Consider the following 288,358-nt stretch of genomic DNA (forward strand, 5'->3'; position numbering starts at 1 on the left):
CCCAAGAGTGCCGAATTAAGGTTGAAGGCAGTGGGGCATCACAGAAGGCATTTGGCTATAGGAAAGACAGGCCAAAAAACCCCCAAATTCATGGGGTCATTTCTCCATATGAAATGACTGTGGCTGGAGTCAAGATGGTAACACTGGACTCCAGAAGTAGGGTCTGTTTTCCACTCAGCGTTAGAGCAACATTCTTCCTGCCCAGATTTTCCCCCTAAACTGAGGCAAGGCCTCACATGGAGGGTGAGAGCTTGCTCCCTGGCTCAGAATAAAGGATCTGGGTGGTTTTAGTAACAGAGTCGTCAGTTATGGGCATCTCTGTTTCCAGTATGGGGCTGCACCTGCCAAGAGAATGGCAATGCGTGTTCAGCTCCACAACGTGCTCTCTCTCAGGCAGGGCTAGAGGCCCATGGGCTCTAGAAGGTTCCTCTTCTCTGCTTCCCCTTTTCCTAGATCCCAAGCAGACTAGCTATTTTCCATTACTTCCTCCATCAGGAGACGATGCAGTTTACTTGGTTATAAACTGACTGACATTAACACCATTCAAATCTTAAGCAGGTATACAGGTCAACCTGGCTCTTTCTTGGGCATGAGAAATACTTCCATTTTCTTGGTTCAGTTGGATGAACAAGTGTTTCTCCTGGCTGTCGCGTTGGGAAACGTTATAATCTCAGGAGTGACTTTTGGTGGGGCTGATTTCACCCATTCTAAACCGATAATACTGTCAACTTCAGAGAACGTTTTTACCCCCAAGGTCTGAGGAGGTTGTGACCATTTCCCGTCTTGTAGCTTTCGTTGCCTCTCTGCCTAAAGCATGAGCCATTACAGTGCTATTAGCATAATGAATGGTATCTCTGTCCTTTGTTGCTGTCTTTTAAATTTTCTTTGTATTTATTTTTAAAATCTTTATTGGAGTATCGTTATTTACAGGGTTGTGTTAGTTTCTGCTGTACAACAAAGTGAATCAGGTATACATGTACAGATAGCCACTCTTTTCTAGGTTCTTTTCCCATATAGGTCACTACAGAGTGTTGAGTAGAGTTCCCTGTGCTGTACAGCAGGTCCTTATCTCTGTCCTTTGACTCTATAAATGGTATGAGAAAATCTCTCCGCTTTTCCCTTGTGCTGCATCCAAAACCTAAGACAAATTTGCTTTTAGGGATTACCCGAACTAAGCTGGCCATCATAGCAGGATGCCCGTGAAGCTGCACAAAAAGGGTGAAAAAAGGAAGGACAATGAATGTAAATTTAAGATGGAGCAAGGCCACGTGCTGAAGTCCATAGGGAACGTCCAATATTGTAATTGCCCGTGGGGTGGACTGAGAAGCGTATGCTCAAGATTACAAGCTACCTGGCTCCCAAAGTGAACCAGAGAAGCCCAGCTGGTGCTGGAAGAGAATCGGAAGCAAATGTACCTTGCCCCCATCATTTGCTCCCGACTATCTCAGGACCTTGGAGGTACACTGGCCAGAAAAGCAAACAGCCCAACTGGGAAGAAACCGTCTCCTGAGACAGCTAGAGTCACATCCAGAGTCCACCCCCCTCCGCCCAATCCATCAGTTTCTCTCTTTCCACATCCATTCAGAGACGGTGGCTCCCAGACCCCAGCCAGGCAGGATGTAGACGGAGACAAGGAGAGGTGCGTTGTGTCCTGGAAGGGCTCGTTGTGTAATAAACGGCACTGCGAAAAGAAGGCAGGGGCAGTGCCTGCTCAGAGGGCGTGTGATTTTATACGCTACCCTCGAACACAGGACAGCCGTCTCTGTAACTCTCAGTTTCTCCTACTCGTTGGAAGTTACAGCAGTAGAGCAGGAGGGGCCCTCGTCCAATGCCCAGAGACCTACAACAGCTGCATATCTGGGAGATCCTGAAAACAGAGGCAGGTACTATGGGAGTCCGTGTGCCCTGCAGACCTGCTTTCTTGTGCCCACGAGGAAGGTGAGGGGTTAGGAAGGCTCTTCACCAGCACTGTCTGCTGGCAAGTGCCAGGCTGGAACATACTGTTCTCTCTTTCCGTGCGAAGAGACACAAAAATGCCCAAAAGGGCCTAAGGAAAGAACACTGCAAGATGAGGGAAGGGAAGCTTTTCTGTTAAAACTTGAAGTGAGATTATATAGCTGAAAATAAATTTCTGCAGGAAAGAGAAAAACATTTCAGAAGACATATTTTTGGGAGTCTCAAAAAAGATGCGTGACGTCCTAGCCGCTATGAGATGGGAGCCACGGGCCATCTGGAGAAAACAGATTGGGATGAAGGAAGATTTGCAAAGGCTGAAACGAGACATGAGGGCAAATATGCCAGAAGTATAATAGAATTAAACACCTGTACTAAAGAGAGTCAATATAGAAAAGACATAGCAGAAATCAAACCAGTGAAGTGGAAGACAAAATAAGGAGAAGGGCCAAGATGAAAATGTTGAGAGAGAGGACAGCAAACAGATCTCACCTGAGAACTACATTTATTCCCAGTGAAGAAATGGAACAAAATCCTGGAAGCAGTGGTCAAGCACATGTCGGGAGAAAACTTTCCTGAGCTAGAGAAGGTCTAAGATAAAATTAAAATGACCCAAGCCACATGGAAGACATCTCTTAAAATACTTGAGTTTCCAGGTTAAATAAAGAATCTTTCAGGCATTTAGATAGAAATGAGCAGGTTACTGATGAAACAAACTTCAAGTTGGGCTCAGACGTCTTAATCCTGAAGACTGTTCTAGAAGACAAGGTTGTATCTCAAGAATTCCATATTCACCCAACAGGATGTTTATGTGCAAAGACTGTGGGAATTCACTCTCAGATTTACAAGGAGGCTGAAAATATACCCCGCATGGCCTCTTCTTGGAAAAAAAAATTTGAATTTGCCGTCCAATTGAACTGGTGAACTGGTATGAGGACACATACACACAAGTGTACAAAATAACTTGCAGAGGGTATTGGAGACTATTCAAAATGGAAAAGAAATTATAGTTTTGAATATGACTGTTAAGCTGTATGCAAAACCTAACACCTACTGTTGAAAAACAATTTCCTTGGGTCTAAAAACTGAAATTAGGTGAGCAAAGACTGATAGGAGAGGAGGAAGAAATATGTTCCAAGTTACCCACAGTGAGCTGGAGGGGTTTTTTTTTTTTTTTTTTTTTTTTTTGTAATTAGGGAGAAAGATGTAAAATGTTGTCTTTTTATGAGAAATAATGTTTTCTCTGAGTAGTTTTAGTTTGAAAATGGACTTATCCAAGACAATGCTTTTCACCAGCTTATCTCTAAAACTGGAATTATTATAGGATCAGATGGGCCATGTATCTGGCTTCAGTTGGTGGTGGAGGAAATCCTGATAAGCTGAGGCTTTAAGAAATTACATAAAGACACAAGATATATAGATGATTCTCCTTCTTTCTTCTCATCTAATTTTGTTTTTCAAGTGAAGAAAAGTGCTGGCGTCAGAGAAAGTGAGCAGTAGTCGGTGGAAACTCAACCAGGATGACATTAGTAAGATAAGTTTTCTTATTTGATATGTTGGTTAAAAAAAAGAATCTGTTCCTTTATTGCTGATGCGCGTTTGCTCAGGAATTCATGAATTGCACTTGAGCCAATGTAAGAATTTTGAAATGAAATTTTTTCTCTACGGTTTTGGCTTTTGTTGAGCTTCGATGTGAAGTGAGAGGGAAGCGGAAGCTCAGGAATCCTTCCACGTGGTGCTCCTTCTAGAGTGGGTGTGGAAATGAGAAACCGGAAACTATGCCTACGCTGAATATCAGAAATAATTGTGACTTTTAAAACATATTAAAGCTTTAATCTAAGTCATAATCTTTTCCCATCTTTGCTGTGCTATTTATCTTTGCTGAAGTTATGTCTATACCAGTCATAGTTGTTAAAGGGAAAAAAAAGGTGCTGGGAGAGATTTGGAGAAAATCCACCACACTATGGTGCAAGTATTTGGTTACTTGGGGAAATCTTGCCGCCACCTGATTTTTAATAAAAACAGAAGACCCAGTTCTTGGCCAGGATGGAATTAGCAACCTTCCCTGCCCTGTAACCCTGCAAATCTTCTAATTAGTTTTGTTGTTGATTGCCGACAGCTCTCCTATAGTTTCCCAGCTTTGATGTGTTTTCAAGCGTGTAGAGGATGGATGCAGTCAGAGTAAAGTAGAGAGAATCAGGGCCATTTGTGGACTATGAATTACCCAAAACCATTCATTCCTTGCTCTAAAGTGTTTGTTGAGCATTTATTCGCACCATGTACAAACATGGTGCCCCTCTTACAGGGCAGGAATTTTAAAAGATGTGTAACATCAGTATGTGCAACCAACCAATCAACAGTGCTGATAACTTACAGTGCACATAGACTCCACTAATTGCGTGGAAGACACAGAATAAATATGAATCTTAGTCTCTGCTCTCAACGAAGTGGAAAGCTAGTTAGAGAGATCGGTGTGACACAAATGAAGTGATTAGCAAACAGTCAGGTGTGAAGATGAGTTGTGCTAATCAACCGGTTTGCAAGGCGGAAACAGAGACACAGATGTAGAGAACAAACACATGGACACCAAGTGGGGAAAGCGGGGAGGGTTGAGGGGGAATAAACTGGGAGATTGGGATGCCAAATTGTACACTCTAAATATATGCAGTTTATCGTATGTTAACTGTATCTCAATAAAAGTTCTTAAAAAAAAAAATGAGTTGTACTGTGCTTCTGTTTCTTCATCTGTAAAATTAGAAAAGTTACTTATAATAAAATTACTTATCCCAATAGGATCTGGTGCTCAGTAGAGGTTAGCCAATCATTACTGTTATTTAAATTACTATTAATTTGTAGATGCAATAGGAGGGAAGAGAAAAAAGTGATCAGTGCGTGCTGCAGCAGTGGGGAACGTTTAATTCATAATTGACATTTGAGCCGGGCCTTTGAACGATGTGTAAAATGTAGCTAGCTGGTGACCTCAAGCATTGGGGAGGTCATACGAGGTGGGAAAAAGAGTAGTTGCAGAGGCATGTGGGTTGCTGCCTCTACAGTTAGGATAACAGCGTGACTAGTTCAGTGGGTGTGTGTTGGACTTTGTGGGAAAGAAAATTGAATAGATAGGGTGCGGTGAGATTATGGAGGCTTTACGAGTCAGGCAAAGGAGTTCAGATTTTGATAGGATCAGCAATGAATTGTCTATACCTGAGTGGAAGGAGTAAAGTAACAAAGGTGGGTCTGGTAGCGGGAGGCAGGAGGGTTGGAGGGAGTGGGTTGCTGAAGTCAGGCGGGGCAGGGAGAAGGCTTTACAGCTCCCAGCGAGCTGTAATCAGGGCTTGGTTGGCAGAATGGACAGTGAGAACTAGAGCCAGGGAACGATGAAGGAAGGCGTGACGGGGCGTGGGGTGACAGCAGAGCAATGAAAGGACAGTTATGTTTTGAAATCTAGTGCCACATTTTCTGAGATCAACACCAGGATAGAAGGTTGGCAAATACACGTGTATTCATGGTACCTCTGAGGTTGAATAATTGAAGACGTCGCTGAAAACGAGACGTATGAGGACAAAAGTATGTGTCCAGGCAGAGAACAAGGACTAATAATAAACTGAGAAAGAATACGAAGAGGGAGGTGTCTACTCCGATATGCGTTTAGCTTATATTTATTGTGTATCTGTATTCCTGCTGTGCAGAAAGTGTTTGCTAGGAAGCAAACATTGGTTTAAAAATCCAGGACTGGAATGATCTATTTCCACGTGTGTATCCGCCAGGGCTCTGTTGGTATTTGAGGGTAAAGCTGTAGGCATCGTATTTATAAGTAGCGACTGTATCGATTGGGGTGGTCTGGTGTCCTGCACCTTTCTGTGCTTTCGCTTCCTCACGGGTAAAATGGAATAAGAACAGTATCTACCGCGTAGTGATGTTGTGGGACTTCAGGGAGATGACACAGGCCAAGTGCTCAGAACGGTGGCTGATGGGAGCCAGATATCATCCGGGAGCAGCAGTGTGAGAAGTGCTGGTCTTGGCGGCGGGTCACAGGGCAGGCGAGGGGAAGTAGTTCACGTTCCCCCGCTGAATAGGAACACGGTACCCATTGTTCAGGAAATGGGTTTCCAACCAATATGCTGAAAGCACAGCTGTCAAAGGTAGTTCCCGTGGAACTACATGCGTAAGACTAAAAGTGAAGAGCAGATGTTTGGGGGTGAAGGTCATCCGTTACGGCCCAGTCGCTCAGGTTTCAGGGTGCATCCTTCGTACAAAGACCATGTGATCCAAGCCGCACTCTGCAGGCTGCATTCTTATAGGTACAGCACTCGGCAGGTAAGAGGGAAAACACTAGGTGCCTACTCTTTGCAGAAGTATGAGGTGTAAACTCCACATGAGTTAATACCATCTGGATTCCGGGTTGAGCTCTCTTAGATCATGTTTTCTCTGATCACTCAAGTTGGCTTTTATGATAGGTCTTAAAACTGCAGACAAGTTATACCCCAGGCCCTGACGCGTGGCCAGCTTCCGCTAAGTGGGTGCTGTCGAAGGAAGACCCCCAGTCACTTGACTGGACACGGGGAAGCGTTAGAGGGCTTTCTGGCACATGGGCTCCTCCAAATGCTTTCTGGAGTGGGCCGTTCAGGCGGTAACTCAGAAACAGAGGTTAGGGCATATGCAGAACAGGCCATTTTGTTTTCCCAGCAACTGGCCCTTATTTGTATTATGGTTTAATTTGTTTGTTCAAATCATGCTTATAATTATGTTTCCCCCTGGGTACACCAGGAGGCAAGCAGTATGGTGACAGGAACCTCGACTCTTGCCATTTTTCGAAGGAATTGGAAGTTTCAGGGACTGTAGAATGGGGATCACTGCAGTATAGCAAAGAAAAACATGTCTAACCAAGAATGGCCATCTGAATTTGATTAGTGCTTTCCGTGACATAAAAGAAACGAACAGAATTATCTGGCTTTACCTACTTTGGGCTCAAATCCAGCTTTTCCCTGGAGCTGTTTGCTGACCACCTGAACTGTCGACTGGGCTTGTGTCATGGCCCGTGGGCAGGACACAGACCCTCTTTCTGGAGCCAGCCCGAGCACGTGGTGTCATGTAGACTGTAGAAGCCCATTCCCAGGTCTGGCTGAGGGCCACGTCCTCCCGCCAGGGCCCATGGAGAGGCTCCTCGATTCATGTTTCTAGAACAAATCTTGAACGGCCACAGAGCAGGCTGGAAGAAGGGCTCTGCTGGTGTTTCCATGCCCTGTCTTTATCAGGGAGTCGGCATTATGTCTTTTACTCCATCTCTGCTCATGGAGAATCACTGGGAAGAGTCAACTTCAGGAATGCCACAAAAATTCTTACAAAGTGGGAGAATCTCTCTGAAGAACAGAAATAGGCATAATACAACTATCTCTAGGAATGTGTTAAGGGCTTGTTACGGCCTTGTAGGCTTGCAAGCGGTTTGAATTTTTTTCTACGTACTGTGAGAAACCATTAGAGGATTTTAGTCAGGGAGGTGACAAAATTGTATTTGAAAAAGGACAAGCAAATACTGTTGTAGATTACTCAAAGTTTATTTTTTAATAAATATCATTTCATTTTTTACACGTTTTAGGGAAAAGGAAGGAAATTAAGATTTAATGAGCATCTTTTATGTGTTACATATTGTTTTGGACACTTCCATGTTTCGTGTAACTTTTAGAACACTCCTACAGGTAATTCTTAGTATTTCTGTTCATCCTGATGATAAAACTGAGGCTTGGGGTGATTAAGTAATTTGCCCAAGGCCGCGTGGATAAAGCAAAGCCAAAGCTCAATTCCTCAGGAAGAGTGTATGCTGTTTGCATTACGCCATGTTGTCGTAGCGCTGGGGTGTCTAGCACGGTGCCTTGAACAGACAAGATGTTCAAAAAATCTTTGTTAAAAGTATGAAAAGGGCAAAATGTCTATCTTTATTTTTAACACCAAATGCCAAAATGATAGCCTAGCATAAGAGGTAAATAAAAACAATAGCATTAGCCCTACTTTAATAAGGGTCTGAAACGTTTTAGGAACTATCTAGAAAACTAGGCCCTGTGTTTAAATTAGGATCTGAGTCAGGGTTCAATCATGGGAAACCCAATCCACTTTCTGAAGCAGAAAGAAATTTAATCCAGGAATTCGGTACGCTGAGAGTCGTTGGAGAGTGAAACCTGACTTCTTCAGGACTGTGATTGAAGTTTGAGGAGTCCTGGCGCCTGAGTTACCTGAGAAATTTTTGGAGAGTGATGTCAGCAAGATGGTGAACTAGGTAGTTTCCCACTTGGGTTCTTGCCACAGAAACAGCAACCAGCAAGTGTCCATAGACAAGATGCCTTTGTGAAGATCTCAAAATCGTTGGGCAGGCGGGAAGAGGCGGTGCTAGGCTGAGGCTCCAGGGTGACTCCCAGGACAAATGACTATCTCACCTGCCAGGGGCAGGGGAAGCCCCCTGTGCGTCCTGCTGCTGGTCAGGAGTAGGGTGTGACTCGGCGTAAACTGACGGAATTGAACACATCACCTTAGCTGCAGTGAAACAACGAGGAGCTCAAGTGCCACCCCCAGAACAGCTCCTCAGCAGTCACGTAGCTGGAGCCTGGTCCCTGGACCCTGGACCCTGGGACACTGCCAATAGCAGCCGTAGAAGCAACAGGAGAAACAGTCTCACCCTCACGTCCATCTTCCAAATCTCCCGCACACGTATCCATGGGCAGGACGGCTTTGCAAACCAAACCCTGGCTGCAAGGAGCCTGGGAAACAAAGCTCTTCGCTTTCCAACCTCTGCGTAGTAGAAGACAAGTTCTCACACTGACACAGCCTTCTTCTTCCTCCCCAAACGCGATGCTTGCCACTTGGCAAAGCACTTGTGAAACTCTTTAGAAATGTAACCAAGCAAGTGGGGTTTGGGCTGACTTTACTCAGAGGAAGCCACCCTCTGAGCCATGAAGGGCTGCACTGGCAGCTTCCTGTGTCAGAAGCTTCTTGGGCCTGTGTTTGTGCCATGATACTTCTGTGCCCAAAGAGGAAGGAACAGGGGATTTAGGTTATGCCCTGGAAGGTCCCCAGAAGAACACAGTGTGATTACGGCTCATGTGATGTCTCGGTAAACTTGCCAAGCGTTTAACCAAGCTCACAGCACCTGCGGATGGTAGGCTTTTAAGAAGCCTGAGACTGCGGCTCTTAGAGGGCCTCTCACCAACCATCAGCTCTGAGAAGATGAGGATGCCTTTCCTACACATCACAGCTCGCTTACATGAGAACTTTATTTTCAGAGTTGACCTGACATGAGGCTTAGTTGAGCCAAGGCAGGAGGAAAGTCGTACCTTACTCCTCAGAAGTTTGAGAGCGTCCCATGCCACTTGAGGACACCTCTCCCCAGGTCCTCACACAAAGACCTTGGCTTGACTCCTGGCTTCTCACATGGACGTTTGTTAATGAGATTCTCATCGTGTCTTCAGGGGCACTTGCACAATTTCGATCACTTTCCGAGTCCGTCCAGTCCTTTGCTTACCCATTGACTCCAACACGGGATGCTTATTTCATGTTGAAAGTGATGACTCCAGTGGTGGGGATGCCAGAGATTCCCTTCTTTGTTGTTTAACATGTATCATATCAGCCGAAAACCTCTAACCTTGTAGCCCTTAAAAGGAGTGATGTAGGGCTTCCCTGGTGGCGCAGTGGTTAAGAATCCGCCTGCCAATGCAGGAGACACGGGTTCGATCCCTGCTCCAGGAAGATCCCACATGCCGCGGAGCAACTAAGCCCGTGAGCCACAACTACTGAGCCCATGTGCTGCAACTACTGAAGCCCATGCGCCCAGAGCCCATGCTCCACAACAAGAGAAGATACGGCAATGAGGAGCCCATGCACAACGAAGAGTAGCCCCTACTCACTGCAACTAAAAGAAAGCCCACGCACAGCAAAAGAGACCCAACACAGTCAATAAAATAAATTAATTAATTAATTAATTAAAAATAAAAAAGGAGTGATGTAATGCTACATGGATGATGTGGAAAGATGTCAGATACAGTATTGAGTGAAAAAAGCAAGGTTCAAAATAGCATACCTAGCATGTATATACGTATAGTATAAAACCATTTTTATTTTTGAAACTCCAGTGGAATGTTGGTCTGGGACCTGCAGCATCAGCATTACCCAGGAACTTTTAACTTAGCTAGTTAATTAATTAATTCATTAGCTGTGTTGGGTTTTTGTTGCTGTGTGTGGGCTTTCTCTAATTGCGGTGAGCGGGGTCTACTCTCCGTTGTGGTGCGGAGGCTTCTCACTGCGGTGGCTTCTCTGGTTGCGGAGAATGGGCTCCAGGCATGCAGGCTTCCGTCGTTGTGACATGCGAGCTCAATAGTTGTGGCTCGTGGACTCTAGAGCACAGGCTCCCTAGTTGTGGTGCACGGGCTTAGTTGCTTCACGGCATGTGGGATCTTCCTGGTCCAGGGATCGAACCCCTATCCCCTGACTTGCCAGGAGGATCCTCAACCACTGTGTCACCAGGGAAGTCCCCATTACCCAGGAACTTGTTAGAAATGCAGATGCGTAGGACTTAGCCCTCCACCCCCAGCACTACCACCCTGCTGAACCAGAAACTGGATGTAGGGCTGGCAGTGCAACCTCCAGAGAGCAGAGAACCGCGGCTCTAGAGTGTCCTGTCCTGGGATACTTTGCTACTATATATGGTGTCCTAGGGTTTGTATGGATTAGTAACACCTTCACAATTTGCATATGGTCCCAGGAAATGAATTATTTATGTTTGTAAAGGACTTTGATTTCTTTGTGATTCATTTGTATTTGTATGTGTCTTCTCTTTACAAAATTAGTAAAATAAAAAGCCAGCAAATTACATGTGCCAAGAAATGCTGGCAACAAAAGAAAAAAATGTCTAGAGGACTATACATGAGGCCAAGGCTTTTCAGACTTTGATGTGCACATAGATTGCATGGGGGCCTTGTTAAAATACAAGAATGGATTGAGGCTTGAGGTTCTGCATTTGTAACCAGCTCCAGGCCAAGGCTGCTGGTCTGCGGAACACATTTTGAATAGCAAAACCACTAAAATGTTATGCATGGTTATTTTGGAAGGTAAAATTATGGGAGACTTTCACTTTGTGCATTTCACCTTTGTGCATTATTTGAATTTGATTTTTTACAAAGAGCTGTATTCAGAGAGAATAACGAATTTTAAAATCTTTCACCAGAATTTGCCTTACTTCTCTGCTAGGCAGGCCTAGCCTTTAAAAAACAAAATTTCCCAAGAGTGCATCAAAAGGAAACTGATTTATTGGCCTTGTGCATCCCCACGCCACCCGGATCATTGTGGATATAAATGTTGAAAAGCAGTAGCGTTAGATGGTAGAGGGAACTTGGAAGGGATTCATATTAGCTGGAGTTTTTTCAGTGGCAAGCATCAGAAACCTAACTGAAACAGGCTTAAGGAATGAAAGAAATTTTAAGAAATCCAAAGGAAATGATGATTTGTCATGGCTGAATCTAAGTCTTCAAATGACATCCTTAGGAACTGGTCTCTTGCCATCTTTAAGCTCTGCTTTCCTCTGCAATGGCTTTACCTTCACGCAGTCCCTCTTTCCCGAGGATGGCCACCAGAAGAACGAGGCTCTGTTCCATCAGACCATCAGTCACAGCAAGATGAGGGCTCCTCTTCCCAGCAAGTCCCAGAAATGCCTCCTGTCGTCACGAACCCATCTCTGAATCCATCAGTGACTCTGATTGGCTGGACTCGGCCACACGTACATTTCTGAAGAAGTCTGAGGGAGGTAGGAACACAGTCCAAATAAGCTGGGAGGAAGGGATGATCCCCCAGAGGAGAACTGATGTGTTGATGTAAGAACAAGGCAGATAGATGTAAACGTGAGAGATGACGTTCTATTCTTGTGCAGGTCTTGCAGCCCAGCTCTGGTATATTTGGAAACCAGACTAAACCACAATAGTAAGTAGCAGACCCAGGATTTCCTGCTTTCTACCCCTTTGCTCTGTCCTCTCTGCTGTGTTACTGCATCACATAGGAAGCCTTCTGTAATGCTTACTCATCACTGAAATGTCCTCTTAAACACTGTATTTCAGATATTCAGCTTAAAGGAGCTATAACTGCACATCGATCATCTTTGACTCTCCTACGTCAACTGCTCAGAGTAAGTAAGAAAACCACATTCCTCCTGTGATAGTAATCCTTCTGCTCCTTTCCTCTTTGGGGAAACAAGTCGCAGCTTGACAGGGTATAGCTGCTGGTCTACTTGGAAAAAGGCTGAGCGCTTCCCAGGGGATTCCGTGAGTGTGGTGGGCGCCCTGTGGATGGAGGGGCTCACACCGGCCCCTGGTGTTCTTTGGTGGCATATTTTATCCTAAGGGCTTGATTAATCGCTTAGATGGGGTCCTCCCTTTGGGTGGGTTTGTGGTCCTCCCAGTGTTCCCAGGCACAGCGTTAGCCCTGTGGACAGGTGCAGGCATGCATCAGAAATCTGGAGGCTTGCCCCAAAAGCATGTGTGCTGTTTGTGAAGGGGCAAGGTAGTAATTACCAGTGAGTGACGCAGCGGCGGATCTTCCATGAGAAATTAAAGCTGAGAAAGAGGGCTTTCCTTTGCTTGAAGGAAAGGTATTGGGCAAACGAATTCTTGCCTTGGGAACTTTCCCTTCTCTCTCCCCCAGACTCTACCCCTTTCTCCCCAGACACCCTTTCTTAAGCACCCTACTCTGGCACTCAGCAAGCCATGGGAATGAGAAAGAACTGGCTGGAAGTAAACAGTCTGCTTGCTCATGGCAACTGAAAATTTTCTTGCGATGGTTCTGGTTCCAGGGGAGGGAGCTGAAGATTAAATCCTGAAGTCTGCCCCGTTGGGAAAGCAGCAGCCTGGCTTCCAGTGGCTACAGCAACAGGTAGGAAAAGAATGGTTGTTCTTACATTGAGTTTTTTGTAAAATATGATTTGAAGGCAAATTTAAGGTGAAATGTCCGTATATCAGGCACAGAATCAACAAAGCCTTGAAATAATATGATTTCTGTCTGTCAGCCGTCCCAGACTAATGAGAGGATAGATTCTACTGTTGGAAGACCTGTCCCATGATTACTTTTCTGGGGAGGCGGTGCCTTGGGTTGTCCAGTATTATAGCCGTTGCAGTCAGAACCAGGAGGAAATTCACGTCTTGATGAGTTAGACGGTGTCTGCGTTCTGTGGATTTTCGCTTGCAGTGCGCGTGTTTACGTACGTGTGTGCCCCGTACTCCAGACACACGGTCACCTTTGTTAAGGACACTCGTGAGAGCACAGATGGTGATCTGACCAGACGACAGGCTCCCTTTGATGCACTGGTTTATTCTAAATTTTCAAGAGCCCATCAATTGACTTCTTATAAGACACCACCATAATTTTTTTTCAAAGGAAGTTATTAGAAGACGTAAACGTTAAGTCAGTGTCAGTTACATTCATATCAGTTACATGCTTACTCTCTGGGTTGCAGAAAAAGACTTTTATGTGTTTGGGGTCATGCCCTTCTGTGTAAGGGATATAACTTAGTAAAACTAGACAAGAGGCCATGTGGTAAATATGATGAGCTGTTACAGAGCTGGTCACAACCGGGTCCCAAGTGTTGTAAAGGTGAAATATGATGTGCGCGTGATAAAAGGAAGTACTAAAGGGAATATGGAAAAGAATAAAATAGAGTTCTGTGAGAATTTTTAACTCTACCTTTTAAAAGGAAAGGAAGTTTGAGAGTCCGTAACCAGAGAATCAATTCTCAGAGAAAATATGTGTGAATCGTTTTTTAAAATGGCCACATATTGAGGTTGCCTATTGTTTGCCATTGTGTGTGTGTGTGTGTGTGTGTGTGTGTGTGTGAGAGAGAGAGAAAGAGTGAGGAGGCACTCGCTTGTTACACTGGGTTACAGATCGATGCTGGGCTATTTTTAAATGAACTTCAGTAGACACTTATTCTGCAAACATTGATCAGCCTCTGTTCTGGGCACGCTGTCCTCGGCCCTGGACTATATATATATCCTGTTGAATTTCCTCTTTACTTACCTCTTATTTGTGTTACCAAGAAAAAGACAGCCTAGAGATTTCGTGCCGTTACTTTCACGGGGCTCCTGAGGTGGCCTGGTTGTGGGAACTACCTGTGTGCCGACCTGCTGGAAAAGTGCATCTTGTCTTCCGGTTGGAAACGACACCCTGTTGAAAATAAACAGCAGTTTCCCCGGCTTCCTTAAAATTCAGTGCTCTGAGGCCGAGGGATAGCAGAGCTCCGCCGCTTGATTCGGGTCCTGTGGGGAGTCTCGTGGTGCTGGTCCTGGAGGGGATGCTTGGCCCGAGGCAGGGGCGCCCTCCTCGGCCCTGCTTCCCCCCCAGACCCTGTGGGCTGAGGGGTGGGGAGGGGGCGGGTGGAACCCCTGCCGCTGGGGAGGAGTCCCCTCCGCTTGTCCCCCGGGACCGTCTGCATTTTACTTCCCGGGTGGAGGCCCCTGAGCCCTCAGCAAACATGACTGAAGCTCCTCGCAGACCAGCCCTGGTCGCGCTGGGCCCTGAGAAGCTGGCCTGAGGCAGCCCCAGGGGCAGGGCCGCCAGATGTGGACGTTGCCTGGTGACCAGCGCACGGCCTTCCTCGGCCCTGCTTCCGACCGTAACACTCTCCCCCACTCTGGAAGATGTCTGAGGTGGCCATCGACGGTCCCTCAGCTCTGCACGTCCCCCAGTCCTGGTGAGAAGTGCTACCCTGGCTGAGATGACAAAGCAGAAGGCAAAATCAGCAGCAAGAGCAGAAGAGAAATAACAGGAGCACCGGCCCTGGGTGAGCGGTGGCTGTGTGCCAGGCCCTGTGCCACAAGCTTTGCATACATGAGCTCGTTTATTCTTCACAACCACCTGTGAGGTGGGGACTGCTGGCATCCCCATTATACAGGCAAGGAAACTGAGGCTCAGCCATTGACCTGTTGTTAGGAGGGTCACATCTAAGTGCCTCCCTTCCAGGCATTCAACCACAGCTGTGAGGGGAGTGACGGTCAAGTTTATAAATGCTTGAATGTTGGCCAAGGGAAGACGGCACAGACCTCGGGCGAGTGTGCTGGGGCCGGTGCCCGTGCCCGTCTGGCCCCTCAGCTTCCCTGCTCTTCCCTGACGCCTCTGGAAAGGTCTGCCAGAGACCACCAGGGAGACCAAAGGGCTCGCTCTGTCGCCTGTGGCTTCTCTCTGCACGTGGCCTGTCATTCCTCCCTTTGAGGTCTGGAGGGGGAGGTTTATCTTGGCCTTTGTTTACAAACAAGGGCTATGCGTCCTGTTCTTTCTTTGCTGTTTGGGGCTGATTTTAATTCTAAAGGAACGTATGTTTTGTTTCCACTGTGCTGGTGTTTTTGAAGACAGACTTCAGCCTTAAGAGGAGTCTGGGAGCGTCTATAACCTGCGCTTTCCCTTTCCTTGGCTTGCAGCTAATATATTCCCCAGAACCTACCTGAAAGCTGGAGGAGTTCTCCTTTAGGGATGGTTTCTGTTTCATCAGCTGCAACTTGTAGTACTGTTGGAAACTCTTCTGAGGACGTTTGTGCTCTCCAGGCTGTTTACCCTGGGGCTCCACAATTCACATGTCATGTCATAGGCTCATTTCTGGGGGATTCTCTCACATCTTGAACCCCTTTCTGTTTCAATATATAGGCAAGCTGTTCTGTGGTATGGATCTTGTCTCCCAAGACTAGGGATGCCAGGGAAGGGCTCAGATCAGCGCTGGCACTGAGACCACTGGCTGGCCCCTTTGTTAACTTGAGTCGTGCATCAAGACCCCATCTCCTTAGACTTCTTACAGACTCCTTTTATCGTGTGACTTGGCAATGAACTAATGAAGTATCACTTTTTTGAAATCTGGCCTTAACTTGCTTGTTTCCAGTTTTAAGGGGTTTTCTTTGTTTTTCGTTTTATTTGAAGAGAATGAAAGAGTTGCAGATTTGAGCTAACCAAAAGGAAAGGGACTAATATTAACTGAGCACCTACTATGTGCCGAGTACCCTACTAGCCTCTGTACATATGATGCAACAACTAACCCTGACAGAACCTGGCAAGGTAGAAAGGCCCATTTACAACTCTCTGCCCTGTTACTCAGGCCAGTTCCTCGTTATTGAGAGTTTGAGATGGTTCACGGAACACACCTTCACTTTTCTATTTGTTGTTGTTTTTGGAGGCATGTTCTCCAAAGAAGACATCAGTGGATCAAATAGTATGACAAACATTTATAACAAATAGCTGGGATTGTTATAATAGATTACTTTCCTCGGAAACCTCACATGTCACCAGCAACAAACACAGGGATTTGCTTCCCTACGATTCCAGGCTGGCCTGCTTTTTATTGAGTTGAATTCATTTATAGTTCTCCTCTGCAAAAGCTTTGGGGGTTCTGATCTTTGAGGGTCTATCTTCCCATCACTGAGGCGTCTGAAGACCCAGCTGAGCCAGCCAAGTGCTGCACTTGCCTCCAGTGAGTCCTGAAGACCTGCAATGCCATGTCCCATGGCCTGATGAAGTTGGAGAAGGGATAACAGGTAAGGGATAAGTTGGGAAGTAAAGAGAAATGGGTAAAAGCCATGATAAATAGGTAGGTCAGGGGAGAAATAGAGGATATGGGAAAATTAGCATCTTTGAGGTTCTTGGCATGAAGACTAAGATGTGAAATACATTTCTTCACTTCCTGGTTTATGTTGTAGCCGGTCTGCAGGATCGGCCCTAGTGATCCCTGTCTTCTGATATTAGCACCCTGGTGGTCCGCTTGCACAGTACATCAGGGTGGGTCTGTATGCCCAATAACATACAGGAGAAGTGATGATATGTCACTTCTGATATTAGGTTATAAAAGATGTTGTGCTTCCACTTTGGCCGCTTTCTCCCTCTCTTGGTTCACTCACTCTGGGGGAAGTCGGCTGCCGTGTTGTGAGCAGCACTTGGGAGAGGCCCACGTGATGAAAAGCATGGTGGTAACAGCATCCCAACCACAGTAGAATCGAAGTCACACCTCTGTCAGAAAACCTGTCCCATCTGCTCAACTCTGTTGCCTGCTAAACCATGGGTAGATATTAGTTATCTCTTGCTGTAAAACAAACCACCCACAATAGTGGCTGAAAACATTTATCACAGTTCTTTGTCTGAGTTGTTCTTACTCTGGTTTTTCCTGGAGCTATTCATGTGATTGGCATCAGCTGCAGATTTAAGAGGGTGACACTCTCACATCTGGGGCCTCAAGTAGCAATGGATGCAACAGCTGGGATGGCCTTCCATTGTGGGTTTTTTCACAGTATGGTGTTCCCAAAGTACCGAGAGGACAAGCATAGAAACTGCAAGGCCTCTTGAGGTTTGGGCTTGGATGTTGCACACCACCACTTCTGCCACATTCAGCTAGACAAAGCAGGTTAAAAGGCCATCTCAGATTCAAAGGGTGGGAGGAATAAGCTCTACCTCTTAATTAGAAGATTTGTAAATAATGTGTGGTCATTTTTAATTTATCAGTTTCACCCTATGGCCACAATTGATTAAATTCCTGCCATAGGAAAAATACACTCTGCCCTCCTAAGACCCCTGAGGTCTTATCCAGTGACCACATTAGGCTCAAAATCCATGATTGTGTGATCTGAATCTGGTACAGATATAGATAGGGTTTCCCGTGTGTGTGTCCTCTTCAATCAGAGATTAAGGTTTGCCTTCTAACCTAACAAGTCCTGTTTATTTCCTCTAAATTCTGCTTATAAACTAAATGATACACCCAACATAAAATGTTGAGACAGAAATATGGTAACCCCAATAGATATTCCCATTCAAAAATAGAATAATAGGAGGCGATACCAGTAATTGGCCCATAGCAATTCTGAAATCTATCTGGGAACATATTATCAGGTTTTCCTACTCAAGCAGGCAAAGTTCCTTGATTAGTGTCAAGGTCTGCTCTAGATTCAACCCTCTGGGTTCCTGAGTCCATCTTCTGAGATGTCTTTTCTTTTCGAATAGAAATGGCTTATGTTTGCAGCAAAGTAGCTTTCTCGACCTGCACACTGACTGCAGAAAGTTGGGGGTCTAGAGGTCTCCTCTCATTTTAGATACTTACTCCAATCTGATAGAATTCCTTTACAAGCTTCATGGATTTTCTATGTATCTCATTATTGTTCATTTCATTAGACAAAATCTATACCCACAATTCTTTTTGGGCCAGGCCTTTCTCTACACTAGTGCTGTCTAATAGAAATACAATGCAAGCCACAAATGGAACCACATATGTGCTTTTTAAAGTTCTAAGAGCCACAATTTAAATAATAATAAAAAGAAACAGGTGAAAGTAATTTTAGTAATGTATTTGGTTTAGCTCAATATAGCTAAAGTATTATCATTTTAATATGTGATCAATAAAAAAGTTAATAAGATATTTTACATTTTTTGTACTAAATTTTTGAAATCCCGTATGTCTTTTATGTTCATAGTACATCTCAATTTGGATTAGCTACACTTCAAGTGCGCAATAGTTATGAGTGGTTAGTGGCTACTATTATTGGGCAGCCCAGCTCCAGATTACTCAGAGCTATTTTGGGATTAGGCGTCTATGAATCTTAGAAGTGCTTTTGTCTAGTTGAGAGGGTCTACTCAGCACTTCCTAAAGTCTTTTAGAGGTTTTAATAAAGGGTCTTACAGCCACATCCTCAATTAATCTTTTTTAATTAATTAATTAAATTTTTTACAATAAACTGCATATAATTAAAGTGTACAATTTGATTTTTTCCTTATTAGTAATGTATATTTGGCAATCCCAATCTCGCAATTCACGCCCCCCAACCTCTCCCCCTCACTTTCCCCAGTTGGTGTCCATGTTTATTCTCTACATCTGTGTTTCTATTTCTGCCTTGCAAACCGGTTGATTTGTACCATTTTCCTATATTCCACATATATGTGTTAATATATGATATTTGTTTTTCTCTTTCTGACTCACTTCACTCTGTATGACAGTCTCTAGGTCCATCCATGTCTCTATAATGTCCCAATTTCGTTCCTTTTTACAGCTCAGTAATATTCCATTGTATATAGGTACCACATCTTCTTTATCCATTCATCTGTTGATGGACATTTAGGCTTCTTCCATGTCCTGGCTATTGTAAATAGTGCTGCAATGAACATTGGAGTGCATGTGTCTTTTTGAATGATGGTGTTCTCTGGGTATAGGCCCAGCAGTGGAATTGCTGGGTCATATGGTAGTTCTATTTTTAGTTTTTCAAGGAACCTCCATACTGTTCTCCATAGTGGCTGTATCAATTTACATTCCCACCAACAGTGCAAGAGCATTCCCTTTTCTCCACATCCTCTCCAGCATTTACTGTTTGTAGATTTTCTGATGATGCCCATTCTCACCCGTGTGAGGTGATACCTCATTGTAGTTTTGATTTGCATTTCTCTACTAATTAGTGATGTTGAGCAGCTTTTCATGTGCCTCTTGGCCATCCATATGTCTTCTTTGGAGAAATGCCTATTTAGGTCTTCTGCCCATTTTTTGATTGGGTTGTTTGTTTTTTTGATATTGAGCTGCATGAACTGTTTATATATTTTGGAGATTAATCCTTTGTCTGTTGATTCATTTGCAAATATTTTCTCCCATTCTGAGGGTTGTCTTTTTGTCTTGCTTATAGTTTCCTCTGCTGTGCAAAAGCTTTTAAGTTTCATGAGTTCCCACTTATTTATTTTTGTTTTCATTTCCATTACTCTAGGGGGTGGATCAAAAAAGATCTTGCTGTGATTTATGTCGAAGCGTGTTCTTCCTATGTTTACCACATCCTCAATTAACCTTTACCCTGAGACCGTTTCTTACTTTGAGAATCCTTTCCCAACTATAGAGGATGGAAATGAGGAATAGGTTAATTTCCCAACCTAGCAAGTTCTGGGCCCTCCTTAATTTCCTCTAAATTCTGCTTGCAAACTCAATGATTCCTTCTTCAACACATCCTTCTCTCTTCCTGTACCTTATTATGCAAAGCTTAAAAAAAACTATTGGCACTTCCAGCATTCTGCCTGGAAATTTCTTTAGCTCAGTCCCACACATTGATTAGATATGTGTCTTTTACCTTACAAATGACTACAGATGACAGTTTTGCTGATTGTTTCAGCAACAGCATGACTGGCCCTTTTTTTCAGCCTCCAGGAAGAATTTCCTAACTGCCCTTTCAGCCTCTGCCAACCATCTGGTCCCAAAGCCAATGCCTCATGTTTTAAGTCTGTGTTATGGAAGCACCCTACTCATCAATTTCTGTTTTAGTCACTCATTGCAGAGTAACAAACAACCCTAAAACTTGATGACTTAACGATAATGTGTTATTTCTCATGATTTTGTGAGCTGACTGGCTATTTTAATTGCTTGTGTTACCTGGGCTTATTCAGGTAGCTGCCTTCAGCTGGAAAACCAACTTTCTCTCCCTGTGCTCTTGCATCCTTCAGGAGGCTAGACTTTCTGACATGGTGGTGGCAGCTTCTAAAGGTACACGCTTTAATGTGCAAGCACTCATCAAGCCTCTACTAATCTCATATTTTATTATCCCATTGGCCAGAGTAAGCATATGACCAAACCCAGAGTCAGTGTGGGTGGGAACTACACAAGGGCATGGGTCCTGGGAGGACGGTTTTGTTGAGGAAAAGCTAATGTAAATCTCTTATAAGGTATCCCATGGATTACATGAGATGATTTATACAGAAGGCACTTTTTAGCACAGTATTACTGCTCTGAATCTGCCCCAAACCCCACAGGCAGATACTGGAATTCGGTTCCAAAGTTGCCTTTACTTTATGTTTGGAAAGAACCGTCTGTGCTTGCTCTAGTCACAGCCTAACAGGGAACAAGGGGTTGAGCAGAGGGGACAGGTTATGTCGTGTCAGACACTGTGCAAAAAGCATCAGCTGTGCTGTCTCATGTAATCCGCAAAGCAGCCCATTTTACGGATGAACAAATGAGGCACAGAGAAACTAGTTAACAGTCCAAGGTCACACTGAAAATAAGAGGTGGAGCCAGGGCCTGGGCCCAGGCAGCCTGGCTCTGAGGGCCGTGCTTGTCCTCACTTGTAGTCACTGTCCCACAGCTGTGTACACACAGGGACAGCAGGCGAGACAATGAAAGTGGGTGAAAATGAAGCCTGGGGTGCAGAGGACATCAGGGCAGCATTCCAGAGTCTGTGAATGCTTTTTTCCCGGTGTTTGGCCCTTTGGGTTTTCTGTGGAAACTGTTCTTCTAGAACCCTGACTTTTCTTTGGCAATCAGCTTTCCCATTCAGGGCAGATGTATGGGGAGGGATTGCTTTTTCTTTTCCCGGTTGACCTCACTTGATTCTCATATTTGAACCGAGCTTGTTAGGTTGAAAATCTTCCGATGTGTTGTGAAAATAATGGTGTTGTGGCTCTGAACGCTGGCCAGAGAGCGTGCTGTGTCTCAGAAGACCTCGGCAGGGCTCCTGCCATCCCAGTGGAGAACACACAGGTCCCAACAGAAAATAGTCACTCTGGTTCTGCTTCTGCCATATCAAGATTTGTGACACATGAGGATGCCACGTTTGCAGGGTGAGAAGCGGCAGCTCACGTTCACTATCATGTCTCTCAAGATCTGGCCAAATGTGGCTGGAGTTGCACTTTAAAGAGTTTTGGTAGTTTACACATGTGGGGGAAAAATGGGGAAATGTTAAAGAAATAAACTAAGGCAGAAGCGCTGTAATGGAGTGTGTGTGTAAAGAGAAAAGTTTTGAATGAAACGAGATTTGTGCTACTCAACTTTTTTTTTAATTTATTTATTTTAAAGATTTATTTTATTATTTATTTATTTATTTTTGGCTGCGTTGGGTGTTCATTGCTGCACATGGGCTTTCTCTAGTTGTGGTGAGTAGGGGCTACTCCTCACTGAGATGCGCAGGGGCTACTCCTCGTTGCGGTACACAGGCTTCTCATTGCGGTGGCTTCTCTTCTGGAGCACAGGCTCTAGGCACACGGGCTCAGTAGTTGCAGTGTGTGGGCTCAGTAGTTGTGTCTCTCAGGCTCTGGAGTGCAGGCTCAGTAGTTGTGGCGCACGGGCTTAGTGGCTCCGAGGCATGTGGGACCCTCCCAGACCAGGGCTCTAACCTGTGTCCCCTGCATTGGCAGGTGGATTCTTAACCACTGCGCCAGCAGGGAAGCCCTCAGTTGTTTTTAGATTAGTGTTTATTTATGTGAACACAGAAAGGCCTGGGTAATTAATGTGTCTTCAGTTAAAAGAGAAAGATTTGTGAAGGTCAAGTAACATGGCGGCCATAGATGATGCTGCGTGTACACAGATGGGTGTGCGTCACGCACGTTCCACGCCCTGAACTTGGAAGCCCGTACAGTGAGCTATAAAGTGAGCTGTTTTGAGGTTAATTTCTATTGCAGTTGTCAACAGTCTCAAAAGTGTTGGCTTAAATTAGGAAGATGTTTTAATCTTTGATACTGCAAGGATTTTTGCCATGAATACGTAAAGGAAACTTGCCAACTTCTCAGGGTGGCCTGTCATTAAGGAAGCTGGTGCTCCAGGGAGTTTCCCTGTTCCTCCTTCACAGTAGAAGTTGCTCCTCTGCCCAGAAACTCTAATGGTTTGGGCTCAGAATCGTGCTATGGGCTGAATAAGAGATTAGAATCTCTCCATGCCCTGTTCCCTCCTGCCTTGCCTCCTCCTTTGAGGTGTTTATGGCATTTTAAATAAATGTCTTCTGGACATTTCCAGCAGGAAGCATCCTAGAGCATTAGTTACAGTTTATCTGGTGTGGTTTCAGCACTTGATCGCAGCCATTCATTCCCATGTTCTGCACTGTTGTGTCCCTGCACGAGCACACAGGTGAGGGTGTGTTCTCTGTGCCTCACTCCGCACCTCAGATGCCTAGCTGACTTAAGAATCCTTTCATTTTTTGACTTGTAGTTAATTACATCCACATTTGTACAGGGAAAGCCATGAAGTGATACTTACGGTGGAGCAAAATGTTGTTTTTAAGATACATCCTTTCTAGGTAAGTCCTTATTGCTGAAATAATAGAGGCTTTGCTCGTTCGTTCGTTGGTTTTGGTGAGTGAGGTGTGGCCACTGCAGACTGGTTCCTGATGTGCATGAAGTGATGTACATTGAAGCCATGGACATAGTTGGCAGTTCCTGTCTGATTCCCTGGGCCTAGCCAGAGCTGTGTTACCAGATGCAGTAGGCATCCCTGATTTGATGCAGCAGAGAAAGAGGGTTTGAAGGGAGTCCGTGAGAAAAGTAGACAGGATTAAAGGAAAAAGGAGCAATTTCTAGTCGGGTCAGAGTCAGGTTTCCTGGGTCTGGAGACAAGCTGGAATGTCAGGTGCTGAAAAATGAAGCTGAGAGCTAACACTCACTCACATCTCCATCCCAGCGTACTCTCAAAAGCACTTTTTGTTTTCCTGGATAAACATTTATTAAGATGCTGCAGAGAACAGAGTAGGCTAAGATGACCCAGATTTGTTTCCCCGTGTTTCTAGTTAAATTTAGACATCCGCTGTCTATCCTTTTAATGGAGCCGTTCACATCATAGCTGAGAAGCCACCTAGCCGATGGCACGAGACCACACCCCTTGCTCCTTTTCAGGTCCCCGAGGCTTAAACCTGGCTCCTGGGAGTAGGTCTCTGGTTGCAAAGCTCTTAAGGCAAACTCGAGATGTAAATGCTTCCTTCGGAGGCTGACAGTGCCTTTGCATTTTGCATCTTTATCGGGAGAGCAGAGCCCCCAACGCAGGGCAGGGTTGGGTGGTGATTTATCGACATGACCTGACGGAGCTCAGAAAGGCTTCTCATCCCCCAGCTCTCTCCCACCCATTTGCCACACCATGAAGGAGTCATTTCTTTGTGCTAACAAATGCCTTTGAAACAATTGCTCATTGTTTTCAGCATAAGAGAAATAGCTTATTTTTCCAACTTTTATATGAATTGGCTGCATTTGATCCATTCTTTCTCGTAACGAGCGGGGCACCTCTGAGAGAAGGTAAAGGGGCTCACAGGTTGGGGACAAGGACAGAGGAATCATCTGGGTGTCAGCCCTGGATGGGGTGGAGGGTCTAGGGAAGGGCTCCTGGCTGTCGATTGGGGTGTGGATTCTGGGCGCCAGTGATGCCCACATCCGTATCTGCAGCCACTGCCTCTCTCCAGATCTCAAATTCATGTTTATTTTACAGTTTCCCTAAGTCCTGTGGGCGCCTAACTGTAGCATGTTAAAACCGAATCCATCTTTTCTTCTTTTTTGCCCAAACTCATACCTTCTCTCCTGCTCCAATTCTTCCTGAACTTCTCCCCAACTTTCCCTACCCAGTCTCCTGTCCTGGAAATTGTGTGTCACCCATTCCCCTGCTCCCTACCTGGCTGCCCCGACTTCTCTCCAGCTCTTGCTGTCTTCACACAGACTAATGCAACAGTCTCTTTACCGGTCTTCCTGTTTCCATCACTTTCTCCCACTTTATTTCCTCCTTCACATCGCTGCCAAAATTAACATTGTAAACACAAATTTGACCACTACTCTCCTCTAAAGCCCTTCCTTTAACTCTGTCATTGCTGTAGAATATTGTACAGCACACAGTCTGTCTCAGCCTGGCCTGCCTCCCGGCCACCTTGGAACACAGGCCTTAGTGATTTTGCCGTGCTCTTTTCTCTGCATGAAATGACGTTTTTCCTATCCACCCTGCTGTCACCATTCCATCAGATCTAGCATAACTGTCCCCTCCTCCGTGAAGCTCTCTCCAGCTCCCCCAGGCCGCCCCTCCGCCCCCGGAGCGCTTGGGACAGTGCTGCTCCTGTAGCGCTGACGTCCAGCACAGTTGGTTCCCGCACACAGGAAGTGCTCCGCGAATGCTTCTCGTTGAACGAGGGGGTTGCTAGTGGGGGAAGAGCTCCAAGAGAGGACAGAGGGAGAAGAGCAAACACTGAATACAGCATCAAAAAAGCAAGTGAGATCTCTCGTTTACAAACATCAGACTGGAAAAGATGAAAAGGACTCATAATGCCGAGTGTCCAGGGTGGGGGAGGAAAACGGGCGGTTTCATTGGTTCTTGGAAGGATGGAATATTGGAGGAGCTTTGCTTGCTACAGGAAGATTTTGAAAGGATGCATCGATGCCTTTAAAAAGATGAGAGGATGTGACCTAGCAATTCCACACTGCAAAACTCATCTTAAGAGGATGACCTGACAAGGATTCTGTGATGTTTATATAAAGACCTTTGTTTCCATCAGCAATAATCTAGTGACAACTGAAATCATCTAACTATAGGCACTTTTTAAAATATTTAGATCACAGCACATTTTAATTCTGGGTTATTAAACAGCCATTGAAATGATAATAAGGTTCTATATTTATGAATGTGGAAGGGTAATCTTTGTGATATGTTGTCGAGTGAAGAAGTTGGTTATAAAAATGTACGCATCCTATAATCTCCCTTCAAAACAGTAGCATAAAAAATCACGAGGATTGGGTGCGATCATGTCAACTGGGCTTATTCCCAGTTGGTGGCATTGTTTACATTTTTCTGTATTTTCTGAATTTTTTGAAATGCTCAAGGTTGAGTTGTACACACACGCATGCACGTGCACACGTGCACACGCACAGAGGCTATTTCGTTAGGGGAAAGAGCAGAGAAAGCAGAAAGCAGCAGGCCAGCCCGCTCACCCTGACCACCCGTTCCCAGCTTCACGAGCAGCCTCAGGGCAGCCTGGCTGGTGGACGTCTACGGCAGCAGAGAGGCAGATGGGTCCCGTACCTTTTCTGTCAGTATCCAAGCGAGCCAAGAATCCATGTGAGGGTATCTGGAAGACCCTGCAGGCGAAATCAGCTAGCGACATCCATAATTCATGGCCACAGACCTTTTCCAAATTCTGCCGTAGGGGAACATCATGTTTTAGAGTCTCCCTGTCGGGAACCCCAGTCCGGCTGAGCTGACTCCTAGCAGGGAAGCTGGCCGTCGCGTCAGAAGCTGGCGACCTGGGTGCCCATCCCACTCTCCTTCACCAGCTCACCCACATCACAGGTCGCAGAGTGCCGCCTGATTTCCAGGTCAGCGAGAAGCACTCCGGAGTGATGTTCATTGAAGAGGCTCCGGGGGAAGCTGAAAGGGGTGGGCTGGGCGTTGCTGTGCCGAGGATGCCGGATGCAGGACCGGGGAGGGCGGCCCCGGGAGCCGCCCCCAGGCCCACGAGGCGGCTGGTTCCCTGGGCCGGGGCAGGGAGTGGGGGGATGCTGTCTGCTTGGTGCTGGAGGGCAGGGTTGCTCTGCCCTCCGGGCTGCGTGTGTAGCTCCAATAGGCCTGTGCGCGGGGCCGGCGCGTGGAGGCCGCCTCATCCTTCACCGCTCCTTCGCACACTGTGAAGTCGGGCTCCTCCACCGTGGCCCGGGCACCAGCTTCGCCCGCCCCGCGCCCCTCAGCCCGTGCATGGCTGTGCTGGCGGCCAGAAGGCCCGGGCGCCGGGGGAGGGCAGCCAGCCTGCTCTGTGCGGGGCCCCGCGCGCCTGTGCCGCGTCCTCCCCATCCTCCGGCCTCCGTGGTGCTCCCTCCCCGCGGCCGCCCAAACCCATCCGTCTCCAGGCCCCCGAGGCCCACACTGGCAGCCGTTTAGCCAGAGCCTGTCCGCAGAGCAGTTGCCCGGGAGCGCTGCCAGCTTCTGAAGACGATCTGCTTTGTGAACGGGGGAGGAAGCCTCTTTCCTACTTTCTGCTAATCACGTGATTCACATAAGCGAGCTCCGCGTGTTTCCCGCCTTTCCCAGCAGCCCTCGTCCTCAAGCCCCGGCTTGTCTGGGAACCTTGAGGAGACAAGAGCAAAGAAATGAACAGGTGGTGAACCATCGTCCAAAATACAAAGGCAGAAGCAAAATAAATGCTCTAGAAAAAGGTTTATTTTTTTGGAAAGGCTAAGGTATTTTACTCAACACATTTTCCCAGAGCAGAAAAAAAAAAATGATCTAGCCTCCACGGGGGAGCTTATCGCAGCCCAGTGTAAGTCCTCTCCCACAAAACAAATAGCAGCATGAGTTGTGTCTTAAAAAGCAAGCTATAATTAAGGCCTCCTGTCTACAAGTTTGATTTCTCTGTGATGTTTCTAAGCTGGTTTGGTTTTCTCTGCCTCGACTCGCCCTTTCACTTTCAGCTTTTCTCTCTCTTCCCATCCTTTTCTTTCTGCCTTTGGTCTTTCCCTCTTCCTTTCTTTCCCGGTGTTCCCTACTGCACAAGTGAATGGAGGCCAACAGTGCATGTATGACCATGAAAGAATGAGACTTTTATGTTTATAAAAATATTTAAAAAGTCAAGCTTAGATGAGGGACATACGCACTTAACGTCACTGTCCACATGATTCGAGATGTTTATACCAGTCCTCATTTGGGATTGCCTTTGGGGATGGGTTGCAAGACACACACACACACACACACACACACACACACACACACACACACACACACACACACAAGCAATCTCAATGCTTTCATTTTGTCTTCTCTTGATCATGTTCCTTCTTCATCAGATTTGGCTCTAAATGACAAATCCTAAATGAAAAAACATAAAAAAATAAATTGTTATTGGTGGCCATGATATGCCACCAATAACAATACACCTGTGTGTCTATTTTAAATAAGCCCTGAGGACATTCCCAGTGGAAACGGTCCAAAATTATTTTGTGAAAATAGAGCGATGCTGGAGTCAGGCACGGCACCCAGAGAGGACATTTTGGAACAGAGTGTTTCACTTCCACATATCAGTTCAGAGATGTTGAATGTTGTGTAGTTTTAATCAGTCTCGTTGCCGTGTAGGGAGGCTGTGGTGACCTGCGATGTGCACTAGCATTTGTTGTGCATGTCCTGTGATACGCCAGGCTCTGTGCTGAGCCTGCTCCGTGCAGCCTCCCCTCTCATCCTCCCAGCAGCCCGGTGAGAAAGCTGAGACTTCGCGAGGCAGGGGACGGACCAAGGTCGCACCGCCAGGAAGTAGCGGACCCCGGACTTGGACTGGTTGTGCTGATGCCAGGGCCCAGTTTAACGACTCACCAACCTGAGACGGGTCGCTTGTTTCCTTTGTGCTCCTAATGCATCGGGTTGTTGAGAGCCTTAAGTAACACACCACGTGAAAGCACACATAAATTGCTTGGTGTTATGTGAGTGTTCATGCCTTTCTTGTGTGGCTGTTTCTCTTGAACTCTCAGTATTCCCATTACTTGCATATTTTTTTTTCCAGGAACTTGATTCTCTCTATTTTTTTCCTAGAATGTTATTAATGATTTCTAAAAGAAATCCCAAGAATATTTTATTTCTATGGACTTTTGCTCCAGCCACTTGTAGGTTTCTCACTTGCCTCATAAAAGAGATCCCTGTAGAAATATGCATCACTGACCTACAACAAGCAGCATGCACTATTTTCTCTGGAAACCCGGTAAGAAATCTCAGTACATACACATACGGTATCACGTGTTCACCAGCACCATCAACCGTGCCTGGTAATTGAGAGGGCGTGTTGATGGCGTTGCTCACCTAGAACGTGCAAATCTGCCTTTCCCTCAGGGAGTAACGCCCAAGGCTAATACCTGAAGCACCCTCCTCGGCTGCCCTCCAGAGTCCCCTCATTTCCCCATCGTCGTTTGCGGTGGCCACATGGCCTCTGACCACACACACCATCGTGTGTGTCCCCCTGCCTGCCTGGCTTGTCTTGAGGTCGTGTCTGGGTCTTCTCTTTCTCTTGCCCTCCTCCGTGGCCCACAGCTCAGAGGGAACCTGGAGGGCTGCTTGGCAAAGGCCGTTCACTTAGCTGCTTTACTCCCCCGCGACCCTGTCCCAAGGCCCTCGAAGAAGCCCCGCGACTTTCTAACCTACCCCCAGGTGGCTACTTCCGGTTACGCATATTAAACCAGAAGCTGGTGTTCCTCAAACAGAAGAGAGGCTGAGATGGATTTTGAGAATCACCAACAATTTTTGATCTTAACTATGGTTTCTCACTTTAACCTTGGTGGTGGTTTTAGGACCAGCTTTCCAAAAAAGAGGGATTGTGACTGCCTCAGATAAGAGAGTAGCAGACAAGCCAGTGGCCGTGAATGCACGCGAAGAGGGAGGAAATTCTGATAATACGAATAACAGCTTCGATCATAAAATTTCTTCAGGGTTTGGGCCTGTATTAGGATAATCCATTTCAAATTGTGAGGGGTTGCTGTCTTACAGGGAAACGTGAACCCCTTTCGCAGGTGGTAGACCACCACACTTGACAAGCAGCAGTGCTTATGATGGAGTGAGGTAAGAGATAAGGGAACCCCATTACATCACCATTTTATAGATAGAAAAACTGAAACAGAAAGAAGCTAAGTTTCTAGGATTGATACAGCAGTGTCTTTAATTAAATGATAAATTCAATAGACATTTTTATTCTTCTCTTCTACTAAATGCACTTCACAGAGTATATATGCACAGGTATCATACGATCATCTCCATCATTAGTCCTCTTCAGTATGAGCTGGAAATGAAGGACACTGATTTTGGGGTGTGCCTCTGTGATAAGCTCAGACATTGACGTCTAGCCAGGCTGTCCTTAAAGTTTCTCGTTCTTTAAGGGGTTGGCGTGGAGCTGGGGGTGGTGCATGGATAATAATTACGCATAAGAAGGTGCTGAGGCAATTTAATTAATATTTTTAAGCACTTGGAGATCCTCAGATGAAAGGTGCTTATCCGAAGAAAAATTATCTCACGATCCCGCCCATGTTCCTCCTCCAGCTTTCTGGTCCCATGTGACAAGGATCAACCTAGAGTCTGGTGAGCTCTGCTACCAGAAAGGTGATGCAAAGCACGGACGTGAAGCTTGTTAGTCCTGGTGCAGAGTGACGGTTTATTTTGGGTTGCTGCAATGCTGCAGCAAATCCCTGTGTCCCCCGGAGAGCATGTCACGCCATCCCTCAAGCCTGCCCCTGGGGAATGTTCTGCCTCAGCACCTCTTTGTCCTTACGGCTGGCCCATGCCAGGACATCACAGCCTCCTTCTGGCAGTGGGTCTCCTGTTTCCTTTTTTTCTGAGATGGATAAAAAGAACTATAGTCTTCAGGATGCAGAACAAATCGGTGGGTTCTAGGAGCTGTGGAGGAGAGCAATTGGGTGAAAGAACAGGCTTTAAGTTCCCTCTTTCATTCCTCATTTCCGGAGCCCACTTCGCTCTGATTGTGTGATTAGGATGGAGGAAAAGCAAGGCTGAGGGCTCAGCGATGGGGTACCTGTAGCCGGCCCTGAGGGAGTGCCTCGCCTGCTGCCTCCGTGTCTCCTGGGGTTGACCACGCAGCACGGGCCACTGAGCACCTGGAGGACCTCCTCCTTCCCAGCGCTGGGTGTTGGCGTGTGTAGGAGAAGCGGTTATTCGAAGTTAGATGGGGAGGCTTTCTACCTGAACTCGTTCAAATCGAGGAGGGTCCGGTGTCAGTGCCACCTGGGCAGGCAGAGGGAGGTTGGTGGTGCAGTGGGGGTGGTGTTGGGGGAGTGGAGCTCTATGCTAGACTTTCCCGGAGTGTCCCTAAAGGACCACATGCATCAGAACCACTGGAAGAGCGTCCTGCCTCTGGGGGCTCTGGAACTCTGCTCTTTCCCCAGGTCCCCAGCGGTCTTGGACCTGGCATGTGGAAGGCGCTCAATACGGGGCGTAAAGTCACTGTTATCATCTCTGGGCTCTTGGATTGCGTCCCCCGAATGTCTCTCCCTGCTTGTCGAACCCTGGATGTGGCCAATACTGGGCACCAGTTTCCCAAACACAGTGCAGCTGGGCAGAGAGAGGAGGACAATTCTGGAAGCTCTGCCCTACCCTAGCTCATTCTTCAAAAGAAATCCCTCTCAACAATCTTTAAGATATTAGTAAGAGCAGTTATTAAGACTGGTGACAAGAAGAGAGAGGGAGCAAGAGGCAAGAGAGGTGGACACGGGTATTGTTTTTTGTAAACCTGTTTTCTTTCCCGTCAACCGACCACAGAGTTTTCACACATGCTCTGAGTTTCTCCTCTGGTTCGACCATGGCGGTGTCTCCACCCTTATTCTAGAAGCTCGCTGTACCCATTTTCCTAGATTGTGCTGTAAGAGAGAACTAGATGCACACCACACACTCCCCGTCGTTCAGCGCCCTCCTTCAATGGTCCAGTTCTGGTAAGGAAGCGCTGCCCCTTGTTCCCAAATTCCCAGGCACGCCACCCGACCTGTGTTCCCTGAGTCCAGATCTTGGCTCTGCCTTCCCTGCTTCCGCGTGCTGGTTCTGGACGGTACCTCTGTCCCCTGTACCACCCAGACCTGCCTGTCTCTAGTGAGTCCCTTTGCCCAGTGGCAGAGTCCCCATCCTCCTCCTGGTGCTGTCAGATTTCTCACGGCTGGGCTCCACCTCCCTACTGGGCCCCCGCTTTTAGAACGACGGGTGCCGCTCTCTGTAGGAGCCGTCTGTGGCGCTACCTGGGCCCCGTAGACAGTGTCTTGGTCTGGCAGAACGTCCACGGTCACCTGAGCCCACCTCCCACCCCTGTCCTGCCTGTTGATCACGTATTTGCCCCGCCTCACGCGTGGTCCTCATCGTCCTGCTGTAGGCAGGGCACCGATTGCTGGGGATAAGCAGCTGGGGTACAGAGAGATGGTCATCGGGAGACAGAGTCACTGAGCCACTGCTGTTTCCAAGGAGACCCATCCACTGGCTATGTGAATAGCTGTGTTGAGGAAAGCCACCAGGGAGGCTGATTTTTTCCATTAAAAAGCATAAAATCTCTTTACCTAGAGTCTAGCCAACAAGGTTTGAATCCGGAAAAAAAAAAAAAAGCAAAAAAAAAAAAAAAAGCCAGTGTTAATACAAAGAGAACGTGAGACGCTTTAGAAAAGCAGAGCTTTAAGCTCTAGGAGGCTGAGATGCTGCAAAGTAGTTAATACAGTGCTTCAGAGGGGCTGCAGCGCGGTGCTTTCTCATCCTCTGGAGGGTCGCTGTGCCGCTCACCACTCCCGAACGTCGAGACAGGCTGGCTGCAGTGCGTGACGTCATCTCCTAGCCCTGTGCAGGGCTGAGCCAGGGACAGGGGAAGGTGCCCCTACACGGTGTACGGGAGAACATGCAAGTTTCTCTTCCTGTCGAATATCTGTCCGCTGGTCAACTTTGTACCAGGAATTCCCTGCACTAAAGATGAACCTCAGCGATTATGCATCCCAAGACACCCTCTTTAAAAAGCAGGATGTGTTCCACTTGAGTTGACTAATAGATCCTCGATGTGCAGGGACTGGTTTTTAAGTGAGCTCTTTGCCATCCAGGCAATTAGACAGAGGTCAGGTCCATCTGCACGGGGGGGACCGGTGAGGGGAGGAAAGTGTGCAAGCGTGCATTGGTAAGTGTCCCCTCGGAAATACGGCTCTGGGGTAGATGACTTCAGAGACAGGAAGGGAGCTGGGGCAGCCAGAAGCCAGCACACACACACAATGGCACTACAGAGGCCTTTGGAAAGGAGCAGAGGGGGTGTGTGTGTGTGCGTGTGTGCCCGCACGCACGTGCGTCTTGTTGAGAGTGGGGTAGCTGGGTTGAAGGACTAGCTTCCACTTGTCTGGGTCTACAACCCTGTAGAGCTTTGGAGCCAGATCATCTCGGGTGTGTAAACAAATGAGAACGTGCCTGTCCCTCCCTAAATACAGGCAACATGGACTGATTTTTAATTTCGGATACATATGAAAAGCTGTGGGCTTAGAACTCGGCATGTTTATTTTCTGATGGCACTTGGAATAAAATGTTCCAAATGTAACATTTAAAAGGGAACAAACAAAGTAACCCATTATGCAAATGGTATTATGGGATGGAGAGTCCCTGGGCAGAGGAAGATGAGTGTATTCGTAATTGTATTTTAATCTTTTCCATTGGAAACAATTCCTTGCCTATTCTAACCTGATGTTGCCAATCTTTGAGTCAAGAGTTGGTGACTTTAACCTAGAACTTGGTCAAGATGACTATCAATGGCTTACCTATAAAGGATCTTATAACTTTACCTCCAAATTTTAATGTCATTTATAATTCCCTTTGTCATTACAGATACTGTTTTAAAAGACTGAATGGTGAGCTTTTTGCAGACTTTTAATTATTACTTTTGCTATGAAAAATACCTAAAATTTGAAACTGGGAAACAACAGGGACAATTAAGAAAACAATCTGCAATTGATATACTCCTCCCTCTAAATTACATTTTTCAATGGTTTATTTATAAAAGTTGACCAATCCGGTTTGAGTGTTTCCATACATACAAGGCCATATTTCTCCCCTGAGGAGTTTTCTGGCAGTCAGGCTAAGAGCAGTAATGAGCTTTCCAATCCAGACCAGCTGGAATCAAGGCTCCAAGTACTTTATTCTGTGCAAAGAATGCACCGCTTGTCACATAGATATAAAAATTCTTAATGAAGCGTTCATAAAGAGAGCTGTTTATCCCTCATGAGCTCTCATAGGGGCCAGTAAGAATGTAGAATTCCAGCTGTTTGAGAAAGAGGGATTAATTGGATCTTTCTCAGTCATAGCTCTCAACTGTTGGTAGGAACAACAGAATCTCAAGTGTTGTTCAACGATCCAGCCCTGATCCTGAACAAAGTTGAGTTTTCCTTCCTCAGGACCCAATGACAGAGCATACAGTTACCCCGCTGTCACTGAGGCAGAGGCAGACACGCTTCATCTCCTGCAAAGCCATGCCCTGAAGCGTAACCCTGCTCCGAGATTAACGTCGATGTGGTCTACAGTTATTTCAGTGATGGCCATGTGTGCATGTGAAGGCTGCTTTCCAAATGTGAGTGGTTCTCCAGTGTGTCCTGACGTGGTAGCTCACGCAGGTACTGCCTCCCTCTGTTCCTTGGAAGGTTCAGCAGGGGTGACTAGTAGCTCTAAGGTCCCTCCTCCCAAGCGCCCGTCTACAGCCATCAAGCCAAAGCAATGAAATTCCTGAATAGGTGTGTCTAGGCTAAGAAATTCTCCCCGGACAAGTATAACTTAAAGACAACTAAGGACATTTCATCTGGGCAAGAGAAAAAAATCACCTTAGCATGTTCCAGTTAACTCCTTATGAAATAGGGTTTGCATAGAAAAAGGAATTTGAGAGTTGACAGAGTCATGGCTTCCATGGGGCTCCTCCCATGGAATTAGGTGAAGCGTTCGGTTAGAGCTTTGTTTGACAATTGAGTTTTCTTTAAAACTGTGCAGAGGGTACCATAAAGACACACTGTAGTAAGGATGATTTATCTCATTTCATGGCACAGCAAAGAAGTATTATTTTAGAACCAAGGGGAACAGAGACTACCATCACGGCACCCTGTCAGTCACGGGGGATGTCCTCCAAGGACGGCAGAGACAGAGTACTGGAGTTCGGCTACTCCATTTTGCTGCTGAGTAGCTGTAAAATCTTGGGAAAGACACTTACCTTCTCTGAACCTCATTTGCCGCAGCATACGGTCAGGATACGTGTGCTAATACTGCTTGTGGCTACCTCTGAGCGGCATTGGGAGGGTCCAGTGGGAAATGTATTTGAAACTGTTTTATAAAGCATACGAAACACTATTTGTTAGTGGTAGGCAATTTTCTTCTTCTTCTTGGTCTTACCTCTGATATCTAAGAAGAAAATAACTTCCTTGTGACCCTCCTCACGTCTGAGGTCTGGCGCAGTTATCTCCCGCTTTGGAAAATGTTAACCCTTAGGAATCAAAATGATACGAGCCTTCCTCCGAGTACTGATTGGCTTCCTGACTGGGATGTTGCTGAGAGATCCGGGTTATCTTATGGCTCCCGCAGTATCATCTTCCCTTGAGCGGCTATGGCTATCTGGTTATAGCTCTTCCATCAGAGAAAACACTCCTGTCGTAGGAACTACGGGATACTCAAGCAAGGCAACTCCCTCGGACCCTTTCTTCACGCACACACACGTACAGTCATTCACACGTCAACTGCATTTAGTAAGGACCTGTGTGCCAACACCAAGCACAGGAGAGTGGATATTTCTGTCCTCAAGATGCTCCCTGTTTCATGAACAATAAATTAAAAGATTTGATACATGGTACCCTAGACATTTCTTGCTTTCCTAACACCAGTGCTGGAGATAAGGTGCATTTTAACAAATATTTGCTGAAAGAAATAAATAAAACACAGGCTACCAGTTTTCTTAGAAGAAAGGACAGACTCACTGAGTTCCAATTTTGAGAGCCAACGTGAGGCTTCAGTTTTCTGAGTCAATATATCAGAAATTTCTCTCCCTGAAATCTAGAACAAAACCCAGCTTGTAAGTTACTTTTCCAATGCAACAAGGAGGTCACGGTGACCCTCGCACTGTAATGGAACGGTGTTTGTACTCACTGCCAGCTCATCCTGTGTTATGAAGATTTCCAGTGGAGATGTATTGGAGATAAAGGAAAGGAATGAAGGGGTCATTGATACATTGCTGGTGAGTCTGGGCTTGATAAACCCTGGGACTCTGGGCCATAGATACATCATCAATAACTGTGAAATAGGCAACGTGATTTGCCTGGACACAGTGTTTTAAGAGAGATTCCCTGCACTCATGAGCAAAGCTTATTGGTAAACAGGTGTGCCCACTACGTCCTAAAGAATGGTATCATCAAAGCTTTCTGCTCTTTGAAAGACAGCGTGAAGTAAATGAAAAGGCAAACCACAGGGTGGGAAAAAATATTCACAAAACATGTATCTGTCATAGGATTTCCTCCGGGTGCATAAAGAACTGCTGTAACTAAATCACAGGAGGACAGACGACCTAATGTAAAAATGGGTGGGGCTTCCCTGGTGGCACCGTGGTTAAGCACCCGCCTGCCAGTGCAAGGGACACGGGTTCGAGCCCTGGTCCGGGAAGATCCCACATGCCTTGGAGCATCTCAGACCGTGTGCCACAACTACTGAGCCTGTGCTCTAGAGCCCGCAAGCCACAGCTAATGAGCCCACGTGCTGCAACTACTGAAGCGTGCAAACCTGGAGCCCGTGCTCTGCAACGAGAAGCCACTGTGCTGAGAAGCCCACACACCACAATTAAGAGTAGGCCCCGCTCACTGCAACTAGAGAAAGCCCACGTGCAGCAACGAAGACCCAACTCAGCCAATAAGTAAATAAATAAATATTTTAAAAATGGGCAAGAGATTTGAACAAATACATCACTGAAGAGATATGTGAAAGGTTTTCAATAAACACGAGAAAAAATATCCAACCTCATTAGCCATCAGGGAAATACAAATTGTGTGCCACAATGAAATATCACTATACACCCACCGGAATGGCTAAAACTACAAAAGATGCGGAGCAACTAGTGCTCTTCCACACGACTAATGGGAAGGTAAGTGGTGCAACCACTTTGGAAAAGTGAGGCAGTTTCTAATGAAGTTAATCACGTAGTACTCTATGACCTAACAATTCCACTCTTAGGTATTATACTCAATGTAAATGAAAAATATCTGTCTACACAGATACTTGTACCTGGATGTCCACAGCAGCTTTTTCCTGGATAAGCAAGAACTGGAAGCAAGCCAAATATCCGTCAAGAGGGAAACGAACATACAAAGTGTGACAGAGCCACACAGTGGGCTTACACTCAGCCTTTAGAAGGACTGAACTCTCCACCTGTGCAACAACATGGATAAATCTCAAAAACATTATACTGATGAAAAAAAGAGACACAAAAGAGCGCGCATTTCCTGATGCCCCCAAAAGCCATATAATCTATAGTAACAGAAAGCAAGTCAGTGGCCATCTGGGGTTGGGGGTGAGGCGGGTGTTATTGCACAGGGACTCAAGGAACTTTTTGAGGTGATGGAAATGTTCTGCATCTTGACCATGGAGGTGGTTACACAGATTTACAATTTGGTGAAACTGTACACTAACTTAGGCGCATTTTTTAATATGTAAGTGAGGGTTCCATAAGGTTGTTTTTAAAAACTGATGTTATGGAAGGACATACATAAATGTACTAGAGAAGAACTAAGAATCAAACTGTTTGTATGATGCATAATTTGTAGTAAAGTAAGTATTTTTGGTATAGTAGAATGGAAAGAGCTAAAACAGGATTGGAGTACATAATTTGAAAGAAGTACATATTCTTTCAACAATCACATTGTGATATATATCAGAGCATGTGAAACACAAGGCACTTGAATCTTCAGGAAACATTTACGTATTTATGTCTTTTATCTTCCAATAGTGAATATATAGCCTTAAAAGCAGAGACTGACATCATTTTTATTTAAATTCATGGCAGAGAAGCAGTGATTTGTTGGTAGAAGTGGGCAGGTTAAGAAACTTAAGTGCAAAAACCTTAGCCAAGAAGTAGGTCTTAACCTCAACCAAAAGAAGAAGAAGAGATAAAAGAGACTTGCAGGGGCCAAGTGTTTTGAAGTGATAAATTTCCACTAAAGCGGTGCTGTGATATGACAGATTAGTCCCCCAGGGACGCCAAATTCAATGAATTGCTCTGTGTACTTTGTAGGCACAGATTTCAGTCTTGGCCCCATCAATTCCTTTTCCCTGGAGTACCTCCTGGGTCCAAGTCTCACATCTGTTCTATACGAGACACTGAGATTCTGCTCAGAAACGAGCCAGTCCAAGATAGAGACCCACAGCCCGCCCACCTTCCTCACTGGAATCTTGGCATTGGCAGTGGCATGTGGGGAGCTTGATGCATGTTCTGAAATGATCAGGTCTTACTTCACCCCTAAAATTCTGCTTCCCTGCTTTAACTCACCAAGACAAATTTGTGCAGAGCAGAAGGGATACTTATGTACCATAAATACTGACCTTTGGACAAATCATGGTTTTGGTCACGTCTGGTTTAAACCTACTTACTTATGTAGACCTTTCTTCGAGCAGTGTTGAGAACTCACTTAATATGCAGTTGAAAATATGGTGTATGGAATGAATACCTTTGATTGTAGTAATCACTTTAAAGTACGCGGATTAAAGGTCATTTGCATGACACCTGTGGAAATATAAAGTGAAAAGATGACATTTTTAATTTCGCTCTTCTTAGATTTGTTCTTTAGCAGAATTTTTAAAGTGGCTTGAATACACCTCACACTGATTTATCCAAGACCACTCATCAAATCAAAAATGGATTCTTATATAAAAATAGCTTATTTCTAAATGCCATAAAATAATCTGGTCTTAGCCTAGAAAATTTTAGGTTATGAATGACACGCAAACAATATTATTTTAGTTGTATATTTTATGTGTGGCTATTTTTTTGTGAAGATGTAAATCCAGAAAACAGGGACAAGAGTAAAATGACAAAATGATGGGCGATTTAAACTTAGCCTTTGCAAACAGGCTTTCCACCTTCTAGTTGGCTTCGTCACTTGGGTGTCTGCCTACCCTATTGCTGTTAGAGGATCCTGCGGCACCGTGTTTCGGGAGGAGAAGCACCGTGATGGGAATGCCTGTTTTCCCCTTCTGCGTTTTTAGAAAGGGCTCTAGGAAATGGAGCATGAATTTAAAATTCAGTCACATGTACTTGCATCTCAGCATCATCATAATATCATGGATGTGACACATTTGCACAAATACACCCCTTTGGGGATTTGGAAGGAGGATGCTGGATATCCCCCTGGACTGAAAACACTTCCTAGGCCAGAAATTTCTCCAGCAACTAGAACAAATTAGATTTGGCCTGGAGGACTCAGACCGAAAAGAAGTTCTGCTGTGGGCAAAGTTAAAATAGAATAGAAATTGAAAATGCAATACATGAGGTAAAATTTAAGTACACTCTTTTCAGCAGCACTTGTGCTCAGGTTGGAACAATACGGGACCTTAGCGTGGCACCTATGCAAAGATGGTTTGCAAATTCTTGTACGTTTCTCATTTTATAAAAATGTAAGCTAAAGATGGGCTCTGCATAGGATAAAAGCTATACAACACAATGCAAACAAGTAATTCTCTCGGGGAATTAGGACTACAGTTTTGAAACCTCTCTGTATTTTAAATATTTTCAACGATAGGGGTATGTAAATACATCATCAGAAAAAATAAAATAAACATTTAGATATAAAATGATATGTTCAAGTTATATGATGACCCGAAGATGAAAGCAGAATGGACCAAAAGTGAATTAAAAAAAATTTTTTTTCCACTTCAAGCAAACCTAATACCTTAGGGAAATGACTTTCAAGCTATTTTGAAAGCTTTTGTAAATATATCATGTTATGCTGACACCTCGTACATAAAACAGGCAGGAGAGGAACTGCTCTGGTGGGGCAGGGTAGGAATGGAGGACCAGCTGAGCCCAGGAAGGCACCTGCACAGAACCCGGCACTCAGAATACAGCCAGAAAACCACTGGCTGTGGCCATGGCTTGTGAACTAGGCGATTAACTCTCAAGACGGAAGCCATGTAGTTGGCATCTTCAGCACCTAACACAATGCTCTTGGTATGGCTGGTCTCCACTAAGTGTTTATGGCATGGCTGCCCGGCCAGCTTATTTTCATTGGCCATCTGGTCCTTGTGATGCAGAATAGGATGGTGACAACTTCAAGGTCCTTCCCAGATTGTTTGCCTTGGAACTCCCCTAGCACCTGACCACTCCTGCGTGGGTCAAGGAGGCACGTAGAGCCTCGAGTCTTGCTCCCAAAGTGGACCGGTGAACACATGCACACCTGCGATTTAGGCTCCAGTAAAGTGTAAAAGCAGACTTAGTAAAGTTGCCTGTGTTCCATATTTGTATTCTGGAAGTGTGTTACGTGACAATGCTGCTGATGGAACTGTGCAAAATAAAATGCATGTGGTCGGAAGCAGATGGTTGTTACAGAGATGATGTAAGTGTGCTTTGCAGACTATTTTGTGTTGGCAAGGTCAGGGGTAAATCCTCCAGAAAGATGTGGAGTTGGGGAAAGGGCCCCGTGGCTTAGACCACGCCTGCTTCTTGCCATTTCAGAGTCGCCCATTTTATTATACACACGCTCACACACAAAGTAGCATTTTATGTACTAAAATATGCAAATGAACACATGTGCTTTGCAAACACAGTGTAGTGGTTAAGAGCCTGGATTCTGAATTCACACCTCTTGAGTTCAACTCTGGCCTCCCCCTCTAACTAAGTCATGTCACTTAGGGCAAGTGACTTTACTTTTCTGTGCCTCAGTTTTTTCTTCTGTAAATTGTGGATGAAAATATAACTATTTATGTTACAGATTTTAAAATTTAATACATAGGAGGGTCTTAGAATAGTGCCAGACACATAGTCGTCACCCAATAAATGTTATCTATTGTCATTTTATTGTTATATCATGCTTATTTTCTGGAAGGAATTATATAGAACTTTGATAGGTGTTTCTTGAGCGAGTGGGTCTGCTGTAGTCCTGGAGAGGTCCTTTCCACTCTGTACTGTTCTCTATCATTGGATTTGCTCATCTTTTATATGGATTAGTTTTATTTTTAATGATAGGAGGTGTTATGCTACAGGAAGATTTTTACTTTTTCTTCTCTATACTACCCTCTATTAATGAACACACAATCTAGGATGGATGGATCAATAAATACCTAGCTAGATAGATGATAGATAAATACAGATTTTTTTAAAGTACAAATGGAAGAGGAAATGAGCCTTAGGCTTGATTTTAAGGACCTGTCTTTCTTCACATGATGTTGTACTTTTCACTGCTTGATTTTTTTTTTCTTTTCTTTTTTTAAAAAAATTTTTATTGGAGTATAGTTGTTTTACAATGTTGTATTAGTTTCTGCTGTACAGCGAAGTGACTCAGTTATACATATGTATGTATCCCCTTTTCTTTAGTTTTCCTTCCCATTCAGGTCACCACAGAGCACTGAGTAGAGCCCCCTGTGTTATACAGTAGGTTCTTATTAGTTTTCTGTTTTATACATAATAGTGTATATGTGTCAACCCCAATCTCCCAGTCCATCTCACCCCCCCTTCCCCTTTGGTAGCCATAAGTTTGTTCTCTACATCTGTCTCTTCCCGCTTTGCAAATAAGTTCATCTGTAACATTTTTCTAGATTCCATATATAAGCGATAGTATATATTTGCTTTCCTCTTTCTGACTTACTTCACTCTGTATGACAGTCTCTAGGTCTATCCACATCTCTGCAAATGGCACTGTTTTGTTCCTTTTTTATGGCTGAGTAATATTCCATTGTATATATGTACCACATCTTCTTTATCTGTTCCTCTATTGATAGACATTTAGATTGCTTCCATGTCCTGGCTATTGTAAATAGTGCTGTGATGAACATTGGAGTGCATGTATCTTTTTGAATTATGGTTTTCTCTGGGTATATGCCCAGGAGCGGGATTGCTGGGTCATATGATAGTTCTATTTTTAGGTTTTTGAGGAACTTCCATACTGTTCCCCATAGTAGCTGTACCAATTTACATTCCCACCAACTGTGCAAGAGGGTTCCCTTTTCTCCACATTCTCTCCAGCATTTATTGTTTGCAGATTTTTTGATGGTGGCCATTCAGACTGGTGTGAGGTGATACCTCATTGTAGTTTGGATTTGCGTTTCTCTAATAATTAGTGATGTTGAGCATCTTTTCATGTGTTTGTTGGCCATCTGTATGTCTTCTTTGGAGAAATGTATATTTAGGTCTTCCACCCATTTTTTCACTGGGTTGTTTGTTTTTTCAATGCAATCTCTATCAAATTACCAATGGCATTTTTCACAGAATTAGAACCAAAAATTTTACAACTTGTATGGAAACACAAAAGACCCCAAATAGCCAAAGTAATCTTTTTATATATATATATTTATTTTATTTTTAAGGACTTTTATTGAGATATAATTGACATACAAAAAACTGCATATATTGGGGTGGGATGAATTGGGAGATTGCCATATATATGTTACTAATAAGAAAAAAATGCCAAAGTAATATTGAGAAAGAAAAACAGAGCTGGAGGAATCAGGCATCCTAATTTCAGACTATACTACAAAGCTACAGTAATCAAGACAGTATGGTACTGGCACAAAAACAGAAATATAGATCAATGGAAAAGGATAAAAAACCCAGAGATAAACTGACACACCTATGGTCACCTAATCTATGACAAAAGAGGCATGAATATACAATGGAGAAAAGACAGTCTCTTCAATAAGTGGTGCTGGGGAAACTGAACAGCTACATGTAAAAAAAAATGAAATTAGAACATTCTTTAATACCATACACAAAAATAAACCCAAAGTGGATTAAAGACCTAAAGCTAAGAACAGACACTAAAATTCTTAGAGGAAAACATAGGCAGAACACTCTGACATTAATTACAGCAAGATCTTTTTTTGCCCCACCTCCTAGAGCAATGAAAATAAAAACAAAAATAAACAAATGGGACCTAATTAAACTTAAAAGCTTTTGCACAGCAAAGAAAACCATAAACAAAATGAAAAGACAACCCTCAGGAGGGGAGAAAATATTTGCAAACAAAGCAACTGACAGGGGATTAATCTCAAAAATATGCAAACAGCTAATGCAGCTCAATATCAAAAAAATCACTGCTTGATTTTTAACTCCTAGTACATATCATTCCAGTGGACCTCCTTTCCCTCTGTCTCCTGTTTTGCTCATTGCATCACCATCACTGACCTATGACTTTCAGCTCATCTTACATTTCTTCTGGAGCAGGCCATGCTCTCCCATACACTTGCTCTAAAGGGAAAGTTGCAAAATAGAAAAGATTTATTATTTTTGTTCCTTTAAAAGGTCACCAGCATCTCTTGAAAGATTCTCTGTTAGGCTCAGACTCTGCCTTCAGGAAGTTGAGTCTTTTGAAGGAGAAGGATGAGTAAATACAGAAGTACAAGAAGGTGTTATAACCACCATGAAAGGAGTGAGCTCTGAGTTCCCCTGGGGACCCTGGAAGGTCAGGAAGAAGGCTGAGGAGGAGATGCCTATTCTGAGATGTGAAGGACAAGAGGAGAGAGCTGGGTCTTTTGTCCAAGTATGAACAATAAATCATAACTTGGTCTCCCCTTCTTAACCAGTCCTCCCCCAGGGCTATCCCTGCTCTTAATAGAAACTGTGCTTTGCCAACTGAAATTGACAGTTAAATGGCTATCTCTAAACCAGAGAGTCAAGGGTATGTGCTGGAGAATATAGTACTTTGCATTCCAGTAGTGGTTTTCTTTAAAAGGTGGAGCAGTCACTAATCCGCGCTGGTACCCCTAACCCTTATTCCTGAGTGCGCAGGACTCCCAACCACCACTGCTTCTTTATTCAGAGACTTTCTCTGGTGTCTGCAGCCCACTTAGCAGGAATTACTGACCGCCAGGAGTAATCCCCCTTCACTAGGTGATAGGAGTTGTGGGGTATAAACACTCCAGCGACCTTGCCCCTTCCGGGGATGGCTCTGAGGTGTGTGTTTCTCCAGAAACAATCCTGGTTGCCTGCAATGACAGCTGCCTTTCCTTCCCTGTATCCCTTTCCTGTCACCCAAAGATGCTTTCTTCACCTTCCAAATGAACCTCTTTATAAACCTCAAATCCTCGCCCCAGCATCTGCTTCTGAGGTAACCTAAATGAAGACTCTTGAATAAGACACATTTGCAAACAAACAAGAATCACTTTTAATATTGTCCCTACCCCGCCTTTACTGTCCATTGGACCCTCTCCTCTTCGTTTGCAGGTGTGGCTCTGTCTTAATGTCGGATCACACATGCTCGCTCCTCCACCTCTGTCTGAATCATAAGAGCTTTGAGAATGTGCATTATGTCTTTCATCTTTGTATCTCCAGGACTCAGTATGTGCTTGCTAAGTGGATTTCCTGTGGGCTCTGCCATCCTCCTCCTGGGAGAATGCATCAGCTCAGGATATTTTACAAAATTCCTGACTAGACGGACAAGGTAGATGAGTCTGGAGGACAGTGTCTTGGAAGAGAAGCAACACTGGTAACTTTTCCACAGTTAAATTTAACCCCTGCCCATAGGTAAAGCACATGCATTACGGTGCTTCAACTTCTTGGTCTCTAAAGTGAGGATTAAATAACACTTGCCATGATTTATTGTCGGAAAAGTGCTTTGAAACTTTAGTGAGACTCTATATGATTAAAATAGTAGCCACTGTTCTGTCATCTGAATAATCTCATTGGCAAAGACCATGCATTAATCATCACAGCTGAGTATTTTTATATTCACCGAACATCTTTCATCTGAGAACATCACCATGGTTTATAAACATTAACTCAACATCGTCCTTAGGACAGCACCCAGACCTGTCCTTTATATGAACTGACAAACCGAGGCCAGAGATAGTTAAACAGATTGTTCCCAAAGACCCAGAATCTGGGGCAAGACACAGGTTACCTCTAGGCGAGTTAGTAACCAAGAGAGAGCCCTGTGTAAATATTTGGGTGGATGAGACAGATCAGATAGGCAGTCCCATAAGGGAAGTAGCACTGTCTTCTTTCTCTGCTCCTCGTAGGAGCAAGCTGGGTTCCCTATGGGGTCTCAAGAAGAACCTCCATGAATAACAGGTTTCATGAATTATGAAAACCTTGCAAAATATTTAAGAGTTGCTTTGTGCAGAGCAGCTACTCTCTGCGCATTTCAAAGAAGCCCATTCAAGTGGCTCTATATATTTTATGCACCTGACAATAAAAATAACTATACCTTCCAGCCAGATAAAGAGGGAAGGCTGTTGTAGCTTTATGGAAGACAGATGGGCGAGGCATACATTAAAACTGCTTCCATTACAGTAAAATATGATCCCTCAGTCTCAACATCTGTTCTGCAATCAGAGCAGGGACCTTTCATCAAGGCTGGCAGTTGCTGATCCAAACTGGGTCAGCAATTGCCAGTTCCTCCTGCTCGTGCCCTGGGATGGGCGGTGAATTCCCACTTTGGCCAGCGGGTCACCAGCTGAGCGGTGTGAGGGACTCCGTGGCTCACAGACACCGTGTCGTCTCTCCCTGGCTGGTCCCCAGGGAGCAGCAACGTCAATAACCCCAAGACGTGAGGCACAAAGCAGACGAGTGCTGGCAACTGGCAGCGTCTCAGCCTGGTTGCGCCTGCTGTGGGACTTCGGGAAAATCGCTTTACCTTTCTGTGTTTCAGGTCCTCAGCTGTATAATGAGGCATGTGAACCAGAACTGTAATTTTCCATCTGTACCATGAAACCCCTGCATTGTAGGAGAGTTTTCAGGAGCCCCAGAAGCAGAGCACCACCAAAAGAACACAAAAAGGCTTCTTGCTGCCCCTCGAAACGTTTGATCACCACTGGTTCTGATATCTGCTTTTCCTAAATTTGAAAACATAAAGGAAGTCATCTGCTTGCTCTGATATCCTAGGATTCCTGTGTGTCATAGCAGAAGGGAACTGAATCATGGTAGGGCAGAGAGACCTGCCAGCGAAACTGGTCGGTCAGTGGAGGACAGCCAGGCGGCTTCGGGGAGTCAACCCTCCCGTGGCCACCGGTCCGCACTTGCCCTGAGGGGCTCAGCAGAGCGTTCCCAGCAAAGGGTGCTCTGTCTACCGCACTGCGAGGGCTCCCCGGGTGCACAGCCCCTCACCTCCTCGTCACACACGCAGCCTCTCAGTAGTCTGCTCTGCGGGATGTGCTGGCAGAGGTGCTAAGACCTGGACACGTGGTGTTTTGTGTTTCTCTTCCATGCGTTTTCTCTACATGAGGAAGAAAAGTAGCACTTTATAGTGTCTGAAAACATGTATTAATTATGGTGATAGGCAACTTGGGGTTAACCCTGGCTACTCACTTCCTAGTAGCTTTTTGGCCTTGGGCAAGTTACGTAACTTTCCCTATGCCTTAGTTGACACGTCTATAAAAACAAGGATAATAGTAACTCGGTAATACACTAGCACCTACCTACCATTCAGGATTCTTATGATGATTAAATGAGTTAATATGTGTTGATGCATGTAAAGTACTGCCGTTTAGTAACATTACAGAAGTGTTTGCCAATTTAAAAACTACAAATGCACGTATACGTGTGCACACGTGTGTCCTATATCTGTATCTATGTCGATCGGGAGCTAGATAAATATAAAAAGGTGCCTACTACTTTGTCCAGATCCTAGGCCAGGCATTTTATCGGTATCGTATATTTATTATATCCATGTATTTTTTATATACCTGCTAGCAATCATCTCACCCTCACAGTTGAGAATAAAGAACTGAAATTTCTCACTGTTCCTCATATTGTTAAACAGAATTACCGCATGCTTCAGCAGTTCCACTCTTAGGTATATAACCCGAAAGAACTGAAAGCACCAACTTGCATAGATTTCTGTACACCAGTGTTCAGAGAAGCAATATCCATCCACATGTTCACAACAGCCAAAAGGTGGGGGAAAAAATGCAAGTCTCCATCGGCAGATGATTGAGTACACAAAATGTGGAGGCATCTTCTTCAATTACAGAAAGTCATCACTTTTATATGCTATAACATAGACGGGACTTGAAAACATTGTGAATGCGTTTAATGTCACAGAATTGTACACTTGCAAATGGTTAAAATGATAAATATTATATTACGTATATTTTACCATAAGAAAAAACAGTTTAAAAAAAAATGGAAATTTCTCCCCAAGCAAGTAGTAACTATAAAACTGGGGTTTTGTTTCCCCACATCTCACCCCAGATCCCTCTACACTGAGAGACGCGTGTCTTAAGCACCTCATCTGGCACAGGTACCTGGCAGCCACAGCTTCGAATGAAGAACCCACACAACCATTTTTCCTCTTCTTTCTAGTGAGAGTGCACATTTCCCATGGCGGGAACAAATGCCAGGCCACAGGGATTTCAGAGCAATTTTCCTGCTCTCACCCAACTATGTGACAAGATGCCTTGGGAGGGCTACCTGGTTACAGGCGTCCGTGCCTGCAGTGGTGGCTGGAGTCGCTCCTCCTGGGTCCTGAAAGCCAACGGGGACACTTTCAGGACTTTGGTGAGGCAGCTGTTAAACACAGCCACTATTAAAGCTTAAATTGTATCAACTCACAAACAAATGTTATTCTAAACAAAGGTGATAAATACTCGTCCCTTCCTACTTACTGTGCTGTGTTTTACTCTTATCTATGCTCTGGAGGTTACGTGCCTGTTGCCGGGGATGGTGGGCTTGCTACATAAAGACGTGTCACTGTGTGTCCCTTCCCAGGTCTCTTTCAGTGGTGTCGCACTGGAAGCTTATTACCAGCCGTGGCGGGGCTATTTACACCACAGAGACGGGCAAATGCTGCAGAACAGGATTTGACTTCTTGTTTGGCTGATTATGTAGAGTTAGTAATGGGAAAATATGAATAATGCAGATTAAACTTAAAAGTGTGCTGCATCTACCACAACACACTTATTAATTTTTGCAACTTTACAATGTAGAGAGCTGGCAGACACCACCCCAACAACGGGGTCAAGGTCGACATCACCAGTAATAAGATAGATGGATACTGTGTACCCCTTGATGTCCTCAGTCTGACCTAACCTACGTTTCCAGGCACGAGAGCCACCACGGGCATCCTCACCCCCTTTGCCACGGCTAGTCCGCTGGCTCACTGTTGCCTGGACCCGCTTTTACTTGCCTGCCTTTTAAGCCTGGCCATCACTCCACTTCTGCCTGGAACGACTTCTCCCTTCGTCTCTGCTCAGATGAATCCTGCCCCTTTCCCAGGTTCAGTGTCCGTTCCTTCTTTGTCTTACGTGGAACTCTCCATGAAGGTCTCTGCAATCTTCCTTCTTGCAACTCCTGTATTACTTCCTGTATTACTTCCTGTATTATTATTTCCTACGGCGCCATTTGTTGGGAGATGACATGATATTTTGGATGGTTGGATTTTGTTTGTGTGTATTTACGTGAAATCTTCTAACATGACTTTAAGCCCCAAACAGCAGAGGCTTCTATAAATCATTCCAGAAACTTAGTATGTATTCGGTAAATATTTGTTGACTGCTTTCAAAATCAGAGACAGACACCACCATTAAAGTTCTAGATTTTATTGCTTTCTTCAACGTTAAACTTTAGTCTTTAAGCAAATTACTTGTCTCTAGGAACTTTTTACATCTGAGTCTTTCAGTTAGAAGGATCAACATCATTACACCATATTTGTATAGAACCTGTCGCCCATCGGTGGCAGCACTAAAAACCACAATTAACCTAACGGTGACAGCAGGAAGAAGACAGAGCTCGGTCTTAGGTTATCGTAAAGGCCGCTCAACCTCATTTTGGAAATCTTCGTCAACCCAGTGCCTAAGCACACTGGCTGGCTCTTAGTAGGCCCTCAGTAAATGTTGTAAACATTTAGCCCTTTGAAGTCGCTGAAGAACGTTCCCCTAGAACAGCTTGGAAAGCGGTATGTCCTACAAACAGTGACTGTGTCGCCTCTTCCGTGTCTGCCAGTGCTTGGGTTGCACACCTTTTGTCGCTCTCTCGGTTTTTCCTCGCTGTGACCCAGCGATGAAGGGAGTGCCCTTCGGAGGAATCACAGTGCCACGTGACCAAAGCCAAGCCCCACTTAGGTTTTTGTTGTGCTTCAAGAAGAGCGTGACGTTGTTCTGGGAACGGGTGGGTGGGTGGTGGGGAACTGCTCTGCTTAAGAGCCTTTGGCAATTACTTAGCAGTGTTTACAGGATTTATTTCTCAAGGTGGTTTGATTTACAGAAAAGTTGCCTTAAAAAAAAAAAAAGCTGGATAAAAACAAGTTCCCCATCGCATGCGTATGAGTTGTCCTGAATGGCATGCATTATTTTTCCTGAGGCGATTAGCTCAGAGGCTGAGTAAGACACTGGTATTTGATGGGAGCCGAATGCAGGGCGCTCCTGCCTGCCTCTCTGCCTGTGTGCTGCCTGACCAGGGCGGATGATCTTCAACCCGTCTACCACACTGGAAACTTTGAAATAATCACCTTCAGATATGTCTACCCAGTTTGTCGTACTTGCGGATCCCATCTTTGGAAGAAGAGCATCCTCTTGAACTTTGTCAGTAAAATGTCGTGGACTCAGAGTGAGGACTTTGCCAGGTCCTCGGGCCCAGGTTTCTTGCTCTTTGCTAGGTTACCAACCGTCTCCTTTAGGCCACGTTCAGAGAGCATCTCTGGGTCCGGCTGAGGCGGCGCCTCGTGTCGCCGCCATACAGCGGTCAACTCCCCTGGTTTTCGGCGTTCGTTCCTTGCAGAGGACTCTCCTCAGTGCTGACCCCTTTATCTCTGATGGTTGCGATGAGACCCATAGGAGGAGAGTGCTATGCAGCTCCCGAGCGGGTGGGGTGAGAACTGAATTTGCAGCCTTGGGTGGACTGGAGCTGGGCTGGGGCGAGGCAGCTCTGCCTGCTCCTTGCACAACCGAGGAGGCAAGTCCGCGGAGCGTGGGGGCACGCAGAGAACTCACCCCATTCCTGTCTGCCTGCTCAGGCTTGTTCTCACAGTTCCAATGGCTGTAGATCAGCTCATTCTGAAGGCTGCGAACTGGTTGTCTTTCTCCGCACCGCAGGCGTAAACCAGCTTCCTCCACATAAGCAACCATTCAATGTCACTGCTAAAGAAAGGGAGGGTCTTCTGCCCCCTCCCCACGGCAGCGTGTGGCTTAGTCACCAGCCCTTCAATGTCGGTCCCCACAGGGCCGGATGACTAGACAATGAGTTCTCTTGTGGTGGCTGGAGTTTTACTGGAAAAGTACCTAGAGCCTGGCTACAGGGAATTCCCTTCCTGTGGGACCATCTGAGATGCTGGCTTTTTTTTTTTTTTTTTCTGCGTAAATATCACTGTCTCTCTCTCTCTCTCTCCTCGGCCAAGACAGCAGTCACTTTATTTAGCTTTTCCTTCTAGAACATGTTGCTTAAAGCGGTTGTCTGTGTTACTGTACTTCCCCGGAAACTGGGGATGAACATTCTCAGCCTTCCAGAACGGATGAACGCTTGCTTTGTCCTGAGAAAAATCGATGTCTGCCACCACAGGGCGCGGGGCAGGGAGCAGCTGGACAAAGCCTCGCGCCGCTGCTGAGTGGCAGGGTCCCTGTGTGACCCCAAAGGTTACACGTTCCTGCTTGTGTCATGGAAAACTGACGAGCCGGGCAGAGGAACAAGAGTCCAGATGAGATGAGACGCGTGTGCCAGGTACTCTCCAGTGGAGAAGCTGGCCCCGGGGGCAGCCCCCCGGCAGGATGCAGTCCTGCGGACCCAGGGTGAGCCTCGCAGGAAAATGAAGATCCCACTTCCAGGAAGGCAAGAGCAGGGGACGGTCCATCCACGGGCAGTGGAGACCGAGCCTTTCCCCACCACACGTGGACTGTGCAGTGTAGATATTCTGGACAGTTCTCTCTTCCAACGCTCCGGGAGCTGCGAGGACATTTTGAGCCTGTTTAGGCGTCGTTTGGATGAGGCAGGGAAATTCAGTACCTCTGAGCTTACAGGGCCTGAAAAGGTCTAGTACGTCCCCACCTTCCTAACCCCACTTAAAAAAAATTGAGATAATTTACATACATAAAATTCATCCCTTTAAAGTATTCGGTATTCAGAGTGGTTTTTAGTATATTTGCAGATAGGTACGACCATCACCACAGTTAATTTTAGGACACTTACATCACCTCAAAAAGAATAGTAATAATATCTGTATAATCTGGGTCATACCGGTGTGTGACTCTGTCATTGAAATGTATGCTTAAGAGCCATGCGTTTTCCTGTATGTAGGTATCTCAATTTTTAAAAGCTTTGAAAATTAAAAAAAAAAAAAAAGGCTAAAAACCAGAGTTGTTGACCTGGCACTTCTGTTCTTGAATACACCCTCATTTTATTCTAAATAGCCTTTCTTTTTCAAGGATTCCCATAGTTAATCAAATATTATTTTTAAGAATACAAAGAGTTCTTTGTATATTTTAGAGAACAGACCTTTATTGGTTATATCATTTGCAAACATTTTCTCCCAATCTGTGGTTTGTCTTCTCGTTTTCTAGACGCTGCATTTTGCGGAGCAGAAGTTTCTAATTTTAATGAAGTTCAGCTTATTAGGTATTTCTTTCATGGAGTATACCTTTGTTGTTATATCTAAAAAGTCATTGCCATACCCAGGAATTTCCCCTATGTTATTTTCCAGGAGTTTTATACTTTTACATTTACACTTAGGTCTGTGATTCATTTTGAGTTAATTTTTGTAAATGGTGTAAAGCCTGTGACTAGATTCTTTCTTCCTTTCTTTATTTTGAGTGTAGACTGTGCCTATTTTTCTAGATTGGATTGTTGGTCTTTTTTATTGTTGAGTTGTAAGGGTACTTTATATATTTAGGTATAAGTTCCTGTTTTCACTTTCCTAATTATGTACTGAGGAGCACAAAATTTTGTAATTTTGATGAAGCCCAATTTATCTATTTTTTCTTTTGTCACTTGTGCATTTGGCATCATATCTAAGAAACCATTGCCTAATCTAAGGTTAAAAAGATTTGCTCCCATGTTTTCTTCTCACAGTTTGACAGTTTTAGCTCTTTGTTTAGGTTGATGATATATTTTGAGTTAATTTTTGTATATGGTGTGAGGTAGAGGTCCAACTTCATTCATTTTCATGTGGGTATCCAGTTGCTGTGGCACAATGTATTGAAAAGACTATTTATCCCTTCGTGTTAATTGTCTTGGTACCCTTCTCAAAAATCAATTAACCAGTGAAGGTAGAAGGACTTGTTTCTGAACTTGCAACTCTATTTCATTGATCTATATGTCTATCTTCATATCAGCACCACACTGTGTTGGTTACTGTAGCTTTGTAGTAAGTTTTGAATTTGGAAAATATGTATCTCTCAACTTGTTTTCTTTTTCCACTGTTTTGGCTATTCTGAGTTCCTTGATTTCCCATATGAATCTTAGGATCAGCTTGTCAATTTCTGCAAAGAAGTCCTCTGGGATATTGATAGGGATTGTGTTGAATCTGTGGATCAGTTTGGAGAATATTTCCATCTTAATATTAAATCTTCCAATTCATGAACATGGGATGCCTTTCCATTTACTTGGGTCTTCTTTCATTTCTTTCAACAATGTTTCATAGTTTTCAATGTACAAGTCTTGCACTTCTTTTGTTAAATTTATTCTTAAATATCTTATTCTTTCTGATGCTATTGTAAATGAAATTGTTTTCTTAATTTCATTTTCAGATTGTTCATTGCTAAAGTGTGTAGAAATACAATTGAACTTTATACATTGATCTTATATCCTGAAACCTGGCTGAACTCACCTATTATTTCTAATACATCTCTGTTTTGGTAGCTCTAGCTCCATTTTGCACTACTCTTCACCTTATCCTTTGAATTCTAGCATCTATGATCTTCTTTCAGCCTTTCTAACATGCCAATCTCCTTCTTGTCACAGGGCCTTAGCACATGCTGTTCCTTCTGCCTAGATCTCACCCTTTTCCTGCATGCTTCCTCCTGGTTGACTCATCCTTCAGCTCTGTCTCCTTGAGCTGCTCCTACCTCAGTCTGTGTCTGGTCCCTTTATGTAAGTTATCGTAACACCATTTTTCCTTGACCAACACAGCTTATGCTCTCATTTGTGTTACACACTGACCAATGTCATTCTTCTCCAACAGAATATAAGCCCCTGTCTGATTTTTCTCACTATTATAATTCTTATCACCATGTCTGGCACATATTGGATGTTAACAACTAAACTACTTGTTGAAGGAAAAAATGAATGAATGGTACGCACTGGAGAAATATGGTCATCATTAAGAACTTCGGGTGGGGTGAAGGGGGGTGGGTGCAAGAACAAACTGAAGGTGAGACACATACCATCTATGTACCCAACCTGTCCTCCTTCTGGGGAACTAAGTTCTGGAATGGAATGTTGTTATCTTTGGAGAACAGAGGCACTGAGTGTGTAGCTGGTAACATGGATTTTGTTCTCTTTTTTCCCCTTTTAATTTCCTTATATGGTGGTGGGAAACCCAGAAAGGAAGGCTCAGTCATCTGAGTCATTTGTAGATGAATAACCACAGTCTGACTTCTTATTTGTTTTTTTACCGTTCCTGAGGTACAGCTGATTTGTGAGGGGGGGAGGAGGAGGAGAGGGTTTAAAAGATTCATCTATTTTTCTTGCCAAATTAATTCAGTCTAACAAAAATAGGGAAATACCCAACCAGCCGTTCCAGTGACTAGCAAGAAAAATATTTCCTTGGAGCACTGCAACAGAAAACACACGTTGCGTGCTGGCATCCTGAGAGAGTGCCCTGGAGCCTTCCCACCACTGCCCTCTCTGAGTACTCCGTAGATACCACCGACAAGAGTTGGAACATGGTTTTCCTTCTCTGGAATTCTCTTCAGAGTCTGGCTTCAACTCTGGTGCTTCAGATGGAAGTATTAAGGTTAAAGGTAATAGAGACCAGAGAAAAGAGTAGCTAAGGGTCTGAAAAATGAAGCAGAGATGAGGAGGGCCTGCAGCTCTGTTGGTGTGTGATTACCTTTTCTGTCCTGTTCTTGAAATCTATGTTCCAGTTGTTAGATCACCCAGAGGGAAAGTATTTTCATGTAGTGAAAGAAGGTTAGGAAGTAGAGATTTTGAGCTATATTTTGGATGCTCCTTACACATCTAAAATCGCATTTTGTTCTAGGGGTTTTGAGATCTTTTAGACATAGTGAAACATTACCTTACGAAGCTGCAAGGCCATCACGGTAGGGAACACTCTGCTTTGTCTTTTTAATCTATGTCATCTAGCACAATGCCTGGCTCAGAGTGTGGGGCTCAGTGAAAACTAGACCATCGTAAATAAGACAATGCAAGCCAAATCAGTTTTGCAAATTAGATTTTACAGTCCAGTGAACTAAGCTCCTTTCCCATGTTTTTTTATTTCATACTGATGCTCATACCTCCATTCTCACTCCTATACCACAGGATGCAAGTATGTAGAATATTTAATTTTATTTGTTTAGAATAGGTAATTAATTAATTATGGATAAATTCCATAGGTAAATAAATCAAATCATTGTTTTACTGTCAATATAATAATATTTAAAGGAAAATAATTCAAAAGTGAAAAATGCATCTTACTAGCTGTGGTTTTTAAAAGCCTTATCAGAGGAAATTTTAAAATACTAGGTGATTTACATTGAAACAAGAATGAAAGAGGAAGTTTATAAAAGCACAACACTCAAATGTGTTTATACACTTCCTTAGACTGATATGTTATGGTAAACACCATGTAACTACCCTGTCTTATCTTCCTTCCTATTTCAGATAGCCTCTCAAATAAAAGAACTAAGTCACAATTTAGAGTCCTTTCTTCTGAACTTTTCCAGTTCCTGTCAGTAATGTAGATGCAAGTGTCTCAGACCAGAGGTTTTTGAATGTTCACGGGCAAGTTTCCAGTTGCTACCCAACAAAATTCCTTGGGACAAAAATGGTGGCAGACCTCCAAATCAGGATGACTTTACTTGAGTTTCACAATTTGCAAACTGTTGCATCTCTAAACGGATCAAAACTCTTGAGCTTGGATTTTCTTCCTTAGATTTCCTCCACTCTCAAAGCTTTGCCCATCATTTATATGCTGTTTTGAGTCCATAAGTATTCACTGAGCATCGATTAAGGTACTCTTCTAGATTCAAGGGAAAGAATAGTATTCACTGTTTGGTTTCATTTTGTTTCTTTAATTTAAGGCACAAAATTCCTATTCTCATGGAGCTTATATCCTGGTAGAGTTTATTGTAACCCTGATCTGTTTAAGAGCTTGAGATCTAGAGATTGTGTTTGATTTTTTTTCTTTAACATTTGCTGGTTGTATGAACATGAATAAGTCACTTAATCATTCTAAGACTCATTTTCTTCAGAGTAGAATGGAATAAAAATAGTATAAGTCTCCTAGGGTTGCTCTGAGGATCAAATCAGGATATGGGTGGGGAGGTAAAAGGCGGAAGGAAGTGGAGAGAGAAGATACCCAGTGGCTTTTCAAGGATCTTGGCTCTGTATGGATTTGAGCAGAGATCAAAGAAGGTCCCTTATTAGGATGCAGAAACCTGTACGTGGTTTTAGGCTGTGAGGAAGGAAACAGTAGGAAAAGTATTGGAAGCATGAGAGGAAAAGGATATCAGGGGCACAGGAGAGATGAGCCTTGAGCATGGAACAGGACTGTGACTCCAGATGTCATGGGACATTTTGAGTGTGGAGACTGTCCGTCCACATGCTTATGTAACCAGGCCCTGGAGAACTATCATTTAAAGCTGTTAACTGTTTTCCGTCTTAAGAAGGAAGAACTTTGGAAGAGTAGTGTGTGATGTCTCAGACATTTTCCGTGCTAAATTATGTAGAATGAGGCGTTTATCATGGAAGTAATTATATAACGGTAGAAACAGGACATCAGTGTATCTCAAAGTGTATTCCCAAGGCCACCTGCACTAGATCACTTGGGTACGTATGAAAACTACATACACCAGGGCCCCACACCAGGCGCCCCAAAATATACTCTCTGGAAATTAGACTTGGAAAACATCATTTCTTATTTTGGTAAAATACACATAACATAAACTTTACCATTTTACCATTTAAAAGTGTAAATTCAGTAACATTTAGCACCATGTAATGCAACCAGCACCGCTATCTATTTTTAGAATGTTTTTATCACCCTGAAAGGAAACCCCACACCCATTAAGCAGTCACTGCACATACCACCAGTTTCTGACAACCATGGACCTGCTTTCTGTTCTTATGGATTTGAGTATTCTGGGTATTTCCTATAAATGGAACCATACAATATGTGACCTTTTGTGTCTGGTTTCTCTGACTTAGTATGCTTTCAGGGTTCACCCATGTTGAGAAATATATCAGTGCTTCATTCCTTTTCATGGCTGAATAATGTTTTGTTGTGTGATATACCACACTCTTTTTCATGCAGTCATTAGTTAATTGACGTTTGGGTATTTCCTCCTTTGGCTATTGTGACACTGTCTCTATGAACATTTGTGTGCAAGTGTTTGTTTGAACACTTTTTACAATTCTTTTGGGTATATACCTAGAAGTGGAATTACGGGATCACGTGGTAATTCTGTTAACTTATTAAGGAACTGCCAAAGTACTGCACACAGTGGTTGCACCATCTTGCATTGCTATTGGCAACACGCGCGTGTTCTAATTTCTCCACATCTGCATTGGTGCTCGTTCTGCTGCTGCTGTTGTTTTTAGTATAGCCACGCTAGTGGGTGTGAAGTGATATTTGCTTGTAGTTTTGATTTGCATTTCCCTAATGACTAATGATGTTGAGCATCTTTTCTTATGTTTGCTGGCCATTCATATATCTTCTTTGGAGAAAAGTCTATTCAGGTCCTATGCTCATTTTTTTAATTGCGTTGTTTGCCTTTTTGTTGTTGAGTTGTAGAAGTGCCTTATATTTTCTATGTACTAGACCCTTGTCCAAAATATGATTTGCAAATAGTTTCTGTCATGCTGTGAGTTGTCTTTTTACTCTCTTGATAGTATCCTCCAATGAATAAAAGGTTTTAATTTTAATGAAATCCAATTTATCGACTTCTTTCTTTTTTTGCTTGTGGGAAAGCACCCAAGTTGATTATGATTTTTTTGATTATGGTTGTACACTAAAGCAATACAATCTTGTACTGAGAGAATTACCAGATAGTATTACTATCTGTTGAGGATAGTATATTCCTAATAATTAGATTTTTTTAGATGTGTGTATATATATATATATATATATATATATATATGTAGCAAAGAAATTATACACATTACCTGTGCTTTTCTCAACTAAAAGATAAATATCTCTTATGTAGTATTGTTTCACCTTTAATTTTGACTATAAATAATGTTCATGCATTATTTAGAGGGGGTAGAGACAAAAACACAACAAACAACTAAGTAGTAACTATCTAGTTATCATTACTTACCTATCTGAGTTCCGTTGTTCTAAACATTTACTTTGATACAATCCATTTGTATTTCACGTCCATTTCATTCACCAAAAATTTATTGAGCATCTACTATATGCCAGACAATGTACCAGGCACTGAAGATAGAAAGATAAAAAGATATGTTCCCTGTCCCTGTGGACCTTAGAGTCTTGCAGGAGATAAAAATGTGAGAGCAGAAAAAAGATCACACCACACAGGTAGTTTCTGTAAGAGAATTAAGACCAAAGTGCGGTGGGGTTACAAACAAAAGAATCACTAACTGTGTCCTTGAGGCAATGGGGTCTCAAAAGAGGTCTTCTGAGCAAGGGGATTCCATGAATGAATTTAGCTTTTAGAAATATAATTCTGGCAGCAACGTGAGAGTGAATTGGACTAGAATGGACAAAATTCAGTCAGTAAGTTCAGTAAAAATGGGTATTTTGGCAATGAATTCTTCCCATATCCTTTTATTCAGCCCTTAGGAATGTTCTCCAGTTTGAAATATTGGTATGAGGTGGGTTTTCTTAAACATTTATTATGGAAAGCTTCAAACATATAAAAACTCTTTGACTAGTAAACAGACTCTATGTACCCATCAGCACAGATTCAACTTTTACGAGCACATGGCCAACCTCATTTTATATATGCCCTCCACCCACATCTCCCTTTCCAGATATTTTGAAGCAAATTCCAGAAACCATATTATTTCATCTATAAATATTTTATTATGTAACTCCAACAGATAAGAACTCCTTCAAAAATATAATCTCAATATGATTATCCTACTTAAAGTTAATTACTTAATGGTATGAGGTTTTAAAAACTCAACAATTGACATAAATACTCACATATAAAATTCTATCTTATTTCCTACAGAAAAACAAAACCTTTAGTAAGGGATGGAGGTATGATCAAATTTCCTAAACACTAATGCCAGCTAAACATTGGCACTTGCCATCTGCCTCTACAAGGATTAAATCACAAGCTGCTGGGACCACTGACCTTCAGCACCCCCTGAAAGGAATTCAGGGTGGAGATCAGGAATGAGGCCCTCAGGGCTCTGGGATAAACTGGAAGAACAGGCCTTCTGATAGTTGGATATTTTCAGGACAAGATTTTAAGAGCCCTATTCTTGCATCTCCTCACGTCTAGAAAAGCACCAAAATCCTTCATGGTGACGTCTGCTCCTCGTGACCTGCAGAATCTTCAGCAAAAATATGTGCTTGACTGCGTGTACCCCCTTCACCAAAATCACACGTATACCGACCTTCTCCCCTGCCTCTTGGGAGCAGTTTCTCAGAGCTCTCTGAAATGCCGTCTCCAAGGCTATAGTCCTCATTTTGCCCCAAATAAAGCTTAACTCACAACTCTTACATTGTGCGTTTTTTTCAGTCGCCACTAAAATGATGCTTCTTAAAATATACACAGAATATATAGCTCCTAGAGTCACATTTAGCTATTAGTTCTTCTATTACATGTATTTAGTAGGGAAGTTTCTACTTTGTTATAAATTTACAGACATTATCTTTGAGATTTTTTTTTTATTCAATATTGATTCCTCAGTGCCTTGAATTTTCTAAAGTTATTTCATGCCTTTTATCTTAACCCTAATAGCTCTGCTTTGCAAAGATGTTAATTATCTAATGTATATAATTGTTATCAATTTCACTTTGTTGTGGCTTTCAGACTTAGATTGAAATAATAAATGATATATCCAAAGTCCTTTACTTGTGAGTCGAGAAAGACTTTGTAGTAAGGCCTGCATGGGTGGTGAAAGGGAAGTGCTGTGGGTAATGTCAATTATAGTTTACCTAATTTTCCACAGTACTGATGGGAATGTTTGGTACTAAGATTTGGTACTAATGTGCGCGCGCGCGCGCGCACACACACACACACACACACACACACACACCACACACACAAGTACAGTGATTTTGAATCCATGGTTTTAACTCAGTATTTTTCATGGGCTCAAAATACACACATAAATTTCTTGGAAACCTCTTGGAAAGGCTTGTAGTAAGATTAAGAAACACAGCAACCCTTGAATTAGGACAGGGTTTAGTGCTGAAACATGCAGATAAATCATCCTTAATTGGTACTCCATTCTTTTTTAATCATTTCTTCAATTTTTATTAACATTCCCAGACATACTAGGCATAGAAAAATTATCTTCAAAACATTCTGTAGCAGAAGAGCTTGGTGACTGTTACTCATAGTGGTTAATACAAATGCCATATTTAATATAGATCTTTCCCTTTATCCATAAAATATAGAAAACTTAAAGGCTCTTTAAATGGTCCCACTAAATATAATTTATCTAAATGCGAAGGATATTTGAAACACTTTTGCATTCCCACATGCTTTTTTCAGACAGGCAGTGAAAACCTGCCCCATGATTAGAAAGTGGTGTAGAGATCGGACTCTGCAGTAGCACAAACCCGGGTTTACAAACTGCTGGTCTGGGTAAAGCTGCATGGTGTCTGGGATTCCGGTTCCTCCAGTGTTATTTTGGAGTCTATTAGACTGGCTGCCAAAGGCTAATTGTCAAGTATGTAAGCATTTTTTAAGCCAATGTGTAAACCATTGGCTCCTTGAAATCAGCCTTGGTGGGAGTATTTATACCACAGAAACTGGCAAACCCTGGAAATCAGGGTTCCCTCCCTAAACTAGGTTCCTGGACCCAATTCTGATGTGTGTGTGTTGGGGATGGTCGTTTCCCTCATGCCAATAAGCTATGCTTGGGACACCAGTTGGGTGTCCTACAAGTCAAGCCGATTCTGATCCCGTCTACCGGAGACCGCATCAGATTCCCCAGGGTAAGGGTGTAGTCCTGCAAAACTGCCCCACCCCCCACCTACTTCTGAGTGACCGACTTAATCCCAAGACCCCTCCTTCAGTTTTGGTTAATTTGCTAGAGTGGTTCACAGAACCCAGAGAAACATTTTACTTATTGGGTTGCTGGTTTATTACAAAAAGCTATAACTGAGAAACAGCAGGATGGAGTTGATGCGCAGGCCGCGGTCTGTGGGAAGGGGCACCAAGCTTCTGCCCCCTTGGAGTGCGTCATTCTCCCCAAATCCCCACGTGCTCACCAACCTGCAAGCTCTCTGAACCCAGTCCTTCTAGGTTTTTATGGAAGCTTCATTGCATAGCCAAGGTTGATTAAATCATTGGCATTGATTAAATCACTCCCCCCCACCCCCCGCCCCCGCCGCCACCTCCCCAGAGGTCAGGCAGATGGGACTGAAAGTTCCAACTCTGGAAAAAAGTGGCTGGTTCCTCTGCTGACCAGTCCTCACCCTTAGGTGACCTGGGAGCATTCCAAAAGTCACCTAATTAACGTAACACCTTTATCACTCTCAGCACGTTAGAAATTCCAAGGGTTTTAAGAGCTCTGTGCTAGAAACAAGGACAAAGACCAGAAATATACATTTCATATCATACATCAAAGTTTCACACTCACCATCCTGCAGAATTGGTTTGCTAACTATTATTGTTGTTATTTTTATCCTCCTTGCTGCCATTCTATTAAAAACAAATGCAACCCACTCTCAGTTGTTTACTTATCAAATCGGTAAATCATCTATGTTCTTTTTCCACCAGGGACTATGCTGAGATAGTTAAAAAAAAAAAAAAAAAAAAGCAGTGAAAACCTGATCAACTCAACTCCTTGAGGTGCTTATTAGCATCTTAATCCTGACAAAATATTTGATGAAAGAGAAAAAGAAAAGGATGAAAGTGGTGAAAGAGTGAAATCAGGGGATTATATCTAAATTCAAGATGTTCACACACACCCCTTTTTCTTCCTTGAGAAGGCTCATTGAAATTTCATTATAAGTAGCAAGTGACAAAATAATGAACAATTTTTAAGACTGGGTAGAAAAATCTGACAATTCTGGGTTTCTGTAACAGATCATAGAATTCCTGATCCACAGTATCTTAAGCCAAAAAGTGAATTATTGGTTCCAGAAGTAAAAATCCACGGATAGGTCTGTTTTCAAACACAGCTCACTGCAGGACTCTTCCCAGCTCCTGAAGCCGAATTTCTTTGCCTTCTGCTCTAGCCCCATTCCCAGTCTCCATGGGGCATCCCCAGCAGGTCTAAACGCCACCTTTAAAATAAAAAGCTGTTTCCAAAATCATGCCCAGCAGGAAAGAGAATACCGCTTTTCCTGTAGTTCATGCAAAACTCCTGAAGTTCACTCTAATTGAATTCTCACATGCCTGAGTCCAGTATGAGAGCCTCAACAGACTGTACCTAATAGGATGGAGGTGATTCACCCTCCAAAAAAGTGGGCTGCTGTTACACTAGAAAGATGTGATGGAGGAAACAAAAAAAATATTAGGCAACGAAATACCAATTGTCCTCTGTAAATCACCCTCACTGTAATTGAACAGGTTTTGACAATAGCTCACGGCCACATGTAGAGCCGAGGTAGGCTGCTTGACGATAACCTGCTCGGGCTGGGTTTCAGCCTTGAGTACTTCTGATGCCATTAAACACTTTAGCTGTAAAGAGGCATAAATAGAGATAGTGGCCCTATAGGGAACTGATGTTGAGAAACCGTGTTGAAAGAGTGTTCAAAAGAAAATGCTAGCAAAAGTTTTTATAATACTGCTTGTCAGGCAGATTTCAAACTGACAGTTCAGATAATAGGGGAACCTTCCTAGTATGCTCTTGGTGCCTTCCTTGTTAACTAAGGATCAAAGACCCTCGGTTCTTAGAGGTCTGGGAAACAGGACCATAGTGAAAATTGAGAGAGGTAAAAACTTTGGGTGTTCTGTAATGGAAACAGACCTCTTGGCTTGTAGAAATCCCACAGAGAGTTTGGCTGTCAATTAGTTTTAGAATTTCATTCCAGGAAAGTACGTTGTAACTCTAATGTTATGGAGCAGTTTAAATATTTACACTAGGAAAAAAAAAAGAAAAAAAAAAAAGAAAAGCACAAAAACCCTCTACCCCCAGAGTATCTGCCACCGACAGGTTACATAGTTCTAGTATTTAAGGTGATGTATGGGGCTCTCCATTGTGGGCTCTCCTGGGAAGCCAAGGCTTCTGTTTCTCTTGGCTGCAAGGTTGTTCAGCCTGCACCCGAGGGCATCCTGATTCCTAACCTTTCTTGAAACCACAAGCTGTAATGCATGAGTCACAGAGGTTGAAATGCAGTCTTTTCTGGTTTATGTCACATGCACATTCTGTAATAGTCTTAGAGTGGCGTTCCATGAGTCATATCCTAGCCTGGTGTGCCCTGACCAAATGCATCTTCTGGCAGTGGACACTGAGAACCCTACAGTGCTTATCAGTGTGGAGTAAACCATTAAGTAAACCATTTTCCTACCCTCTGAGAACGTTCTTATGGTGTCCTACTCAAACGTCATTTGGTGTTAATCACTGTCGTGCTCAGCTTTATCTTCACCATTAAACTAAAAAAAAACCCTATTGAAGTGTAGTTGATTTATAATGTGTTAGTTTCAGGTATACAGCAGACTCATATATATATATGTATACACACACACACGTATATGTATATTTACATATATCTCTCTATATATATTCCTTTTCAGATTCTTTTCCCTTGTAGGTTATTACAAAATATTGAGTAGAGTTCCCTGTGCTGTACAGTAGGTCCTTGTTGGTGATTTGTTTTATATATATATAAATCCCAAACTTCTAATTTATCCCTCCTCCCCCTTTCCCCTTTGGTAACCATACGTTTGTTTTCTGTGTCTGTGGGTCTATTTCTGTTTTGTACATAAGTTCATTTGTATCATTTTTTTTAGATTCCACATATAGGTGATATCATATGATATTTGTCTTTCTCCGTCTGACTTTACTTAGTACGATGATCTCTAGGTCCATTCATGTTGCTGCAAATGGCATTATTTCATTGTTTTTTATTGCTAAGTAATGTTCCATAGTGTGTGTGTGTGTGTGTGTGTGTGTGTGTGTATTCATTAAATATAAGGTAATGATCTTGTGACAGTGCCAAGGAAACACCAAATATAAGAAGAGTTTATTTTACTTAAAAAAGGCACATGTGTAAGCATTTTGGAGTGTTGGCATATTTCCCAAAGATTTTGAGTTTGGTTTGTACTCTGTGTGGCCCTGAAAAAATATCTTGGGTCTTTTGTAATTGAACTAGAAACTGTGTACCAATCCAGGCTTCATAAACAGTATCATATAATATTCACTTTGAAATACACAGAATGTTAATGAGGTGTTGCTGTGAAATCATCTACTAAAAAATAAAATATGTGCCCAGCGTCAAATCGTGAAGATCATTACCAATTTCTTTTCTCCAAAGAAAGAATGACACCCAAAGATTTCCGGGTCTTAGAAAGAAAGGAGTTCCCATTATGTGCAAAAGTAGCATTCAGGCAGTGCAACTGTGGCACCAAAGGACAAGTGCCACTTAAAAATATGGCAAAATTAGAAAGAGGCATTGCCAGAAAATAAATGGGAGCGCTCGCGGTTGCTCAGCCCTGTAAGTAATGTAAACATATCTGGCATCTGTCCCCACTTTTTTCCTGGGACCTCTTAAATGAAAGATCCGTAATTCATTCTTAATCACCCACAAGCTGTTAGGTGCCCTGCGGCTGGTAGCCATCAGGATTAACGGCATGTGCCTCTGCGGGTCTGCAGTACAAGGCAGACGTGATCATGACGGATTCCCAACACAACCTACAGGCTTAGGGTAATTAGCTCTGAAGCCCCTCCCCTTGCTTTGAAGCGCTTCTAATTCTCAGTGGGTTTCTGAAGCCACAGTTTGCCTTTCTGGAGAGGAAATTGAAGAAACTCTATGAAATAGAAAAGAATTCAACTGAACTCAGTTTTTGGAAGGGAAAGGGTGGGGAAAGATAGGGGATAGGTAACAAGTTAAAGTCTAAACCACTTCCATACACGTTTCCTGAAGCAGGAGAAGAAAAGTGAGTTTGGTGGCGGTATATTTACTCTTGAATTTATGACGATGGACTCTTTCTGGTGTTCAGAAGTCCAGATTTCAGGGTCATTTTGACGTGCTGGCAAACCTTGGCTTTCAAAGTGTGGCCCAACCACTAGCATCATCAGTGTTACCTGGGAGCTGATTAGAAATGGGGAGTCTGGCGGCCTAGAGCTGAGTCAGAATCTGCAGTTTCACAAGAACCCCCGGGGGACTTGCATTGACATTAACCTCTGAGAACCACTGATGTACTCATGCTTGTCATGTGTAATCATTTAAAGACTTTATCATTGTGTCTAGGAGGTGTTTATATTCGAGGTATGATTGCCAAGCAGACCCAGAGGGAAGTGGGTACTCTGAAGGCAGGGGACGTGGTCTTTGGATTCCTGGACCATAGCTCAGTGTATGACATATTGAGGTGGATGGTGGGCTGAATGGATGGGTTAGCGGATGGATAGAAGGATGGACGAGTGGATAGAAAGATGGATGAATGGATGGGTAGATGAAGGCCATGATACCCACCCCCAATCTTGAAAGGAAAAGTGAGTATAAAGAAAGTCAAGTCAGAACAGAGTTTGGCTTTTGTTATTACCTGATAATAGCTTGCTTAATATTATGATCACAGTATAATATAACACGTCTGGCCAAAAACGTCTCATTTTAGGAACTGGACAGTTCCAGGCCTCCATCAACCTAGGGGGCCAGGTTTGGGGTGTGGAAGGGTGTCTTCCAGCAAAGAAGTTCGTCTCTTCCCGGGACTCATCTGACACTCTGCACCTGCGCCCTCTTTTGCTGTGTTCCTTTCTACTGGCTATGCCCTATCTCCACAGATAAAGCTTTCAGAGGCAGGGACCATGCCTTCAGCGTGGACCCCCTGCACGCGGCATCTGCTGACCCGAACCTGTGCTCGTGCTGGGGAGGAGCCACGTGATGACGTGGAGGCGTTCACTCAAAGAGGAACAGTCTGTGTCCCTTTCTCATCCTGTTCACCGGTACCGTTTCCTTTGGAAGTACAAATACTGTTCCTTTAAATTGGTTCATTTTCTTTCTTTCCAAAAGTTGTTGGAAATGAAAGCCAGAAAAAATGGTAGTAATAGTGGGTGGCTCTTGCTTCTCTGATACAGGAGGAACACGGCATTTGTGCCTGTGTGTCGCCACTGCCCTCAGGGAAGTGTTCTGTGTGCGTGGCATCGCCAGCGCCGGCCTCAGCAAAGAGCAGCTGAGGCGGAGACAGTCCCAGATTCCAGCTCGAGTGGCTTCCTGAGACAGTGCTCCATGACGTGGGGTACAAGCAGGGCAGCAGAGGGAATGGGAAAAGCACTGGGCATGATATCAGAAACCTGGCTTTGAATTTCAGCTCTCCTGCTTACTGCTTGTGTGACCTCGGGCAGCTCTCATAATGCCTATGAAAGCACGTGGTACCCTGCCTGGCAGGCAGGCCGTGCTCACCAAATGCTGGTTTTCCCTGCCGTGCTGAGCCTGTTTCCTCAGTGATGCATGTTGCGTTCTTTGGCGCTTGGCACACTGAACGTGCATAATGATGCTTTGAATTCCTTCCCAGTTGGCTGGTCCCTGGTGCCACCCATATTCTTTGGTACCCCTTTGCTGGATCTCCTTGGAGTCACGTGTTCTATTGGATGACATTTGTGCCTCACTGAAGTTGTCTGAAATCATGGTCAATCAAGCAGACTTTCTTCTAACACCGCGGTAGTTTCTGCCCACCCCTGACCACCGCCACATCCCTGGTTTACCCTGGCATCTGTATCTAGATCCAGACCTTGCCTTCTCCCAAGTAAGAAACTTGTCCCATTTGCCACAGCTAACTGACTTGTAGACAAGTATCAGAACCAGAAGGCTTTATTCTTGGGATACTTCTTCTCTAAACGTTAATACTTTTGGCATTCTTGAAGCACATATAATTTTTATAAATAATGTTCTTTAAAAATAACTCAAAGCCATATATAAGTTCATTATAGAAGAAATTTTTTAAAAAATACAGATCAGCGAAAGGAAGGAAAAAGACCAGTTGTAATTCTGTCACACACAGAGAATCATTACTGGCACCTTGGTGATACTGAATAGACTTTGAAATATTTATATAAATGAACATATACTATCATATACAAATAAATCTATATAAATTCACAAATAAATTCATATAATATAAAATATATTAACATATATCATAAATAGGTTAATGTACTTTGAGTATATATGTATATACTTGTTCCATTTGCCACTAACTATTCTATAAAAAGTGTCAGAAACCACACACACACAATCTTTTTTTATTATCATTGAGAATTTGTTTTTAATTTTTATACAATTTTTAAAAGTTGCTTTCCATTTACAGTTATTACAAAAGTATTGGCTGTATCTCCCATGTTGTGCAATAATACATCCTGAGCCTATCTTATACCCAAGAGTTTGAACCTCCCACTCCCGACCTCTGTATCCTCCCCCCCCCGCTCCCCATAACCACTGGTTTGTTCTCTGTGGCTATGAGTCTGCTTCTTGTTATATTCACCAGTCTGTTGTATTTTTCAGATTCCACATATAAGTGTTATCATAGAGTATTTCTTTCTCTGTCTGACTTATTTCACTTAGCAAAACGCCTTCCAAGTCCATCCATGTTGCTGCAAATGGCAACATTTCATTCTTATTGTGGCCGAGTAGCATGCCATCATACGTATTCCATCACTCCTTCTTTATCCACGCCTCTGTTGGGGGACACTTAGGTTGCTTCTGTATCTTGGCAATTGTAAACAATGCTACTGTGAACATTGGGGTGCATGTATCTTTTCCAGTTAGTGTTGTTGTTTTTCAGATATGTACCCAGGAGTGGAATTACTGGGTCATATGGTAGTTCTTTTTTTAGTTTTTTGAGAAGCCTCCCTACTGTTTCCCACAGTGGCTGCACCAGTTTACATTCCCTCCAACTGCGTAGGAGGGCTCCCTTTTCTCCACACCATCGCCAGCATTCGCTGTTTGTGTTCTTTTTGATGATAGCCATTCTGACAGGTGTGAAGTGCTATCTCGGTGTGGTTTTGGTTAGCATTTCCCTGATGGTTAGCTATCTTGAGGATTTTTTCATGTGTTATTGGCCATCTGAATTTCTTCTTTGGAAAAATTTCTATTCAGTTCTTCTGCCCATTTTTCAGTGGGTTGTTTGGGTTTTTTTTTTTTTTTTTTTTTTTTTTTGATGTTGGGTTGTATGAGCTGTTTATATATGTTGGATATGAACCCCTTGTTGGTCATATCATTTGCAAATATTTTCTCCCATTCAGTAGGCTCTTTTCGTTTTGTCCATGGTTTCCTTTGCTGTACAAAAGCTTTTAAGTTTACTTTTGTCCCATTTGTTTATTTTTGCTTTTATTTCCTTTACTTTAGAAGACAGATCCCAAACAATATTGCTGCAATCAATCTCAAAGAGTACACACACACGATCTTAATGTATTTGGGATTTTATGACCTGCTCTTTTTTCTCTTGACTGTCACTCATGGTGCTGTTGAGTATAAATCATAGCTTAAACAAGTCAATGCCTAGACCATCGCTTAGCCTACAGAACTGCACAACAAATATACATGGGATAAATGAGCGAGCATACCCTAGCATATTTTTTTGTGTGTAAATTTTAAGTTTTCTATGTTGGATTTCCTGTAAATGGGGTAAATTTGTTGATAAATTGTCAAGAAAAGATTTACGTGAAAGAAAAAGCCTCATTCTTCACTAAGGTGGTCCGCCAATAAAGTGAGTCTTTACTAATATGAATTGGTGGACTCCTTTCTATCATAACTTTTCATCCCAGAACTGTACACAGATTTAGAATTGCTATCCTATTTGGACGAGCTCTGCACTGTAAACCTAAAAACTATTTTGTCTGAAATTTGGGGGTCTTAAACGCAGTGTTTTCAGGGATTGAGCCGTTACAAGGGTGGCGAGTATCACTGGGATACCGAGCCCTGATGCCCCGAGGGACCAGGCAGGGAATTTACACGAGAATTGGATGGGACAGGATGCAGATGTGAACCCGTAGTAAACACTCTGCCGGATGGCGTGTCCACTCACTTCCAAAGGGCAGCCACTGCTGAACCCCGCCCAGGTACTGAGAGGGGACCCAGTGGTGCCAGAGCTGCTGATTTTTCCAAAAGGGGCCAAAAATTTGAATATTCATGTGAAGTTCCTAATTCTAAAATAATGGAAACTCATGTAGTTTACATTTATTTTTTAGACTACTTTACTGAGGTACGACTGACATACAAAAAGCTGTACAAACTGTATACAGCTTGATGTGTTTGGAAAGAATCACTACGATCTATGCCCTGAACATATCCAAACCTCCTAAATTTTCCTCCCATCCTTTTAATGTATTGCTATTATTATTATTGTTATTTATAATAAAACCACGACATATACAAGTAAAACAATATCTACCTGGAAACTTGAAGCCTTAGGATTAAGCTTGGGTGCTGTTTAAATTACCAGAAAGACCGCAGCTATTTGAATGCCAGGTGTAAGACTGCTTCAAAAGACTGCCTGGAGAATGGACTGGAGAACTCGAGGTATGGGAGGGGGCGGGGGGTGAAGGGGAAGCGGAGACGAAGTGAGAGAGTAGCACAGACATATATATACTACCAACTGTAAAATAGATAGCCAGTGGGAAGTTGTTGTATAACAAAGGGAGTCCAACTCGAGGATGGAAGATGCCTTAGAGGACTGGGGCGGGGAGGGTGGGGGGGACTCGGGGGGGGGGGAGTCGAGGAAGGGAGGGAACACGGGGATATGTGTATAAAAACAGATGATTGAACCTGGTGTACCCCCCCCCAAAAAAAAGACTGCCCGTACCTGCCAGCATCAAGGGGTGCAACATGTCTTTCTTATAAACCAGACCTAGATTTTCAGTGGCTCCTGCAGGAGGTGATGGTGGGTGGAAGGAATCCATAGATACCAATTCTGCTGGGCTATTACCGTAGGTAATAGCAGTCCAGACAGAGGAGACGGCCAACATCTTTTACCTGGCTCAGCGAATTGGCAAGTGGATCAGAGAGAGGTCTTAATACATTGCAAATAAGCTCTTCTCATTTCGAAAAGGATCCCTGGGACTACATCATAAAAACCCTCCGATTTACCTTCTCTTGGAGGCCTGCTAGAGTTAAAAGTCTAGGTACAGACTTTTTCAAAGGAAGCAAATGTCAAAAACAGACAAATCGCAGCCAAGTGATGGGAAATGCCATTTCGGAGTAATAGCCTTAATAGCATTTGCACAATGGTCATTAAAATATATTCTTTCCTATAAATGCCCTTAACTCCGCAGGATGGAGACATGGCTTTAATCAGACAGGTTCTTAGATTAGGTTACCTCATGATCCGAGCAGAGGATTATGTGCTGTTTGGTCAACATGGGACAGGAATCCAGAATATTTTCTTTTACAGTTAAAATGTTTTACGAAGGAAATGGATAGTTATCTTTATGATTCAGCATCTGCAAGTATTAGAGCTGATTGCAGAATGGAGGTTGACATAGTCACTATCCTGGAAACTTTGAATTTAATTTCAGGGGTCAAAAGGTCATCAATCCACAATGGTAAGAAAACAGGCACAAGAAAGGTGCACCTCAAGTAAAGTGATACTCAGTGGAGTGGCCACTTTGGGGGCAGTGAACACACCTGACGCTGCTCCTGGTCCTGCCGTGGCAGGGTTACTGTCTAGACTATTGGGGTTCAAGCCTGCACAGGTGGCCACTTCATGCCCCATAGCTCATGGCCCCTCAGAGAGGCCAGGTCAGAACTAGGCTGACCCCAAAGGACTGGGGAAACCTCAGGAAGTGACCTTTCTGATATCCAAGAGATGCTAGGAGTTACTCCATAGGAAACGTGCCTGAATGAGCACTCCTGTGGATCTTCCAGAAGCACGCCAAACACACCCTAAATGAGGCAGGAAGAGCCACCTTCCCTTAGGTGTTCTCCAAACCAAGCACTAGTTAGGGCCCGTAGTGTATTCCTTCTGACCTAGCTCGTTCTGAAGCCAACCCCTTGAAGGCTCAGGAACCTAGGGAGTCCCAGGTGATTTGGTCCTGTACTGGGGAAGGTTGGGCTGATTTTTAGTTTATTATTGGACACTTTGTTTGAGAAATGATGGATCTGACAATTGAATTTCTTTTTCCTTCATTTTGTGACATCCCTCCATCTGTCTATTCTGTCAATATATTTTTAGCAATTGACTACAATGTGCCAGGTGACAGGAATAAAAAACGTATTTCAGACACACCCAATTCCTGTCCCTATAGTGCTTACAGTCTAGTGGAAGAGACATTAAATACACCCACAACTGGTGAATAGTTGTAATCAGGAGAAATACTATGTGTGCTATGCTCCTTCTTTTACATCTCTTTTTCGCATCCTCTCAGCCCCACCTCTTATGCAATCATTGCTGTGGCAACACATCCCGGACAGCCTTTGACTAACTTCATAGAGGTATAATTCGACAGTGTCTGTCCTTCGCCAATGGTTACTTCTTGCCTCTTGTCCTACACCTTCTCTAATGCTAGCGTGTGAGAGCCTGCTCAGAGCTCACAATTATCCAGCCCAGGGTGGGGGTGAGTTAACCCCTGTGGGGACACCTGTAATCAGTGGGAGGCTAAGGCTAATAAGTTAATGCCTCCCCTTTTTATCCCGTGGCTGGGCAGTTCCAAGATGTTTTTCATAAAGCTCCTCAGAATGTTCCAGCAGTATCAAGTGTCAGTTGCCCATAGCAGCGACCAAATCAATAATAAATGCTTGTACGGGATTTCCCCTCCCTGTTTCATTCCCTAATCCATCATTTCTGCCTTCTAAGATCAGTTCCCAACTAAACTACCGTCATGGAAGCCTTTCTCAGGCTCTGCTTTCAAGGTTAAGACATGCTATGAAGAAGTATAATGACTCTGAGAGTGTGTGTGTGTGTGTGTGTGTGTGTGTGTGTGTGTGCGTGTGTGTGTATGAACCTAACTTAATCTGGATTATAAGGGGATATAATAATGCTTTCCCTGCTCTACTACGACACCCTGTTGGTTGCCTCCCCAATAGTCGTCCTCTTCCCCGCTAATAGAGTCTTGATTTTATTTAGATATTGATACTCCCCCCGCCCTCACCACCACCCAGGGCAGCTCAGAGATATACTCTATTTGGTTTAAACCAATTATGATGATCCCCTTTACATTACCAATGACTGATCTAGAGGTGGACATGTGACCCATTTTGCACTTGTGAGACAAGAAGTCTACTGGGGGTTCTAGAAAATTTTTTCTCATACTCTGAAGGCAAGAAGCAGACTCTCTGTGTCTAGATATGACGCCTAGACCAGTGTCAAGCATCTTGGGATCATGAGGGTATCTAGCTTAAGGACAAGTACTAAGATAACATGACAGAAAATTCAGAAGATCTTGAATCTTTGATTATTGGATCACTGAACTAGCGAACAATTTCCTTATTGTTTTAGCTATATATTTTAAACTGAGTTTTCTGTTAATAAGAAAAGACTACCTTACCTAGGGGGTGGGTACCTGATGCTGCTGCCGAGAGCATCGGAGCTGGAACCCCTGCGTAACAGTAGAAGAATGGATCATAATTCTCTAGGGATACCTACTAACTACTTCTAAGGACACAAAAATTTCTGAAGGACACCATTTTCCTGGTGGCTCTTTCCGATGCCGCCTTGGCCCTGAAGGAGTTGCTGTTAATGAATAGCTGAGAGAAAAAAAGGAGTGAGGTTTACCAGGAAGAAGAGGGGCAGGCTGTGACCCTAGAGAGTAGGAAAGGAGAGGTAGGAGTACAAGAACATCAAATGGTGCTCATTAATAACCCATTAGCAGCAAGCACACCCGGTGCCCAGATGCTGGTTTCTAAGACCATTCTCCAGTAAAAGGAACCAGGGAACTTTAGAGAAATGAGTCATTCTAGGATGGGGGTAAAAATATACAAGATGAACCTAGGTATCTTATAGAATCAGAAAGTAAGCAAGTGGTAAAATAAACAAAACAAAACAAAATAATGATTAGATTAGTCAAAAGAACAAAGGAGCCAATTAAAAGCGTTCCTAATGACCAAGGCTGGAACCATTTGACAACAAAATAAAGTAGTATTTAAATTATAACCCAAAATATAAAATAAATATCCATGAATCCATACTGATATACATATATGATTGAATGAATACGTAGGAGAGAAGAAACGATTTCCCGTGCTGAAACATCCCATGCAGTGCATGTAAATACTCCAGCCTCAAGGAGGTGGAGCGTATCTCCCCATTCCTTAAGTGGGAGTTCTGCATGGTGACTTCTTTCCAAAGAGCACAGCATGCAAAGAGGGAAAAAGAATAGCTTTACCGTGGAGGAGCTTTACACACACCACCTCAGCCAAGCAATCAAGATCAACATCAACATCAACAGTGATGTCTTCTTGATACTGTGTATCCTTGATACGATGTGATGAAACGGCGCCACCTTTATGGTGTTCTTCCCCAAAACCCATGACCACAGTCTGATCATGAGAAAAACATCAGACAAAACCCAGTAAAGGGGCGTTTGACAAAACGACTGTCAAGGTCATTAGAAACAAGGAAAGTCCAAGAAACTGCCACAGCTAAGGGGAGCCTAAAGAGGCAGGACAACTAGATGTAATGTGGCCTCCAGGATGGGATCCTGGGACAGAAAAAGGATGTTAAGTAAAAAATTAAGGAAATCTGAATAAAGCATGGACTTTAGTTAATAATAATGTATCAATATTAGTTCATTAATTGTGATACATATACCATACTAATGTAAGAGATTAACAATAGGGGAAACAGGGCATAGTGCATGTGGGAATTCTCTCTATTATTGTCACAATTTTTCTGTAAATCTACACCTATTCTAAAAAATAAAATTTATTTTAAAAAATAGCTCCCTGGACTGCACTAGAAAATACTAACACTTAATAGCCCACATAGTGTGGACTCTTCTCTGCAGTGCAAGATTGCTCAAGTAACTTCCTTGGTTAAAAGGGCAGTAATGTGAAAACTTAGGCATAATTTTACCCAAGGGCTACCAGATGGCTGTCATCTGGCAAAGGCATATCCCCTTGACTTTCTAGTTGAAAACAGGATCTTTAGATACATGTAGCAGAGCGTTTAACCTCCAAGGAAGAGTTCTACTGATTATGTCTATTTAAATAATGTGATAAATGTAACAGTTTCAAGTGATAAGTTAATGCACATCATAAATATACACCTCAGAGAGTTCACAGCAAATTTAAAGCAAATTTTATGTTCTAGCTATTTTTCATACAACAGATGAACAGTGATGGCCTACTATGTGCCAGGCAATATTAATGTATATAAATATATAATTATAAATATGTAACATATTTATATATAAATATACAAACAAATATTTAATTATTATATTGTATCATTATATATTATTACATTTATTTTATTATTTATTATACATAAATGTATAAACATAAATATATAAAAATCATATGCCTTTGATTCTTACAACTAGGTAGAAATGGCCTTTGGAACTGATTAAGTCCAAGCTCTTATAAATTTGTAGCTTTACTTAGATACTGATATGGTCTGGCCCTGGTTATAGAGGCAACTGATAAATAATTTTTTTTTTTTTTTGCTGCATTGGGTCTTCATTGCTGCGCGCAGGCTTTCTCTAGTTGCAGAGAGCAAGGGCTACACTTCCTTGCGTTGCATGGGCTTCTCAGTGCAGTGGCTTCTCTTTTTGCAGAGCATGGTCTCTAGGCGCACCAGCTTCAGTAGTTGTGGCACGTGGGCGCAGTAGTTGTGGCATGTGGGCTCAGTAGTTGTGGCACATGGGCTCAGTACTTGTGGCCTGTGGGTTCTAGAGCACAGGCTCCCTAGTTGTGGCACAGGGGCTTAGTTGCTCCTCGGAATGTGGAATCTTCTCAGACCAGGGATGGAACCCACGTCCCCTGCATTGGCAGGTGGATTCTTAATCACTGCACCACCTGAGAAGTCCAATAATAGTGATATATTAAAGAAGAGATAATACTGTTGAAGTTGCTGTTTACTTAATCACATACTGGGTTCAGTTTACTTCCTATGGAAGGTCCAGAATTCTTTGGATGATTTGTTGGAAAGTTGGAACAAGAGATATGCAAAGACACTTTATACTCATTTGTACCGACCTCAGCTACTCATAAGTTCCTGCCAAGCCGGGACTAAACATTATCCACCTTTGCATCTCCCATGTAACTACCAAAGGGTCTTGCATATAGTAGATGTTTCATTCATTTTGGTGAATGAATTAAACAAAGTTTGCCTCCGCTGCTCTTATGACTTAGCAGGAGACTTGATAGGAAATCACAGCAAACTCAGAAGACAGCACTTCTCACTCACAGACATCAATGGTAAAATTTAGAAAGCTTTTGTTTGCTTGGCTGAACAGATAGATGTATCTTAAAGCACTATACATTATGTCTTTTAATGTCCTTTATTCATTTTCATATCCATCACTGAATAACTACAAGGTATTTCTTTTTCTTAAAAAATGCCAAAACATTTCACAGCACCAGTTTACTTTGCAAAATTTCACATCATGAATAGGTGATCAGGGTCAAACCTGAAGCGCTGAAGTTCACTCTGTGGTGATGTTTGCTCAATTGCTTTACCAGAAGGAGGCCCAGCCAAGCTTGTCTTTCTCAGCAGCTTTTATTTTTGATTCTATTATGTGGTTAGACCAAGGCCTTGGTGGGAAAGACTTGTGTTCCAAAGGAGAGCGAGTCCCTCATTATTTCCAAAGTTCCCAATTCGTAATTCATCCTGGTTGTTACGAGGACTGATATGCATCTTGTATGTAACGTAGTAATGCCTGACTTGTAGCTGGAGATGAGGCCTCTCCCTCCTTCCGTGTGCTCACGTGGCTTCAAATGACCCGTCTACACAAGAGGCTCCCAAACCCACATCTAGGTCTCTGACCTTTATTCTAAACTCCAAACGCTCACACTTCCAGATTCTCACATTTTGTTTTTGGAGGGACCATGTTATTTTCTCTTGGACCTTGGTGTTGTGCCTTGCATGCTATAAGGAAAATAATAAATAAGCAAATGAATAAGTGAATATATAACTTTCTCATCCACTAAAAATGCTAGCCATTTAAAATCTGAAACCTTCAAAAAGATCATAATTCCATGCCCTTTCCACAAAGTGTGCTAAAAGTAATTTAACCTTTTTTTAAACTTGGAGATCAACTTAAATTGATAGGAGGAATATCAGTTGCTGTAACACACAGGAGCACAGCAGCCCTCAGGTGTGAGTCATCGTTTGAGAGACTTTGCCCTCCTCTAGTGCGTCCTCCTGTCTGCCTCTTACATTCTTCACTGTTGGGGTGTCAGCCACCACCTCATGCAGCTGCCTGTATCTGCGCCCCCAGCGTCTGTCCCCCAACCCTTGACCCCCTACCGCACCGCTCCTGGCCAAATTTTATGACTTAAAGTGCTGGGAGTTAAGAAACGCAATAGCTAAGTTTTTAGACATTTCTAAAACAAAACTAAACAAGCTCGAAGCAAGGCCCTGAGGAGTTGTTTTATTAAAACAGTGTGTGGATTTGTTTGTCAGTTTTGTCCACTCTGTGGCACTTTGTTTTTTTTTTTGCACCCATTTCTTGGCTTAACTGTGTTCTAGATAAACGAGGTTTCTTGACAAGAGGCCATTGCGTGTAAATGTGGCATAGCAGCTAGTGCTGCATTTGGCTTGGGACCTACTCTCGGGCCCTAGAGAAGCTGCCAAGTCTCACGCAGGAAAGAAATGAGATCAGTAAATTTCCCAAGAAAATATTATTTATTCCTTCTGTCTTTTTCTGTTTAAAGGATATGATTTTTGCCTTCTTCTGCAGGACGTCAACAATCATTTTTTTTCAGCATCTCCCCAAGGACCAACTGCATCAGAAACACTCAGATTGCACGTGATCGGGCCGATTCTTAGTCCCCGCCAATCCATTCAGAATCATTCGGTAGTGGGTTCCAAGTATTTGCTTTTTAAAAAAGATGAAAAAACAGAGAACAAAACAAGTTTCCCTGGTGGTTGATTCTCAGACATGCTAGAAATTACACGCCAAGCTCTCATCTCCTCTGCGTGCTTCACAATTCTCCCCCACCAAGCTTCCTCCTACCTCTGAGTTTTCTTTTCCTGTTTCATACATTTTGCTTGTCCAATTTATCTTGAATTTCCTGCCCTCCAGACGCTCCACTTTCAGTACCCTCAAGTATCTTCCTTTGAACATCCCCTGTCTCCTTCGTTAATCTCTCTCTAATCAAGGATAAACGAGGTAACCATTTTCTTTCTGCACATGGAGTTCCTGCCATCTGCTTGACCACTTTCCTGAGCCTGCATGTATGAATGGGTTACACAAAGTGCTGGAAACACCTTTTCTGGGAGTTTTTAAGAGGTGAGTTGAAGCACATTCCTGTTCATAGGTAGAGAGAACCAGGCTTATCGATAGTCTTTCCATTGTAAATAGTAATTTATTATTTTTCTGTCCTCTCCCATTTATGACATTTCTGCTCATCTTTTGTCTTTATATTTTGAAGTTCTTTTTATCTTAGGACTAAGTTTTATAATCCTTTTGCATCTCACATTATAGCAGACACTGGCAATCTGCAATACACTTACCAACGTGGGGTAAATACATGTTGATTTATATCTTGCATCGTGGTTTTTTACGTCCTAATCTAGGTGTGAGAAAGCAGACTCACCTATTACAACGAAATGGACATAACCCAACCCAAAACCAAGTGCGATTTTCTACTTATTTAAATATTATCTGATATGAAACTCTTAAAACTTTCCTATCAGTGTCCTGTATACCTGTATGGTAAACTGCACACTGAATGGAGCGGTGATAGAAAGGTAGTAGTATCCATGGAGGCAGGGAGCAGTCTGTTAGAAGCAGCACGGGAGAGTTTCACTTCTGATGGGCTTGGTATGATGGCCAAGTGGGCAGGTGATCTCTGATAAATCCTACTGCTGGGCCTTGATCCTTCTTTTCTTTAAGTATCCGGAGTCCTCCCAAAGGGGTCCTTGCCACATCCTACCCCGACTTGTCCTCCTGTGAGTTTCTTCAAACTCCAAATGCTCTTGGTCCCTTCTTAATAAAAGCGTCCGATCCATCAGGTTGGTCTAGGGAGAAAGTAATCTGATGTTCGCACTTTAAAAAAACAAAGTGTATTGAATGAACTGTTGCATTGCTGGCATCTATGAAGGTCATATTCCCCCCCCACCCCCCTCAGAAGACTGCAGGTCAGGAGTTTGCCATCCCACTTATTGAGCTAAATCGAACTGAATTCTGGGTAGAGAATGTTTTCCCTCTGAATCCAGATAATTCTTTTCAGATGAAGTCCTCCTGAAAAGACTACACGAGCTGCCTTCCAAGAGTGAGTCAGGAGGGCTCAGATGAATCCAGCTAGCTATGCATGGCTACAGAGGAAAGAAATTAATGTGACTGTAATTCCTTTATATACATGACAGCATCCGTTTCTCAGGCTATCAATATGGTCTTTCTATTGTAGCCTCTAACCCTACAAAGAAGGCATGTTTCATCATTGAGGACTAGACTATGAAATTAAGTGAAAGAAAACAATTCAATTGGAAGGTCCCTCCACCATTGGAAGGGACTTCCTTTGTACTAGAGCCTGCTGTGGCCCAGAGCTAGGGATGTGTTGTAAACCACCAGTGCTTAGAGAGCAGAAAAAAATTACCTTCTGTAGACCCAGAGTCAGAAGCTGTGAATCATGTACTTAAGTAACAGAGCCGCAGGCGAATAGCAGTAGACTTGTAAGGAAAGATAATGTTGAATCTGACGATAGGCTTAGCTGGTTTTTAAATGACTTCGACCTAAGATTGACCTGATGAGCTTCAGAAAAATAGTTCTGAGCCGAAGAGCACTCACTTCCCAGGAAGGAAGGTTTCCATGTTAGTGGATATGCCAACTTCCTGTAGTGAAAATGAAGGTCAAAGCCCTCTGAACGATGTCTATGGCCTTTTCAGGCTGTTTTAGTTGAGCTTGTCAGTATCATGATTCATTGAAAAGAGAAGAAACCAGCAGAGACTCATTTTTAACCTTATCCCAACTGAAAAAAAAATCGTAACATTTTCAGTTCATCTTTCTTAGGAAATCTGATCTTGTAGGAAGATCCTGGTGTTAAACCATTTTATAAAACCACATTTCAAGCATTGCCAGTTCACTTTACTTTCCTATGCTGTAGAGTTTGACCACAATCGAAGATTTCCACTTTGGTCTATTTTATTGGCCAGGCTCCAAGTTTGGTACCAATTGCTGAGCTGAGAAATGAAAATTTGAGAAGCATAGACCACTGCAAAGTAAATATCCGTCCCTCATCCTCACATCTCTAGCCTCCCCACCCCCACACCCACAGGCCCCACGATCTAAAAATGAGTATCTTGCGTTCTTGATGAGAATGTAAGTATTAACGAGGGATTGCCTGGATCTGGGGACTAATGGACACAGGTCAGGAGACTGGATCTGGATCTCAGCCAGGTGGACAAACACACCTCTGTCCAGCAGTCATGCACGATGCCACCCATCAGGTAGTGGAAGAGGGCAGGAGCATTCAGGCCACGTGGCACCCTGGGATTTGCAAGCTGGTCCAGGTATATAAACTCTGGAGTTCATGAACTCCCTAGTGCCAAAGTAGCTGAGAATAAGTCAGAGTGTAAGTCAGTTGTGCATGGTGACTGCGTGAGATGCCCAAAGCGTTAGCCTACATGAAGCTTGTCCATTTTGCTTTTTACGAAAGATCATCCAAATCATTCCCCCCTCACCAAACTAAGGGTGATTTCTGTGCAGTGGCTAAATCACACTGGGTTGGGAAAACATACAACAAAGAAGCTTGGAGTCAGTACCGACTTTCTTCCAGCATTAGATTTTATAACCTGAGCTGGATTAAACGTGGTAGACTGATTAAGAAGCACAACTCGCATTATAGTGGTTACGGGTTGTTCTGGTCACCATTGCTGCAGCACAAACAGCCCTCACACTTGCTGGCACACAGCTACCGTTTACTGCCCTCCTGGGTCAGGAATTCGGGTAAGACACAGTGACGGTAGCGTGTCTCTTTCCACACTGTCTGCGACCTCAGCCAGAGAGACGCGAGAGCTGGAACGGCTCGATGACTGGGGGCTGAAAAGACCCTGAGGCTTCTTTCGGACATGCCTGGTAGTCGATGTGAACTGTGGGCTGGGAGCGCAGTAGGGCTGCTGACTGAAGGGCCAACAAGTAGCCCCTCCAGCGTGGCGGTCTCACAGTAGCCAGACTTCCCACTTGGTGGCGAGCTCCTCTAAGAGTGAGCATCCCACGAGAGGCAGAAGAAGCGGCAGGGCCCTTTCGGATGTAGCCTTACACAGCATCCATCCCACAGTCATGGGATTACTGCTTCCAGCCACACCCAAGGGGTGGCGTCAAAGACCCCACCTCTCAACGTGTCAAAGACATTTAGATGTGTTTTAAAATTACTTAATTCATATAAATCGTAACTACTGTCGTAGTAGGAAAAAACAACTTTAGTGGCTGCAATACAACTTTGATAAAAAAATGTATGTCAGTCACAACAGGTGATAAGGAAGATGAAGGAGAGGAAAGTCTATGAGATGGTCTAGGATAATACTGACGGCCGCTGGAAATGCTGGATAAACCAAGCCTGCGAGAGTCCAGGCTTGTTCACCAATATTAAGGTTTTATAACTATACACTTAGAGATTTTAAAGCAGCTCTATTTTCAGAATTCCTACAAGATAAATAACTTATAATTGCAAGTCATAAACTTTCTAGGCTCTAAGTGCCTTTATTTCTTGAAAACCATTGTTTTATAGCCAATTTTTAAACTTTTGATCGTGGAAAATTTTTTCTTGGAATGCACCTCTGTACCGCTTGCGTTAGTATAATAGTTCTCTTGACTGTGTGTCCTACATGCTGGGTGTTACCTCATACTCCACAGAAAGGCCCTCATTTCTCCACAAGCCTTATTTGGCCACGTTCAAGGTTTACAGTCTGTTTTACTGGGTCTCCCTCTGCACCATACTCATACTCACCATCACTTTTAAACATTTAACTTCCTAAGCCTGGAGAGTCTTCCCATCAGAGTGAGAGGATGTGCATTTGTGTGGGCGTCTTTGACCTTTGAGGCACTGCAGGCGTCCAGTTTGTCTCAGGTCCTCAGTTTCCTCTGTACAATAATGAGTTTGGGAAGAAACCTGTGTATCCTTGTTTTAGACAAAAATCTCTTTCTTATAGTGGAGATGAAAAAGAAAGTGGCCCCTCTGAGAGGAGAGGAGATACAACGGAGCGACCTGCAGGGACCCCCGAGAGGTGACGCGGCCTCCATCTCGCGCATCCAGCGCTGGGGCCTGAGGAGAGCTGAGCGAGGACAGCTCTGGCAGAGAGACCGTGGACTGCAGCAGTCAGGATAACAGGCGCTTTAAAGGATAAAATGAACAGCCTTCCTCTGAAGAGCAGAACAACAGCCTTAGAAAGAGAGGTCAAGGGCCCTTTTTAAAAGGCCCCAGGGCACCAACCTTCTTCCAAGCATAAGAGAAAGCAAATGTTTAAATAAGCAGTTCACCTCCTAGTTACGGAGTGTCTTCACTTCCTCGTAGGGGTTTGTATTTGTTGAAATCAGGTACCGAGTCACTTAGAGAAACAAGTTTATGAACATGTGTGATATTTTCCAAATTAAGAATATAGGAAAAAATAAGTGTGTTTATCCCCTCTGTGTGTATTTGCAGAGATAAGAATCATAGGGAAAGTATCTTTCATAGGAAGAATAATAGCAGACCTGTTCTTGTCACTGAACTTCCGATGGTGAACTCCCCAGCTTGGATTCATTCTTGTTTATAAAGTCAATAAAAGTCTTGAGTGAAAGCTTCCGTGGAGAAGCTTTTAAAATTCAAAAGTCATCATTCATTCAAAACCCAGACCTTGCTTTGGCTCCTTGGCTGGCACTGCCGTGGGGCCTCCTCCCTTTGTTCTCTTCTGCACACAGAGAGAGGAGGTGGAGCCGAGGAAGATGAAAGTTTTTGACACTAATGCCTGGCTGGGCAAGTCTGGCAACTTTCAGAACAATGCAAGTTAAACGGCCAAATTACTCATTTTTCTCAAACCGAAATGAGTTCTTCACCAGAAGTGGTGATACTTGGTGTAAACTTGCCAGACACCGCTGTAACCCTCTGCGGAGCAGCTCTAGCTGAGCTCTATTGTTTCCAGGTGCTGCTGGAACAGTATTAGATTAACCCACCGGGTTCAGAAATGGATGGTGTGAGGTGAGGGATACTCTTGTGGGCTTCCTGCTCAAGGGAACGTTGAGGTTTAGCTTTAAATACTCGGAAAGAAACAACCCTTCTTGTTGTTTAACTTCAGAGATGGACAGATTCTCTTGGCAGTGGTAGTACGGATCGTGGTGGGATGGTCGTCCTTGTTTTGTTTGGATGAATCACCAAGAACCAGAAAATGTCGTGGTGGGAAGGCACCCTGAGGACCTAGCCCAGCCCCGTGTGTTCACAGGGAAGGGAGAGAAGCCTTGGGGAGCAGCCGCAGCTCTAGATGCAAGTCAGGAGTGAGGCACGTGTTAGTATTGAGTCTAACGTGACTAGCATGTGTCATGTTCTCTTTTATGATAGCCTTTTTTAAAATAAGCAAAATCTTAGCTTATATTTAAGCAATAGCCAGGAAATATCAACTTTTTAGTTGACCTCAGTTACTGCTAAAATTTAGTTCCTGAGTTGTAGTCCCGTATAGGAACAATTACATGTGATCATCAAATGATGAAAGCATTGTTGAGTTCTAGTTAGTTGAATTTACTTGTTGTCCAGGTGGTCTGAAAATCACTAATTCCTAAGTTATAATAGCTGTGGCTGTGAGGCAGTCATGGATTTCATATTTTTCACAAGTTCTGAGTTTTAATTTATTCTAAATTATTTGGATTCTACAACTGAAATGTTCCCAAATACAATGTATCCTTTTAAAATGTAGCTGAAAATATACGACATTTATACAATGATTCATAAGCCTTATTTACATGAATTACGAGGGAATAATGTGATCTTACATACCTAAATTTGTGTGTGAGGGAAGGTGAGTGTTCATTTTCCTTTAGCCTATATTCTTCAGACTAAGGGCCAAAGACTTGACTAATTTGTTTAGTGTGTTTTGATCAATAATTTAAAAAAGAGAATAGGATAGAATGGCATGGAACATAATAAAATAGAAAATACCAGAATGCCTGCAGTAGAGGTTAATATTCTTACATGTAACTCTAATTTTAGTCTCATGTGTAGATATGAAAGTGTTATTTTGGATCACGGTATAAAATTTATGTCTTTCTGAAGGTCACAATAAAAAAGTTTTAAGGGACTTCCTAAGTGGCGCAGTGGTTAAGAATCCGCCTGCCAATGCAGGGGATACGGGTTCAATCCCTGCTCCGGGAAGATCCCACATGCCGTGGAGCAACTAAGCCCGTGCGCCACAACTATTGAGCTTGTGTGCTGCAACTACTGAAGCCCGCACACCTATAGCCCATGTTCTACAACAAGAGAAGCCCGTGTACCGCAAAAAAGAGTAGCCCCCTGCCTGCTGCAGCTAGGGAAAGCCTGTGTGCAGCAATGAAGACCCAATGCAGCCAACTCATTAATTAGCTAATTAATTTTTTTTAAAGTCTAAAATTCTCTGTTAGCCACCTATTCTTGGTCTGGACAGTCTCTAGTAATGACCAAATTGGCTTTATCATCAGGTCTTATGCTTATTGGATAAGCAAAAGAGCTTGAAGAATATCCCCAGAAATCCAGAAATTTTATTCCCACACTTTAAACCAATAGCTGTGACTTCTGGGAAGAACTGCTTGGAGACTCCTGGCACTATCCCGTTCCTAGTTTCAGTTTCCTCCAATCTCCCTGTCCCAAGTCACCTTTCAAACCAAACTCAGAGCCGCTTGTTCTCAGCTGGGGCCTTTCAAGGAGAGAGAAGCTTTCCAAATAGGGGAGGGGCTGGGCCCAGCCTGTTCCAACTCCCTGGTGACTTGCCTAAGGTTTAAAAAAGGGGAAGGGAAATGTGAAGAGGAGCAGAAGAGTATATCAGAATAATTCCAGCTGTATCCACAGATTTCAGTGTAGAAGATGAAACCATAAATGTTCTGGAAGAACATATGAACAGGCATTTTGTATATAAATTCTTGAAGAGTAAAAATAATGATGCCCCCCCCCAAAAAAACCCAAAACAATGAAAAGAAGGCATAAAAGAAAAAGTCAGTAAACTCAACTACTCAAAAATAAGTTTTTCTACCTAAGTGAATGTTAAAACAATGTTAAAAGACAAAGACAAGCTAGGAAAAATGTTCACTGCACATTATGAAGTAAGAGGGCTAATTTCTGTACTGTGTAAGGAATTCCTGTAACTGGAAAGGAAAGAAACAATAATCTGTTATAAAAATGGACAAATCGAACAAATAAATGTGAATTAAAAGTCTTTTAAATATGCTATATTCACTTATAAGAAAATGCAAGTTAAAATGGGACAGACTGTCAGATTTATCAGTTATCAGGCTGACTGGCAAAGATTAAAAGATTGGTTCGCTGTTTGGATTAAAGTGCAAGGAAAGGGATGCCCATTTTTAGTGGAGGTTAATTTAACACTACGTATAAAGATTAAAAATATACATACAATGTGATCCAGAGAGTCCATATTTAGGAATTTATCAGGTAGACTCACACACAATCAAAGGACGTGTGTCCAAGACTGTTGTAGATTTGTTGCCAAAAAAAAAAAAAAAAAGGAAACAACCTTAATTCCCTTCAAAACGAGACCGGCTGAATCAATTATTATATTATATGGAGATACATCCATTTGCACTGGACTACAAGCACAGTCACGGGACAGCTCTATGAGTACGAACGTAGAGCAATCGCTGAGGTCTGCTCAGTGAGAAAAGTAAGCTAGAAACTCTTTGTAGAGAGTGCTAGCACATGCTGCCGTTTGTAGAACCAAAAGGGAGGGCTCCTTATTCGCGCTGTGTGCATTGAACATCTGGAAGAGCGTACAACTAGGGGACATTCATGGGCTCTGGTGAGAAGTTCGTGGTCACGGGCAGGCTGAAGTTGACGTCATCTACGGCATACCCCGCACGCTTTGGTAACCTTTGAATTTCATGCAATGTGAATGGATCGTGAATGAAAAGCGATTTGATTTTAGTTAAGAGAAAATGGCCAAAAGAAAGGAGGAAGAGGGAGAAGCGTGTAGGAAAGTACATGAGCTGTACTTCTAGTATGGAAATTCAGAATTCACTTCTGAATTGGAGCTTAGTCCCTAAAAAGGCAAAGATTTTCATGTCGGGGTTGTGTTAGCTGCCTAGGTGGATCCAAACTCAAGGTGCATGACGCGGTTGTAACAGCTGAAGTCCTCCTCCCTTGTGAAGGGCAGCTCGGCTGCTCCGCCTCCAAGCATTTTTTTTTTTTTTTTTGGGTGGGGGGGGGCGCATTTTTACTAGATGCTTCTGCTCTGTTTCTTGGTTTCACTTACATAGTTTACCCCATAGCTTTTATCTCCCTGCCCTTTGCCAGCTCAAATGTCTAACACAGCCTATTATTTATTTTTATTTCTCCTCCAGAGTATCTCACAAAAAGCAGTTGGTTGCAGGAAAAACTTACCTCGTAGCATGTCACGATAGATGACCAATATTAGACATCAAATTGCCCTGGTTTTGAATGTCCTTGGGAATTTCCTAGAGACCTATTTTCCTCTACTATGAGGACTCTTGCCTTGTCTCAGACCCTCTGTAACTCAGAGCCTTCCCAGCACCCTGGCTTTTCTGCGCTCCCTAGAACCTTAGAGCGGCTGCTCCTTTGTTAGAGGTTGTAATCCGTTTTTGTTTCTCCTGCGTTGTGGAATCCTGCCAGCAGCTTAAAAAAATCGTTTTCCCCCAACCACATTACACGAGACATAGGGTGAAAAACTCTAAATGTCCAATTATAGTGGATTGGGTAGGTGAATTATTATCTGCCAATACAATGGAGAATTCTGTAGTCATTACAAATTATCTGAAGTTCCATATTTACTGAAGTACGAAAGTGTTTATAACATGTGAAGTGAAATAAGGAGTTTCCAAATAAGCACGTGTATGTATATGTGTGTGTGTATACCTATACAGAACATATATGTATATATGTACCTATATAATACGTATACATGTGTATACAATATATGGTATGTATGTACACCTGGTGTGCATGTCATATGCATATATAATATGCACGTGTATGTTCATCCATATATATGAATATTTATGGTACAATCCCATTTTTTAGTTATGATTTTTTATTGAAGTAAGGTTGATTTACAATTGTATATGTTACAGGTGTACAATACAGAGGTTTATCATTTTTAAAGGTTATACTCCATTTATAGTTATTATAACATACTAGCTACATTGCCCGTGCTGCACAATGCAGTTTATTTATTTATTTATTTATTTATTTATTTATTTATTTATTATTTTTTGGGGGTACACCAAGTTCAATCATCTGTTTTTATACACATATCCCTGTATTCCCTCCCTCCCTCAACTCCCCCCCCACCCTCCCCACCCCAGTCCTCTAAGGCATCTTCCATCCTCAAGTTGGACTCCCTTTGTTATACAACAACTTCCCACTGGCTATCTGTTTAACAGTTGGTACTATATACGTGTCTGTGCTACTCTCTCGCTTCGTCTCAGCTTCCCCAATGCAGTTTATTTTGAACACAATAGTTCGTACCTCTGAGTCGCCTACCTCTGTGTAGCCCTCCCCTTTCCCATTTTTTATAATCCCACTTTTTAAAGTGTACATAATATACATGTTTATATTTGCTGGAAATATATATACCAAAATATTAACTGTATAACTCTCTGGTAGAAATTTGGAGGATTTATTTATATTTATATTATAATTATAACTGAACATAATGATTTATGTTCTGAGCATATTATAATCATCCCTTACTTTTGGGAAAAAGAGAGTAAAAGGGAAGGTCTGTAGGGCCAGTAGGGTAGCACTGCCAGAATCTCCCCAGGGCCTTCCAGGGTCTAACTTCTGCTCTAAATAATAGACTGATGAAGATGCAAGTAGCTGCCTTTGCCCCTAGACTCTTATTTAATAAAAAATAAACCCTCTCCTTTCATGCTCTTTTCCCCCAACACAATTTTACAATAGAATCTTCCTCTGTACTCTAAGACAAAGAAAACTTTGAAAAGAAAAAAAAAATAAAGCACAGAATTTCCTTTCCTTTTTCTTACAACAGTGAGCAACTCCAATACTTTCTGCAGTATTTTCTAATACAGCTTTTACGTTTTAAGGGGTGTTACAAGTTGGCCCCTCTTCTCTTCCAATGTCCCTGAACAAAGATGGTGAAATCTCATCCTCGAAGCCAGCAAGAAGAGATGAGAACTAAAGAGAGAGTGAACACTTCCTAGGGGACCATGAACAGAGATGATAAAGTATTCAGCAGCCAGAAAGCGCTGGGAATCTACCAGTGGACTATAGGACCAAATAGAAGGGAAACTGGATGTGGAAATCCAGAGTCGTCTTCCTGGTGGCTGCAAGCCAAATATCAGCCCGGCACTGGCCTGCACACTGACCAGGCTGGACAGAGACGTCCAAAGCCAAAGCACTGCAGGTCAATCCCAACGTCATAACAAATTAGTCTCCCTTTATTCTAGGTACTTCATTGTGAAAACGTGGCATGTTTCATCTTTAGGGAACTCAGAGATCATTTAATATGATTTCCTCCTTTGAAGAACCCAAACCAGCAGAGGTTAATGGGTCTGCCCAAGTTCACAGAGCTGATTAATCGAAGGGCCGAGACAAAGCCCATTTGGCTAAATAAATACATGGGGGATGGCCCAATGAACAAACGAGTGACGCTTCCAGCACCAGCGCGAACCTCATCCCACATCTGACCTGCTGGGCATTTGGATGCTGCGTTCCTTTCCTCATACAATAAAGAACTGATTGTTTAAAATAAATCTTCAGACAAGTGTGCCTCTCTTTACAGGACATACAGGGCTACTGTCCAGGTAGCTTTGACTAGATTTCAAATATATAAGAACAGCTCTTCTTAAAAGAAATAGGTAAATTTTCTGAAAAATACAATAATCCAACTCATCTGCCATATCCAAATTTTCATACATAAAATTTGCTTCGAATGGGTCTTCCTACCCTGAGTGAGCTGAAAGAGTTAATGGGGCGCCCCTCCTTCCTGTGCAAACACAGCCTGGCGGCCCCCACTGCAGGACGTGCGTTTAGAGTGCTGATTTCCAGGACACTTGCAGTATCAAAGCTCAGCTCTTTGTACGTGTTGTCTGTGAGGTTTTCCTCTGCAGATTGAGCGTAACACTTTATAAGGTATCCTTCTGTGTGTAAGTTGCGTTCCCTTGCAAGGCTGAGAGGGTCGTGTTGATTGAATTGGTTGGAGGGCAGCGTTTGTCACCTCTCCCCCCCCACCCCATGCAGGAGGTCCTGTTAATGTCTAGCAGGGTTCACAAGCTCAGGTGCCCACAGGGGCCAGGTAGGTGACATACGTGAGCAAAGCATGTGAGGTGGGCGAAGCTGAAGAATTGGTGTGGGCGGTGGAGACTGGATAGCTAGCGTCCTGTGTAATGGGGTGGGTTTACTCAGCTCTAGCTCATTGCAGAAATGTAGGCCAGGTTTTGGTAGCCTCTCCAATGTTTTAAGGGAAAATAGAAATTATACATTTTAACGTAACATCTTCCAGCTTGTGAATGTTGGCGGCTCGTTCAAATTTGTTTTTAAAACACTGCAAATGTTGGTAGAATATAAATGTCCTTTGGCCCCCGGTTACCAGTGTGAGACTTGCAGCCCTTACAGTGATATGTAGTCAGTGGTATTAAATTGTGTAAACTTGTGCCTTTATTTTATAAATAAAACACAGAGAAAGACCACCCATCTTTTTACACAAATCACATGCATTGTTTAATCTTTACCTTATTCACTTCTTTCCTAAAGCTCTCCCCCACTGTCTGATATCCTACATCTGTACTGTCTACTGTCTGCACTGCACCGTTCACGCTTAACGCTATGCATTCTTTCACCGTTTCTGATTTCACATTTGCAGACTTCATTCTTGCATTTGAAACTTCATTGTAAACACTTCCAGGGCAAGAATCACATCTAATACTTCTTTTATGCCAACCTCAAAGCTCAATAAATGTAGTTGATTCTTTTTTCAATAAGGGAAAAAGAGAATAGTCTTTGCTGACACACAAATACATAGTTATGCTAGAAACGCGTTTCGTGTCTTGAAGTTCCTGAATTTCCAGCCTAGGCAGGCTCACGAGTTCAAGTCTGTGGGCACCTTGCCCTGCAGAGCTGAGAAGCACTGGCTTGCCATAAATTTTTAAGAAGAAAGCACTTGGCAAAATAGCTATGAGTTCATCACGTCTTTGCTAGAATAAGAATATTACAGGATGTGTTTTGTCCAGTAGGGGTGACATAGTCCTGTACAAGTCTTGACTTTGAGTGAGAAATTTTCCCAGCCAACTCTTATCTACAGGAAGCCTTCTCTCGATTTAGGCATTCAGAGACTAGCAGGCTCAGTTAAAGAAGGTCAAACCCACGTTTTACGTTCACAAGTCAGAACTCTTTGGGCCAGTTTAGAGTGATTTGGAGAAGCAGAGGCATGGACTGCAATCAGCCCTAACCCAGAAATGCCTCAACCCAGGGGGGAGGTGGAGCGAGCACTGCAGCTCCAGAAATGACTGACAGCTGCCTTTGTACCCACATGGAAGTGAGGACGGGGTGCCTGAGAATGGCATGCACCCAAGCCACGCTTTGCAGTGTCCTGGGCATGACAGTCATCTCTACCCTGCAAAGCTGGACCAGCGGGACATGTGTGCCAGCAGGCCCATGAATGTGTGTGGGATGGGCCCAGCATTTGGTTTGAGTTGGCCAGCACTACTTGAAAGGGAAGAAGCTAGAAGAAGTACAGATCCCTTGTGGATCCGTAAGTCCCCTGAGCTTGATATGATGGGAATACAGAGACACCGGGGAAGAGACCAGCTCTGATGGGAGCTGACTCCCTGGCCAAAGAAAAACGTTGTATTTGCTCCTTACTTGTAAATGCTGATAAAATACTTCAAAAGTGCTCTTACCGAAAAAGCCCTGTCTCCGTACTGCTTATGCTCACAAACGCCACACACATGTGCCTCTCAGACTCTTTTCTTTACAGTGCTTACTATTTCTCCCTATTATTCGGTAATCTAAAAAAAGAAAGACATCATGCAATAAATAGATCATATCATTGCATTAGGAAGCAGACTTTGGAATGCAAAAAAATTGTAGTGCTTTGGTTACTAAAATACGTGCCTTCACTTAGACAAACAATGCTTGGCTCAAAATAAACATGAATTAACGTTGTTCAGAATGTTTAGCTGTAACTCTGATATTGTCACCTTCTATTCAATAAAATTTATTGCTAAATCACAAAATTTCCTTTTGCAGGAGTCACTATATTGATCCAATTGCAACTTCATCTGAAAATTTGAGTTGCCAATAAAAAGTGAGGTAGAAAATGCAACCCATATATCCTTGGGATAATGGTGTTTACTCTGTCCAAAGTGACTATTAGTTATGATGATAGTCATTTGTATTTCCTCTTTTGACTGCATCTTATCTTTCTCTCAACAGCCTTTCCATCCATTTCTTTTCTCATGAAGCTTCTTCTGCTTGGAAACTTACCAAATTTCATCAGATAAGAAGTACTAAGTGTGAACCTCTAAACCTTATTTCAAAGGAACCCACGTTTAGGAAACCCCAGGGTGGTGTCGGCTTTGGACAAATATCTAGAATGTAAACAGGGAAAGAGCCATCAGGATCCCAATCATTTTAGAGCAGTGGTTCTGAAAGTGTGGTCTCCAAACCAACAGCATCCATACCACCTGGGGAGCTAGTTAGCCGTGCAAACGTTCAGGACCTTTCTGATGCTTTAACAAACCTTGCAGGTGATTCTGACGCACACACACATGTTTGGGAACTGCTGTCTGAGATAGGCTTCGTGGACCAAAGCAACAGAAAATGTCTCCTTTGGATTGGACTGATGGGATTTGAGAGATATGATGTCTCTTCTTCCTTTCTTTTCTCCATTGCCTTTTCCTCCTTCCTGCAGGTTTATCCATTCCTCATTTAGCAAGCCAAAGTTGGCTTTGTAAAATCATACTTCATTACAAACACACTATCTTTGACAACTTAAATGCTGTCTAATATGGGACTGCATCAAAACTAAGTATTCAGTAGAAGTTATCAACTAATTAACAGATTTAAATCCTTGTTTAGCTTTGAGAAGGAAAGCTTCTGTAAGTCACAGAAGACGCAGTTATAAAAGGGTGCCCATCTTCTGAGATGGTTGCCTTCTATACCTGGTATCCGTAGGACATTCTCTTTACAGGGAAAGTTAATAGTAGTTTATGTAAGCTGGAAGTGCTGAATTGTTACCTCTGGGATCACTGGCAAAGAATTGTGTTGTCCAAAAGGAGCTCATGTTCTCTGGTAGTGTCTAGAATATGTTTGAGGTCTGTCCATTATCCCTTATCTCCAACTCCAGTAGCCAGTCTAGAGAGCTCTCCAGCAGCCATTTCATGTCCAGCCTGACTGTAACTTGATGTAATCCTGGGGATACTTATGAATTATCTGCTAAACCTAAAAAAATGTGTATGAGGATGCTGTCATTCTGAAATAACTGCTAACTGCCGCCCCATAATGCCTTTGCTCAGATACCCCTCATTTGCAAAGATTGACGTGGTTTCTTCCCTATAACATGCAAGCCCATAGGGAAGCAGTCGGGTGTCTCTCCCATGCACGATTCTGACACAGCTATATTGTACTTACCACGGAGGCTTGTTGTTGTCGTCTGCTCCCGGTTCTCTGTTCTCCCAGTTCCTTGGCCAGTGTTGGGACTCCGACATGCAACCAGGTAGAATTAGGGACACGATTAAGTATGGAAAGCCATCCTCCTCCATAGCCCACCCGTAGGGCTAGGAGAGCAGAAACTAACGTCTGCTATTAGTTCCTCTAATATTGCCCTTTGGAGCAAAATCCAAAAGTCCAGCTGGATGACCTATGTGCAGACATCAGAAGATCAAAGGACCTGAAGAGGACCTTGAAAGGGGATTTACCTCCCCAACCTCTATTCAACTTAAAAAGCAAAGCATGTCTCCATTTTTTTAAGGATTTCTGGAGAAGGGAATTTCCCCAACCTTTCATTAAATGCTAATATAAATAGATAAAAGTTATATACGATTATGAAATCTCATTTTGGCATACGTTTAAATATTTCTTAGAATACGCTAGAAAGATCCAGTTCCATCTATGACAGATTATCCCATAGATGGCTTTGGCGAGAGAAGGGATGCAGAGATAGGAGAGGAGATTCTTGGAAGAGAAGTATGTAAAACATTAGGATTGCATAAATGTCCAATAAACAAGAGATTTCTGAGTTTGAATTAGTGACACTGAGAAATGAGAAACATCTGGAATCTGCATTTATTTTGCTGGTCAGAAACACGGTTTTGAGGTCCTTTGTTGAAGTGTTGACTTTGTAAAGACTTATTAAAAGCAAATGCCTAAGGTGACTGAGAAGAGAACGTAGTCGTAGTCGCAACAGAAAGTCCTTAAAGGGAACTCTTTCATTTCAAAGAGGTTTTCCTTTCCATCAACTAAGCTTAATGCTGTCTCCTCAAACGAGTCCTTTTGTTCCATCTCAATCACACTTTAAGGGTCAAAGGCTTACAGACGCATTTGAAATTTAATAGTAGATTTTTGAAGAGAGAAACAGGACTCATTTTCTTCATGTTCTTAAGTTATTTTATAAGATTCTTCCATCGCCAACCACCCCCCCCCAACACACACACACACACACATAACTGTCTAGGAAAGGGGAGCTACCTAGACGCTGGCCCTTGCTTTCATTATGGCACAGCTGGGATTTACCAACGAGGTGGTTTCCCTCTTTGGTTTTTGAGGAAGATGGGTTCTATGGAGAGGTTTCTAGCCAAGGCAGACCCGGGGCTACAGTGAGGGGTTGCGGGTTAAACCTCACTGTGGTCCCCACTGATGTTCTCACGGGCCCTCGCTGGGGTCCTGACTAATCACCCACTAGAAGGAAAGCAGGTGTTCCAAGCCAGTGAGGTGGTCTTGTGTTGGAATTCTGAAGGGACCACTCTCCGGATTATTTCCAGCTGATGCCCGCCGTGCTTTCCATCGTCCCTTCTGCCTGCATGAGGTGAGGGAGAGGGAGGGAGGGATGGTGAAAGGGACAGAGGAAATGTCTTGCAGTGAAATAGATAGTCCAGGAATACTCTCCTCCTGTACTCTACAAAAAAGGAGACGTTGTGAGGAGCCAGATCTCACGGAGGCCATAGGATGCAGTTGTGCGTTTGGCATCCCAAGCTGGGTAATGCAGTCCTGGTGGCGCACTGAGTTCCCAGGGGGGTGTTGCTGAGCCAGCCCCGTGCTGGTCTTTGTATTCAAGTGACGGTAATAAAGACAGTCCCCATGCCTCCTATTTTTCATACTCAAGGTATTAAATTCAGGAGTGTGGACCCCCTTACGTTACAGGAGGCAAGGTGGAGGGCAGATGACCACCTGCCGGGACCATCATTCTCATAAAAAGAGCAGAGAGTTGCCATTTGTGGGTCAGACCACAGGCCTGGCTGCTCCTCTAGCCAAGTAGCCTGACCCTAAAATGACAATTAGGGACAGCTGGTGTGGGGGAGGGGGGAGATAAGATTGCTTTCTATAAGAGATTCCCAGAATCCCACAATATTTAGTTATTGTTAAATTCATATCCTCTTCAACCTATTTTTTTTTCTAATTGGAACATCTCTTTGAATAACAGTTTCCATAGGATTACTAGCCACTGTGTGACTTTATGATTTTTTTCACTTATGCAGAAGCTGTCTTTGACTGATCTTTGGGGAAGGTCTGCGCTGTGCTCACCCTGCCCTATCCTTTATGGTTTTGTAAACATCAGTCCTTTCTGCTTTCAGCCTTCATCTTTTCAGACTGAAAGGTGCACTAAGTTCTCCCTCACCACAGGGCCTATCTAGTTTCCTCTTCTGGACATGCCCTGGAGTTTACTGCCCAAAGTGTTCCAAGCATAGAACAGAGTATATGCAAGAATAGAATATAAATATTCACAGAACCTTTAAAAATACCCTAGAAAAGGCTACTTTTAGATTTATATGCATTTTGTATTACTAAAATAAAATGTAAACCTGTTGCTTTTATGTAAGAGACCAATTTAGGTTTTGCATCACGGTCCAGAGGCTATAAAAATAACTCTTATGCCTGGAGCGGTGATGCCCCACTAGTCACTATTAGTTCTACTTTATTGCTGAGAATGGCTTAAATTTTTAAGATTCAACTTATTACTTAAATTTCAAAATACAACTTACATTTTAATTTTAGGATCCAGAGAGAGTCTAAAGTAAAAATTTGGAGGAAAAGAATGAAGGTCGATAAATGATTCTACCTAACGAACAAGATGATTTTCCAAAAGACAGGCTGTGACGGTAAAGGTGACTTTGCCTGCGCTCCTGGGCATCAGGAGTCTTTGCGTCGGCTGGGGGGGTCCAGGTGCCTTTCACTTCCTCCCCCAGGTGCTCCCCCGCCCCTGTGGAGGGAAGTGGGATTTCCCTTCTGGGGCCTCCGGAGGTGAGGGCTGTAGGGAAGGGTCCTCCATGGACCGGTGAGGTGCCTACCACACTGTTTCCATGTTCACCACATTTACAGAACTTAGAGAGTTTACAAAACTTTTGGTCATAAAATGTTTTCTTTGTGACACCCTCAGAGCTTTGCTTTCCTTCTTCACCGCAGCGGCAGCGATGCAGAGCCCTCCCGTGATGTTTTAATGGGATTCAGCTGCCCAAACAGCCGCATCTTCAGCCAGGTGTCTGCCTCAGTTTTCATTTGCAGGTGCCAGGAACTCTCTGTCTCCGTCTCTCTCTGTCACGCCCAGCAAAAGCTGCTGGACGTGAGCTGTGTCTTTGTGAAAATGGACCTCTCCATCGGTATTCCCACGTGGAGCAAGTGCCAGCCTCTCTCAGGCAGTTTCTGGGCTGGTCCCACATTATATGAGAACGTAGATGCCCACTTGAGACCCCCACCAGCACCGGGCAGCTGGCAGCACGCGGGTGTGGCCATGAGCCAGAGCGGGTCCAGCTGGAGCCCCGTGGCCAGCAGTGGGGAGAGGAGCTGCCCACAGACGGGAGACCAAGGGGCATCAGAAGCAGCCAAGGGTCTGAGCAAGCCTGGCACCCGAGGCCCAGGAGGGTGGTGCACAGGAAGAGCATCCCAGCCCAGGGCCCACAGAGGCTGCGGGAACCGGGGGGCCAAGGCGTGAGGAAGCACACGGCAGGCTTCTGTGCCAGCACTGAGGAAGGCGTCCCAGGCACTTCCTGCCTCCTTCCTGCCGTGCAGACAGCACACCCCGCACAGGTGGGAACAGGCACTGGGACGGGGAGCAGAGGCGCGAGGGTCGGCTGTATTTCTGAGTGACAGCAGGATAACGCGGGGAGAGAAGAGGCCTTTAAAAGCACAATAGGAACAGTCACGTAGCTTGCCAAGGCCGTTCACGCCGACCGCAAATTCCTCTGTCCTCTAGCCTCACCCGTGCCTATCTCATCTCTTTTTTTGAACTAGAATGTTTTCATCCTACCAGATTCAACATACGACCTCTTTCTGTGATAGAGCTTCTGTGGTCTCCATAAGTGGGCATCAGCCAGTGCGTCTTTCCAGCCCTGAACTCACGTCCTCCAGCTTTTCTTTGACCCTCAGCATGTTGTCTCTGGGCCCCGTCCTCGGGGCTTCCTGTTTCCATCACCTACAAGAGCCTTCCCTGTCTTCATAAGCCCAGGTCTGGGCACCCTGCAGACAAGGAACCGCCCCCCAGCAAAGTGGTTGCTCTGGTGATGGCGTCTGGCATGTCATGCGAATGCTGCATGGAAAGCCGGTCCTGGTCTTGATTCCCTCTCTCACTGGCCATGTACGTTAGGCGAGCCCCTTCCTTTTCCTGCGCGTCTCCTGCCTACTCCCTTGAGCTGGTGTAGGAATCAGATGGAAGGGGAGGGTTATACGTTGTAAAGCACCACAGAAGGCATTCTCATAACAAGATGTGGAGCCTCGGCTCACGTTGGGGTGGGGCTGAGCCTCCTCCTGTCATCCTTTCAGCGGGTTTTTGTAACCGCTGGTGAAATAGCAACCGCTGTCGCTAAATGGCACGGGTTTCAGCACACCCTTTGTTTCTTCTGTGGCTTTCACAGGGCCGTCGCATCTGTCAGGAACGTTTACTTCTCTGAAGGGATGGGGTAGAGGATGTAGCTAAAAAACACCTTGGGGCCTCTGGGTACATGAGACATCTTAGATAGGAGTCATTTTGGCTCTTATCTTACAAAGCCGGTAGTAGAAACAGCCAGCAGCCCAGCACCACGGTTCTTTATCCCTTGAAATTCCACTCATCTGTGTTCCGTCTCTTGTAGCCACCACCATCATGAACATCGAATTTAACTGAGGTCCTACTAGTCTGATTAAATTTCAACACACATTTTTGCCTATCAAATATGTGCCAAGCCCATGCTAAGTGTATAATGAGGAGTCCCTTAAGTGTATAATGAGATTCTCCCTTAAGAAACTCACATACAAATAAACACACACAGAAAAAAATAGCATTGAATGTGATCTCTGCTATAGGGGAGGTACATTTAAAGCGCTCCGGGAGTACAGAAGCAGGAGCAACTCAACGAACTGTACAGAAAGTTACAGAAGAGGGAACGTGTGCGTTGGGGCTTGAGGGACGAATGGGAGTTGGTTGGAACGAGTGCGACAGTTCAGCACGGGGGCTGTGGGTGCGGCCGACCGGTTCAGGTCCTGGCTCTGCCACATCCCGGCTACGTGACTTGGCTTCCAGACTTACCTTTGGATGTCTCGGGTTCCTCACCTCTGCAATAGGTGTGATACTCACAGAGCCTCCCTCGGGGTTTTCATGAGCAGAAACGAGGAGAGGCATGGGGACCTCTCAGAGCAAACGGTCACGTGGTTAATCACTCAGTAAGCAGCAGCCGTTACCACTGTCATCCTTCTTCTCTAGAATTTGAGTCTGGCAGTTGCTCACATTTGTTGGAGGATGTTTTCATGCCAGGCTCTGTGCTGGGTGCTTACAGACATGTGATCTATGTCACATCCTGAACGAGGTATTGGTGTCCCCAGTCTTTGGGTGAGGAAACTGAGTCTAAGCGAGGTTAAGCCTTTAGAGAAGGATGGGATCAGAGGCGTTAAAGCAGAAGAGCGCGTGACTTGTCCTGAGACTCGTTTGGCTGGAAAGGAGGATCCCTGTAGGGGAGTAGTCTGAGTTTACGTGGAAGCGGTTGAGTGACCTTGAATACCAGGCTTAGGAATTTGAACGTGGCTACAGGAAGCTAATAAATGATAGGTTTCCTTTTCTTCTTTACTGCTTTGTGAAACCTCACCCACAACAAATATAGAGGCTGCCACAGGGTTCACTGTGATGTGGGAGAGGTGCCAGGAAGGCCCGAAGATGTTCAGTTCTCTTTGGAAAATGCCCCCGTATAGGCAGGGACAGTCCTTCACCTCCCATGACAACATAAGGGAGGAGGGACCTTCCAGTAAATATTCTCAGTTGAGATTTCTTCATATATTTATATCATTAAAAAAAAAATGACCACCCAGCTCCCCTCCCTGGGTTCCAGTCCTTGAGGTCTGAGGTTGAAGCCTTACGCTGCCGAGTGCCCGCAAAATCAAGAACACGTCCCTCAAGCTCTGGTTCTAAGAAGTTCTTCAGGACGTTGCTGCCGGTCACCGCTCCACCCTCAGTTCCCTCCGCTCCCGTGACGCACCCCAAACATACGGAGCCAAATTCTCTGCAAAAAACACCTTCATCATACCACACACCCCTCACCTCCATAGTGCTTTGCGCTTCTAGGGTACGGCTTGTTACTGGGATGCGTTTTCTGTCTGCGTTAGACCATACGCTCCCTGATGGTAGGGGATCTTGTTCTCTACAGATTCCTGCATCTCACATCTAAGCACACAGTCAGTGCTCAACAATATGTGAGTGAATGAGTAGATGATGAAATGAGAGAACAGGTATTCTAATCTCCTGGTCCTTATTCATGGCTGGACTCTGGTCTTCAGCTTGCTGGTGGGTTTTCCCTCTCTAATTGTCTACCTGTCCCTAGACCTCCACCACCAACTTGGTCATTGATTTCCACATCACTCTCTCAATCTAATGTATTCGCCACCCCATTCACAATCTGATGCATGTACACACTCACCACCACCAAAAATGACAAAACTTGTCATCTGTCTCCTTTCTGGTGGCCACCCTTTGCCAAACCCATTGTTGCCTGTCAGAGTTCTGTTCCTTGGTCTCACAGTTCCCATTTCCCGCTTAAATCCAACAATCACATTTCAGTGGACTCGACTGGAAAAAAAGACAGGGAAGGGAACCCTGATGACATTGACATTATGGCGTCGTTGTTGGCAGCTCCTGGAGTAAAGGCGATGTGTGTGTGTGCTTAAGTCTGTGTGTGTGTTTGTGATGTAACAACCCACAGCTGGGAATGGTCTGGCTAAGTCTCATGGAATGAACAGCCTGGGAAGGATACGGATATATCTGCCTGCCCACTGGAAAGGGACAGGCCCTAGATGGGCAGTCCCAGCTGTAGGGGCTCAGGTATTCTGCCCAGCAGACCAAACCTGATAGTCTAGTACTAGCAATAATGCTAATTTTAACAGCCTAATTGCTCTCACCTATGCACACTCCCTCTGTTCCAATCCCTGTGCTGAGTTCTTTACGTAAATTAGTTCAACTATTTCTCACATCAACCCGATAAGGTGAGAGCCCTTATTACGCCTGCTTTATAGGTAAATAAACTGAGGCACAGAGAAGCTAAATAGCCTGCATGGGACCACACAGTAAGTGACAGAGCCAGGATCCGAGCCCAAACATTCCAACATCAGAACTCCATCCAGTACAGAATGGTTCAAAGCAGGTGCCCCACGATCACCGAGAGTTAGAATGCGGAAGCAACACACACATGCACACAAACACAGTTTGTTCTTGCAAGATGTCTCTCACAAGTGGGGAGAACAGAGGGCTCATCAGGTCTTAAAGAATATTTAACGAGTAAAGAGAAAGGATAGTTAAAATTCTCTCTCAATAGGCTGCACTTCGCAGTAGGTTTAAAAATTTGTAAATGTATTCCATTACACAGGGAGATATAGGGAGACCCATGGAGCACAGAGCTGCCACACCTCGTCCTGCGTGGGGAAGGTGTTGCCTGGAATTGTGCAGTGCACAGACTGCTCAGCCTTACGTGGTGGGCCCCCAAAGCAGGCTTTTTTATGCCCGTAAATTGATATAGGGGCCAAATGGAAGCCTATTATGGGGCTTGAGCTGGTGTGGCCTTAACAAACGAAATAAAAGAAAATGTGGAAATGATAAACTGACCATCACAGGACCAGAAAAAGCAGATATCTGCCCCAGTGTGGCTGCAGAGTCTCTCTGACACCCCCTCTTTCCATTCAGCTACTAAACCAATGTACTAGTGTCGCTTAAACTGCCACTGTGCCCCCCTCCCCCCATGCTGCCCAGGCTGTATAAACACCTCTCCTTCCTGCTCAACCTCTCCCCCAGCTTTACTTACTACCTTCTTCTTCAAGACCTAGGCATGCATCCATCTGTCACTCACCCATTCATTCAACAAACATTTTTGGAGCACCCACCATACCCTAGATGCTGAAGTAGATGCAGAGTAACAAAGATGAGTAAGGCAACCTCACCGTCAAACGGCTCCCAGTTTAGAGGGGGAATTAAATAAAGCAAATTCTCTCCAGGAAGTTTTATCGTCATTTTCATTTTTCCCCCCCAGCTAGAGGAATCCGAGAGTTTTGGAAGCATTTGCAATGCATATCCTTATGGATTGAGTAACAACTTGAAACACTTAAAGCAAAACAAATACATTGTAGAGAAACAGAGAAAACATTGTGAAAGTTGTAAATCAGTAAGTTTATGTGTCTGTATCTCTTCTGGGTTCATTTTGTGAGGAGGCAACAGAATGCTAAGTTAAAGCTCAATTGATTTTCTCCATATACTTGCCAGATTTTTGACATCACATGCTACTGTGTTTCCAGGGTTCAGGGAGTCAATTGAGCAAAAGAAACTTATACTTCATTCTAGCCTGGAAATGATTTCTATTTTTTCATTAAATGTGTGAGACTTGAACCAGTTATACCTAGTGCGAAAATAATTTCATCCCCAAAGTAAATTAAGTAACAAATTATCTGTGGGAACCGCAGCAGGTGAAAGACTTTTTAAAAAAATCTTCTGCTATGAATATGAAATCCTAGCTGGCCACACGTGTTCCATTTGTGACATGAAGACTTATCTTAGTAGACTGTAAGGTCCTTTAGAGCAGGGGCTGTATCTTATTTATTTGTCTTGCCCAAGCATTCAGCTTAGGGCTCAATAAGTATTTGTGAATATGTTATACTACTGATCAAAGTGGAAGTCTGTACCATTCCCTGATGTCTTGTCAGACTCCCAAATATTTTGGAGAAAGTGGCATTAGAGTTTTTTCTGTTTGGTTTTTTTTTTGGTGGGGGGGGTCGGTGGGCAGAAGAGGCATTGTTTTGCTTTATTTTTTTAAATTGAAGTATAGTTGATTTACAGTGTTGCGTTAGTTTCAGGTGTATAGCAAAATGATTCTTTTTCAGATTCTTTTCCATTATAGGTTATTACAAGATATTGAATATAGTTCCCTGTGCTATAAAGTAGGACCTCGTTGTTTTTTTTTATATATAGTAGTGTGTATCTGTTAATCCCAAACTCCTAATTTAAGCCCCGCCACTTCTTTCCCCTTTATAAGTTTGTTTTCTGTCTGTGAGTATGTTTCTGTTTTGTGAATAAGTTCATTTGTATCGTTTTTTTAGATTCCATGTATGAGTGATATATGATATCTGTCTTTCTCTGTCTGACTTACTCCACTTAGTGTGATCATCTCTAGGTCCATCTGTGTTGGTGCAAATGGCATTATCTCATTCTTTGTATGGCTGAGTAATAGTCACATCTTCTTTATTCGTTCATCTGTCAATGTTTTATTTTTGAGGTGTGTCATATTGCAGTGGAGATCAGGATGAAATCAATGACCTTGTCCATCAGGATAGCTTAGATATTGACCCACTGACCATCCCATTTGATGAGTAGGGCCATTAAGTGACCTTATTGCCCCTGTGATCCGTGCTCAAAATAATTGTATTCCCAACTTTGCTACGCTTATTACCTTAAAGTTTCGCTGCACTTTCAACTCAGGAAGTGTAACCGACCCCTTCCACCGCTCTAGACCTCACGTCTCTTCTAAAGGCTGCACAGAAGCTGCAAACCTTCTCACCACCCTGCGCTACTGCAGCACCATGCCCTGGTCTGCCTTCCCTGTGAGATCCACGTTCAGATAGGAAGTGGCTTATGAAGCCGTGCTTGGTCTGAAAAACACAATATAGATGTCACCTCATCTTCTGTAGAATGTCATATTTAATGTCACAACCCTCTTCCTGTCCAACTTGGCACTGGCATCTTGCTTGACTTGGTGGTGAGAACTATAACAAAACTACGTGAAATTTTCCTCCCAGAGCACTTCTTAAGGGAGCTTGGTTGCTTTATGGGAAATTCGTATCACTCAGCATTCGTGAAATCCCCCTTCAGTCTGTTAGTGAGAAGGTTCAAGGCAAGATAAACACATTTCGTTTTGACCATACTTAGAACTCACAGTAAAAAGGAGTTAAAAGATGAGCTGATGAAATAAGGACATTTTTATCTTTCTATTCCACACATATTTTTCACTCTCTCCCCTTTCCTGTAATAACTTCTAAACGTAATGGCACTCGTGTACGTTTTTAGAGGAGTTTCATTTTTATTATGTATTGAATTACATAGTGCCAGTAGATTCATTAGAAATTCTCATTCCCAACTCTTGCAATTTGGCTATAAAGACTCAGAAAGAAACCAAGACATGACAGAGAAGCCAGTGGCTACAGCTGCAGGGTCTTATATTTGTTTATGTCGTAAACGTCTTCATTTGCTAAACCAAAACTGTTAACGTTGCAGTATACCGTGTTGGTCCTTGCTGACTGCCTTTAGGTGTGTATGTGGACGAGCAGCTGCGGTGGCCACGCTCTGCGTTCCCTTCCCCACCCAAATCCTCGGAATGCTACCCTGTCACCCACCAGGACGGGCGGAGGCTGCCACATCAATTCTGTGCCAGCGTTCCTCTAATGACACAGTGACAAAGGGGCCCTATTGATCTGAGACAGACGCCTCAATTTTAAACAGACGTTTAGTGGTAAAAGGAAAGCATTTTTTTTTTAAGAAATGTGTTGTTAAAGCTGTATCAGATACTCAAGAGTTGTAGTTTTAGAGCTGTAGTTTTTTAGTTCCTGCTTATACACTATTTCTGTTTTCCTGTTTTTCGGTCCATCCCAAGGAATAAATGCGAAGAAATATACTGTCCGTTCTGAGGGTCGTGGTGAGATGCCTCCTGCAAGCCAACTCTTCCTAAAAGTAAAAAATACCCATAAGTATAGAGCTGATATTGGATTGGTTTTTGTTCTCCTTTTGTTGTTCCTGATCCTCCTGCAAAACAAGTTACAGTAAGATAGAAACTAAGTAAACTGGCATGCGGTACATGAAAGAAGTCAGGTGCATTTGGGCTCATTCCTCCAGGATTATATAAAACTGATCTTTATACCCGCTTCTTCCTGTTAAGGCTTGATGGTAACTCACTCATTTTTTCATCCATTTACTTAATTCATACATTCATTCAAAGTACTAACTAAGAACCAGTTGTTTGCCAGAAGATGAAAAAAACAGAAGATAGCGATGATCCTTTGCTATTTCCTTGGAGAGACAATATCTACATGCACAAAACGATTTAATTCTAAGATTTATTTAAAGTGTGTGGAATTTATTTGTAAAAATAATAATAGATGACATTTATATACTACTTACTATGTGCTTGAAACTCTTTGTGTTTTACTTCTATTAATACGTATATTAATCCTCGCAACAATCTTGCCAAGTAGCTTCTATTATTATCCTATTTTACACCTGGTGAAACCTAGGCATAGAGATGTTGACTAACTAGCAGCTAGTAAACAGCAGAGCCAGGATTTGAATCCAGGTAATCTGGCTCCCGAGTCCAGGCTTTTTGGCCACTGCCTACCATGCACATACATTTTTTTTTCATTGAAATAGGAACAACTCATTATGTAATCATTTTTGAATCATTTTTCTGAATCATCAGCAGAGAGGCGTTGATTATATTTTAAAATTCAACCGAAAGGATGTATAAATATACATTTATTTCTCATAAATTTTTGGTTTTTAAGCTTCTAGATAAGACTGTTTTCACATTTTATTGTGATTAACATTTGTGGAAAAAGAAGTAAAATACAAAATTCTCAGACTGTATACAAAATGTATGTAAATCGAGTCATCAGAATTTTACTTATTTCTCTCTGCCTCTGTTTTTATAGTCCATAACTGTTAACAGTACATACGAATCAGATTTTTATTTGGGGGAATCGTGCACATACCTTTTCTGTAGAATGAAAATGTTGCAGCCTGAGGTCACTCAGGGACGCTCTCAGTGGAAGATACGGTCCTTAAGCAGAACCTTAGTGTTGATGTAAGGTCTAGGCTGTGAAGAGGGTAGGTTGGACTTTCTGGGAAGCAAGAACAGCAGGAAGAAAAGCTGGGATTTGGAAATGAATATAGCATGATGGGAGGAATACCTGTCTTGCACAGAGGTGTGAGAAAACTCTTCTATGGGGCCTTGAGCACCGGGCTGAAAAGTTCAAACGAACATCCACAGGCTCGTATGAAAGCAGAGAATTGACTCTTTCGTGCACTGCAAGGGACCTTGAAGAGCACCCGTTCCAACTCCTCCTTTTGTGATTGTGGAATCTAAAGATCTGGAGGTGACTTCCAGTGTCACTCACCTAGTGGCAGAGCTAGAACAGAGCACAGCTGTCCCGATTCCTTGTTTAATGTCATTTCCCACGTTTCAGGCCACTCTGGGACGTTCACCTGGCAGAGGCATTTGGTTCACCTCAGAAGGGAGAGAAAGAGGTAGGGGGACCTCTCAAGCATTATTGCAAAATTCAGAGCGAACTCCACTGAAGCCACAAGAGGCTCAGCGCAGACGGGAAAACTTTTTGAGAAAGGATTGAGGGCGTTTGATTGGGTATCACTAATAAAGGGATGGGACGTGCCAAAGTGCCTCCACGTTGGCATAGCTTTGACCGAAATAGGGAAGTTGGACAGAGGTGTCACTTGGGCATAGAGATCATCCATTCAGAGTCAGTACCTGTGAGAGTGAGGTGACCTCTCATACCCGGTCCACGTGCGATCTTCTGGAACGTGAGGATCGGGGCCCAAGGCCCTCTGCACTTCCTCCACTGGGCACGTGCCACCGTCATCAGCAGGTGAGCACGTCCTTGCCAAGACGCTGAGATGACACTGAACTCGGCTTTGTTTTGATAACCACGGTCTGCTCCACCCTGGGCTTCCACGTGGTGGTTTCTCCTGCTGCCAGTCAGCCTCCTGTGTGTTCGCGTCCCCCAGAGGCTGAACAGCAGGGAGGTAGAGGGTCCGCTCTGAGGACGAACGGCCTGAGTTTGAGTCCTGCTCCACAACTCTTTCCTTGTGTGATGTGGGCCAAGGGCTTCACTTCTCGGTGACTCAGTTTCCTCATTCCTAAACCGACACTGTGATCAGGACTTAACCTTCTAGCAATGTGAGTAGTTAATACGCGTTCAGCACTTAGAACTCAACATGCAGCAAACACTCAATAACAGTAGCTCTGAGCGTGGCTGTGCCGTGACTCCTCTCTGCTCCATTACAGTTCTGGAGGGTTGTTTTTTTTTTTTCTCTACAACAGCCGGGAGGGCTGGAGTTCTGTCTTCCCACCAGGTACCTCGTTCCCTGTGGCTGCTGTTGCAACCTTAGCGCGTTTCATTCACCACAGGCATCCCCCTCTGCTTCTCCAGCCAAGGTCACCCTAGGCCCCCTGCATCCTCACCGCATCTGAGCCCCCCACCCAGTAAACCTCGTTTCTCCCTCACCTTATACAACTCAAGTTCGTTCCTGGAGGGGGTAGGGGGTGGCAATGACCCCTTTCTCCATTTTCCTGCAATCTCACAACGTAAAATTGTGATTAGGCCATCCAGCTTTTAACCAAGATCTCTCAGATGAAGCAGATCACCCTGTTCTGGAGTTCATCTAGCTAAAGGTTCAAAAGTAAATTCTCTGCTTCTGAAGCAGGACTCAGAAGGAATCAAAAGCAAAGAGAGAGGCCGCTGGACAGAGGTTCAAATCCAGGCTTCACATTTACTAGCTGTGTGACTTTGGATCACATAATACCTCTGAGTCTTGGTTTCCTCACTTATAAAAATAGGACTATTAATACCTGTTTTGCTTCTTGTAAGGATGAAAGGTTATAAACTTTTGGAAAGTGTGGTACCTGGCACATAGTAAATGCTCAATAAACTCTGACTCTTGATCTTCTTCCCCTCCTCCTCCTCCTCCTTCTTCTTCTTTTTCTCATTGTTTTATTATTATTATTATTACTATTATTACTGCCATGACTTCATCATCCCCCAATTATGAGTATACCCAATACTTGAAACTGTAAAGATTTTTCAGCAAAGTGAGATCTTGTTTTTGGCTTTAATAACTCAGCCAGGCTGGGGCTGGTGAGGACAGGCAACGTCCAACAGGAGAAGCCACCGGAGTAAAGGGCTGGTGAGGACAGGCAACGTCCAACAGGAGAAGCCACCGGAGTAAAGGGCTGGTGAGGACAGGCAACGTCCAACAGGAGAAGCCACCGGAGTAAAGGGCTGGTGAGGACAGGCAATGTCCAACAGGAGAAGCCACCGGAGTAAAGGGCTGGTGAGGACAGGCAACGTCCAACAGGAGAAGCCACCGGAGTAAAGCAGCAGCCAAACCATAACCTCACTGTTTCGATTTCCTCGCGTGCGTTGGCTCCTCAGGCTGGAGGTTTCACTGGCAGGGCACCAGCCAAGAACTTCCGGGTTCTCTGTAAGGCCAGAGGATGTCAGCGCCACGGGGTGCTGACCTAGTGCAGAAAGAGCTGTTTGAGGGGGCGCATCGCTACTGCACGGTCTCAAGGCAACATGGTGATACTACTGCCCACCCCGACTTTCCATAGTCTTTATAAAGATATCATAGACCGCCGAGCTCCCTGCGGTCCGTGAATAAGCTAGGCGTGAACATTTAAAGCTTGTTGGTTTCATCTGCCGCTGAATTTTAAAAGTAGAGTGCGATGACCTCTCTAGAAATATACATGAGGTGGTGGTGACACCCCCAAATCCCTCAGGGGCCCTGTGCACATGATACCTGTCCCTGTCCACGAAGATAACCTTGAGGATCCTTCTAACCAATCTGAATAGCAGTGGCAGTCTTATTCCTCCTCTGTGCAGTTAACGGGAGAAGGCAAGGCTTAGGTGTGCAGCAAAATGGAAGTGAAGTCCCCTGGCCCCCCGTAGTCAAGGGCTGTTTGGGTTAGAATTCCAGCAGGCTATTTTTCATGCAGAGTGTCTTTCTTTTTTATTATGTTCTCTGGCATTTTTACTGTCTATGTTACTCTGTTCTCATCTAATTTGATCGTAGACATTTTAAAAGATGAAGTTGCATTAGATCCTCACAAAACTAAGCACAGGGAGAAGTTTAAAATAAAGGTGTTCTACAGGTGTCTACTTGGTTTTGTAACAAAATTATAAATTATAAATGCAGAGGGCAGAAAAGCTGCCCTCTGATGGAATGTTTTCTAGGATCTGCAGGAATAGGACCCAAACAGGGGTTCTGTTGACAGTTCTCCGATTCCCTTTAAGTCTAATTTTAGTGAAGAAGCTTAGATCTTCTACAAAGCTGCTGCCGCCCCAGCCCACCCCCTCATCCCCATTCTCTGATGTGCCACGTCTGTGCCTGTCACAGCTCTCACCTGAAAGGGTTCTGAGTTGCGCTATAAGGAACTCAATGGAAGGATGTAGAGAAACTCACAGACTCTTCCGAAAGGCCAGAGAACGAGGCTCAGAACCCAGATGGGGAACGAAGGAAGCTCACAGCCCAACTCTCATGTCACGTAACAGCTTGGCCCCGTCCCTGCCGTCACGAGGGACTACACAGCCTGGCTGTTCCATCGCCCGTGAACAGAAGGAGCCCTAAACGTTCCAGGCTTCTCTGTGCCATTTGCTCGAGTATTAAAGCCTCCAGTGGGACGCTGAACTGGCCTCCTGCGAAGCACACAGTGGTGATGTCCCCAAGCACAGGAAAGGGATTCAGACGGTGAACAGACAAAAAGTGACATTCACTTTCCCTTCCGTCTTCCTCTAGCTGCTCCCATTCTACCTTCAATTTAGTAAGGTAAATTTTTTTTTTCAAAAAATCTTTTCCCATCCTTACAGTATTATTATTGCCATTTTACAGATGGGAAAACCAAGCATCTTAATTCAGACTGCCATAACAAAATGCCATAAACTGGCTTAAACAAGAAGCATTTATTTCTCACAGTTTTGGAGGCTGGCAAGTCCAAGATCAAGGTGCCAGAAGGTTCCGTATCTAGTGAGAACCCACTTCCTGGTTTATAGAAGACCACCTTCTTGCTGTATCCTCACAAGGCAGGGAGAGCTCTGGTCTCTTTATCTTCTTATAAGGGCACTAATCCCAAGAGGCTCCATTCCCAGAACCTCATCTAAACCTCATTACCTCCCAGGGGACCCACCTCCAAATACCATCACACTGAGGATCAGTGCTTCATATATGGTTTTGTATTTCTTTATTTTGGATTTTGGGGGACACAAACATTCAGTTCATAGCACTAAGCCTCAGAGAGGTTAGGTGACAATAGAAGCTCGTAGAACAGTACTTATCACGTCCAGATTTTTGCTCCATGTTTTGGTTTTAAAATAGTTCTACCCATTTTGTTTTGTCTTTTATTGTTGAGCTGTCAAACGAGTGAAGTAGGTCAGAGAGAGAAAAACAAATATGTGTGGAATCTGAAAAAATTGGTATACACGATCTTATTTACAAAGCAGAAATAGAGACACAGACATAGAGAACAAATGTATGGATGCCAAGGGGCAAAGGCGGGGTTGGGATGAATTGGGAGATTGGGATTGACATATATACACGACGATGTATAAAATAGATACCTAATGAGAACCTGCTCTACAGCACAGAGAACTCTACTCAGTGCTCTGTGGTGACCTACATGGGAAGGAAATCCCAAAACAGCGGGGATATATGTATATGTAAAGCTGATTCACTTTGCTGTACAGTAGAAACTAATGCAACATTGTAAAGCAACTACACTCCAATAAAAAAAAATTTTTTTAATGACCACAAAAACTGCTTTTGTTTCACCAGTGGAACCTTTTAAATTTTTCTAGTGACACTTACAGGAAATCTCAGTGTCTAAGGCAGAGAAAAGCAGAGCTGCTTGGGTTGAAGGGTGAAGGAGAGCAGAAGCCCACTTGCGGAGGCTCACCATCCTCGTCTCTAAGACACCAAGCAGCACAGAGGTTTGCAGCTGCCGTGCTCCCCCCGCGCCCGCCACGAGAGCGGCCGGCCACGCCTAGTCCACTTCTGGTCACTGCCCCTCAGCCCCGACTCAGGGGCAGGAAGCAGGTCCGAGTTTACATAGAGAAGTGACGCTTCGCAGCCACATCCGTCCAGGGCTGTGGTCCAGCGTTTCCCAACACATGTTCCATGGAACTCTTGTTTGTCAGGATGTTGATAAGTAATAACTGAGAAGAATAAAAACGTTTTGTCCATGTTGACTCTCTCACCTTAGCTAAATGTACGGGAAACGACAGTTTTGTAAACATTAAAAATGTTTCTTACCTGCGAGGACGGTCTCTCAGACAGTATTGTGACACTCCAAAGGAGAGGTCCAGTGTCTAGAATTTTTCCAGCATTTGACCAGAAACCAGTGTTTCGAATTGCAATTGCTTAGGGCCAGTCACTGGAAATTTTTGGTTTAGTTTTACGTTTTGAGGACTGCTGACCATTTGGCTGTTTTTGGAAGCAGGATGAGTTGGTTCTTATGCAGCCATTTTTCTTACAAGAATTGTTATAAAGCTTGTAAATCCCAGAGGAAATGCTAAATTCGCTCAGGAAAGGAGGGCCCCTGTTGGTCCCTTATGTCTGAAGGACCTGGTTTAGGTAGCGGCATTTCTCTGTAAGGTAAGGGTATAGACAGTAGCTCAGAAACACTCAGAAAAATCTTAGGGCTGAACACTCTCAAGATAGTAACAACAGTTATTACAATTCACTAATTAAAGAGGTCTATAAAGTGCAATTATGAAAGGTGGTGAGGTGAAGGGAAATTTGCTTTCAGAGTCACTCTTTTTAAATCCTGGTGATTGTTTATCCCTTGAAGGAAATGGAGGTGTCTCCAAAGGTCTGATTCAAATGCAAGAAGGAAGCAAAATTCTGGAAAAGAAATGATTTAGCCAGGTAGAGGGCACTGAGCTGCCCAGGGCAGTCTATTCCAGGTGGACATCTGTGACTTATCTTCCTACTTTGTTAAAGTCGAAGATGAATAATTGAAGAGGGAACTGGTTAACAATACTGCAAGTGCAGCACAGAAATGAAAAGTGGTCACAGTGGAAGTGACATTTAAGTCAATGTAACTGGAGCTGTAGGAGAAATATCTGACCATGGGGTGCCGACACTGATGCTGTTTGAGAGACCGTAGACATGGCTCCAGCCAGAGGAACTTAGGGAGGGTGAAACTGACAAAAGTGAAGACGTGGGAGAAAAAAGGATGGAAATATCCCAGAGGAAGTGATGTTGGCCAAAAACAAAAAAAATCCCAAACAAAAACCAATAACAAAACTTTACATTAAAGGATCCTAAGAGATATTTCACATCATTGAAAGTGCAAAGGATAAAACGTTGGAAGCTGATCTGAACTTAGAAAGGAGTATGACCGTTTGCCAAGGCATAGGAAAAATGATTGCTCTATATCATATACGATGAAAGGTAGAGAAGCATTACTCAGGCTGCTTTTGCAAAGAAATAAAACACTTTAATTCTCAGTGTTTCTAAGATTTTAAATTACAGAGTACTAAATATGGATTTTACTATTTCTATTGCCCTGTACATTTATAACCAACAGTAAGAGAGTTTTCATTGTTTTGACGAAAAATACTAAAGGTCACAGAACATTTGGATTTTCCCCATTGATTATTATTATTTTTTTTATTATTTTTTGGGGGGTACACCAAGTTCAATCATCTGTTTTTATACACATATCCCCGTATTCCCTCCCTTCCTTGACTCCCCCCTCCTCGAGTCCCCCCCACCCTCCCCGCCCCAGTCCTCTAAGGCATCTTCCCCATTGATTATTAAAATGACCTTGCGTGGTTTCAGTTTGCATGGTCACTTTTACCGTCATATGCTATCATGCAAAGTGACAACTGCCTATTCTTATACCTCCATGGAAAAAAATTACCGGATGACAGTGCACCAAAAAGTAAACATTGGTATGAGAACTATAACTGATCTTAACTTTCTTCTCTGAAATTTTAATGTTTTCCAGTTCTGCAATTAGCACATATTGCTTTTAGGATCAGAGAAGAAATTATTTTCTAAGAATGGTTTAAAAATCAGCTCCATTGGGAGTATAAGGCACCCTTGATTGGCTCTCTCTGCTCTTGGCTCAGGGCCCTTTGGTCAAAATATAAGATGCCTTGCTGCTGATTAGTTCTATAAAGGCATCTGGGTTATTGTCTATGATTTTTTCAATGATCTCAACACAATAGACATTTCTTGTATATAGAGACAGTGTATATAAGGTGTTACACTCCTGTCCCCTGGAGCCCGGAACGGTGTTCTGAATACCTAAGACATGCTCGATGATATTTCTAACCCATCTCTCAAACACCTGCCGGCAGATGCTGGGGGAAAATTACCCCAAAAGCAGCAAGGAACACATTAGGTGATATTTAAACACATGTTAAGAAATTTCATATAAAAGTCTTTAGGTGTTCTGCTCATTTAATTAAAAATTAAGCTTTTCTTCTTCAAACGAGATAATAGTTGAGTATCTAGAGGAGTCTAAATCATGATGGTTACATTTTTGGTTTCCATAGTAACATACTTCAGTCTCATCGTCTTGACACATTTCTTTGGATTGCAGCAAATGGGGTTAAATTTTTTATCCATGTCTACTTAAAAAAGCAAAGATATGATTGTTGTGGAAACCACAATTTCTATTTCTTAAATACTGTTCATTAAAAATTAACAACCTCTCTCACAAATGATTTTTTTAAATGTATGTCCTTTGTTTGTATATGAAGTGCAATGAAAGACAAAATGTGTGCCTTCCTGGTTGCAGTACCTAACTTTTTTTTTTTTTTTTTTGCGGATTTCACTCTCCGAGTCAGCTCGGGCTCAGGCGTGGGAGCTGGGGGATGTAGGCAGAGGTGGCAGGTATGTCGTGCCATTTCTGTCACTGGTTAGTACACAATGCATTTTGTAGTTTCTACCGAAACCACCTTTCCATGTTCCATGGTATCCTGATAAACTGCATTTCACTGCATTGCCCTCAACTTAGCAGGACATCACTGAGGCCTGTGTCACCACAGCTCCACCTCCAGAAGGAGGCAAATTGGGCAGAGGAGAGCAGGCAGAGGGGCTCTAACGTGCTGCCAGCAAACTGCCCCAGATTTTCCCTTTGGACAAAGAGGTTTCTGTAGCATAGGCTCCAACCCAGCCAGAGAAGCTCTGTCTTCCACCTGAGACTTTATCCCTCGCCTTTCCCAGAAGAGTGCGAACAAGTGAAGGCGAAGACAGACAAATTCTAATGTCAGAACGTATCTAGAAAGTTTAGCTCCCCCACCCCCAGCCTTTTCAATAAACGACCCCCTCCTCCCGGGCTCACTAAGTTGTACCTGTCGCAAGCGGAAATGAATGACTGTTGGTAGAGTCGGGTCCACACCAGCCGGTAGTTGGCTGTTGCACATAAATTCCAGCGCCTCTCAGGGGTCTCTCTTCCAGGTCCCTGTCCTCCGCCTTGGGAGGCAGCACACAGATGTACCAGATGGGGGGACTCCTGCTTTCCAAAGGCAAATCCACAGGCAAACCCTGCTGGAGCGTATGAGCTCCATTCCCAAAGAGAATCATCTAGGACAACCCTGACTCCCACTTCTGGACAGCAGAACACTTGTTTGATATTTAAGTACAAAACGGAAGAGGGCAATTTGAAATGTGTTTAACATGCATTTCTGAAGCCCACCTCTCCACCTCTATGAAATTTCCATTCCTCCTTCCCAGGAACAGAATCCCCCATACTTTCTGCACCAAAGACAGGGCCAGAGAGCTTGGCATTCACAGGTGTACTTTTGGGGACAGCGAAACAGGGTGTGTGACGTGGAAATACCAGACTGAATGATGGATGGAGCCTAGATGAACTCGGGACATTTCAGAGGCTTCATAAAAACAGGAAGTGAGTGTGTGTTGTAACCCTCTTCCACAGCAGGAACCCAACTCCACGTTACACTTGGAAATGGGAAATAGGGTGGGGGAGGACCCTGCTGTTGAGAGGTGGCAGAACTTGGGTCAGAGCTGGGAAGCAAAAGCAAAGGGAACTGCTTTGAATTTTCATTCCTTCCCCTGGAGCAGGTGCTGTCAGAGAAACTGCCAGAACGTATATGGAAGTTTCTCTTTCTGAGCTTAGTGATACCCCCTGGGGTTAACTCTGGATAATCCAGCCTCAGCAGAAGAGGGAGTCCAGGACTGTGCCAGAAACAGAAAGAGGGGGCATGGGGGTGTTCTTGCAGGCTTAGTATCCCATCCCCCTTCTGTCCCTGAAGCCCACCTGGACCAGTGAACCAAGGTTCTTGGAATAGACAGACTACGTAGATGCTTATAAAGTAAGATTTGAGAGTTTCTGAAAGACCTGTCTTGGCGAAGCTATATCAGTCCCCTCACTCTAAGGGCTTGAAATTCTATTGCTACCTTTTAGAGTTCCAGTTTTAGGTTCAGGAATTATTGCCAGGAGATCCGTTTGAACTCAGATTTGTTCCCTGGGAATATAATGTATATTATTAGCTCCCATTTCTCCAGATTAGCTTATAAAACACTTGAACTTTCCCTTAACAAAAACTGAAGAAAAATGCACTCTGGAATAGTGGAACAGGATACTGGTAAATTTTGATTATACTAGAAAGAATGAGAAGAAAACCTGCTTCCAGAGGGAACGGAAATGTGAAAGTATCTTTAACAGTGTGAAGATTTGGCCATGGAGTGAAGTGTCAGAAAGAAAAAGAATATTTAGAGAAGAGAGCAAAGGATGAACCCTGACAGCATCAAATCTAGCTGTATCTGCCAAATCAAAGAAGGCAAGAGGCAAGCCTGCTGTTTCATGGAAAAGGCAATTGATCAGAGTGAATTGAAGATAACACTTATTATTTGCTGTTTTTTTGATCATAGCCTTTCTGACAGGTGTGAGGTGATATCTCATTGCGGTTTTGATTTGCATTTCCCTGATGACTAGTGAGGTTGAGCATCCTTTCATGTACAATGTCCTCTTCAGGAAAATATCTATTCAGATCCTCATTGGGTTTGTTTTTCTGACGTTGAGTTGTATTAGTTTTTCGTATATTTTGGATATTAACCCCTTATCGGATATATCCTTTGCAAATATATTCTCCTTCAGTAGGTGGCCTTTTCATTTTGCTGATAGCTTCCTTCCCTGTGTGAAAGGTTTTTGGTTTAATGTAGTCCCATTTGTTTACTTTTGCTTTTGTTTCCCTTGCCGGAGGAGACATATCCAAAAAAATATATTACTAAAACTGATGTCAAAGAGCATACTGCCTATGTTTTCTTCTAGAATTTTTGTGGTTTCAGTTCTTACATTTAAGTCCTTAATCCATTTTGAATGTATTTTTTGCATGGTGTGAGAGAGTAGTCCAGTTTTATTCTTTTACATGTAACTGTCCAGTTTTTCCAGCTCCATTTATTGAAGAGGCTACCTTTTCCCCATTGTATATTCTTAACTCCTTTGTTGTAGATTAATTGCCCATATGAATGTGGGTTCACTTCTGGGCTCTCTGTTCTGTTCCACTGATCTGTGTGTTTTTGTGCAAGTACCATACTGTTTTGATGACTATAGCTTTGTAGTATAGTTTGAAATCAAGGCGTGCAATACCTCCAGCTTTGTTCTTCTTTCTCAAGATTGTTTTAGCTACACAGGGTCTTTTGTGTTTCCATACAGATTTTAGAATTATTTGTTCTAGTTCTGTTTGAAAAATGCCATTAGTATTTTGATAGAGATTGCACTGAATCTGTTGATTGCCTTGGGTAGTATGGTCATTTTAACAATGTTAATTCCTCTGATCCATGAACACAGTGTATTTTTCCATCTGTTTGTGTCTTTAATTTCTTTAATCAGTGTCTTATAATTTTCCAAGTACAGGTCTTTCACCTCCTTCAGTTTATTCCTGGTTATTTTATTCTTTTTGATGTGATCGTAAGTAGGGTTATTTTATTTTTCCTCTTTCTAATAGTTCATTGTTAGTGTATAGAAATGCAACAGATTTCTGTATATTAATTTTGTATCCTGCAACTTTACTGAATTCATTGATGAGCTCTAGTAGTTTTTTGATGGTGTCTTTAGGATTGTCTATGTATAGAATCATGTCATCTGCAAAGAGTGACAGTTTAACTTCTTCCTTTCCAATTTGGATTCCTTTTATTTATTTATCTCGTCTGATTGACGTGGCTAGGACTTCCAATATTATGTTGAATAAAAGTGGCAAGAATGGACATCCTTGTCTTGTTCCTGATCTTAGAGGAAATGCTTTTAGCTTTTCACCATTGAGTATGATGTTAGCTGTGCACTTGTCATATATGACCTTTATTATGTTGAGGTATGTCCACTCTACACCCATGTTATTGAGAGTTTTCATCATGAATGGATGTTGAATTCTGTCCAAAGCTCTTTCAGCATCTTTTGAGATGATAATATGATTTTTATTCTTCAATTTGTTAATATCATGTATCACATTGATTACTTTTTGGACGTTGAACTATCCTTGCATCCCTGGAATAGATTCCACTTGATCATGGTATATGATTCTTTTAATATATCGTTGGATTTGGTTTGCTATTATTTTGTTGAGGATTTCTGCATCTATGGTTATCAATAATTTGGATCTGTAATTTTCTTTTTTGTGTGATATCTTTGTTTGGTTTTAGTATCAGAGTGATGCTGGCCTCATAGAAGAAGTTCAGAAGCTTTCCTTCCTCTGTAATTTTTGGAATAGTTAGATAAGCATAGGTGATAACTCATCTCTAAATTTTTGGTAGAATTCACCTGTGAAGCCATCTGGTCCTGGACTTTTGTTTATTGGGAGTTTTTAAATTCCTGATTCAATTTCATTATAGGTAATTGGTCTATTCATATTCTCTGTTTTTTTCCTGGTTCAGTCTCGGGAGAATGTACATTTCCAGGAACATTCTGATTTTATTTTAATACTAAAATATTGCCAATAATTAATTAATGGTACTTGAATGTGAATGAAATATAAGTTCCCAATCTTGAGTTTATAGACTTTTTTAGGCTTTTCAGGGTTTTGTATGTATTTTGTTTTGATTTGTACTTGTGAAAAATGTTTTACTTCTACTAGTGTTGAAATCACAGCCACCCGATGTTTTCTGTAGCTATGAAATATTATGTCTTGCCACTTGCAGAACTAATGTCCTTACTGATTTTCCTTCCTCGCCCTTTTGATTAAAAAGTAGCAAGAGCGAGAGACAAGGCCTGGGACCAGGGTTGCCCATTATTTTTATGTCTTCTCTTGTCACAGTAATTCTCAACCCAGACTTCACATCAAACTGAACTATGCAGCTTTTTAAAATTGTGGTATTTCCAGGGGGAGAGCCTGACGTGTATGTGTGTGTGTGTGTGTGTGTGTGTGTGTGTGTGTGTTTTAAATTCCGCAGGGCATCTGATGCACAACCAGACTCAAGAACTCTCACTTTATTGACGTCAGTGAGTATTTGCAAACAATTTAAGTCCGGGGTTAGGAGTTGATTTAACCCTCTATTTTAAACTGATACTTACTATGTAAGATCCTGCCAAATGATCAGATCAAAATATTTTGTGTGTGCTTCTCTCTCTGCCTGGTTGTTTCTCCTGTTGCTTACACAAAAATTAGGAGAGATGAACTCCTTGATAGGTTACGCATGTGGCTGAAGGTATAAAGTGTCATCAAGAATGACTTTTGAAATGTAGTATGTTATACAAGGGAGGAATTGTTTTGCACCCTGAGGGTGGTGTCCTGAGCTGTGGCCGAGCCTCAAGCCTCACGGTTAAGCAGTGACGCTCCTGTGGCCGGAGGACATAGCTCGCTGTGTGGACACGTTGGTCGATGAGAGAGTCTCCCGGAGCTGAGCCCCACGGCCCTGGTTCAAAAGTTCATGGGCCCAGAAAGGGTGGCGGTAGAGTCGAGGCCAGACAGAAACACTTTCTTTCATACAAGGGAATGCAGAGAGGCAATGTGACTCCTGGTTCGTCTGAGCAGACAGCGCTATGCAAGTATACACGGGCGTCCTCAGATTTCTTGCTCTGTTCGTGCAGGTTTATACACTGTACAAACAGCTTTCGCCCTCAGGAGAAGTTGCATAGTGCTTGACAGACGTTGTAAATGTTCCTTTTATGAATATGCATTTCATATAACCCATGAGCCTAACTGCACTGTGGAAAAGAGGACATCGGTTCATGAAGTAACATAATGTACAGTGTGCATATCCATTCAGGCATTTTCTCTCCCAAACACTGCAGCAGGTACGAGCTCCAGACATAAGCGAGGAAATGTGCGAGCACAGAGATAAATCAGGTATGCGTCAGACCTTAGAGCGCTTGCCTGATGATTTTGAAGATAAAAGTTGCTTATAAAGGGCAGATCGTGGCACGTGGCGCACAGCACAGTTAAAGTTCTTTGCTGTTTCAGAAGAAGGAGGTTGACTCTAGCTGAAGGCAGGTGAGGAGAGGCTTTCTGGAGGAGACAGCCCTGGACCATGAGGGTTAGGTGCGATTCAGACAGCACCGGGCTTGGGGGGAGGGGCAGCGGGGTGGATTTCCAAGCACCAGACAGAAGATCTAGGGCGTATACAGCACGTTTGGCCAGAATGTGTAAAGAAGCACCTCTGACACCTTCTAGAGGGCCCTCTTGGGTAAGTTACTGAACCTCTCCGTGCCCAGTTTCCTCACCTGCAAGACGGGGTTGGCAATAGTGGCTCCTTCAAGAGGCTGTGTGAGAAACAGATGAGTTAATATATGGAAAGTACGTGAAACATTCCTTGGTACACAGTGTTCTGTAAATGTTATAATGTTAGATCTGAATTATTATTAATGAGAGGGGTAAAGCGATTCCAAGACCAGGTGGCTATAAGGTCTTCCAGTTCTAAGGACCCAGCATGCAGACCCGCTGAGTTTTGAGTGGCCTCCTGAGGGACGAGGCCAGCTTCCCAAGGCCACTGCACCGCTAACCCTGGCGACAGCTTTGGAGAACATTTGGGAAGAGACAGAGACCTGGGAACAAAGAAGGTTCTGATGACAGAGGGCTGCTGCACCTAACGTTTGCTGTTAATATTAATATGGCGTCGACAGAAAAGAAGCCCTGTTAGGTCACCCCCTTCTCTCCCGGGGAAATGCCCTATTTTGAATTTCCTTCAGCTCTTCTTTTGTGTCTTCTTTGGCAAATAAAGAATTTTTTAAAAAGAGAGGGAGAGACAAACAGCGTTGCCCTAGAGAGGAGAAAAAACACAAGACAAACAACCAGATCAAAATGAAAAAGCAAAACCAACAGAAATCATCATTGTACTCTGCAGTCACAGACACAGAAAGTGGCCCCAAGAGCCAAACCTCTATCCGTCCCCTTCGTGCCCACAGCAGAGGCCCTCGAAGAGTCACTGAGGCAGGCGGCTGGGGTGCAGGGTGGGAGGCTGGCTTCCCTCGCTCGCTTGTCATGGCCCATCGCCTTTCCCAGGCGGGCGTGGGCTTCCTCAGTCACTCTTGGCCTTTTTACTCCAGGCTCGGGAGTCAGGTTTTAAATGATAAATGATCTCCCAGGTAAAATTCTTTGTTAAATGCTGAAAGAAATGCCCCCGAGACCCTCCTGCTTCACTGGGCGTGGTTCCCTTTGGCGTCTGGTCTCCACGCTGAGTGCCTGCCGGGTCCCCAGGCGTTGGAGAGGGAACCCGGAGTCCCCGTCTCCATTCAGCTCCTGTGGCCATCCTGCTCTCCATCACACAGATTCCCGACTGTTCTCACCTGAGAAAAAAGTTGTCAGAAGACTTGGAAGCCCCAGTCTGAAACATGTTATAAACACAAGGAGACATTGTTACCATTCTAATTTTCATAACAGCACTATCCCTTTTTTTTTCCAGAAAAGGTATAAACACGAAGACAATTTGGTTTGTATGTTTTCCCCTTTCTTACCTCAAGCTCTCATTTAAATTGCCAAAGGGAACGAGTTACTTGAACACAGACACAGAGTTATAATAGTGGATGGCAACATAAGATAAGCTAAAGCACAGGGGCTTAATTTTTTGCTTCATTCAGTAACATATTTCAGAAGAGCACCAGTGATTAGAACATTATTTATTTATCAACAGGGATCTGGATGCCGCCCTTGTAGTTGACTCTGAAATCAATGTGACTCCTGCCGCGTGCTATAACCAAGGTGAGAAAGGCTAGGAACAGACCTAGAATTACAATTACTAAAGGGAGAAGGGTTCACAGTGGATATTCATCCACACTGGCATTTGGCCACCAAATGCTGAGTCTTTCTTTACCGCCCCTGACACATCCATTTGCAAAGCAGGTTAATAATAGCATCATACCTACACCCCCACAGTTACAGCTAAATAACAATTTCCATGATAAGCCTTTATTTTCCTGCAATTTAGAATTTACGACAGCAATTTTATCTACAATACCTAAGCCCAGAATTATTTTTGGCTTTCTCAAAGAAAGTTGTACCCATTTAACTCTGCCTGACATGAGAGAGAAATGTTTTTAAAAGTACGGAGCTTAATTTGCTAGGCCATCTGCCTTTCTCTAAGCCATCAAACCCTGGCCATCGCCAGAGGCAAGGAGCCAGATGAAGTGGAACCACAGTCACATACAGGAAGGCAAGGTCAGGGGTTTGCAGTGAACCCCAGCTGCCAATAGCCTGGGCTAGTGATGTGCGTGCTATTTTAATGACCTGTTAACACTTGTCATCAAAGTGAAAACTGGGTGATTTTTTTAAAAAAGGGTGTCTGAGCGGTCTTGGGAACATAGAGGAAAGATGTATTTTTCGTTTGCTTTCAGAAGCAGTCTGACACCCAGATGCTGACCTTCAAGCTGCCTCTCCTAGCCCTGGGGCTTCTCCTGGCATTTCCCGGGCGCACCCCTCCCCTGCCTCCCCTGTGCTGGGGCAGAGCTGAGCCCCAGCTAGCGGCTGGCCTTGGGGTTGGGCGGGTGGCAGGCAGACGTGACTGCAAGGCAAACTCGGCTGAAGCTTGGTTTTGTCTCTCAAGGCCACCTTCCTGCTCCCCCTTTCTGTGACACCTCTGAGGAGGCTTTCACTGCCGTGGAATTTAGGGTGCATCCTTCAGGAAAGAAGGTTCTTGTGACTTCAGTCTGCGTAACCTACCTTCCTCCACCTCCTTGGTGAGAGGGGACATTTGCAGGAGATGTTTTCACATCGGCGCCTGTTGCCCTGTTTCCTCTCGCTCGTCCAAATGGTTGCTTTAGAGTTGGTGGTGAAACTCCCTGGCTCAGTCACTAAAGGGCTCGGGAAGGCGTTTTGTTCGGCCCTTTACACATCTCTGGCTGTTTAAGGAAAAGCTCAGGAACTGCCTCCTAGCTGGTGTTGCTGCCTAGTACAATAGCATAGGTAAAAGCATAAAGCAGGGACTGTAGCTGGATAAAAGCCTTGAGCCCTGAGGATGCTGTGAAGCCATTATCCGCAGAAGGCAGAGGTAAGGCTCTGTGTCTGCCAGTATATGGCGTATACAGAGACGTGTCCCCAAGTGCCTGGGCTCGATACCATTGGGCAGTTATTTAATAGTCTCCATCAGAGCTTAGCCATTTCACGTATTCATCAGTTCTTGACAGTTCATAGCCTCTGATTTGAATTTTTAATTTTCTTTGTCCTGCTTCTCCAATTACGGTTGACCCTTGAACAGCGGGAGGGGGTGGTGTAGAGGTGCCAGCCCTCGTAGTCAGCCCTCCATGTGCACCTGCCACATTCACCGTTTCTCCATGTTCACGGTCCCATCCTCAGGTTCAACCAACTGCAGGCTGCGTGGGACTGTAGTATTTCCTATGGAGAAAAATCCACGTGGAAGTGGACCCTCGCAGTTTTAACCTGTGCTGGTCGAGGGTTTACTGTAGACAGTACGTACCCAGGACTCTCATCATCTTAGCCTTCTTGGTCAGCCTCATAACACCAAAATCAACTTCCTAAATGAAGAACTGGGTCTCCTGCTACTCAGAAATGTCTTTCCCGACATCCAGTTCCCTACACCTGTATGTTTTCTTTTAAATGAAAATTCCCAGAGGGAGGATTTGTCCCTGCCAATCACTTCTTAATGTGAACTGCTTCGGTCAGAGAGAGAATCAAGGAAAATGGAAGTAATTTTTAAACCTGCGGAATTCAGAGAGAAGGTGACCAGCTTATAAAGGAGGAACTTTGGGGCAACCAGGGGTGTGTGTGTGTGTGTGTGTGTGTGTGTGTGTGTGTGTGTGTGTGTTTGTGAGAAAGAGAGAGCAAGAGGGGGAGGGAGGGAGAGAGATTGCGTATCCAGGAGAAGGAAGGGTCGGAAAGAGAACTCTCATCAATTCTGTGACGATCTGTGGCTCTGGTGCTGTGCTCCAAGCCTGCAGGGAGGATTTGGAGCAAGGCTGGGCTCATGGCAGCCTGTCACCTGTTTTTGTATGGCTTACAGATCAAGGGTTGTTCTTACCTTTCTAAGTAATTTTTAAAAGTCCAAAGAATACAATTTTATGATGCATGAAAATCATAAAAAAATTCAAATTTCAGTGTCTATCAATAATTTGGTTGACACACAGCTGCAGTGAGTCATTTATGTCTGGTCTGTGACTGCTTTTGTGCTGCAACGGCAGAGTTGACTAGTTACGAGAGACCGGGTGGCGCACAGAGCGGAGATGTTTACTGCCTGCCTTTTACATCAAAGTCTGCCAGCTCTTGATTCGGGGAAAGCTTTCTGATTGGTTCCTTTTTAACTTTGATGCTTTGGGTGGCAGCCTTTTACCACTCATAAATGAGCACACAATATCTCCTCCTTTCCATGGCTAACCGTTTGATATTGGTTTAAGTATGGTACAGCTACACGATCGAATGTTCTAGAATCCTTTGTTGGCACAGAACTATGTGTCCAACATTAATTCTCTGTACAGCATGAACCCCTAAAAAAGGCTCTAATCAAAAACATCTTCAATGATCCTTAGCACAATTTAGACACGTTGTATCCAAGTGTTGGGATTACAAGTGACTTTTTTTCTTCCTTTTGCTTCTCTGTACTTCCTACATGATTTTCAGTGAACCAATAGTACTTTTATAAAAAGGAAAAATACGTAATGAAAAATTCTTTGTCCTCTGATGGATAGAAAAATAGAACAAAATTTTAATACATTAGGTAATTTTTCATCCTTCCCTAAGGGGAAAAAAAAAAGAGTTTTCCTGGGAGATACTGAAGCAAGGGCCTTGGCATCCAACCCCCACTGGAGTTCAGAAACCGAGTCTGCGGGGCACTAGTTCTACAACCTGGGATGAACTGCTCCCTCTCTCTGAGCCTCAGTTTTTCTCCAGTAAAGAAAAAAAATCCTCTTGGGGCTTTTTCAAGCGTTAGATAAGACAATGCTCTCGAAGCAGCTAAGAACTCATGTAGTGACGAGCACATCAGCATGAAAACCTGTCAGTGCCCAGCATATTTTATGGAGAATGTTTGCTATAAAGATGTCCTGCCTTCTTCAGCAGCGTCTTCATGACACGTGCCTCAAGTGTGAGGTGTGGGTGAAGGAGCAGGGGAAGGGGAGGCGTGAGCAGGAGGACCGCGAGGGCACGAGGATGCCGGCTCTCCTGAGGACAAGGGAAATGGAGCAGTTCCGAAGAGCCGTTAGTTCTGTCCTTTGGTCAGGAAGCTTCCGTCACGACCTGCAGCAGGTGAGGACAGCTAGATGGTGCGGGGGCGGGGAGGCATGGGCAGAATGTGTGTAAGTGCGTGAATGGAGCGAGTCTTGGAGGAAAATTGTCCCAACCGTTCACAGATGAGCTCAGCAGTGTTGAGTGTCTGTTAGGAGGAAAGTGACGGGCACCCCGAGATGCAGAAAGCACGGCTCCAGCCCGAGCCACAGTCGCTCGCGGTGGGCTGAGAGAGGGAACTTCGGGGAGAGGTTTTGGGCAATCGATCACTTGTGCATTTACCACATTTTCTGGTTTAAGTGAATGGCATTGCACGGAGTGCTTGCACACACAGTCTTAGCCAGAGCGAAGATTATCACAACAATATTCTTCAAACAATCTTGTTTTGAGGAAATGATTGGGCCAGGAATAAAAAGAGTCACTGAAAACATCTAAAGATAGGGGTCTAGATGCCAAGAGCTTAAGAGAACGGGAAAAGGTGAAGAGAAGATTCTAGGGCCATTGTATTTGTTTCAGCAAATACGGAGGAACTCTTTGGGTGGGATGATGCCAGGGGGAAACTCTGCAGCGCGCTGTGTTCTTCTCGTCCTCCGCGTCCTTCTTGTTTTCCAGGGGACGCTGAACGTTTCCAGGGAAAAGCTCACTTTCCCCCTTCTCTCTCTCCTGGGCCCTCTGCATATCCGTGGTTCCCAGCCCCCTAGACGGGTGCCTACGGCTAACACTGGTGTGTGAATATGGCCCGGTCCTTGAGATTATATCCTTAAAGTGTCAATGGCCTGTGTGAGCTGTGATCTCGAGATACCTGAAAAACAAGACCAGCCAAAAACATAACCATGTTTTCATAAAGTCCCCTCTCTCTCTCCCTGCCCTGCCTTGCTGCTCGTATAATCCCTTACACAGTCATTATGTTTTCCATGCTGTGTACTTCTCTACAGGTTTCCTTACACATGTTTGCATGATGTTATTTATTCTAATTTTTAGGATGGGTCAGGCAGGCCTTTGCTACATCAAAGAAGAGAAATAAATCATCTTCTCTTAATGTGTTCGTGCCTCAAGTATTTAGAGTCTGTATAATCACATTGCTCATGTCTTACTCCAAAAGATGTATGTTCTTCTTAAATACATATTCTCTCTCTGCATCCTCAAGAGATGCAGAGAGAGAATATGTATCATGTCGTAGAGGGCACTCCAGTGAGACGCCGTACCTCCATCTACAGGAAAGGCACCAACTAGATAAGACTAGGTAGGATTTACTTATTTTCTATAGGATTCAGGAGAGGGTTCTCTCTGTAGCTGGGCCTCCTCTATGATTGGAGGTGGTATGTGGACCTTGCAAGCATTGGTAATGTGACATGGGTTATATTATATATGCAGAAACCTGTTGAAAAGGAAGGTACCTAAAGTCACGAAATAGTTTATTCATCCGTAAAGGGGATTAAGGTGGGCCTGTCCAGAGGAGCTAGACCGTCTGAGTCCTGGAACTTGTGTCCTTCCTACTGCTGAAGCTGGATAACCTGAGCCCCTCCCGGGTGACTATAAATTACCCAGTTTTCACACTGTTGTCTCCAGAAGGTCAGAGAAAGTGGCATCTTCACTGAATATTGACAATATAGCCTGAAGTATGATGGGTCGGTTTCCAGAGGCTAGGGCAGGTGCGTCCCCTCCAGGGTAAGGTAAAGCCTCTCCTGGACCACATCCTTGAATCACAGTGAGGTGTCTGGAAGCCCTCTGCAGAGGAGTCAAGAATGTGTGACGAGGTCTTCAAGCACCTTGCAGCATCTCCTTGGGCTTCTGGCTCGGGAGAAGAAAGATCCTTCATACCACATACCTCCTCACACACACGCACGGACTCACACACGTGCAGTAACACACACCCATAAACATTCACACATACACAGGCATCCACGCAAACACAGACACAAGCACTCAAATGCACACATCCTTGTGCCCCCACGTGCAGACGCCAGCAGGGTGCTGTGCGGGCGCTCCCCGCAGAGCTGCTTCTAACCTCCAGCCCACACCCGCCACCTCTGCCCTCATGAGACGCTGGCCTGGAGCTAGTGTCCAGGTGACCCTGGCTCTCCTGTGCTCACCCGACGAATTACCCCTCTAGGTGGCTCTAGGGTCGAGTCTCTGAAACCAGTGCTGAAGAGTCAGGGAAAACCAGGACTGAGGAAGGCAGTGCCTTTCCTCCCTTCATCTATAAAAGTGTCGGCCCCGATGCTCTCCTCGGTCTCTTCTGGCTCAGGACAAAGTGTACAACTGTCACCGTTCAGTCGGCACCTTGTGGTGGCAGGTATCTTATGCATCCGGTTTAAAATTGAGGGGGGCAGCCGGGGCATTCGTCACGACAACCAAAGAAGGAATTGGCAGTGTCGCCAAAGCACCAGTTCTAATCCTGACTGACAAAGAGACAACAGCGGTCGTCTCACTTTTTCTCTTTTTTAAACCTGCTTATTTTTACTTACTTTTCTATTTTTCATTACCAAATAGTACATGATCATCATAGCGCTGTGAAAACGTCACACACGCGGGTTAAACCGGTATCTCTCTGGCGTCGGGCCCCTCCTCTGAGATAGCAGGCAGTGTATGCTGGTCCAGACTGTAGACTGTCTGTCTGCTGGCGTTTTTTTCTGACACAAATGGTACCCACTGCATAAGTTGTCTTACAACTTGCCTCTTTCCCCCTTAATTATATGTCGTAAAGGTCTTTTTATTAAGTGACTTTTTAAATATGAAACAAGTCAATAAACGTCAAGGGTTGGGGGCTTTCCCCATTTCTACCAAGTGCCACGCTGTGCTTGCGGTTCTGTCCGAAATTCCCGACCCTGGGCCCCTGCCTTTTCCCATCTGAGGGTTACAACACTCGCTTTGCTGTGTCTCTGGGCTCCTGCCTGTCTGCTGTGGCCACGTGAAGGAAGCAGAGTCGTCTTACTGTAATTATTTGAGGTTCTGGGCAGTTTTCTGTGCATCAAATCCAGTAACACAAAACAGAAGAAACCCATTATGCCCCAAACCCAGCTATTTACTCTCTCCCACACAGCGTTTTCTGGGAAAGGGAGACGGCAGTCATCTGGGAAAGGGATCGGCCACCATCCTCAGCGAGGTCCCAGAGCCGTGATACCCAGCGAGCACTCTGGGCTCCCAGGAGGGCCAGCCCCTGGCAAATGGGACCCTTTTCCAGGAACACTGGCCCAGTGATTAGAGCCACGCCCATGTGATCAGGCCTTTTTCCCCCTCGGATCCCGATTCCATCACTTACTAGCTCTGGAACGTTGGGTTAGGTACTTATCTGTACACCTCATCCTTATCATCTAGAAAATGGATGTAGTAAAAATTGTGGCTATTTTGTGGGGGTTTCAGGAAGTATCAGTGAGGGAATGCCTGAGAAGTCCTAAACGCGGGGTCTGGCATGTAGTAACTCCCCAGAAACGTTACTTGCTAGCGGAGCTCTCCCCTCCCCTCCCTTCTCTTCGAGTTCTTCTCGGCGGTTCCTTCCGCGTGTGTCTGCCCAGCTGGCCACCCTTTCCCTGCTGAAGCAAGCTCGCCTTAGCTGGAAGCCCGCCTGCTGCCCCAGCCCGGACCTCCCCCGGGGCGTGCCCCTGGGGTCCGCCGTCGCTCAGCTCTTCCACAAACCCCAGAGCTCGTTCCTGGAGCCTCGCTCAAGCCCAAGCCCAGCGGCAGCTCATCTTCACTCTCTCCTGTGTTCGTCGTTCATCCTTTCAGTACACATGTATGATAGCACCTGCTCTGTGCCGAGCGCTGTGAGAGGTGCTGGGGTAGAAGGAGACAGAGTCCCAGCTCCGAAGGAAGCCCAGCCTCTTGGGGGTTAGAGGCCAATCCACTGGCCCTTACAATGCTGGGTGACAAATACATGCTCCGGTGGGAAGGTGTGTCCAGGATGCCCCAGGAGGGACATGCACCCCAGCCTCGGGCTCCTTCTCCACTTTCTCGGAGGTTCTCTAACCCTCCCTTCCAAATCTCCTACTAGATTGTTTCATGTCGTCAATTACATGTTTAATTTCCAAGTCTCCTTCCTTGTTCTGATTATTTTTTTTTTCATAGTGGTTCTTAAAAAGGAAGTTGAATTCAGCCAGACGTGTGCATTTGGAGCAGGACAGAGTCTAACAACCTGAGCAGGAAACCTGGTTGTGAATATCCCAATCTCCCAAGCTCAGGTTCTCTGTAAGACGCAAGGAGACAAGCGGCCAAGCTGATAAATGCAGTCGTTCTTTCCTTTGTGCATTCAGTCCCATCGGTCTGTTGCATCCGTGGTATCGTTGTCTGCTGCTGCAGGTTAGGGTTTGGGTGGGGAGGGTACGGTCTGTGCTTCCGAGGCTTCACTGATGAGTGGAAGAGACCAGCACGTGAAGCGTTACAGCACCGAGGGGTGAGCTCCATGTTCCTAGGTGTGGGGATTGATCAGGAAACCACTGAGGAAGAGACTGGCTGGGGTGGTGGAGGGGGCAGCAGGGTGGGGCACAGCAGGAGAGAGGATTTTATTGCTGCATCTTGAAGGATAAGGAGTAATTCACCAAGCAGAGAAGGGGCCAAGAAATTGGCACAGGGGGAATGGCATTCCTGGCAGAGAAATAGGCACGTATTAAACCAAAGGGGTAGTAAAGGGCTTGCGGCCCTTGAGAGTGGTGAGACGTTCTCTGGCGGGGGGAGGATGGGTGGGGAGAGGGCACTGGGAGGAGACGAGGCTCCGGAGGGGTCGGTGAGTCTGGACCGTGACCCTGTTCGGCTGGAGGATTGAGCTCCGGCTCTTCCCTTTCTAGCTGTGGGGGCTGTAGTGGCCTGTCTGTGCCGGCTGCGCCCCTGCCGCTCACCTCAGATTGCAGTTCCGACAAGGTGGACGGTTCTGTGCAGCTCGGACATGTTCTCACGTTGGCAGCTGCTCCTCCGGGGACCTACGCAAAGCCTCAGGCCCAGGGCAGCTCCTGACCTAGGGGAGAGGGGTATCCACGCATAAGTGCCCCAACTTCCCTTTTGCCAGGTCACAGTGCTTCTAAACACTTTCTCTCTTCCAGAAAATTCCAAATATCTCATAAGCTGGTGATCTGATACAACTATTCCATTCTCTTTTATACCTTTTTTTTTTTAAAAAGGGTCTTTAATGTATTGTGATTATCAAGAGGAAAAAGAAATGTTTGGAGTCAGTTGGCAATGACTAATGAGACATCTGTTTATAATTTTTTGTACTACTTAGAGTAAAAAGTTTAAAATATAAGCTTTTAAAATAAATGTTTAAATTTAAAACAGATATAAAATTGGGGTTAAACATGGAAATAAATTAGAACCAGAATGGCTAAAATCCCTAAAACTGGGATGAAAGAGGAAAACATTTAAAAATCACTTTTCATTGACCAAGTGCAACGCCACGTGCCCAGTGTTCCATCACAACATTCTCTACAAAAGGCGAAATATTCGGAGTATGTGCTGTGATCCCAGTTTATGAAAAAAAGGGAACCAGTGCTGAGTCCTAGTTTTGAAAAAGTGCATCCTCATCCTGGTCCCCGTGTTCAAGATCGTTCAACACTGCAGGACTGGGAGGCCAAAGGCTTCCAAGTTAACTCAGGTGTTTTTTTTTCAGTGGTCAAGTCACTGAAAAGAAAATTGAGGAAAACAATCCATGGCTGTGACCTTGACTTTTCTATCAACCTATGGTTGTGGGGTTATGTAGAGAGGATCAGGTTTCCAAAATCCTCCAGCTTGCCTAAGCACAGACGTATAGGCGAAACTGGATTTGGGGCTTGAAGGTAGGAGAAGGTGCCGGGACAAATGCAATTGTTCAGAAGAAATCAAGTAGTCTTTCTACAGCTCCTTGGCCCTGGGATGTGGGAAACGCGCTTTCTGTGGCCTCTGAGCAGGATCTCCGAAGTCCGTCCTGGCCAGCAGTCTCTCGGGAGAGGAGCCAAAAGGGAGCAGGGGGCTAGGGAGGGGCAGAGAGGAAAACACAAATGGAAGATTTGAAGAACTTTTCAAATTTAAATTTTCTTAAAAGTGTTGTGAGGTCTTATTTTGTTTCCCTTGTTCTCTTTTGTTCTGCTTTGTCTAGTTCTACCAGAATTTCCCATAGAAAGGTATAGAATGACCTGTAAAAAGAACTCCAGCACTAGGGAGCGAGGACTGCTCAAACATCTCGTCAATTTATGATCTGTTTCAGCGCCTTCTTCTGTGGCTTTTGAGGATATTGGAATCACCAGGGTGGAGTTAAAAAAGACAGGTGCTTGGCTTGGGTGGCCCTCCTAGAGATTCTGATTTAGTCATGAGCGTGACCTGGACATCAGGATTTTGAAGATCTTTCCGAGTGATTCTAAAGTGCAGCCAAGGTTGAGAACTCCTGTTTTTAGTTACTATCTCTTGTATGTTACATGAACACAGATCACCTGGCTGTCTAGTTAAAATGCAGACTTGAATTCAGCAGGTCTGGGGTTGGGCTCAAGAGTCTGTGTTGCTAACAAGCTCCCAGGGGTTGCAGGTGCTCCTGGTTCGAGGCCAACACGTTGGGAAACAACAGACTGGAGATCTCTGGGTCCTTTTGAGCTATTATTCTACCAAGTTGCAGGACTACATGCTTTTAAATATCACTCAGGACTCAAACACCTCTGAGCATTATGGTATAAGTCGTAGGTGGCCTATTATGCAGCCATGAAAAATTATGCTTATAAAGGTTACATGCTAATAACGGAGGAATGTTTATGTCATAATGGAACGTGAAAAAAATGATGGCAGATTAAAATTTTATATGCTCACTAATGTGGCAAACAAAGAAAAAGTGCATCATTGTTGTAATGTGGGTCTTCCCACTGCAACATTCTATTTCTGTGTGTAAAATACCATCTTCATGTCTGCTGAATAACTCAGGGAGCACCTCAGATTGTAAGCAGTGGTGTGAGGTGGGGGAAGGATGGCTAGGGCAAGTACCGGGACAAATTCTTGTGTAATCTCACCAGGTGACCAGCTAGCTATGCGACCTTGGGCACATTGCTTAAATGCAGCGAGGCCTCATTGTTCTCTTTTTTAAAATGGGTATTAAGAAAAACGCCTACTTCGTGGAACATCATGAAAATGAAATGAGATAGGAGGCACTCAACAAGCGATGACTCATGTAGCCTCTGAGGTCTTGATTTGCTCAGCAGGGAATGAGAGAGTAGACCGGAAGATCTCTAAGGGTCCTCAGACTCTGACTTGTGAGGCCGGAGAGCTTTACTTTTGGAAGATTTATAGAAACAAGATTGCTTGGAATGGCTCTGGATATCAAACAAGTTCTTGCAGGTCTTAGCACTGTACTAGGCGGCAAGGACAAAAAGCAAATGACTCAGAGGAGCTCACAGTCAAACAATCCAATACAGGATGACATGTGCCATGACAGAGATTCGAACACAGTGCATTGAGCATCTCAAAGTGGGCGGCGTACAGATGGTGATAACGTGGGTCTTGAAAGGCAAGGGAAGGAAAAGGTGTTCAGGCAGAGGGAAGCACAGATTCCAAGGCTTGGAGGCATGAAAGAAGATCGTGTGTCTGGTGTGGCTGGAGCGTATATGGGTGGGGTGGGGGGTTGGGAAATAAGGATGAAACCTGGACTGAGACAGTCTGCAGAGCACCTTCTTGGCTGCAATGAGGACCTTATGGCATACTCTTTGAACCAGGGAGTAATATAGTCAGATTTGTGATTTTACAATGAACTCTAACAGTGGTGAGGAAGATGATCTTGCAAAGGGGAGGCAGGTAGGAGGTTATGACAATAATCCAGGCAGGGGTGACAAAGAAACACAAAAGGGTGTATGAGAAAGATCGATAGGCCTTCATGATTGTTTGCATGTTCTGGTGTGGGCAGGAAGTGAGAAGAGGAATTCAAAGATGCCCGTGACCCAGATAGAAAATCAGGAGGGCAAGGTTGGTGTGAGAAGTGCTAGAACATTAGACAGAGGATCCAGGAAGACAGCACAGATTCGTGGATACGTGTCCTGCTAAGACTGGAAGCAGAGAGATTACAGGATCTGTGCTGGTAGTGATGTGATGGGTGCGTCAGTGTTTGTCTCTAGAAACACCAGCAGTGTTAGGGGTTTCCGAGGCCGCCTGTCTCTGGTGTGGGCCAAGGACCGACTCATCAGCATCACAGCCCGCTGTGCTGGGCTCTGTCAAGGCCCACTGAGACGAAGCTGCAGGATAAAAGTGAGCATTCACATCTCAGCAAGTCTCTCTTTGCTCTAAGAAAAAGAGCCCTTTAAATACTGAGGACAGCTATAGACACAGTACCATCCAATAGAAATATAATGTGAGCTAGGTAGGTAGTCTTGATTTTTCTAGGTAGGTAGGTAACCAGGTTAAAAAAAAATAAGCAGGTAATATTAATTTTAATAACATTTTTATTTAGTCAAATACATACAAATATTATAATTTCAACATTAATCAATAAAATAGTTATTAATGAGATATTTTACATTCTTTTTTATCACTCTAAGTCTTCAAATCCAGGAGGGATTTTAACACAGCACATTTCAGTTGAGGCTATAATATATCAGGCACTCAGTAGCCATGCAGTAGTGGCTACTGCATTAGACTGTGTAGTGACAAATAATTCCCACTCTCCTGCTCTGAAAAAAAAATACGCCCAAAATTTTTCTAGAATTTCTGAGTACGCTCATAGCTCCTGAAGCATATCCATGTTTGGTTAAGACTCTTCTTTTTCAGGTCTTTGGGTTTTTTGAGACTGATGCTGAAAATAGATGGCTTTCTTCACTATTATGAGGTTAATTTTAAATATTCTAGTCATGTAGAATATAAAGTAAAGTACAGCGTAAAGTGAAAAGAATTCATTCTTACACACAAAAGAGAGGATTAAACAAAGCTTATTGTTTTATAATTCCGCAGTGGATCATCTCCTCCAAAAAGTGGATGTTTACATTTTCACAGGACACTGTTCATTGCAGACTTGATTTATTAACTCTGCAGATTTTGTTTCTAGGCTGGACAGAAACAAAGGGTTAAATGCAACACTCTCTAGGTGGATCATCTTAAACATGCTTTTTAATTCAGTGACTGTTAAAAATTGGCTAAGGTGGTTTCCTTTCCCCCCATCATGGTTAAGGACATATTTCAGAGAAATGCCTGAGGCATCACTCTTTTCCCAAACTCCTATGAGCCGTCGCTTTAAAGCAGCACTCTTGTAAAGGAGACTGCTCTCTGAGGCTCAGGCAGAGGTATTTTTAGAGAAAGCGTCGTGCTGTATTTGAGAGAATGACCCTTCCTGTAATTGGCCTGTTGGGAGGATTTGGTTGTGGTCTCACATAATTATAGACCTGTGCCAACAGTCTGAGGGCCATCAGCATATTTCCAAGGCCTCTAAATCAAGGGTATTTGGTTAATTGCTCACAGGTGTTTTCCTGTGCTTATGAATTCACGCAGTCTATGAATTTTACAAAACTTGGCAGAAGGAAGGGCCGTGCGGCCAAGGAGTTTCTTAGATTTACTCAGCTAATTAATCAGGCAGGGTAGGGATTTGGCTATTCTGTTGAGGGAGCTCAGTGTTTGGGGGATGATTGAGGAGTCACCTGTATTTTTGAAGGAGAGTTTAAGAGGAAAACAGAAGGAAACAGAAAAACTTCAGTCAGCTTCAGCCAGTGAGCGCTCCGTGTGGTGGTGAAGCCTATCCCAGCTGCTCTGCAGAGTCACGTCAGCTCTGTCTCTGCAAAGAAATGATGCTGGAATCTGCAACCAAGTGACTGTGTCGGGTATGAATTTCAATTTCTAAACCTGTGTCTAAAGTACAAGCCACACTGTTTATTCTTCTTTTTTCTGATTACTCATGGTCATTATTGTTTGGGCAACGGCCTTGGAAAGTGTGGAAATTCTGAGGAGAGGATTGGATTTGTTTAGAAATCTACCCTAAGCAAGTAACTATGACATTATTCTGTGGCATAATATGAAATCCAAAAGAATGTCTCAATAATTGCCCTGTGTCCTTTCTATGATAGCTTTTCATGGGAAAAAAGCACGGGGGCCTGGTTAAATGAAATTCACCTATAGTCAGTTAGACCACATCGTCCTGCCCAAGAAGCTTGATAGAAAATTGTTTTGCCATTCATTTCAACAAGCGTAGGTGAATTTCTACAAAAAGCCAGGTGTTGATATTCACAAAGATGAAAATGACATGGTTTCTGTCCTCAAGGTGCTTACATTTGAGGGGAGAAGAGAGAAAACAGAGAATGTCAATGGAAAGTACTGCACGCTGTAGAAGAGTCTTGATCCTGCCAGCAAATCTGGGACCCTTTCATGGAGGGTGTAGGTAGCAGCTGGGCCCAAGTATGAAAGGTTAATAAGAGTCCAGCTAAGAAAGCTTGGTATTCAGGGAGAATAGTACCAGAATACAAAGAACTAAGTGGAGAGGGGATGCCTATGAGGCTGGAAACAGAGAGATGACAAGCTCCACGGATACCTTTTCTAAGATGAGGGGGACTTAATCTTGCTTATAATCTAAAGGGAAAGATCCAGCAGAAGGGAAGAGATTTGACATACAAATAGGTCCTGGAAGATCTTGGAAGATGTGGGTATAAAAGACGTAGTTGTCCTGAAATAAAGGGACAGCTCAACCACTAAGACCAGAGGGCAGGACAACAGGGTAGGGGTGCATGTAGGAAAGCTTGTGAGCAGATAGGAGTTGGAGATGTTGGTGCTTTTACCACCTCATGTTTTCTGATGACGTTGGCAGGTTCTCTGCTTTAAAGCAATGGTTTTAATCCTTGGGTGGACACTGAGTCATCTGGGGAGTTTTAAAAAAACCCGATGCTTGGATCCACTGCCCAAGAATCTAGTATAGTTGGCCTGAGATGCAGCCTAAGAACTGGGATTTTTTAAAAGGTCCTGGGGTGATTTTAATGGGTTGCCAAGGTTGAGAACTCCTGGCTTAGACTAGAGTAAGAGGGCTGAGGAAAGCAGTGAAGAGGTCTAGAACAGCTGCTGATGTCTGGAAAGGGTAGCTGAGGAGAAGCAAAATAACTCTGAGGCATCCTTAAAGCCCAGTGAGTCTTAATATCACACACGGGTAAGAGCCCCAGTCCACAAGGGGCCGACGTCCTCCCCCAGCAGCAGTGTTCTGTCAGCCGAGGAGGCTGGTTGCAGGGCTGGTCCCGGGGTGGGCTTTACACAGGCTCCAGGGAACAGAGGCATGAGAAAGGGGTCAGGTCATTTCCTGCGGTCTCGGCTGGGCTTCGAAGAAAGCCAGGCAGGGAGCAGCCCAACCCAATTCCACCACAGGCCTATCTTTCTACGAGTGGACGTTCTTATCATCAGGAATTTAGACCAAAAAAACCAAGTAGTAAACAACCCCACTGGGAGAAGTCAGGGAACCAGACACTCCGGCACTTACATAACTAATTGTGGAATTAACTAGAGCTGAGTGTACAACGCTTAGTATAAATCTGTGTGCGGTTGCATGTCAGGAACTCATTTCATGCCTGTCCCTATTTAAAAATCACCTTTCATGCCCATGAAATAAAAGCCAGGCTGTGGGCGATGGTGGGTCTGGCTCTCCCACTTGTCATGGAAGGCTTGTCCCAGGTCACAGCAGTGCTGTATACCAGCCCTCCTTTCCCCGCCCCGGGCAGGAGAAGCATTGCTCTGGCCAAGGCAGTGACCTATTATTGACCCATTTTGCATGTACACAGTGAGTCATTGTTCTGGCAGAATTCCCCGCTCTCCACACACATTTTTACCCACCTTTGGAATGTGGGAACACTGACCCTGTATATAATAGCCTGGCAGAAAAGGGGCTCTGTCAGAGGTTTTCCTACTGAACAGCCCGGGGGGAAGCCAGGACCAGGAGAAGGGAAGGGAAGAGGGAGGGCGGAGCAGGGCATAGAGAGAGGAAGAGACGTTTCAAGAGGAACCAGAAATCATGTCACTAATGGGAACCCCGACTGGGTAAGGCTCAGTGTCAGCAAGATGTGCAACATGGCTACGCACGTTAAAGACATTGAATACGATGCACTAGAGTGCGTGTGCAAGGCCCTGGGCGAGAGACCCGACCTCCATCGAAGTGGAGGTTGTTATAATGTTATTGGCACACTCCTGGGACATCACAGGAGAGCAATAGATGGTCTTCATTGCCGCCGTTATTATTATTTTTCTATGTCTTAGGCAGTGCTGAACTTGACATTGTTACCTTTTCTAACTTATTTTTCTTCTTTAAACCTGTAAAAGGGGGATAAAATCATCTGGTCAGTAGGTACCTAGATTTAAGGGAATTAGCACACTCGTGCCCCTTAAACTAACATGAGACATGCAGTGTACAAATGCAGTACCGTGGTACTCCACTCATTCACACATAGTTATTGAGCATTTATTACATGCCTGCACTGAGCCAGGACACGCATGGTGTCTGCCCACATAGGGCTTAACGTCCGCAGGAGAAGCTAGATGTTATGTATGATAGAATAATACCGTGTCATATATATTATAATATACATGTAAAACTTTATCATTGTGGTAAGGGTTCTGAAAGAGAAGAACCAGTTGTTGTGTTTGGGCATTACAACAGGAACTGCGCTAGTCTGGGTACAGAACTTTTCTGAGGATTGGTATTTCATTAAGACCCGCCTGATAAAGAAAGCAGATGGGGATGGAGCTGGAGGGGAGGAGGAGGAAAGGTTTCAGACCTGTTTACACACCAAAAGAAGACCAAAGGCAGGTAGGACATAGGGAGCCAAGGGAAAAGTGGCAAGAGAGCTGGACCTACATTAAGGAATTTGGAACAAGAGTGCAACTTGCCCCTGCTGACTTCGCTAATAGGGCACCCTGGTTGTTGTGAGCAGAACAGATTGGAGACAGGCAAGGGTGGAAGACGGGAGACCAGGTGGGAGGCCAAGAAATGATGGTGGCCTGGGAAGACGCGAGTAGATGGCGATGAGAAGCAAGATAGGCAGAGTTGAAGTGTATTGTGGACGTGAAATTGGCAGGACATGGTGATGGATTGAACGTGAAGGGTGAGGGCTGAGAGGCGCCAAGAATGGCTCCCGGGTTTCTCGCCTGACAAGTGACCAATGGATAGAATATCGCTTCTGCAAGCTGTGACTGTGGGTGACTGTTGATTAAGTCGCACTGTTGAGCTTTGAGGTATAAGGGGGAAAAGGAGGAGGAGGAAGAGAAGAATGAGGAAGACAAGTGGGAGGGAAGGGGGAGGGAGAGAGGAAGGATGGAAAGTGGAGAGAGAAGGGAGGAAGGAAAGGAGGGAGGGACAGAGAGAGGGAAAGGAGAAGAAAAAAGAAAAAAAATAAGAGAAAACCTTGACTTTCACTTCTAATGAATCTGAGGCCAACACATAAAGAAAAAAAGGCCATTTGGAAGAGTTGTCATCAACATGACAAGAAAGATTTCTTCCCAAATAGCCCATAAAGCAAACCTCCCCGTCATCACTACCTTCCCTAACTTCTCTTAAAGCACCAGAGACAGATGGGGACTCAGAGAATATTCCAGACTCAGAGCATAAAGGTTTATAGCTAACGGACAGTTTATGACTGGGACCTAGGACACAGATCAGTCCAGATGTTTGGGGAGTTCATACTTTCCAACAGCTGGTCCCCGTACCTACCAAAATTACATCAGCCACTTTGTATACTTTTCGGAATATCTGAAATATCTCATCAGCTGGATTCCACATGTTTTCTTTAGAGATATAACATTACTCCAGGAAAACAAGTTAAAAGGTGAAAAGAAAGGTGAACTTGAGAAAAATCGCCAAGGCCTTTGCTCATGACCACTGTGTTTAATTTGCTCCAGAAAACAAACAGATATTTCCCTTGGAGTCAGTAGTGACCCCGTGCCCTTTTCACTGTCGGGGTGAGTGGGAAATAGCTGTGCGATTGGGCGGCTTCATTCACCTGTACGAGCCCCGGGTCCCTCGGTGTAAAACAAAGTGCCTGAGCTAAACGGCCCCTGTGAGGTTTCTTCCAGGTCTGTCCTTCGACTTTGACTTGCCTCCCTGGGAACGCAGTGCTTAAACCCTGTGGGAACTGGCTTGACTTGCTCTGTGGAGGTCATCCAAACCTGATTTCCACTCAGCTTGTCCTGTGACTTCTACGTTTAAGTTGGCTGGGGAACGTTTCCTCTAAAATTTACAACTGCATGAAGTAAATCCATCAAGGGCGGCTAGTTAGCATGAATACAGTCGCCAGCACTAACTTATGAAGGAAGTTCTGTGAGGATAAAGGGAAACGATTCTCCCCAGGCACAAGAAACGTTCCACTGATTTGGCCCACGGCTGGGGATCGGGTTCCAAGATGTAGGGCAGAGGGGTGATTACTAGGTCTTTTTCCCTAAGAAAGGCACGATTCCAAAGTGGAAAAGGAGAGATGAGGCCCTGTGTCCGTGTGTTTAGGATGAAGTTAGACTTCACCAGTCAGATGCGTGCCTGGGCCCATGCAGGCAGGGCTTCTGCAACCAGCCGTGGAGAGAAATCGTCTTCACATCTGGAGATGTCACCCTTCCCAGGAAGACTTGCCCACACCACCAGCCTTTCTCTGGCTGCATTTCTCCAGCCTGCTGAGCAGTAACTGTCCAGCCCCAGCAAGATCTGGCAAGACAGGGTAAGAAGCAGACCCAGGCCACTGCCACTCCTGTCAGCCTCAGCAGTTTTCCAAGGGCTCCCACTGAACGTGAGTGACCCCAGCGGCTATGGGCCAACGTCCGCAAGGCAGGTCCCAGACATACTGCTGGTTGCAAGCTGGCACCAGCCTTAGAGAGCTGGGCAGTGCACCCACACGTGTCCCCAGGTTCTGACTTTCCCAGAGACCGTTCCCCAGCAGGAAGCAGCACATTCAGGGAGAAGCAGGATCCAGGCCAGCTGACTTGCCGCTTTGCTGATAGACTCAGTCTGGCTGCAATGGGGCTTTCACACCACCCCATTCCAACGCTGTAGTATAATTACTTTAAACACAACGTGGCGTCTGACCACACCACTGTTTATGTGCCCAAATCAGCACTCAGAGGAAACTTTCTGAGGTGACCTCGACATGGCATGTGACTTTGGCAGGGAAAATAAGCCTGGTTATTTGCGCTTGACGTCTGACTCAGAGGCTCTGAAGTGGCCTGTTGGATCCAGCAGCCTGCCCACGGTGGAGCTGTGTTGTCCTTCTCACTGGTCCAGCCTGCGACCTGGCCTCACGTGGGGGCGGAGCTTTCCTGCCTCCCTTTCCTGCTTGTGCTTCTGTAATAGTGATGAAGGGACACCGTGTGACCCACTGAGGCCAAGCTCTTGCCAGATAACATTCCTTAACCCCACCAGCACATTCAGATGCAATGTTTCACCCAAAAGGCACCCAGCTGATCTTTTTAACCAGGCCTGAGTGTCCTGCGGCTCCACCCTGTAGGCTGTTCAAGAGGATGGGTGGATCTCCATGAAAGCATAACAGAGAGAACTAAGGCTGCTGGATTAGATGGTATTACTTACAGATTCTTGGATGTCTAAATGAAGAGGCCTTACACACGTCGGACAAGTTTTTTTAAAGAGTTAATTTATATGATACCAAAACAATGACTTTTAAGAAGCTGGAAAAACACAAAACAGGAACCTTTCTTGCAACTCACAATAAGTAGGTCAATGTGATTACCCCCACTTTGAGACTGGGAAACAGAGATTCTACCAGACCTACTTGGGGCAGACAGGCAGTGAAGATGCTAAAGTTAGAATTGAAAGCCCCCACCTGGGACTAGCCTGTGTGGTCACAGAGATGCCCAACATAAGCAGAGTGGCCATACACTTTGTTAGGCAAACCGGGACTGTGTTTTTCAGAATGAAAAGGAAAAATTATTAAAATTTAAACATGGACCTGTATCTTATACCACTCACAAAAATTAACTTGAAATGGATTAAAGACTTAAATGTAAGATCTGAAACCATGAAACTCCTAGAAGAAAACATAGGAACAAAGCTCCTTGACCTGTGTCTTGGTAATGATTTTTTAGATTGACACCTGAAGCACAAGCAACAAAATAAAAAATAAACTAGGGGCTACATCAAACTAAACAGCTTCCGCAAAGCCATCAACGAAGTGAAAAGGCAACCTAAAAATGGAAAAAAATACTTGCAAACCATATACCTGATATGGGGTTAATATCCAATGCATATAAAGAACTCAAAACCCCGAATAACTCAACTGAAAAATAGGGAGAGGACCTGAATAAACATTTCTCCAAAGAAGATATATGAAATGTCAACAGGTGCATGAAAAGAAGCTCAACACCACCAGTCATCAGGGAAATGCAAATTAAAACCACAATGAGCTATCACCTCACATCTGTTAGAGTGGCCATCCCCAAAAAGAGAAGACTTAACAAATGCTGGTGTGGATGTGGAAAAAAGGAAACCCTGTGCGCTGTTGGTGCACAATGTAAACTGGTGTAGCCCCTATGGAAAACAGCATGGAGGATCCTCAAAAAATTAAAAACAGACCTACTGTATATGATTCAGTAATCCCCCTTCTGGGAATGTATTTAAAGGTAACAAAAACACTAACTCAAAAAGATATCTGCACCCCCATGTTCATAGTAGCACTGTTTACAATAGCCAAGACAGAAACAACGCAAGTGTCCATAGATGGATGAATGGATATATATATATATATATAATGGAATGTTATTTGGCTATAAAAATTGAAGAAATCCTAACACTTGCAACAACATGGAAAGACCTCGAGGGCATTACGTTAAGTGAAATAAGTTAGAGAAAGACAAATACATATGATCTCACTTATATGTGGAATCTGAAAACAACAATAACAAATCAAACTCAGAAAAAGAGATCAGACTTGTGGTTACTGGGAGAGGGGGGTGGAGTTGGGGGAGGGGGAATTGGAGGAAAGTGGTCAAAAGATACAACGTTCCAGTTATAAGATGAACAAATTCTAAGAATGTAATGTAGGATGTTCACACTACTGCCTGTTATACAGAAAAGTTGCTGTAAGAAGATCCTAAGAGTTCTCATCATGAGCGGAAGTTTTTTTTCCTCTTTATTCTTTTCTTTTTATTGTAGCTAGAGGAGAAGATAGACGTTAGCTGAACCTATTGTGGTCATCATTTCACAGTTTATGTACATCAATTGTGTAAGCAGTAAGCCTTACACTTACACAGTGATGTATGTCAATTATTTCTCAATAAAACTGGAAAAAACTTAAACAAGAATACCGGGCACCTTCTGGCAGACCAGGACGTACCTCCAAGTCATTCTGCAACAGCCTTTATCAGTGTCCTGGGTCTGGTGACCCCTGAGGGCCATGAAGCATAAGCTTCGAGTCCCTCACTTGCACTGGTCCCTGTGAGTGCTGGGAGGGGCTGAGCCTGCAGAGTGTCGTAGGTGCGAAGCAAAAGCCAGATGCAGTCGGGAAGCATCGCTGCGGAAGCAAAGCTGGGAACTCCCCTAAAGAGGTTTTAGGAAAAATCCCAGATCAAGTCTTCAGTTACCTGTTGTGATTTCTTTCCTAAATAGTTATTCCTTTCTGTACTTAACTTTGCATGCGTAGTTTTTCTCTTCAAGAGTATCTCCCTTCCCACCCCCTCAGCTGCACCCAGGTTACCCAAGCCCCCAGGTTCCTGTCTGGTGCGAAGGGCACCTGCCTGGGTGGAGCCGTCGGGGGGAGAAGCAGGCATCAGCATCATCCCCCGGGTGCACACAGGCTACGTCTTACCCTCGCCACGTTTGCGCCCGTGACACGAGGGGGAATGAGCACTAAGGGCAGCTCAAGAGCAGAAAAGCAGTCTTCCAGCCGGAGCTGAGCGTCACAGACGATAGGAAAGGGGGAGCAGCCGTCCTGACTCCTGATCCTCGGTCACAGGAAGAAATACAGAAGAGAGTGGCTGCTTGCATGTTTGTGAACCTCAAGTCTTTTGATAGTAGAGTCATTTCCTGCCCTAGAGCTTCACTCAGTCAGTCCCTGACCCAGCTCACACAAGCTCTGTCCCTGGTCCAGGGTATTTGCTCCTACTCACAGCACCCTGAAGACGCATCCCACACCAAGCTTCGGGTGTCCTTCAATCTGATTCTTTCTCTGCACTGACTCATTCTGTGGCTTTGTCATTTGTCATAAGATCTTCAGTTTTCTCGGATGTGCAGTGAAAATAAATAAGGCCGGCAGCTCCTTGAGGAAAATAGCTCAGAATGTAAAATCAGTTGAGTTTTATGTGTTAAAGCAACACCTTAGGTGCATGGAATCTGAGAAGAGAATAGGTGGTTGTTAACACAGCATAAAACTGATCTTGGTGGACGTCCTGATCATACTTTAAGAAATGAGGCAAGAGACCCTTGTTTTATCACCAGCTGGCACTTTGCAGAACCTCTGCCCCAAGGAGGCAGGCATTTTGAACCAGTCTGCCATCATGCTTCCTGACTGCCAATAAAGGAAATGTCCTTTTGAATGGGCTCCTGAATTCCACAGATCCAAACACTCAAATTGATTAGAGTGTGAACACCAGAGGCTGGCTGGTGACTCTGAAAGCTATGATTCTGCAAATGCCTCTGCCCTCTTCCAGCTCTGTCATCGTTCATATTTTTGCAAAGGTCACGCACATTTTCTCATGCCTCTGGACATGCGGTTTCTCCAGTTAGAACACCTCTTTACATCTTCTCCACCTGGACCAGTCCTCCTCGTCCCACACGGTTTTCCCAGCTAACACAGTTTCCATCCAGCAAGACCTCCTGAGCATTTCTGCCCTCGGTCCATCACCATGCGCACCTAGTTCCTGACCACACTGCAGGACTCTACACTGTATTTATCACCTGTCTCCTCCACTGGACTAGGAGAAGTCTGAGTGTCAGGACTGTATTTGCTGTAGTTGTAGTAGGCGGTCAATACATGTTGAATAAATGAATGAAAGCAAGAAGATATTGTAGATCCTTAATAAGGAAGGAACTGTGGTTTAGTGGCCCTGGAAATAGATTCAAAGAATTTCCTATGAACCTTGTTTTGATGTTTCCCAGCTTAGAGACTGTAGCCTTTGTTGGGAACACCATGTGGGCAAAAAATTCACAGATTCAGATAAAAGAAAATTTCAACAGTCTGGAAGACTTGGAGTGATGTATAAAAGGATAAATTGGACTCTCATTCCTGGCTTTAATTTTGCTGGCCTCCTAAAAGCAAGATGGATTTGTGGAGGGTGAGTGTGTATGGGTATATTATCCCATGGTGGAATATATATGCTTCTCCCATTGCTCTGTCTTTTTATAACAGCCTCTGCTAGGCACTGCTTAGCCAGTGAATGTAAATAGAGTCCAAAACTGCTTCTGTCCAGCCCCCAGAGCCCAGAGGGATGTTTTTCACTTGCCCTTCTAAACTGCAGCACTGAGATAGCTAAACATCAGCACCAAATATTTTATGCTCAGCAAGTTAGCAAAATGAATTTTTAAAGTCCAAATTAGAGCCAAGGGAGCTTGGGAAAACGTGTCTGGAAGGCTAACTTGCTTTGTTAAAACTCACTAACAGAATGGCTCACCCCAATCTTGCACAAATTAAAAACTGTGTAATTATACACCTTGGAAAGTTTTCAAGCTGTCCAGGTAGCAGGAAAATGGTAAGGACAATAATTACATTGTATCTAGAAACGATGCTTGAAGACTATAAAGACAGTTAAAGCTTTTTCTCCTGTTACACTAATTTTAAAACCACGTCATTTGCTGCCCACCTCGTCTCCAGCATAATATGAGCAGTGAAATAGGTACAGGGATGCAGGCATGAAGCAGGGCAGTTTGGGGGCACTCTCATTACCAGAGTCAGTATTTGGAACACTTGGTATCATACCTCCGACAGTCTGCATATTTCGAATGGGATGAATTCGTCTGTGTGTTGGGAGAGGTGGTGATATATTTCTTCCCATTTAGCAGAAACTAATTCAGAAGAGGTTCAATAATTTCTACTATTGCATTTTCAGAGAAGAAATGACTGAAACTGAAAACAGAACCCAGAAATTCTGCTTTCTAAACCTATATTTGTTACAGGAAGAAGTTACTGAATTAGGTAGAACATGAATCAGGCCTCGGGAAATCCCAGGAGCTAGAGTCAAGAGCTTTGAGAGGACTCAGCTAGGATTTTGGTTTGAGCAGATGCATTGGGAATGCACAGAAGGACGCAGTAATTCCCACAGAGAACCAGCTGAACACCAGCAGACGGCCTCGGACACCAGAAAGGACTGCGGAGAGCCCGACATAGCTGGACAAGCAACCCCAAAAGTTTGGACAACCATGAGGAAACAAAGAAACACCATGCAGGCAAAGGAGCAGGAAAAAAACCCACAAGACCAAATAAATGAGGAGGAAATAGGAAAAATGCCTGAAAAAGAATTTAGAGTAATGATAGTAAAAATGATACAAAATCTCAATAACAAAATAGAGAAAGTACAAGAAACAGTTCATAAAAACTCAGAAAAACAAACAGCAATGGATAACAAAATAACTGAAATTAAAAATACTCTAGATGCTATAACCAGCAGAATGACTGAGGCAGAAGAACAAAATAACTGAGCTGGAAGATAGAATGGGGGAAATAAATGCCACAGAGCAGGAAAAAGAAAAAAGAATAAAAAGATTAGAAGACAGTCTCAGAGACCTCAGTGATAACATTAAGCGTACCAACATTCGAATTATAGGCATCCCAGAAGAAGAAGAAAACAAGAAAGGGTCTGAGAAAATATTTGAAGAGGTTATAGTGGAAAACTTCCCCAACATGGGAAAGGAAATAATGAACCAAGTCCAAGAAGCACAGAGAGTCCCATACAGAATAAACCCAAGGAGAAATACACCAAGACACATATTAATCAAACTAACGTCAATTAAACACAAAGAAAAAATATTAAAAGCAGCAAGAGAAAAGCAACAAACAACATATAAGGGAAAACCCATAAGGATAACAGCTGACCTTTCTACAGAAACTCTGCAGGCCAGAAGGGAATGGCAGGATATCCTGAAAGTCCTGAAAGAGAGAAACCTACAGCCAAGAATACTCTACCCAGCAAGAATCTCATTCAGATTTGAGGGAGAAATCAAAATCTTTCCAGACAAGCAAAAGTGAAGAGAATTCAGCACCACCAAACCAGCCTGACAACAAGTGCTAAAGGAACTTCTCTAAGTAGGACACACAAGAAAAGGAAAACACCTACAAATACAAACCCAAAACAATTAAGAAAATGGTAATTGGAACACACATGTCAATAATCACTTTAAATGTAAATGGATTAAATGCTCCAACCAAAAGACACAGACTGGCTGAATGGATACAAAAACAAGACCCTTCTATATGCTGCCTACAAGAAACCCACTTCAGACCAAGGGATACATATAGACTGAAAGTGAAGGGATGGAAAAAGATATTCCATGCAAATGGAAGTCAAAAGAAAGCTGGAGTAGCAATACTCATATCAGACAAATTAGACTTGAAAGTAAAGACTATCAAAAGAGACAAGGAAGGACACTACATAATGATCAAGGGATCCATTCAAGAAGAACATACCACAATGGTAAATATCTATGCCCCCAATATAGGAGCACCTCAATACATAAGGCAAATGCTAACAGCTATAAAAGGGGACATCGACAGTAACACAATAATAGTGGGAGACTTGAACACCCCCCTTACATCAATGGACAGATCATCCAAACAGAAAATAAATAAAGACACACAAGCTTTAAATGACACATTAGACCATCTCGACTTAATTGATATTTATAGGACATTCCATCCAAAAACGACAGACTGCACTTTCTTCTCAAGTGCACACGGAACATTTTCCAGGATAGATCACATCTTGGGTCACAAATCAAACCTCGGCAAATTCAAGAAAATTGAAATCATATCAAGCATCTTCTCAGACCACAATGCCATGAGACTAGATATCAATTACAGGAAAAAAAACTGCAAAAAATACAAACACATGGAGGCTAAACAATTCACTCTTAAACAACCAAGGAATCACTAAAGAAATCAAAGAGGAAATCAAAAAATATCTAGAAACAAATGACAACAAAAACACAACAACCCAAAACCTATGGGACGCAGCAAAAGCAGTTCTAAGAGGGAAGTTTATAGCAATACAGTCCTACCTTAAGAAACAAGAAAATTATCGAATAAACAACCTAACCTTACACCTCAAACAACTAGAGAAAGAAGAACAAAGAAACCCCAAAGTGAGCAGAAGGAAAGAAATCATAAAGATCAGAGCAGAAATAAATGAAAAAGAAAGGAAAGAAACCATAAGAAAAATAAATAAAATTAAAAGCTGGTTCTTTGAGAAGATTAACAAAATGGATAAACCATTAGCCAGACTCATCAAGAAAAAAAGGGAGAAGATGCAAATCAACAGAATTAGAAATGAAAAAGGAGAAGTAACAATGGACACCTCAGAAATACAAAAGATCATGAGAGACTACTACAAGCAACTCTATGCCAATCAATTGGATAACCTGGAAGAAATGGATACATTCTTAGAAAAATACAATCTTCCAAGACTGAACCAGGAAGAAATAGAAACCATGAACAGACCAATCACAAGTACAGAAATTGAGGCAGTGATTAAAAATCTCCCAACACACAAAAGCCCAGGACCAGATGGGTTCACGGGCGAATTCTATCAAACATTTCGAGAAGAGTTAACACCTATCCTTCTCAAACTCTTCCAAAATATTGCAGAAGGAGGAACACTCCCAAACTCATTCTACGAGGCTACCATCACCCTGATACCAAAACCAGGCAAAGATGTCACAAAAAAAGAAAATTACAGACCAATATCACTGATGAATATAGATGCAAAAATCCTCAACAAAATACTAGCTAACAGAATCCAACAGAACATTAAAAAAATCATACACCATGATCAAGTGGGGTTTATCCCTGGGATGCAAGGATTCTTCAATATACGCAAATCAATCAACGTGATACATCATATCAACAACTTGAAGGATAAAAACCATATGATCATTTCAATAGATGCAGAAAAAGCTTTTGACAAAGTGCAACATCCATTTATGATAAAAGCTCTCCAGAAAATGGGCATAGAAGGAAATTACCTCAACATAATAAAAGCCATATATGAAAAACCAAAAGCCAACATCGTTCTCAATGGGGAAAAACTGGAAGAATTCCCTCTAAGAACAGGAACACGACAAGGGTGTCCACTCTCACCACTATTATTCAACATAGTTTTGGAAGTTTTAGCCACAGCAATCAGAGAAGAAAAAGAAATAAAAGGAATACAAATTGGAAAAGAAGAAGTAAAATTGTCACTCTTTGCAGATGACATGATACTATATATAGAAAACCCTAAAGACTCTACCAGAAAACTGCTAGCACTAATTGAAGAGTTTAGTAAAGTAGCAGGATACAAAATTAATGCACAGAAATCTCTTGCATTCCTATACACGAACAACAGAAGAGCAGAAGGAGAAATTAAGGAAACTCTCCCATTCACCATTGCAACAAAAAGAATAAAATACCTAGGAATAAACCTGCCTAAGGAGGCAAAAGATCTGTATGCAGAAAACTTTAAGACACTGATGAAAGAAATCAAAGACCACACAAACAGATGGAGGGACATACCATGTTCCTGGATTGGAAGAATCAACATCATGAAAATGTCTGTACTACCCAAAGCAATTTACAGATTGAATGCAATCCCGATCAAATTACCAATGGCATTTTTCACAGACCTAGAGCAAGAAATCTTACGATTTGTATGGAAACGCAAAAGTCCCCCGTATAGCCAATGCAATCTTGAGAAGGAAAAATGGAGTTGGTGGAATCAGCCTTCCTGACTTCAAACTATACTACAAGGCCATAGTGATCAAGACAGTATGGTACTGGCACAAAAATAGAAAGGAAGATCAATGGAATAGAATAGAGAACTCAGAAGTAAGCCCAAACACATATGGGCACCTTATCTTTGACAAAGGAGGCACGAGTATACAATGAAAAAAAGACAGCCTCTTCAATAAGTGGTGTTGGGAAAATTGGACAGCAACATGTCAAAGAATGAAATTAGAACACTTCCTAACACCATACACAAAAAGAAACTCCAAATGGATTAAAGACCTACATGTAAGGCCAGACACTATAAAACTCCTAGAGGAAAACATTGGCAGAACACTCTATGACATCCATCAAAGCAAGATCCTTTTTGACCCACCTCCTAGAATCATGGAAATAAAATCAAGAATAAACAAATGGGACCTCATGAAACTTAAAAGCTTTTGCACAGTGAAAGAAACCATAAACAAGACTAAAAGGCAACCCTCAGAATGGGAGAAAATAATTGCCTATGAAACAACGGACAAAGGATTAACCTCCAAAATATACAAGCAGCTCATGCAGCTTCATACCAAAAAAGCAAATAACCCAATCCACAAATGGGCAGAAGACCTAAATAGACATTTCTCCAAAGAAGACATACAGATGGCCAACAAACACATGAAAAGATGCTCAACATCACTCATCATCAGAGAAATGCAAGTCAAAGCCACAATGAGGTATCACCTCACACCAGTCAGAATGGCCATCATCACAAAATCTGGAAACCACAAATGTTGGAGAGGCTGTGGAGAAAAGGGAACTCTCCTGCATTGTTGGTGGGACTGTAAGTTGGTACAGCCACTATGGAAAACAATTTGGAGGTTCCTTAAAAAACTACAAATAGAACTACCATATGATCCAGTCATCCCACTCCTGGGCATATACCCAAAGAAAACCATAATCCCAAAAGAAACTTGTACCATAATATTTATTGCAGCACTATTTACAATAGCCAGGACATGGAAGCAACCTAAATGCCCATCAACAAATGAATGGAGAAAGAAGATGTGGCATATATATATACAATGGAATATTACTCAGCTATAAAAAGGGATGAGATGGAGCTATATGTAATGAGGTAGATAGACCTACAGTCTGTCATACAGAGTGAAGTAAGTCAGAAAGAGAAGGACAAATATTGTATGCTAACTCACATATATGGAATCTAAAAATGGTACTGATGAACTCAGTGAGAAGAACAAGGATGTAGATACAGAGAATGGACTGGAGAACTCGAGGTATGGGAGGGGGCGGGGGGTGAAGGGGAAACTGAGACGAAGCGAGAGAGTAGCACAGACATATATATACTACCAACTGTAAAATAGTCAGTGGGAAGTTGTTGTATAACAAAGGGAGTCCAACCAGAGGATGGAAGATGCCTTAGAGGACTGGGGCAGGGAGGGTGGGGGGGACTCGAGGAGGGGGGAGTCAAGGAAGGGAGGGAATACGGGGATATGTGTATAAAAACAGATGATTGAACCTGGTGTAACCCCCCCCCAAAAAAAAATTTAAAAATAAAAAAAAAAAATAATAAACCTATATTTGTTCCATGACCTTTCGGGACTCCCCTTACTTTTTTTTTTCCCTGAGTGTTGGCAAAGAATAGATATATTTCTACCCATGACAGGAAACAGTGCCTGCATAACTATTCCCTGGCCCTGGACTGGAACATGAGTTCTCTAGTGTAACGAGCTACCAGAGGCCAAGTCACCGTAGCATCTGAGTCTCTTTGTTCCCTAGCACACACCTCATCACCGCGGCCAGGTGGGTGTCCTCGCCGTTCTGGGATTTATCGTGCCCATTCCTCGTGCCAGGGATGCCTCTCCCTGTCTCCTCTGCTCATCCAGACTGTGTCTTCTGTCAGGTTCACTGAGGCCTCCCTTCATGTGCGGAGGCTCCGCCCGTCCCCATCAGCTCACAGAGGGGCCCTTCTCTGAATCCCTCTAGCACGTGCGGTCTGAATCACTCTTCTTAGAACTTCATCCTCTTCTCCTCTCTTGACTGAATTGTGAGCTACTGGAGAACAAGGTCCACGTCTCACTTTGGGGGAGTGTCATTTCCTACACTTGTTAGGCATTAAGTAGGCAATTTATGCATGGTTGTTCAAGCAGCCCCCCAATCATCTAATCCTCAGTGGTACTCCAAGGCTGGATGAAGAGCGAGAAAGCGTGATGCAAAGCACATGAATTTCGAGTCCAACAGAATTTTTTTAACCTCCCTCAGTCCTAGTTTTCTCTTTTTATCCCCTGTAAATAGGTACAAGAAGACCTAACTTGCCAAGCTGTCCAGATTAGAAATAACGTGAAATGCCAAGTACGATGCCTTCTGTATAGTAGGCTGTCAATCAATGGAAGCTGTTACTGGTTACGTACCAAGACCCGGAAAATAATGATTCTGTCTTGAATTCGTTTGCCAAACAGATGGAAGAGTTTTGAGGTTTCTCTTATCGAGGGAAAATAAAAATTATTGAGTAATATTGTTTGAACTCATGATCAGAGACGTCTGTAGGGAAGATGGGAAAGGTTGCATCATGTTACAGGCTGTGTGGATATTTTTTTTACTCAGCAACATTAGGCTCAGCACTGGGATTTCTGCAGGGAGTATGGTGGCAGTCAGTGCTTCACAGTGAAAGGTTTTGAAGCATGTTCCTCTGCCGATCATTCGCTCTGTTCTCAGGATTTGTCAGGCTTCTCTCTACTCTTGCCTGACATCAGATTAAGACAATAAACAATTCTGAAACGCACCAAAGGGGGATTTTAAAGGAATTTGATATACAGTGATTTATCCTTAGTCAAATGACTAGTTTTAGTTACTTAAAATATATGCATCTATCCACCATGTGGTAATGTTCTTGATCCATAATCTCCTGTCTTCTCAGTGGAATGGATGCCAGAATCTTTGCATTGAATGTAAACCAAAGTTGCTGCTTAATTAGCTCTAATGACCTGGTAACCTGAACACAAATGGTCTTTTTATTTTCAGCCACTCCAGTGATTTCCAGCAAATGAAGTGTCTGAAATGTTCTGTCTGTCTGGAGAACCTATAGCTGAAAGTCAGGTGAGTACCCTAAAAGAAGAGAGTCCTATTCAAGAGAGTCTTATAACCTGGTGAACAGTTTATAAAACACTGAATAGGAGGCCCACATGGCTCGAGGACAGAAATCTACAAAGAACCGACTTGTTGCCTATTTTTCAACGAGTCATATGCCGTTGTCCCCTTGTGGCTTCTCCCTTGTCCCCTTGTGGCTTCTCCATTTGTAAAAATGAGGGTGACAGTTTTTACAAGATATTATCATGAAGTCTATTTAGATGTATAGTGTAGTGACTGAGGACACTGGCTTTGGAGTCGGAAAGACCTGGACTTGAATCCTGGCTGTCTACTTATCAGTGGCCACTTTGAGCAGAGAACCTCTTTGTGTCTTACTTTCCTCATTTGTAAAATTAGGGTAATTATTGTCCCTATCTCATAGGGTCATTATGAAGATTAAATAAGATGCCTGGAACATCACGATAACTTAATAATTATTAGCTATTATTTGTAGAGTACTCTAAGCTTCTTATGGGGAAAAAAAACCCATATAATTCAAAATCCAGACTATTCAATTGGCAGATAGGCTTGGGAGGGCATTTTCAGTTTTAAGTAGATTTAAACAGGCTTCTACTTTCAATAAGTACTGTATACCAAATTATCTCATATTTTCTGTGTGAAATTCACAGAATTTCTGATTATTTTTGTATGCCTGTAGAATTACAACCATCAAGTTTAGGAGTGCATCACATACATTTGCATAACATTTCTCCCTCTCTTGTCATAATTTTCTGGTGAAATACTGGAACTGGATGAAAGAAAAGGGAGAATTATTAAATTATCAAGTCCTCAACTAATCAAACTTCACTATTCTTTGAGATTCTCACCCATGTTCATTTTCTTCAATAACGTAACTTGCAAATTAATAATCTTAGCTTCTTAGGTATATGTTTGTGAATGAGACCTAGAAAGAAGTTGTGTAAGTAACTGAAAATAATGATTGGAAGATAGGGTTTTCATTGGTTTGAACTGTTACATCCAGGGGTTAAGACACTTCAGAAGCTCTAGCCAGATAGGACACCCTGGTGCACAGATGACTGAGGCACTGATAGGTGGAGAAGCACAGCTCAGAGGAAGCTGGAGATTAGAAAAAGCTGGAGTGGGAGAGGGCGGGGCAAAGAGCGACCGCTGACCAAGGCAGGAGGTGGCAGGATGGGCACGTTGGGTGCTGGTTTGCACAGGATCAGGCCGTGCACGTGTGTCCTGCCGCCTCCATTCCTGACATGGATGTACAGAAGTAGCTCCAGTCTGCTCGTCTGCCCTCTGTGCCCTCTCTCCTGTGGCTGGCATCACCCGGTGCTGCTTCCCTCCTCTGTTCACGGCGTACCCAGTTGGAGAGTTGGAGCACTGGGGTTGTTTGCTATTAGAATCAGAGAATAACGAATATTTGAGCTGAAAGGCAGATGTGTTCCTATTTCCAGGAATACACCCTGATTACCATGTTCTCCACAACCTCCGAATGCTACTTTTGATAAAGAGATTGTTTCGTGAATTACATAACAATAAGCATTCTTTTTAAACAGCTTGATTGAAGTATAATTGATATCATCTATTGTAAATGTACAATGTAATGACTTTTTAATAAATTCACAGAGGTGTGTAATCACTACCACAATCTGGTTTGAGAACATTTCCCACATCCCTAAACGATCTCTTATACTTCTTTTCAATTCATCCTCATTCCCACCCCTAACACTAGGTGACCACCAAATCTGTCTCCATAGATTTCCCTTTTCTAGACACGTGCACAAAGTCATCCAGTATGTCCTTTGCCCCTGGCTTCTTTCACTTAGCGTAATGTTTTTGAGCGTCATCCTTGTTTGCAGCATGTGTCAGGAGTTCGTTCCTTTTTAGTGCTGAATAGTATTCCACTGTCCGTGCCCAGCTGATAGACATTGGAATTGTTTCCAGTTCTTTGCTATTATAAATAATGCTGCTGTGAACATTCATATATATGTCTTTGTGTAAATGTATGTTTTCATTTCTCTTGGGTAGATTCCTAAGAGCAAACTTACTGGGTGAGACGGTAGGTTTAACTTCTTAAGAAATTGCCAAATAATTTTTAAAAGTGAAAAGCATATTTTACATTCCCACCAGCAATGTAAGAGAGTTCCAGTTTCTCCACAGCCTTGTCAACACTTACTATTTTCTGTCTTTTTAATTGTACCTATTCAGTAGGATCATAAGTGTCCTAAAATTGCCAGAGGTCATTTATCAACTTGAAACAGGCCCTTTGATGTCTGTACAAGTGTAAAAGGAAATGCTTATTTGCTATTTCTTGTTTTGGCCAAACAAGTAGAATAAATTAACACACACACACACCACACACACACACCTAGCACTTGATGTGGGCAGGGGTGGAGGTTCAGCACTGACTGTCTTTTCCCTCTGGCTAACGGGTCAGCTGCTTCTCCTATACAACGCCTCCTCTGCTCCAGCAAATTGAAGCAGATCCCTTTAGGATAAGCCTCTCATAGCCCTTGGTGTTATTTCAAAGAAAACAAGCAAACAGTCAAATTCAGGGAAGTCATTTATTCTTGAGTTTCTTCCCTAAATGATGGGATTGGGTGATAAAGAATGCAAGCAGAGGAGAAGACTAGAAAGCAGAAAACCCAACATTTGTCCGCTGCCCACACACTGGATATGAGATAAGCATTTTCATATTTTCAGATCATGAAATTTTCATAATCTTTGGTATAATTTTATAATCACCATTTCACAAGTGAATAAGTGAAAGTTCAAAGAAGTCAGGTAAATTGTATAAGGTCACACAGTGAGTAAAGCTGGCATTCAAGCCCAGGTCACCTAGTTCTGAGCCAATTTTATTTCACTTTGCCAACTGAGAAGAAATAAATAGGAAAATTCTAAGAAACGGAGAAAAAAGGTCATGTAAATGTTTACTAGTGAGAAAATATAACAGTGAGATTTACAATGGTCTGAATTATACAGCCAACAATTAACTTGTGGTACAGGGCTTCTGTCACTGCCAAACTTTGCTGCCTGTGCATACACAACGTTCAAACCGTAGGGACTAGGAATCAAAGTCGAAGCTTCAGGAAGGATGAAAAGGAGTGGTAGTCCTGCTTATTTGGTTTTCTCCCAGCTGAGAAAAGAGTGTTCCTTCTGAGCACTTGCCCAGATAGAGCAGAGAAAATCCACAGAGACATTTTTACCACCCAGGGTGAGAAACTGAGACGTTCCAGAATTAAACTGGTACATTTTTTGAGTAATAGTTCTGCTTCCCTTGGGTAAGCAGAATCGTTGCTGATGTCATCACCGCCCACCACCACCTGGCATCCCTGCGTGGTGGCGGTCATAGCAGTAGAGAAGCGGGGTGGAGCGTTAGGAAGAGATTACTTGGAGGAGCTGTCTCAAAGAAACACGCTTACAGATTCCACGGTCGAGGCCTCCTTAATCTCTGTCTGTAGGCATATTTTATCTATGTGTCTCTTGCTCCGTATTTTTCCATAAATGCTTTATGGTCATCATGAAAGAAAAAGTGATAACATCTTTAGGATGCCTGGTTTCAAGGGCATTGGCACCACCTCCCTTTAGTTGTTCTGTTCTGTAGAGCATCAAGTTAGGGGTTGTTCTTGCTTAGGCTGGGAATGCGGTAAGAGGGACAGGGGATGAGAGGTGAGAATATGAGTAATGTTCTGTGAAATTACTTTTTCTCCAACAGCCAACACAAACTCTAGTACTTGGGGATTACTTGGATTTTTGCCAATTACGTCTTCAAATTTTAGGGCTTTAAATTAAATCCTGACTCTGGCAGTAACTTGTTACTCAGCTTACGTGTTTAGTAGCTCTTATCTCTGAATGGGAATAAAGATACCAGTTTACACCACAGGATCTCAGAGTGAGGGGAAGAACTAGCAAAAGTGATTACAAGGTGCTTTGCCAGAGCAAATGTTTACTGGTTGTACCTAATAAAAGCAGTAATAATAGTACAATAGATCAATGCACTTCTCAAACTACGTTCCAGAACATGGTAACAGGTGAACTGTGGTGGAGGGAAAAAACCCAACTCCATAGTCAAATACATTTGGGAAACGTGGAGTGAAATACGTGCAACACCAAGAAGACTTTAATACATTAGATGTGCGTTATCAGCCTTTAACAGAGGGATGCTGTAAGGGGATTTTCTGAGCTGCTTGAAAAGAAAATCTTTCAATCATGGGAACATTTTGTAAAACATTTGAGGGAAAGATGACACAGAAAATTTGCAGTTGCTTTAGGAGCATAGGGTCTTCCCCAAAGTTCACATATCCAGACAACTCTTCTCATTCTACCCATCTTCTGTCTAAAGCCTCCAACAAGGACCCAGATTGGTAAACCCATAGAGCATAGAAAGATGTTGAAAGAGGAATGATATCTGTGACCCTTTCTAAATCTGGATTGTATTCTAAAAGCCTAGAGAACCAGCCTGATTGAAGCACTGATTCATGGTGGTTTCACATGAAAGGGGAGTTCTTCATTAAAAAACAAAGCTAGGAAACAAACAAAAACTAACTTGTGTAATAACTACATGCAGTTCAAACATGGAACTTGTTTGAACCTGGATTCTAACAAACCAACTATAAGAAGATATTTTGGGGATAAGTGGAAAGTTTGAAGGCTAAGAAATTATTCTTAGTTGTGTAACCAGATAATGGTACCTGGTTATCTAATGACATCTACTCATGTTTAGTGTGAAATATCATGATGTTTAGGATTTGCTTTAAAATAATTCAGGGAATTCCCTGGCTGTCTGGTGGTGAGGACTGTGTGCTTTCACTGCTGAGGGCATGGGTTCAATCCCTGGTCAGGGAATGAAGATCCTACAAGCCTTGTGGCTGAGCCAAAAAACAAACTAATTTTCCTAAAAAATAGAGGAAGCAAACATGGCAAAATATTAATAACTGTTCAATCTAAGTAATGGGATATATGGGGATTTTTTTTTTACAATATTTTTCTGTCAGTTTGAATTTTTTCATGATGAATAGTTTTTTGTTTTGGTTTGGATTTAATGCAGATTTATCAGCCCTAGATCTACTAAATCAAACTCTCTGGAGATTGGGCCTGAAAGTCTGCTATTGTTTCCCTCCTCCTCTCTCTCACTCTCTCTCTCTCCCTTTTTTTTAAATCATACGTAGTATCGGGGTTTCTTAGTTAGGAGAGCTGAAATGCTAGCTTCCTCTGGACTGATATAGCCTTTGCACGTAGCCCTGTCCGTCATAGCCAGGTACTTGGCAGTGATGTAGGTGCGTGAGGCAGGTAGTTTTAATACAGGAGAAAGCCTGTCACCCAAGTATGCAGGTTGAGTCTACAGGTGCAAACTGAAAGCTCAGTCATCTCATTAAACAAGCAGGTTTACCATGACTTGCTTTTACTGATTAGTTTTGATGTTTACTGTTTGTAACATGAACACAGGTGCACATCTTTGAATTAAAAATGAAAAAGTGAATAATTATTTTCCGTAACTAGAAGGTAACCATAAAATTATAATAAAAAAGTATCATCATATTTTACAAATAAAATATTTTGAAGCAAATAATGTAACAACCCTAATCAATTCCTAATGTGGAGGCCTAAAAATAATCTCCGTAGAGAGAAAGGCCACTGAGTGAAGAGCATTATAAAGCTGTGTATTACACCTCACATGCTAAATGACTGTCACCCTTCAAAAGTTGATACATCTTTTAGAAGCATACAGTGATGAACGCAGAAAGTCAGTCCCTGCAGAATCCGTGCTATTAATCCACGTTACTTGTACCTTCAAAAAACCGTATCATCGTGCTTCCTAAGTGGTATGGCAGAAGGTTTCCAGAACAGGCCCGAGTGTCCCGCTGTGGTACACGTGGTCTGCAGAAAGCGGATCCCCAGCACAAGTCGCCACGTCCTAAACCATCAGATCCTTGAAATATGGGTTTGTGAGCTGTTTTCATTTTTCTAGAATACGTTGAAATGGACTCATAACAGTTTTTTCAAATGCTTGTCTGTTACCACCTAAAATCATGTGGCATACCCCAAATAGTACCCTTCATACATCTTGGGAAACCTAGTGTAAGAGCAGCAAGATTGTATCAGATCCTTTGCTAATAGTAAAGAAAGGGAAAAAGGATTCCTAAAAGGGAAGAAGCATGTTGTGATTATATCTGTGTGACCTGTACCTAGCACAGCGCCTAAAACACAGCAGGTGTGCAACACACGTCTGCTTGAGTAAATGAGTAAGTGCTTGTCCTGTCTCTGAATTATCTCTAGCCCCTACTCTCAAAACCAATTATTTGTCAGGATAAAGGCTTTCATCACACTCTTAGCCCATGGAAATTAAATTGTTGGGCCTGGCCCCTTTGTAGGAAATGTAAAACTCATGAAATTCAAGCACTCTTGGGACATCCGAACACATTTTCATTTACCAATGTATATAATAGAGGTAAAATAAATTTAGATAAATTTATTCAAGTACATGGATATTAGCTTTTGACATTTCCTAAAACACTGAAAAGGAGATGGAAAATTCTCTGTCATGGACCTGCAGGCAGCTTAGTCTAACTGAAAGAATGCAGACACAACACCTGGGCTCAAATCCTGGCTAAGCTACTAGTTAGCAATGTATAACCTGGTAAAGTCAGGAAATCTCTCTGAGCTTCAGTATTCTCATTTATAAAATGAAAAGGTGAGATTAAACTATGTGTATGTTTCCTTCCAGCTCTAAAATTGTTTTCCGATTCTTCTTCTCTCAGAGACTCCTGAGCAGGGCTTGTAAGAAGCTTCAGGTCTCTTCCAGTACTGAGGAGACAGAGTTCCGCACAGTCCAGTTTGTGGACCCAGAGCTATTCTCAGTTACACGCGTGTAGGTACTAGCAAACCAAATCATTGGCTTATAAGTAAAGGCTCTTGATTTTTCAATTTTTAAACAAATATATTTAGAAAACAATTTAAAATGCTCGTTTCCTTTAATAGGTTAAGTAAATTTTATCACAAGGCAGTACATTTAGCTGCTAAGAACTAGTCTCTGCAATCAGGTTGGCCCTGAATCCGCGTTTTAGAACTTAGACAAGGATAAAGGTGCTCACCAATCTTGTTGTGGTAGTCATTTTGCAATATATATGTGTATCAAATCATCATGCTCTTAAACTTACACCATGTTATATGTCAATTATATCTCAAAGCTGAGGAGAAAGGTCTGAGGACAAGAAACTTCTCCATGACTCAATTATCTCATCTTTTTAAAGAGATAACAAAAAGAAAAAGAAAAATGCTATCTACTTCACAGGTCTGTGGGAGGCATAAGAATTAAATGAAAAACAATACTTGCAAATCACTTAGGAGAGTGACTGACAGGTAGTAATCACTCAATAGAGCAGCTACAATTGGTCTTTCCCAAATATCCTTTACCTCGGAAACAGCTTTTTTTCCTTCTACTTAAGAACACAATGAAAGAGTTTATTTGGTGTGTGCCTACCCTTTAGCTTGGAGCTATTTATGTTTACATCTGCAGAGTAAGTGAGCAGGGCAGGGAGGGATCATTGTCTGTTTGCTCCTGGTCACTCCTATCCTAGAGCTCTGTTCCACTCTGCAACCAATCAGATTGCTTCAGTCAAATCACCAAATTTGCCTAAAGTTGACTATCTGTCTGGCTGCATGCTGTCGGCCGTTCTGGGCAGCTGTATAGAAGTTGCCATGTGAAATGCTGCCTTGTGTTGAAAATGATGGTTCAGGAAGTCCCTGTCCGGTTTTTGCAAGGCCCATGAGATAATGCCTGTGATTTAAATGCTGCAAAATGCTGTTCAAATGCCATTTATTATGCTTAAGTAAAGTCCAATTTGAAGATAAAATCTAAAGGGAAAAGGCTAGAATGTGGGATGTGACCTCTGGAAGTTATCTCATTGTTACAAGGCACAGTGCTCCTATCTCTTGGGCCCTGGAGTGGTTGCTTCTCTGTCCTGATTTGGCACAATGAGGGGATGACCTGAGGGGATGACCTGAGGGGAAGGAGGAGGGACCTGGTTCCGCCAGAGGGCTGGGCACCAAAAGATGGAGGCAACCATAGGGAAGAAACGGCCAGATTCATTTTGAACTCTTTCCTCACAATCATAAACATTTTAAGTAAACAGTAACTGTGTTTTACATTAAAAAAAATAAATGTTTGTTTTTCTTTAACTGACAGGAAATTTGTATGAATATGACTCCTATTTAAGGGAGAGAATAAACATTTGAATTAACAACCATGAAATCAAAATCCTTTAAAAACTGGTTTTACTCTATAACGGATGTGTCCCCATTTAGTACGTAAATGAATGATGGTAAATGTATGTGTCATTCCTTTATTTTAGCAACACATTTTTGCAATTTTCTTTTCTTTTTGGAAGCATAATACATAAGAGTGATACCACTGTCTGGAAGTAGTTGCTGGGGGAAAAAACTGACATCAAGCAAATGGCATGTAACCAGCCGGAACAGTACCACTAGCAACAACGTGCCCTACCCCACACACGTGCAATGCCCTGTATCCAAAAACGAGCTGGAGGATGGAGAACACGGAGAAGGTCTTTTGTCCTGGTTAATTAGCATATGTCACAAAGCTAAAGGGACTCGAGTTCCAAGCAGGAATTACAAATAACGGGGGCAATCTCCAAAACTGAGGATAAGGATTTTCAGAAGACAAGCTGATATCTGTATAGCTTCAGGAAGGTGAGGCATAAATCCATCTAAAACCCTTTTAAAAAACCATTCCAATTCAACTCATCTCAAAGGGGTTCTAATGCCTGGCTTTTCCTGAAAGTCTAGGACTTTTAGTTCTCCAAGCTGCGAAGAGGGAACTCTTTCATGTAGGAAATGGAAGGTGGGCCACTTCTTCGCGCGGGTGTGAGCGAGAGGGGATGGCGTGGTGCGCGGCGCCCGTGCCCCAGCCCCGCGGAAGCAGCGCTCGCTCCCCGCGCCCCGCGCCCCCGGGCAGCCTCCCGCCGCGGGCGGTGCTGCATCGTTCGCCTTCTCCTGGAGACGCAGAGCTGGGCTGCCGCGCCCTGTGGGAGCCACCGCGGACCTGGGAGGCTCCTGTCGCGTGCTGCACCTTGCAGCGCGGCGCTAGCAGGGATACGCAAAGCCCGAGGGGCCGAAGGCAGAGGGGATGCCAGGCACGGCTGTTCGTTCCCCGGGACCTGTCCAGCTCTCTCTGTTACGCTGGGTGTGTGGCTCAGAGGAAGTCACTGGAACCTGGAAAGGGGAAAGCTAGGCTGCAGAGAGAACGCAGGGGCGGTAGCAGCTCACCCGAGGGCCTTGTCGTCCTTCCTTCAGTTTGGCAGTGTGAAACGCGGGCGGACGTAAGCTCTTGGGATGCAAGGGGTACCATCAAGCACTGCCCTATTGACCCCTTCTTGCCAAACGAAGTATAATTCATTTAATTCTTTATAATTACTTTAAATAGATCTAGCCCCTGGAAACAGGGCTGAGAATTTTGTCCCCGGCCCTTCCTGTGCCACTCAAATCCGTTTGAGTGGGCGCAGATCTTGAAGTTTTATGTCTTAAGTCTATGTCTTGAAGTTTTCTGACACCATAGCTTGCTGTCTGAAAATCACATACTTTGCTAAAACAGTGGACACTCTGGTGTCAGGTTTTAGAAATTTTATTAATTGCAGGTGTTTCCATTATTTTCATGTGACTTTTTTCCATTTTGCTTTAAAACAATTATTTAGAAACTCTAATACTAGTGGGCTATTTATATTATATTTGGGTATGTTATCAGTGCCCTGGTTTCCTTATTTGTAAGATAGGAACTATGATGGTACCTATCTCATAGGTGACTCATATGAGATAATAAATGTAAAACGCTTGGCACAGTACTTACAGCACAGTAAATAATCAATAAACCATCAACTGTCATTTTATTTTAAATGTGTTGCACTCCTGGAAACCACTCTTTTGAAGTCACTTATCATTCATAGAACAAAGTAGTATTTTCCACATCGCCTTGTACTTATTATCCATGAGGTGTCACCTCCCAAAGCCTGGAGTGGGTCACTGCAGTGGGGATGGAATCCATAGATGTTTATTAGCAGCATGCAAAGAGCAAAGCTATGAAATGGGAAGAAGTAAAAGTTGGGATGCTTGTTTTTTCTCTTCAGTCTATATTCTCAGAGCTGCCCTGCAGCCTATTTACAGAAATGGGAGTTAGAACTGTGACTCATTTACACACTATTAGATTCATGTGGAAGTTTCTGGGGACTTAATGTTATTGTGATGTTTCTGGGGATGCATTATTTATATTTTCACGATATTCACTAAAACTGATAGTCTCCATTGCTTTATGTCTAGGTGAATGACTTAGTAAAAATTAATAAACAGAAACCTCAGTAAAATAGCGTTGGCTAAAATGCCCTACAATGATAGCAGAGCCCAAAAGGAAGAAGAAAGCCTTCCTTTTCTTGATTGGCAAGCGCTCAGCCAATGAGAGACTCCAATGAAAAGCCACTATATTTTAAACTCTCACTTCCTCCAGTGGACTCTGTTTACTATAACCCTCCCAGCTTCCTTTTCCCCTTAATAAAAGAGATCTCCTGTCCCTGTCGTGTGGGACTTGCAAGTGGCTCACCATGGTTGTAGACCCCGAATTGCAGTTCTTTGCTGGCCCTGAATAAGCCCATGTTTGCTGGAGAAATAATTGGTAGTCTATCTGTTTAAGGTCAGCAGCTTCTTATTGACCAAAGTAATGATCACAGTTTTAATGACTTCATTCACATCACAGAGAATTAAAAATAGGCAATCCTTTGTGAATTTGAATTAGATGCACTGACATCAATGTCCTTATTGTGATAAAAAAAAGATTACTAACACATCTTAACACATTACGTTCCCACCAACACACATTTTTATTCATTGGAAGGGGAGTAACAGTACCTAAAGTATTTTGGGGGTTTCAAATGAAACATTTCAAAACTATCTTTAGCCTCTTCATTTAAATCTTACTTCAGCATCGGTATTAACAGCGCAACTGCCCGTATGGTCACAGATGGATGTCAGAATCATCTGGAGAGCTTGCTGCTTTTTTTTTTTTTTTTTGAGATTCCCAGCCGTGTCACTAGTTCTTAAGTGGTTCTGATACACTTACAGGTTTGGAAACCACCATCTAAAATAAATCAGCTAATACGTGTAAGTGGAAATCAGGCCATATTTGTAAAAGGCACTTACTGATGTCTTTTTATAGCTATTTTTCTTGGGTTTTGCTTTCATGACAATTTGAGTATATTTGAATACATACATAGATAGTCTTTATTTTAAAATGCTAGGGATATGAAGAATAATAGAAGGAAATACAGAGGTGAGGACACGGCTGTAGTCAATATGAATGTGATCAATATGATCTATGCAAATAACTTTTGAAAACCCTAATAATCCTTTCAAAATCTATTTCTATATAGCGTTTGTCGACAGCTATTTGTTCAAAACAATGTTTAATAGTTAATCTATTAAAGACATTCCTATCACACTATTCTAAAATAAAATTCAGCAAATTATTTGAGTAATTACAATTATGTTTCCTTATGAGAGCTAAAAACTAGTCAGGTCTGGTTAAATTATAAAGTTTATACTTGATTAATATAACTTTTCCTTAAGATTAATTTTAGTTCAGTGAGTTGATTCTTCACTGAAGTGAAACGCTTTAGTGTTTCCAACTTTTTCTTCTCTGACATCAGGGTCGTTTAATATGAATTGAGATAAATCTTGCCATACCTCTGCTGACAAAGAGGATGTGTTGTACCACCTTAGAAATTTTATAGCCAGAGATAGAAATTATGCTAATGCAAACAACGCTTTCATCAGATAAAACGATTACCCTGTTTTCTTTCCCCCTCAAAATCACCATATACTTATCAAGGTGATACAGGAAGACATAAAATGAGTATCCAGTCTTGGGGCTGAGAAAGAGATCCAGGTAAAGTTAGAAGAGTAGATGGAGACACTGAGCCCAAATACCTCACTCTGTCGGTCACAAACGACCCCTCAGCTCCAGCAGCTCTTTTCAACAGCCCGTCAGCAGGCTCAGCCAGCATCCCTAGGTGGGAATCTCCCCTCAGCCCAACTCGCAGGGCCCTAACTGTCAATGACTCTCTCCCGCGAGGCGCCCTGCACGGTAGGCTGTTCAGCAACATCCGTAGCCTCTACCCACTAAGGACCAGTAGTGTCAGAATCTCACTCCGCCCCCTGCCAACGCTGTGACAACGAAACATATCTCCAGATGCTGCCAGATGTTCTCTGGGGGCAAAAATCACATACTGGTTGAGAACCACGAGATTAGAAGCGGCAAAATAGGGGTCTCAAAAGTGCCTTATCTCACAAATATATATCTCCCCTCTTAAAAATGCTGAAAGTCCTGTAATAAGGCCTCGTGCCTTTCTTTCCACAATCGCAGAAAACAAGGCTTAAACTTGTACTTATTCTTGGATAGGTACCAGTTTGAGGTAACTTTATGAGAATACATTTCAGCTAAAATGCAACTAGTAAAAAAAAAAAAATACAATGCAACTAGGCAGTCAATAATGACAACATGTTGGACTTCCCTCGTGGTCCAGTAGTTGAGACTCCGCATTTCCACCGCAGGTTCCATCCCTGGTCAGGGAACTAAGATCCCACATGCCATGTGGCGCGGCCCCAGAAATACACACAGACAAAACGCTGGTTTTCAGAACCTTCCCAGGTCTGCTCAGATCACCTCAATGGACCACTTTTCAGAAAGAGGACTAAAAACAAACTTCCAAACTTTGAGGACTTGACCTGGAATTGCTCCTCCCCCTGTCCAACACGTACCTGCTGCCTTGCCAGGGCTGTTGCTAGATGTAGTGTGGAATATACAGTGACTTCACATTCTGTAGGTAGAAAGAATGGTCTAGAAGAGGGTCAGATATTGGATATTTAAGAGGGAGAGTGGATAATTAAAATTTAACTCCAGGATGGGAGATTAGGTCTCGTTTACCTCTGTGTCCCCAACCCCTGGTACACATTAGGTACTTAATAAGAACTTCCTAAATGAATAAACAAATGAATGATAGAGAAGGCCCTCAAGCAGCTGGGGAAACTTGGGATACAGAGCTTTGGTGGGAGGAGACTGACTGAGAAGAGTTAGGAGAGAATGGCCTAAGAGGAAGGTGCATGGAAGCTTGGAAGTGGAGAGGACTAGAGCCCTCCTGAGAAGATGCCTGATCAGCTCTGCACCAGAAGTAAGGCAGTTTAGGCAGAAAGCATGAGCTTGGAGTCAGATTTCCTGAGTTCAGATCCAGGCACAACCACTTATTTTCTTCAGTTCTTGGGCATCTGAAATCCAGGGATAATGACAGTACCTCCCTCAAAGGGCTGTCGTGAAGATTCAACGAGGTGATACTTATAAACCTTTTAGACCAGTGACCAGCCGAGCGTCAGGCTAGACTGACCCTTGAGAGTGGCAGGGTTTCAGAGTGGGATGAGGCTTAAGAGCCAGAAAAAACCAGAACGGTCATTGTAGTGAAAGGAAAAGGGAGCCAACGGGGAGTGAGTAAAAAGTTGACCAAGCATTTGTGAGCGCTTCACTGATGCAGCTGTCGTCTTGGTGATGTGACTAAGCGACTCACTTATTCGATTTTCTTTAATCTTCCTCAGTGGCTTTAAAGCAAAATGCGAGAACATGGATGATTGAGTTGAATTTGGGGATTGTTAAGAAAGCTGCATTAGAAGATCAGGGAGATATGGGACGTTGAGATGAAGTGGGAGAATGTATTCAACATGGTGCGTCCAGGCATGAAAGTCAAAGGGGAAAGAAGGGGAGTCAAAACCAGCTAATGAACTGAAAGAACTGGGGGGTGGGGGGTAGGGTGGGAGGTGGTGACTGAAAGTCTCAAGGTCAGACAACAGCTCTGGTGGGAGAGGTAGAAGGGCAGGACGTGGTGCACAGAGCAGTTTCCAGTGTTCAGAGATGGAGCAGATGACACAAGGTCCACTTAAGCTTCTCATGGAGGTAGAGGAACCAAACAAATAGAGGCAAGGCCACTTAGCTTCCCCTTGCTCAACTCAAACCACTCTGTCCCCAAGGGGATTCATCAGAACGTTTTCCTGGCAAGGAATTCAATAATTGATTAACTGGTCTAGTAAAATCCCTCTAACATTCTTCTTCGTATCTCAAAAAACTGGGGGGTGAGTAGTGAAAGGCAGGAGGAAGGCTCAAACAGAAATAAAATATACATTAAGGAATATCAGGAAAGAGAGAACATTGATAATTATATCATGTATTTATACTTTAAATACAAACGTTAGGTGAACTAGCTGATGTACGATGTCGCATTCAAACCAACCCAAAGTCTTCTTAAGGGATTGATCCTTTCTCATCATTACCTAGGATATCTGTCCAAGAACAATCTCAACAAATGTGAATCCTCTCCCATGCTCATTTCAGTGCCTTCTCTCTTTTTTCCATCTCACTCTCAAAGTAGCTATGCACGCGTGTGCACGCACACACGCACCCTCCCTACACATAGTTTATGGGATTCATTCATTCAGCAAATATGTACCAGACACTGTTCTAGATTCTGGGGCCACGGAAGTCAGAGAGGTTAGATCTGTGCTCACATGAAGCTTCTATTCTACATGGAGAGACAATTGACAAACAAGTGAACATATTCATAAATAATTTCAGACTGTGAAAATGTTAGCAAAAAACTAAGTGATGTGATAATAAAATAGTTTATATTCACTTGTATATTAAGTCTGTATGTATATAAAATTATGCAGTAGGTATATATTCCCATTATCTTTTAAGAAATTGGGATGAAAGTGACAAAAATTATCCAATATAGAAGTATTGGCAGAAGAGAATGTCATTAACTTGCTGATTCTACTTTTCTGCTCAAGAAATCACATAGAATGTTTGGCTTAATGATATGTGAATTACAAATACTTTATTAAAGTATTTTTTTTAACAGAAAGCAGGTTTAAGAAAGCCTATTCCCTGGCACCCCCGAAGGGTCTTACTTTCAAAGCTAGATCTAGTTAAGAGTGCCATCAACCAGCACTTTTTTCTCCCAGCCTGTCAAAACTAAACTTCAGGGTCTGAGGTCCTCTGAGAACAATCTCACAAGCTGTGATTCCTAATTCCAACTCCATAGTCTAATTACCAGTGTTCCTTCTTCAAAGAACTAGAGCATAAGAATTCTGCTTAGGCTAATAGCATGATATATTAGGCTACCCTTGAGAAAGAAAAATGGAACTGCTTTGCCTGTAGAAGAATTTCATAAGATTTTTTTGGCATTAGGTTCCACAGCCAAGCTAAACAAGAGTGAATGTAGATTTAATTTCTAAACTGGGATCAGGTGAAAGGGAAACAGGGCTCTGATGTAGGTATTCACAAATACTTTTTCCCTGTTGAAATAACCAGCACGCCAGGACCTTGTGTTACAACCGAAATCCCAACCACTGCAGATGGGTAGGGCGTCTCTTGGAGGCCCCACCAACAGAGTCCTTTAGCCTCAGTGAATCTCCTGTGACATTCCAGAGCAAGCACATCTTATTTGCACTTTTAGCCATCATTCTTTTTTAAGAAACTAAAAAATCAAGCTTAAGAGCATGTTTGTTATGCCTACAATCTACTCAAGGTAACCAAATGAAAACAGACTGGACATATTTCATAAACCTTCTTCGTAAATGGAATTTCCCTCAAGAAAGCCAGAATTGGGTAGGCTGTACGTCTGTATTCGTTCGGGAAGATGGACGTCCACACCTCCCCCGTTCTAGTTCGGTATGTTTCATGTTTCTCAGGCACTCATCGATTCGATGGCATTAAATATGGGAGAGAATTTCGTACTGTTATGGTTTGTGTTTGAAAGTGATGCCACCTAGAACACTATCCCAGATAAAGGTCCTCGGAGGGGGCCTGAGGCATAACTCAGAGTAAACAGGCTGTCGCTGGAGTCCTACTTCCTCTCTTTTCTCATCTGTTTCCCCCAGTGGGGAGGGGAGGGCGTTGCCTCCCGTCTCTGGGGGTTAGGCATGTGTTCTTCCAGCTTTTTGGAGAGTCATCAAGGAATCGGAATTCAAGGTGAAAAACTGCTTTGGAACCTTGAAGGCCCGTTGTATAAACACACAAGCGGCACACATCAGGAGGCTTTATACTGTAGGGCGTCTACCCCTTGTCTCGTCCCTTCTACTAGACATTTTTTGGTACGAGGGCCCTTCTACCTGTCCTCGGTCTTCTCTAGAACGTGAGGCCCATGTACAAGGCAGCAAGCAGTGCTCTTTTCACACTTAATTCCAAGACCTCAGTGCAATTCTCTGAGCTGAGCTCTCCTACCTTGCATAGCTAATACCTCTGCTGCACCACTTAGAGCAGCCTCTCCTCAAGAGTGAAGGGCCTGGCCTGCCCCCCTCGCCCCCAGTCCTATGGAAACTTTTGTCTAGAGTATTCAAATATTCAAGCCCTCAAGGAGCTGGAATGTGGTGTTTGTGGTGAAATAAAACCCTAATGGAACAGAAAGAAAGAAGCTCTTCAAATATATCTCCTGTAAACTTTTATATGCTGTATTAAAACCAGACTTTGTCCCAGGATAATCAAGTTAAACTATTTTAAAATAGTGTCTCAAAATGTGATGGCCAGGAAAACAGAATTTAATGAATTTAACTTTTTTTCATGTTAGTATCTCTAAATTGGGTAAATCCTCCTGAGCTAGACTGGTACATGATGTTAATCGTGATGCCGTGCTGCCTCTGCAAAACACAGTGGACTCTTGAACAACCGAGGGGTGGGGGCGGGGTTTAGGGGTCCCAACCCTCTGTGCAGTCCAAAATCCAATCATAACTTACAGTTGGCCCTCCACATATGCACATGTACCCTTAGTTCCGCCATATATGTGGTTTCTCTGTGTCTGCAGGTCCACATCTACAGATTCAACAAATAGCGGATCCTGTAGTACTGCAGGATTAACTATGGGAAAAAATCCACATCTAAGTGGACCTGTGCAGTTCCCACTTGTGTTGTTCAGGCCTCAACTGTGATTCTTTCTATTCCTGGTTAGGGACGCCTGATACGTAATAATGAGGCAGCTGGATTAAATGACTGTTAATCAATTCTCCTGCCTTTCCTTGAGAATGCGGATCTCTTTTTTGTGTTTTTATTTTACAGAGCACCATTTATATACTAACTAGAATAATAAAAAGGGAACTTTGAGTTTTAGTCAGTGGAAACCAGGACTACATCATTGCACTATTTGTTTCCACCTGTGATTCTTTTTTTCTTTCAAAGTAATATACATTAGCTAAAGGGACGTTTAAGACCTCAGAGTAAGATCTACTTAAATGTATTTTGCTTTAAAATGCATTTAATTTTGCTTTTTCAGTGAACTTTAGTAATTACCAAAAAGAAAAAGGACCCTAATTTCTTTATGACGACCTTCAGCCAGAATGATGAACAGTATCTAATTTGGGGAAAGTATTCTTTAAAAGCTGATATGTCAATCTACTGGCTTCTCCCTTTGATTAGAATTTATATTTCAGCATTAAAACATGCTGCAAGTCCCATATTCCCTTGAATTATGTATAAAAGATGAAAACAAACTAAATTTTTCCTCCTAACATACTGAACGGATCTTAATTCTTCACGTACTATTCTGGTGTTTGGAAAATACTTGGAATGTAAATTATAGCAGTTCACATCTCCTTTTCTATATAACTGTGTTTCTTACATAAAAATGTGTAACTATTACCCACCAAAGCTTAAGCCTCTTCAATTACAAAATGAGGCCATGGCCACTGTCCTTTAAAACCGCGCCTGCATGCACCTGCTCGCTTGGCGCTCTCTTCCCGAGGTACCGTAATCCACGGTTCCCACACGTGTCTCCACTTAGAATAATCTGAGGGTCTTGAAAACATTCCCAAGCCCAGCCCGCATCCCAGGCCAATTAAATCATATGCCCGCGACACAGGCATCAGGAGGTTTCTAACGTCCCCAGGTGGTTGCAATGTGCGGCCACGTTTGAGAGCCATCACCTCAACCAGCGTCTTCCCAAACTTGCCTTCATCCTTCCCAGCTGACAGGGTATGTCTGAAGCCCTCCCTGGAGGTTCTAGGCCTTCCCATTACTCCTCTTGCCTCTCTCTACCACAGCAAGCGTTAAGTATATTGTAACTGTTTACCCACTCACCCGTTCCCGCAAACGACTCCAAGATTCCACGTTTAGGTTTGAATCCCAGAGCCTAACCCCACACTTGGTGTAAATAATAAATAAATTCATGGGACGAATAACCCCTTCCTAATAAAACTAAAACAAAAACATAGTTATGTTAATACTTACATGCTATGGAGAAAGGGAGAAAGTATTAGTTTAAGTTGTGTTTTAGGATACTGTCTCGCGTGATGGGGAATGTCTCATATGTAGGAAAACATCATACCAATGAAAATAAATCTACACCTTGACATCAAAAGGAATCATCGCATATAACTTTATCTACAAAACTTCATTCTTTATTGTAATAAGCACAGAAAAAATGTTTCCTGTGATAAGAATCATCTGAAACAACCCATCCTTTCTCTGTTGCATTTCCACCTTGAGAGGATTGTTTTGTTTCCCAAAGCAGTCCTTTCGGAATTTTATGATGTTTCAGGAGTTTATAAAACTGATTTTTAAGAGTTTTAAAGTACTTAGTTTACAAGGTGTATCATGTTAATAGGCTATGTTTATCATGGCATTCATACTGCTAACATGGTCACTATGATTAAAAAAATATTCATATAGAAAATTTTGCTATAATCAAATTCTAGACAACAAACCCAATCTTAAACACGTTTTAAAAAATTGGTTTAAAATATTTTGCTCCTTGGGTTACCTATTCATTTCATATTGCAGGAATGTTTTACAATCTATGTTATTCTTTATCTGCTAGATTTATATGCGTGAAGCCTGAAAAAAAAAAGTCAGAATTAGGAATCATTTTCCAAGATGGTATTATATTCCTCACTCGTCTCATTTATCTTCATATATGAAAAGCTGGGTTATCTCATTAGATATCAAATTAATTTAAAACCTTACCAACTACTGTTTGGACACACGCTCATCCTGAGTGCATATTACAGACACACAGGAGAGAGTATAACCCTCCACTTTTTTTTTTTTTTTTTTTTTGTGGCACACGGGCTTAGTTGCTCCGCGGCATGTGGGATCTTCCTGGAGCTGGGATCGAACCCGTGACCTCTGCATTGGCAGGCGGATTCTTAACCACTGCGCCACCTAGGAAGCCAACCCTCCACTTTTAAATGCCAACGTTGTCATTAACTACTAAACACACTTTTATACTCTGTTAATTAAATGCAACTAACTTAAAAGGCAGTCACGGGAGCAGAATTCCCGTCCTCCTCCCCATTAACCGAGTCATGCCTTCAGATCATGCCAGGCTCAGGCGCCGCTCTGCTTTATCTGAAATAAGCTGCGAATGCACTGTCCGCGCTGGGGGCGCGGGTGGGGGTACGGGGGCGAGGGCGGCCCGGGTGCGGGGGTGGGGGTACGGGGGGGCGGGTGGGGGCACGGGGGCCCGGGGGCGCGGGTCGGGGTACGGGAGCGCGGGTGGGGGCCCGGGGGCCTAGGGGCGGGGGTGCGGGGGCGCGGGGGCCCGGGGGCGCCGGCGCTTTGCCTCCCTCCCCGTCTCCGCACCCACGAGCGCGACCCGGCAGCGCGGGCGGCCCGGAGGGGCGCCGCTCCCCCTGCCCCAGGCCCAGCCGCGGACAGCAGCAAAGCCCTCTCCCTCCGCGGCCTCGGGCCCTCGCGCCTCCACCCGCCTGGCCCCCGGCCCCCGTCGAGGGCGGGCGAACGCCCTTCCTCAGGGCTCGGCGGCCACAGGGACCGAGGCCGCGCCCGCCTGAGGCCCGGGGGGCGGGGCTGGCGGGGGGGCGTGGTCCCCGGGCGCAGATCCCCCGCAGCGCCGCGTCTCCAGCCGCGGGCGGGGGCGGGAGCGCACGAAGCCGCCTCCGCCGGGACCGCCTCCTCGCCCGGGTCCCCGCCCCCCCACCGCGCTGCCGAATGCGGAAGTGGGCGCTCAGGCCAAACAGCCGCCCCCAGCCAGCCGGGCCGGGCTCCGGCGGCGGAGGGGCCACTAGCCTGGAGCGGGGACGCTGCCGGCATCTCCACCCCGCGGGGGAAGGCCTGGAGCGCCGCGCTGCCCCCGCCCCCGACTCGCGGCGCCCCCGCGCGGGACGCTGGGTTGGGCCTGGGGCGGGGCCTGCGCGCGCTCCACGTGCGGCGGCTCTGCGGCCGCCCCGCCTTCTGCCCCGCCCCGCCCCGCCCCTCGGGGCTGCTGGCGAGGGCGGAGCCTCGGGGGCGGGGCGGGAGGCGGGGAGAGGGGCGGGCCGGGGCGGGGCGAGGGCGGGGCGGACGCGGAGCGCTCGGCCGGCAGGCAGGCCGCGCGGGGCCGGGGCTGAGAGCGGCGGGGCAGGCGGGCGCCGGCAGGAAGGCGCTGGGAGCTGCGGCGGGTCCGACGCCCGGCGCCGCGGACTCTCTCCGAGGTACGAGCGGGACCCGGCGCCCGGGGCTGCGCAGGCCGCCCCCAGCCGCCGCCTGTGCCCCCCGCCGGCCGGGCGGCTCCGCGTCGTCTGCTGGCGGCCGCGGCCCCGGCGTCGGGCTCCGGGCGGGGAGGGAGGGCGCTGCTCCGCGGCGGAGCGGGCGGGGGCGGCAGGCCGGCCGGCGCGGGGCCCGAGCCCCGGGGCCCTGGGGGCCGCCTGCTGTGCGCGCCGTCGTCCCGGGCGCTGCGCGGTCGGGGGCGCCGGAAGGGGGCCGCGCCGGGAGGCGAGCGGGGGGCGCGGCCTGCGGGATGGGGAGCCGGGCGGCGCCGTCGGGGAGGGACGGCGGGGGCCCCGCGCGAGCTCCGCGGCGACGCCGGCAGCGCCCCGGCCCCGCGCCGGCGCGGCCCCCTGGCGAGGGCGTCTTCTGGAAGGCAGGCAGGCACGGGAAGCTGTCAGGAGAAGCGCATTGGAAAGTCGACATGGGAGCCGGCGCCTCTCCAGGGGCCGGGCGGTGTCCCGAGGAACGGCCGCGCCTCGACGGCCCTCCCGTCCGGGCCTCGTGGCGGAGCCCGGGGCGGCCCGTCTCCCCGGGGCCGGTGCGCGGCCCGCCGCGGAGCGCAGACGTCGGCCGGCGCTCGCAGGCCGCCCGGGGCTCCGAGCCTGTGCCCCCCCGCCTTCCCCGGTGTGCGGGGAGCGCACCTCCTGCCGGGTTTCTCCTGTAGGCTGCCCGTCTCTTCTTCTTGGGGACCCGACGAGGTTTGTGGACTGGTTTTTATGAGCCTCTATTTAAATTTAGTCCCTGCACGGGATGCTCCCCGTCGCTACAGGGTGTAGTTTAGGGATTAGAGAACACTGTTGGAGAAAGCTGCTAGTGGCTTCATTTTCCAGGAATGTAAGTCATTTCCTTTCTGTGATTTCAGGGAGTTGATGTTTCACAGCATCAAAACTTTGCGGGGAAAATTTTCCGTAACACATCTGTCATTAAAAAGGCTTCTTACTTTTGGATTTCTCTTCTTAGAGCAGAGCATAAATGTAGGCTCAGCAGTGTTAAAGAATCAGAAGTTTTTCAGAATCTACACCGTTATGAAACCATTGTAGAAAGTAAATTTAACAAGCACCAAGACCTACACACCGCCTGCAGCATGGAGACTGGGGGAGGGGAGAAGACCAGAAAGAGGCAGGAAAACAGATGCCTGTGCTGTAGTCCTTTGTAGCATAAAACTTCTAGCACTTAATCATTTTTCCTTGGGTGTGGTTTAGAGAAATAAAAGTGTTATGTTAAAAATGAAAATACTCCACAGTACGAGACAGCTGACATGTGAATGCTCCTTCATTGTGTTTGTAAACATATTGGATTTATATTCCATATTAAAATGGACTTCTGGGATTATTAGATGAGAAGGGTCCCCCTGGGGATATCTACTGTCGAGTTATCTGCAGGATATCTTTTCCAGAAAGCAGACTGCCTGTAATATGAACTAATTCTCCTCCCCCTCCACCCCTCCCCCCCCCTTGAATGGCTTGTAAGAGTGCCTGCGGTCTGACACGGAGGGGCCACAGTCACCGGCAGTTCTTGCAGGGCCCCCAAAGATTTGAAGGGACTGGAAATCTTTCTCTGTTTCTGTCCCCTGCTTTTGGGGGGGCAGTTAGGGGTAAGCTACCAGCTTCAGATACATAATTTGAACTTGTAGGTTTAAGATGCTCCTGGCTCTGCAGGAAAACTGAATGGGCCAGGGTGAAGATCGCTGCTTTTGAAAGCAAAATGTTCATGTGCTATGTAAAAATTTTTAGCTACAAGTTATTTAAAAACTCATTCAGCTGGGCTAGCTGAATTGGGGAGGGGGGAGGGTGTTGTAGAGCTTTTCTGATTTCTGAACTTTGTTTCCACTTTTAACTACACTGACAAAGTTTTTGGCTTTCAGAACTTATGACATAATAGACTGTGTAGCCTTTTGTGGCAGATGCTTGAAATGAAAGTTTCAAACAGAATTGTTTTTGACTGAGCTGTCAAGTTCAGAGTTTAGTGTGAATGAGACCTGTCTCACAACTAACTTTTTTGATAAAGGAATTCTTTGTAGTTTTCAACTTGGATATTGCACATTTTGATTTCTGAGCCTGTGGGTTTAAAAGAAAAAAAAAAAAAAAGCTAAAACCTGCAAACAATTATTTTAATACATGAAAGCCGGTACCAAGAAAAGATTAATTCAGTCCAGATGTAAAAATGTATGTGAATTTTAGATTTGGATGATCTCAACCAGTTTTCCCTTTTGTGGATGAGGCTGCCTGGATCCCAGATGGCATTCACAAGTTATCCCTTAGGTGGTTTTCTGAGTTCAGAACTAAATTTCACCAGTCTTCGTTAACGTCATTTTAATATTGTTTCAAGTCTTCTAAAGGATAGAACGTTTTCTGCGTTTATGGGAGGTGGGTTTTTCCTACTACTCATTAATGCCAACCGCATAAATGCCCTGGTGTGGTAGACGAAACCTGTGGGGAACTGGAGGTATTCAGTATCGTGTATTCTCCCCTCCACCCCCTTCTAATTCTGTCCTCCTCATCGCCGTCCTCTTCTTCTTTTAATTAAAAGGGACAGACCTTCAGTTATAAGTATTGTATATCCTTATGGGCAAAGCGTAGAAGCTTTGCTTTTCGCTTATGCAATTCCAACTTGTTTCTTTTAAAGAAAAAAAGAGTTTTAAACGTGTTTACAATCTTCAGTAGAATCCTGTTGTAACACAGTGTGGTTTCTGATATAGCAATGTATGATGAGCCTCTACCCTTCTTTCTCAACAAGAAACAACAAACACATCTTACTCCCAATACCAGAGTTATAAAGGGTGTGTGTTATACATGTAAAATTATATATTTTTAGGACGTCTTTGTATGATTATATAATTATACATTTTGGGTGTTTGATTACATTGTGATTGTATGTAAAACAATTGAGTTTTGGGGGGGGAAGGAAAGATTTAGTGAAGGAATTTATGAGTGGTGAAATTTTAGTTACAATGTATCTTTCGTGAAACTCAAACAGGAAAAATGGTATTGTTGGCCTCTAGTTAAACTTTGATATAGGTAGTAGTTGAGAGGGCTTTTTGAATTGCACATTATTCTGAGGAAGAGGCTTTGGGGGCCTATAAAAATAAGTAGAAACAAGTTAAAGGGATAATTTGAGATGAAGGAAGAAAGTAGAATACTGGGCATTGACTTGCAAGGAGAATCTAAACTTAGAAGGATGAGAATTGAGAACAAGGCTGAAGTAGGGAAAGCTTTCTATTTAAAAGTGGAAATTAAAGAATAAGATCTTTTTAGCTGAGAAAAAAAGGATTAGAATTCAGGTGCCCTGTAAGGTATGTGTACAACATGAAACAGTGCTGCTAAGTGATGTTTGTCCTGGAAACCTTGCCCGCATTTGTGTGGAATCACTGGTTTGGTGTTACCTGTTATAGCATTCAGGGACTGGAGGCTTATGACTGTCCTCTCCTCCCCACCCCCAGTCCACCCTTCGCCACTTTCCATTTCAGAGGCTGGAGACATTTTTTTGCCTAAGTTCTAATGATTGGAGAAATATTTAAGTAGACCTCTAGCATTTGGAAGAACGCTGACGCCCACCCCCCGTGCTGGGGGACCAGAGGGACTCTGCAGCAGTAACGCCTATCATAAAGTTTTGAGTGAAAACAAGCAATCTGTGTTTGCAGCTATATGATTTAGTGGTGTAATTGCTTCGGATGCAACTTTGTGCACTATCGCTTTTCATCTGTATCACAGGGAGCCGTCATGCAGTGTACCCTGAGGGATCCTAGAACCCTGGGGAGGGGAAGGAAATCACTGCTCTGACAGCTGGTTGCATCATGGAAGGAGGAAAGTGGTGCACGTGTGGTGCCAAGACAGTCACAGTTGAACCAAACGTGGAGCAAAGGAGGAGGCAGTGTTTCCTGGAGATTCTTTGGAGTTGTCTGTAGCACAGCGTTTTCTGGAATGCCTTTCCCCACCTATGTGGCCTTACCTAGCAGAGTTTAATCTACACAGCCAGAACCTAGGTAGAGATTTGGGCGTTAACCAGGTCGTTTCAGTAATGTGATAATTGGGATAATTCTGACCAAAGGAAATATTTCGAGCCTCAATATTCCAATTAGATTATCCCGGGATATTTTCAGATGTTTTCTAATAACTTTGCCTTTGTACATCTATGTTATAGGACTTTGAGCAGTAACGTTTTACTGGCATATGAAGATAGAGGCAAAAGCAATATTTTACGGTACCTTGTAGTCACGGTTCCATGTGAGGGAGGAAATCATTATAAGAGTAGAGGAAATTGTGGATGAGGATTTGAGGAAATGAATGAAGTTTCCCACTTAGCTTCTCAGGTGGTTCTTTGTCTGATTCACATTAAATGAAATGTAGTTAATTTTCTCCCTGCAGGTAGCAGCACTTATGGCTGTCCAGTTTTAGTGGATGGCTTATGTTTGGAGGAAGTGGGTGTCCCTGTGGCTCTATTTCTTTGAACTTGGTGCTGAATAATTACACACAACCAGAAGTATGCACAGCTCGGAAGTGTACAGCACACAGTGATCATATCTAGGCAACCAGCATCCAGACCAAGAAACAGAACCTTACCAGGTGCACTACCAGCCCCCCCCCCCCCCCCCCCCCCGCCCGCCCCCAGGCTTCTCCTTGCAATAATAATCCCTGCCCTGAGGAGGACCACTGTTCTGACTTTTATTGTCCTAGGTTACTTTTAACCTGTTCTTGGGCTGCATTTAAATGCAATCAAATATAAGTTCTTTTTTGTGTCTTAACTCAACATGGTGTCATGTCCGCATTGATTCAGGTATCAGCCCTTTTTTTTTCCTGTGAATAAATATACCTGGTTTATCCATTCTGTCGATAGATGTTTGGGTAGTTTGGGGCTGATGTGTGGGGCGTGACCTTTTGATAGCTCAAGAAAAATCGAGCACTTTGGAATTGAAAGAAGAGTTAAGATTAAAAGCAAAAAAAAAAATACATCAGAAACATGAGAGAAAAAAGTACATCATCACACAAATACTAAAGGCTCAACTCAGTTCATGGAATCCTAGTGTTTCAGGGATGCATTTTGGAATATACCAGCTGGATATTGCCGGATTTGACCTGAGAATTGGGAAGAGGGAAGGGACCTTAAGTGGCAGCTAGCCCGTTCATTTTTGAAAGCTGAGGGGACTGAAGATCCAGAAGACTGAGTGACTCAGGAGTCTCACGGGTAATGACAGTGCAGAGGGCAGAAGCCGCTTCTGACGTCCAGTCTAGTCTAGACTAGTGGCATCTGAGGGCTGCAACCCAGTCCGCTACTCTGTTGTCCAAGCAGTGCGTCCACTGGCCTGGAGGACGGGATGCCCTTTCCTGATCCACGCAGAGGTATCCTGTGGCTCGGTTCAGACAGAAGCAGACCTGCCTGGAGGAGGTGGGGCTGTGGCCCCGTGAGGCAGAATTATACTTCCTCAAGCCTGCTTTGCCTCTGCCGCCCATACAGAGCCCTTGGAATTTCTCTTCAACTCCTTTCTCCTCCTTTCTTCTCTTCTAGGGCTCTCCAGGGAGACTCTGGGTTTTAAGTACCAAGTAGGTGATATCTTGAGCTCCTTCCTGGCTCCTTGTTTTATTCATCCATAAATGATCTAGGAGGGACCCTAATTTCAAAGGACTGCTTTCTAAATATCTTCACAGGAGTTCATTGCTAAGAATAAGAATATATGCAAATATACGTGTATTTTTGCCATTGTGCTCCCTCCCACGTGTGTACACTCTTCTCCTCCACTCCCACCCCCTCCCTTCACGTTGTCTTTTTTTAAATATCCCTGGAAACATCCAGTTTCTGGTCTCTGTCTACCAGAAACAACAGTGAAATTCTGATGCTGAAATCTGTGGCCATCCCCAGGAAGCACTTACTGTAATAAGACCTAGGAGTATGAGAAATATAATAGATAAAACAAAGTGCTCATGAAGAAAGACTATTGATGTAGATATTTTCTTTCATGTTTCCCTAAAGAGGAAAAAGGACATTTTCATGGTTCAAGAAAAGACTCAAAATTTCAACGTAGGCTCATTAAGAAGGTAAAAACAAAGCAATGGAAAAAAACCTGAAGTTTTGTAAGTGGGTCGTAAATAATATATACTGTTCAAATGATACTGCTTATATGAGCAAAAACTTAGCATGTATAATCTTAGAAAATAAGAGATAAATAAGAGACAAGTTGCTCACTGAAGTTACTACAGAAAAGAATAATACGTTTTGAAGACACAGTGGAAGAGGGGCAGTAAAATATACATGTTAAGAACAAGATTTTTGAGCTTAGTTCCCTGGGGTCCACATCTAGGCTCCACTGTTCTCCAATGTGTGTCCTTGGGGAAGTTACTTAACTCTGAATCTCTTTTTCCTCATCTGTGAAAGGAAGATAGGAATAGCAGCTGTCCCACAGGTTTGTTTTGATTGCGTGGACTAGCACATAGAAAGCAAGTGCCATGGGGTGACCCAGTAAACAGCCAGGAAAGTTAGCTCTTACCACTGAAGACACACAGAAACGATGTATAGAAAGATTTCTAGCTCTTGGAAATGCCTAAGCTTTTGTTTACAAGCAGTTGCTCGCAAGATTTTATTTTGTGTCTTGATCGCATTAAGTAGGGAACCAGTGGTAGTATTTCTCAGTGACAGATATTGAGCAATCTCTCCTGCTGCACCAAGAACAGCTGGCATGTCCCACTGATCACTAACTGAGTTATTTTTCCTAATTCTCCTATTTCCAGCAGTCTCATTCCCCCAGCTTCTGCCTGCTTGCTAATTATTTCTTCCCAGCTGCCCAAAAGTAAATTTACAGATTTTGAAAGTTCTCTTTGTGATGAATAATGTGGTATAAAGCACTTTTGAACTTAAAGAGCACCAGTGGCCCATGTCTTTTCCTCTTGTGCCCTGTAGATTTCATGCGAAAGCCACTATTATTGGGATACAGCAATTGTTTATTCCTCTCAAGCCCCACCATTGGCACAGTTTATATGATGTGGGTCAGATCCTTTTACGGTTTTCTGTTAGGCCTAAAAGTTAAGATTTTTAAACCATTCATTCAAAGAAAATTAATAGTCTGAAAGTTTCTAAGGGGTGTTTAAGAAAAACAAACTTAAGCACATTAGAAAGACATTTACATCTAAATAGCATAATTATAAAGCCAGTCAAAATAGGCACAGGATGGTCCAGAATAATCATGGTGTCATTCTTCTCTGTTCATTAAAAAGGAGGCCTATCCTGGATAATCTTGTGTCCTGTTATGTGCTGTATAGTATCTTAAACTTAATAAACTTAATACTTTAAAAATGTTCACTAAGTTCATCAAGAAACAGATTTTACTTCTGTATGAACTATCCAGGACTGTGTTGAATGCTTAGTGCAAGTCCTGCCAAAGTGTTTCCTGTCCAGGTGGGGAACAACATGTATGTGTTTGGGGAGGTATTAGGTGTGTCCCGCTAAATGCTAAGTAGACTCCTGGAGCAGAACCAATGACGGCCGACGGTAGGATGGCCCTGGCTTCCCTGGGGCTGCTGGATTTGTGTTGGGACAGGAGGTCAGGCTGGGGTCTTTCTATTCCTCAAGTACAAAGGAGCTTTTCTAGGAGCAGCAAAAATGTTCAGGGTTCGGTAAAAGTCTCAAATATTAAAAGAAAATTATGAAATTGAAATTATTAAATGTTTAAATTCATTCATTCAATGTAATACATGCCTACCGTGTGTTAGGCACTGTTCTAGGCCCCAGAGCTATATCAGTGAACAGAATAAAAGAGGGAAAAAAATCCGGCCTTTGTGGAGCCTGTATCCTATTAGGAGACAAAGACTAAACATAACAAAGCTGTCGTATTTTAGACACTAGTATGTTTGGAAGAAGAAAAGGCAGACCAGGGTAAGGGGCATCAGGAGTGCTGGAGGAGGGAAGCGGGGCCTTTGGCAATTTCAGATACTGTGGTCAAGGTCGGACTCCCTGAGAAGGTGACTTGGGGGAGGAACTTGGCCGTACAGAGACACCTGGGGGAAGAGTGTTCCAGCAGAGGCACCAGCGAAGGCCTCGGACAGACGTGTGCCTGGTCTGTTCCAGGACCCGTGAAAAGTCCACAAAGTGGTAGTAGGTGAGGTTATAGAGGTTTGGGGAGTTCATCACGTAGAATCTGCCTGGTGGAATATTTTAACAGCTTTGGCTTTTACTCTGAGGGAAATGGGGGGTCACTGGAGAGTTCTGAGCAGAAGAGTTAGGTGATTTGCCTTGCATTTTAATAGAATCACTGGTTGCTTTGTTGAGATAGAAAAATAGAGTGGGGTGGTCCCTGGAAGCAGGGATTTAAGTTAGCAGCTGTTGGCAATAATCCAGTTGAGAGATGCCAGGAGCAGTGGAGGAGGTGGTGAGAAATGACCAAGATTTATTTTATAGGTCGAACCAATAAGATTTCGTGACAGTTGTTTGAGGAATGTGAGAAAGAGAGATCGGAGGAAGGGTTGCACCAAGGCTTTTTGCATAATTATGGAGTAGCCGTGAACTGAGATGGGGATCTGTTGGAGGAGCTGCTTTTGGAAAGATAACCAAGAGCCATTGTGAACATGTTACGTTCAGCTTCCACGTGGAGAAGTTGAGCAGCTTGTTGGATTTAGGAATCTGGTGTTTAAGGAAGAGGTCCAGGCTAGAGATAGAAATTTGGAAGTTGCCAGCTGACTTTGGAGGAAATCATACAGGGAATGTGTGCAGACAGGGAAAGCAGTCCATGGACCAAGCTTTGGGTCATATCAGTGTTTATACTTTGTGGAAAAGAGAAGACATCTCATAAGCATGTATCTTAAGCTAAAGGAATTACGCACGTATTTCTGACAGAGTGGACCTAATTAAGTGTTTCCATTCCCTAAGCAACAGTGTTATTCTGGATATTAATTCTGTTGACCCACACCGTGGGAAGAAGGAACTGTGAGTTCCTTTTTCTGTGATGAGGGACTTGGGCTGAGCCTGAGGCACTTCAGCTTTAGAGGGTGAGTTGATAAGGAGGAATCAGTACAGAAGACCTAGAAGGAGCAGTCTGAAGGACAGGAGGGAAATGAAAAGCGTATACCTGAAGGTCCAGTAAAGAAAGCATCTCAGGGAGGAGGGAGTGAATCTGTGGTGTCATGTCAAGTCAGGTAGCTTGAAGACTGAGAGATGCTCATTGGATTTAGCAACCTTGAGGTCACCGGTGACCTTGGCAAGAGCTGTGTTAATGGAGGGGTGGGGACAAAAACCTGATTGGAGTGGGCTCAAGAAGGAAAAGCTTATGAAAGATAATCCTTATTTTCAGTTCAGTTTCTTCAGTATTGTATGAGTGCCTTTTAATATGTCTGATAAAATATGGGCTGGGACTTCAGAATGCTGGGGGCCATGAGGGTCTCCAGCAGGTTCTGACAGAGATGGGGAGCCTTTGAGTCTCCCGCTAGTAGAGTGTACGGTAGGGTTGTTTTGTTTCTAGTGACTACATGTTCTTTAGTTCAACCCACTGATCATTTCATATGAAAAGGATACAGCGGAACCCCGGTGAGACGTGTTTTGAATGGACGTCTTTTTCAGCAGTGGTGATAGGTTTGAGCTGACCAGTCTATACATCAGGGTCCCCCACCGGCCTGAAAACCTTCATTCGTGGAGTGGATGGCTCACGTTAGGGGTTCCCAGGGGCCAGAGCAAATTGAGTGATAGAAACTTTGCTTGTTTAATATTTCTTTTATACTTTGAAGCTTTCATTGTGAGTATTATTTCAAGGCATGTGATTAAGCAATTTTCATAGTTCTGTATTTTATATCATAATTATGCACTAAGAATTTTCTCATCTGGAAATTACCTTTGAATTATAATTCCAACGTTCTGTACTGCTATCATCAAAACGAATCAGCAAGACTGGTACTAATTATCTTTTCTTCCTTTAAGCTTATTAAAATGCTAAAACATAGGCCTTTAATGCTTAAATATTGTTTTTGGGTAGTTAGAAGCTTACAGTGATTGGCAGAGTTAAAACACTGTTGCGTGTATTTGAGTGCTGCTTGGTACTATATAGTGCGTCTTTAGGAAGTTGCTAAGCATGGGACCGTGCTGGGACGGGTGAGGACTTTTCATTCGTAGTGGATTATGGCACCTGTGTTTTGAGAAGTGGCGCTCCAGTGATCACGTGTGTGTTTCTGCTGGGTTGTGGTACACACCTGTGATGTCAGCCTTCTCTTAGGTACCGCTCTGCCAACACTGGCTTATTAGTATCATTTTCAATGTTATTTCAGCTGAAACTTGTAAGTCACTCTACAGTTGGTTAAATGAATGAAATTGGCCTGTAACAGTGAAATACTTACACAAGGCCAACGTGAAATAATTTGGCAGTGCTGAGTGTTTTACATGGTAAATACTGGCGTGTGCAGAGGCATAAAACTAAGCAAATTATGAAATAAACGTTACGTCTCTTAAGTCAGTGACTACAGGATGAAGTGCAGATCCCTCAGCGTGGAATCTGACGTGCCAGACCAGAGTGGAAAGCCTGTGGTGCGCGAGCCAAGAGTGGCTGCAGGCATGTTTTGGTGTTTAACACAGTGTTGAAAACTTTTATTTTCCCGTGTTTAAAAATTGAGAAATTTTAAATTTAAAAAGTGGAATTTGACCCCTTTTCTTAAGAAAGTGGAAGGCGTGGCAGTCATCTGTTGGAGCAGCATGACAGCGTCCCTTTCTGTGTGGGGTGTGCTCTGCAGTCGCGCATCGTCCCCAGCAGCAGGCCTCTTGCTTCCAACACTGAGACCAAGTGTCTGTTGGCATTCTTCATCCTGCAGGCTTCACTCTGGTGTTAACTGCCCCCGTAGGCATGTGAGTTTGCGCCCCTCTGGTTTTCTAGCGCCATCTCGGAGCCCCTTAAGCCTAGCCAGACTCTTCTCCCCTTCGTCCTGTCACACGCGCACACTTAGTCTGGGTCATATTTCCTCTACTCCTTCCGCGGAACCGTGCTGCTGTCGCCTGCATCGCTTCACGGGAACCGACCACGTGCTACCTTGTATAGTCATCCTTTTGTGTTTGTTTCCTAGCTCCTCAATTGTGTTAAAATTAGAGAGCAACCGTCATATCTTAGAATTTACGAGTGCCTGTCAAATGTATTTTAGATTTAATAGATTAACTGTTGTTTAGATTTAGCTTCCCGTGGACGATAATCTATTATTATGATGCTGTAAAAAGATGAGAAAGTATCAAAATCTTGTATAAAGTCTGCTTCCTCAAATAGGGCTTTCTTAATTTACTGTCCATTCCTCTGTAGCTTTGTAATCATGTTTATGTAATGTAATTGAGTATTAATTCACTAAACACCTCCTTTATTGCCAATTCTCTGATTCTGTTACGTAGATGGATGCAGTTTCCAAGTAAATGGGTCATTGCAACATACCATTTTATTTATTTTAGATATGCTTCTTTGTAATGGCTATTATTGTATTACACGACTTATTTTCTCATTCATTTGACAAATAGTGTGTACGCTGTATGGAAGGCCCTGGAGATGTGTGAACTTGACAGGCGTGATGGTACCTGCTCTTCAGAAGCTTTTAGCTGGAAAGGCACATATTACCTAATGGAGTATATAACTGTTCAATTTTGATAAGTATTCCTAAGAAGTGGGGCGTACGCTGAGACCTTAAAACAGAGCACTTTGGTCACGGGCAGGGGCTGTAGTGCAGAGTATAACATGACTAAATTCTGAACTCCTTGACGTTCTCATAATTCTAGAGCAGTTTGGAAAATATTCTGAAGGTAAAAATCTGACCTCAGAAACAAATAAATTAAGGGGTAATTTATGTAACAAAATAAGAGCTTAAAAACATTGTTTTCCAAAGAATTTACCATTGGCTGTAGACCTTGCATTAATGATAAAGAATTATAATTTATAGCACTGTAGTCTTTGTTTGATGCTTGAGTTGAACTCGGTTTAAGTAAGTAAACAAAAGGAAAAAGGGAAATTGAGCTAGATATTTCAGATGTAGCTAACTTGCAAAACAATTTTTGTTTTATGGAACTATTTCAAAGGTGTTTGTAGTAAGAGCTTTTCTTATGGCTTTCAAAAGTAGGATATAAAACATAAACTGATTGATTCCTTCAAGAGTAACTAGTGGACAGTACCTTTATTTTATACTTCTAAGCCATAATTGAGAAATATTAATAGTTTATCAGTCTGATCTTGGAGTGAAGTAATGTGGTGGTGTGAAAAACCTCAGCAGTAAAGTTAGTGACATATGTAAGCCAAAAAATAGAGTGGAATTTTGTGTGGTTGCATATATTTTATCACAACAAGTATAAAATTCTTTTTTCCTAAGGAAAATAGAATTTTATACTTAGCCCATCTAAATACAGTGGTAAAGTTAATTTTTTGCGTGGTTTATTGTTGCACTGAAACAGAGGTCAGCTGCATCGGTGCCAGTTCTGAAATCGTTGTTAAGAAACTCATGTTACTTTTAATTATAAAAGGAGACTTAAAAAATACTTACTTAAGGAAGTTTTAGTTCAAATAAACCCAAGATTTTTAAATGTGATCTTAAGGAAATGCAGGGAAATCAGATCAAGGCATAGTTTTTAAGAAATGTCAAGTGTCATGTAGAATTTAAAATAAATTCCAAATAAATCTGTTTAAAATAAAATCTTTTTAACTTCAAATATTCATTAACTGAGCCCACATTCGTTTTAAATCTGTAGAAAGAATGTTGAACTGATGATTTATAATTTACTAAATTATTTGCTTTACTGGTGCCTGTGGAAATGTAAAGATAAATTTTTGTGAATTTCAGTTGTAGAATAAAACCTAGCAGGAAAAACTAATGGACGTTATCTTATTCATAACACAGAACAAAACTTCCTTGAATAATTGGCTTATGAATTCTGGGACTAGACTCATGTTTCTGACCAATAAGTTTCCAGGGAATTTGTAATCAGTATATTATAGATATAGGAGCTAAAGTAATGCATTTTAATGTATAATCTTTTTTCTGCTGAGGAGACTGAAGTATATTCTCAATTGCCAAGGGGATGGGAAAGGGTATGACATTGTATTTGGGGGGCTTGGGTAGACTGCTTAGTGGTCCACTGAATTCCATTTTCTAGTGCTTTGAGTCCTGCCCGGACGTGTTGCAGTGGGGCTCCTGTTTGTGTCTCTTTTTCTGGTATGATGTTATTTTCTGCTTTGCTAAGGTGAGTCACATCTTCCAGGTAGGCAGTAGGCTGTTTGAGGACAGATGAGATGCTGCGTTTCTCCCTCTCTCGAATTCTTCCGTCGCTCCTAGAAGAGTGCTGGCTCTTGAGGGTTAAGCCCAGCAGGATCACAGCTTTATTCTTTCTGATCTGGATAAGGTGAGAGAACCATCAGGTAGATTTAAACCAGCAAATCAGGGAGGCATTTGACGCATTTAAAAAAGTAACAGAAATGTGTTTATGAAAACCCAGGTGCCTGTCTCCCAAGTCTGACACGTACGTAAAATGTGACTCTTCCCGCAGTAGTGGTGTGTATTCAGGTTTAATGTTGGCATTAAAAAATATACATTGTGTTGCATAAATTTTCAAAAGGCTATTAAATACAAATTTTGTTCCTTAAACTTTCAAAAGACCATAAGATTGGGTTTTTAATATTAACCATAGAATGCAGTGATAGGAATTATCTGTGATTTCTCCATGCAGAAAGGCGAGGTCTATTTTGAAATGCCTTAATTTGGGGAACAGCGTTTCTTGTTTCCTCATGCCATCAGGTTTCTGTGAGCATAAGGAAGGTAAAGGGTGCACGGATTTCCTCTGCTTTTCTGGGGTTGGCCAAGGCATAAGCTTCATCCATTGAAAATGTCCACTTCACCATTCCTGCAGTTTTTCCTCCTTGACCTGGCAGGTGCTGGTGTCCTCTTCTCTTGTGGCGATCACGTTGTCCCTGAGGAGGTGATCTGAACTTGATGTGGACCTCTGACCATTTGAGTTCATATGCTTGGCCCTGTGGCCTAGCATTGGTATGATAATAGATGTCATATTTTCTTATTAAAGAATTTATATTGGTCTTACCTTTCTTTCAGATTGGGGGAAAAAAACACAAAAAGTTGGGATTTTGTAAAAATAAAACTTTTGTGTTGCTGGGCCCCCCGTCTTCTCTGCTGTTGCCTTGACTTCCTTGGAGACAGGAGTTTTAGCTTCCCCTGACCTCCAGTTCTTCATCCCTCTTCTGCTTTCCGTTCCTGCTTCATCTGACCACCTGTGTGTTCTCTGTTCTCACAGAGAACAAAATCTCTGCATATGGTGTGTTTTATATTGGGGTAAGAAGAAATTAACTAAAATCATGTATAGAGATCCCACCCCTTCCTAGTTTATTTCACTGTGTGTGTGTGTGTGTGTGTGTGTGTTTCCCCCGAGAATATTAATAAAGTTGCTTTGTGAGTACTTTTATGAGTTTAAACCTTCCACCACCCAGGGAGAACAGTTCGACTCATAAAACAAACTTTAAAAAGTATTTCTGAAAGCCAAGTACCTATCGTCCAAGTCTGACATACAAGTAAAGTTTGAAAAATTACTCTTTCATAAGAGTAACGTGTAAACTTAATGTAGAATTGAAAAATATTTTGCTTGAATTTTCAAAAACTATAAATAAAGATTGAATTTTGAAGATTACCAGTAGAATATAGCTATAAAATAGAACATTTTCCCCAAAGAAACAAATCAAGATGTCATTGATGAGGTTCCTATGGTAATTTAAAAAATCATATTATATATTTTAAATGTTTCATTATGACAATAATTGTATATAATCATAAGAATAGTTACAAATGGTGTTTTTTCATTTCTCTGAGATGCTAAAATGTAAAATAAAATAGGTTTTCATAAATGTTTATGCACCTTAATTAGTGAGATTTTTCTGCCTAAATGTAGGTAGACGTATAGCCATACAGCAAGCATGATTAAGAATTCTAGCTACCATTATAGTTTGGTATTATAATAAATGACAGTTCGGAAGTTAGATGATATCTGATATTTGTGTGAGGCCATGAATCTTAAAGAATTATTAGCAAATGGAATATACTACTAAGATGAAATAATGTATTTGAAAGTGTTTTGTAAATGTGACATCCTGTACAGACACACCTCAAGGTCTTACCGCAGTTATCTGGATGGTCAGCTACTACCGATCGGTATAGGAGAAGGAAGAGTGTAGAAGCTGTCGTAGTGTACCCGGGCCGGCCTGCCACAGGGGTGCTTACCCTAGGCTGCAGGTCACGAGCGAGAGACTCGGATTCTGAAAGTAAACACAAATGTCCTGCATGTGTGCGTGGACACATTTGCAGGGCCGCGAGGCATAGCATTCATCAGATTATCCGATAACCAGGATTCCTACGCTGTATGGTACCTTTTACTTAACAGTTAAAGGAGGGTGGGAGTTCCCTGGCAGTGCAGTGGTTAGGGTTTGGCACGTTCATTGCCGAGGCCTGGGTTTGGTCCCTGGTCAGGGAACTATGATCCCGCCAGCCACGCAGCATAGCAAAAAAAAAAAAAAAAAAAAGTTAATGGACGGTAAGCATTTATTTCCTTCAGCTAGATTTTCTAGCATCGTAATAATGTATATCCTTAGGACATTTTTAATTTTATTAATAAATGGAACTTTTACTTGGTTACTTTATTTGATCCTCAAAGTAATAATCTCTCCAGTTTACAGAGAAGGAGATTAAATGACTTGTACAATTTGACACCTTTAGCTGATTCACTTTCTGACCAAACCAGAGCTTTGATACTCTTCCTCTAACTCTGAGACCTGTGCCGCTTTTTTCGCCGCCTTAGTCACGGTCGCCCCGTTGATAAAACATTTCTAGAGTGTTTGCAAAATATGGTGGAACATTTTGATTTCTTTTTGCTTCTTTTTTTCTTCTTTTTTTAAACTACCTGTTTATAAGTCAGTTTAGTTTCTGCCAGATATTAAATCAACTTGTGGTCCTTAATTAGCTTACGATGATTTTACCAGAGAGTTTCGGTGTCAGTGTGAACTAGGTAGCATAATCTTCTCAGACATATTCTACTTCCCATGATAATCCACTCAACTTGGCACCCAATTCCAGATCGTTGGATTTTGTCTGAAGAAAACAAGATATGCATAAAATTTCGCACTATCAGTCTTTTCGTTACCTTGAAAAAAAATCTCTATTAATTTGTAGGTTTGGTTAGTAAAGGGAAATTTTAAAAAGATTTTTTGAAATTATTGGACATCATATATTTAAAGGTGAGACATGAAATACAGTTGCGTGATTTCTCCTTAGAACTTTGTAGTCTTTAAATTGGAATAAAGAAGGCTCTGAAGCGTGAATGAAATAGAGCTAATGTTTTATGGAAGTGTATCTACCATAGGCCCTTCTGTAGGAGATTTTACTTACATGTGGACTTTGGAGAAGAAACCTAATTTAGGAAGAGAACATCTGCAATTCATTCTTTCATTCAACAACCATTTAGGTGCCAAGCAGTTTGCTAGAAGTGCAGTGTTGAACAGTGCATGGGCCTGTCCTCTGTAAAGTAGAGCCTGGGTGATGAGGGGAGACAGACAAGCAAATGAACAATTATACCATGTGACGAGTGAAATACTGCCTATTAAAACTCTGCAGTTTTTGTTTAACGAGAGATTTCCTTTTGTCTCTCCAGAATTCTTGTTGGATGATGGTTTCCGGTAAACATAATAAGGCCAACCTTTGCTTTTACTTAGTATCCTTTAAAAATTATAGTCTATTTCCAAATCACTGTGACTTCCTACATTTTAATTTTAAGGTCTGGTTTAAATGTTTTGAAGCCATGGATTTAGCCAGTTTACGGAATGTATTGTTTCGCTTCTGTTCAGCCCCTGCGCCATCACGCAGCCGAGATTTGAGGTGATGTATTACTTAACGCCTGCGGCACTTTAATGAACCTGCAGAGTCATTAACATTTTCTTAAATCTGCTTTCTTTTAATGATATAAATTACATACAATAAGAATAAAGTTCACAAATTTTAAGTAGACAATTTGGTGACTTGACAAATGTATTTAATCATATAACCATATCACAATCAAGGTCAAGATCATTTTTGTCATGCCAAAAAGTTTTTTACAGCCTTCTTTTAGCCTCTCTCTCTCCACCACCACTTCCTCTCTTTGCCTTTTCCCCTCACCTCCCCATCCCTGACAACTACTCATCTTAGTTTTGCCTTTTATATAATTTCATGTAAGTAGAATTACATGGCATGTGGTTTTTTCTGTCTTGCTTTTGTATCTGACTTCTTTCACTTAGCAAAATGCTTTTCAGATTCATCCATTTTGTTGCACATATCAGTAGTTCCTTTTTATTGTTGGGTATTATTTAGTTGTTACAATATGTTTATTAATATTATATCTGTTGTTAATGGATGTTTGGATTGTTTCCAGTTAGGAACTGTTATGAATGAAGTTACTATGAACATTCGTGTGTAAGTCTTTGGCAGCATATCTTTTCATTTTTCTAGGGCAGATGGCTAAGAATGAGATACCGAATTCCATGGTAAATGAATGTACTCTTATGAGAAGTTGTCAAATTGTTTTCCAAGGTGACTATACCATTTACCATTCCCACTGGCACTGTCTAAGAGTTCTAGGTGCTCCAAATTCTCAACAAGACTTGGTATTCAGTCTTTTTAATTTTAACCATTTTTGTGAGTGTGTAGTGGTGTCTCACTGTGGTTTTTGTTTACACTTTCCTAATGACTAATAATACGGAGTGTCATTTCAAATGCTTATTGCCACTTGTATATCTTCTTTGGAGAAGTGGCTATTTAAATCTTTCAGCCATATTTTTAAGAGAGTTGTCTTCTGGTAGTTATAAGAGCTACTTATGTATTCTGGATTTAAGTCTTGAATCAGAGAAGTGTTTTAAAAATAGTTTTCTCAGTCATTTTTACATGACTTTCAAAGAGCAGAATTTTTAATTTTAAAGGAGTTCAATTTATCTTTTTTTAATGTTTCGTGGTTTTTTTGTGCCCTAAGAAACCCAAGATCACAGAGATCATCTTCTAGAAGTTTCTGTAGGTTTTATAGTTTTAGCTTTTACATTTGGATCTGTAGATCCATTTCAAAGTAATTCCGTATGTCAGTTGAGGTCCATAAGGGTATTTTCCGGTTTTTGTCGGTTTTTTCCATAGGGTATCTAATTACTCCAGCACCATTTATTGAGAGTTCATTCTCTCATTGAATTTCCTTGGCAACTTTGTCAAAAATCAAATGACTGTTTGTGTATGGCTCAATTTCTGGACTCTTGTTGCATTCCATTGATCTATATGTCTATCTCTAGGCCATTATTATACTGTTATGGTTACAGTTTCCATCCTTTATAATAAGGCTGACAATCAGCTAGTAAGTCTTCCAGCTTTGAATGTGAGTAGTGAGAGCAGACACCGTTGCCTCGTTTCCAGTGGTAGGGGAAAACCATTCAGTCTTTCACCATTAAGTATAATATTAGCTGTAGATGTCTCATAAACTGTCATGAATTCTTATACTCTTAGACCAAATAATTTCCAAATTTAGACGCATTAATTCAATTGGAAGATATTTTTGAAAGACTCTTTAGAGGGAATGTCAAGATTTTATCTCCTGAATTTCCTGAGACTTTTACAGAAGTTGCAAAGCTAGTAGATACTAACTTACAGCTTTCCAACTTTCTGAAAAAGAATTCTCATCCAGCTTTCCCTAGAAAGCCCATGACTAGGACCAACACCATGTTTTCTTAATTCACTCTTCCAAATGAGAAAGTCATGAAGGGAAAGAGGCACTTCTCTCCTAATGACTTTTTGAACACTTGACTAGTTTTGCCTCTGGATCTAAGGTGAGATGATTCCAAGGCAATTGTTAGCCAAATATAGCCCGTTTTTGGTAGGGTTAAGGAAGTAAAATGGCAGTGAGTCACTATTGGTTTTGCACAATTGCCCTGCCAGGCGTGATGGCTGACCGTGGAATAGGCTGCTCATCTGGTTTCTCCAGGATGCAGGTCTGTAGGTCAGTCTCAGGACTAGTTGCCTTTCCAGCATGATGAGAGCCATATAAAAAAGCAGTACGGAGCAGAGGTAGGGTGGTTTCTGTTTTTGTTTGTTCGATTGGTTTGCTTGTTTGTTTTTAACTCCGACCTTCAAGGCTGAGCTGTGGTTCCATTTTTCATGGCGGATTAACCCTGCTAGTGTAGAATAAGGTGTAATTCTGATTTCCTTCTCCACACCCTTTAACACCCAGACTTCCTCACAGCATTAAAGGATGATTACGGTAAGAAGGAACGCTTTCTTTTGGCAATATGCAAGGGGCGTGCACAGCACAGAACCAGAAAATCCAGTGCGTAGGTCAGAGGGGCTCTTTAGTTACTCGCTGTTGGGTTTTGTGGACTTCATACACCAAGGAGGCCAGAGGTTCTGGTCAGTGGCTTTTATTTCTGCTCCCCTTTGGAATATGTGGGTAATAATTGAGTAGACCTTGGTTTTTATCTTATTTCAAAACCCTCGTTGAGAAGAGTTCCAGAAATAAGGCCTGTGGATTGGTATATGGGAAACAGAATATTAGTACGTAGGTAAGTACCACTGGAAAATGAGATGTCTCGCTTGGTGAAACTGGCAAATCCATGGTAGTTGTCTCCCAGGAGCTGAGGGGATTAAACACTGGGTGGCAGGGAGAGCAGAGCCAGCTTCTGATTGACATTTCCCTTGGGAAAAACCTGGGGGGGGGGGGGGGGATTGCATCCCGGCTCCCAGTGAAGTTCCCCACAGCAGTCTTAACAGTCTTGGATTCACGTTTCTCCAGAGTAACACAAGCCACTTCTGTCTCCTTAGCGTAGATTGACTGATGATTTGATGATTCCCCAGGGGAATGGGGGGGGGGGGGTGGGGGGGGGGCGAAGGTGGGTGGGAAGATGTGTTTGAAGTTTCGATTGTTAGTCTCTGGTTAATGGTATTCACTGAAAGCCTTGTTAGGAATGAGTGTCTCTTCACATGCTGGAGATGAATCCCTGCGTGACAACAGCAATGGTATAATAAAAAGCCACACTTGTATCTAAAAAAGACACAAACTAATTCAAAAAGATGCGTGCACCCCAGTGTTCACAGCAGCACTGTTTACAATAGCCAGGACATGGGAGCAGCCGATAAGTATCCATTGACAGATGGGTGGATAAAGACGATGCGGTGTACACGCACACACATGCGCACACATGCACAATGGAATATTACTCAGCCATCAAAAAGAATGAGATGATGCTTTTTCCAGCAACATGGATGGACTTAGAGATTATCATACTAAGTGAAGTAAGTTAGGCAGAGAAAGACATATTATATGATATCACTTATAAGTAGAATCTAAAAAAAAAACGATACAAATGAACTTACTTACAAAGCAGAAACAGACTCACAGACATAGAAAACAAAACCATGGGTACCAAAGGGGAAAGGGGAGGGATGAATTAGGAGTTTGGGATTAATAGAGACACACTATTATATATAAAATAAACAAGGATTGACTATATAGCACAGGGAACTATATTTAGCATCTTGTAATAACCTATAATGGAAAAGAATCTGAAAAAGAATATATATATGTATATTTAAACATGTATAAAAATAACTGAATTTCTTTGCTGTACACCTGCAACTATCACAATATGGTAAATCAATTATACGTACCTCATTTTAAAAAAAGGAAGCCATATATAAAACAAACATTTATCCTTTCTCTTAAGGACTTTTCCAACTGTAAGTCAGAGTTCTAAGGAGGGTTTTTTATGGTTAAAATAGTCATTGCTTTTCTCTGACTTTTTAAATTGATGTTTTCAGATCTTTTATATTTATGTGACAGTTTTGTTTCTAACTTTCATATTCACAGCAAGACCCCTAAAGGAATGTTAAATAAGACTTTTGAAGCACTATAAAGCCTTGTTAGAATGTCCAGAAGAATCTTTTACTTTAAAGTCTATAGATTGTGCTTTTCATCTTTTCTACTGTAGATGGTGCGTGGCCCTGAGTCTCACTTCACACCATTCTGCACGTTTGACACCTGCAGTGTGTGTGCATGTGTGAGGGTGTGTGCAGGCATTGCTGCTTATTTCGGTGTATCCGGTTAAAATAATTTCCACCCTTAATTTCTGTGTGTAAGTGTAAAAATTGGATTCTTAGTATTTCAGAGTCTTTTTCTGGCTTCATAAACTTCTTTTTTACATGTAATTCTACAACTATTAGGATGAAAGGCAGGTTTTACTAGCATTTGGGTATGTTTACTTTAGTAAATCATCTTAACATGTTTCTTAACTTTCTATTTGAATATCTAAAATATGAACTCTCTAAAAAGAGACTAGTTTAAACTATATTGTTTACTACCCATGGGAGTTTTTGAATAGAACTTAGAGAAGAAAAATTCTAGAAGAAAAACACACCAGCTGCCTAAAACTACCTGGTATCATCTTGGCCCAGTCATTCTCTCAAAGTGTCCGTTTCTTAACCTATAAAATTAAGGAGTTCGACTAGACCATCTTTAAGATCTCATTCAGTGGTAAGGTTTTCATTTGACTGTACTTTCTTGCATTACTTTTTCATTTAGTAGTCGATAGAAACCCATGCACAATCCACTGTCGACTTAAAGAAAAACACATTAGAATTGTGAGTTTAAGTTTTATTCTCACTGAGGGCTGTGTAGCCCAGGAAAGAGTCCTGGGTAAACTGCTCTGAGCAGGTAGAGGAGGAGTCAGTCTGTATATGAGTTTGGGGGCTAAGAAATACAGGTAGTCAAGCATACATCTTGGTGAAAGATTACTGCTAATCACAAAGGACAGCTCTCAGAAGTGAATGATTCTAGCGCTTGTCTGTGTATGGGAAGAGGTGAGAAGCAGGGGCCATTGAAATTCTTCCTGAGATATGCATCTGACTATCTGGGAGCTTGTTTATCTAAAGCATGGAATGCCTCCTCCTGTTTTTTCATCTTGTGTTCCTTTCAAGGTGCCTTGTGGGTTGGTAGCTACGCGGCTTGTGATTTCACCCTTACATAACTGGTTGTTACAAATCTTTTTAAAGTTTAATCAGTAGTATGTGATTATCCACAGCATTTTAACATCAGTACCTCTGACTTAACTTTTCTAAATTGTGAAATACACACATAAAAGAGTATTTAGAATGCCTATGTGCATTTTAAATGGTAATAGTTATAAAAGAACAGCATTGTATTTACTCGTAAGTTTAAGAGAAAGACTGTTTCTGTAGCACCTTTGAAGTCCCTGCCCCCTTCCTGAAGACATCCCCTGCCCCAGCCCCGCCAGCCCTCAGTACCACTGTTACACTTCTGGGGTTAATTGTGCCTTTGGCTTTTACCACATACATATGTAGCCCTAGATGAATCCTTGTGTGGTTGCCTGTTTTTGAGCTTTCTATTCACAGAAAAGAATGACAGCATGTACAGTTTTCTGCAACTTGGCGTTTTTTGTTCAACACTGTGTTTGAGATTCCTGCTTGTTTGCGTGTAGCTGTAGTTCGTTAATGTCTGCCGCTGAGCTGTTTTAAAGCACCGTGCTCTATTTACCTATTCTGCTGCCAGTGGACTTTTGCATCCCACTGGGTATGTTTGTTTCATTCTTGTTATTAAGAACCCTTTCATGATATGTAAAATCCTTCTGCAGTGTTGGAAGAAAGCTATCCACTCCCCAAATGCTTAATTCTAAAGAGCTCCATACATTACCACCAGATAATGAGAATTTCACAGCAAAATTATTAGCTAGAAAGCTGCGGTTGTGTCAGAAGGAATTGAGTGCACGTCCCATGAGTGAAGGAATCAAAGATTTCATTGTGGAAATGAGAAGCAGATGCCTCTAAGTTGGAGGATTTTCCCTGAGAACAGCACTTTTGTTGGCAATGTCATGCTAGAAATTCATCTTGGTTGAAAGGAATTTTTGCGCCTGGTTGCTGAACCTGATATGACTTTTGAATACAGATGGCTCTGAAAAAATAAAGTTTCAGTGGTTTGAAATTTATGAATTTTTACCATTGCCTTTGTTCTTCTTGTTGGTTGCTTATCTAGCATCTCCCCTCATCTCTCAACTTCCGCCTGTTTTTGTTTTGATGTCCATGTACTTCAGGGGAAGTTGATCCCACCTCTAGCTCTGGGGGTGGGCCCTGGGAGGCTTCAGCGAATCTAACTATTCCATGCCTCTGCCCAGTGATGGAGGCTTGTAGCCTAAGACATCCAGTCAGACCGAGCATCAGTACGCACGTTTGCCTCTGTGTTCTCATTGATTTGGTTACTCTGAGAGATGCCAGCCTTAAAGTGGAGTAATTCCAATGTACCAGGAAGAAACTAGGTCCTGGATGACATGTTAAACTACTACATCAAACTACCTACACGCTTACAAGCTTACTCATCCTACTTCTGGGCTTCAAATTACTGTAGTTTTTATAAATTCCTCTTATATCATTTAACTAGTTTAACTATCAATGGTTAACACTTATGTAGTACCTACCATATGCCTTATAACACCGTTTAAAGTAGATACAGTTATTATTTCTATTCTACAGATATGGAAGCCGAGATGTAGAGAGGTGAAGGGACTTGTCCAAGGTCATACAGCTAGTCAAAGAGTCCAACCAGGCAGTGTGGCTCCAGAGTCCAAGTTCAGTTTGGATATCTTGGATATTTGCAATTTAGTGTATCCCAACCAGTGTATCTTTATATATATTTGCTTTCACAGAAGTTGGCTTAACCTGATACACATGGAGACTTTCCTTAAAACTGTACTTTGTTGACAATATTGACATCGTCCACTAAATGTAAAGACAAGAGAAAAGGTGCCCCCTTTCGCCTATAGTTAACATACAGAAAATATTCAAGAAGCTGTGACCAGTACTGACTCCCATTGCTGGGGTGGGAGTGCGTCTTAACCTAATTTTAATCTCAATTGCTATGGAATTCATTCTCTGCATTCTCGTTGATTTGGTTACTCTGAGAGATGCCAGCCTTAAAGTGGAGTAATTCCAACGTACCAGGAAGAAACTAGGTCCTGGATGACATGTTAAACTACGACATCAAACTACCTACACGCTTACAAGCTTACTCATCCTACTTCACATTTCTGATGAATTTCTAAATAATTTACTCAACACACCTCACTGGGTATCACAGACCCAGCACTACTCCAGACGTTAGAAACAGAGAGATGCTGGCACATCCTGTCCTTGAGGAGGTTCCTGTCTTTGGGGAGACAGACGTGCCAACAGGTACGCAGGTGGTGAGCGTGCAGGAGAAACGCCACTCAGCTGCCTGTTGATGTGGAGACATGCTTCACAGACCAGCGTCATGAGTTTTCCAGGGAGAATGAAGATGCTTTGCTTTTGTTCTTTTGGAGGTGGGTGGAATGACAGACAAGGGAGGATATTACGTGCAGGGGAAACACCATGGTCAAAAGCATGGAAATAGGAGAACAAGGCTTGCTCAGGGAACCATAAGGAAAAGAATGTTGGTGATTATACACGACACGCGCTGGAGGATGGTCACACTGAGAAGGGAGGGGACCTGATGGTGAAAGAGTGCTGTGCCTCAGAGTTCAGGTGCTACCCTGTAGAGGTGAAGAATGTGAGCTGGGTTGTGATATGCAAGATCGGACGTACAGTTTAATAAGGTCACCCTGGCAGTGAGACAAGCAGAGCATTTAGAAGTCCAGGGGAGAACACAGGAGGTATGGCAGAGGAGAAAGCCACTAGAATGATAGACTAGACAGAAGGAGGGTTTTCTTTTTTTCCTTACTAAAATTATTTTTGATATTGGTATATACAGTGACCAAATCTATCCCAACCTTTCGACCATTGAGGATCACTTGTTATCCTTCCTCTCTCTCACCTTCCTTGGGCTTTAGGTTTGGAAAAATTGTCTGTCAGAATACATTTAGGTCATTTGTTTCCATTAATCTGGCAGGTAAAACTGTGCTATCAAAATAAGCACTTAAAAATGATACGAGAGTGACTTAATTTTTTAGTTTCCCTTGAGGTTTCACCCTGGGTACAAATGCCAGTGTTATTAGACTGTTTGAAGTGTTTAAAATAGCTCTGATCCCCATTACTTCTTTTATGAACTCCAGGAGGGAAGCCACTGATTGTTTATCACAAGAATTATGCTTATAACTGTTCTGTTTAGGAAGAGTATACCAGATGGTGCTTTGCAGAAATATGTTTTTAATCTCAAGCGTTTTTTAAAAAGTAGTGGTTTTATTTCCGCAAATATCACTGTTATCATTCCCCGTTGCTTTGCCTCTATGATTGAGTGAATAAAGTGAGTTTGGTCCTAGCAGAAAATGATGTCAGAGAAGGGGAAAATTCAAACATCGAGGAGTCAGAATACCACAGCGTGCGAAAGCACGGCCAGAGCTAGAGGAGCTGGTGGGTTGCCTTAACTTAGGACACAGCTTTGAAAAGAACGACCCGCTGTGTGATGTCCCGGTGAGCCAGAAGCCTCTCAGGGTACGCAAGAGAGTGCCTTAAGATGCAGGGGAGCTCCAGGACCTGGTTGCATCCATCAGCCTTTGCGGGGGTGGGCAGGCCTCTCCTGCCTCCCCTGCCGACCCCGGGGCCTTCCCTGTGCTGCCTTCCACCCTTGCAGTTCTTCCTTCTTCTCCCCACTGCGTTCGAGTCATTCCCCTCCCTCCATGAAATCGGCCCGAATGCCGCGCTCCCCTCAGTTCTCAGCCTTTTCTCAAATCCTACAACCGTTATTTTACTGCAGTTTAGCACTTAACTTAAAATACAATTGTATTTCTTTCTATTGTTTCTACTCTGTTAATTTCAACTCTTCAAAGCGATTATAACATCTCTAAGGGCCAGAATTCAGAAATGGTGTGAGAGACAAAAGGTCGTAAACCTTCAACAGAGTGCTAGAGGACTCAGATGTCAGCTGGCTCGTGATTGTCCTTGACTAACAGAATACTGGTGATTTTTTCTTTCTTTCGTTTTTTTCCCCCTACCTCTTGGAATTAGAGGCTTTCTTTACTTCTTTATTCCTGCAAGTTCTGTTCTAAAAACATATAGTGAAACAGGGTGATTTTTGGCTAACGTGGGTATTTGTGATTCGGGGAATGTACCAAGTGGTGTTCTATTATTGATGTTATTTTTGATATACGATACTTTACGAATCCATTGCTGTTGTTAGGCTACTTGGATTCTTTTCCTGTTTTTACTCTGATTCATCATGGTTCCTGGAGTACATTTATCAAAAGTGTGGTGCTTTGGTTGAATTCTGTCCTGCTTACACATGTCCCGAAGTTGACTTACCGAGTCAAAGGGTGTGAACATTTCTCTGCTTCTTACTAGAGTCATGTTGGTTGCAGTGATTTACGGTGCTAACTACAGCTTATGAGTACAGCCATTTCACTAATTTTTCTCCTTATTGCAGTGCAAAGCTTCCTTCCTGTCTTTCTTGTACTCTCCCTTTTCTATAGCCAAGGACTCTAATTTTATTCACTAGAGTATGATAAGCATTTCCTGGCACCAATTGAGGTCCACTTTAATTGGTTAAATACAAAAATGAAATAATCTATTATCTACTAACAGGAGAAAAATACTATTTCTTGTAGAACTTAAGATACGATTAGTGACAGGATAGATGGATTTTGACCACCACCACATATTACCAAAAAGCAGTTCTTGGAAATCAGTGATGTTACCTGGTCGTAAATGAGTAACCCAATTGATAATCTTCGCAATACTTCCATTTCAGAGGTGAGAAAAATGGATGCAAGGAAGTAAAGGGAGCTGCCCAGGGGCGCCCAGGTGGCAGGTGTCAGAGCTGGCTTCCGCATCGGAGTGGTGACGCTCCAGGGCCCGAGCGTAAACAGCACAGTATAGTGCCTTCTTCCTAATGTACAGTTTCCGTTGATTCAGCAGCTACATTCCAAGTGTAGTTATTACTTGTATTTTATGTACAAATTTACATACATATGCTATTTATGTAGAAATATGTACGTATACTTACATATTTAAAATAGCTAAATATACATATATTTACATATCTGCACACTTTACATGCAATATATGTTATAATAACTGCATTTCAGGTGACACACACAGCTACTTACATAGCGTGTACAGGGCAGTCACCATGTTACCGTCAGGTTACAGCCCGCACTAGACTGCATTTGGTAATTAGCTTAATGATTTTCCCCTTACCGAGTTTTACTAAAATTGCTACAACTATACTACAAACTGACCAATTCCCCACTTCTGTATCAACAATGCTTTCTAGCTATTTTGTTTGCAGAGAAAGCTTTTTTTTTTTTTTTTTTTTTGCAGCTACTGTAATTTATTACCAGTGGAAAACACCATAAAAGCATATTCAGCACAATTCTGTAAAAACACATAGTGGCCTCTAATAAGAGAGGGCTGTTCACCTACAAAGTGGTGTTCCAGACGAGATAGTCTTCTGTGGCTGAAAATCCGTGTATGAATTAATTGCTCTGTATACTTTGTTTGCCTTGGGTGGACGTATACATTACGCCCACAGTCGCGCGCACGCAGTGCTCTTAGAGATGGCGGTATCGGAGCATCACCTCAACCACCTAAGCTTTTCGTCGCCTCAGACTTTTTTTCTGCCTTTCAGGTCTTCTCTGCTAATGGTGAATATTCATCATAGAGAATATTCTCCTCTGTTTTAGAATAGAGGAAAAACGTTAAACCTTAGGGCAGTGTTTTTTCCAAGGAAATATTGATGTGGGTGGCCAGTGACAGTAGGCAGTCAGTGAATTAGTGCGTGAGTGTGTTTGGCAGTAAATCAGCTTGTCGGGATGGGCTCTGTGAGAAAGGACTCATCCCGATGCAAGTGGCAGAATTCGCTGAAGAGAAATTTGCTCACATATGGGAATTCCTAGGGGTAGATTCTGGCTTCAGACACAGCTAGGTGTAGCAGCTCAAATGACATGGTGAGAATGCTTTCTGAGCTTCTCTTTCCTCTGTGGTGTCTTCCTTCTTCAGGAAAGTTCTTAGCGTGTAAAGATGATTGCCAGCAGCTCCGGGCTCATACCGTTCTCACAAATCGCAGTTCAGACAGGAGCGGCTCTCTCCATTTGTATCACAGGTTTCAAGGAGGAATCCTGGCCTTGCTTGAGCTATAGGTTCTTCCTTTAGACCAAGCATGTGACTGAAGATGACATACCCTGTTTGGCCAGCCTCGAGTCACGTCCTTGCCCTTCCAGAGTAGAGCGCACACTGATCAGAAGCACCACTGGAAACATCTGAGATGGGAGAGGGGCACTCCTCCATCCTGTGGTCAGCCGTGGCACATTTGAACCTATACACTCATGCATACGTCCTCTTTCTCAATATGTAAAATTTCAGAGGAGGCACCATCTTATATAGTGCAGCTGTCCCATTTACAACCAACAAGACACTTAACTTCCCCAACCCAAAGCAGACATCCCAAAGTTCAGCCCTGATGCTGCATCTGGCTCTAAATTCCAGATCTCCAGGGGATATGCGTTTTAGTCATGAGCTGGCAATTCATGACTATTGTTTTAGTGAGCATCCTGCCAACAGCCGGATAGCTGGTGCTTTCTAACCATTATCATTTAATCTGACCCGTAATCCTGGTAGGCCAGTAGTACAGACCCTACAGATGAAGAGTGGGGCTCGGAGAGGAGGGTCCTTGCCCGAGGTGATACAGCTCATATTGTAGAATCTAGGTAGGGTTAGGGTGTGACCCACTGGGGAGGTTGAGTCTTACCTCCTTAATCAGTATTCTATCCGTAGTGTCTCTAAACCTCTGAGATTTAACGTGGGGGCGGTGATCTTTAGCTTTTCACAGGCCTTCGTTTATCTACCAGAACAATGGTTGCAGATGGGAAAGAGATAGTGACGGAGAGTCTGATGTTCTTTCCAGAGGGTTTGGCTCCAGATAGTCGCTAGATGTCCGCTACTTCCTTTTTAGGTAAAACAGTAACTGCAAAAGAGGCCACAAAATGTTGAGTTAACTTACTCTTAAAATTAAGTGAGGAGTGTAGTTCTGTGGTTCCAAAATGACTTTTGTAAAGCAAACGACGCTTACTTAGGAAAGGAAAAGTCCTCATGATACAGAGTGTCCAGACAAATTGAAAATCAGGTATCCTTTGTTTCCAGGTCAGTTTTTATATTTCTAGATACTGGGATCAAAATGTAGGACTCTCCAGCAAAAAGCACCTGGTAATGATGGAAGCCTACTTACATGAGCAGTTTGGCAGTACACTCCATTAAACATTTAAGTTTCTGGAAGGCTACACTTCAAAGCTGTTCTGAAGCTAGAGGCCATAGGACATTCAAGGGGTTGAGAAATTTGACTTCAAGGTTCAAGCCAGATTTCTGAGTCTGGAACTCAGCTGCTGACCTTTAGTTGGAAAATCTGTATTTGGTAAGAGTTATACTACTACTCAGAAGGTGGCTGGGTGGTAAAGGTAGCGCATAGTGACTCAGTAAGGAAACTTGTTCTCAGTACTTGGTTCTCAGTCATGGGTCATTTCCCCCACAAGTTGACATCTGGCAGCATCCAGTGACGTGGGTTGTGAAGACCGGGAGGTGGGAGGATGCTCCCTGTATCTCGTGGGCAGAGACCAGAGAGGCTGCTGAGCATCCTACAGTGCACAGGACAGCCCCTCACCACGGAGTATCTGGCCTCATAACGTCAGTAGTGCCAAAGTTAAGAAACCCTGCTGTATAATCTTCCTTGTCCAAGGACGTGTGTAGTGAGCCAAACACTTAGTTAGGAGCATATGCCGCTTTTAATGAGCATATACTGTGTACCTGCCGTGGGAGATTAAAAATACACACACACATACTCTCACACATACACTTAACTAGTAACCCTGCTCTGAGAAGATCTGAACAGAGGAGATAGACAAGCAAAGCAACAGATACGGGCTACTGAGTTATCCATGAGGCAGAACTTCTGAGCGCGAGCCAGTCACAGGGTCAGCTCAGATTCAAGGGAAGAGGAAGTGGATCCTGCCTCTCCATGGGGAGGATGGCAGAGAGTGGTCGGCTTTCTTTAATATACCGTGAGTACTTAACAGCAGCCTTTGGCACACAGGAAGTGTGCAGTAAATGTTAGCTGTAGTTAGTGCTGTTGCTACCTTTTCTGAAGAGTCGGTGAGCCTTGGCGTTCACTCTCCCTTCTACTTGGAATACTCTTCCCTGGGATGGATGGATAGGTGGAAGGGAGGGAGGGATGTAAGGAGGAAGGGAATATGTAAATTACACCCCTCTTTTAATTCTGGTGTCTGCTCAGATATCAGCTTATCAGAGATGCTTCCCTGTGTGAATAGCATCCACACTGCCACAGTGTCTTCATCAGCGCTCAGCTACTCCGGGTTTAGTTTTCTTTGTCGTACGTGTCACTGTCTGCATTATATATTGCCTGTCTCCATAGAGTGAAGTATCTGTTCTGTTCACGGCTGTGCACTCAGCCCTTGCAGCAACGCCTGGCACACATGTGCTGAACGAGTGAATGAATATGTGAACAGCAGCAGCAGCAGCAACTCGTCTTACCGAAGGCGCTTTGCTGTCACTGTTGGGATAACATTCATTGAAAGACCGTGTACTTTTTATTCCAGAGTGATTGTAGCCATAGCAGTCACATGGCTGACGCTGTCATCTGTTGTGTCTTCCCATAAGAAATGCCCATCAGAGTCAGTGTGCTCCCGGGAAGCGGGGACGCAGTATCGTCATCCAGAGCGTCTTGGCCCTCCTGTATCCCTGACTCGACGGTGACTTCGTGGGCCGGGGGGCACCGTCTTCTGTTGCTTTCGTGTTCTGCTTTTCACCAAGTAAATACTACACTGCCGTGTGTATAACCTGAGCTTCATACTCGTGTAGTGATTAAATTAAAAGACAGGGCTCTCTGCAATACAGCTTTCCAAGATAATGTTTGCTTTATTTTTGTTACGTAATAAAGATACCTTATTGATTGTGGAAATATGCCTACGCGCCGCACTTGCGTTACAGTAATGCTTTTATCAAATCGCTGCCTGTTCCCTTGTTTTAGGGTGCCCGTCTCAGAACTGAGAACCCTCTTTTGCCTCCATTCAGAGCGCGACTGTACGTAGTGTATTGGTGGAAAGTTTCTGATGACCTAGAGCTGTTTTTTTCATAAACTTTTTGTCTTTAGAATACTCGCAGGTATACAGGAGTTGCAAAGACAGCATATAGCGTTGTCTGTAGTGTTCCTCTATACCCCACGGTTCCCGCGTTCCCTGTTATTGAACTCTTACATGAGTAGGGGACATTTGTCACAACTCATGAACCAGCGTGGATACACTGTAATGAACTAAAGCCCACACTTGTATTCCAGGATGATGCCGTTTTAAAGGCTATATCCAATAATTTCTAAAAAATGAAAATCAGTATTGAATGTCCATACCAGGTGGTAGCTTCCTGATTCTTAAAAGAAATGAAGTAACTTTGTAACCAGTGGGGCTTATCAGGAAGTAAGGAACTTAAAATAATGTGGGTTTAAAATTTGAGTGGGGAACTCTTACAGCTTAACATTTTATTTGTAAGTTGGATATTAGTAAAGATGGCAGGATGGGGCTTGATCTCTATATAAGCTGTTCTGTCATTGTCTGGGAAATATGGTACGACAACATGGTTTGTTCTTCATAGACCATCTATCCCAAGATCACTGAACAGACAAGGGCTGCCCCGGAGTAGGAAACGTGCCCTTCTGGGACTGCGTCGGCACTTAGCTTAGGATACAGAATAAGTAGCCAATGGCTCCGAGGCTAAATTCTACGATTAAAATTGGTGTAAATTTAGTCTAATTCTTTCCCCCAGGACTCTCCAACTTAAGATTAAATTTTATACTGAAGCATATTAGAGATATGGGTATTTTGCTATTTCAGTGGAACCTTTTAATCAGCTTTAATGCAGGCCTGGGTAAAGTAAAATCTTAATAGTGTCTCTCTTTCAGAGCTTTTCTAGTTTGCTATCCTCAAAGCAGAAAAAGCAGCAATGAAGCATCAGCCGCTTCTTAAAGACTGCTTTTATTACATTTTCTTCAGTCATCCTCTTCTAGTCTTTTTTTTTTTTACATGCTGCACTATCTGAACCATAAATAAACTAGTAAATAAAAATTGTACCCATGAAATTTTAAAATTATTTTAATAAAGCTCTGGAAACATCCCAAACTCAGAAGATATTTTTCTCTAGTTTATTTTTTAAATTCTAGAAAGTAGATCAGTAGAAATACCCCCCTTTAATTGGTTTAATTAGAAATGGAAAATTACATGAGTAACTCAATTTGAAGTGTAGATTTAAGTAATTATACTGAAATTAATATCATTTAAGGGTTTGAAGTTAAATAAGTTGCATTTAATCATAGCTTATAATTTCTTGAAAAGATTTTAAGGTCAGAGAGGAGGCCTAAGTGTTGGACTATATCAATTCATAGGGAAAAATTCTGCCATGAAATATACTATTTGACAAGGAAATTGTTTTAGAACTGTATTTCTCAGGTGGTATGCCTAAGAATATTATTCTAGAGTACCTTCATAGATTTATCTTGTGGGGGGGAGGGGTAACATTCTGTGCCCAAGTACGTTTGAGAATATTAAGTTAAACAAACTTAAGAAGTTGCCCACAGGACTTCTCTGAGCCTTTAATGCTTTCTGAATTGCTAAGAGAGGGTATATATAGGATATCCTGCTTCCTCACCTAGTAACATTTTTTAGGAAAACATCCTGAGTACACACATTTGACCCGTTTGGGGAATTTTAGTTATAGTGATGATGTGTGCTATATTTCACATACGTTGCTTGTCCCTAATTCTGTACCTTAAGATATGTTCCCAGTGTCTACGAGGAGGGTATTGTATCCGGCCCTCTGCTCAGCAGCTTCTTTCTGTTCACTAGTGTTGTTTCCATGTGTGACGGCATGTCAGAAATACGTCGGGAGCTTTTCTGAAGATTAAGACGCCAGGGCCGTGCCCCTGGAGGTCGTGAGCCGGTGGTGGTGTCGCTGTGCTCGAGAGTCTGTGTGTGTTGCAGACACCCGGGCGCTTCTGATGCAGCTGGCCCCGGGCCTCCAGTGGGTGCTTTGGAAGTGTGACACTGAAAGTGTGCGTTCGGCAGATGGACGATTGCGTTCGGAGTGCGGTCAGTTTGTGGTCACAGAATACGTGGGCTCACCATCCCCTACTGGGGAGAACTGTAGCACTGACCTCTGGTGACCCTGTAGGGTGACGTACTGGCTACGGCCTAATGGGAGACAATTGCTGTTATGCTTTACGAAAAGCAGAATACACAAGGGACTTTGGGTCACCTTCCTCCTAAGGAAGTACTGTACGTGCTTTTACTTAGTTTGAGTAGCTTCCTTGTGGATGGTGTTTTATTTATATTTGGTTGGCCAAACGGTTTGTTAGGGTAAGATGTTACGGAAAGACCTGAACGAACTTTTTGGCCAACAGAGTACTTGAAAAAGAAATACTAGTGTATGTTGATTCATGGTGCCATCTAAGAGTATATTCTCTCCTGTCTTCCTGCTGATAACAGAAGGACATTGGACCTTAAGCAAATAGGCCATGATTCTGCCTCATTCATCCTTTGATTTATGTGAGCAGTGATAATAGTTCTGCTATTAAAACTGAGTGGTTATACTTTCTGCCTGATAAAATAATTCCATATTTCTGAAAATTGCTGCATATTCTACACATGTAGCTGGAAAGGAGCAATATAAATAATTCCTAGTGGTTTGACAGGCAAACAGTCCTAACATACCTTGGTGGAATAGTGTTATATTAGCAATAATATATGAAACACTAGACACATTCACTAAAAGTAGGAAATATCCACCATTGTTTTAAAAATTATTCTTCACGGTCTTGCCAGTGCAATGAGGCATGAAACAGAAATGTGTGATTATTGAAAGTTGGAGATAAAATCTTCATGACTTACAAACCAAATTGTACACACTGAGAATCTGACAGAAGTTAAAACATAAAATTACATGATCTAATAAACTGATTAGGTATGACAGGTATCCAACATCCACAGTATACAAATATAGCTTACTGTATACAGTCATGTTCTCTCTGTGCAGTCGCTGATTGGTGAAATAACAGAAGAATTAAGTTTGCCGTGTCAGGTTAGAGAATGAGAAGAGAGAGTAGCACCATGAAAACTCAGGGAGAAAAAAGTTGTAGGGAGGGCCTCGCGACCCCAGTAAGGGCTGCTCATGGAGAGATCCGTCCGAGTGAATCCCGTGGGTTCGCTCGACGGTCCAGGGATCACCGGCGGCCGAGCCGCGCGGGTGCCGGGAAGGCGGCGCGGGCCAGGCCGCGGGGGCTGAGGACGGGGTGCAGTGCACGAGCCCAGGCGTGCCTGCGGGTTCGGGTGCGACGGAAGAAGGAAGAGAGGGAGACTGAGACGTCTGTCGCTGTTTTGTCGTTCTGTCTGTTCATCCCAGGAGCCTCGGCGGCCTCGCCCGCGAGCCTGGAGCCCGTCCGCGGCAGGCCCGCCCTGAGTGCCCAGGCCCCCGGCGCGCGGCTGTGCGCGCAGAGCCCGCTCCCCGGCGCCCGGCCTGCGCCTCTCCCGCCGCCGCCGCCCGCCGCCCGCGCGGCCCGCTCCCGGTGAGACCCACGGAGGCGGGCCCCGTGCTGCTGCTCCTGCCGGGCGGGGGATGCGGGGCAGGGTCTGGCTCGCGGCGCTCGGAGCCGGAGGGGTCGCCGAGGACTCGGAGCCCAGCGCTGGCCGCTAGAGAGCCCGCGGCGCGATGAACAGGCTGCCCTTTCACACCAACAGAGTCATGCAGGACCGCCGGAGCGTGTGCATCTTCCTCCCCAACGATGAATCTCTCAACATCATCATAAACGTGAGTAGATCCCGCTTCGGGAAGGGTTCCGCGATGGCGTTCCCGCCGGGGACCGCGTTCGGGGAGGAGCCGGCTGAGCATGAAGGGGCTGCAGAAGGCCACCGTGACTGATGGGGGCGCGTGGGGGCTTATACACAGAGGCGTCAGCCTGCGGTCGTGGCGGAAGCTCCGCTGCCCTCAGCACTCTCCTGTCTGGTAGAGAAGCAGAGTTTTAGGAAAACGAACATGCTGCTATTTTTCAACCTTTTGTTGAAATATAATTTTCAGCATGTCTGAGTTTGCTCCTGAAATACGTTTGAGTTGTCACCTACACACATGAAGTGTTAGTGCCTAATTGCTGCCTTTTTCACACGCGTCATGACCGTTGTTTTCCCAGTAGCCTGTTAGCCTAAGTCTAGCGCAGGCTGGACTGGCTGTGTATGTGAGCACTAAACCATCGCTTATGGTCCATGAGTTGGAGTCAACTCTCTTAGTTAACCTGGACAGTGAGGAATATGATACTTTTTTTTTTTTAACTTTTAAAGTTAGGTTCTAATTTACTTGCAGCGAGGTATAGGAATCTTAAGTGTGCAGCTCAGTGGATTTTTACAAGTGTACATGCATGCAGTCATCGTCCCGCTTGAGATACAGTGGATTTCTAGTGCCCCAGGAAGCTCTTTTGTGACCCCTCCTAGTCAGTAATCTCCACATAGGCGAATAACTGTCCCCACCTCTACCACTGTCCTTTTCTTGTTTCTGAACTGCATGCAGCTAAAAGTATGCGATGTGCTCACTTTTATATCTGGACGTGTCTTGTATACCCAGCGTGTGGCCTGTGGAAGTCATCCATGCTCTTGCACATGACACACAACTCTTTTTTTGTTATTGTGTAATATTTTGTATGAATACGTCCCATTTCTTTTCCAGCTATTATTGATGGATGTTGGGTTATTTTAAGTTTGAGGCTGTTATGAATAAAACTCTCATGAACGAGTTATGTGTACGCCCCTGTGCGTACACGTCTGGGCTCACACCTGAGAGTGGACTGTGAATCGTGAAGTATGTGTACGTGTAACTCTGGTAGAGGCAGCCAGACAGTTCTGTGTGCTCACAGTTAGGCCTAGCATTTTTCAGCCCCTCTCCGTATTAGCAGCTTTCATATTCTTTCTTTCATCGGTTATATTCTGATGGAATTAAGGGGAAAAAATGCCTTAGTGCATGCCTTGAATTAGTTTTCTTTGCTAGGTGCTATTTTATTTTTAACCCAATTGCTGTATAAAAGAATGTTTCTAAATGTTATACTGAATCTATATGACATTTAAATAGCTCCATCAAAAGTTTAGGTGGGAAAAGGTTCTGCTTATTATCGTGATTATTTTGGTTTTATTCTGTCAGTCACCACAGTGCCTTGATTTACTAATGTCGCCTCACAGGAATTGTCTGAGCACCAGACCTGCCTGTTGAATGAACCGCATCAATCTGTTAGGCGGAATTTCTGTTGATTAGCTACATTTCTACTCAGGGTACCCCACGTTGTTTTGGATGTGTGAAGTGACAGACTTATTTTTGCAGCCTTTGGTTTTTAAAATCTAATTAAAATTGGCAACATTATCTCTGTCAATATGGGCAGTGTCAGAATATATTAAAATATAATTTACCTGTATACATGAGTATGCTGTTTGAGTTCAGTTATATAAGAAAGATATCAACTAAAATTTTAAAATATATGTCAACATATAGCATAAGCACTTAAACTTCTCTCCACTCCATTTCTGTCTTTTCACCTGGTGGAACATGTATACGTGTGTATACAGACATATAGGATAGGAAACAAAGCCTTACTGACCTCAGGTAAATTAGAAGCGAGACTCATCTGACTGCATGAGGAATACTAGGAGCCGACTATAATTTTCTAAGAAATTAATTTGTACTAAAATCTCAGCTGAGGAAGATAATTACAGACAACCGACTGGCAGCTAGCCAGTCCATTCGTTCCTGTAGATCAGTGATTTCACAACTTGATGCCCATCAGAAGTATCTGGAGAGCTTGTGAAACACTCAGACTACTGGACCCCACGCCTGGGAGATGCTGATTTAGTTAGTCTAGGGTAGGACACAGGGATATAGGTGGAAATCCCTTCTTCACAGTTTACTCTGCAACCGGGGCAAGTTAGTTTTTCTGCTTCAGTTTCCTCTTGTATAAAGTGGAGATGAGCGTACTCTCCTCACAGGGACGCTGTGAGGATATAAAGACATAACAGGCATAAGTGCTTATTCCGGTGCCTGGCACCTGGAGATTGCTCCGTGAGTGAGCACTTCGCAGAGTAGCACTTGTTTTCACTTCTTTGAGCTGCGTGCTCACGCAGCTCATGCAACTCAGCTGTGGAGTCTGAACCCCAGGTAGGCCTGTTCCTGTTCCAGGGCCGGTGGGTGGCCTTGCCGTGTCCAGACTCCTGGTCAGCAAGCGCACTGTTGGACCAAAGGAGGGCAGAGGAGGAACTGGGTTACGTAGTGAGGAGCCCTTCCCCGCTAGAAAGCCAGCTCCGGGCTGCCAGCGGCCTGTCCTTTTCTACAAAGCGTTATTTTTGCCTTCGGGAAATAGCAGCTGGTGTTTGCAGAATTGTGGTAGAGCAAATTAACTGTAACAACAACGATTTCATTAACCGTCTCATTTTTTAAAAAATTATTTCTAAACATTGTTTATACAAAGAAAGTTTGTTCCCTGACAAGTGTAGTTCATAGAATGTTGCCTCTCTGCATGTGGGGTAAATGTAGTGTTTTGGTCATTTTTAATTTCTCCATGAGTTGAACTAATAGGGACTGTCCTAGATGATTTTAGTCATCCGATAAATATTAAATATGGAAACGGGAATTTTGGAAATAAAATGATGGCAAATGCAGGAGCCACAAGCTTTTCGAGCGATGTGAGTTGTGGCTCAGAGCTACACCTCTTCTCTGAGACCATAGGGAACAATTCTTTTTCTGGAGCATATTTTAAACATTCCTGCTCAGTAACAAACCTTTGACATGGAGGATCAAATGCAGTTTTTATTTAAAAGTGCCATATAGAGTATATTTTTAGGTAATGCTTTCATTCTTATTCCTAATACCTCATACTCCATGGTGCTTTTTAAAGTTCCCATCGCTCCTGAAGATTAAAGAACTTGAAAAATTTCACCATCAGCTAAAATGTAGCCTTAAAGACTCAATATGCAAACGCAAAAAACTCAAGCTTGTTTTCACAGCAGGTAAGACTTCAGAGCCACAGCCTTACTTAATTGCAGTTTTTAAACAAGAACATTGTACTTCCTTGATAGTTGTTAAAGGGCTTTATCAGTTAGGCTCCAAATGCTTGACTTAAACTAGGGTAACGATAATAATTATATAGGATGTGTGGAGGAAATGCATAGCATTATTTGAACAACAGTTACACAAAGTTACAAAATAGTTTATTTTGTATATTTTGTATACAGCGTGTGGTTTGGAATTTTTCTTTTAACTTTTTACCACATTTTATCCAGAGTGCTTTGTATATTACACTTTTAAATACAGTCAAAACTAAATATTAAAGAAGTCCTAGACTGTATGACATTTTAAGTCTCAAATTTGTAGCACCTAGTTCAATTTTATTTAACATTAGGCACTTTTCCCACTATTTTATCATTTTCTTTACTTAAATTTATTTGTAAAGTGGAATTACAGAAATATAGAACTCAAATCCAAAGTCTTTTTAGTGACTGAAGATGATACTAAGTTCCTGTTGGCAAATGTATTCCCCCAGTGATGTTGGTGGATTTGTATTGATACATTTTCCCCAAATTCTTGAGTGGCACATTATTAAATGAGCTGCGCAGTGGGTCAGAGAGGAGTCTGTAATCATGGAACAGAAAGAAGGTTAGGAGACCACAGGAAAATCAGATCCCTGGCTTTCATTCATCAGACGTTTACTGAGTGCCTGCTGTATATCGTGAATATAAAATAAGACACTGTCCCCGCTGCACTGAGTTCCTGTCACTTCTACACAGCTGAAGTGGTGCTATCTGGCCTTAGGTAAATACTTTCTGCACTTTCTAGTAGGTAAGGTGCTTCAGATTAGTTGCCATTTAATAGTCAAAGTGGAAAAGAGCTGTAACCATATCTTTCTTACTCCAGTTGACATTGTCACCTTTCTGAATTGTTTGGCTTTTAATTATCAAGAGATCTCAACATGTTTTTATTTTCTGAATCTGAATTACATATTAAGGTATGATTAAAAAAAATCCAGAGTGAAGTAATTTAGAATTTTTAACCATTAAAACTGTAACTGGCATCATTATTGAAGAAGTTGCAGATTAATAGTACAAATGGGGGAAATGCCACACGTAATATATGCAGCTAGAATGATAAACTGTCGTGTTGCACGTTTTAATAATATACACATACGAGAATATTATAATGCACACATGAGCAAAGTCTTGAGTTGCTGCCTCTGCTGCTACTGGCTACATGACCTCAGGCTCTCCAGGTTTTCTTTTCTACGGCTCTCCGATGAGGAAATTGACCTGTATGGTCTCGCAATGTCAGTCCCAACACTAATAAGCTTTAGTGATTCTGAACTCAGCAAGGCAGACCCGTTAGAATTACTGCCCCCCAAAACACTTCATTAAACCTTTGGAAAGTCATCGAAACTATATCTTTTAAAGACTGTTTTACCACTCAACATGTGACTTTTCAGAATAACTTAACCCCAGAGTTCCACATTCATATGATTTTATTATGTTTGAATTATACGAGGACTCAGAAAAAGAACCTGGTTTAGGGACTTAAAAGATATGTCAGTAAAAGTGATTGATGAAAGTCAGTAAAAGCTAGGTATTCGCTCACTGTGCAGTGTGTGAGCATTTTGCTTAGACCATCAAGAGGAAAACTCCTTGTAAAAATACTTGCCAAATTAATAATTTTGATAAGCTAATTAGGCTGTTTTGGGCTCCTTCTAAAACACTTATTTATTGTGCACCGTGGCTCTAGAGTAAGGCCTTATCCATGTGTCCTAAGATTTAGGAGTCTCGTACAAGATCGCGTTGGTGCTTTCTGACTGTGTTGTAGAAATTTGTATCGTGACCGTCCTTATGGAAACACAGCTGCAGGTTCGAGTGATTTCCGTAAATTGGCTGCTGTTTTGCTCGTAGCAGCTTGTCCCTTCCAGGCATGTATTTAGTATGCGTGACATCGCCCGACTGCGGCTCACTGTGGACTTGGCTGAATTCTTAAGTTGGGTTTTGCTTTTGTCTTTTTTCCTATAGGTTAAAATTCTGTGTCATCAGTTGCTGGTCCAGGTGTGTGACCTACTCAGGCTAAAGGACTGTCACCTCTTTGGGCTCAGTGTTATACAAAGTAAGTCTCAGTCCCATTTCTGATGGAGTTAACCAGCTGTCCCTGAGGAAGTGATGTTTCATAGCTGTAATTTAAATTGAGCATATTGTTATATAATTTTGATTGTCAAAATACCCATAAACTGATCGTGATTTTTAATCTAGTATTCATATTTTAAACTTAACTGTTTTGTATTTCTTCCAAGATGTAGAATTTTAGGTCATGAATTTATTATGGTTTGAACTTAAATATTGGATCCTCTTTAGTTTAGGAGTCTGAATTTTATGTGTTTGCTGTTTTATGTTTTAATGAACCAAGCTTGATTTTTGTCTCTTTGCACTCAGGGAGCAGCTGGAGCTAGTAGGAAATTACCTTGGATATTTTTGTAATTTAATTTGTTTTATAATTTTTGACATTAAAAGATATTTCAACGTGACAAAACTGATTTTATTTCTCTTGCTGTTGAATATATAGTGTAACAAAGTGATCTGTTAATTTACTCTTATTTTCTATTTTTCCTTCCTTACCCCTTCTCTTTTTTTCCCTTCAGAACACATGACTTGGCGATATGGGATGTTTCTTCTGTGTACTTTATGGGGGGAAGATTTTCAAGTAAAGGGCTCCTTATGAGCTTTCTCTGCCAGTAACACCTTAGTTAGAGTTAATTTCCCAGGGTTCAAGTGCAGCCATTCCTTAAAACTTTCTTCTTTCAAATCATATTTTCAGATTTCTCTACTTTAGTCTTAGTGTAGATGCCAAAAACCTTTCAAATCTTTGCTCAGTTTTTCAAGGAGACATTTTTTTGTGAAGTGTATCTATAGTTTATATTTCGATATGAATTATTTTCTACTAATGGAGTTGGTTTCAATTTAAAGGTTTATGATATCTTGAGAATCGGGTTAGTACCACAAAATGCTTAGATCTGCCAGGTTGGAAAGTGTATCATGGTCAGCTGATCAACAAGTTTGGCTCCCAAATGTGAGCTGTTTTCATTTGTCTAAAAAGGACAGCTCTGGACAGGCCAGAGAGCGTGGAGCAGGGAACACATCAGAAAGCGAAGAACCAACCATTTGCTCTTCCTTTTCTTCCTGTGGTAGTGGAGGCAGTGAAAACACAGGCTCAGCTCTGTCCTTGTGTTAGTACACACCTCAGTCATTGTTTCAAAAAAGGGCCTGGGGGAAAGAAGATGCCCTACAGGTTCTAAATAACCTTACTTTTATTTTGTACTCAGAGTTAATTCTTCTTACTGCAACTACAGCCAGACTGTTGATCTTTGTCATTCAACAAATCAGTTTCATAAAACCAGCTTACAGCTTCTTTCGGTTTCAAAATGAGAGTTGTTTTAAGATGTCCTTTTTAAAAGAGAGATTGCAGGCTGGCAAGAGAACCTTGGAACAGGAATCAGATGACCTGGTTCTGATTCTGTTTCTGCCACTAGCTAGCCATGTGGCTGTAGACATGTCCCTTGCCTTCTCTCTAGTTCAGCTTCCTCTCACGTCAAATAGAAATCACGGTTCCACCTCTTTGCAGGATTGATGTGTGCTTGAGAATTCCTAAAGTACAGAGCTCTGGTCAGACCGTCAGATGGGAGAGACACAGTGGTGTGCTGCTCTGGTGCACAGTCTCAGGTCACTCATTGCTCCTTCAGACAGGAGCTCAAGTCCAACACAAATGAGATTCACCAGGAAGGTGGTCTGACCTCGTCCATTTCATGTTGCGTTGTCACATAGGAGAGATGGGAGGTCGTTTTCGTTGATCTGCTCAGTGGATTTTAGTCGTGTCCTCTTGTTTCTGGGACCGCTTCCTTAGCCCTTTCATCCAGACTGGTTATATATGACTTGTATTTGCCATTCACAGGCACAGAGTAGCTTTACCCTTCTGTTCTCGTATGATGCTTTTCCAGTCACACTCCCGTCAGTCACAAGTGACAGCGTGGTCAAGTGTGGTGTCCTTGGAGTCGTCAGACACACACTTCTCTTCCAGAATGAGTACATCCGTGTGCAGAGCGTTCCATGAGCATGCCCCCATAGTGGTGGTTAGAGGAAAAGGGGGGAGCTTTTTTTTTCCTTTTTCTCGGGGGCTTTTTTTAAAAAAAGATGGAAACCTTTGTACAACATGGGAAGGCTTTTCGCATGAAATATTTCTCTCTTTAAAAAGAGTCCGTTTGGGAACTCTGAAAATTTTTACATGTTTTACCAGCTTGTTTTTTCACGTTTACACCATTTTTTTCATGGTTTTTTTAGCAGTCTTATTTTCTATTCATCTTAAGAACATCATTCCCTTGAAGAAATATTTGGCATTCATTCTTGTTTTGCATAAAATTCTTTTCCTCTTCCCACAAGATCTGTCCCAAAGGCAGCGCAAGTAATGCTTTATCATTTTTGTCATGCTGTGTTTTATGTGGAGAACACAGAGAAGGAATAGTCTTAGAGACTTCTCTTCACAAAGCGCATGGGTCTTAAAGACTGTTCTTCACAAAACACGAGTCAGGCTCCTCACTTGGAAATGGGTCGGGTATCATCAGTGTTTCCTAATTTCTTCCGTAGCAGTTAAGATGATGTTTCTGCCATTTCATTACTTTGCACTTAAGAGACGAGTCCTCTGTGAGCCAAACAAAAGCATGTTTTTCTAAGACCCAGTAACACCCACAGTGTTAGAAGTTAAACTATAAGGTATAATGACCCTAGAAACTAAGTAAAAGTTAGAATTGGAATCTAATATTTCTTCTAAATGTTAACATATTTTTAACAATATGTGTTGTGTATTGTAAAAGCAAAATAATTCATAAAGAATGTCATTAATGTCTATCCCACATTATCTTTTAATATCTTGTTGAGTTTTCTTGGTAATATGTGAATTCAGAGTACATTCACAAATCTTGAGGCTTTTTTGAAAAACCCATTTCTTTTAAAAAAAAATCTATACTTTATTGCCTTGTGTCCTTTTTTTTTTAATGTGCAGATAATGAACATGTGTATATGGAGTTGTCACAAAAGCTTTATAAGTATTGTCCAAAAGAGTGGAAGAAAGAGGCCAGCAAGGTACGACAATACGAAGTCACTTGGGTGAGATTACATTTATGAGCAAAATTATTTTGATTTTTTAAAAGGTTTATTTTAGCTATTAAACATTAGAAAAATATCGTAGCACTTTATTCAGTAAAGACTGGGAAAGAGAAATGAATTATAAGTTCTAAAATATCACATTAGTGAAGTATTAATAGCTTATAGCATGTAGCAATAGATTTTGGATATCTGCTAAAACTTCTCAGTAATCTTGGGATAATGTTTTGAAGTGGAAAAAGTATTTGTCCCTCTTCTTTGGCCACATTAGGTGTCCAAACTGAGAGTCTAGAAATTATTAGTCATTTTAAAATCTGCCTTCACTGTCCTTACATTTGACATTTTGTTACCTTCTTGAACCGGTGCCTTCCATTTGCATAGGGGAGCATTCACTGGGAATTTACTTCGTGTTTCCAAGATCCCCCTCGCAAATCAGTAATAATCCCCAGGGTCTAATCCTCAGTCCTCCAGTTTGTATTTAAGAATTCTTGGAGTAAAGTGGAAGGCGACTTCAAAGCTAACCACAAAGTAAGGAACATGAACGTCTAAATAAACAAACAGCATGTTAGAATGTGGCCTGTGGGATGGCAGAGGAACCGGGGAACATTCTAGTGAGGAGCAAATGGTCCCCGCGGGGGGCGGAGCGGAGGGAGGAGCTGGACCTCAGCTAGAAATGTCCACCGGCACGTATTTTTATCTTCTCGTATGCTGTCGTTGGCATTACAGGGAATGAGGATAGATACACTTACAAAACTTCTGTTTTTGCATGAACCTGGCATCCATCCGGGACACCTGTCTACCCACTGCAAGCCCCTGCTCCTTAGAAGTAGATCAAACCTTCCAGTGTTTAAAAAGTATCTTGCAAGTAATGGTATTTGTTGTTTTTGAAACCCACTTTTGAAGTACCTGCGAGCAACCGGCTTCTCGCGCGTGTCTTTGTGCAGGGCATTGACGGGTTTGGACCTCCCATGATCATCCACTTCCGCGTGCAGTACTACGTGGAAAACGGCCGACTGATCAGGTGTGGGCACGGGGAGGGGCTCCAGACCTTTATTTTCCCTTAGGACCCATCATCTAACACAGCACACACACACGTGTGTGTGTGTGTCTCCACCTGCTAGGATACGAAAGAGAAGGGATTAAAAAAAAAAGGTTTTTACACACGCATGTATCTTCCGTTCCTAAAACAGAGGTAGACACTCAGTAAATACTTGTTGAATGAATGAGGGATCATGTTAGACTCGGTGAACATGATGCATCTCACCAGCCCACATTTCCTCTGCTCCACATTTTTAGTAACAAACCAGTCACCAAAAAGATATTTCCTTTCAGCGAGAACTAGGCCTTCCGTGAAAAGTGGAGAAGTTGGTTCCTGGCTTGTATTCTTTTCTGGTGGCGGTTGGGGAGTGGGACCGCAGCAAGAACGCTGTCCTAAAAAATGCACGTGTGTTTCGATAGCCTGGCTTTCGTTTCCCCTTCGGGGTCTTGCTTCTGTTCTTGGCAGCAGCTTTAAAGCTAAGATTGCGCCCAGTGGAGCCATCCGGTGAGAATCTGAGATGCGGCGTGGCAGGGGCAGGTAGTTGATTCTTTTTCTGGAGGCGGGTGTGTGAATTCACCAGCTCAGAAGCTCCGTTTATCATTTGTAGAGGAGGATTCAGCGCGGGAAGAGTTCCAGAGGTGATTTTGTTGGCCGATAGAAAATGCTAGAAATGTTAACTCAGTGTTTTACTTATTTACTTTCAAATTTTGAGAAACCCCATGTAAAAGGGACAAAGTTACATTTGCCTAAGGAGTTGTATCTGAGATTCGCTCTTAATATTTACATTATTGCCATATGCAAATTAAAAAGTAAAAAATGTCAGCCCATAAAGAATGTTTTTAAAGGCAGAGAAACTTTTTTAGTTCTTCTCAGTTTATATAAAATTTTTACTCAGTTTACTTAATTGGAATGGAATGTGCTGGAAAGAAGGAAAATGTATTATTTAGCCACTAATTAGCCCCCGGGACTAAGGAGTGTTTAATTCATCCTGTACTTCTGCCTTCGCCCCAGTGATGAGCTCGTCCAAACGCTGCATACTCAGCATCGTAGAAGGACGTTCTCAGAGATGTGCTCTGTCGCAAGGGGAAAAAAAGTATATAAATGCTTTATTTTTAAACTTTTCATTCTTAAACATAGTCTTGGTTAAAGTAAACCCATATGTTTTTATTATCACCGACTAATGAGCTATTAATCTCAGGTAAACATTCAACCTAAAATAATAGGGAGGCAAATACTCATTAAATACACACACGCACACTTTTTTCTTGCATTTTTACTTTGATCACAGAGGCGTCTCGTGTGCCTGTGAACATTTTGGAGCTTGACTGCACTTTTCCCCAGTCAGCACTTCTTACTCAGTGTGTTTAGTGGGGACTGTGTTTACCACTGACCTCGGCGGACTGTTATGAGAACACTGTGAGGATTTCCATGTGTGAGGACTGTCATGATTCTTACATGTGCCTGTAAAAGCACACCCATACAGTAACACCCACTTAATTTAAAAAAAAAAAAGGTTTAAGGAGAGTTTTTAGTTCATTCATTCTTAGAGGGAAAAAAAAAACTGTAGTTAGGCAAATTTTCTTCTAGTAGGGCATATAAACAGAAATATCTCTTAAAGGGCCCTACTGTATTTGTAATGTGCTCAGATGCAAAACAAAACGAAAAAGGATAGCATAACATTAAAACCAGAATTGTCCCCTCAGATGTGTCCTTACTTACGTCGCGTGTGCGGCATCAGTGTAGCAGAGTTACTTTGATACAGACAGCAAATGCCTCGGCTTCTATTCCAATACTTGCTCAGCGCCGTGTGTACCACATCGGAGTGGAGTGCTTCCGGCCTTTCTCCATTCTCTGAATGAGTCACGTGCTGTCAGCCTCAGGACATGTTATTTTGCCGTCTGGGTAGTCTGACTTGGGGTCCGGACTCCCTGCGACCTCAGTGAGACAGCAGTTAGGCAGCAATCAGGTATCAGCGACAACCTCCCCCTCTCCAGTGAGTGGGGGGGGGGGGGACGGGAACAGAAGGGCTCTTGTCCCCAGACGGCCAGCAGGGTCTGGGGTCTGTTTACATGCCTTCAGATTGTTCCCTCAAAACGTGAGTTCTGTTTTCTTTTATTCTCCTAGTGACAGAGCAGCGAGATACTATTATTACTGGCACCTGAGAAAACAAGTCCTCCATTCCCAGTGTGTGCTCCGAGAGGAGGCCTACTTCCTGCTGGCGGCCTTCGCGCTGCAGGCCGATCTTGGGAACTTCAAAAGGAACAAGCACTACGGGAGATACTTCGAGCCCGAGGCTTACTTCCCGTCTTGGGTAGGCACTGCTTTCAGAGTCTAAAGTGTTTTCTCTGGCGCGTCTGCAGTTCGTCGTGTGGCCGCTCACACGGCTGCAGGAACTGAGAACCCAGGTAGCGGGTGTCCAGTACACCCTCCGTGGTGCCCAGAAACACGGTTCACACTTGGGAGCGGGGCACACACAGCCCCTCGATGGACGCCATCTGCTTGTAGGTAATGGGGAAGAGGGTTGCTGTCCATCCTGAAGATGGTGGGACTTGGAATTTGCCAGCCTTCTTTTGGCGTTTACACGGCCTTGACCTTCTGGTTTATTCTTCACGCGAGTCGCGTTTTTCCCCCTCTGAAGGGAGAAAAACATTACTCTTTAAAAGGTGAGATCGTTCACAGCTTTTCCTGTATTGAGAAAACAAATATAAGCAAACTGCTTGCTCTGACAGCCATCTCCTTCATTCCCCAAAGAGGAGCCTCCGCCTTCCTTCAGCAAGAAAACGTGGGTCATTTGAGCCCTGACGGCCCCAGCAGTTCCTCCTCCACCCTACCCTGTTGATGTCACTCCCCATTCTTCCTCTGCTGAGACATCTCCCTCTTCTGCATCTTCAGCCTCTACTCAGACTAACTCTTCTTAAGTCAGAAGATACTCTGGTTCCCACCTCCCCATCCTCAGGGAAGGAAGACCTACCCATCTTGCCTTCCCTTCTCAGTAAAGCTTCTTGAAAAAGTGACGCATATTTGATGTTTTAGCCTCTTTACTTCGATGTGTCTTCCTCAGCCCACATCCGCCTGCCTTCTTCCCTGACCACGCCCTCCACTCATGGTGCTGTCCCTAAGGCCAGCAGTGACCGTTCAATTGCCAAGTCCAGTGGTGACTTTTCACTTCTTTTCCTGAGTTTCTCTGCTGCCTTTGACACTTAGTCACTCACGTCCCAGGAGTTCTCCTCCGAATTAAAGCTTTTTACAACAACCTATGCGCTGGCCCCTCCTGAATGTTTGTCTCCCCTGTGTCTGTAAGACAGCCGTTTACCCATAGGCACCGCAGAATGTCCCAGATCAAATTCGTCTTCTTCCCACCTCAGTGCTGTGTGTTCCTACCTCTCTGTTCCTGACCTCAGCCAGTGGCACCGCCATCCACCTGGTCACCTAGGAACTTAAGTCACTCGGGGCTCTTCCTATCACCCTTCTTTCTCCCTGCCCCATCCAGCTAACGAGGACATCCTCTGACGTAAACCCTTGATTCCCCATCACCCAGCTTAAGAGAGAAAATTCTCCTGTGTGTTTGTTGCTGTTAACTTGCTACATGGTACCGCGTCTCCTCCCCGCCCTGGTTCCTCCCGTTCCCCCGGCAGCAGCTCGAGGACCACTCCTGCAGACGCCTGTCCCTGCTTCAGGCTTTACTCACAGCTCGTGGAGGACTTGATTTTGCTTCTGATTTAAACCTTCACCTGCGGAGGGAAGCCCAGGCTCCCAGGCATGACCTAGGAGCTTCCCAGCGCAGCGTCCCTGCCAGCCTTTCCGGCTTCCTCTCTGGTCGCTCTGCGCCTTGTGTGCTGTGCTCTGCCGACACCCAGCAGCTCCTGCCTCCGCACCCGCTGTGCTGTTTCACGCTTTGGGCCTTTCTGTCTGCAGCTCCCATAGCTGGTGAGGCTTCTGCCTGTTTTCCCTGGCTCCTCTGCTCAGGTGTGGTTCCCAGGGCAGACTGTCTCGGTGCCCGGGGCCCCTCCTCTGGGTTCAGTAAGACCCTGAACATAAGTAGTATTTTTGAATGCTCTGTTTGTCTCTTGTGCCCAGTAATCTAGGTGTCTCTTCACATATTCTAAAGGACAGGCGCAAATGGCACCTTTTCTGTTTCTTCAGCATCTCACACTGCGGGGCTCAGTATAAGCTCTTGTTTCCTAGCTGGCAGTGCTTCAGCTGTTGAAGAAAACCTACCGAAGATGTCAGGCTATGACACAGCAGTGTCTGTCGGACCAGGATCAACCTGTGCTTACATCCCCTAGTTATCAGCAGGTGCTCACTGGCTCTTGGTCGTTAAAGCAGAGCTTCCCGGTTGGTGCGCCCTGGCGTCCAGGGTGCTGAGATGACCAGCTTCCTCGACCCTGCCGCTCACCACAACCGCCTGCTTCATTGTCCTTACAAATACTGTTTTCTAGGGGTTCGTTGACCTGAAGATGGTTGACAAGTTCTGATGTAGATGGTCTCCACGTAAAAGGGGCCTAGAAAGAAAAATCTGCAACTTGAGTTCTCAGCAAAACGTGATTTATTAGCCGATAATTCATGTTTAATTATCCTTAAAATATTTATAGGAAGAAGCAAAACATCAGAAACTATAAAAACAATGGTAAAACTAAAAATTCTCCAATGTCAACATTCTGGTCATTTTAAGCACTAAGCTGCTTTGTGTTCACTTTGCATAATTCTTTCCATATTTTATAGTCTTCATGGAATCAGACGTTTAACGTATCGACACCTTTCTTTGAACCTGCAGCTACTGGATACTATATATTCTTGGTATCTAAAAGCTTCGACTACTGTCCAATGAAAGCCGAAGTCACAGTGAATTGTAATGAATGTTTGAGTGAAAGTGTTTTCTCGTAAGCGTCCGAATAGAGTGTTCATCTCAGCCTCTTAGGCAAAAACCAGACAGTTTCTGAGAATTCCTCGCAGTGCCCTGCTTTCTCTGGATTAACATTTAGGACCTCCCACTCTGTGGCTGTAATCTAGAAGAGTTCAGTAGGATCCAGAACCTGAAGTTGTGCTGACAGTGGCTGCATCTCAAGGTGCCAGTAATTCTGCGAGTATAAATAATGAGGTGGACAAAATGGTGCACGTTTGCATGGTTTTTCTTTGTTGGTGATTTTAAAGGCGAGAGAACATATTTTTCCCATTTCTTGTGATTTTTCTTCTTAGACGTGGAGTACTACAGCTACATGGACTCTGTAGCTTCTAGTATTAGCCGATTCAGCCTAGTAACATAACAGATGGTCAGAAAAAGAAAAAGTGTGGGAATTTTCTGACGGAGATCAGCCAGTTTACGTGGCCTATTTTCGGTTCTCATGTTTTGATGGTTTGGGGGGCGAGGGTGGTATTTGCATCCCTTCAACAGATGTTGCCTTGTGCTCCCGTTGTGTTCCAACAGGTTGTTTCCAAGAGAGGGAAGGACTACATCCTGAAGCACATTCCAAACATGCACAAAGATCAGTTTGCACTGACAGCTTCCGAGGCTCATCTTAAATATATCAAAGAGGCCGTCCGGCTGGATGACGTTGCTGTTCATTACTACAGATTGTATAAGGTACAGAACTGCAGCAAGTCTGCTGCCATACCTCCCTGATCAGGAGACGCTTTTACTTAAAGCTGTCATTTTAGTTTTTTCTTAAGGGGCTTTTAAAAGAGTTTCATTTGAGCCGCTGCATGTCATCGTTGGTCAGTCTTGGCGTCAGTGATGCTTTTCCTGGGTCCTGGGAGCAGAGTGGAGTCTTTTTAAAGGTTTTAACATTGAGATAACAAGTGGCTGTAAATTGTGCATCCGGCTTTTCAGTGATTATGACATAGTTGTTTTTCTCTTTCCCAAACCTGCATTTCTGCCTTGGGGAGTGACATTTGCAGCTTGTCTGATGGGGAGTTTTTAATACTCCTGGAAGGGAAGCCGTGCCTGCCTCGTGTCGTTGGTAGTGAGGACATCGCCACGGCACCTGGCGTTGATGGAGTGTTGTGTTTACAGGGCCACTGTGTACTTATCCTTTTTAAAAAATCCTCATAACGATGAGATAGGACTGTAGTCTTCATTTTACAGACCAGGATACACCAAAGATCACAGCACTAGGCAGAGCCGTGGTTCAGCCCGGGGCCGTCTGGCACGAGCCCGTGTGCCTACACCACTGACCTCCGTGCTGCTCTCACTCTGACGTTTGTTCCTGTCTCTGTCCCGCGTCCTTGTGTTTCGTGCTCTTGTGTCTCTAGCCTCATTTGTCCATCCTGGGTCAGAGGTCACATACCCAAATCCAGATAATAACTGCAGCAGGCTCTGCGGGGCATCACTGGCAGTGCTATTTATCACGTCCCGTCTTCTCTCTCCCTCCTCCTCCCCACTCCTCTCCCTGTTTCACAAGTATCACTTCCGTGGCAGGAACCCTTGAATTCCTGCTTCTGTATTCCAAGGTATATTTATTCTCCAACCAAATAGGACGAGGTGGTTCAGAGTGTGGTCTGTCGGGCCTGCCTTGCTGGGAGTAAATCCCAGCTTCAGCCCTTGCTGTGTGACCTTAGGCATGGACTTAGCCTCTCTGTGCTTTAGTTTCCCTGCAGATAAACGGGGATGGTGACATACCTACCCAACACACACGAGGTTTGTAGAAGACCAAAGGAATTAGTGGGTGAGAGGTGCCTAAAACAGTGCCCAGCACGGGTTTATAGAAGACCAAAGGAATTAGTGGGTGAAAGGTGCCTAAAACAGTGCCCAGCACGTGTTCCGTGAAGCTAAATGTGTTGCGGTTACCATTCTCATCGTTATTATTAGGTTTACTGTGTCTTCTACACCTTCCTTGATACGGTTAGCATAACTAGACCACTCGAGACTAGACCATAGTTTGGATGTATTGCTGGGTGATTTTCCTGGCTGGTTCAAAAAAACTTAAAAAGAGAGCAAAGGGTTTGTTCTTCTCTTTCGTGCCCAAGAGATGCATTGTTCATGCGTTACCATCTCTGAAAGGCACGGAGGTCCACAAGATCTCTTCAGCTGAATTCCTAGAAGATTGAGTTCGTGACACCTCACTTTATATGAGAAAATGCAAATAAATGACGTTTCTGACAATAAGTGTGTATTTTAAAATGTATTAGCAGTACGAATGACGTGTCAGAGAGCGTGTGCTGTGGAATCAGATTATCAGTTAGAAACCCTGCATCTGCACTCGCTCTTGCTGGGGTCCTAGGCGACATTCGCGAAGTCCTGGGCGTCTGTGAGGGGGATGATCCCGCACTTAACACAGCTGGGGAAGGTTCAGCAAGATGCTGAGTCTGAAATAACCAGCTGGAGTGCCTGGCACACTAGTCAGTGCTCAGTAAATACTGCTTGCTTTTTATTTGCTAGGGAAGCTTTGGTATTTTAAAGAATTCCATGAAGAATCCTTTAGTGAAGTAGAAATCTCCAGTTCATCCTTTATATAAAAGTTCATCTTTCAATTTGCTTTAAGAGTGCTACTTTTACATGGCATAGAAAAATCACTCTGGTCTGCTTAAAACAAGGTAACTAAAACTGATGAACGGAATGAGGTGGGGAAATAGGTATTTTTTCCTTATGGGCAGAATTTTCATTCTGTAAAAAAATCAGGTGGCCACCATTAAAACTGCTTCGTCTAAGGCCTGCTTATAAAATGGAAACAGAAGACAGGAAACTTAAAACAAGAACAACAACACACACCAAAAAAACCTTCTGTGCCTCTTTCCCGGTAATCCAGACCTCGTACACACACAACCAGCATTTTCATGAGCACAGTCTTATTTCAGGAAGCAGTCAGAGCAGCCTTGAAAGGGAAATTGGTCTCAACTCACAGTGATGGATTGGTTTCTCCTGTTCAACCTGTACTGTATGTGCCTTTCTTGATGTGAAGAATATTAGTGAGGGAAGAAGCAGCCCCAGCAGTGAAAATAGGCTGTGGCCTCTCTTTACTGTGCTAGATTAGGGTGCATTTTCTAAAAATATTTCTTTCCATGATCATGCAGAAACTGGCGCTAAATGTAATAAAGGTCTGCGTGTCCTCGTTTATTGTTTTTATTGAGAAATGTAGTAATGCAAATATTTGACTTAGCAAGTTTATTTTCTGTTTTGAACTTTATACATTATATCCACTTGTTACAGATGGGTACTTACAAGATGTGGCCGAGCTCAGAATACATTCTTAATTGTACAATTTCTCTCCCATTTACTTGTAGTGTTTTTGTTTTTTGTTTTCCTTTTTTTTTTAGTTTATGGTTTAGCTGGTAGAATGTATATCATATTGGCAAGTGATAATTGAACTTCTTAGAAATAAGTATTTTTTTCCCCAGACGAACTGAATATAAAACTTTTATAGCTTTATTAGCTGTCTTCATGAGAGAGCATTAACTATTCAGGCTTACCTCTAATTTTGGTTTCAGAGTTGGGAGATTTAACCAGTTTTAAACACGTAAAGTCTGTTGTACCTCAGAACATAACTATGACATTGTATTCAAGATTCTAACATCTGAGGAAAGATTAAGCATAAGATCAAAGGTTAAAAAAATGATGTAGGGCTTCCTAGGTGGCGCAGTGGTTAAGAATCCGCCTGCCAATGCAGAGGTCATGGGTTCGATCCCAGCTCCAGGAAGATCCCACATGCCGCGGAGCAACTAAGCCCGTGTGCCACAAAAAAAAAAAAAAAAAAAAAAAAAAAAATGATGTAAAAGCAGCAAAATAGTCTCGCTTATTGGAGTTCTCAGTAACGCAAGTATTTAGAATATTGTCAGATATGAAAGTATATATAACATAGTAAAAACACTAAAACTTTGAAATCTCAGGGATTTAAAAAGTAGAAAATACCATTATTGATTTAATATGTGCCCATGATTTTCTTAAATCTTATAGAAAACAAGGGATGAAGAAAGCCAAGCAAAGTTATTTTAAGTCAAAACCTTTCTAATCCTGAAATATGTCTTTGGTTCATTTCTTTGGTGCTGAATTGTTCATTATAGAAGAAAAATAGACTTTTTCATACAATTTTATTCCTACAGGATAAAAGGGAGATTGAAGCTTCTCTGACCCTTGGGTTGACCATGCGGGGAATACAGATTTTTCAGGTTAGTTAATGAGAAGTAAGTGTCAATTGGTATCCACTGTGTCTTACTCGGACCGTGTGCCTGCCTGGTCCTGCGATAGGCTCACTGGTCCGTTTCCAGCCGTTGACTGGTCATTGCTTCCTGTTTGTCTAGCACGGCTGCAGGTGACGAGGGCTAGACGAAGCGGTCCCATCCTTGACACTAATACGTCCTCGAGAACAGAGAGCAGCAAACCAGATTGGCCAGCGTCCATCACTCGCAGAAAGATCATTAATATCCAGACATTTGTCTGTGTCATTAATTTTTAATATTCTTTTTCTTATCATCTGGTGCATCTGCAACTGTGGAAGGAAGAAATGACTTTTTAACACAGGGCCTGACCAGACGCTTTAACATCTGTTATACTTTCTGCTAAAACTTGTCCCTCGAGTAAATAGTCCCTGCCATCCTTTTGCAGGTGGGATGGTGTTCTCCTCCAGCCATCCGCCTGGGAAAGAAATGCCTCCCTCTGTGAGGCCCGGGAGGACATAAAGATGCCTTATCTATGATATAGGCAGAATATCCAGTTATGACAGTCTGCGTGCCTTATCTCGTCTCTTGAGTGCCTGAGTCTTCTGGACTTTTTATTTAAATTAAGGGATGGGCCAGAAGGGAAAAGATTGCCTTGAAAAGGCCTGTTAACAGTCACTCAGGAACCAAAAGCGACAGAACTGTGTGCCTCCTCTCTTAATTACTGTGTGCGTGTCTCCGGAGGGAGCTGGGGACCTCTTTCAGATTTTAATCACTGTATTTTAGTTTTCTGGGAAAGAAGTTAGAGCTATTTTAGAGTATCTGTCAGTTTCCTCAGTAACTCTATGTGCATTACTTATAAGAGTTGTAAGTAACTCTTGTAATTCTTTCCACAGAATTTAGATGAAGAGAAACAGTTACTTTATGATTTCCCTTGGACCAATGTTGGAAAGTTGGTGTTTGTGGTAAGTTTAAAATAACTAACTAAAATACTCAGTTGTTTGTTTTTGTGGACTTTTGTTTTTTGTTTTGTTTTGTTTTTTAAACAAAATATTGTTTCAGGCACAAAAGACATTTTCTCAGAATTGAAGATGGAAATAGTTGGCTTTCTTATATTCTTATGCATATGCTGTAATTGCCATTTTTCGGTAGTGAACCTAAAATCACAGAGTCTTATAGTAAAAGAAATTACTAATTTTAATTTGTGTGTCTGGTCCCCACTACTCTACCTAAAGCTACTCTAGTTGCGGAAGAAATGTAATGGGAGAAGTTCAAGATGAATTCATCCGACAGAAGTATTTTAAAAAACATACAGCAGAGGGATTAGAAAACAGAAAGCTGTAATCAAAGGGTAAATTACTCTTAGCATGGGGGTTGGCCAGTTCTTTTGGAAGTTAACTTCCCCTAAGCAGAGAATAAAGGGTGATATAAAAAGATGTTTCTATTAATATCTGTCTGTTGAAATTCATCATTATAAAGAAAGGACTACAATTCTTAACAGGAAAAATACGTTTATTTTTAGATTATTGAAAATGATACGTTTTCTTTTATTGAGCAAATGCTTGATTTTTCCCAGCTGTTTCACTGTTTTTCCAGCTGTATCCATTTCGGGGGAGGGTTCAAAGAATTACAGTTTAATTATTTCTAGTGGTCATTAAAATTCATAGTTTCGCTTTGTTCATAAATTATTAGAAAACATACACAAAGAAAGGAGGAAGATAAGGGTTAGGACGCGTGTGCGTCTCTCCATCAGGAAGGTGGCCTATATACATCAAGGGCTGTATTGCCACATAGCACATAGGCACCGACTCCACACTGCCCTGGGAGTTAAAAGACCTGTTTTCGACTTTACACGACTTTAATTACTCGGGCACAGTGCAGTCTGACTTCACTCATACATTCAGTGGGGCTGACCTGCCTCCTCCTCACTGGCGCGCTCACTCGGGCTCTTGTGGAAGGAGTAGAGCTGCGTGTAAACGTGCATCTCAGCACCCCAGGTCCCCCTCATGTCCCCAGTTGAGTAGTCATGAAACGCACGTCTAGAAACTGAATTTCTTGAGGCTGCCCCGGTGGCTCCTGCATCTACTTGTGCATCCCCCTCAGCTGAGGAGCTTGCCTAGACGTCTGGGCCTCATCCTCCTCGCCCAGGAGACGTTCGACTCCGTAGGTCTGGGTCAGAGACCGGGAATCCGTTTTAGCAAACATCCCGTGCTGCTGCCTGCAGCCAGCCCTGCCCTGCCGAGTTGTGTGATCTTGGGCAGATCACTTCACATCTCTGTGCCTTGGTTCCTTCGTTCCAAAATGGGGATCATTGACCCCCCCACCATCGCCTTGTGAGGTTTACGTGAGTTAACACGAGCTTAGTGCTGAGTAGATGTGGGTTGTAAGCATTCTGGCATTCAGACCCGGTGGTGGTTCCTTTTAAAATGGAAACCCGAGGTAAGAAATTCCATCCCCGTCTGAGTTACACAAACTCGTGTTGCTTTGGGCTGACTTCAAGTGTGTCGTCAAGACACGTCTCCCTCTTCGCTTTCCCTGTCGTCTCCGGCTGAGAGTCAGCGTGTCTGGAATGCTCCTTTCTGTAGTCCTGCTGCCCTGCTCGCTGTCAGGAGAGTAAAAGGAACTCATAGCCTTCTGTAACTGAAAGGAACTTCCCCAGACCCTCACCCTCAGCTTAGAACTCTGTGTTCACGATCCCAAACCTGATGAGTGAGATTCCCTTACGGACCGAGAGATAGGTGCACTGTTTCCATCTCTTCTCTCTCCTTCCTGTCTCATCCCTCCAGCTGTCCCTCTGGCTTCCAGCTCCCTCTTTCGTCCACCTAGAGAGGTTTTCATTTTCCCCAAACCCTAAGCAGATATCCTTTATTGTCCGCTATCATAACTCCTTGTTTATTTCCATCCCAGAACTTATCATAGGCTGTAAATATTGTGTGTGTGTGTTTAACATCTCTCCCACCAGAGGGTAGTGACACGAGGGGAGGGACCTTGCCTCGTGTGCTGCTCCTTTCTCAGGGCCTAGCAGAGTGTTCGGTGCACTGTAAGTGTTCAACCAATATTTGAATGCATTCCCCTTCTGGAAAGTGTTGTCTTGTGTCCTGAGCTAGGGTGTTGGGATTACATTTGAGTATGCGTTCGTGCCGGGCCCTTCTCTTCTCCACTATGTCGATGGCCTGGCCAGTCAGAGAAACCAAAGTTGGAAGCAGAAGACCCTGGCTAGGCGCCTCTCTGCATCTCTGGTGGTCCTCTGTCCTGTGGCATTTTTGAAAGGGAAAACGGTGATCTGTCCCTCAGGGAAGTTTGGATGGAGCTTTACACATCTGTTTCTGAGCCTGTAGCTTTCCTTACTAACCAGAAAAGGAAGGGGACCTCGGCCCGTCGGGACGTCCCTTCCGGGTCTGAGCCGTGCCTTCCCTCCGCAGGGGAAGAAGTTTGAGATCTTGCCGGACGGCTTGCCCTCGGCCAGGAAGCTCACCTACTACACGGGCTGCCCCTCGCGCTCCAGGCACCTCCTGCAGCTCCTGAGCAGCAGCCACCGCCTCTACATGAACCTGCAGCCTGTCCTGCGCCACGTCCGGAGGCTGGAGGAGAGCGAAGGTGCCGCCGGGCCCCGGGCGGGGGCGGGCGAGGGTGCCGCGGGGCCCCGGGTGGGGAGCAGGTGGGGCTCTGCCCCCGGCGCCCCCTGCCCGGCGGCTGCCGAGAACTGGGCGGTTCGCAGTGTCCCCATCTCAGCGCTGCCCCGGAAGGCCCGCTTCCCGCGGTGCTCATCCGTGTGCCCGAGATGATCCACGCTCTTTGGCTACCCCAGAAAACCCTCTCTCCAAAGTCTCCCCACACTTGGCTTGAAAATCCTTGCAGAAGGCCATCGCGTGAAGGTGCAGGCCAAGGTTTATCTGCCTATCCACTTTTATCTGCATCTCAGAGCTTTGTTTACACGCTGGTCCAGCCGGGTGCTGTTATCCACAGGCTATCTGGAATTCCTTCCAGGGCGATTATTCCTTGGGTTAGAGGGACAATAAAGGTGGGTCACAGAATGTCTCCAGCCTCTTGTTGACTCGTGGGAGGCCCCACGTCTGGCTCAGCAAGAAAGACAAACAAAGGAAAGAAAAGTTTACAGTTGAGGATCTTGTCAGCCAGTCCTGTGGGGGCTTTGCGGAGACACAGAGTAGAGCAGTGCATTGGGGGCTTCCGCGTTCTGTTCCCTGAACAGGGGCCGAGTCGTGGTGAACAGAGGAAGACAGGGATGGGGGCTTCTAGCTGCAGGTATCACATGGACGGCGTTAACCTGATGGTTAGCTCTTTATCTCCTGTCGTGACTCCATTCAGCACACTCCAGCTTCTAATCCCCCAAATGCTGCTCCGCATATTTGGTTTTTTAATGTCTTCTGTTTTCTTGCACGCTCATGTTGTCGTCGTTCTTGGTAATTCTGTTAGATTTGATTTGGGGTCTTTGCGTGAACGTTAGATGCAGGTTCATATCCTAGGTCCACGTCAGAAGCAAATTTTCACCTCTCAGACCTCACTTTTCCTGCAGAGACGAGACGAGACGAGTACCTGTCCTCTCTCAGCAAACAGAAGACTTTACAGAGGTTTGCATCTGATTGCTTTCTCTCGAAAGCTGTCTCTCAATCTAAACGAGACCCAGTTTGGAGATGCCCTTGTAATTTAAGTGATGATTGGAACGTGAATCGTTTTCTGCTGCCCACCACCAAGCTGCATCTGTCTTCGGAGAGAGTTGTCCTCACTGTCAGGCGTATTGGCTGCCCCTGCTGCCAGACTGCCAGTTCTTCCACACAGTGACTCATCAGTATAACAAATGCATGTCCCTCTCTGCCGTTGACATGAAGATTAGGAATTTAAGTGGGACAGACGCGCCACGGAGGCTTGTGAGAAGAGGTGACTCAGGTGCAGAGCCCATCATTTGCCAAGTTGGCTTCGTTCCTAGATGGCCAGCTTGGGAACATCATTTATCCAGCAGTTCTCTGCCAGCAGCATTTTAGTAAAATGTTTAGGTGACCTTAACAGGAGCCCCGTAGATCCTGAAAGAATTAATGAACTTCCCCTATAGGTTCTAGAGCAGAATGACAAAGAATGATGAGTTCTTAAGAGGGAGGGCTTTGTTATCAAGCGTAGTGCCTAGTGCATTTGAGGGCTTGTGTGAGCAGGGCCAACGAGGGAATGATAAAGGTGCAGATTGGATCTTTTACTTGGATGCGTGTAGATAGGTTTTGTGGGGATGGCTTTTCTTTTTTTTCTTCCGTATCTTTAGTTTGCTCTGCTTAGAAATCCCTCCCGATCTGAAGAAAACCTGAAACTAAGTTTCTTTGGACTAACCTTGGCCTAAATCCAGTTATCTCACCCACAAGTAAGGACTCCGTCATTTTAAACCAAAAAAAAGCTGTTAACATTAGCCAAAATCACAGCATGAAAAGAATCTTTATTTTTCTTAATTAAATTTCATCTGGAGTCGCCTTGTCTGAAACATTATTTTTGCATTTTTATGGTGAAAATGATCCCAGGAATCCTATGGTATTTAAAAAATGCTTTCTGTCATTAAACATTTTCTTCAGCTCAGCTTTATTCAATAGCTAGGGCTTATTCTTAGGCCGTATGTCAAGAGGACACATTGACTGCATCATGTTCCACAATAACGTGTGAAAATGGTGGTGGTCTGTGGACTTTCACAACAGAGGGCACAAACAGAACACGGACACACTGATTATTTGCAGTATCGACACCAGTGATTACCAGGGTGAGAGGTTACATTTTGCATCTCTTAGAATAAATTTCAGAATTACTTCAACACTTCCCTCATTCTGTAACCAAGTGGTGCAAAGCTTCTTAAATGTTTGCAGAGGCTCTAAGAGATAAAGCAGGAACAGAAGCCAGCACATGGAACAGCAAGGCTGCGCTGACACGTTGACAGGAAGTAGCTTGTGCTGGGCTCCTAGGAAACAAGCTGGCGACGTGCTGGTCTTCTAGTGACTGTGCTTACGCGTAGAGAATAATGGCAGGTGACTCCAAATCTGTCAGAAACTTGGGAGTAGAAGAGCTGTTTGTAAAGGCAGAGAAAAGCTTTTAAATTATTTTCTATAATTCTCGATTGTTCTTAGAATGAGAACATTCCGTAGGACTTTTTTTTTTTTTTTTTTTTTTTACTTTTTCTTCACTTTCTACCCTTCCAAGGGGCTGCACGGCTCTTGTATTGAAACTACAGTGAATAGCGTGTATGAGAACTTTGCAGACCTCTTTAGCTGTGCATCTTCATCTCGACTCCTGTTGCCTTCAGAGAACAGGACTCATCAGCACCAGTCTGGCCCTAACAAGATGGGCTGTAGGTGGATGTACTTTTGTTGCAGTCATGTGTGTGTTAGGCCCTGGTGTCCAGTTCCTGTCCGTCTCTGTGTGGCTACACACGCTCACCTTTGTGTTTCAGCTCGATTCCTTAGAATGTATATGAAAGGGCTGAAGCCCGGAAATGTACACACAACCTCCTCCAAGTGTTTTTTCCACTTTGCATCCTGGAATGCGAATCTTCTCCTTCTGCTGATGTTCATTGCCTCTCTGGGGAGCTGTGGTGATTATACTTCCCGGCCGGATTCAGACAATCAAGAGTGCACGTATTTTTACTTAACCAAGAGACAAGGCAATTAAATCCCATTAGCAGGCCCTTGAGAACCTAGTCAGTCTAGTAGTTAGCAGTCTCTGAGATAATATCCATTTCACACTCCCCAAATGCACTCTCTGTTTTTAACATGGTTCTAATGTGTTATTTCTCACTACTATTAAAAATACAAGGCAGGTAAACTATTTCTTTGTTTTAAATTTCTGAGCGGAAGCACAGAAATATTAAGTTTGTATCCGTTGCACACCTGTAGCTCAGTTGTAACTTTGAGCCTTTGTGTAAGGGTTAGTTCAGCATTTGATAAAAGGGACTTTCCAACATTGTGTCTTTGACTACGTTACAGAGCTACACCGACATGCTAAATCAAAGGACAGTTTTATCAGTCAGGGGCTCATGGGTATAAATCGTCAAACCAGTAGCGATTACTGCGTGTTCTCAATAGATGGTAAAGCCCCACCAATTCAGCCTCAGTGGAGAAAAGCAGTCTTTATCTGTGGAAATCTAAATTCTAGAATGAAAAAAATTCTCAGAAGAATAGTTTTCTTTTAAATCATCTTCAACAGTTAGAGCTAAGCTAACAGTGGACCAAACTGAACAGACGAACAAATCAAACGAAAAGCAATTAGTATATTTATTAAACCGTTTCTATAGCAGTGCTTCTGAAATTGTCTGCGGGGAAGGACCAGATTTTTAAAAACTTCTAATCCACTGTGGACTGATACTTTTGCCAAGTTCGAAATCACATTAGTGGATGTCCTGGCAATGTCAGATCCCTCTAAAAGTTTCTAAATGTTTATTCCCAATTCCTAAACTTACGCCACTGTGAACCAGTAACAGTTTGCAGACAAGAAGTGATCTGCCCTCTTACACGTTGAGTAGCATTCTTCCATGGGGTTTGAAGCTTTAAAACTCAGCTCTGGTTGTACCGGTTTTTATTCATTTTGCAGTCTTCTTAAATTGAGCTCCTATGAGAATTGTCAGCGCATTCCAACCGCTTACTTCTGACTGTAAAACTGTACTTGTTCTTGGCCCAGTGGCTGCCCCGAGCCGAGCAGCCGCTCCTCCTGTCTGGGTTGAATGTCGTGACGAGCTGTGTTCCTCACACGCAGAGAAGAAGCAGTACCGGGAATCGTACATCAGCGACAACCTGGACCTGGACATGGACCAGCTGGAGAAGCGGTCCCGGGCCAGCGGGAGCAGCGCGGGCAGCGGGAAGCACAAGCGCCTGTCCCGGCACTCCACAGCCAGCCACGGCAGCTCCCACACCTCGGGCATCGAGGCCGACACCAAGGCCCGGGACGTGGGCCCCGAGGACGCCTGCCCCGGCAGCGCCGTGCACCGCAAGCTGAAGACCTGCAGTTCCACGACCAGCCACGGCAGCTCCCACACCTCCGGGGTGGAGAGCGGGGGCAAGGACCGCCTGGAGGAGGATTCGCAGGACGATGGTAACCCGCCCCCCGGGCCCCCAGACCTAACCGTGCGGACCCGCCGTCAGGGACTCTCTGCGTTTTCTCTCCAAGGTTTTTTCCACTAGTGGTTCTGTAGAATGAATATGGTTCTGTAGAATAGAATAGACAGGAAAGAAATAGACAGGAAAGAAACACAGTGTTTGGTGGTTTACCTCTGTAAAGGAGATGAGACCTGTCGCCTGTATCAGCCAAACTTAGCATCTGTGTGCATCTTTCTTTATTATTTTCCTGTCTCAGATAATTGCTATAGCATTGAGGTTGGGGGAAAAGATACACTGACTCCATTCAGGAGGACGCAGAGCGTATGCGTGCTTACCGTAGGATTCACGCGGATCTCAAATCGAGTTGCTAAGTGCTGCGAGAGAAGGCAGGTGTGGAAGGTGCGCCTCGTGAACTGCTCATTGTGTCTGTCAGCGGTCGCTTTGGCGTGAGGCAAGTGACCCGTCCGTCCACAGTGGCCCTTTGTCCTCACAGCATGCTAGTAGAGCTTTTCTTTTTTCTTAAAGAGAAGAAATAATTGACAGTCAAACAGTGGCATTAGCAGACGTGCAGATAACACAGCAGTCCTGTGGAAAAGAGAAGCAGCAGCTGGTTGAGAATTGCTGCTAGAGTTTCCTATTGTGGAGTCTCATTAGCAAATTTATTTTTAAAGATGAACAATGACATCTCCTCCCTCAAGGTGTGGCTGTGAATTACAGTGGCCATTTCCCCTTATGTCACTAAATGTCTCTTCCTTCTCTGTCAGAGATAGAGATGCTGGTGGATGACCCCAGGGACCTGGAGAGGATGAATGAAGAGTCCCTGGAAGTCAGCCCAGACATGTGCATCTACATCACGGAGGACATGCTTCTGTCCCGGAAGCTGAACGGACACTCTGGTGAGCTGCCGCGGGAGGGGCCTCTCCTTAGCCGGGGGGTGTCCTGGACTCAGAGGCAGGTGCCCCAGAAAATAGAAGGTGGGCTGGAGGCTCTCGACCAGAGATAGGGCCGTCACTGTGGTAAACTGCAGGATGGAGTGCCTTCTGTGGAGGAAAGGGAAAGAGAAGCGGGAGAAGTACTCAGGATGGAATTAGCATCTTCTCCCTCATGCTTTGAACAAAATTGTATAACAGGGTTTTATTTATTTATTTGCTATTTTAAATGATCATCAGAGAATTATATAATACATCTGGAAAGGGCTTGGAGACCCTTCAGACTGGCCTCCTCTTTTCTATAGATGAGAAAACCCGTAGATTAGAGAGGACAGATGCTATGTGGCTAGAAACAGAAGTCAGGTCTCCAGGTTTGTTTTGTTCTGTTTTGTTTTGTTTTCCCCTGCTATATCATATGGGGTATAGGAGTCTAGAGCAAAGAGTGTCAAAAAAAAGTGGCGTAAAAAGACTCTTAGATTCCATATTTGATGAATTCTTCTAGAAACCATGTATTCACCATAAACCGATTATAGAGTTATAGATTATATAATACATATTTCTCTCAAATGAAAGGTGGCACCTTAAAAAAAAAAGCAGCAGTATAGGTTTTGTTTTTAAACCTCAGACTTCTAACTGCTTTCGTCACGTGTCATGAATGAGCCTCTGTTCTTTAGAGAAATGTGCCTTAGGAGCCAGCCGTGTCAAAACGACCGCGGGGCTCATTGCTCTGCCACTGAAAGCGCTGGTTGAGTGAAAGACCCTGCTTCCACTGGGGTGCCCTGTCATTGCCCTGTGGAGACCCACCGCCTCTGGTTGTGGGGCTCTGCCGCGTGGCAGGGGCAGGCACTCAGGTGAATAACCTAGCACGCACAGTCCCCGTCATGCTGGCGGTGCTCTGCGAGAGCAGGAGGGGCCTGTTATTGCAGGCTCCGTTGGCTAACCTCGGGGACCGCGGCCTTCTCGCGCTCGGCCAGGAGCAGGCGTGCCCCTGGCTTGCCGAGAATCACCGTGAGGCTAGCCGAGGCTCAGCGGGCTGGCCGCTCTAGTCGCGCTCCCACTTCTGACACTAGACTTGGCTCCCTTTTTGTCCGTTTTATGTATTATGTTGAATTTTTTCCTTGCAAATATATTTCCATATATTAAATATATACACACACTTCTGTGCACATGACAGCTGCGCGGAGAGCATGCTGCCACTCACGGTGTGTGTGAGCGTATGTGAAGAAGATGGTCTAAAACAGCGTGCCCCAACGTTGGTGCCTCTGGGAAGGGGAGACAAGGGAAGCCGACTTTCACTTTCTGTTGTTATATTTCTGCTTAATCTTTATAAGATTAAGTTTGTCATTTTAAATACAAATAAAATTTAAATAAATAGGATGGCTATTTAAAAAATGTATATGCCAAAAATGTGTACTGAAGTGTTACTTATAATAGCAAAGAGAAAAAAGAACCTAAATGTTTACCCGTGAGTAAAGTCATATTCTATTCATAAAAGTGGAAAATTATGTAACCATTAAATAATGAGACTTTCAAAGGTAAGAAAAACAGTACAAATTGTTTAAATAGCATGATCTCAAATTATAAAAGTGTGTATATGTGTGTGACCAGAATATACATAAAAGTATGAATAGCCTATTCTCTGGATGATGGGGTTACGGATGGTGTTATTTTCTTCCCTGCATCATCCTAGTTTCCCAAAATTTCTACCATTTGAGCCCTTAAACATTGTGTTAGACACACGGAGCCCAGATGGAGCAGTGACGCAGTGCACTGCTCTGTCCTTCCTTCTTGTGGAGGTTTGGCAGGGGTCCGTCCGTGTTCTGAGCACCAGGCTTGATGCGGAGTTTTCTCGTGCTGGTTCTGGGTTTTGGAGCAGATTATTTACAGGCAGGAAAGGGCAGGTGTGCAAGGAAATCCAAAAAGAACCATACCGAGTGCCAGCCAGAGCTCTGCTCCACGTCTCCTTCCTATGAAGATTTGTTCAAAAGTTTAAGGCTTTTTGGAAGATAAGGAGATTTCTAGAGAAGGAGCTTCTACTCAGGCAGTTTGTACCAACCCCCAAAACAGCAGTGCCATCTGAGAATAATTTAAACTGTCTACATGTAAACCAAGAATGTACATATATCATTTTTTAATTGAACTAATCATCAAACACTTAGTACATGCTAGACACTGAATTATGAGACCCTTCTAAAGAGATAAAGTCATTTTGTAGGTTACTAGCAGTGGCTGAGTGAAAAATCACAGCACTTACTCAAGGTTCTTTTTCTGTCGGGTGGGAATGTCCTTAAGCCATTCAGCCTCGAGTCAGGGGCTTGACCTACTCACTTGCTCCATCCATTTGCAAGGAAAATGTGAGTGGTCTTCACTTACATCCGCAGTTCTCGTTGACAGTTGTACATCATGACGTAGTTTTCCTGGGGCTTCGTTCCCATGCCACGGTCACTCAGGGACGTGTCCGCCCGGGATTTCTGCCTCTGAGTTACCAGGTTCCGCGAGCCGTGGGGGGACGAGGGGCCCTGTTGATGTCAGCCTCCAGAACTGAGTCCTCACCATGGCCTCCTGGTGTCGTACCAGCGGGCTCTGCTGGAGGAGACCTGTGCCATGTGTTCCCAGCAGCCAGGAGGCGCCTCCGGCACGTGGTGCATCCCGTGTGCTGGCCCGGACCCAGCCCTTCGCGGGCGTTAGCTCTGTAGTCAGAGGGGTGCTGAGCTCAGCCCTGTCTGTAAGAGGAGCCAGCACAAGGACACACGGATGCTGGCCGGGACACACAGCTCCTCACGTGCCTGGACCCGGTTCCCAGCCGGGTGGGGGTGACTCCGGACGCCAGAGCCCTGTGCTGCCCTGCTGCTCGTCTAAGCAGATGCGAACCCAGAGGCTGCATCGCTGTACAGGGAGGCTGAGGTCAGCGTCCGTGTTGTGCGGAAAGTGGGGGAGCTTCGGGAGAGACAGTAGAGAGCCTGCACCCTCAGCCTCTGTTTTTATTCCAACTGCATCATAAAAAGCTTAACTAAAAGTTTACTTTAGAAAATGCAGTTTCTCTCCTCTGTCCTGTGCTCTGACCCTCACATGTCTCCCCGTTCCCTCTTCACCGCAGCACGAGGGGGCATGGGATCCACCTGGTCACCTGCCACCAAAGGGCCACAGGGAGATGTGTGGTTAACCTTTGCCCGTTCGTTCTTGGGAGGAGGGTGTGTCTGACGTATGGCGAGAGGGGTGAATAATTTGACGTCTTCGTTGGTTTTTCCTGTGTCTTACTTTAGGGTTGATTGTGAAAGAAATTGGTTCTTCCACCTCCAGCTCCTCAGAGACGGTGGTCAAACTTCGTGGCCAGAGTACTGATTCTCTTCCACAGGTATGGAAGGAATTGAAAACTTTACATCAGCAGCTAAGTTATAGAAACATTTAAATAGGAACTTACATGTATAATTATATAAATGAGCTGAAATGTAAAACCTTAAGGAAATGATTCTTCGCTTTAGTCTGAATTTATTTGCCAATTCTGTTTGTCTTTGAGTTGGGTTTTTATTTGGATAAGCGTTGTACTTTGTTTCATATTTTATGTGGGTGGGAAACCTCTAGTCTTCAGGCTTCAGATTAACTTGGGGGGGTGGGTGTTGATCTCAGCAACTGGGAGAGTAATTTTCTTGTTGGGTGTGTTGTGGCAGAAATGTTTCCACACTCTAATTATTCCATTCAAATTGAATTTTCAAACTGTGCTAAGCTAGAGCATTTGATAACCCGTGATCACTGGTTAGACTGTTAAACTCTCAGAAGCTATAGATAAATTAAAATACTCTGAAACGCACTGTTGCAGCATTTAAATATAATCTACAGCTGATACTCACCTGTCTTCTGAGCACTCTCCTCTCTCCTTACCCGCTCTCTATGTCTCTCTTGTTTTTTTCCTTCTCTGTGTGTTCCTCTTTTCTTTGTTTCTCTTGCATTCTGGCAATCTTTGCCTCCTACATTTTTCTTTCTTCCCTTTTTTCTCATTAGTCCTTTTTTAAACTTTCCATTGAAGAAGTAGCCATAATGTGAACGTGACATTTTATTAAATATTCTTCTGGGAACGCCAGTGAGTGGCATTTACTGCAGTGCAGGTAGCGTGATGGTTAGGAGTCCAAGGTCCAGGGTCAGGCTGGCTGGGCTTGCGCCCCTGCGTTCGCCCTTACTGTACGTGAACATTTGCGGGGCCCAGCTCAGGCTCAGATCCCACACCTTTGAGATGGGGAGAATATTCGTGTGCCGGCCTTAATGCTTTGTGGTGATGACCTGACGAATTCCATGTGCAATTTTGGTGGAGCCTTGGAAGACGTCAGTACAAGAACCTTCATCTTCGGGGGCTCTCAGACGTGACCCTTCCAAGTAAAATGTTGTTGAGCTCAAACTCTGTTCTCTCCGCCTGGTACTTTTGCCTCCAGCAAAAGAAGGCTGGCCTTTGAGATTTGAGCAGCAAAAGTAGATTAGAACTGTAAGGTCTTATTTCCGTAAGTAACCCATGAAGGATCTTCTATTCCTGTAATTATCGGGACCACTTTTTAGCCTGCTTACATGTTCAGCCAGTGCCAGCTCTTGGGATACTGAGTGCCAGAAGCCTGCTGCCTGCTGGGGGGCGCGTGCGGCAGAGCGGACCCCTTGCCGCGTTCAGGGGTCGCGTCTTCCTCCTGGAGCTGCCTCCCAGCACCTTCTGTACCAAGAGCACCTCATGTTGGCTTTCTACCCAAGAATTCTGGCTTTTTAAAAAACCGTTTTTTAAACTGTTTCTTGAGTCATAATTGGTTTGTTTTCCCATTTCTTATTAAAAGAATAACAGCCCTCGGCATAAGAGGGTTGCCATGCTAAAGGGCCACATCCTCGTGGAAAAACCAAAACACCGTGTCTTTACCTCTGCAGTCTGATTGTAGGGTAACTGCTTGGTTTCTGAGATGCTGGAGACAGTTGGATTCGTGTTGCCTTGACTTCTTTGTGCCTTGGGTTATTTGTCTGTAGCGTGGGGAGGATAATAGCGCCTGCCTCACGGCACTGAGGAGAGATTACGTGAGTTCTGTGGCCCAGGACCTACAAGGGCTCAGTAGGTCTTAGCTGCTGTTGGTGCTGATGGTGGTAGTGGCGTTTTCCCCAGAGGACCTCAGGGCCCAGAAACCACAGATGGGAAACCACTTTCTAACATATAAGGATTCCTTAACCTTTCATGATTTTGCAGCTTCTCTCTGTACAGGGCACATAGGGCCCAACTTTCACTTCAGTCTGTACTCTTAAAGTTGTTTCAACCTTCCCTTGTCTTGTAGACGATATGTCGAAAACCAAAGACCTCCACCGACCGACATAGCTTGAGCCTCGATGACATCAGACTGTATCAGAAAGACGTCTTGCGCATCGCGGGGCTGTGTCAGGACACTGCTCAGAGCTACACCTTCGGGTGCGGCCACGAACTGGATGAGGAAGGCCTCTACTGTAGCCGCTGCTTGGCCCAGCAGTGCGTCACCGTCCAAGATGCTTTTCCAGTCAAAAGAACGAGCAAGTACTTTTCTCTGGATCTCACCCACGATGAAGTTCCAGAGTTTGTTGTGTAAAGGACGTCTGCGTGCAGCTGCACGGACAGCCTGCTGTTTGCTGGAGGCTGTGAAAGCCATGGGTTCTTTCTGTACCTGTTACTTGTGCCATACGTTCTTTGCCCCAGACGTAGCTCGCTCTTTATAATATTTGTGATGGAAATGAAAGCTGTGGGACAGTTTGCACTTTAAGTATCACACAGAAGGACTGCAGAGACTACCGCAAGACAAGTGCCCAGAAGTTCCCTGATCCTTTGGAAGGAAATGTGCTTTACTGGTTACCAAGCCTTCAGAATACCAAACTGTGGTGTGTTTGTTCGTTGTTTTGTTTTCCAGTTAAGTTAGGTGTAACGACTTTTTTTTTTTAATCACGTGAAAGATATCGTTGGGTTTCTTTGTTTGCTTGTACTTTTTTTTTTTTTTTTTTAACCAATCCCTCACGAAATGCCGGTGGTTGGAGGGAGGAGAGAGAGAAGAGGCTGTCGTCTTCTGACAGAGAGATGGTTGCCTGTTCGCAGCCATTGCCACCCCAGTGGGGCTGTCCCAAAGCGAACAGGAATGAAGCGGTCAAAATCACGTGGTTCTAGCGCGCCAGAGACGCACCCATCGCAGGTGCAGCCCAGGGCCAAGAAGACGTGAATCAAGCAGCGACCGGAAGGCCGTGCGTGCTGTGATGGCCTGGGACGCCTCCACACCTGCTCCGTGCCACGCCACCCTCGTGCGCTTCCGGAAAGCTCTAGGACTCAGCCGAGTCCCTTGTCCAAGTAATGGGTCCATCGTGTTCATGCCGCGACGAATTTTGTGGAGTGTTCAAAACCAGTTTCTGTTCAAACTGTGGAAATGTCTTAGAATGTACTTGGTGTTTTGTTTTGTTTTTTAAATCAAGAGCAAATTATGGTAATGCTGGTTTCTGCTTAACCAAAATACCCTAACTATACGTATATGTTATACATATGTAAATCCACGAGACCGCGTGTGTTTATATGTATTTTGAAGCTTCCTGACGTTTCATTTTGGCTCCCGTGACTGTATCGCACACGTGGTCTTTCTTGTGTGGGACGGGGGGGCGCATGTCGTGGGATGAGTGACGCCTACAGACAATCAGCTGATAGACACAGAGTGAAGAACGACTGTTTTCTCACGTGTCTTTTGCCATCGTTCTCAACCCTGGTTGCATCAGAATTCTCTGGGGAGCTTTAAAAAAATAACAGTCTGGGTCCCACCTTGGCTGAGTTAAATCAGGCTCTCGCAGTGAGACTCGGGTGGAATTGCCTTTTCTTTTAAAGTTTCCAGATGGAGCTAGTATGTACCAGGATTGAAAACCACCGATCCAGAGGATGTCTTTTTCATTAATTTTGAAGTATACAGAAAATGTTAGTGTTTGAGAAGGGGCCATTTTTAAGACAGTTACTGCCTCTGCTGTTAGGATATGTAATGAAACCAAGCCAGGAGAGTGAACCTCATAACCTTTAGATGTACAGTGTCAGTGTTGCTCACACTTCAGGAAAGTACTTTAGCACAGTGTCTTTCTATGAGATGTTTTTAATGATTTCATATTTTACAACATTTGTTTACCATATTTTGATACACCATTTTTTCTATCTACCAGCTTTTATTAAAAAAAAACTATATTATTTTCTAAAGAAACAGTCATATTTTTATACAAAATTAAGTTTTCAGGTAACAAAGAAATAGACTTAGGGTACAGCAGAACCTGCAGTGTTCCCCACGGATGGGAGTCAGTATTATAAACACATGGAGAACGTGAACAGGCTCCACCTGTATCGCCCCTCACGTGTCCTGCCACGGATGTGACAGGGCAGTGTGTATACACAAGCCTGGCCAAATTGGTTTAACTTGACACTTTAAAAGGAAAAAACTTCTGTAGAGTTCTGTAGTCATGAAATCATTTTGCTTTTATCAAATGTTTGAAAGAACCAAAGTTTCAGATATCAGAATGTATAAAAGTATCTCAGTCTTTGTATGAAAGGATGAAAGGATGAAAGGATCATCTAATGACTGTTTTACTTACAAGTCATTAAATAATCCACCATTTCTTATAGATGCTTAAGAGATACATCCTGATGAAGTCTGACTCTAAAGAGCCCAGATCATAATGTGGTGCATTTCCTTAGCGCTTAGTGTTTCTTATTTAAACATAAAAAAAAAAACCATATTTAAGTACATAGTACTTTATGCTTTATTTTCTCTCTGCTTCACACGGAATCAGGTCTTCAGGGTTTTCCCAGCATTGTTGGTGGTTTTGCACACCCTCTTTCTAATTGGATTTATGAATAGTCTCGTGGGTTTTCAAAAATGAGACATGCTAAGGACATTTTTGCTTTTTGATCCACTCTTTGCAGCAGAATTATATGTATGTGTATATGAAAATCCATTTTGAATATCTACATTTTTGTATTTGGAAGTCGTTTTAAAAAATAAAAAAGGAAAAGAAAAGTATAAAGCTGTTATTTATTCAGCATTTGTTAATATCCATTGCTAGTCAGTCTGCCAGTTTGGTATATATTGCCTCTACACATCTACATTTGTATTTACAGCAATGAACTTTACATCTACATAAACTGTAAATAATCCTTTCTGTGAAAGGATCATCATATCAAGATGATACCAGAAGTATGTAAAAAAAAAAAAACTGCATTATTTTGTAATTATTCTTATAGGGATTTCATGGTAAGATTAGCAGTCAATAAAACTACTTTTTATTTGTCTTTGAAGTGCCTTTTTTAAATTATTAGAGTTCTCAGTTATGTAAGAGTGAATGTTCTCTTTTTGTTCTTCTTTCCTGTAATAGAGCGCATTAAAGGACAACCTGGTAGAATTCTGAGCAAAACAGTCCTTGTGGTGGTGATGCTGGCGGCTGAGGCGGGGCCCTGCCGTGTGCCCCATCCCGCTCCGCGTGTGCTAGAAGCTCATGTGTTAACTCACTGAGCCCTCATGTGCCCATAAGGCAGGTACTATTATTCTTCTCAAGTTAGAGATGAAGGAACCAAGACTCCAAGAGGCTCAGTCTGAGACGGTGTGGCAGTCAACCGCTATTCAGTCCAAAGGTGTGGGTCTGAAAGGACTCTACTTCTTAAAATAGACGAACATTTTTCATTTTTTAAATTAAATAACTACTTTAACTTTTACCCATTCAACAGGCATTATTGGAGTGTTGGTTCTAATTTCGGAAAAATGAGTGATTGCATTTAAAAGCATCCATTTACATGACCAGATGTGAGGACAACACTGCATAAGATACGGAGCCTAGAGCTTAGAGTCTGTCGTCAGAGTTCTGAAAAGCCTGCTCTGCTCCTAAAGGAGGGTCCGTTGTCTTGTCTTCGCTCCAGCTTTCTTGGCTGTAAAACAGGAATAATTCAAAGGACTGCCGGGTATTAAATAATGTAATGGGTATACTATACCCCTGATGACTAGGGTGAGAGACAGGAGGGTTCTCAAATCTTCTAACAAACGTTCAACTTTTATAGACTTGCATCATTTGCTCATTTGGAAGCATAAAAGACAAAACAGAAGCTTTCTAGTGGGGTGTTATTCATAAATTTTGCGGAGTGTCTGCTAAATTGTTAAGTTAGAGGCAAGGGAAGAAAATGCATGGACACCTGCTATGTGTCTAACAGCACACGTCCTGGCTGACGCTCACAGCCCTGTGAGGTGTTGTCACCCTCATTCTGCAGCTGAGAAGGCAGTTCAGTTTGCCCAAGATCCTGTAGCTAGTAAGTGATAGACCAGAGTTTTCAACCCGAATTCATCTCCAAAAGCTTTGCTGTTTTCTACCACATACACCATGTTACCAACTGTTCTTAGAGAAAGCTTCCTCTAACGGGAAAGACAAACTTACAATTTCGATGCTGTGATGAATGGAGTTTATTTGGTCACACACTGTTTCTTGGAGCACGCACTGGGTGAGACACACACAGGGCTTACTCAGACGCTGCTTTGGCACTGGCCGTGAAGACCTGGGAGCTGGGGGTGGGAGGTGGGAGGATCAGAGAAGGTTTTATTCAAAAGAGCCTTGAATGGGGACTTCGGGCAGGATGGGCGAGGTACCAGCTGTCCAGGCAGGGGCTTAGAAGCTGGAGACAGCAGTGCTCATTCAGGGACCTGTGAGGGACCCTCTGGCTCGAGTCACGATCCCCCCAGCCTACTCATGAGAGGCTCTGGGTGCCCAGATGAAGATGCTGAGTGTCTGGACAGCAGGGAGCCATTGAAGAGGGTTATAAGAAGAAAGGTGTGTTTGGAGTTTGAGAGAAATAATGGAAATAGTGCAGGTAGGGGTGGGGAGGGGGCAGCAAGGCGAGAGGTGACGAGGACGTGAACTGAGGACGTGGCAGCGGCAGGGAAGAGGAGATGATTCAGGTGTGTCGGGAGCAGAAGAGCAGGATTGTCTCACAGACGCACGCGCACGCACACACGCACGCCGATGTCACCTCCAAAGCTAGAACCTGGAGAAACAGGCAATTTTGCCATATGGGGCAATAATCTTTAGGGAACTAAAGAGTTAATAACGGCCTTGTATTATGAACTAAAATTTACGCTGCACAAATCCTTCGAAAACTGGCACAGGGACTTCCACGACTCGAGTCTCCAGCAGTGGTTCTCCACCCTGGCTGCACGTTAGAATGACCGAGAGAGCAATGTCTGGGGTCCAGACCAGAGCTGCTGGTTGATCTGGGCTGCGGTGGGCAGGGTGCTCCTAAACGTTCTGCAGGTGATGCTTGTGTGCATCCGGGTGGCAACCGAGTGGCCCACAGGTGAGCCCAAGCAGTATGGACCAACACGTTATCGGCTCCTGAGCTAGCCTGATCCACACTGGGGATGGGTTGGGTCTCCAGAGTGTCCAGGTGTGTTGCATCTTGTGAGAGGGACGTTGTTTTCTTTTTGCCAACGTAGCTGTCAGCGAGGGAACCTCTGTTCAAGTGAGGCTCTGAGCTGGCTCTTTCAGAAAGTGAATGCACCCGCATTTAGAGACCCGGGTGTCACATATATGACTGTCTGGCGAAGTATGAGGGTGGGGCCTATGTGAGTACCGGTAAACTATGTTGAAATCTCTTCCCTGCCACTCTTTGCTTTGCCTCATCATGTCTCTGATGCTTTGTACAAGTTGATCCCCACCCAGAAGTGTCATGAAGATAGTGAGCTAAATGCCACCTGACCCTCTGAGTCTTAAGACATGTGTTTGGACGTAGTGGAGCAGCCTGGGCTCCGACAAGTCCTGTCTAGATGCTGTGACCCGTGTAGGCTATGCAGTTACATACGCTCAAGAGGTCAGTCAAAGGGCTGTCAACGTGGCACGGCTGTAATTAACCAACTCATTGCTTAGGAGGGGCGTTTACCCATCTGGTGTCAACTGTCGTCAGTTAAGGTCTCTTCCGTTTATTACTGTCATTATGGCAAGAGGTGGGTTTCGTAGGAACAGACAGTTCCCAGCTTTGGAAGGGACTGTGTTCCAAGTCTGCTCCTAAATCGGTTGTTTGGTATGTAGAATACACAGCCCCAGCGTCCCTAACTAGCCCACAAATGCTTGTTTATCCCAGATATTGTTAGAGAGGATTTTTTTTTCTGTGCATTAGCAATCATCTGTTAAAGAGGAAGCCTAGTGTATAAGGAAGGCACGTGGAGGGACCCCACAACCAGATGGAGGTGATCGCACCCCCAACAGACCAATGGTGCAGCCTGCGGGTTCTTCTCAGAGTTCAGGCCCAACGATACGTCACAGTGGAAACAAGCTTCAGTGAAGCCACGCCAACGTGAAGCAGCTCTGGGCCAGCTTCCCCCTTGGGGTTCCACCAGAGGTGCGTCTAGTGTTTTCTCCAGTTCAGAGCTGCTCAGCCCTGCCCTGCCATCATGAAAGAGGTGGCTGGAATGAAGCCAGCACCTCAGACCAGGTCACAGGCCCTCTCCTTTGATCTACAGGGATGGGAGGACGTGGATGGATGGAAGAGCTTCCCAGCAAAGCGGAAGCCACAGGGTCTCCTTAGATTCTACCCCTGATTTGCGGCAGGTATAAATACGGTCCTATAGGAGAGAATCTAAGGGGCCTACACTGGGGCCTATTAAATGTAACATCAATATAAATGTGGAAGACCACAGAATCCACTGGAGACAGTTTTAAAAAGACCTAACTAAATATATTAATACACCATGTTCCTGAAAGGAAAGACTTAATAATGTGTCCATTTTTCCCATCAGTTCCAGCCAAGATCCCAAATGAAACATTTTAACCATGAGGGGTGGAACCAGTTTTACCCACTCACCTTAAACAGCTAAAAACCCCCAAAATATGCATAAAAATGTTTTTTATACATTCAACAACAGGCAATGCAGCAGCGTAAGCCACAAAAGAAGAGAAAGATATGAGCTTTATCACTGCCCCAGCGTACTGCCTGGAGAACATTTCCAGGCCACAGCGAGGGAGGAGTGGTCTCCCTGAGACGGCGGAGTGGAGAATGTGGGGATGCCGAGGTAACTAGAGTTCAAGGGACAGAGTACCAGAGAAGAGAGAGTTGCACAGAGCCGGGGTTGGGGAGAAGGATAGCTCTGGAGCTTTGCAGAAGGTTCAAGTTTTCAGCTGAGCACTCATCCGCACGTACGTGTGAGGAACACCTGGGGTTGGGAAGAAAACCATGAGAAAGGGGCAAAACCATCCCCAGAGCTTACGTAGGGCCAGAAATAGTTTGTGTTCCCATCAGCTAGAGTGAAGACACCTTGTGATGCATGGGGCATCTTGTAAAATACTCAGAAGGATATTTTCCAAGACGAAAAGTTGTTCTGGTCCTGCCTGACAAAACATAAAAAGCGAGCTTTTTTCAATTTTGAAAGAAAAGTATTGTCAGTTTAGAATACCCAGCAAACATCTCTTTCAAAAGCAAAGATGAAATTAAAACGTATTCAGGCTTACAGAAGCTGAAAGAATTCAGCACCAGCAGATCTGCACAAGAAATGTTAATAGAAGTCTTTCAGGCAATGAAGAGCCTCAGAAATGGTAAATATGTGGGTAAATACACAATGTTTTTCATATTTTAGATCTAAAAAGATAATCAAAAGTAATTGATAATTGAAAATTAAAAAAATAATTGACCATTTAAAGCAAAATTATAAACAATGTGTTATGGGGTTTATAACATGTAAAAAGTAAATTGTATGACCATAATAGCAAAAAGACCAGGAAAAATAAGTGAATGAAAGTATACTGTTGTAAGTTTCTTATACTATATTTGAAGTGGTATAATATTATTTAAAGATAGGTTATGATAACCTAAAGGCATATCCTATAAACTCTAAAGCAGCCAATAAAAATAAAAGCATAAGAGATAAAATAGAATAATAAAAATTACCAAACCCCGAAGAAGGCAGACAAATAGGAAAAAAGGGACAAAGAAGTCCTAGGACAAGTGAAAAACAAATAGGAAGTTGGGACGTTTAAACCCAACCACATCAATAATCAATTAAATGTAAGATTCACCCAAAGACATTTACAAGCAATAGTGAAGAATTTTTTGAAATATAGACCCAGCAAGAACATATTTATTTTTCCAGCTGCAAAACACACTACAGAGGTCCTGTTATTGATGATACTGATGCAAGGATTGGCAACGTTTTTCTATAAAAAGCCAAATAAATATTTTAGGCTTTGTGGGCCATGTGGTCTGTGTTGCCGACTTCTCAGCCCTGACATTGTCGTGTGAAGGCAGCCGTAGGCAGTGTGTAAACAAATGAGCATGGCTGTCTTCCAATAAAACTTTATTTACATAGCAGGCAGCAGGCTGGAGTTAGCCCACAGGCTGTGGTTTGCCAATCCCTGACCTAGAAGAGTGTGGTAAACAGGCCAGGAGTGCATCAATCTATGAAGAGGAACTTAGTATATGAAATAGGTGGTATTTCAAGTCACAGGGGGAAGAGTGGATTATTTCGTAGTTAGTGCCAGAAAAATTAGCTGTTTCTTTTAAAGAATAAAATTAGAATCAACTTTGTATAATTCCCAAAAATAAGTTAAAGAACTCAACATGAAAAAATTAAACTATAAAAGTAGATGGCAATGGAGAAAACTGTGTTTATAAACTTGGGGTGGGGGAAGTATTTCCTAAAGTAAACACAACAGGCATAAGTCACAAAAAACAAAGTTGATAAATTTGAGTACAAAATAGTTTTTAGAACTTTCCTGTATAGTGCCTAAAAGTGGATGTCACCTAAAGCCAGGAGACACAGGGAGAAAACATCTGCAACTTTTGAAACAAACAAATAATTGGTGTCTAGTGTATATAAGAGCCTCTATAAATCAATCAGAAAAACACAACAGTAGGGATATGGGGGAAAATATTGTTGGGCAGTTCACGGTAGGAGAAATTTTTTAGAAAAGCGAATAAATACAGGAAAAGCTGTTCAACTTCACCAATAACAAAGTAAACCAACACTAATATACCATTACGTTTTATTTTGCCTCTTGGCAAATTAGCCGACAAAATTGGCAAAAATTAAAACAATTGATAATATCCCGTGTTTGAAAGACTGTAAAGAAAGAGATTCATAGTTTTATTACAGGACATTCATAGCATTATAGGACAATTTTGAATAAAGTTAACTTACAACCCAGCCATTTATTTCTAGATATTTATCCTACAGAAATAAAATAAGACTTGAGGATTGATTTCAAAAGAGAAACATGTAATATGATCTAAATGTGAAGTAAGTACTGGCACAGTCTCACTTTGGCATAGGGGGCAGCATTTAAATTAATCAGTAGTTTAGACGTACAGACGTTAAAGGACCCTCAGCGTATGTTGTTAATTACGAAAGCAAAGGTGCAATGCCGCACATTAGTGTAGCACGGAAAAGACAAGGTATGTAATTGTATGTGTATGTTTAAACGTAAGTAAGTGCATGAAAAATGACCTTGAAGGACATCTATCAAGCTAAACTATGGGTACCTCTGAAGAGGACAGTGATTAAAGGCAAGGTGGGAAAGGGGACTTACCTTTTTTTAAGTTCATATTCTTCTTAGAAAAAACAGAGCTATTGCAGGGAGTAAAAAAATACTGTGGAAAAAACAACCTATTGTTAATATTCTCAGAGAGAGAGAGAAAATAGTGCACTCAGAAAACTGGAGAAGACTGCTATATGGATAGAGATAGAGAGAATAAGAAGAGCTCTTCAAAATACGATAGCCAAAATAAATGTTCCTATGGGGGAGTCAGAAGATAAAGCGAATCTCTCAGAAAGCAGAACAAAAATAGCCAATGGTAGATGTTCACGTACACACGTACATACGTACAGAGAGCTTATGTACATACATGAAATGAAGGGGAAATCTTGCAAGAAAGATTTTCAGACCTGAAAGATATGCATTTTCAAACTGGAAAAAATGCAAAGAATGCCCATGAAATGAGTAATAAAGACCAATCCAGGACATATCATAAAATTTTAAATATTAGGGATAAAGACAAGATCTTAAAAGTGTACATATATGCCTTTCCTCAACCCTGGTTGAGTTTTTTTTTTTAAGATTTTATTTGGAGAGGGGCCGTTTTAGGTTCACAGCAAAATTAAGGGGAAGGTGCAGAGATTTCCCATATACCGTCTGCCCCCACACATTATAGATTTTTTTAGCAAAAGAAAGGAAGGAAGGATGGATGGAAGGAAGGAAGGAAGGAAAAAGGAAAGAAGGGAGGGAGGGGAATTCCTAGGTGGCACAATGGTTAAGAATCCAGCTGCCCCCCCAGAGAAACTTGTCCCATCATGTTGATTGCAGCACTGTTTACAATAGCCAGGACATGGAAGCAACCGAAATGCCCATCAACAAATGAATGGATACAGAAGATGTGGCATATATATACAATGGAATATTCCTCAGCTATAAAAAGGGATGAGATGGAGCTATATGTCATGAGGTGGATAGACCTAGAGTCTGTCATACAGAGTGAAGTAAGTCAGAAAGAGAAAGACAAATATTGTATGCTAACTCACATATGCGGAATCTAAAAATGGTACTGATGAACTCAGTGACAAGAACAAGGATGTAGATACAGAGAATGGACTGGAGAACTCGAGGTTTGGGAGGGGGCGGGGGGTGAAGGGGAAGCTGAGACGAAGCGAGAGAGTAGCACAGACATATATATACTACCAACTGTAAAATAGTCAGTGGGACGTTGTTGTATAACAAAGGGAGTCCAACTCGAGGATGGAAGATGCCTTAGAGGACTGGGATGGGGAGGGTGGGGGGGACTCGAGGTGGGGGGAGTCAAGGAAGGGAGGGAATACGGGGATATGTGTATAAAAACAGATGATTGAACTTGGTGTACCCCCCAAAAAATAAAAAAAAAAAGAATCCACCTGCCAATGCAGGGGACACGGGTTGATCCCTGCCCCTGGAAGATCCCACAAGCCACGGAGCAACTAAGCCCGTGTGCCACAACTATTGAGCCTGCACGTTAGAGCCCATGAGCCACAACTATTGAGCCCACGTGTCACAATTACTGAAGCCCACAGGCCTAGAGCCTGTGCTCCGCAACAAGAGAAACCACTGCAATGAGAAGCCCGCACACCACAATGGAGAGTAGCCCCAGCTCACCGCAACTAGAGAAAGCCCGTGTGCAGCAACGAAGACCCAACACAGCCAATGAATGATTAATTAAAAAGAGGGAGGGAGGGGGAAAGGGGAAAGGAGAGAACAAGAGAGAGAAAGAAAGAGAGAAAAAGAAAATAGTCATAAATAAAGAATCGGGGCATAGAATAGAATCCGTTTTCAACAGTAACACAGGAACCTGGAAGACAATGAAACAATGCTTTAAAAATTCTGAGGGAAATGTTTTTCAACCTAGAATCGTAGAATAAATTAATCACGTATAAAAGTACAATAAAGGCATTAAAGTCTTTTAAAGTTTATCTCCCATATCTTCATACTTAGAAAGCTCCTGAAGGATGTGCTCCCACGGGATGGGGGAGTGTGTCCATTAAGCAGAAGGTAGATGTGAGATCCAGGAAACACGGGACCCAGCACCGGAGAGAAGCAAAGGGAAGACGGTGCGGCCACCTCAGGGAGCAGGCCGTCCGTCTAGAAACAGGGAAATGGAGCGTCCCAGGACAGGGGTCTCCGGGGGAAAATAAAACGGACAGCTCACGCGATGTATGTGACCAAGTATAACAGGCTACTGAGAGGGGCTTTAGAGCTCTGTGAGGAGTGTGGGAAAAGTTGATGATACCCATATAGAATAACCGAAGAAACAAAAAGAAGTTAACTTTGAGAAAAAAAATATTGAAGAAAAACATATCATACTAGTCTACGATTGGCTCCACAATGAACACTTGCATTGGCATAAAGTAAACATGGTATAATATCGATTTAGCCACAAGTGTGACTGTTGGGAGGAGAGGGAGGTTCTAGGCCGGGTGGTGGGACAGCCTCACGGTGTGAAAGGGCTCTCTCCTGGCCTTCCATGACCGGAAGCTGACCGGTAACCCAGACTGGAAGAGCAGTGTACGTGTATTATAAGAATGGCACTTAGGAATAGGAAGGTCAATATCTCTCTTCTAAAACCACCTCAAGAGTTCAAAGCATTAGCATTTAGGGAGTGAAGGGAGGGCTGTTTTTTGTTCGAGGCTTTACAGTACATTGGACTGTCAAATCACGCAAATGTATTACTTTAAAAATTTTTTAATTCTTTTTAAGAAGATAAAACTAATTTCAGTCACTAGCGTAGAACCCCGGGCTCCCAGAGACCCTACAGAGTACAGGACGGGCAAATGGACACCAGCGGGGTGGGAGCCCATCTTTGGTCTGAGGACTGGGCTGTGAGTTTGTCTCTAATGACAGCGCGCGCACCTGGGTGCCACGCCCAGGAGGCAGAACAGGAGAGGGAGGCCGTTCGGCAGACGTGGGCCCTGCCTGGCCGCGCCTGAGACGGTTCTGGGAGGTGTCGGGGTATTAATGAAAAGGGCTGGGGGAGGCACATGGCAGCGGTCTGTAGCGAGGGCGCCAGAAGGCGGGGTGACCTCCGTTCCTCCCTGCACGCTGGCAAGCGTGGGGTGGATGCCCGACGAAAGTGATCGGGCCCCCGTCTCCTTGGCGAGAGCAGCCGGCAGATGGGTGGCTGGTAACCCAAAGCCGTTAGGCAACAGGCCCAAGTCAACTGCTCCACCTGGCCTGGGGCTGGGGCAGACTCAGGTTTCAGCCACAGGCCCCTGGGGGCTAAGGTCCGAACGTGGGGCAGAAGGTTGGACCTGAGGCCTGGTTTTGAGGGAGGCGGGGAGACACAGAGGATGTCAGGATGGGAGGAGAGCTACTAGGAGAGTGTTGATCTGTCTGTCCCCTAGTTCGAGGGCTCATGAGCCTGAGTGAGCTCAGAAAGACTCAAAGAAGCATTTTAAAAAGAGAGATGTCCAGCCCTCACACCGCGCCTACGGAGCAGAACCTCCAGGCGTGAGGCCCCGGACTCGGATGGACGCGTTCGTTCCTCTCACCACCCCTGGGTGCCCACGGGCAAGCTGGTTCCAGACCACGGCTGCCCATGACGCCATGGCAGCCCTGGCTCTACGTGAGCTGCTGTTTCTCTTCTTTCTCCTTTACTCGCTGTTCAGATGCAAAAGAAACTCTCCGAAACCTGGGGGAGGGATCTGCTTTTTGGACGGATTTGACAGCATCTGTCAGTTATGAATTTGTGCTACAGGAGAGGCCCGTGCTTCCCGGGAGGTGCAGGAGTCAACCTCTCCTTTAGATTTTTGCCATTTTTATTCCCATCATTCATCTTCAGTGATAACCTCTGAAAGGCAACTGAGAGGTTCAAAGACAAACATTTCTTTCCCCCTTGACAGCCCTCATGGTCTGAGACGGGCAGGCAGCGAGCCGTCGGGGGCTGGGCGTTTTGCTCGGCACCAGAGGGGGGCGCCAAAGAGGATCCCTGAATGGGCTGACCTCGGTTCTGGAAGATGAGCGCTCTGCTTTTGGAACCTGCGTCTCCTCACCCAGATCACACCGTCCTGGGATCATAAGAGGAGAACACTGAAAGCGAAGAGTCAAAAATCGGGCAGGGAATCGTGGCTGGGTGTGTTTTTATCTGTGCCACCAGGTGCTGTGTTCAGGCTCTTGATGGTTTTCCATGGGGTTCTCGTGTTTGGGGTCCCAAAGCCCTCCCCATCAAGGCCGTCCTAATCCACAATCTATAATAGATTTTCAACGGGCGAAGATGATAAATAGTAACTGTAGGAACTAAGGATCAAGCTGAATCTTATCTTTAAAAATTGCTCCAGGTGATAAACTTCTTGAGGGTGGAAAGCACATCTTTCTTGCTCACAGCTGCGTCCTGAGGGACCGGCATCGCCGGGCGGGGAAGAGGTGCTCGATTAGTGCTGAGTCCAGCAGTGAGTGGAAGTCTGCAGCCGTGGGCCCAGGTGCCAGGTAGGCTTGGTGGACGCCACACGAAAGTCCTCTCCACCTGGAAAGCTCTTCCTTGGCCTTTCTCTTCATTCCAGCCTCAGCTCCGTGACCCCTCCTCGGACGTGTCCCTGAACACCCTATCCGAAGTCGGCCTTTCCACTACATCTCTACCACACGACCCTATTTAGTCCTCTAATAACAAATGTCACCATCTCCAACTCTCTGATTCCCTAAGTCACGTACTACACTTACTTGATTACCTGCCTTCCACACCGTAACATCAGCACCTGGACCGGGTCCTTGGCCCAGCAGGCAGGCACTCCATGAGTTCGAGCTGAATGAAGAAAGCAGCATTAGGTTCTGAGAAGCAGGGAGACACTTCCCCATTCCGGAACACGTTTCATTGGTTCCGGACCTGGGCTGCCTCTTACCACCAATGTGCGCGTGTGGTGTTGCCTTCAGGCCCATCCTCCCCGAAAAGCCCTTAGTGCGTCAGGGGCTCATGTTGTAAACTGTGTCTTACATCAGTGAAGGACAACAAACGCTACCCTGAGCCCTCTAGCTTAGTGGCCTCTGAATCCAGGAGGCTTTTGCTGAGCGGTGAGGAGGAGGGCGGCCCATCAAAGGGGATAAAGTAAGGAAACCGGTGCCCAGGAGTCGTCGGAAGGGAAGAGGCGCACAGAGGGCATTGGGAGAGGGCGGGCGGGCTGGCAGGGGTCTCCACCGGGCGCCGGGCAGCACGAATGCTCCTTCCTCTCCGGCCGCCCTCGTCCCACCGTGGGTGTGTATTAATGTGCCGGGGGAGCGGTGTCGCCTCAGGTGTGCCAGAGACCACGCGTGCGGTGGCCTACAGCCCTGCGGTGGCAGAGCACGGGGGCCGCGGCCTCTGCCCCCTGGAGTCCCTGCACAGGGACTGCCTGGGTTGGAACAAGGGCATCAAGCATTCTGCCGAAGTGGGGTTCTGCAGCGCCTGTGTCAGAACCCCTCCAAGGGTTGGCGAAGAAGGCCGCTTCTTGGGGCCCAGCCTCTCCTCCGCAGAATCGGCCTCCGGAAGCAGCCCCCAGAATCCAATGTTTCATAAACTCCCCTGACCCCCTCCCCCCCAGCCCTCCGCAACACGATTCTTTAGGTAAGGGTTCTCAGACTCAGCAGATGAGAACGAGGGAATGACATGCTTCCCTCGGGGGCCCGTCCCACCTCCAGGCAGCTTCCATCGCACATGGGAACGGAACCCCACAGGCCACCGCGGGAGGGGATGCGTGGCCGAGTCTGGGTGAGCTCGCAGGCAGGCAGGCCGGGCCGGGCCTGGGGGGAGCTGGACGGAGCTCGGCTCTGGGGGGTTCGCGGCCGGTTCCTGGCTGCAGCCTGACCCCTGGTGGTCAGAGCGACGGGACCCAGAGCGTGTGGGTATGTGCGACGCAGGGAAGAGGGACAATAAACGCCGCCTCTGCTGGCACAGGCTCTGTGGCCAAGACTGGGAGGATGTGAGGAGGAGTGAGATGCAGATGATGGATTTTCTAAATTATTGTTTTGCCTCCACTGTTGACTCATCTTGTCAGCGTCCCTCCCCAAACGTCTCTCGGTGGCATTTTGGCTGCATTCTTGCATCTCATCGGAGGAGGCAGAGGGAGGGAGAGAAGGACAAGACGTTGGGTGTTTTCACAATACGTGCTTTCCAGGTTGGGGGCGTGGCCAAGGCTGACACACCGGCAGCCAGACACAGGTGCGCCCGTGGCTTCCTTTATACCGGCCGCTGCCTCTGCCTCATTGGCCCAGGTCCCACGCCGCCTCTCCCCTGGCCGCGCCCCCGCGCCCCCCGAGGATGGAGCAAGGTGGCTCGCTGCAGCAGGCCCTCCTCTGCCCCTCAGGGCCCCGGGCGGCTCACTCAGCCTCTGGACACGGAACCCGTCCACTTGCTGATGCTCAGTCCCTCCCAGGATGCAAGTGGGCATACAAACAGGTAATTTACATAAGTCTCTCCAGTGGTACATCACCCTCTCCTTTTCCTCTTTAACTCTTGGGCATTTATAACCAGCAGAAAGAGATCACCTGCCTTGAGGGATGAATGATAACGTGCTTTTGCGTTTCCAGAGCTGAAATATCGAGCCCAAGTGAGGGGTTATGAGGCTTCGTCCAGTGACCGCAAAGCTAGATGAGTTCATGTAACGAGGTAGCAGACGCAGAGGGGAGGACGTCCCACCCAGAGAGTGGGGGGAAGGGAGGTGGCCTGAGGGGCAGCACCTGAGCTGCTGCGGGGTTGGCCACGTGCAGTCCGTTGATTCAGGCGTTGAACGCGCTTGGCTGAGAGCCCTCTATGAGGAAGGCACTGAGCTGGACGCTAGGAAGGCAGAGAAAGGTGAGACATCCGGCTCCTACCCTCGGGTTATTTTCAGTCCTGCGGGAGGCAGTGGAAAGACGCGGATGCAACCTCTTGGGCTGTGGATTTATCCGGCGTGTTTAGCGCTTTGATTTGCCGCGGGATCATCACTGCTGTCACGCTCATTCACCGAGCACATAAAATCTTATTTAATTCTCTCCGGAATCCTACCGTTATGTATTATTATCCCCATTTTATAAATGAGGAAACTGAGTCCTTAGGTAGCGTGCCCAAGGTCAACTGGCTGGGAAGTGGGGGAACTGGCATCGGCCTGACTCCAGAGCCCGTGGTCACCCGCCAGGCGACAATGTCCTCCAGGGCGTTGTCCACCCCAGTCTTGTTTCTGCCACTCTGTTGCTGGAGGCCACGTCTCACATCTCACTTACACTTCTCTCTCCCCACTTGCGCATCCTAACATCCTTTCCTCCCATCTCTGAGGATAAGGCATGCAGCCATCAAAGCTGCTTCACTCCACCGCTTCTCCTCCAGCCCTCAGGTGTCCACTCACCTCCTCTCTCCTGCACCTTCAATTCATCACCCCTGCTCGTTCCCTCCCCTCCACCCACAAATGTGTCAAAGGCTCTCCCTCGCTAAACAAAGCCACAAACAAATAAAATGCAACACAACAAAAGCTTCCTGTATCATACACCTATTAGAATAGCTCAGATAAAAAATAGTGACAATACCAAATGCTGGTGAGAATATGGAAAAACTGGATCTCATAAATTGCTGTTGGGAATGCAAAATGGTACAGTCTTCTGGAAAATAGTTTGGTAGTTTCTTATAAAATGAAACATACACTTACCAGATGATACAGCAGTTGCATTCCTAGGCATATATGCCAGAGAAATGTGAACTCATGTCATTAAAATGTCTACATGATGTTGTTGAAGCTTTATTCTTAACAGCTGCCAACTGGAAGTAAGCCTAATGTGTTTTAGGGAGTGAATGGCTAAGCTGACTGTGGTATATCCATATAATGGAATTCTCCTTCGTAATAAAGAGAAACAAGCTCTTGATACTTCCAACAGCGTTGATGTTGTGGGGAAAAAAACTGAATGAAAAAAAGCCGGTCTTAAATGTTATACACTATTTGGTACCATTTGTATAATGTTTTCAAAATGACCAATGACAGGGATAGTGAACAGATGCAGGTCCCCAGGGGCTGGGGCAACATGAGGGAGTTCTTTGTGGTGATGGAGCCGTTCTGTATTTAATTGTGGTGGTTACACACATCTACGCAGATGAGAAAGTTGTGTAGAACTACCTGCACACACACATGTGAGCGCATGTCAAAACTGTCGACGTCGAGTCAGCTCTGAGATGGAGGCAATGTCAGTGTCCTGGTTTTGGAAGGTAAGACGTTACTCTTGCGGGGAGCTGGGTGATGGGTACCTGGGACCGCTCTGTAGCAGTTTTGCAACTTTCTTTAAATCTACAAAAAGCTTTTTTTAAGTACATGTACTTAAGTCCTCTGCCACGTGACTTCTGCACCCTCCCCATTGCCAGGTACTGTGGAGGGTTTGCAGTCTTTATCTTGTGGGCCTTTCTGCTGCTTTTGAAACTGGTGAATCCTCCCTTGCGATCCTTTGGTGTCTATGACGATGGACTTTTCTGCGTCTACTTGTGCTTCTCTGACCAATATTCCGTCTCTGTCTCCTTTGCGGGGGGACCTCTCTTTCCCGCAGATACTGATGTTAAGTGATCAATGCTGACCCACTTCTTGACCCACTGCCTTTCTTGTCTTCACTCTATTCCGGAACAATCTCGCCCACTCTCTTGGTTTTAACCGCACTTACCTGCTGCTGTCTCCCAAGTCAGCATCGCTAGCCGAGGCCCTCCCACAAGCTTTAGCTACCTGTACCCACCTGCCTGCGGTCATCTCACCTGGATGTCCTCTGAGCACTTCAGAATCAACGTGCGCTAAACCTTTATCACCTCCCTTCTAAATCAGCTCTTCCTCCTGTAAGCTGGACACAGGAGTCACCCTTGGTCACACACATGCAGATGGTTAGTGGGGTCCCCTTGAGTGGACCCAAATGCTCATCTCTGTACCTTTCCCCCCCGTCCTGGTTCAGGGCACCACGATCTCTTGCCTAAATTACTGCCGTGGCATCCACACTGGTTTCCCTCCATCCAGGGAAACCCTCCCTAAATCTGTCCTCCACCTCAGGGGCAGGGAGATCTGTCTAAAACGTGAACCATCTTCATCGAACTCTGTGGTGGTCTAGTCCGTCACTTAGAGGCAGACCCTCGCCCTTTTAACATGACACACAGGCCCCTACATCTAGCCGTTGTCTGTCGCAGGGGCTATTTTCCATGCACTTCACTCTCCAGCCCCGCAGAACTGCCTGGGGGGGTTGCTCTCACTTCGCTGTTCCTCCCTCCCACCCATCACGCAATGCGGTCCAGGGAGCATGTCCTTCCTCGTCCCAGCCCCACTCCTCCACACACTAGGCTTAGCCCTCCTGCTCAGTCTTTGGGAACCCTCTCTCACCCGCCCTCGCCACCCCTCCTGTTGAACACTGCAATTATTTGTCCGCGTGTCTACCGCACGTTGCCTCAAAATTTAATAGGAGAGATGATGATACCAGATTTAAGTTCGGGTCTTTGAATCACGTTAAGCAAGCAACGTACCCTCTTGCTTGCAAAATGAGATTTATGAGCTACTGAGGAGGCAGCACAATGCTTTAGGTTCTATAACATGCGTTTCATAAGCTGTTAGAGGAGGAAGGACATGGAAAGAAGATGATCACTCTACCAGCAGGAGGTGACGTAGAGCTGTGGCTCGGAGGATAGGCAGAACCACTGCAGCCCAGGCCACGTGTATCCAAGGTGAGATGCAGATTAGAATCTCCCATAACCCTGTATCGGCGTAACAACAATAGATAATGTCTGAAGTGAAAGATACGCAGCAGCAGAGAACATGAGGGAAAATGTAACAGACATGCCCTTGTCATTATGAGAAAAGAAATGAGACACACTTGCATTTTCATGCTAGTAGAAGAGCAATTCAGGATTTTTAAAGTTTAGTCAAGGCTCAAATAGACCCTGAATCAAGGACAGAGACCCCAAGTATAGCCCATTTTGGAGTTACGACCTCGACAAGAATATGGACACAAAGGGAGGTGACAAGACCAAGGGCAAACAGCAAGAAGGCAGCCCCCTGGGTCTCCCACTGCAGTCTCCTCTTCTCCCATCGTCTCGCATGCCTTAGCAGAGCACCTTTCACGCTCTTTGGCTTGTCCTTCCTGTTTTAAGAGTGAGAGAGGCAACTTTTTAAAATGGATGACTTTTGGTCTGGGATGCCGCCGCCTGGCTCTTTCTCTTCCGAAAGAAGAGGGTTGTGTGCCCTCTTGTGGTGGCGGGTGGCCACTACAGCGGCGCTCTCCCGCCGGGCCCTGCCCCGCCCAGCAGCAGGGTCCCCAGGTGCACGGCTCTCGAAAGGGCTCTGGGCCGGGGCCATCGCAGTCAGAGGACGCACCCGGGAGACACGCCGGGGGCTGAACTGGTCACGAATAGCGTTGGCGTGGGGCCCAAGGGGTTTTCTGTCGTCTCCCAACCAATACGACCTTAGGTGCCATTTTCCCCTGGCTGATAAATGAATTCTGATCTGTGATGGATTTAAACAAAAATGACCTGGCACAGTGGCAAGGACACCAGACTGAGCAAAGAGGCCCGGCATCTAATCGCTGCCCAACCCCTCCCCCCGCCCCTTCCCCCAGGCGAGCGAGCAACAGAGAACCGTGAGAAGGGACTTGACAGGGGCCGGGAGCTTCGCACTCAGGCGCTGCCCCAACCCAGAGTGCTCCCTTGCGGAGCCTGTGCTGAGCACCTCTCCCCGTGTCAAATGCCACCGAGGTGCTTTTCCTGTTTCTTTTTCATGGTCACCTTATGTGATGATGGGTCTATCCCAAGGAAACTGAGGCTCAGCGAGAGGGAGTGAGCGGTCCAAAGTCACAGACCCAGGGAGGGATGAGTCAGGTGTGGCTCCGAAGCATTTGGTCTTTATTATTATTTTTTAATTTATTTTCTTTTTATAATTTTTGCCATGTGATGTGCAGGAGCTTGGGGTGGGGGTGGGGGGGTCACACATAGGCCAGGTGGCTTGAGCTCGTTGTGTTCCTTGATGACAGGGAAGCCCAGTTTCCACCTGAGTGCGCGGCAGAGTCACAGATGCCAGGCTGTTACTTTTTAATGCCCTCTGTTTTCTCATTTCTCCCATCTGACTTTGTTTATAAAGGCATTTTAAGAGATTGAAACACCTTAGCTTCAAAAATCATATCCTTTGATTGCTGAAGATAAAACATACGACCTCAAGAGAGAACACTGTCTGCAGGATTAATAGGGAAATGAAGTCTTTTACAGAGAGGACAAGATGTTCTCCTTGCCGGCCGTCCTTACTGCTCCTCTGCAGGCTCTCAGTACAGGCTCTCACCTGATGCAACTCCTTGTGGTCGTGAGGGGCTTGCTGTTAGAGTCTCCATTTGACCCATGAGGGAACTTGGGTTCAGAGAGATTAAGAAATGTGTTTAATACTATATATGAAATAGATAACAAGGACTTACTGTATAGCACGGGGAACTATATTCAATATCTTATCGTCTATAATGGAAAAAATCTGAGAAAAGAATGTGTATATGTATAACTGCATCACTTTGCTGTGCATCTGAAACTAACCGGTTTATTCCTTTTTATTGTTGAGGAATAGTCCCTTATGTGGCTGTACCACCATCTATGTATCTGTTCCCTTGGTAATGGAAATTTGGACTCTCTTTGGGGGCTCTTACAAGTAAAGCCGCTGTGAACAGTGCTGTGCAGTCTTCATGGTGGACATGGGGTTTCATTTCTTTTAGGTAAACACCCAGAAATGGAGCATCTGGGCTCCGTGATAGCAGCAGGGAAACTGTTTTCCAGGGTGGTTGTGCATTTCACAGGTCAGCAATGTACGAGAGTTCCAGTTTCTCCACATCCTTGACAGCACTTGGTATGGTCCGTCTTTCCCATTTTATACATTCTGTTAAGTATGTAGTAATATCTCATTGTGGTTTTAATTTGCATTTCCTTGGTGACTAATGAGGCCAAGTATCTTTTCATGTGCTCACTAGCCATTCGTATACCTTCTTTAGTGAAGTGTCTGTTCAAATCTTTTGCCCACTTTAAAAACTGGGTTGTTTGTCTCCCAAGAGTCATAGCCCTTTGTTTCCTAATGCTCATACTTTGGAAACCATTGTGGTTTTTTGTTTGTTTGTTTGTTCTACTTTTTTGGTTGCTATAGGCAGGAATTGTAAATCTGGTCTCTGTTACTTCATCTTGACTGGAAATAGCAGGCTAACAAAACAAGGTCTTTGACCCCCAAAGCTGCGCTCTTTCCTTAAGAAGCCTGATGTAAGAGAGAGTGAGTACAGTCTCATCTTTAAAAGAAAAAGTCTTCATGAAAAATTAAGTTTCACTCATTATTGCCTTCAATAAATGCTTAAAACCCCACCCTTCATGGATGAGAGGTTACTATACATCAAAATTTAAATTCCCAAGTTTTGATTCTCATATATTTAATTTATTACTTTGGTTAAGTTCTTTATTATGGAGAGTCTCAAAACGTTAGTCTCATGTCAAGTTTACTCATTTGGAGGTTATGGAAAAGATACTGTTTCCTCTGTGGTTTTGATATCTCATTGATTTCCTAGTATAGAGGACAGAAGCCATTTAGTGTGAAAAGGACTAGTTTTTCTGACAAATCTTATCTTGTCCCCAAACAGAAAGTGGAGTCCAGGGCTGTGGGATATTGGTGGCTCTAAACAGAAACACTAATGATTTACCGTATATACTTAGCTTGACTTCATTAACTTTTTGGAAATGAACCTGTTGAGAAAGCTAATCTGATGTCATCCATTAAATAAGAAAAATAGAAATTAGATCATTAAAGTGAATGTGTTGGTGCCAAGGTGAACATAATGGAAACTGCTTTATTACTCTTCCTTATTTCAGCGCAGCCCTTTAATTAAGATTTCTTCCACCAGCAAAACTAATTTCACAAGTTTATACAGCCAGCATATTTCAATTTGCACTTCTAGAAAGTGGTCCTTTTGCATTATAGGGAACTTATGTTTACTATCCAGGTAGGAAATGAGGCTTTAAGGCAAGGGAGACACCTCAGTGCGGTGGGGTGACAGTTGTCCTGCTCAGTCTGGGCAGACACAGTGAACAGGAATATTTTCAGTTCTTCGGACCCAATTTAGTATTATCTGTTTTTCACACCAACAGCAACTCTAAGAAATATTATTGGCGGTATCAGCCTAGCTCTGGATCTTATCCCTCCTTGAATGTGTTGATGAGAGCAGAAACCTGAGTACCAGTAACATTTCCAGGTGCTGGCTTCTGTGAAGATGCGGCAACCGAAATTCGATAACTGTTCTGAATATTAATTTAAGCTTCAACCTGACAGCCAATGATCACTGGAACATATAGTACTGACCCAGCTGCTTAGCGCTCCTAGAAATGACTTAATTACACAGTTGGAACAGCTGCTGGAGCCAACCAAAGACACAGGGGGAAAAAAAAAAACAGTTAAAGGAGAAATAGGCAGGATTAATTTGTGGTCTAACTCATTAAGACCTCCTGCTGCCATCCTTTGCCAAGCCACTGAGCCTTCACTTTTCAGAAAACTTGTCACATACCTCCAGCTACTCTTATTAGTTTCCATGATTTTGCAGAAATCATAACACCCACCCCTAGGAATCATTAAAAGCTCTGGAGCATGTAATTTGTTCAGAGTGGGAAAGCCTTCCCAAGGAGCCTGAGGATGGCCCACAGAGCTTTGGCCAGTCTCCCTGGTGGTGGTAAACCACCCTACAAGTGACTACACATGCCCAGGGGACTGGTCACATTTCTCCCATCCTCCCCTCCCCCTGCTTCTTTTCTCATCTTCTTTCTTCTCTCCTCTTTCCATCTTTGCTTCTCCCTTTCCTTGTCACCCTCTGGCTGCTGGAGTGAGGCTGAAGATGGGGTGTCAGGGACATAGCCAGATCTGAAACTACTGTCAATGCACTTATCGAGCAATCTGTATCTATCCCTCATTTAATCCTTAACAACAACCTTAAGAGGAGGCATTTCTCCCCATTACACAGGTAAAGGAATTGTGGCTTAAAGAGGTTATGTCATTTCTGTAAGGCCATTATAATGATGATTATACAATTTTTTTTTCTGTTTCAAAACCTCTCTGCTCTGCTCTGCTGAGGCTAGGACTCTGCAAACCACATTTCTGCTTTGTCCATGGCTCTTTGTTGGCATGTGAGAAAAACAATCTAAGGCTGGATGGGGAAGAAGGGACTTTCTTCTTCCTGTTTGCTTCCTGGTACTGTCAGCATCGCGCCGGTACTGGTTTTTCACCCCAGCAGCAGTACTTTTCCACATTGCTAGCCCCTCAGAAATACCAACATCAGTTAACCGGCATCCTCTTCCTAAGAGGTCTGGGTCCCAGGTATAAAGGGCGCTACTCTGAGCTTCTGGGTTCTAATAACCTTATCATCTTCTCTTTGCACCACTAGCCTTGGGGGCAGGAGCTGCTTTCTAAAGTTACTGTCTGGTGCCCCACTATCAGCTTTTACCTTCTCAGGTCTCTGACACCCTTTTAACCAATTCTCACTATTAAATTCTTTTCTGTTAAAATCACTGGTTAGGTTTCTGACTATGACACACAGGAGCAATGAGATTCAAAAGCAAGCACGTCTGTGCTCTTCCCCTCTGCGTCCACACCCATTTGTAACCTGGTGGCAAAGACTCCTTGCTTGACCAAACTTTACTCAGGCTCCTGGAACTTCTCCTAGGCCCTCTGTGCACTGCCTCGTTTTACCAAGAGCCCTTCTAAGTGAGTTCCACCAGATCCCACACTTTTTGATATCTGATCACCCTGGATCTGCTCAGTTTCCACATCCTCCACCACCCCCAAGTGATGTTTGATCACCCTGGCCTGCTTTCAGCAAGAATCATGTTAGGTCAGTTTAGCCAGAGCCCCCTTTATCCCTAATGTTCCCTCTTAGTAATTTCCCATCCACTGACCCCTCCCCTACCTGCTCCTTGACTACAAATCCCACTTGCCTTGAGCCCAGTCTCTCTCCCCTGCTGTAAAATCCCATCGCCGGGGTCCTTATACCCTCACAATGGTCCTGATAAAGTCTACCTCACCATCGTTAACACGTGTCATTAAATATTTTTTTTCATTAACATTGACACTCAAAAATCACTTTGAATCAAGTGTAACTAGGAACTCAAGTTACAGTCTTTGGGTACATTTTGGGGGGAAAGTCCTGAGCATTACTGTATTGGTGATTGAAGAGGCCACCCACTGTTGAATGGTTTGGAAAGCACCTGGCCTACCGTAAGTGACCGTGACAGCCTCAGCTAAGTAAGACGGGGTGCTGATTAACATGTTCCTAAAAGGATCACAGAATTGACACATTTGCAAGTCATAGCACTAATGGGAAATTACCCGCCCTCTGAGTTTCAACTGGAAATCTCATTTCTATAAAAGCAGAACATATGATATGTTTTTGACCTTGTCTTGCTGATAATTTCATTTTGCAGAGGAAGAGGAAGAAACAAAAGGAACTTTTCTCCTGACCTTTTCTCCAGACCTCCCAGGAAGAACTGGTTATTGAATCAGGAATACAAGAACATGGGGGGCTGGGAATCAGAGAGTGTCTTTCACATGGGGATTAAAATGCCCAAGAAAAGCAATTCTGGAGAAGCTCTGACATGAGTCCTAAATGTCAGCATACAGCTCTCAGAAGCTCAGAGGAAAGTGTAGTCTAATCCCTTAACCAGACAATCAAACAGAGAAAACTGTGTAAGAGGGACAGCAGGATATCAAAAATAAAATTCTGAGGATGTATGAGTGTGGCTCTCGACAAGGCGTGAAAGGACTGGCCTCCAAAAACGCCAGTGTGACTACACAGAGCACAGTTTGATGAGCTTTATGTACCAAAGGGCAAAAGATGGAAGAAGTGTGCAGCCCATGGTGCATGAATGCCTCCTTATTTCAGGTGCTGTCTGGAGATGAGCAGTCCAGGTCCCTGCCTTCCAGAAACTTGTACGTCTGGGGAGGAGACAGACAATAAACCAGTAAATAAACAAGAAACCTGTAAATATGTAAAGGAGGACAGGTAAATACAGTCATGTTACATGTGCACCCCAAAACAATTGAAACTGACAATATTCTACCATTTTTGACCTACGAGAAGGGCGATTTCATATAGAGCCACCTGCAGTATTGTTGGCAGGGTGAGATTCTGCACAAGGCCTCCCAGAGAAGCCGGCATACGGGCAGCAAGCGGGACACAGTGAGGGAATGAGCCGTGTACAAACCGTGGGGAGAGTGATCCTGAAAGCTACAAGCAGAAAGCAGGCTACAAGAGTTTGAGATGGGCATGCGGGGGTCTGTGTCAGGAACATCCAGAGGCCCAGTGTGGATACAACAAAGGCGCGGGGGCAAAGAACATTAAGAGAGAAGATGTCAGTGCAGCCAGAGACAGAGGCAGGTCATGTAGGGCCTTACGTGACCTAAAGCCATGACGAAGACTGAGTTTTATTCTGGGAATAAAATGAGATACCCTTAGAAGCATGAGAACAGAGGTGATATGATTGGATTCTTTTTTTTTTTTTTTTGGCTGCATTGGGTCTTTGTTGCTGTTCTCTAGTTGTGAAGAGTGGGGGCTACTCTTCGTCGCAATGCGTGGGCTTCTCATTACGGTGGCTTTTCTTGTTGTGGAGCACGGGCTCTAGGTGTGTGGGCTTCAATAGTTGTGGCACATGGGCTCCATAGTTGTGGCTCAGGGGCTTAGTTGCTCTGTGGCATGTGAGATCTTACCGGACCAGGGATGGAACCTGTGTCCCCTGCATTGGCAGGTGGATTCTTAACCACTGCGCCACCAGGGAAGTTCTGATTCATATTTTTTAAAGATCAACCTTGGGAACCCTATGGAGATTAGCCTAGAGAGGGGCAAGCATGGAAGCAGAGTGACCGGTTAGAAGGCCATTGCAGGAATCTAGGAAGGAGCTGATGTCCACAGGAGAAGATTGTCAGCAGTGAAGGAGGAGAGAAGTGGTAGGCTTTAGGATGTATTCTGAAAGTAAAAGTAGCAGAATTTGCAGATCGATTAGACCTAACAGTTGAGAGTGAGACATCAAAGATTACAGCAAGGATTCTGGCCTGAGCTACTGGAGAAAAGATGGAGCTATTTACCGAACTATAGAAGAAAAAGGGGAACATTTACTTGGGTGGAAAAGATAAAGAGTTTGACTTGAGGTATGTTCAATGCAACATTCTTCTCAGACAACCAATTTGAGATACTATATTGGCAGTTGGATGAACAAATTTAGAGATTTAGGAAAAGGACAAGACTGGAGATATACATTTGGGAGTTACTAGCCTACAGACTTACTTAATGCGTGGGCCTGATCGAAATCACCTAGGGAACGAACGTACATAGACCAGAGAAGACGTCTGAGAGTGCCAGGGGACCCCGCCATTTAGAGGCCGTGAAGAAGGGGCTCCAGCACAGAAGCCACAGCCCTGTTTGGAAGAAGGTCTTTTCAGAAGGCGTAGGGAAGCTAGAGAAACATCCGCACCGTTCAAGTAAAGACGAGGGCTCAGCTCCAGAGAGCCACTCCCTCCCGTGTTATAAACCCCTGTGCTACCTCCACCCTCCCCACCCCAGGTGACAGAGGTCAGTTCTATACACCAAACATAAGCAAGTCCGTCAGCCCAGATATTTCAGGTATGAAAAAAACCCTCCTGCCCTTCCCACGGTCACAACAATTGTAACTAATACTCATCAAAATGCAGGTCACCTTCTGGAAGGTTTTCAGATAGCAGCTTCCTGCCTAGGGTGTACAAGGTCTGGGTACAAGGAAACCCAGCAGATAAATTCCCAGACAAGTCTTGGCAAAAATACTAAAAGACAAATGATTAAATTAATTAGAAGACTGGGTGGGGGAAGAACAGGAGAATTCAACTAGGTTGTCAAAGATGAGGTAAGCTGCAAACAAAGAGCCATTCTGGGCCATGCTCTTTGGAGACCACCTCTAGAATACAGTTGTAAACCCGTAGAAAAGCCCTCTGGAAGAGACCAGATCTCTGTCACTCAGGGGAATTAAGTGTGTCACCAGGACTTGCCCCTCTGGCTACAGAGCTGGGTAGGGGGAGCTATCTGCCCATCCTGACCTGCCTTAGATACCCAGAAAAATGAGAGACCCCCAGCAAGAGAGGGACCCGTTAGGTACATACCAGTCAAAACTGCTTCTTGACCCAGGCTGCTTCCATCAGTTGCAAATTAATGTTTCCATTCTAAATATCTATGTAGATAGATAGATGGATAGATAGATAGATAGATAGATAGATAGATAGATAGATGATAGATATAGATAGATGATAGATATAGATAATGATAGATAGATAGATAGATGATAGATATAGATAGATGATAGACAGATGATGGATAGATAGATGATAGATAGATAGATAGATAGATATAGATAGATATAGATAGATGATAGATATAGATAATGATAGATAGATAGATAGATAGATAGATAGATGATAGATATAGATAGATGATAGACAGATGATGGATAGATAGATGATAGATAGATAGATAGATAGATGATAGATATAGATAGATGATAGATATAGATAATGATAGATACATGATAGATAGATAGATAGATAGATAGGTAGATGATAGACAAGACAAACAGATAGATGCTGGTCTTTGGGTCATGGGATGTGTACAAAAGCTATTCAGAACTGATAGATTGAAAATACAAATGAACTACAGCGTTTGCCTTGTACATCACTGTGAGAAGGTAACACAGTCTAGCACCTGCGGAAAACACCATGACAGCTCCTCAAGAAAATTAAATGTAGTGTTACCATAGGATTCAGCAATTTCACTTCTGGGATTCTTTTCCCTTCTTTCAAAAGAAATGAAATTGGGGATTCAAACAGATACTTATACATCGATGTGCACTGTAGTACTATTCACAACAGCCAAAAGGCAGAAGCAACCTGGATGTCCATCAACAGATGGATGGATTAAAATATGGGGTGTACACATACAGTGGAATATGACTCAGCCTAAAAGAGGAAGGAAATTCTGACACATGCTGCAACAGGGATGAAACCTGAAGACATGCTAAGTGAATTAAACCAGCTACAAAATGACAGCTACTGTATGATTCCACTTATATGAGGCCCCTAGAGCAGTCAAATTCATAGATACAGAAGGTATAATGGTGGGAGAAGCGGGTATTAGGGAGTTGCTGTCTAATGGGAATAGAGTTTTAGTTGAGGAAGATGAAAAAATTCTGGAGCTGGGTGGTGCTGGTGGTTGCACTGCAGTGTGAATGTACCTAATGTTACTGAGTCGTACACTTAAAAATGGTTAAAGTGGTAACAACAAAACTACACTATTTAAAGAGTATAAGGTTAAAAAATGATTAGCAAAGGTGTCTCAAAAGAATTATTAAAATTGCTTTGTTGGGGACTTCCCTGGTGGCGCAGTGCTTGAGAATCTGCCTGCCAGTGCAGGGGACACAGGTTCCATCCCTGCTCCGGGAAGATCCCACATGCTGCGGAGCTACTAAGCCTGTGGGCCACAACTACTGAGCCTGTGCCCTAGAGCCCAGGAGCCACAACTATGGAGCCCATGTGCCACAACTGCTGAAGCCCGCATGCCTAGAGCCCATGCTCCACAACAAGAGAAGACACAGCAATGAGAAGCCCACGCACCACAACAAAGACTAGACCCTGCTCGGCGCAACTAGAGAAAGCCCGCATGCAGCAATGAAGACCCAACACAGCCAATAAAAATATTAAGAATTTAATTTCAAAAAATCCCATTGTTAATATTAAAGAAGATATCTTTTAAAAATATGATAATCTCTATAGACACAGAAAAGGCTTTTGACAAAATTCAACATCCATTTATGATAAAAACTCTCCAGAAAATGGGCATAGAAGGAAATTACCTCTAAATAATAAAAGCCATATATGACAAACCAACAGCCAACATCATTCTAAATGGTGAAAAATTGAAAGCATTCCCTCTAAGAACAGGAACAAGACAAGGTTGCCCATTCTCACCATTATTATTCAACATAGTTTTGAAGTGTTAGCCACAGCAATCAGAGAAGAAAATGAAATAAAAGGAATCCAAATTGGAAAAGAAGTAAAATTGTCACTCTTCGCAGATGACATGATATTATACATGGAAAACCCTAAAGATTCTACCAAAAAACTGCTAGCACTAATTGATGAATTTAGTAAAATAGCAGGATATAAAATTAATGCAGAGAAGTCTCTTGCATTCCTATACACTAACAACGAAAGAACAGAAAGAGAAATTAAGGAAACTCTCCCGTTTACCATTGCAACAAAAAGGATAAAACAGGAATAAACCTGCATAAGGAGGCAAGAGATCTGTATGCAGAAAACTATAAGACACTGATGAAAGAAATCAAAGACGATACAAACAGATGGAGGGACATACCATGTTCTTGGATTGGAAGAATCAATATTGTCAAAATGACTATCTTACCCAAAGCAATTTACAGATTCAATTGCAATCCCTATCAAATTACCAATGGCATTTTTCACAGAACTAGAACGAGAAACCTTATGATTTGTATGGAAATGCAAAAGACCCCGAATAGCCAAAGCAATATTGAGAAGGAAACATGGAGTTGGTGGAATTGGGCTTCCTGACTTCAAACTATACTACAAGGCCACAGTGATCAAGACAGTATGGTACTGGCACAAAAAGAGAAAGGAAGATCAATGGAATAGAATAGAGAACTCAGAGGTAAGCCCAAACACATATGGGTACCTTATCTGTGACAAAGGAGGCAAGAATATACAACGGAAAAAAGGCAACCTATTCAACAAGTGGTGCTGGGAAAATTGGACAGCAACATGTCAAAGAATGAAATTAGAACACTTCCTAACACCATACACAAAAATAAACTCCAAATGGATTAAAGACCTACATGTAAGGCCAGACTCCTAGAGGAAAACATAGGCAGAACACTCTATGACATACATCAAAGCAAGATCATTTTTGACCCACCTCCTAGAATCATGGAAATAAAATCAAGAATAAACAAATGGGACCTCATGAAACTTAAAAGCTTTTGCACAGCGAAAGAAACCATAAGCAAGACTAGAAGGCAACCCTCAGAATGGGAGAAAATGCTTGCCAATTAAGCAATGGACAAAGGATTAATCTCCAAAATATACAAGCAGCTCATGCAGCTTAATACCAAAAAAGCAAATAACCCAATCCACAAATGGGCAGAAGACCTAAATAGACATTTCTTCAAAGCAGACATACAGATGGCCAACAAACACATGAAAAGATGCTCAACATCACTAATCATCAGAGAAATGCAAGTCAAAGCCACAATGAGGGATCACCTCACAGTGGTCAGAATGGCCATCATCAAAACATCTAGAGACAATAAATGCTGGAGAGGGTGCGGAGAAAAGGGAACCCTCCTGCACTGTTGGTGGGAATGTAAGCTGGTACAGCCACTATGGAAAACAGTTTAGAGGTTCCTTAAAAAACTAAAAGTGGAACTACCATATGACCTAGTAATCCCACTCCTGGGCATATACTCTGAGAAAACCATAATCCAAAAGAGACATGTACCATAATGTTCATTGCAGCACTATTTACAATAGCCAGGACATGGAAGCAACCTAAATGCCCATTAACAGATGAATGGATAAAGAAGATGTGGTACATATATACAATGGAATATTACTCAGCCGTAAAAAGGAATGGTATTGAGTTATTTGTAGTGAGGCGGATGGACCTAGAGTCTGTCATACAGAGTGAAGTAAGCCAGAAAGAGAAAAACAAATACCATATGCTAACTCATATATATGGAATCTGAAGAATCGGTACTGATGAACCCAGTGACAGGACAACAGTGGAGATGCAGATGTAGAGAATGGACTGGAGGACACGGGGCTGGGGTGGGGTCGAAGGGGAAGCTGGGAGGAAATGAGAGAGTAGCATAGACGTATATACACTACCAACTATAAAATAGATAGCTAGTGGGAAGTTGCTGTATAACAAAGGGAGATCAACTCGATGACAGGTGATGCCTTAGAGGGCCAGGACAGGGAGGGTGGGACAGAGTCGCGGGAGGGAAGGGATATGGGGATATATGTATAAATGCAGCTGATTCACTTTGGTGTACCTCAAAAACTGGCACAAGAGTATAAAGAAATTATATTCCAATAAAGAGCTTAAAAAAATTAAAAGTCAGTAAAAAGTATTCTAACAATTTAAAAATCTTTCATATTTCAGTTCAGGTATTTTTTTTTTCTTTTTAAGCTGGGATGTAATTGACATGTAACCCTGTATTAGTTTAACACATGCAACTAGTGAGTCAATATATGTATACATTGTGAAAAGATCGCCACAATAAGTTTAGTTAACATCTATCACCACAGGTAGTTACGACGTGTTTTTTCTTGTTATGAGGACTTTTAAGATCTACTTCCTTAGCAACTTTCAAATACTGTATACAATTGAGTGTTTTTAACTATAGTCACCATGTGGTACTTTATTTCCCAGAATTTATTTATCTTATAACTGGAGGTTTGTACCTTTTGACCCCTTTCATCTGTTTCTCCTCTCCACCCCACCCGACCTCTGGTAGCCACTAATCTGTTCTCTGTGTCTATGAATACATCATTCTATGTAAGCTGAGTAAGACAGTAACCTTGTATTCTGTAATCTTGTATGCATTCACTAAAAAAATCTTTATATGTGTTTTATCACATTTCAAATTAACCTATCTGCCAAAAAGAAACCTTTTGAGTAGGATTTGCTTTGCCTGGATGGTTATACTTCTACATTTTAAATTTCTGAAGAAAAAAAAAGTCTGTTATTTTATATCTAGTGCCCTAACAGCTGATCATTAAAACAAAATACTCCTCATTAAAAAAAAAAAAAAGAAAAGAAAAAAAAAAAAGAAAAAAAGAAAGCAAGAAACCAAGGGTGAATTAGCACAGGCTCAAAAATAAAATGAAAGAATGTTACCCTAAAAATTCAGATGTTATAAAGACTCCCTAGGGGTCAGAGCAGGCAGAAAGAGGAAGTCTTTAAACAGCAAGGAAAATAAAAAAGGATGGAGAAGGAAAACACCATAAGACTTTAAAAATAAAGGATAGAGAGTTGACATCTTACAAAAGATGATGTCTAAATGGCCAAGCACTATATGAAGAAGGGTTCGGTTGCATTCATCAGAAGGAAAATACAAATTGAAAGCACGTGGCAATACCATGGGGCACTCACCATTACGGCTAAAAAGAAAACGATGGAAAATGTCAAGCGCTGGTGATAAAATGGAGCAAATGGAGCATCTCGGGCATTCATGAGGGGTGTGTGCGTTGGCACAACCACTTTGGAAACCTGTTTGGCGTTATGCACTCAAGGGAAGCACATGCTTCTTTATGACCCAGAAATTCCGCTCCTAGGCGCCAACAGCAACGCATACATGGGTTACCCATGTTCGCCAAAAGACAGTCACAAAGATGTCTGGAACAGCGCCCTTCGAGGTAGCCCCCCGATGGAACCTGCACCGATGCCATCGGCAGCGGGACGCAGAGCGCGGTGTGCTCGTGCCCTGACATCCCGCCGCTGCGAGGGTGCAGAGGCTCCCAGCTACCAGGCAGCGGTGCGAGCGGACCCACGAGTGCAGAGCTGGGTGGCAGGAACCAGACGCCGATGGGTACCTCCTGCGTGCAGGCGTTTATTTACGTTATCAAAATTGGTGAACACTGATCTGTGCCGTGAGACGTTACTAGACTCTTGCTTGGGGGTGCGGGGTAGAGACTGAAATGAAGTGCGAGGGGATTTCTGGCTGTTGGTCATGGTCTCAATCTAGGTGCTAGCGGCATAGAGGTAATCAGGTTTTTAACGTTCATCAGGTTACGTATGTGCACTCTCCTCTGTATTTTTTTTTTCAGTGTTTGAAAAATAAGGAGGGAATGAAAAAATGACACTATGAACAGGAAAATATAAAAATGGGTTCCATAACAGGGGCTCTTCCTCTCATTCTAGGGCTGCTTGCCCTTAAGATTCCCACGGTGCCCTGCGTGGGGCGGGGGAGTCGTTTTCCTTTCCTGACAGCTGGTGCTCCTCTTGGATGGTACCAGCCAGTAGATCATAGGCTCTGCATGGTTTGGATTTAGTTTCTAGACAACTGGACTGAGGGTCAAGAAGGAAGGGATAAAGAAGGAAAAACAAAAGCATGACCATCCCACTTTCCCCTGAAGTGTCCGCTGTGTATTCGGTGTGTAAATCATATCAGTCCCCCTAAAACCTAAAACGTGGCTGTAAGTGCTCCCTGTGGGAGAGACTCTCTGCCCTCCTGGGCGGCACTGTCATTCAAAGACAGGGTTTGGTGTGATTCTGTGCAACATAAAATGTCACACTGATAGGGGTATATACAGAGCGTGTTTACGTATGTGCAAGCATGCACAGAAGGGCTGGAAAGTCACCGGTGTATGGAACAAGATGTTACAAAAACAAAGGGAAGGAAGCAGAGCAGGTACATTGAAAGTGTCAGTACTAGCGAACGCTCTAGGCGAAGTTTCTCACCCTCAGCACTACTGTCGTTTGGAGCCAGGTAGCTCTCCGGGGTGGTGTCTGTCTTCTGTCCTAGAGGACACTTGGCACCACCCCTGGCCTCGATGCATTAGACGCCAGTAGTAAACCACCACGCCCCTCCACCCCCAGCCCCAGGCAAGTCATGATGAGTAAAAATATCGCTGGATACATGCCTCCTGGGCAAGAATTTCACCCACGTTGAGAGCCATGCTCTGTGGTATGTTGCCACTTTGGTGCTGTCAGTCCTGCGGCCGAAAGCCGTGGTCACGTCCGGAGGACAGCGTTGACCCTGCGTTCTGACCCATGTCATTATTTTCCACTAAAAGGAGTCAGAGTTCCCTAGAGGATGTTGGAACCTGTCTCAGAGGGAAAGCAAGGAAGGCTGAAAACATTTTGACACTGTCAGAAAGCAAGAATACTTTTGGAAAGCTCTAGATTAGTGTTAAAAAAAAAAAAAGAGGATTCCCACTGTTAAGGTAAGAAAAAAACTAAACAAATTTATAATAATAATTAATAGTAATAGTAGTGGTAGAGTTAGCTAGATAAGTTATGTCTGTCAAAAGCATAATGATACAAAAAGGAGTAGGTAATATCAAATGTATGTCAGGAAGCTTGTGGTATACACATGAGTTTTCAATATTGTCACCACCTGCCCCCCAAAAACTGTTTATTAATCCATTTAAACTAGTAAAACTTCTGCTCTGGTTTTAGACAATATCTATTATACCAGCCGCAAATGGTCAATGGAAATAGGAAGGAAACCACTTTTAGGATTGCTTATACCAATCTTACAATTTTAGAGTTGTTCATGAGTCTTAAGTGGGGGATTATTACTAGGACGTCTGTTGACCATTCAGAATAGAAGTAAAGTTCTGAGGTTAAAAACTGCTCTAGCCATTTTGTTGCCATGAAGGTGTGAAAAGCCAAAACTGAGAGCTTGAATCTCTGGATCTTACTGTACCTGAAGCCAGGGCTAAACTTGGACTGTTCAGTTATATACATCAATTCTCTTCAAGTTTTCTTTTTAAAATTTAAGTCAGCATGCTAGGAGTTTTTGATCACTTGCAACATAAAGGGTCCTAACAAATATGATATGTTCAGAAAATTTTTAGAAGGGTATGCATAAAACATGAAACTCAATGATACAGCTGCCTCTGTGGAGAGTCACTGGGTGTCTAGGTTAGGAAACAAAGGCTTACTTTCCATTGTGTATGTTTTTATTTTTTGCTTGTTTTTTACTATGTGTGTAAATCTTTTTTTTTTTTTTTTGGTTGGAAAAAAAGGTAGCTAAATTTTTTTAATAAACGTGTCTTAAATCTGTGGTTGCCTAACTTAAGGCTAGTTGCATCCAGATCACCTCCAGGAACTAGTTAAAATCACAGGTTCTCCTTTGGAAAATCTGACTCATTAGGTCTGGGGTAAGACCCAAGAACCTACACCTTTTAAATTTCTGCAGCTGATTCTGAAATCAGCCACCGTAGGACGTCATTCTAGGGTGTGGTTCTCAGCTCTGGCTGCACATTGGAATAACCTGGGAGGACTTTCAGAAGTACCAATGCGTGAGTCCACCCCAGAAGAATCACACACGACTCTCCGGGGATGGTACCTTATAATGCTCCCCAAGCTGTAAGATTTAAAACTGGATAATACCAGCTGCTAGAGAAGACATAGAGCAACTGAAACTCTCTTACACAGCTGATAGGAATATAAAGTAATGTAGCCGTCTTGGAAAATGTTGGACAGTATCTACTAGAGCTAAATATATGCTTTCCTTATGACCCAGCAATTCCACACGTAGGTGTATGCCCAAGAGAATTTGGCACCAAAAGACAATCACAGAGGCTTTATTCATAATAGCCCAAAACTGGAAACAATCCAAATGTCCCTCAATAGTAGAATGAATTTCCAGAGTCAAGACACAAGAAAGACTTAATTTTTTTTAGGTTTTTTTTTTTTTTTGAAGTATAGTTGATTTACAATGTTGTGTTAATTTCTGGTGTACAGCAAAGTGATTCAGATATAGATGTAGATCTTCTCTTTCATGTTCTTTTCCATTATGGTTTATTACAGGATATTTAATATTGTTCCCTGTGCTATGCAGTAGGACCTTGTTGTTTATCCATTCTATATATAATAGTTTGCATCTGCTAACCCCAAACTCCCAATCCAACCCTCCCCCTCACCCCCTTCCTGCTGGCAGCTGCAAGTCTGTTCTCTCTGAGTCCATTTTTGTTTTGTAGATAATTCGTTTGTGTCATATTTTAGATTCCACATATAAGTGACATCATGTGGTGTTTGTCTCTTTCTGACTTACTTTGTTTAGTATGACAATCTCTAGGTCCATCCATGTAGCTGCAGATGGCATTATTTCATTCTTTTTTATGGCTAATATTCTGTTGTATATGTGTACCACATCTTCTTTATCCGTTCATCTGTTGATGGGCATTTAGATTGTTTCCATGTCTTGGCTATTGTAAATAGTGCTGCTATGAACATAGGGGTACATGTATCTTTTCAAATTATACTTTTGTCCGGATGTATGTCCAGGAATGGGATTTCTGGATCACATGGCAACTCTATTTTTAGTTTTATAGGGAACCTCCATACTGTTCTCTACAGCGGCTGCACCAATTTTCATTCCCACCAACAGTGTAGGAGGGTTCCCTTTTCTCACACCCTCTTCAGCATTGTTATTTGTAGACTTTTTAATGCTGGCCATTCTGACCTGTGTGAGGTGGTACCTCACTGTAGTTTTGCTTTGCATTTCTCAATAATTAGTGATGGTGAGCATCTTTTCAGGTGCCTGTGGCCATATGTATGTCTCCTTTGGAGAAATGTTCTTTTTAGGTCTTCTGCCCAATTTGTGATTGGTTTTTGTTGCTGTTGTTGTTACTGTTAGCTATTTGTATATTTTGGAAATTAAGCTCTTGTGGGTCACATAATTTCTAAATATTTTCTCCCAGGCTATAGGTTGTCTTTTTGTTTTGTTTATGGTTTCTTTTGCTATGCAAAAGCTTTATAAATTTGATTAGGTCTCATTTGTTTACTTTTGTTTTTTTTTCTGTTGCCTTGGGAGACTGACCTAAGAAAACATTGGTACGATTTCTGTCAGAGAATGTTTTACCTATGTTCTCTTCTAGGAGTCTTATGGTGTCATGTTTTGTATGTGGGTAAGAAAGGCTTAATTTTAAATAAATGTTTAATTATTTAATTTATATGTTTATGTATAGCAAGTACATTGTACAAAATCAAGAGCTACAAAGAGTTGTATGTAGATAGTGAATTTCTGTCTCATTCCTGCCGTGTAGTCACTCAGTTTCCCTTCCCAGAGCAATTGTTAAATTTCTTCCAGAAATATTCCATGCATATATAAACAGATCCATTTGCTTTACCCTGAAAATAAGTCAGAGTAAAATAAATAAACGGTGATATAGTCATATGTTAGAATACTACCCAGCATATTTAATCTATATAATATAAAAGTACAAACTGTACATAAAACAACATTGATGAATCACATAGACATTTTATCCAGTTTAAAAAAAAGGTGCCAGAGAAAACCATAATCCAAAAAGAAACATGTACCCCAATATTCATTGCAGCACTATTCACAATAGTCAGGACATGGAAGCAACCTAAATGCCCATCAACAGATAAATGGGTAAAGAAGATGTGGCACATATATACAATGGAATATTACTCAGCCATAAAAAGGAATGATATTGAGTTATTTGTAGTGAGGTGGATGGACCTAGAGTCTGTCATACAGGGCAAAGTAAGCCAGAAAGAGAAAAAAAATTCCGTATGCTAACTCATATATAAGGAATGAAAAAAAAATGGTACTGATGAACCCAGTGACAGGGCAAGAATAAGGATGCAGATGCAGAGAATGGACTGGAGGACATGGGGTTGGGGGGGGTGAAGGGGAAGCTGGGATGAAGTGAGAGAGTAGCACTGACATAGACACACTACCAAATGTAACATAGATAGCTAGTGGGAAGCTGCTGCGTAACACAGGGAGATCAGCTCGATGATGGGTGATGCTTTAGAGGGCCAGGACAGGGAGGGTGGGAGGGAGTTGCAGGAGGGAGGGGATATGGGGATATGTGTATAAATACAGCTGATTCACTTGGTGTACCTCAAAAGCTGGTACCAGAGTGTAAAGCAATTATATTCCAATAAAGACCTTTAAAAAAAGGTGCATAAGAATGTGTATTGTATGATCTTATTTATGTGGCGTTGAAGAGTGAGCAAAGCTTTGTCCATGGTCATAGAAGTCAGGAGCGTGAGTGCCCCTGGGGAGACTTCTGGGGAGCTAGAACTATTCCGTATCCTACCTGAAGGTGCACACAGGTACTCTTGTAAAACTTCATTAAGCTTTCCACGTAAGATTAGTGCACTTCGTGGGACATATGTTGTATTTCAATAAAAACAAGCAGGAAAAAAATAATGACTCTAATGTGCAGCAAAGATTGAAAACCGCTGTTTCGTAGCCTACAGCCTCAACGTGGCGTTTCACAAGCAGGTCACACTCTGCTTTGTCAATGGGATTGAGCTTGTACCTCTCATTTCTCTGAAATCCTTTTCAGTTGACCCCACTGAGACTCGCTTTCTCGTGTATTAATCCCCACGGGCCTGGGAGTTAGTGGGAAGGAGTGAATGAAATACTGTAAATATCCAACAACTTCTCTAAACTTCTTTTTTGAATTATAAGAACTTCTTATAGAGTGATACCACTGGAAGAGAAACCCAGAAGATCATCTGGCTGTTTTCCTCGCCTGTGATTATTTCCTAAACTGCAATATGGGGATGAGTTTCCTTGCAAATATTGTACAGTGAAAAGGTTTCTTAGCATCAATGGCTGAAAGCACAATTGATCTTAAAATATGCAGTCCCGCCTTCAAATTACGCTCACAGCTACCTGACTGGGCTGCCAGTCTCATTAACAACATTACGGTCTCACCTGCAGTACAATCTTGATAAAGTGCTGTGTTTCAGGAGGGAACCAGTGTGGGGCTGCCGTTCCTGCCTAAGGCTGGCTGAGGTGTCTCCATTCCGCCCAAGGCCAATATCTGACATAAAAACAGTAGCCACATTCTTCCCTTCAAATTGAAGATGCCCGTCCTGTTCCTGGAGTGCACAGAAATCCTCTTCAAGATTGGGATGATGAAATTCTTGAGATCTCCACTATTTAAGGTTGGAATCTTTTTTTCAAGTAGTGGGCTTATCACATACCCTGGAGAATACCCTTTCCTTATTTCAACAGTAATTATAGCAGCTACTCTGTGTAAAGCACTGTGGTCAGAATATAGAGCAAGTGAGGCCCAGCCTTAACCCTCACGGGGTTCGTCAGGGTCACGTGACGTGCAAAAGTAAGCATACTGCGGTACACGCTAGGTGGGGGTTGAAACAAAACAAAACAAAAAGTAGTGCAGACAAGGGCCCTGAGGGTTCAGATGCAGCTGAGATTACTTCAGATTAGGAGGAAGTGACCAGCGGCCACTCTTGCCAGGCTCTGCCTCGTGCTGCAACTAGACAGAGGGCAGTTAGAGGGCAAAAGTAGCTAAAGAGCCATCCGAACCCTATGGAACCTCTTGGAAAATGTCGAAGAGAATACAAGAGGTTGATTAGAGTAAATCCTGTATTCCCCTCCATTTCTATTTCCCACATCCTCTGACTCCAAGAGGCAAGCAAGCAAGCAAAAGGATGGAGAGTGACAGAGGCCATGCCAACACTGTGCTGATTACTCTCGTCCTGTACCAGATGGCTGATGTCATCCTCTACCTTTCACATTATTGCTCCTCCTTCCTCTCTGCCCATCAAAACAATACAGATACTAATAACCAGCACTTGGATGATACTAATGATAGGTTAGTCTCAGTACTTTATCTTCATTTAGTGTTTACAAGCAGCCTGTGAGGTAGGTGTAACTCATGTCCAACTACAGATGAGGAAACCAAAGCACAGAGGAGTCAGATTCACGTGGCTGGTATGTGGGAGAGCCAGACCCTGAATCTGGATTCTGAAAGCATGCTCTTCCGCCTCTAGATTACATCCATAATCCAGGGTGCATCTCCTTGAGAAAGGCTCCCATGACCACAGGAGCTCACTCTTACAATCCACACTCTCATTTAGTCCTACAGTATTTCTTCACACTAATCCATTGTCTTAGACCAAAGCAGTCCTGAGCAGGAGGAACAAAGCTGGAGGCATCATGTATGCTGATTTCAAAATATGCTACAAAGCTATAGTAACCAAAACAGTATGGTACAGGCATAAAAGCAAACATTTAGACCCCGAAACAGAATAGGGGGCACAGAAACAAATCCATGCATATAGAGTCAACTGATTTTCAACAAAGGTGCCAAGAATACCTAATTGGGAAAGGAAGATCTCTTCAATAAATGGTGTTGGGAAAACTGGATATGCACATGCAGAAAAATGAAATTGTACCTTTATGTCATACCATATACGAAGGTAACTCAGAATGGGTTGAAGACCTAAACATAAAACCTAAAATTGTAAAACTACTAGGAGAAAACATAGGAGAAACGCTTCTTGACATTGGCCTGGGCAATAATTTTTCTTGGTTATTACCCCTAAAGCAAAGGCAACAAAATCAAAAGTAGACACATAGGAGTGCATCAAACTAAAAAGCTTCTGCACAGCAAAGCAAATAATCAACAGAGTAAAGAGACAACCTACAAAATGGGAGAAAATGTTTGCAAACTGTACCTGATGAGGGGTTAACCTCCAAAATATATAAGGAACTCAACTCAAAGCAAGAATACAAATAACCTGATTTAAAGATGGTTAAAGGACCTGAATAGGCATTTCTCAAAAGAAGATATGCAAGTGGACAACAGGTACAGGAAAAGTACTCAGCATAGCTAATAAACAGGGATATGCAAATTAAAATTATGAGATATCACCTCACGCGTGTTAGGCTGGCTGTTATCAACAAGACAGAAGATAAGTATCGAGGATGTTGAAAAAAGGGAACCTTTGTGCTCTGTTGGTAGGAATGTAAATTGGTACAGCTGTTATGGAAAACAATGTGGAGTTTCCTCAAAAAGTTAAGAATAGAACCATCATAGATTTGGCAATTCTACTTTTGGGCATATATCTAAAGGAAATGAAATCAGTATTTTGAAGAGATGTCTGCACTTCTATTTTCACTGCAGCATTATTCATTATGCCAGGATACAGGAGCAACCTAAGTAACTATCAATGGAAGAATGGATACAGAAAATGTTGTGTGTGTATATGTGTATCCTAATATTATTCTGCCTTTAAAAAGAAGGAACTCTTGTCGTTTGTGACAACAGGGATGAACCTGGTGGACATTACACCAAGTGAAATAGCCAGACACAGAAAGACAAATACTGGATGATGTCACTTATATGTGGAATCTAAAGAAGTCAGACTCCTAGAAGCAGAGTAGAATGGTGGTTTCCGGGGACTGAGGGGTGGAGAAGATGGGAAAATGTTGGTCAAAGGATAGAAAGTTTCAGACATGCAGGATGAATGAGCTCTTGCAAGCTAATGTATAACATTGTGACTCTATAGTTAACAATACTGTATTGTATACTGGACATTTGCCGAGAGTAGATTTTAAGCATCCTTACCAAAAAAAAATAAGTAACTATGAGGTGATGGCTATGTCTATTAGCTTGACTGTGGTAAACATTTCGCAATGTTTACATATATCAGAACGTCATGCTGGAGACCTTAAATATATACCATTTTTTATTTGCTAATTATGCTTCTATAAAGCTGGAAAGAAATACGAGTAATGTGAATATGTTACCATTCATGTGTGTGCAGGCCATCTCCACTTCTACCTTATGAGCTATTGAAGACAGCCCGTGACTTCCAAGGCCCTTTAGAAGTCCAGTACAGCCAGGGTGGCTGACCGCAGTGTGGACTCAGTAAACATCTGAGTCTCGTTTCCCGAGTTCCACCCTCCCGTTACACAGCCCAGTGCTGTATGCATACCTGACGCTTCAAAAATAACTTGAAGACAATAAGCATACGAAATACATTTATTTCAGAATTTTAGGCCTGAACTCTGTATACGACTTTCATCTCTCAGACCACACTTTGCATATTTTGTGCCGTAAAGCAAAGAATAATGGCAAGAAGGCTTATTACAGAGCTTTCGGGTGAATTACAACAGACGAATAGAAACCTTGTCCTGAAATAACTTCTGAACTAATGCATTAACATGATTGCCCTCTGCCTCTGAGTGAGTTTAAATCCTTCTTTCCCTCCTCTCTGTCTTAGTAAGAGCAACGAGAAATGCGTTTGCGAAAGAATGGGGCTGGAAAAATCAGACTCACAGCCACAGAACATGACTGGTGGTCCGAGAGAGGGGCCGGTGATGCCTGCAGAGGTCTGCGCTGGTCTCCGGGCTCACTCCCCTAGCTCTGCCCCACTCCCCGCACCACCCTGTCTCTGTGCGTTGGGCTCTGTGTTCTGTCATGTGTAGCAGGAGCTGCTGGATTTCCTGCCCAAACTCTGCTGCTATAAATCGTGGCTGCTCAGGGCTCAGTGTGCCATGTGCCAAAATCGCAGTTGCCAGTGTCCAGAATCCTGCACACAAGCTTCTGCCTTAGGCTTCTCCTCTGGGTCTAAAAAGTGCCCTTGTGAAAACACAAGGTATTTAAGTACTGAGGGGTCCAAAGCTTGCTAGGGTGAAGCTGAATCACTGTTAAACCAGGAAAACTGAACTTTAGATGATTTTGAGGTTACTTTTCAAGGCATTGGATGTGGGATTCAGCTTTGCAGACATAGGGGTTCTATCTTAGGGAGCACTTGCAGAAGCTGAGAAAGGAGCACAGAGATGCCCTCCTCCGCCTAAAATACTCCTCTCGTGATCAACTAAGTCCAGGCGTTTTGGTGCAGGGATAGTGCCTTAGGGATTGTGTGTTTCCCTTCCTCTAACTCCCTCTCCCTGGAGCCTAAACCCCAGGCCCAGCCTGACTCCATTGTGTTCCGCACCAACTAAGAGAAACTAGATCAACCAACTACTAGCAATAGATAACATGTATGAAGCACTTACCGAAGCCAGGCACTGTTCTAACACGTTGTATTCACGCATTTAATTCTCGCAACAGCCCTACGAGGTAGGATCCACATCCACCCCACCCCCCACCTCCCAAAGTTATGGTTGAACAAATCGAGGCACAGAGAGGTATGGTAACTTGCTCAAGCTCACAGAGTAGGTAGGTGGTGGAGTTGGGATTCAGACAGGCAAGTCCAGCCCTGGGCCCCTCCTGAAACACTGTCGTGTGCAGTGCTGAGGAGGAATGTTGGGTAGAATGGGGAGAATAAGGGGAGGAGGGGTGGAAAGAAACGAGGCTGCACCGGAATTAAAGATAGCCAGACACAGATTCTTTGCCCTCCTCCCTACAGGAGATGGAGTCTGTCTGGGCTGCCCTGTGACTTGCTTTGGCCAATAAAGTGTAGCAGAAGTGGCATTGTGTAGGATACAGGCCTAAGTCTGAAAAGGTCCAGTACCTTCTGCCTTTCTCTGGTTGGAAGCCAGAATCATATGAGCGACCAGCAGCCACTCATGAGACCGAGAAAAGAACCACAGAATGGTGAGAAATAAGAAAATGTTGTTTTAAGGCACTACGTTTTAGGATGGTTTGTTACACAGCAAAATTGTTAGCTGATACACATGGTTGTTGAATTACTTGACGTTAAAATTCCTTCGTGCCGTGGAAGTTTGTGAATCGGTAAAGTGAGACAAGCAGACGTGGCTGGAGCAGGGTACCTGCGTGAGAAGAGTAAGGTTAGGACTGGATGAGGAATTTGAGCTTCGGCTAGTGGGTTCTGAAGATGGACGTGGAAGGAGGCGACACAAGAAGGTCGTTTTTTAGGGAGACTAACGTAGTGGCAGCATATAGAACAGACATGTGAACATGAACACATGTGACAAAAGGCAGCCGGGGGGACCTGACTGCTGAGCCAAAAACACGCAGTTAAAAATTATTGGGCAACCAGCCACCAAATGCAGAATCAATTATTCAGTTGTTAAAGCACAGATGTTTTCTGCTTTAACTACAGACTCTACCAACTCTTCATTTTTTCCAGCTCTAAGCGTTCTTGCTTTTAGAAATCCATGGGAAAATGTATGGTATGTGATTGAGAGCCTGAGTTTTGTTTAAGAAAAACTTGGTTTGAAGTCTGTATTCCGCCACCTTCTAGCTATGTGACTACGTCTTAGCTTTTTCCTATGTAAAGTGGGCATAGTGATACTTGCCTCACATGGGTGTTACAAAGATGAGAGAAGATGATGTCTGATTTTGGTAAATAGCTGAAATGCACACATAATGCACGTACTCGGATGACTGTGTCTCTTTCACAGAACAGTCTGTGTTGGGAGGGTCAGGTGGGTGGCTCTTACTATCTCCATGTAGGAGCTCTTGGTAAGAGCCGTCTTCAACACAAGCCTTCCAAGATTATTCTGGTCATGACCTTTCCAACTAGGAGGGAGGGGGATGAGTATGGAGGGGCACATCTGGACAGTTGTATGGGGCCCTCCCAGAAGTGACACGTGCCTCAACTCACATTCCATTGGCAAGAACACAGGCAGGTGGCTACCCAGTCTGCAAAGAGGGCTGGCAAGTCCCAGCTACAACTCTACTCAATGGAAGACAGAGGGGAGAGAGATCTGGGCACTAGTTAACCTGGCCGAGCCACCCAACCAGCCATACAGTCTCTACCACCGGGCTGCACCCAGGACAATTAAGTCAGCCTCTTTTAGGGACATCAGGATTTTTAAATCTCAAGTGACTGTGATGTGCAGCAACGTCTGAGAACCACTGGCTTAAGCCGCCTCTGCCTTGGCTTGCTGTTACTTGCAGCCAAAAGTATTCCTAAATTACAGGTTCTCTAGGGCTGCGCCTCTCAACCTTGTGTTCATGCTAGACTCACCTGGGGAGCTTTTAAAAATTTCAGTGTCCAGGCTGTACTCCAGACCAATCACATCAGAATTTCTGGGAGTGGGACTCAGGCACCAAGAGTGTTCAAAGCTCTCCAGGTGATTTCAATGTGCAGGCAAGTTTGAGACCCACCACACTCAGAAGAGGAAAATTATCAGAGATTTTTCTTTGCATACTTCTCCGTCTTATGGTTGAAGACCACACTCCTCAAGCTTTAACAAGCATAGGAGTCACTTGGAGTCCTTGTTAAAATGCCAACTCTAATTCATCAGGTTTGAGGTGGAGCCTGAGATTCTGTGCTTCTACCAAGCTCCCATGCAAGGCTGAACTACTGGTTCATGCACCACACTTCACGTAGTAAGGGTTTAAGCAACCATACTGAGTTCTGCAACTCTACGTTATAATTTAATAGTTCCATGAATAAAGATTTTTGATAATTGGTGAAGACCAGTATATACTTCCTTGTTCTTTCCTTCAAGAGAAAAACATAACAAACTCTTCCATATCTTAAACTTGCTGGAGGGCTGTTTCAGATTACGCCATGAGACATCCCCCAAAGAGGAATATTTAATAGATATCCTCTTTTTGAGAAAAAGTGATTTGACCTTTTGTCCAAGGAGGTTTGAAAACCGTGGGAAAAGAAAGTGTGAGTGTCATCATTTCTAATTTCAAAATAAAGTTCCTCACTTTAACAAATTTATGTCTTTAAAGTAATAAGAAAGCACAGACAATAACTTTTAGAAGAAAATGTAGGAATGCTTTCTTTAAAAGGACACAAAATAAGTATGAACCACAAAGGAAATGAGTAAGTTTGCCCTGGAATTAAAACTTCTGTGCATCAAAGCCCTTTAAAACTGTAAAAACACAAGCCATGCCCGTTTCTGCTTCTCCCATTCTTTCTTGGACGTCATTCAGGCTTCCCCTCCTCCTGCTCTTCCAAATCCACGCTTTCCAACGCCTGATACCTTGCCCTTTGTGGAGCCCACTATTCAATGCGAGGGCCTCAGGTAACTTGATTTTACTGTCCTCAAGAAATTCTGTTCACTAATCTCTTGTTCTTTTTTTATTAACTTTTTAAAAAAGACAAATTAGGAGTTTGGGATTAACATACACACACTGTTGTATGTAAAACAGGTAAACAACTAGGACCTACTGTATAGCACAGGGAACGACATTCAACTATATTCAACTATATCTTGTAATAACCTATAATGGAAAAAAGAATATATATATATATTCACATATAGATATATGAATCAGTTTGTTGTACACCTGAAACTAACACATTATAAATAAACTATTAAAAAAATCAAACCAGGTAACCCCTCCCCCAAACAAGAAATATTATATGCATATATTTAATCAATTTGTACTTCAAGGCTTATAAATAAAACACTAAAGGCCACTATCTCACTCTTCACCTTTCCTGATTCCTGTTTCTCAGTGGCAACCACTTTTATCTCTGTAGCTCAATCTTCCAATATTTAAGTGAATAATATTCTTAAATTGCTGTGTTTTGACTTATCCATTTTAGATGTCACCTCCTGCCTTCCCAGCCTAGTGGAGCAGATGAAAACTGGGCTCACCCCCAGCCCCCGTCTTCCCGACACCGAATGCACACCCACTGGCATGCAAACAACATACATTTTCACTTCCCTAATTGAATCTGACTGAGTATATCAGATAACTGTTGATTCCATTTTCTCCCATGGAAAACCCTGTTATCCCAGAGCTTCCTATCTTCTCCATTCACCGTTACCTTTGGAACCTCCCCTGTGTCTCTCCTCTGATGGATCTCCTGTTCCCGGGTTCCTATGGTCCTCTTTTTTGGTTAACTCGCTTACAGATCGTCCAATAGCTTCCTGAGAAAGGGTGGAAGGCAGGTAGTCTTTGAGGATTTATCTGTCCTCAAATTTGGTGGATAAATTAGCTAGATGGAGAATTCCAGTTTGAAAATCATTTTCCTGAGACATGTTCAGGTACTGCTCTGTTCTCTTTTACTTCAGAATCCTAGTCTTCATTCCTTTCCTACTTCACTGGCCCTTCCTTCTCAGTTTCTGTTTTGTTTTGATTTTGGGTTTTTTTTTTTTTTTTGGCCAGTTTCTCTTCTTCTTAATGACTATAATGTTGGCATACCCCAGGGTTAAGTTTCTAGACATCTTTTCTTCTTTACCTACACCCACTGCTTAGCTGATTTCATTCAGTTCCAGTGTGTTCAATAGCACCTCTATGTTGATGACTTGCCTTCACCTCCTTTCAATAGTTGCAGAAGTCTCAACCCATTAAACCATCAGTTCAAGACCAAAATCTCATCTAAATTGTATCAGCTCAGAAGTCCTATATCTCATCATCTAAGTTATCTAAACCAAAGGTGGGGGAGGCTCTGGGCATGACCCATCCTGGCACAAAATTCCTCTCCATGTGGACTGGCAAAACTGGAAAAGTTACCTGCTTCCAAAATCCAGTGCTGGGACAGGCAAAGACAGTTGCATTTGTAATAGACGTTCTTTTACAAAATAGAGAAAACAGAAGGTAGAAGGGAATTACAGGTCCTCAGCAATATTAAAATCCAGGAAGGCACATTCAGTAAGGTTTCAAGGCCAGGGAATAATTTTCTGTGGCTCAAGTTGGGTCTGTGGCTCTGCCCCTGGGGCCAAGGTTACCGCACCACCCTACCTAATCTAGCACTTCTAGTCACTTTCTGTCTTACCCTGCTTTCTTTTTCTTTGTAACACTTGTAACCACCTGACACACATATTGATTTGTTTATCATCTGTCTTCTTCCTCCTTCAACTACCACTCATAAAGCATAAGTTCATTGAAGGCTGTGTTTTGTTTACTACTCTGTCTTTAGTACCTACGATAGTATCTGGTATATAGGAGGTGCTCAATAAAGACTTGTTGAATGATTAAATAAAGGAAAGAATGAATGATGGAAAAGAAATAGGAACTCTCAAATGTTTCATCTCATGGAAAAGAAAATCATCTTTCTCTAGAGAACCCTTTGGCAATATCCAGTAAGTCTGAAGTTGTATATACCTTTCATCCAGCAATGCAACTCAGGAATATATGTTAGAGAAACTCTTGCACAAATGCTTAAGAACATATGTACAAGATTTTTTTTATTGCTGTATTATTTTGTAATAGTGAATAATTGGAAACAACTGAATATCCACTAATATATTTATTCAGTGCCATTTATGCACTAGGCACCATCCTAAATATCGGTGATATAGTGGTTGATATGTCAAAAGTGGTTGCTGAAAAGTTAAACTTAGGAATTAAGATTATTGATACTGCAAAGAGCTTACATTCTAATGGGAAGAGAGACAATAATAAGCAAATAAGTATATAATATGGCAGAGGTTAATGCTATGAGGAAAAAGAGAGTGAAGGGTCAGATCATGACTTCGGGCATTTGTGTGATGCTTTTTAAACCTAACCAGGCAGCAGCTGTACAGGTAGGAGATTTTATTTGGGAACTTAAGTCCAAAGAAATTCTCAGCTGCATTCAGCATTTGCATTGATTGATTTACATAGTATGCCAAAATGTAACATCTGTGAAATCCTTGGGGCCACTATCACAGTGTCTCTTCTAACCATCCTCATCTGAGCGTCAAACCCTTACTAAGTGAGGAGCTCTCCTTGACTTAACGTCACACTGAGGAACACAGTTAATGATTCTGGTAGAACTGATCCAAAAGAGACTTTACAGCAAAGACAAGCAAATTCTTTAGTATGTAAGGGGTAAATTTCAAACAAAGTCAAAGTTTGATAGTACATTGGGTACCTGCATATCCTCTTAGTTTCAGTAATTGTAATATTTTGCCTTATTTTCTCTCTAGTTCTCTCTCAATCCTCTCTGCCCCGCCCCCACATACATACAAACACGCATGTATTTGTTGAGCACTTGAAGAGAAGTGCAGACATCATGATACTTAATGTATAAAAACTTCAGCAGCCTCTCCTAAGACTAAGGACATTTTTCTACCTAACCAAAACACCACGATCATGCCTGAGAAATTATTCATAATTCTCTTACATCTTCTAATATCCTGTCCATATTCAAATTTCCCCAGTTGTCCCTAGAATGTCTTTTACATCCATTTAAACATTGCGATCCCATCGAAGTTCGTGCATTACTATATTTGGTCACGTTTAAGTGTAATCCACCGTAAGCGCATATTGCTAAATAAAAGAGATCAATTTGAAAAGGCCACACACTGTCTGATTCCAACTCTATGACATTCTGGAAAAGGCAAAACTATGGAGACGGTAAAAAGATCCGTGGTTGCCATGGGTTTAGGGCTGGATGGAAAGATAAGTAGGTAGAGCTCAGAGGATTTGGCGGGGGGTGGGGGGGGGGCGTGAAACTGTTCTGTATGATTCTGTAATGGTGGATACATGATATCATATACCTGTCAAAGCCCATAGAATGTATAACGCAAATATGTAAACTATCGACTTTAGTCAATAATAATGTATTAGTACGGGTTCATCAGTTGTAACAAATATAACAAATTAATGCAAGATGTTAATAATAGGAGCGATTACAGGGATGGGGAGAAGGTGTATGGGAGTTCTGTGCTTTCTGTTCACATTTTCTGCAAACCTAAAACTACTCTAAAAATAAAGTATACTGAATTAAAAAAAAAAGAATACTTCTGCTCTTCTTAATACTTTGCCTTTTTGAAGACTCTAAGACGGTTAATTACCTTATAGAGTATATTGCACTCTGAATTTGTCTTGTTTGCTCACGATGTTATTAACTTCTCTTTCTCCTCCGTTCCCAGTGATCTAGACAAAGCTAAGTCTCGAGGCTTAACTGGATTCATGTTAAATATTTTTGCCATGAATACTTCAGAGGTGTTGTGAACCCACGTTGCCTCATATCAGGAAGAACATGCTGTCAGATTGCCGCACTCTTACTGGATGTTGAGTTTGATCACCTGGCTAAGGTAAGATCTGCCAGATGTCTCCCTTGTTAAAGGAACATCTTTTTTCTTTGCAATAAGTACTCTGTCTGTACAATGATATTATCTAATCTCCCAGCAGCCTTTCACCTCACAGGTTTTCAGCATATGATCATTCTTGCCTTAAGCAAATACTACATTAGGAGTTGCAAAATGGTTCGTTTTCTAACTATCATTACATCAGCATTTCTTATCCAGCTTGTCCTCTTTCCTTTCCCCCCTTCTTCTCTCTTTTTCCTCAGTTATTGTCATTCAGTATGTTGCCATTAGTTATACTCATTATTATTTCTGATGCTCTCATTGTTCTAAATTTAGCCAGTGGGAGCCCTTGGAGCCGGTTCCTGGAACCTTTTGACACAATCCCACTAGTCTCTGAGCATTTCCTTACTTTCTGAAACAATATATCAAGGCTCACCTTGTACTTCTCCTGCCTTAGACGGTGGACTCAGCCATTTCCCCCAAAGAGCCTTAGTCCCTTTTACTGGAGAGTGATTTGCTGTTGTTTTCTGATTATAAAAGCAATACGTGCTCATTGTAGAAAAATTAGAAAATAAAAGTATTAAAAAGAAGATGAAAACCACATATTACTCTACCATTTAGAGCTAACCACTCGTAACATTTATTGTACTTATTTCCATGCTTTTTAAAATATGTATCTGTAAGTGAATATTTTAAATTTAAATTATGGCTTGATGCTGTATATTCTGTATTATACTATGTTTTTTATCAACTATATCCATGTCATTAGTCTTTAAAATCATGATTTTAATGCTTTTTATAGCAGAAACTATCTCAAAGTTTTTTAGTCTTTCGCAGAGCATCACAACTACATATTGTGATGAAACTAAAACCATCCTATGCCTATTAAGCTGCATTGTAAAGCTTCATGGAGGAATTAGGGCATTAGTTGAGCAATGAAAAAAGTAATAATGCTGTGAAACAAAGACCTCTTGAAAACAAAAATTTCCAAAAGGCAATATATTCATGTGAGATTTAGTCTACTAGTTACTGTGAATGGATCCATTTCCTTGAATCTAGGTACTTTTCGTGTCTTAAAGACAGCCACCTGATAAATAAAACACCAGGGGATCTCTTTTAAGTGCCCCCACAATGGAATCAAGTTTTTAAAAATATGATTGACCAACAAATAAAAAGAGATGACTCTTCTTCTACTTATTCCTTGCTTATGATGGTGGGAATGTTATTTAATTGCCCTGTGACAGTTTTCTTGTCTATAGATTGGTAGCAGTTCCTTTGACACAGCATTATTGTGGGAATTAAGTCATAATTCAAGCGTTTAGCACAGAATCTGGCATCTAGTAAGGGCTCAATAAACGCCGACTGTTAGAATTATCACGGCAAGCTCGAATGGTGGATAGGGTTTGAGCCAACATGGATGGAAGAGCAGGATTTAGGCTGATGGTGGTGGGATTAAGAGGCATTCTGGGAGCGAGAGAAAACCCTAGCACAGAGTTCAGAACACACAAGTTCTGTTGCACGAAGCTGTTGGTCTGGTGGGTATTGCTGTGTGAAGAGTAAACACGCTTGCTCTCGTGATAGCATTGTAGCACGGGGTAACATTTACCTCCCATCTTTCTTCATTGCTGCACACAAAGCCACCACTTCCATTGACTTGCATCAAAGCATTAGCGGTATTTTTAATAGCAAAAGAGTTGAAAACGTCTCATTGGAAAGTGGACAAACTGTTAGCCAAACCCATGCTCATCTGCACTTCAGCAGTGCCCAAAGCGACGTTTACAGCTCTGAACTCTCTTCTGAATCTGCCTGATTCCGTGCTCTCTCCACTCTTGTTTCCTCTTTCAGATCCGATGAGGCTTTTTATCTCAGAGTTACCCTAACCGGCGACCCCTGGTCACCCTAACAGGGTTATAAAGTGGTCAAGCCCAGACCACTTCTTAGCTGTGTGACTACAGGAGAATTATTTATCCCTCCGGGCCCTAAGTTTCCTCATCTTTAGAACAGGAATTACAACAAGAATAGTCACTATGTAAGGTCATTGTGAGGACGAAATGCAGTGTCATATATGTAGCACCTCATACCATGCCGGCAATTTAAGTACGTAGGATAAACAGCAAATAGCAGGATTCATATTCGTGAGGAGATATTTGAGACCAAACACCCTTCCGGTTTCAGCTTTCAGCTCCTCCATCCCGTTGCACTGTTTCTTATCAAATTTGTGAGCTGGAATCTCTGTCAGATGCATTGCCTGCAGTGAGCGGGAATTACACCGGACCAGCCCCTATGTCTCCTCCTACGCTAGTAACCCGTGCAGTTTGCTCATTAATTTCACACACGTGTGTCGAGCCCTTTCTCATGCTTCCCTGTGCTGGACCCTGGGCGTCCACAGAAGGTGCACGTATCTGAGAAAAGGAGAAAATATTCACATCCTCTGGGATGATGTCCAGGGTTGAAAGTGGGAACACATGTCTAGAAATTCTGCTTATTAAGCAAGCGTAAACTTAGAATAAGTGAACGATTTGAGCCCTTTAAGAAGACATGTCTTGCAGAGAGCCCCAAAGGCAAGGGGGGTCTTCGATAGCTGTATCTGGGAGCACGCTCCCCAGATGGTCTCACCACGACTGG

The 288,358-nt window shown here is 43.6% G+C and overlaps 1 protein-coding gene and 1 long non-coding RNA gene across 10 annotated transcripts; one reads left to right on the plus strand and one right to left on the minus strand.

Moving 5' to 3' along the window:
- Nucleotides 1-12,187: 12,187 nt before the first annotated feature.
- Nucleotides 12,188-238,118, plus strand: FRMD6 (FERM domain containing 6). Of its 9 annotated transcripts, none has more exons than XM_057723858.1 (16): nt 12,201-12,248; nt 12,776-12,855; nt 147,849-147,923; nt 202,902-203,306; nt 208,568-208,658; nt 211,599-211,702; nt 212,644-212,720; nt 214,863-215,049; nt 218,164-218,319; nt 221,772-221,837; nt 222,722-222,790; nt 225,248-225,422; nt 229,560-229,895; nt 230,665-230,796; nt 234,093-234,184; nt 236,121-238,118. In XM_057723858.1, exons 4-16 carry the CDS (start codon nt 203,208-203,210, stop codon nt 236,403-236,405), a joined length of 1,869 nt encoding a protein of 622 aa, XP_057579841.1. In that variant the 5' UTR covers nt 12,201-12,248; nt 12,776-12,855; nt 147,849-147,923; nt 202,902-203,207; the 3' UTR covers nt 236,406-238,118. The 9 variants fall into 9 exon arrangements, with proteins under 9 accessions (XP_057579846.1, XP_057579841.1, XP_057579847.1 ...); XM_057723861.1 differs by lacking the exon at nt 12,201-12,248 and having other exon boundaries at nt 12,522-12,855; nt 202,902-203,064; nt 203,237-203,306; nt 236,121-238,117; XM_057723857.1 differs by lacking the exon at nt 12,201-12,248 and adding an exon at nt 12,542-12,574.
- LOC130845963 (uncharacterized) lies at nt 101,253-103,475 on the minus strand. The gene is made up of 3 exons (XR_009051490.1): nt 103,161-103,475; nt 102,388-102,516; nt 101,253-101,347 (listed from the first exon to the last, which is right to left on the minus strand). It is a non-coding gene; the product is annotated as an uncharacterized LOC130845963 (long non-coding RNA).
- Nucleotides 238,119-288,358: the final 50,240 nt, after the last annotated feature.

Source organism: Hippopotamus amphibius, chromosome 2 (genome assembly GCF_030028045.1).
Source record: "Hippopotamus amphibius kiboko isolate mHipAmp2 chromosome 2, mHipAmp2.hap2, whole genome shotgun sequence".
NCBI classification, from domain to species: domain Eukaryota; kingdom Metazoa; phylum Chordata; class Mammalia; order Artiodactyla; family Hippopotamidae; genus Hippopotamus; species Hippopotamus amphibius.

Bases quoted from the DNA above. Each gene is read 5' to 3' on its own strand.
- FRMD6 (XM_057723858.1), top strand. From the start codon at position 203,208: ATGAACAGGCTGCCCTTTCACACCAACAGAGTCATGCAGGACCGCCGG. The intron at 212,721-214,862 runs GTGTGGGCACGG...TTATTCTCCTAG, and splicing joins GAAAACGGCCGACTGATCAG to TGACAGAGCAGCGAGATACT. The intron at 221,838-222,721 runs GTTAGTTAATGA...TTCTTTCCACAG, and splicing joins GGGGAATACAGATTTTTCAG to AATTTAGATGAAGAGAAACA.